A 250,850-nucleotide genomic window follows, 5' to 3' on the forward strand; every position below is an offset into this window, starting at 1 on the left:
CCAGACTTCTTCCCCTGAAGAGCCAAACCTAAAACCTTCAGGCCAAAAGCAAACAAACCGTATTGTTAAGATCCAAAATGATACTAGGAAGTTCCCCTAATTGCCTACCATGTGTCTACCATGCTAAGATTATAATACGATTAATTAATGATTAGGGTTCATACATACTGTAAGAACATTTTCACAGTCCTGCCTTCATCTCATCCCAACAATAAAATGAGGCAAAAATCCATAAGGTCAAAACAAGCCGCACTTTGCAGGACGTACTGCTTTCATGTGTTCTCTTGTGTAGAAGCACAGTGCAGTATTATAAGATGAAACGTCTAAGTAAAATGACTTTAATCAATTAATGTATGATGTTTATGTTAATGCTGCTTGAAGTCCAGAATAGGCTATTTGATCTACTTTATGTACTGTTCTGTATATACTTAGAATTATATATCAATATTTTGAAGTCTTCTCAAAAACACTTCATAAATGTTAGGACTGGGTGACAAAATCAAATATTGATTGAAATTGCAACTATATTGTAGGATTACAATTGTTACTTGAATAAAGTATTAACACAAAGATTAATTATAAATAATCACCAGTACTGTAGATTTAATGACTAGGTAAGTATACCTTAGAGTAGGTAAAGGTAAGTACGAGAAAAAGTAGGCCAGTCTGGTCAATTCAGAAATGTGTATTGTTTACTGTAATGCTGCTGTTAAAACCAGGGAAAGACAACACTTATGTCATTTCACCATATAAAGATTTTTAAAAAACAAAACAATCGTATCAAGAAAATGATGGCATTAATTCCTGCTGCTTGCTGTAAATCAACTAATTGATTATTGGATTAATGGTTTTAGCTCTTCTCTTACCTTGTTCCCATGATATCCCTGCTGGGACCAAAAGTATAATTTCGATTTGATATGCTGCAGAAAATTCAAAATTAACAAGTAATTCAGTCCATGATTTAGTCCTTAAATTGTAATTTTCTATAAATGCTACTTTTTTACCCCATTAATTTCATGTGCCAATTATTTTATAATATAGCATTAATCTACCTCTTCTCTTGCATTTTATGATATTGAGCCTGAAGCTAATTTCTCCAAGTCCCTGGTAGAGAGAGACCAGGGGGAAGTGGAATTATCGTATACTAGTGACATCATTTGAGTCATAATTTGAGAAAAAAAAAATATTAAGATAGGACATGACCATGAATAAAGATGTCAGCGGGCCCCATCAGTTCCTTCACATCTCAGGCCCCTTTATCCTCTTCACCTAAATGGTTTTCAGTGATATATTGAACACACAAACACCAATAGATTGTATGTTATTAATGAATAAGCTCCATCTGTTAAATCATTCCATTTTTGCTGAAATGAAAAGAATTCACTCCCCATCATTTATTGGCGAAGTTAGGGATAATCAGTTAAATTATAGCATTACAGCATATCACCACCTCTGCTCCTGTTTATCCGCAGGTAATTGGACAGGGATTTAGGCTGGTAATGAGCTAAACAAATAGACCACAATCTGGAGCTCAAACACATGCATCCATAACCAGCAAACCCAAAGAGTCTCAGGTTGGAGTGAGTCCGCCATCTGCTGGCTGTAATTGGAAAGTTCTCAATGACTTAAAATCGACTGGATATCAATCACTCAGTGCTTTCTCCCTCTGTATAGTAACAAGGTATATAAAGAGGAAAATGGCAAAGTTGTGAACGTTTGGAGGTCCTCATAAGAGTCCCATCCATAATCAGAATCTGTTCAATTCCTCCCTAATTTGAGAGACTGATAGAGGCTAGTTCATTGTGATACAAAACACCAACACTGTCTCCTGACCTTCAAAGCTTCAGATTGGATTATGCTATTGATTAGTCTGTTATATTTAAAAATCACAAGGTAAAAGCTTTACAATCCCTATACTCTAACCTGAGACCTGAGATTTGTATAAGAGGGAAAAAAAAAACAACTTTAATTGAGAAAAATGTAAGGAAACCTCAAGAAAAATGGATGGACAGACATGCAATAGGTGTCATCAGCACAGAATAAACAGGCAATGGGTCCAATAACTTGGTAGGATGTACTTTTAACCTACATGAAGAATAATGATCTGATAGGATGTCAAGTAACTTCCAGCTACATTAACTCACACATGTTTGTATGTGTGCTACACATACAAACTCTAGCTCAACAACAACCTAATCCCAAAAAGTCGTACACAATGCAGGTGCTTCTGTGACGTGTGTGTGTTAGTCTGATTGGAGGTAAGATCTGAGCAATACAACCCTCCTCTTCACCATGTAGAGCTGAAAAGACAAACAGACAAGAGGTAAAACACAAGGAGACGTTTTGAACAGAGGGAGAAGAGACAGGGCAGGACCACATACACCAAAGGAGATAAGATAAGGACACTATTCATACAGAGGATGAAGAGACAAGAACACCATTCACACAGAGGGAGAAGAGACAAGGACAATATTTACACAAAGAGAGCAGAAATAAGGACACCATTCAAAATAAGGGTGAAGAGACAAGGACACCATTCACACACCACTCACACTAAAGGAAAAGAGATAGGGACACTATTCCCGTAAAGAGACAAGGATACCATTCACACAGGTGAGAGGAGAGACAAGGACACCATTCACACAGGTGAGAGGAGAGACAAGGACACCATTCACACAGGTGAGAGGAGAGACAAGGACACCATTCACACAGGTGAGAGGAGAGACAAGGACACCATTCACACAGGTGAGAGGAGAGACAAGGACACCATTCACACAGGTGAGAGGAGAGACAAGGACACCATTCACAAGGAGGATGAAGAGACAAGAACAGCATTCACACAGAGGGAGAGACAAGGACACATTTCAAAGAGAGGGACGACAGACACAGGGATACCATTCACACAGAGCAAAAAGAGGCAAGTGCACCATTCACACAGGGATAGATGAGACAAGGGGGGAACACATCTCTCTATAAAAGCAAGGAATCTCTGTCTGTCTGTGTGTGTGTGTGTGTGTGTTTCTGTTAGTCAAATATCTCTGCAGATCAGGATCACACTGACCTGAGACTTTCAACATGGCTGCTGCGTGGTTCAGTGGTGTGCATCTAAGCATTTGCTTGGACTGCAATGATACCGTGAATAAATTATTTCATAAATGCTTTACAAATTCCGCCAAGCATTGTCCAACGGAGCCACCACAGTCATGTGCGCACCAGAGCCAATCACTGCACACCGTGGCCACGTGCGCACCAGAGCCAATCAATGCAGAGCTCAAGCCCACGACATACCTGAAGAAACAAGCGGATTCATACCTGCAGCAGCTCGAGCTGGACCGGGATTTTGCCGGCGGTTAGGTCCGAGATTAAACGAGTCCGGACCGAGTCTGTTCGGGTCTGAGGAGATCCGGAGACGCGCGGACAACAAAGTGGGATCGGAATCTGTGGATGTTCGTGTGTAGCTAGCCGCTAGCTAGCTGCTAGCGGCTAGCTACATGGCCCACCTCCCGAGGCGACGGACCGGACGCATCGGCACGTCCATAACTGGACCTAGGGTAAATAATGTCCGCCACGTTTTTTTGCGAACATTCCCGTCACGTTTGCTTTGTGTCTGGTGCAGGAAGAAACGGTTAAAACGGGCTTTTGTCACGAAAGTGTCCAAGCAGCAAGTTTGGTTGTTGAGGAACAGGAAGTTGTGGGAGGGACCTAGGCGGATGATTGACATGCAGCGACGGTCGGTGTGTAGACAGCGATATTGAGAGTTGAGAGATTTGTGACATTTAGCGTGTTTGGAGTGTGTAGTTAGTGTGTTATGTAGTGTTTGGTGTAGTGTGTTTAGTGTGTAGTGGAGTCGGTTTTTTGTTTAATGAGTCAGAATGAGGAGAAGCTGAATGTGGAGCAGGCAGTCCAGCTATTTATTCAGCTGGAAGGAGCTCAGGCAGACCTGAGCATTGCCTGCATTTAAATGTAAATAGTTACATATAACTTTGTACATTTTTTAAATGTATGCACAAATTTAGCAAACAACAATTTATATTTGCATTATAAGTTAAAAAAAAATGGTTTGTTAAACATATTTGTGGTTTTCACAGTAAACAAATCTAACTTTTTCTACTCGGATTTTAGGTTTTTTTTTTGTGATTTTAGGTCCATTGTGTTAATACAGTATGTCAAAATAAAAAAATAACTGTACAGTCACACATGTGAGGTTGTGCTGAAAATAATGACACCAAGTAAATAGCTTTTAAGGTGAAATATAATGGCAAAATCAAAAATAGTCAAAAACAGCCAATTATACCCTGGAATATCGGATTTCACAACAAACCTAAATATCCCTGACGTCCCACCTTCAAACACAGCCTCATTTGGCCATCCATGAAAAAGCTACTTAACCTCCCACTTTTTTATAGGAATACATTTTTCTTACGGGCACTGCACTAGTACATCAAAAGAGAAGAGACAAAGACACCATGCACACAGAGGGAGAGGAGACAAGGGGGAATCACTTGTAGGAACCCCAAGGTGAAGAGATAAGGACACTATACATTAGGAAGATGAAGAGACGAGAACATCATTCACACATACACAGAGGAGAATAGTACACAATTCACACAGATGAGCAGAGACCAGTTCACCATTCATACAGAGGAAGAAGAAACAAGGGACACCATTCACACAGATGAGAAGAGACATGCACACTATTCATACAGAGGAAGAGGAGACACGTGCTCCATTCACACAGAGGGAGAGGAGACAAGAACACCATTCATACAGAACCTGGAAGAAGGAAAATTGTAACAGGTCCAACTGATTCAACTGATTGATCAATTGAAAAATACCATGAGTGTCTACAAAAAAAAAATAAAACAGGAAAACTAAGCAATGCTATGAGCGCACATTACCTTTCCAAAGCAGATACTTAGTGACAGTGTAGGATTTTGCACCATCCTCATTATGTGGGTCAAAATCTTAATTGTCCAATATTCACTTTTGTTTTAGCTCAGTTTCTGCTCTCAACCAGCTCCTGAGGGAAGTTTTGAACGTGACGACGACACATTGGCACTAGCTCTGGAACTCTCTGCCCTTGGAACCGATATAGAGAAGAGTTAACATTTAGTTAGCACTTTTTAGAGTACATTCTGTAAGTTGTTTTTAATGGAGTCATTGCCAAGCCCTACTGTGCACTGGAATAATTAAACCAAACAGGAGATGTTTTGTCACATTTTTGTTATCCAATCAGCCGATGTTCAATCTTTATCACTTTATATCCAGTGAACTTTCAGCAGAGCAACTGATGGAAAGAAGGCAGCAAGATAGCGCAGGGAAAGTAATCTCAGCATCTGGCACAGTCACATTTGCCTGCAGGTGCTGGCTGCTGATTGGACATCCTAGAAAAGTCATGTAGGAAATATCAGATCTGCCTGTCAAATATGATTAATGAATAACATCAGAGCAGCTGAGAGCTTAAAGTAATATTCTAAACAAGCTGTTAACTCCATCACCAAAGGAGACTGCCCGTCAGTCAGTAATAGGACATTTGCATGTGGGTAAATACATTTACACGAATTATTCTGTAATTATTCTGTAATTCACAGCTCATGTGATTATTTTGTGTATGTCAAAAACGTAAACCTCACAGTGTCATACTGAACTGCTGTTCTGAGGGGGAAAACATAATAGGAGGAGGACATGGTTGTATCACCTTACAAAGTTTGCAGGGTGACATGTATATTTCCTGGAGCAGACTTTTTTCTTCTTTTGGTGTCAGCAGATTGACAGGGAGGAGGGTGCCGTCCAATCCAAAAGTTATATTAAAACACACACACACACACACACAGAAAAGAAAGAAAAATGAAATGAAATGAAAGTGTCATGCTGTGATGGATTATCTTATTCTGTGCAGAACAAACAAAAGCAAATATCTGATTTTGTACAGACACACAAGAAAAACTGGAAAGGGACAAGCAAATATTTCACCATTTAGTGTGAAATCTGTAGTATTTTATCCTGAATCAATGAGAATTCAAGCAGTGCGATACATGTCCCCAGTTCAATACATTCAAAACTTCAAGGTTATCTTCACTGTCAACAAAACCGTCAATAAACTATTTGTGATGTCACAAATCATGCTCGTAGCCTTAGCTCTTAAAATCAGATTTTCAATGAGTTTGGAAAAAATTTACACTTTGAGCAAAGAATTTGAAAACAGCCTTCTGGAGTCAAACTCTAAACACACATCATTCTACACAGTGAACCTCAAACATTCAGTAGTAGATGCAAGAAGAAAAACGCATCTTTGACTGGACGGGGTCTTTAAACATGCAGCCTGCAAGTAAAAGACAACAAACTTACAGTATACTGTATGGTGTGGTTACAATCCACAGGATTTTTGCTCATAAGCTTTATTGAAGAAGTAGTGTTACTGATGAGGGTGGCTGCAGGGGTGTTTACTGGAAGAGTGTAGATTTGTTCAAAAAGGGTAATTCACCTCTCATCTACTTCTATGTAAGGCAAAGAGAGCAAAACATTTGTGTAAAAGAAAAATCCTGCCAGTGCTGATGATGATGATGAGTGTTTCTGGCGTAGCGTCCAGATCTGCTACACAGATTACAGAAGAAGATAACTGCAATATTAGCAGTGTCAGCTTTTCCGAAAAGCGCACTTCACACGCACATAGAGCCATATCTGAGAAAAGGTAAGAGATGAAATGAGCAGATATGAGCTGCTTCAAGGGCTCCTCTGCGGCTCTTTCATTGTGGATGGGAAGATTCGACACATACGCACAAAAAGAGACGACTTGAGTCTGTTTTCTGCTACTGTTTTATTTAATTTGTTCAGTACTGGAGTTTCATGGACCAAACAATGGCACACACTGCGTTACAGTTTCTCTCTTTGGGTACAACCGACTAACACAAACGTTAAAATTATTCCTCTACAAATTGGACTAAAGTACATACATACACAGTCTCTTTCTCTATCACAGGCACCCGGCACAAAAATTCAATGCTTCACTCACACACACATGTGCACACACACACACACACGCACACACACACACACACACACAGAAATGCTCACACTTTACTGCACACATTCATTCTTACAATCTCTCTCTCAAACACACACAGCCATTCACAATAGAATACATTCTCAGGAAAACAAAACAGTCAATCATATTATTTTTTTCATAACACAGTGCCCACCTCAAACAGGAAGTAGGCCGTACCGTGACATGTCTGTGTGGCAGCCATTTGGAACGATAACTAATAACATAATGCTTTTAGTTTGGGAACCCATCTAATGATCCAGTGACCTCACTGACAATTGGGTTTAAGATTCCATTTTAAGGGTGATTATCAGCCAATGTCTGTAAAAATATCCTTTTAAATTATTTTCCATTTCATTCTTGGTTTCCTCAACTATTTAAAATTTCGTTACAGAAGAAAACCCTTAACGGTGACCAGCTCAGCACTACAAAGGACCATACTTGTGGTTTGCCTGCTACAGATCACTTATTCCATATGCTTTTCTTGACTGCAGACCGTTTACCAAAGTAAAAGTTTTCGATGGATTTCCTACCTTCTAGACGTTTTGGATTTATTTCAGTACGCTACAAAAATCAAGATGGAGACAGCTTGTAGAGGCGTTATCTTCAAGAATATTGCAACATCACAGATTCAGAAGTTAGATGCTGAAAAGCTCCAGGCCAAGGACTGTTGGAACATCAGATTCAGAAGTCAAAAACGAATTAAATCTGGATGTCATAGTAAGGATAATGTTTGTTTTCTGCATTCAGTCCAGATCCATAGCCTGGTAGGTCATCTATGAGGAACCCTTTATGATATTCCTGGATCTTGATAAAGTAATCCTATTGTACTTTCTTTGTCACCTGGGATGATATGACCATAGCACAGAGCTACTATTGATAACTCAGTGGAGGTTCTGGATACATTTTCGAAAATGATCCTTGCGCTATAACACACTGACATGACAAAAGTAAAAGAAAGTGCAGAGGTCTTGTCTTACGTCAAGCTTTGAAGTGTGAATTTATATTGGCTGTGGGATTTGTTTAAAGAGTTGCTGCTCAAGAGCCAAATTATACATTCCTCATTTTCAGATTTAAGTACCTCCCGAAACACTGTGAGGAGAGCTTGCAATGTGTTTCTTACAGCAAAAAAAAAACATTTTAACATACTTAAAGAAAGAACTAATTGTTCACTGTGATGGTTCATTCATAATAAAGGAAGTTTGACATTTTGTAAAATATACACCATAAGTTTAATACCACTCTTATGTGTGTATGGTAAATACATCTATCAGCAACTCTAAAGCTGACTAATTAATATATTTTTTTGTATGGAATAAACAATCTAGATACATGTTAATAAGTGAGATTTAGCAACATATCCTCATGACTATACAACTGAATAGATGAACTGCCAGTGACTCCCAAAATAACTTGACTGTTGCAGTGTACAAGTTGTACTTAGTACAAGTACAGCAGTTAGGTATAGGCAACAAAACTACTTACTTTAGGAAAACAGTGGTGGTTTGGGTAACAATGACTACATCAGTGATGTAATTAAGGGAACATAGGTATGTTAGTTACCTCGAATAACTCACCATTGACTTTTGGTTTCTGGTTTGATTTCTGGACATAAGCGGTGGCCTCCTGGGGGAGGGTCCTGTGCTTATCTGACCAAACCATCACCCAACCTCCTCCCTATATGGATTTTGCCACTCTATATACTACATTAGCAGACTTCCTTCTTTGCTGCTGTAATAATTACTATGGAAACTAGAGATCACTGCCTAACAAAAAAAAGGAAGCTAAGCTAATCAGCTGCTGGCTTTAGCTACATATTTACTGTAGAGACATGAGAGTGGTGTCAATCCTCTCAGTAAGACAGTGAATATTCTTCAAGTTATTGTGCAAGTCTCTGCACATTGATGTTTACAATGTACTAAAATGAACAGAAACCAGTCTGTCTTCTGGAAGGTAGGAAACCTCAAACCTTGATCTTTGGAAAATTCTATGCAATATAATTTGAATTGGACTAAAACATGCAAAATCTAGAGCCTGGTCCTTTAATTTATAATCATTCAATCAAATCAATCAGAGCTTTGATAAGCTCTAAAATTAGCACTGACACTCCCTCATCTTCCTTGTGCTCAGCACAAAGACTCTTTACATGAATGGCTATGGGAACACGAGGTAAGCTTCCAGAGCAGCGTTAACACCAATAATGGATATTGCATATGCATTTGTTATCATTCGTCTGGGTAAGCTTCTTAATGAACAAAAAAACACACAAATAAAGTTCACTGGCTTACAGTTGAAGCTGTAAGTGCTACAAACACACAGACACTCAGATAGGAGATGCCTCTTATTCAGACTGTATCCCTGCCACTACATTCACCTCCAGATCATCACTCCAGTCACACCATACATGTTTTACAACTCCACTCGCATTGTGTACATATAGAGTCCATCTTCAATATGTGATGTAGGATTTCATAGATGTATTAGTACCAATGGGAATGACACAGAAACATCTAGCTGGGTTATCAAAGAAAAGCATAGTATACACACTATACTTCCTATTTAATGGAAAGAGATTGCATCTGTGTGAATGCATATATTTGTAGTAGTAGTAGTTTTTTTTAGAAACAGGCATATACTGTACTAGTATGTATGTATAATGCCATCATACAAGAAGCCTTTATGGTGAAGCTTCTTCTCTCTGGCAGCTATAGGACATGTTTGCAGGATGAAGCAGGATGGGGCAGTGAAGACACAGACTAACTGTAGTGGTGCTGGCAGGTTACAGCGATCCAATGCTTAAACTGTCTTCCCTCTGTGCGCTTTAGTTTAACACGCAATCTCCACTGTTGAGATGTTTAGGCTTCAACCGAAATGTTTACTCACAGGGTGAGTGAATGTGACTTGAAGCTACTGTAACTGAGAGATTTGGGGGTAACTGCAAGTTACAGAGTGGGAGCCACATGTGGCACATTTCAAAACAACACAAAAAAAGGTAACAAATACGTAACTATAAAATTCAAGTGCAATTAAAGTTCCAAATATTAGTTACATCACATCCATTTCTTTCTAAAGTAACAATTCGATACTTGCAGGTAGTTTATCTCATCTTGTTATATATCTTTTTTGAATTATTTAAAAAAATTACAATATAGTCGTCCTGATTCACCCCAGTTAATCTTTCCCTGTGCTCCAATGGATAAAGCACTCACTAAAGTGGAATGGTTAAGATTTCCCAACTTTAACATTTCATTCAAATCATTTTCCTAAGTGTGTTTTAAGTGCACCAATCTTTTTCTCATCTCTGGCTCGTGCACATCTAGGTCAATAAAGAAGTTTAGGACACATCCACGTACAATGTGTGGGCCAATGCATCATAACACATCATGCTGTGCTGCGTGTGTCCACACAAACACACACGTCTTACACATCTGTATGTGCGTTGCATCTAAAACATCTGTGATGTGGGCTTCTGCAAGTTCTGACATGTTCAGTATAAATATTACAAAAAAAAAACAACAACATAGAAAACAAAGCGGAGCAAAATAAAACGAGGGAGGGGGAGGAAGTGAAAGGAAGAATGCAGAAAAAAAACGTATTAATAAAGGTGCAGAAATTGGGGAATGGTTGGGAGAACAAGAAAATGTAGAGTGCAGAAATAGGGTTTGACCGATATATTAGTTTGCTGACTGGTGGTGCCAAGAATTGTTATCAAGATGACTTTGGGAATGCATAATTACAGATTTCCTCACGCTTTACATATTATTAATAAAACATTTTAATAGGAATAGTTCAACACTTTGTGAAATTCGCTTTCTTAATGAGAGTTATGATGATTAATACCACTTAACTAAGCTTATCATACTGACTGGAAGCAAGAGGAAACAGTCAGCCTAGTTCTGTCCAAAGGTACAAAAGAGTCAACAACTTTTAGAAGGACCAGGATGGACAAGTCCTGATCTGCAGCCAGCATATAGCCTCCTGTAAAACCACAACATTCTGTATTTACTTTTTTACTTTTTATGTTTAACATACATATGTGAAAGGGGGGACAATCTGTGTTTCTACCAAAATAGCGAAAATTCCTTTAATACATATAACACACTAGAAAGATTAATGCGATCTATTTAGTTGCTAGGTTGTGTGTCCACATTGAAGTCATTGTGGCTTAGTGGTTGAGATGGTAACCACAAACTGTAAAAGACCCTGGATGGGGACATTTGTTGCATCTATCTCTCCCTCATTTCCTGTCATCTTTCTACTGGTCAGATCAAATAAAGGCATACAATGAATAAAAACCAAAACGATGTTAGTTATGATGATTAATACCACTTAACTAAACTTATCATACTGACTGGAAGCAAGAGGAAACAGTCAGCCTAGTTCTGTCCAAAGGTACAAAAGAGTCAACAACTTTTAGAAGGACCAGGATGGACAAGTCCTGATCTGCAGCCAGCATATAGCCTCCTGTAAAACCACAACATTCTGTATTTACTTTTTTACTTTTTATGTTTAACATACATATGTGAAAGGGGGGACAATCTGTGTTTCTACCAAAATAGCGAAAATTCCTTTAATACATATAACACACTAGAAAGATTAATGCGATCTATTTAGTTGCTAGGTTGTGTGTCCACATTGAAGTCATTGTGGCTTAGTGGTTGAGATGGTAACCACAAACTGTAAAAGACCCTGGATGGGGACATTTGTTGCATCTATCTCTCCCTCATTTCCTGTCATCTTTCTACTGGTCAGATCAAATAAAGGCATACAATGAATAAAAACCAAAACGATGTTAGTTATGATGATTAATACCACTTAACTAAACTTATCATACTGACTGGAAGCAAGAGGAAACAGTCAGCCTAGTTCTGTCCAAAGGTACAAAAGAGTCAACAACTTTTAGAAGGACCAGGATGGACAAGTCCTGATCTGCAGCCAGCATATAGCCTCCTGTAAAACCACAACATTCTGTATTTACTTTTTTACTTTTTATGTTTAACATACATATGTGAAAGGGGGGACAATCTGTGTTTCTACCAAAATAGCGAAAATTCCTTTAATACATATAACACACTAGAAAGATTAATGCGATCTATTTAGTTGCTAGGTTGTGTGTCCACATTGAAGTCATTGTGGCTTAGTGGTTGAGATGGTAACCACAAACTGTAAAAGACCCTGGATGGGGACATTTGTTGCATCTATCTCTCCCTCATTTCCTGTCATCTTTCTACTGGTCAGATCAAATAAAGGCATACAATGAATAAAAACCAAAACGATGGCTGTCACTGTTTTTAGCTTTCAAGCTAAATACAACTCTTTGCAGACGCCACAAGCCAAAAGGACACTTCACTTAAACATGTAATCTGTTATAAAACAGCCACTTACTGAGCAGATATAGATTATTTATGTGACTACAGCTACATAACAGGTATGCACATTATGCAAAAAGAATTTTATTTGGAACATGCACTGATTTTAAATGTTGGTCAATAAACACATTTTATTGGCCACCATAACAGCTAAGTTTTCCTTCAATTAAATACAATGCATTGACGAATCAGTTGCTCTACGTTTTGATATTCTTGTTGTTCTTCTCAGTGACAACGATTAATAACATCTAGTGTCATAATGATACAGCTGCTTGTTACTGAAATTGACCTAAAACAAAGGACATGAAGATCTGCTGTGCTGTGTCTGACCATGTCTCTGCAGGCCTTTTTTTTGTATTTTTGACTTTGTTAAAAATACTGACAGATAATTGCACCTTCACTGACATAGCATTCAGGTTACCCTGCCTTAAGGGGGGCGCTACATGTTACGATGCCAAACTGAGAAATAATACTCAAATTTTGTCAAATTTAAAGAAACAACATATACACACAATATATATCAGAAATCGTCTGCTACATTTTCAAAAAACCCATATCGGCCAAACCTTATACAAAAAGCTGCACCTACTGAAGGTAAGGGGTCAAAGATGAGGAAAGGCATCATGTGACAGACACAGGAAATAAAGAGGGAAGTTGGGGGGAAAGTAGACATTTAGGTTGCTGGATCTGGAATGATGCAGGATGACGGGGGTCTTGAACAGGGAAGTGGGGGGGCCCCGTTTATTTGTACGGCCGAAGGAACCTGGTGACTTTGGAGCGCAGCAGCTTGATGAAGGAGCGAGGGAACATCTCTTTGGACTCCTGTGCTGTGTACCTGAAGTAGTTCTGAGGATGGGCCAGCACATCAAACAGGGCCTTTATTAGCTTCTTGTCCTGTCGGGGGGGAAACATAGACAAAGAGCATTATCTCACTTTACCAATCATAGGGAAGGGGGGGGGAAGAGTTTTTTCAACCTTTTTTTGCGGTAATAGTAAATGCAATTCCCTTAAAGTCAAAGCATCAAGTGATTATAGGTCTGGTACTGCACTGTATCCATTTATTTATGTATTTATATTTTATTTGACAGGGACAGTGCATATTAATAAACATTTCTGTAAATCCATCAGTACCTTCAGTATCTCCTGGTGGTTCTCGGAGGCATAGAGCCTCCCATCTCGCACTATGTCTTCTATCAGCTGCTGGTAATCCTCTGAAAGACAACGGAGTTGCATGATGGGACCGCAATACACAGTACAGTTAAGTACAGTATAGAGACTTGTTGAGTGAAAGTAGATTCAGCATAAAAATCAGTAACAACACAGGTTTTTTTTTAAATTCAAAATATCAGATGCTCACTAAAGGCAACCTGTACATGATATTAGATCCAACTCAACTGTCTGATTTATGTTCAGAGTGACTCACCATCGTAAGTGACATATGGAACTTGGAAGCCTTTGCCACTATTGCCCTCGTTGGACTTGAATTGAATCCAGAGCTTGCGAGAGCGAGATGTGAAGGCAATCGGTCGCTCATAGGTCTGACATGTCTCATAGGTAGTGATGGAGGTAGGGTGGGCTGGAGGAAGAGGACAAACATGTCAGAATAGTACATAGAGTTTTGTAATGTTGGTAATGCAAAATTCTTCTGGGCTCATCAAGATACAGACCATAAATCCTGTCTAATCAGTTGTCCTCAGGTAAAGAATTAAACAGAAGTGATATGACTCTGAAGTAAATAACCTCTTACCACTCTTCCTCATGACGAGCACATCGCCACACTCATCCTCGATGGGGAGGAAGATTTCTGGTACCACAATGAGAATCCGCCTCTTGTGTGGTGGGTTGATGGTCCAGACACAGTCCACATTGGATGGATAATCCCCTGGGTAGTTCGGTGACTCAATGTAGCCTGTGTATTCTCCCAGCTCACCTCCACACAGCTGGTCTGTGGACACAATAATATAAGCACTTTGCAATACAAGTCATTTCGATACAACAGCGGCAATGTCTGGCAACAGTTGAGGAGCATTACTTTTGCAGTGGGACACATTGGTGGCACCATCAAAGTCAGTGGTGGTGTTCCCTGGGCAGGTGATGCAGTAGTTCTGTCCAAACTCAGACTGGTAGGTTCCTGCTGGGCAGCGGATACAGCGGTGGGTGCTGGAGTTGTAGTAATGTCCAGGAGCACAGTGCACTGAGGAGGAACAGAAGGGATCCAGGATAAATGCAGATAAACACATAAACAGCAGGCCATCTACAAAATACATCACACAGCTGTGATATAATTCATTCAAAAACAGGCAGATAAAAAAAGCAGTAAGCCCTGTAAAGCTGACTTCTCATCTCATACACATTTACGCACTCCTTTATAACAGCATTAGCGATGAAGCTGCTTACGCATTACTTGCTTCATTGTAAATGTCAGTATAAACATACAGAATTTTAAAGTGGCACGTAAAAAATCTCTGACAACATAAAGCAAGCAGTTTACAGAATGTTCAACAGTCACTCTAACAGCTCTGTAAGTGTATACTGGCATGGTGGTACTTTGAACTACCTTCCTCTTGTTGGGATTTTGCAGGAATATGTATTGGGCAAATAAACATTTTGACAAGATGGTGGTGCTAGATGACAAGTCAAGGGATCACAAAAGTAACTGGTATTTATCCCAGAAGGGCCATGCCTCTACATACAGAATTAACTGACAAACATCTATTACTATTGACCTGTTTGTATCACTAGCTGAGAAGTCAGGGATCACAAAAAATCATTGAGCGCATCCTCTGAGCATCATGGAAAACTTAACCAAATCTCATTGCAATCCATTATGCAGTAACCAGGTGCAGCATTGCCAGTGGGCCTAATGGGCCTTGGCCCACCCACTTGTACAACTGGCCCACCCTAAGTGTATATGTTTTATTTTATAAATCTTTAACCCATACTCCCACTGTGCTCCTGTTTGGTTATTTCTCTTACTAATATCCCAGTTTCATAATAATGCAAATAAATTGGGAGTTTCTCAGTTTCTCTGTGGGACATGTGGTCTTGGTGTCTGGCAACCCAACCCAGACGCAGAGATGAACGTGCACAATCAAGCCTGATGTTTGTCACTCGTCCCTGCACTCACTTGAAGCGCTCTGCTTCATTTAGTTTGCCGCTGAAAATGGATGAATGAGGTCCCAAAAAGAAGGAATGGGTTTCCAAAATCATCAGCTCAAATTGGTGAGAGAACTTCCAACTTCACTGGCACATCACACTCACTCGTCCTCTTGCCTCCACTCTGCAGAATGTAGGCCTTGTCCTGCATCATTCTTCCTCCATTTCTTTCTGAGGGGTCTCACACACTCTCTTGCAACATAGTTATTTCTTATAATGCAACTTTTCTCTAGACCAGAAAAAGTTAGAAAACAATGCAGGCAAGAGACTGAGGATCCCTTCCTGACTTTACTGTCTCTATGATGCCTTGAAAGCATCTCTAGATCACCTACAATGCTGTCCTGTGATCCCTCCCCACCTCACCCCAACGCCCCACACGAATTCCTGATGGGTCAGCGACTCACAAGTGGCCCTAACGATTCGGAAACTCAGAGTTCACATGTGACCTTAACAACGTCTGTAAGGACACTCCCACACAGAAAAGCCTGCACCTGCCCTCCAGTTAGTTAGAACTGAAGAAGCCTCTTGGACGAGAGGCGAAAGGTCTTCAAGCCCAGTTTCCTACGTTATAACACTTAGAATCCTCTATAGACCATATATATTGACAGTACAGTGCTTTGCTCTCTCTCTTGCAATAAATCAATGGAACTCATCCAGCGGTTGATCTCTCTCTCTCTCTCTCTCCCTCTCTCTCTCCCTGCAATCAATTTAAATGATTATCAGTCTGATAATCTACAAATTAAAAAAATGATGTGAGCTTGCATGTGCTGCTCAGTATAAATATAAACTTTTGCAGTTAAAAAAATAATGTAGGCATGAACATGTTTCAGAAAAAGAGTTAAATAGTGACATAATCAGTGGCTGGCTTTCACAGCATATCAGTAAATCTTTGTTTTAGCAAGACTAAAAACTGTCAATAAAGGAAAATGTTATTAATATAGAAAAGTGAAATCCTGGCACCTTGCCTGGTGGTAGCAACTATGAACAAGTACAGTGGAAAGAAACATACTACAGACGTAAAGTGATATGCCCTGTCACAAAGCCTCACCTTTGGCTTCACAGTCTCTGAAGGACACCGATGCTTCATACTTGGTCATGAGACCTCCTCCACAGGTGAAGCAGAGGACCCGGCCTGGTTCCGGCTGGTATGAGCCCAGCGGACAGATCTGACATGGACGGAATCCGTCAGCAGAGAAATGGCCTGCTGGACACTGACCTGTGGCAAGTACAGCATTTTTTTTTTTCTCTTAATTTATCTGCATTTGTAGATTTATTTAGAAGATGTAAGACATAATTACACAGTGCAAAAGTGATTCTCGTAGGATCAGTTGGTAGATTTCTTCCTAATCTCTCGACAAACAGCTTATTAACCAAATCCAACACTGGTCTGTTGCTCTCTTGTGCCTGTTGCTGCCATTCAGTTCACTTTAATGACCACAAGGCGGTGCCAGTCCCAGATATTTGTACTTGGGACTGGCACATTGGATTTATATGTCGCCAGTTGTACAGAAGACATACAGACACACTGGCAGGAATTATAACAGACAAAATATATGGAAAGTCTACAGGTGATTGGCAGCTAGGCGAGGGGTGTAAGGTACTCTAATGGACTGTAAATCCTTCATTCACACCAGCTCCTGTGTATTAATATGGATAATACAGCGATGATTTCAGTACTGCTGAGGAAGAATACAAGCACCGGGGCTTTTGAAATGATTCTAATGATGTGATGGTGAATTACCTCCACACTGTGACACGTTCTTGGCACCAGCGATGCCCTGTCCTTCAATGCTGGGACACGGCTCACAGGACAGTTGACCTGCCGTGTCCTGGTAGGTCCCGGGGGGACACTGGACACACTGCTCCTGCTCCCCGCTGTAGAACGTCCCCACACCACAGCTTACTGAGGAGGACCGCACAGGTGAGTACTGACTGAATACTTTCTGTAGCTCCTCATTATGACAGGAGGACAGGACACCAACATGACACCAGCAAGACATGAAGCAAGACTTACCGCACTTTCCCTCTCTGAGGACTTGTCCCGTGCTGCAGGCCTCGGCACCCTCCGGTACTCTGGACGGTTTTTGGGCCACCTCATACTCCGTCCCAGAGAACTGGATGTAGAACTGCTGTTTGTTGATAGACTTCCTGAGAGTCCGCATAGCGCTCTGCAGCTTCTGCTTCATCTTCTCCCGCACGCAGTCCAGGTTACATGAGTCTGAGGCAAGAAATGACCATTGATAAACTCCATTAAAGAATACTACAAAATCCTGACCATGTCTCTTGTTTTTCTATAGGCTTTAGACCCTCTGTAACTGTCTTTAATAGTGATGTTTTGATGTTTTTAATGTAAGAACTCATATCTCAAAGATTTGTATCAGATACTGTATACAGTACGCAGGTGATTCTCTAAATTGGTTTTGCACTGCATGTATGTTTATTAACAGGTAAGAAAGAACATGACACCTGAGGCTTCCTCCTCCTTCATCTCCATCTCAAACTCAGCTGTGATGTGGGAAACCTCCTTGGAAGGAGATTTGCGTCCTCTTCGGCGCTTCTTAGATGAGTCACACTTGAGGTTGACAAAAGTCACCTGGCAGTCATCAGTGCAGGGGAACTGGCCTCCTGCCAGGTAAAAACAATAACAATGTTATCTAAATATAGGTGCGGTTTTATGGCGGTCGGCAAGTATAGATTACAAATTGTGTTATTGTGTGTAAACTGAGTCTGACTAAACTCTACAGCTCAAAATGTAGAAGTTATTCACCTTGTGGGTTCTGCTTGGATGAATCTCTGTGTTTCTCTTTGTTGCGAGGCCTTAGGTGACACTTGGCATCTTTGATCTTAAACCTTGCCTTCTGTTTGATGGGCGGGGCCAGCATGTCTTGATTCATACACAGCAGAAACAAAACAGCAGACGGTCGATCAGAGCATAGTATAAACAACAGGAGTATAACATGTACTGTACATTTAGACATTTTTCAGCTGTATACATTTTTTGTCTTTTCTCAATTCATAATACAAGATGAGAATTTCTGTTCCTCCAATCTAAATTTGTTTTTTTTTATTTACATCAGTCTTTAATTGCTATTGCTAAGTAATAGACTGTTTTATCTTTCACTGGCCTCCTTGAACCCCACTTCAATCTGCAAAGGCTCCACCATGATCCAGTAGAGAGCTAAGGGGCGGCTGAAGCTCAGGAGGCAGAGCGAGTCGTCTAGTAATCGGATCCCCGCTCCCCCATAGCTGTATGACAAAGTGTCCTTGAGCAAGATACTGAACCCCAAGTAACTGGTTCTGCTGACACGAGAACAACCTCCCTTACTAGCGTCCCACCCACATCCACTATAAGAAGTAACTACTTTCTGTAGATCTCAAGGTAAATGCACCCTGTTCTCTGATATTTTCCTCTGCACTGTCAATGCAGCCATTTACTTGACATTTTTGCCCTGCTGCTGGCTAACTTTTTAGTTTAGGTTCTTATATTTTAGAAATTTGGTTGACTGAAGGTCAAATCTGCTAATTTTCTAATCAAGACTACACTTAAACAAACTGTCCGGTCAAAAACCCCTAACATTCACCTGCTGTAACCCCATGGTGGGTATTAGCTAATAGTGCAGGAGCTCACTGATGCCCTGATCCAGGTCTGGGAGGAGATCCCCCAGGACACCATTCACTGACTCATCAGCAGCATGCCCAGACATTGTCGGGAGTATTTACAGGCACGTGGGGGGCCATACACACCACTGAGTCACATCATTAGTTGCCGTAATATATTTCATGCGAGTTTGATCATCATGTGATTCAAATTTTTACTTAGATTTTTTCTGTTATTTTGAATCTACTGACCGTTGTTATGTCAGTTTGTTCCCCACAAATTATACAATGCACATCAGTAAAGATTTCCAACTTGAATAATTTGTTGATCAAATTCTGATGTGTGTTTAAAGTGTTCCATTCATTTTTTTTTGCAGTGTATGTTGCAACCAGCATCACTAATTTAATATTTATTTTCTGAGCTACGTCATCCGATAGAAATCCCACTACTGAACTGCACCACAGAGCTAATCTTCACTGGCAGTGTGTGTCTGGAGGTCTGTCTGTGCTCGGATCAGTCCAGAACCTGACAGCATAAAGAGCGGCTGTCTGGGTAAAATCTCAACTCCATGAAACCACGGCTGGCCCTTTTTCTCAGTAAACCTGGCTCTGAATACTGCATTTCCCGTTGTGTATACCGGTGCAGGTGGGTAGGGCAGTGGTGGCATTCCTCTTCTGAGGTGCTTTACCAGGCTGGACTGGCACTCCGCAGCTCAGTGTGTAGCTGTTCTCCGAGTCTGCAAGAAACACACACATAACACTACAGTGAGAAAATAGGGAGGCTGCCTGTTTGACTTGGTCCTCCTGCACCATCAAATACCTTGTGAGTGTGTGTGTGTGTGTCAGTGTCAGTATGGAAGCATGTGTTTTTCACTTGGCAGTTCTGAGGATTCAAAAGAATTTTATAAACATTTAAGACCATAATGTCCTCCATTTAGACACGCCATTTAGAAGTCCAAATGACAGATCTATGGACCTCATCTTTTACTTGATGCGTACGTAAACACAAAGACGTATTTCAAGTAAGAAATGAGGGACGAAGCCTTCAGAGGTCATAAAAGTGGGATGATTAAATAAGAGCCTGGACTGCATTCAGCCACAGGAATTTACATGGCTCCCTCCCCCTAAAATTGAGACACAATCCAAGAGGACAGAAAAACAAATATTTCATCTCATGCCTGAGAGCTATCCATCATTCTCACACGAGGGCTGCCAAGTTAAACGGAGCTAGGGCAGCACTACGGAAAAAATGGCGCGATCAAAGAATGTAATCAATTTAGAGATGTGTGTTAAGTACTATTACAGGAGGAGAGGCCGGAGTGCCAGCCAAAGTGCTGGGCCAGGTGAAGCCAAGAGAGGCTTGCAGAGTGAAAAACACATCAGTCTGAGTGGAGTGCCCCCCGAGGAGTCAACAAATACAGCAATAAAGAACAGGAGCACCTTCGTCAAGCATCAGCGGCACTGGGAGAGAGGTTGGTACGGGGAGCTTTGACTGCCCAGATGTTACCACCAGAGGGCAGCAACGTGTGCAGCACCACAGCTAAAAACAGTACAGGCCAGGCTGGAGGGATTTACAGGAGTATGAGGAATTTCATTTGAGGGGTCACCAACCTTCGGTCCAATCTGCACGCAGTTTTATTCTTTTTTTGCAGTATTAAAAAGAGCAACTCAAAATAAAATGTTCTCACTTCTTTCTTTGTCATGTGTGATTATAGACTTGGAATCTACCTTGCTTGATGACAGGTTGGACAGGGCAATCAACTTGAAGATGTCACCTGAAACTAGTACTAATATGCCTGTATTTCAAAAGTATTAGCACATGGCACAATAGATTTTTCTTCACTGTGCATATGTGTGTGTGTGTGTGTGCCCGCGTGTGTGTGTGTGCGTGTGTATGTGTGTGCTTGTGTACCTGCAAGGAAGTGGGCGTTGGAAGGGCAGGAGAGTGAGCAGACCTCTGCTCCTCCACTCTTTGTGCAAGTCAGCTGGGCTCGGGGCGCTGGCTTCCCATTGGGCAAACACTTGGCCGCTTCTGAGGAACACACAGAGTCACATCACCATGACAACCACCTGGACACACACACACACACACACCTCCGTTCAGGGCCCGCTGTGCGGAATCCACCATAGCACAAGTGGAGAAACTCGAAAGCAGAAAAACTCACAAACACTTACCGATGCAATCTTTCTTGTTCCAGTGGAGCTTCTGTCCAGGAGGACACACACACTCATAGCCGCCCTGGGTGTTAACACAGCCATGCTCACAGCTCCCGTTGCTGATGCTGCACTCATCAATGTCTGGGACCCAAGCACAGAGAGCAGGACAGTCAGTCTGGGTTTGTACTTTTAATTAGAAGAAGCCATGACAGAAATAACAAAAACGGGCAATCTAAAGATGTTCATCAGTTTCCACATACCTTTACATCATTGATACATTGGCTTCCCTTACTAATAATAGCTACAATGCTCTTGGTACTTATTGGATATTCTGTAATTTGATCCTGAGCGCTTTAAAAAATCATAACAATTGTAGGTATAAACATACAGGTAATATCAGGTGTCAGCTTTGAATGTTTTGGAGAGTGAACTGTGACACTGAAACTTACATTACCTCCATTCTCTCTGTAGTTTGCTGTATATACGTTTTTTTTTTTATTGATAGTTTTGGATCATGTTTGGAAAAGGTTCCATTTCAAATATATGGTCATTTTAGAAGCTGCAGTGAGTCATGCTGTTGAACTGTATGTATGCATACTGGCAGGTGTTTCTATTAATTTGTCCACCCAATTTAAATCAGCAAGAAAAAAACAGAAACAGCTATTTGTATTACAAGAAACTGAATATTATAACTTTGATGAAGGGAGCAGGACTGATTTTTGCAACTGCAGGACTGTATTAGTTTGAGCTACGTGAACCTAATAAACTGGCAGCTGAGTGTGTGAATGTGTTGCTACAGGTGCATTCTGCTCCAGCTGCTGTGATCATGCCAACTCTACCTTACCATCAGTGACGTCAGTCAGTTGAACAACAGGACGGTCAGAACTGTGTGTGTTGATTGAGCTACAGATGTGTGACAGCTCACACACATAAACGCACAGACACGCAGACACACCAACACACACTAGGAATGTGTGCTTATGCACACACGCACGCAATTCACCCATCACCTTAACACTCTGAAAAGCACAACACACACATTGTATCTCCTCTGTCCCATACACTTCAGCTTTATCGATCTGCCAGTTTTGGGACAGTTTCACGTATTTCTCCCATTTTCCCGGCACTGGGATATCTGTGAGCAGACTCTCACCTCCACAGTGAGTGAGGCCGTACAGGATGTAGCCCTTGTTGCATAAGCACTCAAAGCTGCCGGGGTAGTTGATGCAGGTGTGGTCACACGTCCTCTCAAACGAGCACTCGTCAATGTCTGAGGAAGACCAAAGAAGATACATGACTGGTGAGAAATACTGCACTTAATGCATCAGAAATGTTTGACAACAGGAAATGGACAAACTAAATGCTGCAAGAGATATCAGCATCAATTCCTTTTTCTGTTCATTCACTCATTGTAGTTTCCCATTCGCCTCAGTACAGGGATGCCGTCTCGCAGCCAGCAAAGAGTAGCTGTTAAAAAAAATCATCTGTAAGGGAGATCCCCATGACTTTTAACAGGATTGTCGATTTACCTATCGTGCTTAGTACTACTGATCCCAAGAGCTGTTGCATAAAAAACGGGCAATCTACCAAAAATAATCCTGACGATAACAGAAAATCAAAAATCGGAAAAAATTGTTCCACATTTCCCAAAAAACAGTATCAAGCACATGCCTCTCAGTGCTCTGACTCTTGAATGCTTTGACTTTAGTAGATTGGAATCTGCAGCTCTACCTGAAGTTTAGCAAATATCTGACTGAGCAGAGCAAATTGCCTTTCTCTACAACAGTCTAACAAACATGACTGCTGATGTGTGAATGTGCTGGTATTTGTGTTTTATTATGTTTATATAACACTACAACATCATAAGTTGTCTCAAGGCCATTCAGAATGTTTTAATACAATATTTATTCATCCAAAACGGGTCACAGTGTAGAGGGGAATAGTATAAACTGATGCCAAACACCACAGCATTTATAGCCAAAGCTAATTTGCAAAGCCCATAGATGGGCCTTTGAAATACATAAAATTCAACCATAAATAAAAGAGTACAAAAAACAGTACAAACTCATTTGGTTATTCATACTATGACACTCCATCTTTCTATGACATAGACATGGTTTATTATTGTGCAACAGCATAATAGTCTAAATGTTATTCCTATATCAACCCATTACATGGTGGGGTGAAAGGTTGTGTTCTAATTCATCAGATTCCAGACAAACAATCACAAATCAGCCACATGTTTGTGATAATTGTGGTGATTAATTAAGCATCAGCTCTTTTCTTCGCCAGCTTATGTACTGCTTCAAAATAAAAGTTCTTAAGCTAATTATAAGCTAATAGCAGTAATGACGAACATTACTTCGATCATCTTTTTTATCTGATATCTGATGTCAAGTCATCTGAATTACCAACTTCCCAACTTCAAGCAATGCATAGCAGGCCATGTAAACCTAAAAAGACTTGACTTTAAACTTGAATTTATAGTTATTCATATTTCCAAAACTGGAAACAGAGCCATCAAAACAGGGGCATAAGGTCAATATTATTACTATGATGATAGTGACAAAATGACATACAGTGATAGGAGATTTCACATGTATTAATAGAATTATAAACGTGCCTAAGTCAACCCAATGAGAGCACAGAGGTTTTGGTGGAAGCAGAGGTCAGTGAGATGAGTGGTTTACAGACATTGTGATCTTAATGACTCATTTATGGACAAACACAAGCTCTCCACCACCGACGAAAGAGGCCATCCTATTAATCACAGTGGACATTATAGCAAACAAATACATAAGCTCTAAACTAAACTAAGACAAGAGCTCATTCTAATAAACCAAAAGACTCCACTGGAATGAGGTCGAGAAGTCTCAGCAGTGTTGCGTCAAAGTCCTTCTGAGTATGTGTGTATGTATGAGTGTGCACGCCTGCCTGCACATGTGTTTATGTATACTTGTCCAGCACCAAATATTATTAACCTATCAGGAATGGAGGCCAGCATTTCAAACTCACCTGGTTTATTTCAGGCTGTTCCACGGGGCTTTACAGGAGCTAAAAATACGAAATGTTATAATGGAGTTTGTCATGTGGAGGAAGTTGTTAAGGCCTGGATGTTGGCTCGGTAAATATTCCAGGCAACTGTCCATGTGAGGACTTAGGAATAGCTTGCCTGTTTTGAGCTAGGCCACAAGCAGAGTTTACATAAACTGATCCAGGCCCACAGGAGCTGGCCCACGACTGTTTAATGTGAGATGAACGTATATAAAATAATTAATGTGTTTTTTTTGTGAGACACATCCTCAGTCATGATGAGGTGTTTTGACATTTATCTAACTGCTGACAATGTTCTCTCTATCTCTCTGGCTCTCTAAACATTTAGAGTAGAAGGAATCATTTGTGGGAATTGCTTATGCAACTATGCCAAACGATTCATCTTTCTGCTTAAGTTTCTTAGCCACTTCTGGCAAATGCTCTCACACTGGCATGTAGGGTATGACCAGGAGCGAGCTTCTCTGGAAGAAGCTTACTGGCACAGAAAGAGCTGACAAATTAAACATTATATTTCATTTTTAAGGTCACGTTGAAGCTGAACAGTCCAGATGTCAGTGGATGGGATAAACCTGGCAGCTACTGGCTGGCATGGTACGGACCAAGGTGTGTCAGAAATAGGCACGGGTGCTCTGATGTGGCTGACAACACTCAACACCACATTATTAAAGGATACAAACACACCACTGATCATGCATAGCTGATCCAGGACACACAAACACCCACGTGTACCCACACTGTTTGTGGGTTTGGGCCGAGGACAGAAGCACCCCGGGGTTTTGTTGTTAATAAAAGAATTTTGTGTCAGTCTGCCCTCCCATCTGTCTTGCTGCAACTTGTAAGCAAGAATCTGCCTTTGGTCATACAAACACAATCGTTGATCACAAGGAGGCTTCTTCGCTTCACTATTTACCCAGTCCAGGAAGTCAGTTACAATGCTGCAACAAACTCTACATTATCTTGTCAGGGAAAGATGACTGTGCACGCTTGAACTTTTCTCATGAATGCATTTCAGTGTTAGCGAAGTGACACATTCAAACTTTAAAACTATAGCAGTTGGAGTTTAAAAAGACAGTCCAGCATTTGCGGAAATGTACCTGTTGGTCTTCTTCAAAAGACCGATACCAATTTCGTCTCTGTGAGTCCAGCAGATCCACTAAGACGTGGAAGCACGGAAGCACTGAACTGAATGGAAAGAGAATATCTTCTCTAGACTAATGTCCTGCAGGACCTTCTGTATCCCTGGACAGAATCAGAGACCAGATTGATATTGATTTTCTCGTCTTACTCCAGGTGCAAACTTGCTCTAAAGCACCAGTTTCCCATTCACACGTTGGTTTCACTAATCCTTTCAGCCATTGTCTGGTTCCTGTTTATGTGTATATGATAATATTGTAGTGTCTACCAATAGCTGCTGGCCAATGGAGGAGACCAATGCAAATTGTACTTTAGATTAAATTACACAGTGTAAACATTTTACCACAGAAATGAAGTCTACTTTGAATTCTCTTTCTGAATGGGCCCCATTACAGCTGCAATACAAACTAACTCAACACTAGTCCCCTGCTGATCCAACCTTTATCCAACAGAAGTCAATGGGTGTAAAAAGGCACAGAAGAAGGTGCCCTAATCCAATAAATCTGTGGCTTTGGCTTTAACCGTTCTAGAGGCAAATACAGGTACTTTTCTTAGTCCAAGCTCTTTTGTGTGTTCTAGAGGATCTCTCTATTCGTTGATTCGTTGATTTTTTCAGAAAAAAACGCAAATTCAAAACCTTAATGTCTCTGAGATTATTCTGAGTTGATTGATGGGTGACAGGAGAGATGACACAGTGAGAATCTATGTGATTGACAGCTGTCAGTCACTGACCTTGGCATGTCCGTTCATCAGTGAGCAGTTTGTGGCCTTTCTGGCAGCTGCATTCGAAGGAGCCCACTGTGTTCCTGCAGAAGTGATCACAGCCGCCATTGTTCTCCAGGCATTCATCGATGTCTGAGTGGAGAAAACAAGAGAATGTACAGCCATTGGTAAAAGCACAACTGAGTCCACATGCCTCACAACGGCAGCTGGTGTGGTAGATTGCATTCAGATCATGATCAATAACATTGCAAATTTTATTTAAAATGGTGGAAGTTGTCAGCATTTTTCCCCACAAATACCTGTACATTTAGCACTGGCAAACTTAACTAGCTAAGTTAAGTAAGCTATGAAGAGAGAGAAACCTGTGGTGCAGCTTTAACGAGACAAAATGAATAAGAAGCAGGAGACATAAATCTAGAACATACAATAACACTGTGTCAGTCTGCCAGACAACTTTCTGACCAGTATGGTTACACACAGAGACACAAAACCCTCTCCATTATTGCTGTAAATCTGCAGCAGTCCTATAAACTGAGAGGACCCTTCTCAGATTCAAGCTTCAAATCTATTCAAAGCCCTTGGTGGAGAGGTCTGTACTAGGATCAGGTCTCAGATATATTGGAAGGAGGGATTGTTTTTTTCTGTGCTCTTTATTTGTGTACTTCAGTAAGCAAAGAGGGTTGGCTGCTTTCGAAGACTGTCGTCAAGTCTCCCTCTTTTTCTAAATTACAATACCAGCATGCTATAGAGGGAAATGGCCACACCACACAAGCACAAAGAAACACACGGTCCCAACAGCTGGTGAGCACAAAACAGTTCATCTGCACTACTCAAATTAGTTAGGGGTATTGCTGTGTAGGTGCATATATGTGCATGGATATGCAAAAGAAGCCACATGAAATGTAATTAAAAAAATGTAAAACCTAAAACACAAAATAAAAAAATATCCCAATGTCCCCAACTCATTTTGAGCAGTGGTACCTCTGGTGTCATTGAACTGCACACTCTATTTGTCATATTACCTTTGACTGAGATTTACTATTCCAATTTATTTCTCTGTCTTTTTATCTTTTTATTGGCTTTTCCAAATAAGTTGCAGGGTTTCATCATTGTGTGTACTACAGTGGTATATTTAGTAACGCTTCTTTAACAGGGCTCCAGCTGGCAGCGTGGCTCAGTCCTGGGAAATTTAGCTCAGGGCTTGTTCATAGAGATCCCGCTGTCTCATCCCATGCTACGCTAGTTACCTGGAACTAATGAAGTGAAACTGCTGGGAGAGAGAACAGGCAGGGGCTATCACCGAGAAATATGTCTATTATTGGCCCTTAGCTTTGGAGGGTGGGTGATGGCTAATAAATAGGCGTGACTGCCACATTTTTTATATCTGATATTCCTCCCTCTTTGAATCCACAACTACTAGGAAAGATAGATGTTCATTATGTTTCCTACCACTATTTTCAGATTAAAATGTCACATGCACTGCTTAGAATTAACTGCTTAACTGCTTAAAGGAGATCTTCAGTCGATTTAAACATGCAGCTTCATTGCTCAAGCTACCCTTGACTTGCCAGTACCGAAGACGCGAACACATTTGGTCCAACCATTACAGAGCTCCGTGAACGGAGAGTTAGCATTAACAGCTAACAGCATGGGGTCAGAACTTTACACTGTGTTTTAAGCGTCTTAACATGCTCCACATCTCACACCAAAAGTTATGCAACCTCAGCAGACACCTTACAACACAGCACTGTAGCGTGTATGACTCAAAATGAATAAAAAAGTAGTTAAAACAGTGTGTTTGTGCAAGGAGCTACATATCGGTTTGTTGACATCCGTGTGTTCCGGTAGCTAGACCAAACTAGTAAATCCGTCGAGCGTGCGCTCAACAGGCTTAACAGGCTCATGGCTCATGACAGGCTGTAACATGGACATGTACATTATGAACAGAAACACGAAAATGCTGGAATATGTTTCCGTCTCCGCCAGTGAGGGAGTAAGAGCACGCTCGACGGATCAATTAGTTTGGTCTAGCTACCGGAATACGCCAATGTCAACAAACAGGTAAGTGGCTGCTTGCACAAACACACTGTTTTAACTACTTTTTTATTCATTTTGAGTCATACACGCTACAGTGCTGTGTGCTAAGGTGTCTGCTGATGTTGCATAACTTTTGGTGTGAGATGTGGAGCATGTTACGACGCTTGAAACACAGTGTAAAGTTCTGACCCCATGCAGTTAGCTGTAAACGCTAAATCTCCGTTCGCGGAGCTCTGTAATGGTTGGACCAAATGTGTTCGCGTCTTCGGTACTTGCAAGTCAAGGGTAGCTTGAGCAATGAAGCTGCATGTTTAAATTGACCAAAGTTCTCCTTTAAGAATAAAAAAAAGGTATCAAAATTAATAATTTTGACAATTATCTCCCTTTGGCATGTCATCAAGTTAGTAAATTTAACAGAAGTGAAAGACATGGTGATCAATTTAAAGGGACAGTTCACCCCAAAATAAAAAAGCAATATTTTTCTTTTCACCTGTATTGCTGTTTTTGAGATATCAGCAGTAGAGGTGTCTGGCTTCTCTCAAATATAATAGAGCTAGATGGAACTGCACAATATATATTCACCTGATATTGGGGAATTGATAACATCAACTATCTATCAGTACTGATGAAATCATAACTAATAAATGGAGCCAGTAATATGAAGCCAAATTACTTTCATTGACTTCACAAGTGCAGCATCGACATCATCTGACCATCTGAAGTTGAAGACGTGCAGCATGCTGTCGTCATGCTCATGACGTCGAAGTGCTGCACCTCTGTAGAGCCATACAATTTACATACATACTTTTTTTTGTTAAATGTGAAATTATCTGTTTCTTATCGGCATCAAACATGGCAAGCAGGAAATTATTGGTTATTCCTCGATATAACAAGTGAAAATGAAGGACAACACTGAATCTGGAAGCAGTTTGCATTTTTTAGGAATTTGATTTCAATCGCTATTAAATGCTGCTGAGAAGGTTTTAATATGCTAGTAGCAGTATTCACATTGGTCCCATGGTCAGGCCTGAGGTCCTGGGAAAAATGTCTGCAGAAGCCGTTTAGAATAACACCTGAGCTCTGAGAGTCCAGGTGTGCTGCAGTGATCCAGAGGAACAGATTCTAAAATAATAACTAGGTGAATGCAATCGCCCAGAGGCAGCATGTTCAGTGCCAACCACAAACCTGCTGGCAGATCTGGTTTCACAAACCCTAACCATCCAACCACACTCCCTTGCCTCATCCAGCCTACCATGCCTTCACATGAACCCAAAGTGCAGAGTCATGTCTTCCATCTTTTTATTACAAAGCAGATTTTTCATTTCAATACATGTTGCTGCACCTTATGCACCATTCAGAGCAAGTATACTCTATCCAAATCACTTTCCATTAGCTGCTTTGAAAAACGTTCTATGTTTTGTTTCTATAGATGGAGAAGGGCGAGTGGAGTTCAGAGTGGAAAGATTTAGAAGGTAGATGAGGTGAGGGGAGAGCTGGAGGAGGAGGAGCAAAAAGCGCTGACAATAGTCTGGCAGATTACACAGGCTAAGCCCTTTTTGATTGGTGCACTAAGTGATGAAAACTGTGAGGGATTAACACCTTGAGCTGGGTAATAAATTGAGCAAGACACCACAGAGAAATAGGAGGGGGGAGAAGGGGGAAGAAAAAAAGAAGGGAGGGAGGGAGGCCAGAGGAAGAAGGAAGAAGGTAGAAGGAAGAACGGGGGGGGGGTCAGATGGAAAAAGATCCCAAAAAACACATTTCACCAAGAATGATCCTGATGATGGCTTCTGCTTCTCCATCATGGCTGTGCATTAGACCTTATTGCTCAGAAAATGTATGCATTGAGCAACTAATGCACAGCCAAGATGGAGGACACATCCTTCTGTCCTCTATAGTTCAGGAAGCCCTATGCTGTTATACTATTGGCTCACAATACTTACAAGAAGCTGGAACCAGAGGTCAGAATTATTTCACAGAGATGAATAACACTTTTGACCTGACTATTTTATTTTAGATTATGAATTCACAATCATGATAATGTTTTAAAGGAAAAGAGAAACTTTCAACAAGCTCTGTGGATGTATTATATCTTTTAAATGATTTGTCCATATAATGTTATAGTCAATTCTGAAATAATGGGATAATGGGGTCTCATGTTAAACTGGTGGGCTCAGTTATGCCAGTTGAAATGTTGAGCGTGGCTGGCAGATTTGCTCAGCTGTGGCTAGAGTTGTGGTGGCATATGGTTTTAAGGTATACTGTGGGAGGACATTTGTTAGTTATCATATAAATTGTATTTAATTTTACTGTGTAACACTAACCACATATTTCAATTTTCATATCAAGTTTTATATCCTAGTTATACCAGTTACAGCCAGTAACTCAGCCACTGTGTTGTTCCATCAGGCTAGACTCAGGCCTCCTTGGCCTGACCCTCTCACTGTATATCCTCAGGGAGCCTCTGCTGAATTAACTCTTCATCTTAATATGGAGCCGAGACAGGAATCCACAACGGGCTGGCTGTGCGTTGTGGTAAAAATGCAGTAAACTGCATGCCCCGCTGTGCCCTGTCAGCGGCCTTTTAAAAGGGATTGTCCCTCCATCTGGCTCGGCTAAAACGGATTTCCTTGTAGCTGGCGGGAAGAGAATGGAGCTCTGGGTTTTTTGAGGGGAATGGGACAGGTAAGGGCATTCAAGTACACTTCAGTGTCTGGAATCCCAAAAGTGGTCCAGGAGAGCATTTCAAGTGATTAGCTCCTTTTAATTTCTCTCTGCGCTCCACTGCTGACTACTGACTTTCAAGGGTTTTGGGTTTTTTTATTTTTCGCTGTCCCTCTTTCTGTCCCCCTTTCTGGTTTTCAGTTTATTCTCAGTGCTATTGTACTTTGTCTTCCTCTGATGCTCTATTGTTACTCGTCTGACCTGCAGCAGCGGCTGCCTCAAAAGACTGAAATCAATCACGGCCACTTTCCAGTTCTTTACTTTGACATGCTGACAGTAGCTTTTAGGGATGATCTCTATCTGTGAGACAGCAGGAGGGATGGCTGCCTTCTTCCCTGCAGGTTAAACACACACTTTATACACTTGCCAACCCTGAGACTGTAAAATTGATGAGATTTTCATAATCAGGACATTTGAACTTTTCCTGCTTCTAGTTAGTTTGGAATGAATCACTTAACAAAAATATGGCACAGAAACGACAAAAAGAAAAGCTTCAGCAGTGAGGAAATCTGGATTTGGCAGGTAAGACACACACAAGGTTAGAAACATACACACACACACACACACACACACACACACACACCACTCCACAACATTCCCTCTCTGTCCATGTCAGCTCTGCTCTAACGCTTATGTAAAAACAGTGGATACCACCCCGGCAGACAGACACAGCTTCATAATTGTTCTGGCAGCCACAAACACTGGCAGAACCATCGCATCTACCCACACTTAATGGCCACTCTGGGGATGGCTGAGCCTTATAACAGGGTATATAATTACCTTTAATGGAGCTTAAATAAGCTTTGAGCTTAAATAAATGCATTAAGCCTCAGAACATCTTGAAATGATAAAGTTTGGAGAGGACAGATAAAAGCGAGTTAGGAGAGTGGGTGAAGAGAGAATGGAGGGAGGCCTGACGTGCAGCACTTCTGAGAAAGTCACAGTCCTTCACTGGGTGTCCTTCTAGAGTTTCACCTTCGTCTATTCACAATTGGTACAGTACTGCCAATTATTTTTCACACCTAAAATATGATCAGAGGAAACCAGTCCCTTTATTGCAAATGTCTTTAAACAAGTTACTTGGTTGTGAGCCAAGCTGGCAAGGCGGATGGCAGCCCTTCTATTTATTTTACTTTTTACAATGTGTGATTGACTGTCACTGCTGTCCAGTTTTAACTTCATTGTGCCTTCATCAACATTTAGCACTGTTACCATCTTAGTTTTTTGTGTTAACATGCTAATGTTTGCCTATTTAAACAAAGCACAAACTACATTCTAGATTCATTCATGTGGCAGATGCTTTTGTCCAAAGCGACATACAAATGAATTAAAATCAACCCCAATCCCAAGAAAAGTTGGGACACTGTATAAAACATTGTCGTTATTTGCAATGAGAATAACTGAGCCTTTGGATGGAAAGTCATAGAGTCACAATCAAAATCAAGGCTTTTCAAGTGCACTTTGAGGTGCCAGATGACAAGCCAGGGGATCACCAAAGTCATAAGAGTTTAACCTCCGCTCACCATAAATGTCTGAGATACATTCATGCAAATCCATCCAATAGTTGTTGACAGTTTCTGGACCAAACTGGTGGACCAACCAAACCTGACATTCACAGAGACCATCCAGAGAACCACGTCATTAGTTTGGCTTTCTTGATGACTTGCCTTTCTCTGTATAAGGGTGGGAGCAGTGGAAGAATACAATTATTAGTAAGTACTGTGTTCCTGTGAATGGGCACCTTGATGTTGTCATGCACTAACATCTGGGGTGCCAGAGCCCATGTTGCCGGAGGTGTTCGTTAATAAGGACACTACCAATTAAAGCATTACATAGTACTGCATATGGACAGCACTGAGATGAGAGAAAAAAGGCTGAATAACACTGACTCTACACAGTCTCTGCTTAGGTCTAACAATCACACAAATAAGTACAAGGCATGCACACAAACATGCGCACACATACACACACACACAGTGGTGATGTTATGTCTCTCACTCCCATGTTTTTTCCAGAAATGCCCAACGCTCGCCATCTCTGTCTGCCGTTGTGAGAGAGGAGTCATTTGTCACTTTCACTACTCCAGTCTAGCACATACTACCATGTGTTTCCACCCACACACACACACACACACACACACCACACACACAAACACATGCACACACCAGATGTCTCCTGGGTTCCATCTCTGACATTTACTCTCGACGATCAATATCTCACTTCGGCCTTCGATCAATAGTTCCATCATTTGCCAAGAGCTGTGTGTCTCTTTGAATACTGCTCTACTCACAGTCTGGCTGTCTGCTACTGCCCGCATATGACATGCAATTTGCAGGTTTCAGAAAGCCTAATTTAGTAGTGTTTGGGGCCTTTTTAAAGATAACCCGAATTGGATTTAATGGGATAAAAAAGGTATTTAATGACTAAAATAAAGGAATAAAAAAGCAGGCAAAAGCAGCGTATTTCCAATTGAACGTAGCTAATGATAGTTCTGAGACGATAAATGGACAGTTTAAAAAATGTTACATGGAAATAATTGAAGAATGTGTTGAAAATTGTTACGGTTCCTTCAGTGAAATCATATCATATTAACCCAGTCCTTTATGTAAACCTTTATTATGATGTGCTGAAAAGCTCATTTCCTTATCCAAATAACTTTTTGTAGGTGAAACTACTAAATGTCACTTTACAATTTGTTTGTGTTCCTTACTAGCGTCTTTCCAGGTTTTGCATGAAGACGATGTCAAAGTTGAAAAGACTTACACCGAAGTGGACAACAATGAAGGAGAAGATTATAATCGTGTGGGTTTCTTTTTTAAGCCCTACTGCAAGGCAAATATTAAGAGTTGGGTGCATCAAGATTGACAGTTGATAGGGCTAACCCTCCAGCTAGGTGCTATTACAGTTTTTATTGATTGCTTTGACCTGCTTAAACAAACTGGGATCCACTTGGTTTTCATCATCACTGTCTCAGCAGAGCACAAGACACCTCTTGCAAATGTGTTAACCCTTTCTCATTGGATTGACACATTTTCCCCACCCTTTTGCAGAACAAATGTCATTCAAGCAGTCCAAACTCCATTGTTTTAGCTATGGTAACCAAACAGAAACCATCTGTTCCTAACTATTAGAAACTACCTACATCAGTATGAAATCACTAAAGCACCTGTTTGACACGCCTAAACACAAATCTTCAATGAGCAATCAGTCTGCAGGCCTTAAAAAATGCAGCGGCTGTGTTGTTCTTTGCCAACATGGATTGAAGAGGTCTAAGGCAGATGAGAGTGAGAATTAGGTGCAGAGGAATGTCAAAGTTGGATGGCATGCAAGAAGATTTTTCCCTTGGTTCATTGCAAGGGAGGATAATGAATGTGATGTGGATGAGGCCATGTGGCCCCATCGTCAAGACAGAAGAGACTGAGTATCAAGTGGCAATTTCTTTTACTCTACAGTAATAGATTTTGATACTTTACTGTAATAGATTTTATTTTATTTTCTTAATTTCTTATACTCTAATAGATTTTATTTTGGTATACATGTACTTTGTGTAATATTTACAGTATTTCAGTTTTCTGCCACATTTTGAACAAAAGAATCAATGGAATCAATAAAATTTGCATCAAAGCATTTCTGAGTCTGGATCCAATTCTTTGCAATAAGGTAAATTTGACAACAAATGGCACTGGCATGAAAGCTTACGTAGAGTAATAGGCTACAATGACAAGCAATGGTGCACCGATTCGCACTGAGTGCTGTATTTTGTATTTTGTTGTCCACTGTGTAATGGTTGATTGGAAGAGCTCATACACTTGTTTGCAAGTTGTGTTGTTTGAAGGCAACATTAGCTTTTGTTGCATATTTTAAATGTTTTGGCACGGTTAGAGCCTTTTGCAAAAAAAAATGAGTCATTTTGACCATGAGTGCCACTGTTTCGACCTGTGTGTTAACTGTTTTGAAAATGTGGAGTTTGAGTTGACTGCTGCATCAAAGCAATCAATAAAAACTGTAAACCAATGCAGAAGAAGGCTGAAGGAGATAATGATGTCTGTCTTTCTTGTGTTTTTAATCAGATTGTGAAGTGCATGTTGAAAATACATAAAAACACATGGATTAATTTATGACATTAGAGACTGGGCTGGTACATCATAGCTGTGATGAATGAAACACACTGTCAATGTGCAGTCCTACGTCACACACTCAAGAAAAGAAATGAAAGATGTTTGTAATCCTAGTCCAGTGATCAAATGCTTCAGTGGTAGCAGTGCAGCAGTAGCAGAGGTGTGTGGCTGACCATGAAAATCTAGGAGCAGAGCGTCCTTCACAGTTTGTAATCCATTGCCCTGATGTTTGCTTAACGCGACAGCAAGTTATTGACTGGAAACTTCCAGTGAGTCAGTCTGCATTGGTTAGAAAAACATGTTGTGGCACATTTTAACACAATATTTTGGTATTTCAAATAATAGGCCTCCTATACAAGGAATTATAATTGAATCTGCTGGTTGTTAAATTATAACCTTGAGGAAATTAATTTCTCTTCCAGGGTAGATATTTTGGAAGTGAAGTCTTCACATACACTGTTCCGGCCACTGAGGAGGCTGAGGGCCAAATAAGAAAACTTGCTTACATCCACCTGGGCCAAAGGAAACAAGCCCTCCACCCCCTGCCTGCTCCTCTGTGAGCCTTGGGCTATGTTTGAGGAGTCCAGTGTTTAGAATGAGAAACTGAACTCCAGGAGAGACCCCAATGCTGCTGTGGGGTACAACTGCCTGATAAAGACCTTCCGACTGACCTGGCTGTTCAGCGCTGCAGCCTAAACCAACCACCATCAATGGAGGTGAAGTGAATGAACCCTTACTCCTCTCCTCTGATGCTAACATCCAGAGGTCAAGCACTGGGTCTGGACGTTTTGTAAGAGGCTCGTCTGTCTGCCTGACTCTGCGTTGTCACCTCAACCGCAGTTAGACTTGCTTGTAGGAATGTGCAGTTCATACCTCCAGAGTACGAGCTGCACATAGTGGTAGAGTGGAGAGTTTTACCAAATATAGTTATGCCAAATATTTGCAGTAAAAAGCAATTAAACGGAATACATTTGCAGAAACCGGAGCCTCTACAAATAATTACGGACAGAGTACCGGGGATCTAGTTTTCTTGGAGAGCGCTGGTTTTCTTCGTAGGGTGTTGCTGGTGGAGAGGACAGACATCAGGCTGGGAGGTAGCGTGTATTTATTCAGGTATTAAACGACCCCAGCACCCGATTCTGTTTAATAACAAACACTCCCCGGGTGCATGTGGGCCAAAGGAAACTCTCAGTTTTACACAACAATAAAACAGCCTGTGATCTGGGCCTGGTTTAGCCCGAGCAGGGGCTGCCTGCCATGCTGCAGTCATGTTAAGGTAATGGCTAGGTCCGGATTAGTGCACCTGAATAGCTGGTACACACTCAACTATATGAATAGTACTTAAATCAAAGATTTGAAGTAGTTAAAACATAATGTAAATAAGTAGCTAAAAGTACACAAACATCTATATATGTGCAGTATATGCTGTATACTATGGGTTTAACGATAGTAGCTGATATTCAGATCCAATATTCATCATCTGAGTCAGAATCAGTGTTTTTTTTCTGTCTTGGCTATGTTACAGCATGCAATCTGCAAAGTAACCAAAGTGATCAAATACATGGAGTAAAGAGTAAAAAGTGAGAGTCCAATATTTGCATAGTAGCAGAACATGGAAATACTTAAGTATACCTCAAAAATGTACTCAGTCACATTCCATCACTGCTGTGTATCTAATATCCATTACCAGAATACCAGAATAAAGTTTAATACTTAGACCCTTACAGTATTACAAGCACATCACAATCACATTACTCATACAACTGAAGGAAAAAACAATTTTCAGACTTTGAATACATGACATTGTTGCTTCATCCATCTATTACAGGGATGGCTCATTGTCATTCAGGCAGAAGCGACTTCTATGATAGTGCTCCTTACAGCTTCACCAAGATATGAGAGATCATTCATAGAAAGTGCCACAACAGGAGCAAATAAACTCATTCTTGATTTGCACATCAAAAAACCTGGAAATTAGATAAACTATATAAGTTGTTGTTGTTTAAGTTTAAGTTAGAGTCTTGTAAAAGCAAGGTGTGGCACAGTGCTATCAAAGGATATTTCGAGAATGCACTAAAATAGCAGACACAATCAAATCCAGTATCAGCCACACATTTCTTTTTCATTAAGATCCATGCTTTATTCCCTGAGAAATGAATGAAAATGCAAAAAAAAGCACAACATTAAAGAGAGTTAATGGGGTCTATTCTGATCATGTCTTTCTCTTCATGTGATCTGATTTAGTTTGTGTTAGAGTGCGTCTGTTCAGGTCTTCTCAGGTAGAAGAGGAATGCAGGCCAGTGGGGACGTGTTTCAGGTGCCAATATACACTGTGTACTTTACAGAAGGGTAGACCGACCACAGACACACAACCACACAAGTGCACGCATATCGAACCTCAAATGAGCTTGACGTGCACAAAATACAGACTAAACATACAACCTAAATGTGTGTGAATTAACCCACAGACACCACGCACGTACAAATACACATACACGCATACACAAACACACAAATACAGTTACTCATCCAACCTCCATTGTGCACCTACTAATCAAACATCTGGAAACAGTTAAAAAAAAAAAAATCTTTTTCCCCTTTCCGTCCATCCATCTCTCTCTCTCTCTCCTTCGCTCCACTGTCGGCACGAGAGCCCTGCGATGAAACACTTCTTCGGGGTTGGCATGTCTGTCATCGTGAGAGGCTGAACCGCCTTGTCTGTCAGCGTAGATGAAAGGGCGTTTATAGGACTGGTGGGTTTTAAACATGCCCTACATAGTTTATATTGAAATGATTATGATAGACAGGCACGACAGGGCACATCCCCTTGGCTTTAAAGTGAGGTAGACACAGACAGGGAGAGAGGGAGAGGTTGAGAGAGCGCTGTCTGTCTCTATCAAGCAATTTAGTGGCACATTAGATGAGACCACCTCACAGCGTGGCACTTATCTTGCCGCTAACTACTACGTTCGGTAAACTGCTAAATGTCAGCAATTATACTGCAGTCTGTGCACTACAATACAGCGCTAACATGACTGTGATTACATGTGCCACCAGAGTCGTCACACACCCACACGCACGCATGCACTCACATGTGCTCCCGCAGGAGATATTGATTAGCTAACTCTTGGACAACCTGTGCATGCTGTTGCTAAGGATACAGGAAAGACTGGGAATGTATTGTAGGCTGTTGACCCGTCAATAAGAACAAATAAAAAACTTCGAGCACAAACTCACTCTAATAGGGAGGAACAGCCTCTGGGCAAAAGACAGTGCTAATATTTCAAACTAGAACTGATACGTAAACATAGCGGATGACAGTGACGTGAATCATATATGCTTGCCAGTGGCCAAATGATTCCAGGGACATAAAACAGGGGCAGGACAGTGGCTCAGGGAATAGAGCTGTCACCTCTGGGCACGTCTCTGTGACATTGTGTACGTGGCGCTGTTTTGTTCTGTCCTCCATGCGGCTTAACACTGCACTGGGAGTTATATGAGAAGCAGTACAATGCTCGCCTGATGTTGTTGATTCACTCAGAGTTTTTATGCAATAGACAAACTCCGTCACTGACAGCATGGTCTCATGGTCAAGGTAGCAAGTTACAGTTTCAAAATAAAGGCACCACAACTACTTGGTTAGGTTTAGGCAAAGATTATGGTTTTGCTTAAAATAACTGTATTCTTAAAACATGAATTCATTGAGTCACCACCTGACCAATCCTAACCTCTACCTGCATACATTCTGGTTCTTTCTGCTACGTTCATCCTTTGCTCTCATCATTATCAACCCCCTTCGGCTGCTGTGTCTTCATACGCACATGTATTTTCACACTTCGGCAAGGCAAACCTCTCCTGAGACACCTATGGGTGTTCTCAGTTTATGAGCCCTGCACACCCTGGTCTGAGTCTAGCTGAGTTACAAACAGCAGCAGTAATAGTACAGGGTGTCTCACATCAAGTACACTCAGTTTGTGTGTACTGTGTGTGTAAAGTTTGTGTGAGTGTGTGTTCCTGCCCAGTGCCCAGGTGATGGATACTGATCGATGTGCGCTGTCTGCTCTGTGTCTCTCAGCTCCCCTCAGCACGGATCCCCGCTCAGGGATTTATGAAGCCCGGGGGCTGATCACAGCCAAATTATGTGGGCGGGGCACAGCTGGACTGTACTCCTATCCATCTTCCCCACTCAACTCAGGCCGCAAAAAAGGAGAGGGGGAGCTTTTCATCTTTCCACCACTGTAAATGCTGGGTTCTGTCAGGACCACAAATCACCTGGAAAGACAGAGTGGAAGTGTTTGTACAAGCTGCTGGGCTTGAACCTGACATCAGACCAGCAGGCCAGACATTCTCCCAACGTGCAATTGCATTGTTAGCCGCCCGTCAGCAGACAATGCTGATAGAAGGGCTACAAGAGCCAAATGGATGGCCCCATGAACATTTTCAATATATACCTTCATCCCATGAAAAGCAACAGCATTATTCATTTCAGCAAGGGCCCCAAAATGACATCTGATATGCGACAATGCCCAATGAGGAGTCTGGGGTAGATGGGTGAGTTGAAAAACATCACACTTGCTCCACTTGCTTCTCAGCTGTGTGTTAACCAAGTGTTTCTTATTGTAACCATTACAATGGGTGTCCCTTTATCTTAACTACTTATTCTCACCCAAAACATCATCTTTGCCTCAACTTAAAAATGTACACATGCTTTCATACTCAATAAACACATTTTTGTCAAACTGTCCATTGCTGCAGCACCTGTGTTCTTCCCCTCCCAAGGTCCCCTACCCAAAAAGCCCAGTGTGCTCTGATAGGTCAGTTTTAATGAGCATGAGCAAGCACTCCTTAGCATGGTTAAACATCAGCTCTGCCTGTGTTTGCGACAATGAGGGCTGAATCGTGACAAAGTGTATTTTGTTCTTTGTGTCATTTCTTTTTTTCTTTTCTTTTTTTTAATCAAACTAAAACTGGACAACAGTAAACTCACAATGTTGTTTTCTGATTTAAAAACATAAATACATTGTATATCAAAATCATGCAAAAAAAATGCAGCTAGCCACACCTCACTAATATCATGGTTATGTTAATTGTGTATTCATGCATTATGCATAGTGCCTGAAACTAGGAACTGACTGATTAGTCATGTCTTTTCGATGAGTACGTTTGCTGGTCAACGGCTGTATTTATTGCATCTGCAGCTGGATGGTGCTGTCTGTGTGAGTGTGTTTATATGCCACTGAGAGAGAGAGAGAGAGAGAGAGAGAGAGAGAGAGAGAGAGAGAGAGAGAGAGAGAGAGAGAGAGGCCAGTGAGGGCCTCACTGTTCAAACATTTCAAAGTTTGCTGACGTGCCGTCTGCCTGACAGGCCTGAGACAGCTCTGGCCCCAGAATTTCACACACCAACATGCAACATTCTCAAACTGCCTGACACTCAATTCGCAGACACACATACTGCACAACACACATGCACACACATAGTATTATACAGTTTAGAAGAGGCGCCCGGAGTCATGTCGCTGTCACATGACCTGCACCCGGTTGCTATGACAACTCTCGTATCTCCCTGTCCATGTCTGTCACATGTGGAGTCGTGCCCAGCTGCTCCATCTATCCGTCCATGATGATACCATTGACTACCACACATGTACATGTGGCAGAAGAACGTAGAACTTCAGTTTCCTTTTCACCCAAGAAGCGTGACTCAGAGAATATCCAGAGTACAACACACTGGAGAACTCTTCATCTTAACCAGTACACACCAACGTGAATTTATTACATCAAAGTCATATGAAAAAACAAAAGTCAAACGATAGCTGTTCTAATTCGAACTTTAACATCAGCCATCAAATCCCTTTCTAACGCCCTTCAAGTTGAGTTTATGGGGGGTCAAATTCACAGTCCTCATTCTATGCGAAAATGTAGTCAAAAGTTCATCCAAGGCTAGTATAAGGTTTCAGTCCGGGTATCATCAGAATGTTTTGTTCACATAAAACTGCTTCTCAGAGTTTCTTTGTTGAGTAAATGGCTTTTGGAGATGCCAACTTGACTGATATAATCTAGAGTGCATGTTAGCTTCAATGTCTGCAGGTAACCAAGATGGTACATTTTGTCCCTCATCTCTTGCATTTTGTTTGACCAGGAGGAGAAATCACAGGAACCAACAACTCGTCCGCTGTATGTATGCACATTTGATTTTAAGTTTCTGGTCAGACTGAAATTCATCTCATACTCCCACTAATAGCTGGCACAGGCTCATAAATGATACTATGGAAACCAACTGAAAGCGCAAAGCGAATACGCCCTGGCCTATCATATACCTTGATAATGGAGCGCGCTACAAGTAACACGCGAACAGCCAATCATTTATCAGGTGTGTAGTTTGGTTGCATCATCGGCATGCAACTGACAACAACAGAAGAGCGTGTCCCGACCTGCTCTGACGTCATACGCACGTGGGCATCAGTAATCTCACCAGATCAAGGCAGCTGCAGTTTTTGGAGCCAGGCACTGCAAACGCCTGGCTGTTGCCTGATATAAGACCTGATTTATCTGTTGCTGAAATGGAGAGATTGTTATCTTGTTTTTTCTGATTTCGAAAGTTTAGGCTATTCTGTTAAAAGAAGACATGCTGTGTGACCAAACAGCCCAGATTCATTTAATAAGCTACAGTACAATATGTGTTGTCTATATTAACATTGGACTAATTAAAATTGGCCTGTAAAAGTATGAATGCTTTATCTGACGGATCAATGATGTAAACTATTGTCTTTTATATATCTCACCTTTGTGTTTGACTTTAACGTATTCCATTTATTACTGTAGTCTGAGAGGGACAAGTCTGCTCAGATGATTTATAAACAGCAGCAGACTGATATGAAGCTGATTTACGTGAGAACTGATGGAGGTTGATCCATGAATTTAAATCACAGTTTGTGATTTTTAATAGGATGTGGTGTCATGATTAACAAAAACTGAAGTAAACTGTGTACAGACTGATAAATGTGTCTGATGACATTTAAATCAATTGGACTCAGATCTAACAGGTTGAGAGTGTTTCTGTGACTTCCTGTACAGACTGAGGGCTGCTGGGAAACTGTCCCACACATCGCAGTCCTTCAGCTCATGTCCACTTTCCAGCTGAGGCACAGTTTCTCTCTCACAAGCCTAGAGGCATAACTTTGGACAGTTCTCACAAGACAAGCCATGCTCTGCCTGTAAAACTATTCACTCACACAGTAGTAGTGCCTCTTATTCTTTGCAGTCTGATACGGCGGCCTACAAGCTGTAGCAGTGCCGGCAAAAACACTTCTCTGGCCCAGTCCTCTGCTGCTGCTCTGGGGGTCACTTATCCCTGGGAACCCTTTTCCCTGCTGAAGTGTGTCCAGGCTAGTTAGGTAAAGCAGACAGGGCAACTCTGGCCGCTGCTGCTACGCTACTCGGCCTGTTTGCTCTACTTACGAGCCACTGCAGCTGCGCCACCCGAAGTGGTCAGTGAGTACACCGGGGCAACTGCGGCTGACAATCTGCTGCACCAGCTCTGCTGCTGGCTGAGTATTTTACAAACCAACCACAAGAAAATGAGTGCTGCCAGAGAGGAAATTGTGAAAACCTCTCCGGTATGGTACTATTTCTATTTATTTGTGCGATTGTATTTGTGTGTTTTTTTATTATTGTAGTTAACATAATCTTAACCTACGTGCCTTGAAGAAGTGGTTCATTTCAAAATAAAGAAATGAAATTGGACCTTTTCTCATCAATTATGAAAATGCGACAGGTCATCAATAATTATCGATATAGGTCGATATGAAACTTCACTATCATGATAGATCCATTAGCCATATCACCCAGGCCTACCCTCAGCCAAGAGACAGTACGTATGACATCTGACTTTTATTAACAGTTATTATAAAATAATTATTGATGAGTTAATTCTTTTCTTCTTTTTCTTTTTTTTTGTGTTTTTTTTTTACAAATCATAAACTGTTAACTCCCAAACAGAAGGCTGCTGCATCATCCGGCCCTGAAAAGAATAAGGCACGTCTGCCCGTGTTAGACTGAGTTTGAACCCACAGTTAAGCCTCATTCAGTGAGCTTGTTAGTTTAGAGGAAAGCAAAAGCTCTACAATAACATGTTTGGGGTGTTTAGGCCAACGCTTTGGCTGCGTTCTCCTTGGAACACCTTCATTGACGTCACCAGCGGGCAGTCGGAAGTGGAGAAATGCTCAGCGGTAAAATCAACAACAAGCGGCAACATTAGCAGTGACCGCGACCGGTGCTCTGTGCAGTCGGAGGTGAAGCGGATGGTGGGGTTGGGGTTTGGCTCTGGATCACTCAGATACCAGTCATAGCAGTCTCAGGTGCATATACAGTGTGCTCAGTGAACAGCAGCGGTGCATCATTGACCCGTACAACCGGCCTCACACACGTATATTCCCACACTTTTATGTGCTTACTGACCTTTGCAGGTCTTTCCGTCAGGCTGCAGGGTGAATCCTACTGGGCAGCTGCAGCGCACCCCAGTGGCTGTGTCTTTACATGTCCTGTCGCAGCCGCCATTGTTGACGGCGCAGGTCTCTGCAGATGGCGGGACAGAATGGAAAAAGAGAAAGAGAAGAAGAGGGTGTTAACAACGGACCTCTGCTTCTGAAAGAGCATGACAAATCATCTAGAGACACTGAAGGTGGTGTGGGTTGAGACAAAGCTTCATGCAGTAAGAATACACAATCAGACAACAGAATAGGATATAATGTATTTTTTTCTGTTTTCTCAGGTAGCTTTGTCAACACACAGGTGAAGAATTTAGATCACAACAACCCAGTTTTCACATTTTTATACAGAAATCAATACAGTGTTCGTACACAGAAAGTCACACTTTTTTTTATATAATTGACAGCAGTGAATCATTACAGCAAGACAAAAATACATGACACTGTACTGATAAAGAAGGGTGAAGAACTCTTTGGCCCAAAGGTCGGTCCTGTCTTCAAACGGGATTAGAAATCAGTGACACACAAAAAAAAGGTAGGGACAAGGTAAGTAGACAGAAAAATAAAGTTAGTGCAAGGTTGAGTGTTGTATGTCTTGAACACACTCAATAGAACTGCCGTGTATATTTTCCTCGAGAAAAATGTTCTTGTATGTGGCGTAGATAAGGTTTGCTCGGACTTGTGAATATTGCTCGAGCTGATCCCAAAACAAACACAAGCTCATGGTAACTCTAGCTCACCTGCCCAGCCGCTGTTGCTTTAGCAAAGCTCAGCACACACTTTCCCAATGGGCCTGGAGAAGTGCTGAGGAGGCTGAAACTTGACTTTGACTCATGTTTGTTGAAAAGGATTCAATAAAACTACACCTAATAAGGAAGTTTCACTTAGTGACTGTTCTGCTTTTGGTTCAGTATTTCCAGAGAAAATCCAACTCCCTCATATTGCCGTTGTGTGAATGAGTGCATGAATTAGGAGAGATTTAAAAAAAAAAAAAAAAAACAGCATCATCAGATGAATGTTAGTTCTTATAAAAGTCGACATTTGGAATTCCAAAGGCTATGACTAGACATCAGCATCAGGTAAATCAGGGATGTTCCCATCCATTTTTGCAGCTTTTCACATTCATTTAATATTCCAGGAGACTGTGTGCCTGAGAGAAGTGAAGAGGGAGCAGGAAAAGCCCTTTCAGGCTGACAAACACATCCACATCTAGAGGTCAGGGCATTAGCATAATGCCCTTTCAGAATGCGAGTCACAAACACATTGCAGCCAAGATGGCTAATGCTTTCTTTCACAAAACAGGAAGGTATTTGTAGATGTGTTTGTGTTTCTTCATGCAGCTCCAAACAACATCAATCTCACGACTTCTTCCCCTAATCTCTGTTTTCGAGCTGGCATTTGTTCCTTGCTGTGTTTATCCATCAGAGCTCTGTGTTCATCGCTTGCAATCCTTTTCATGTCTGCTTCTCTCTCTGGAGGAGTTTTTGCGGCCAGATAGCAAACAATTTCAGAAAACGGTAGAGGAAGCGAGGCTGGAAGGAGAGACATTCCATCGCCCAGGCCTGTCTGATGGGCCCTGTAGGGTACAACAGCAGACCTCAGTCCTGTCTCCCAGCACCATTCTCTGTCGTGTGTGTGAGAAATTGTATTGTTAACTATGACTCAAAGTCTAAGCTCCTGCACAGGTGTAAACAATCAATAATCCTTTTGTGTGAGTAAGTGCATGTGAGTAGACTTGATGCGTGTGGAGGTGGTGTTTATGGGTCAGAGTGATTTATACTGAGTACAGTGGGCCCTATCATTAGCTGAGGGTGAGCACAGTCCTGCTCAGAGCCCTTCTCTCTCTCCAGGCCAAGCCCAGCCCAGCCCCAGGGCCAGACTGAGGAACACAGACGCACCGCTGGGTCTGATTGATGTGCTGGACAAGCCCCTAATACCCTCCTCAGCCCCCTCTCAAAGCTTCTAGTCCCTCTGTGCATATTTCTACCATAGCCTGGTTCCTGTGTGTGCATGTGTTTGTGTGTGTGTGTGTATGTGCACGTGCACATATGTGACAGGATGTATTTCCACATGTAAACTTGGGTCTTGTGGACTAAAATCACCAATGATGGATTCTGATCACATAGCTTTGTCCTGTTTGTTGAATGTTTAATCATTCTTCAGTATTTTCTTGCCAATTTCTCCCAAATTTTAAGCTACAGCTGCAAAAGTTGGTGTGTTTTATGCTCATACTAACACAGCTTTCACACTTGTCAAATAACCCACTAACATCCGCTCAAACACCCAGGTGGAAAATATATGCCCCTCTTCAGGCGATGCTATGCCTTCTGTTGCGATGTTAAGGACACTGGCTTGTTAATAGTTTTCCAGCCATCTCCACCCCTCAGCAACTTTCATTAACAGCTTCTTCTTGATAAAGTCTGATGAGAGTTATGATCTGCTGCTTTCTACTGTCTTTGCAGCGTATTTGTGATGATGAATAGAAAAACAAAAAAAGAAAAAAAAGAAAGACACACCTGTCTCCTGGCAATGAGAAAAGAGACAGTAGCCTATTTTTAGAAGGTTAACCGATGTTTAAAAAACCCACATATACATGCTAATTTTGGTGTAAAAGTAGTACAAGTGAAAAGAAAAATGTAAAGAATCCAAATGAGTGGCTGTTTATTCGTGAGTAACTAAAACAATGAAACACTTAACTTATAGATGAAATATGTAATAATTGTAAATTGTAAAATATATAAATTCATGTCCAAAACAATCAGGGGGCGGCAAATGACTAGACTAACAACTAACTGCTGCTAACTGTTGTTAGCTGTTTGTTAGCCAGTTAGCTCAATTAGCTGTGCAGCTAACAGTTACTCTAGGACTGGGGGAGTGTTGGTACTTCAGCAGCGAGCACTCCTTTCTTTCGTAAAGTTAAATGAGAAAATTGATACCTTTCCATTCTAGGAAATTTACACTGACTCCAATTCCCAAATGTTTATTTTTTTGTTGTTGTTGTTAAACATATTCAATGAACGTGAAACCAGTTATAAATTAAAAATGTTATAGTTGCACTGAACATCATGCATTCATTTCTTTTTGTCTTTTTTGCAAAATGACCCTTCCTTATATTAACGGGTCAGACCTGTTAACCTTAACCCTGACCCTTAACATTATTAAATACATTGTTTTAGGACTACTCAAATGATAAAGAACAGTCATTGGTTTCTTTGACTCTAGTAGCAATTGTCACCGCGGAAGAGGGAATTGGCTGATGTTTCTTTTAATTATTTGTTGGCTATTTTTTGCTTTTTGTCTTTATTATTAAGTTTGACAGCCAAGTGCCTCGGGTCACCGCTGTCTAGGACTCAGCTGCTGCTAAGGACTACGCCTTAGTACGTGGGGCTCATGCTCTCTGTGAGCTACCAGGGCACCCCGGACCTAAATATTCAAGTGATGATGATGGACAAGTTGTCATCGCTGCTGGTGCAGGAGTCCCACCCCTTGCAGGTCACTCTCACAGCACTGGGCAGCTCCTTCAGCAACAGACTGATACACCCTAAGGGTATGAGGGAGAGGTATCGAAGGTCCTTCCTTTCTGCTGCTGTCAGACTTGTACAACCAGCACTGCTCCCTATAGACCTCAGCCTGTACTCTGCACTGTGCAATAGGTCCGTACAAAACTCACTTCTGTTTTTGCACTATCTGGTCAATTTCCTTAACACCCATATTTATTATTTGTATTTAAAATCTATGTATACAAATTTGCTGTTCATTTTGCACTATATCATGTAAATATACGTCTATTCTATTTCTTCCCTTTTTAATTGTATTGTTTATTTTTGCTATTGGTTTTTGTTCTTGTAATATTCTGTCGCTGCTGAGATAAACAAATGTCCCCGTCTGCAGGACATTAAAGGATTTCTGATTCTGATTCAGATTCTGAAGCTGAGGGGAGGCTGGCACGATGAGAGACAAATAATTAAATTCAACTCTCCTCTTGCAGACTGATCAACAGTGGCACCTTCATCTGTGGGATTACAATATGTCAGCGAGGGGCGGAGGAATGAAAAGGACAGTAAGTATACACATGTCCATCATACTCCTTTTCATGGAAACCCTGACCTCTCCAAACTGTACTTGCTGTGAGAGGAGGACAAATGTTCTATTGATTTAAACTAGAGAGCATCAGAGAGAAACCCATGTGCACTGTGTAAACTAAAGCAGCTTGCCAAGTAACAACAACTGCTGCACTGCTGTAAAAAGGTGAGAGGAGCACGATCACCTTTCAGAACTCAACAAGATCCCCTCGGCCCCATGGTGGGCACCTAAATCAGCTGTCAGTCAGCATGGCTCTGGCCTTTAATCACGCTATAAGGATAAACCTACTACACACATACACACAAATACACACACCTCAGCTTAGTTTTCAACTCTCCTGATGTGATGGTTTATTTGGAAACCAGAACCACTGCAACACCACTGAGTCTTTCCTTTGACACTCGGCTCACATGTGTCCAGCACCTGGCTCCTGATTCAGCTATTCCTTCAACATCATTAAACGTCTTTGAATTACGTTTCATCAAGTCGCCCACGCTCCCTCCTGCCTCTCTCTCCTTTCAGTCTCACTCCCTCTCTTCTTCTAGCCTCTTCTCATCCCAGCAGCGCCTTTTCATTAGAGCCTTGGTTGCAGCTCTATTTGTCTTGATCGGTGTGTTGTCTGCAGGGTGTGATGGCGGCGGAGGCACACACAGGAGCGCCGCGTGTCAGAGGAAGCAGACAAACTGATAGCAGTGTAAAATCTAACATACTGATGCTGTTCAGGCTGTGCCAGTGCTGCAGTGGGTTGGCCTCTGCACATGTTCGTTCATGCACATAAGCATGATGGAGGCACACACGGACTCGCCCATTTAAATAAAACACAGACACCAATGGTAAATCAATATTAGGGTTAGGTTAATATAGAAAAAATGCAAGACATGATGTAGTGTTTCTCCTTGTCCATGAAGTCCAAATTCAAAAACATGTCTGTGATACTTTTGTAAGTTCAATTTACTAATCCTAATAGATTCAATATTAAGATGAAGTGCTAAATTGAAAATCATTTTTGACTTAATAGATGGACTATCTGGACCATTTTTGTAAAGCACTCATCCTCCAAAAATGAAAAATGTGCCTCTTATTCACACACTCACACACCAATAGCAGCAATCTACAAAACAAGTGATATGAGGATTTTTTGTCTTTCCCTAGGGCATGTTGACGTGATCGATACATAAAGTCATGATGATTTTTTGCATTCAGTTGTTCGTTTCTGTGCACAATTCTAAGGTAAGATGAGGGAGATTTAATGTCAACTACTGAACAGCAACTTATACAGAAAGCTGGAGTTAACAGAACATTTCAAATCTTAGATCAGACTTAACTCTGAAATTTCTTTTACAATAATCTGCATCATTAGCCACAGGTGCTGCTGTGGCTGACCCTGATCTTGTTCTGGAAAACCTTCATATTGGGAAGTGTTTCCAATATAATACCAGTGAGGTGTACAAGACATACAATAGGGCATTCCTGGAACACTACAGGTTACACATGGAATACCATCAGGTTGGATGACAGGTATGTTGGTACTACAGGAGGTGAAGCATGGTTTAGTGAGGAGAGATAAAACATTCAGTTAAAAGGAAATCGAGGGAGAAGAGAGGACAGAGAGGTAAAAGAGGGATAAGGAATCACCGCCTAAAACCAAATTCTCCCCTCTTCCTCACTGGCTAGAACCTGCTGAAATAAAACTTGTATAGAATCAACTACAGACTGTACAGCACAGCAGTTGGACGCTCTGGATACCAGGAGGGATTTCTGATGTACCTCTGTCTCAGAAAATAAAAGTAAGGTGAATTTCAAAACAGTAGAGGATGAAAGTGGTGTTACAGGAAAAGCAAAAACACTTTAATTGAAACAACCCATTTGATTTTGGGTTAGTCACATGAGAAATATTTATTAATTATTTGAAAGATGGGTTGAAGGACTGAAAGCAACAGTAAGTGGCAGGGTGCAGTCTTTCACGTAACAGAAGACGTCCTTGATACATGGCATTTATAGTGGGAATAGAATGGCAACTTAAAAACAGATTCAGGTTCAGGATTGACCGGTTGTTTCTAAGGTATGGTCCAAGGATGCCCCATTGCTCCTGAGTTTCTTTCATGCAGCCTCCCAAGACAAAAGCAAAATGAATAATAACTTAGTGTAATTGTATTACCACAATAATACCTCAAAATGAATTGAAAACGACCCCGTACTTGATTTATTAATATTATTATACTATTTTCTAAGCATTAATGAATAAATGGCTGTTTCGTAATATACTCCCAAGAAATTTTCAAATGGTTTCTGCTTAATTTCTGCTGATCATGCCATTTTTTCCCCAGTTAGTTTCTTCCCCTTCTCCTCAGCAGGCCACTAAACTGAAGTGAGTTGTTGCAGCTTAATTTACATCTAGTTTCTGTCAAACGTATGCAGGTCAGTAAATTGAAGCACATTTTAAACCATTTACATTTTCACAGATTTCAATAACTTCAGGTCAGCCCAACTTTGGAATAGAAATACAATGACTGACTGACTGTCATTCCTTCATCGCCTATTGATGTCTAAAACAATGTCTTCACACTGCTAAAACCAAATGACAACAAAACATTGGCACATAAATTAATAACAGGGAACAAAGTTAATGTTAATGTAAAGTACCTGCCTGTGTGTGTGTGTGTGTGTGTGTGTGTGTGTGTGTGTGTGTGTGTGTGTGTGAGTAAGTGTGACAGGAATTGGCCTGATTGTTGAACTGGTGAGAACATAAATAGTTTAAAAATGTCCTTCAATTTAAAGAAATTTCAAATACGTTGTTTGGTAACTACCACCTACTTACCATGAAATTTCCAGACCTGTGAAAAAGAAATGTTGCCTATGGATGTTATGTTGCATATTTCCTTGAAGTTACACAAGTTGCCAGCTGTTTTGTCAGACTGACTAATTTTGCAGTCTGTTGTCCAGACCGGTTGTTAAGTCGGCTGACTTTAACCTTGATTTTTAAGCATAAATTATTTAGTAATTGCAAAGGACTAGGATGTCCAACGCAGTTCACATCACTTTGATGGAATAGTTCTGTAATCATTGGGCGAGTCTGGTGTATAACTTTTTCAGGGGTTTTGCTCTGGTGTCCTGTTTTGGTCACATGGTTAATCAAAGAAGGGGAATGGGAAACAAAAATATTTGGAATGGTGCAAATGGTTGAAATCATTGAAAAAAACCTTACAAGAAATTTGGTAGGTAGATTTAGTGAGGAAAGGTTTAAAGGAAAACAGCGATCTCTTTGACTCCGTTCCCATCACGTTAGCTACTGTTGCAACAAAACTTTGACCGTGGGAGTAGACACAGTGGGCATCAAAGGTTTACAAAAAAAAAAAAAAGATTAACAAAATAAAGACAGAGAGAGGAGGACGAGGAGGAACGGAGAGGAGTGGAGTCGGGGATACAAGCACAAGCGCCATGGCAACACATAGAAAGAGGAAGAAAAGAGTTACCCATAAGTAGCCGCCGTTTCACCCGCTTGTCCACATCAGCTACTGACGTGGCATTGAACTCAGAGCTCTCAATTGCAGCCTCATCTTTCTCTAAAACACAAGTGACAAGGGGACAAACAGTGAGCAGCAGGTTAATGAGAAGCCCAAATGACCAGACCTTCAGCCCCTCTTGGCGTTTGAGCAAAAAACCAAAGCCAAGAAGCAAGAAGCGATGAAGAAGCGCCAAAATCCCTGTTAGAGTGTTAATCCCCAAACAAATGATAAATCCCCCAGAGCAAACAAAAGAACAAAACAAAATAAATGAAAATGATCAGTATCAGTGTGTAGCTTACAAAATGAAGCGGTAGGTAGGCAAGTAGGTAGGTAGGGAAGGGGAGGGAAGGAGGTTCAGGGCTTACATATGAAAAAGGTTTTTAAAAAAGATAGTTGGGGAGGTGTGGGGTTTTGGGAAAGGAGTGGGATTGGGGGGAATGCTATAGGGGATTTTAATTCTGATGTTGACATTGCTGTTGCCGCCGATGGAGTTTCTGTCTTCCATATCAAACAGCCACACTTTGTCTGCATTAGGATGGAGGAAGAGAGAGAACGGAGCATAGATGTCCAACATTTCCATGGCAAGCTGCCTTTAAATGTGCTCAAAGAGACAGCAAAGCAAAGAAAAAAGGGGTTGATGTTGACGACAAGAAAGAGAAGAAAGAGTGGTGCAGTGGAGGACAAGAGGTCAAACAACAGAGGAAGGCGCTTGAAGAAGTGAGCAATGACATGATGATCGAGAGGAAATGATGAACAGAGTAGGACAAAGAAAACAGGATCAGACCACGGACAACGGAAGAGGTATATGAGGGAAGGAAGGGGTATACACACTGAGAAATGGGGTTTGTAGGGGGGAGTGTAGGGAGGGCATGCAGAGACATATAATAGCAGGAGGAAGTAGTCTGGGGGCAGCGCTGGTTGCCTGTTTGTCAATGGAACACATCGCAACTGGCTTTAACAGTCAACACTGGAAAAACCAACTTCCCAAAATTGGGCAGTGACGGTGGGATGGGGGGGGGGGGGCTGAGGGCTGGGGGAAGGACAGTGGGGGGTGGGATGGAGGAAGGTGGAGCTGGTGAATGGCAATGGTTGTAGAAGGAGGTGAGATGGCATGCATGTGTTGCAGGGTTGGGGACGGTGGGTTTGATGATTGGGCTGGGAGAGGGAGGCGGCCTTTCACTGGGCCTGAGTCATTAAGGCCTGAATGAGGATCTCTCTGTGAATGGACGCCACTTGCCGGCTTTGATGTACACACACAGTTCTATGGGATGGTGGGGGCCAGAGGGGTTGGATATGGGGGTAATTAATGTCCCTTCCATTCCCCAGCCCAGGCCCACTACCTTATTCTTTCAGGGGCTTGATGGACAAAGTGGAGGACTCTCTGAAGTCCACTCAGGAATGAATGGAGGCTTTCTGGTGCTCAGCTAACGGGTGAAATGTGGCTGTGTGAATGTGTGTGGAGTGGGATTGTTGAATCGAATGCTTGTGCATACCAGTACTTCTGAGCTTCTGCATGTTTGAATGTGTGAAAAAATCTGTCAGAGAGGGAGATAAATGGTGAGCGTTTGTGTGTGTGTGTGTGTGTGTGTGTGTGTGTGTGTGTGCGTGTGTGTGAGGGGTTGATGTGTAAGAGGCTGAGGTTGAGAATGGGTGGGAGAAGAGTCCCACTCGCTCCTAAAGAGTCTATGGGACTAAAGCGGTGGACAGAGGCCCACAGAGAGGGGAGTGTTTTAGAGAGCCAGACCTACATAAGACGAGGAGGGGGAAGAGTTAAACCACTCTACAAAATTAAATCTAGGAGGAGAATGCTAATAACCAGCGCACTGGAAGGAAACAGAAGGACCAGGGCTGCTAAAAAAACATCAACAATAAAAATGTATTTCAATTCAAAAGGGGGAAAAATGACAGAAAAACTAAAAGAAAAACAGGGGAAACAACAAGTGTGCAATACAGGCTCTCTCATGCAGCCAGACAAGAGGACAGACAGATGGGCAGAAAGATTAGTGAAAGAGGAGGTGTCAGACAAATGGACGATGTGGCCCATGTGAGAGGACACATGCAGTAGCAACAGCATGTTATGAGTAAAAGAAGGGTGAGTGGAGCAAGTCCCTGTCCCTCTACTGAGGTGTATGGAGCAAGAAAGGGGGCTAATGGGTAGGGATGTTGGTGGTTTTGTGGTTGTCAATGATTTGGTTGCTTTTGGTTTGGGACGTGTGCAGAGGTGGAGATGAGGAGGTAGTGAGACAGCTGGAGGAGGAGGAAGTTTGGTTTGCTTTTTTTCCTGGGAGCTTTACCTAAGATCAGGCTGCAATTGAGATGTCCGTTTTGTCCATTTTAGCCAGAGTCTAACAAGTGGCCCCTGACACCCCCACCCCACCCAGAGTCGCTCTTTCCTCTTGTGCACTGAGGATCAAATTCACCTGATTTGGTTTTTACATGGATGCTCAGACAAGACAGGCAATCAGGTACTATCACCAGAAAGCAGGAGGAGGAGGAGGAGGGAGGAGGATCAGAGGTAAAACGCTACATAGAAAGGGTAAAAGGGAGGGTTGGGGGGGTTAAAGGCAGGCCCCCAGAAAAAGTTGGGACACTCAGACCATAGATACAGAGGTCCTTTCTCTCGTCAAAGTATGAAGAGAGACAGAGAGGGAGACAGAGAGAAAGAAAAGACACAAGACATCAGGAAAGGGGGGAGACGAGGGTTCTTGCTCGCCCTCATTCTGCTTCTTCCTCAAAGCTTTTCTTCGATGGTGTGTTTCACTTCTTCAATTCAGCTGGAAAGAAAAAGGGGTTATCAGCAGTCAAAACCTGGTGCTGCTTAAAAGCAGCACAGCAATCTGCTCAAGTGGTGACTGTGAGAGACAGATAGACAGACAGAAAGAAGGAGAGAGAGGTGTTTCCAGTGTTCGAACACAGCAGGAAGGACAGCACATCAACATGATGACTGTGTCTGTGTGTGTGATCAATAGTTGGCATGATTCTGGGAAATTTCTCATATACAGTCAATAATCAGAGAGCTTCATGTTTCTTTTTGCTCTACAGGCTGTTATAATCTCACCCGTTTACATGTAATGAAGTGTTTACTCATACTTGCACTTTTGTTTTCTTTGGTTTTAACCACATGGAAAAGTTTTACACTGCCCATTACAAATTAACCCGAACTTGTATACAAAAGGCACATGAACTCCTCAGCAGCTCATTAATTGGACAGAGACTTGGTGGCTTGTCATCCTCCTGGCAGCAGGAGAGTCCCAACTCTGAACTTCAAGGATTTCTCCCAAGAACTAACTGCTATGAACATCTTTTCTGGTATTTGAAGAAACGATGTCTCGAATATTCCATCCAAGACTGTGGTTTGGCCTCGCTGCTAAACTTTACAAGTTTGAGGAATAATCAGAAGTCTGCACAATTGACCGTCAAAATCTTTGTCTAAAGTCAAGGGTGCAGTGTTGTTCTGCTCTTTAACAGGCACATTACTTAGAAAGTAAGATGCGCCTACAGAGGCAGGCTCATAAAGTGCACAAATGCTTCTTTAATGATTAGAGAGGCTGCTTTCAGTCATGTTCCCATGCGCATGGTTAAGTCATTGCAGCACATATCATGACACATTTAAGCAGCAAAACTTAAAGCTGTAGTTATAAAGCTGAAAGGGACAAACAGCTAAACCTCTAGCTTCTGAAATAAATATTTTTAGACATCTTGGCATTTAAATAAGTAGATAACTACTTTATTCCAAACAAATCAACTGTGTGACCCTGAACTGTGTGTGTGACCTTTTTGATGTGTAGAAGAGCACAGAACATTAATTAACATTAGATCCTGATTGACCCTCTTAATTTTGTCAGGAGATTTACATAAGCAATTAAGTGAAGTTGCTGTGCTTCATGCATAAATGCGCACATCATGTATGGAGCCACAACAGTCTCATAATGGATAAATGCACACATAAAGGCATAAATGCATGAAAAAGGACTCACAAATGTATTTAGGGAGTTGTATATATATATGACTCGGTACACAAATAAATGTTTTAATGCACACACAAATATGCTTCAATCCATATATAAGTATATAAGAAAAAAAAAAAATTCACATATAAGAATAAGATTTGTAAACATATTTGCGATGCGCACACAAATATTTCTTATTTTAAATATGTGCAATAAAAATTCACAAATGTACAAATCGTCAGTTATTTGCAATTTTCACCAAATACATATTTGGAAGTTGTTAGATTGATATATGAATTGTCAAACGCGCATTTGTCTCAGTGCTTTTAATTTGTAAACCTCCCTGCATTTGTGTGCGGATTTTTGAGACTCATCTAGCGCCGATTCACAAATGCGTTTTTTTTACAAGGGGGTTGTCTGCAGCCAATCAGATGTCTCACTCCTTTACAGCCAATCACATGAGTGCCTCCCCACGAGGGGTTTTTAACTGACGTCATTACAGCGCGCAACGGTTCTAGCCTATGAATGCTGCCATGACAGATAACTACTTCCGCTGGCGGTGTTCTGTGTCCGGCTGCCTTGCAACTGCATGACTGACTGCTGCCGCTAAGCTAGCCCTAAACAACTAGTGTTATGTCATAAACGCTTTTTAAATGAACTCAGGTACAACACGTGCCGTTGTTGGTTGCCACAACAATTCATGAAAATTGAAGGTTTTTTCAGAAACGTCTTGTGTAGAACATCAACAACTTCGACAAACATGTCCGTGCCCTGCGCCCTACACGCCATGCTGAGGAAGGAGGAACGGAGACTAGCGTGGCTCGCGGCTTTGACACTAAAATAAATATTTGGGTTTATGAATATCTTCCACAGAATAGCTGCTACATGACTACATGACTTCCCTAACCCGGCGATGCACGAGCAGCCGCCTGTCTCCACGACTCCACTTTCCTTCAGCATTATTTTTTCTTTTCTTTTTTTTTCATTGTGGTTGACAGACATGATATAAACATATGGAGTGAGAGTGTTACAAATGAAAATAGGGTGATGTCAGCAAATTGAAGTTACATAACATCATAGAGTGCAGGAGAAGACAAAAATAAATACATTTCAGGTTAGGCATACTCAAAGTCATTTCAATAACATGACAACAAAGAAAATAATACTAGAGCAGGGGTACTCAAATACAAATCTTAAAGGGCCACAAAGATTTTTTTCAATAACTCAAAGGTCCATGTATTGAGGTCGGTCAGGCCACATGCAATAATACTGTAATATTCAAAGCAAAATGTCCTTTTCATTCTAAACAACAAAATACAAACTAAAATAAAATGTAATTTCCATTTTAACTTAAATTAAAATACATAGTTGAATATTTCCTCTTTTTGTTTGCCTTCAAACATTGTGTCCATCACTTCAGTCATGCATTATTTTATTTCATTGTGACATCGATGTGACAAGCATCCTGCTTGCAGCTTGATATGACGATTTCAGTGCATTTATTGGTGTTGTGCTTATCGCTGAATTTTGAGGAAATGTCTCTTCAAAATTCCCATGCTTCGTCTCATAATGCCGTTTCAAATTGGAAATCTTCATCACAGCTTCTCCTGGCATATTGTAACGCCCCTTGTGGACTGTGGCGCAATGACTCTTGGGTGTTCTGTTGGTGTTGGTGTAATTATGGTTCTTGAATGTGTTTGTGAATAAGATGATATGTAAGATGATTGTGGGTTAATTCATGTCATTTGTTCTTTGATTAAATGGTGTTGAGTTTTAACAAGGATGATAAACATTTTGGCACCGTGAGTGAAAGGGTGTTTGCCGGGGGAAACTCGCCGTCCGTTACAATGTTTGTGTGTTTGAAAATACATGATGAGACGGAGTAGAATTAGTTAAACTACGTCTGGCCTTTGTTATCGCTGCACTGTCAGATACGTGGGGCTTGTCCTGTCAGAGGGAGAATGAATGCAAATTTTAAATCCCTATTTCTCTGAGTCGCGGATTTTCACTGTTCACTTTGTAATAGCAGTTTACTAGGAAACACGCCATTTTCAATCTTTTACCATCGGCAAAATGTGAATACGCGAACTGCTCCGAAAACGAAAGTGAAAGTTAAAAGTTGCGCTCGCAGCGGTGAGTGACCCAGCTGTCTCTGTATCGTTGGCATGGAGACAAGTCCCGGTGCACACGTGCTGACCCAACCAAAACACATGGTGAAGGAATAAAAGTTTGGGGGCCACAAACAGGAGGCCGGTGGGCCAGATGCGGCCCGGGGGCCGCCTATTGAGGATCGCTGTGCTAGAGTCTTTATGGCTTTCTTATTTTCAGACTGACTAATTATGTTGATTTATTGTTTGATTTCCTTTTTGAGACGGTGAGTACAAAGTATTTGATTAGTGAATTTGCGGTTATGGAAATGAGCTTTGGCTAAAAATAATATTACATTAATTATATAATATTGGTCTAATTGGGAAGATGGGACTGAAAAGAAACCAAACAATACATTTTGATAGTCCAAAACAAAGTTCTTGTCAATGTGTTGATGGATAAAGGTAGTTACATTTTTCCAAAAAATCTGCAGGTAAGGACATGACCAAAAGAGATGGTGAAGATCTTCTGGAGCCTGTTTACAGAAGGAGCAGAGTTCGCTGATGTCTCTTTTATATCTTTGCATAAATAGATTGGAGGGATAGATACGATAGATGAGTTTGAGGGATACTTCTTTGATTTTATTTGTAATAAAATATTTGTAGGGGAGGGACCATATGTTTTTCCAGATCAGGTTTGTGAATATATTATTCCAGTATGACGCGATATTGGGAGTACTGACGTTTTCTTTTCGAAATAATGCACGTACAGTACAGTTGTTGTTGTTTTTTGCTGAGAGGCAGATTCGACCAATTTCTGTCTGTACAGGCTCCAGAGGTAAGGGGTCAAACTCAGGTAACGTACCATTTTTCGATAACATAATCACACCAGAGGGTATTGCATCATATACTATTGCATATTCTTTCGGAGGAATAGGAAGTGTATATTTATTTAAAAATTGTGAGTATGATAATAATGTGCCGTTAGATTTGAAAAGCTGACAAACTAGAATTATGCCATGGGTGAACCAGTTCTCTCGGAAAAGTGATTTGTGTTTGTATAGTATGTCCCTATTATTCCAAATATAATATCTATGGGGGGTGAAGTTATGTTTATAAATCATAGACCAGGAGAGAAGTATCTGTTTATTAAAGTTGGCTAGTTTTGTCGGAAGTTTTTCAATATTGTAGGTGCCGAGTAACAAAAAATTAAGGCCACCGATTTTGGAAAATATAGTTGGGAATGAAGTTCCAGATTGATGTTGGGTTTCTGATAAATTGTCTGATCCAGTTGATTTTTAATGTGTTATTGATTTTGTTTTTCCACACAAAGTTATAAAGAATTTTGTCAATAGCTGAGGTGGTCTGTTTATTTACATCCAGAGATATTGCTGTATATGTAAGCCCGGATAAGCCCTCTGCTTTAGGTAAAAGAATTCTGCCCTGAAGGGATAGATCTCTCTGGAGCCAAGGGTTAAATTTGTTCTGTGTTTTTTCTATGATGTGGGTAAAGTTCAGAGAGCATCTGTTGCTTGTGTTTTTGTTGATGATGATTCCCAAATAGGAGACAGACTCTTTTACAGGTATGTTGGAAATAGATGTAATATTACAGTTTTTGAGTGGTAGCAGTTCGCACTTACTTAGATTCAGGTGAAGTCCGGATGCTCTAGAAAAAATTTAAATTCAATTAATAGCAGGAAGGAAGTGTCATCTGCTAGTTGACTGATGACGATGATGAAGTCAGAGAGCAACTGAGCAAATATCAAAAATAAATGTGGTGACACAGGGCAACCCTGCCTGATTCCACAACTTAAGTCAAAGCGTGGAGAAGTACCTGTCTGCATTTTAATTGAGCAATTCGCTTTCTTGTACATAGTTTCAATTGCTGAACAAAAGTACTTACCAAAGCCAAATTTCTGTAATGCCTGAAACATACATTTGTGTTCAATGGTATCGAATGCTTTGCGAAAATCCAGAAATAAAATAAAACTGTCATCAGGGCAGTAGTCAGCATAATCAATAAGATCCAAGACAAGTCTTATGTGGTTGAATATACGTCTGCCCTTCATCCTGTTTGCGTTTCATCAATAATGTAATCCAGTACTGCTTTAAGTCTTTTGGCAAAAATTCCAGCTAAGATTTTATGATCATTATTGAGGAGACAGATTGGTCTTCAATTATCTATGCGGAGTGGGTCCTTATTTGGGTTAGGGATAAGTGTTAAAAGCCCTTGGTATAAGGTAGGAGGAAGAGTTTGGTTATGGATGCTTTTGGTGAATGCACCATGGAGGAAGGGGGCAAGTTTATCAGCAAATGTTATATAAAATTCAGATGTTAAGCCATCAGTTCCAGGAGACTTGTTTAATTTAAGTTGCTGAATGGCAGAACTGACTTCTTCCAAACTTACTTGCTTGTCACAGATGTCCCTCTGATCATTATTGATACATTTTAACTGAGAAAGATATCCAAAAAAGTAATCTGTAGCGTTTTTATCATAGTGTGATTTACACAGGTTCTTGTAGAACATTAAACAGTGATTGGATACCTTTGTGGATCATCTGTGACAGTCCCATCAATATTGAGTTTTTGATTGCAGTTTGCTCTACTGCGTGACTTTTCCAATCTAAAGAAATATGCTGTGTTTTGCTCCCCTTCCTCCAACCATTGTTTTCTGGATCTCACATAAGCTCCTTCTGCTTTAACTCTGTACATTTCATCTAGCTTGAGCCGCTGTTCAGTTAATTCTTGTTTGTCATCCTCTGTCAGATCTTCAGGCATACACTGAGTGAGAGTAGCAATTTTGGTAATAACTTTTGTTTCTTCCTCTTTTCTTAGTTTGGCGAGAGGATCCATACTCTCTTAGGTATTTTGCCATCTCGATTTTCAATAGTTCCCAGTTATTAAGAAAACATTTATCATTTAAAGCCCTATGCCAGTAAGATTGTATTAAAAAGTGAATTTTTTCTATAACAACTTTATGTTTTAAGACTGAGTTGTTGAGTTTCCAATATGAACTCCAGTGGGTAGTGCTGGCATTAGGTCTAAAATTAATTTGAAGATTTATAGTTTTGTGAACAGTGAGTGAAGTGGTCAAAATGTTAACATAATTATTATTTTCATCCAGACTACTTGAGATTAACCAGTAGTCGATTCGTGATCTACAGGTGCCAGTTTTGTTAGCCCATGTATAGGATTTAGTAATTGGATTCTTTTTTCTCCAGATATCTACTACAAATTTCTGCATCAATAACATTACATTAGAAGGAGAATTTGTTCTATTTTTTGGAGGCCATCTATCTACAGAGTCATCAACCGTAACATTGAAATCCCCACCAACAATAAACAGCAGGTTTGGATATTTAGATAACCAAGATAGACAACGTGATTCCAGAGTGTCAAATAAGAAGTCATTACCAATTTTGGTATTATAACCATATCCATTGGCCAGAAGGACTATAATATCATCAAATTCAATAATTAGTATAAGAAATCTACCGTTTGGGTCACTCTCTGAGTGTAATATAGCTCCTTCAAATTTGTTTTTCAGGGAGGTTACTCCTGCTGACTGTTCTGAGCCATGCGAAAACCATGTGTCATTTCCCCACTGATTTTCCCAGAATTTGATATCATCAAGGATTGAGTGTGGTTCTTGTAAGAAACAGAAATCAGACTTTTGTTGTTTGATAAATAAAAACAGGGCTTTACGTTTTAAGTTATCTCGCAAGCGATCAGTGAAATCACTGGTAAGGACATTACAAAAATGTATGCAGATAATTCAGAAAAACTAAATTAGCCTTAATGTTTCTCTTCATAATTAGGGCCTTTAATTCTAAGTCCCCTGCAGTCAGCAAATATCAAAAACATAAACATAAGGCAATAATTCATGAACCCCCTCATCAAGTTAAAAACAAGGCACTCACACACCTCTCTTAGGACGAGTGCAAAACATAAACACCAGGCTTCTACGACATTTGTTTCTACACATAAAGAAAAATAATTCTTGCTCCGGAAGAACCGGAACCGTGGGGGTTTAATTAAGGAAAATTTAAAGGAGAAACTAAGTTAATTAATTGCCCCGGAAGGCGACGATTTAATTCAGATATTAGATAACATAAATTCATTTTAAATATTTATATGCACTACTATGTACACAAGTAATTAAGGGGGGGGGGGGGGGGGAATAGAAGGAGTGTTCTTGTGGCAGCTATGCAAACTGTGTCCAGTCTATGGACTAAGTGTCATTTTTCATATCATTCACAGTGATACTTTTACCGTCAATGAGGGCATGGGAGCCTCTGAATCCGGCCTTCTTTCCCTCTTTCCTCGCTTGCTCCACCAGCGGCCACAGCTTGTTCCTTGCGTCTTTCGTGTCTTGAGTCAAATCCTCGAAGATTTTGATCTTTCTCTCCTTGAGCAGCTTAGAGGTTCTCGCATCTCTCCAGATCTTGTCCTGGTGAGTACGAGATAGGAACTGCACAATGATGCAGCGGCTGGAGTGACAGTCTGCAGCACGGGGTCCAAGCCTGTGAACAATGTCCACAGAGAAGTGCAGCTCTTGAGCGATTTCAGGAGAAACTTGGCCGAGGTTGTCGATGATGATTTTCTTGACGTCTTCTCCGGTCCGTTGGGGGATCCCGGCCACTCGGAGGTTCCATCTTTTTTGGTAGGCTTCCAGGGTATTCCATTTGTCGCGGAGCACCGTGTTTTCTTTCTCCAGTGTTTCAACATGACTCTGCAGGGAGTCCCCTTGGAGAGTCACGTCCTCCACCTGTTTCCCCAGGAACTCCAGGGAGTCAGTTACACTTTTAATTGTTTGTGTGTTATCTTTAACAGTGGTTTCAAGAGAATGCAGTTTTCTGAGGGATTCCTTCTGCATTTTTTCAGTTCTCTCCATCACTGTCATTAAAGCAGCATTTGATACAGTTTGTTCACCGTCTTCTGATTCACTGGCCAATTTTTTTTATTTCTTTCCTGGCCGTTTTCATCAGGTATTGTAGATGAGCTCTCAGGATTGAGTAATCCATCCAAAACTCCAAGTTGGTTTCCTAGAGCACTACGAGCATATGAATGCATCGCGATGGCGAGGTCTATGACTTTCACTGTATGTGAGAGAGTCCATCAGAGACAAAGGGAAAAGTTTGGTCGAGTTTCGCGGGGCAAGCCAGTTGCTCGTCAGGGTTAGGAAACTCTAATCTTAGCGCTGTATCTACTCACAGTTCAGGCAACTTTTCATCTGTAGGTGCTGTTCAGAGCATGGTTTAGTTTTGACTCGTGTCGTAGAGCTTATAGGTGCAGTCACCTCACTGAGACGCCATCATCACGCCAGCCTGCTCTCCCAGGTGGGTCTAGGCTCGCGCAGTACCTGGAGAGCAACTGCGCAACTGCTCTCTACAGCCCTTCCTTCAGCATCATCCACGCTGTATGTTTAGCTTGATTGATGCTGTGGCTGGGCTGCACTGCTGCCTTCCTTCAGAAATATAAACTTGCTGTGTTTCTTCAACAGTACTTTCCCTATTTTGTTACTGTGCAGGTAGTTGTATGTCTCTGTGCTTTTGTAACTGCGTAATTCTCCGCCGTCAACACCTTCAGAAAATATAAGATAATTAACTATGTTGATGTAGCTAACATCGGGCCATTGCTTCATGTCATCTGCCCACTCCGTGAGGACTGTCCTCACAACTTTTTAAAACATCCGTACTGTGTATCCGCCTCCGATCATTTTGTCGCTTTCTTTGTGTTAAAAGCCGGTTTTTAGAGCGAGCATGACAGCTACGCTAGCGTAAACACCGAGTTCAACCAGTTCAACTGGAAGAGCAAAGCCGACTACCGCTATGAACCATGGGTAAACTCCTAGATCCGTTGCGCGCTGTAATGACGTCAGTTAATAACCCCTCGTGGGGAGGCACTCATGTGATTGGCTGTAAAGGAGTGAGACATCTGATTGGCTGCAGACGACCCCCTTGTAGAAAAAACGCATTTGTGAATCGGAGTCGCGCTAGATGAGTCTCAAAAATCCGCACACAAATGCAGGGAGGTTTACAAATTAAAAGCACTGAGACAAATGCGCGTTTGACAATTCATATATCAATGTAACAACTTCCAAATATGTAATTTGATGAAAATTGCAAATAACTGACGATTTGTACATTTTTAACTTATATATGGATTGAAGCATATTTGTGTGTGCATTGAAAATGCATTTGTGTATCGAGTCATATATATATATACAACTCCCCAAATACATTTGTGAGTCCTTTTTCGTGCATTTATTCCTTTATGTGTGCATTTATCCATTATGACACTGTTCTGGCTCCATACATCATGTCTCTTAATTGAGAGACAATCTTATCATTTCTATTGCTGGGGGATTGCTGCAGGTAGTGGAGTTACTGATGGGACAGAGGATGGGGAGATGGCCAAGGACTACATGCCTCCCCCAAGTGACGACGAATGCCTCTGTTTAAACAGCAACGCACCAGGTGCAGCAGTACCTGATTTTTCAAGTGAATAAGAGGTGAAAGTTTGATATTTTTTTATCATGTTATGCCCAAAACATACTAATTGAGAGTTTAAATACAACCTAACTGTGCCCCGCAATATAGATCATGTGCTATAGATTGGTTAACTGGGGCCCAAGTGTTTAACAGCAAAAATGTTAAATCTAAAGATAAATCTATGATTTTCCCAAAACAACATAAAAGTGTTTTGAACCGAAGCGTCCCATTTAGATTGTGCACGACCTGACTACTTTCATTTAGAACTGCATTACATAGAAACATTTGTGCAGATGAGTCATTTTAGAGCACTACTTGGATTCATTCATTCATCAAATTAGGTAAATTGGTTAGTTAGTTTGAGCGAACACATTATGAAGGGAGCATTTTGGAGCAATGTGCAATGAAAAATTATAAACACCATTGATTACAGGCTCTTGAGGGCAATATACTCTCTGAAACAAGCTGCAGTAGACTGACTTCAACAGCAAAGATGATGTAATGACATTTTTTTTACAATCTCCACAAACTACTTCTTACATTTATATCAGCAGCAAGGAGGTTGAGAAAACACAGTTATGAACTCCACTTACCTGGGAGGGCTTGTCCATCCTCTACTGATTAGAAAAATAGCAAATGAAAATGAATATCTTCTACTTGAGAGCCAGGATGAGGAGGCATGCTTCTCTTGACAGTCATATACAAATCGCCTGCTTGGGCAGAGAGAGCTGCCTGCTGGCTGCTGGCTTGGCTCACTGAGTCAATGGAGTTTTGACACGATAAATGTGTTTTTCAGAGTCTGAGTGGGAGATGTGTCAGTCATTCATTTTCCACCAGCCAACTCGGTTATTTCTTTAATACTCAAAACATATCACTGCTCATTCCTTGGCCCCGACACCTTGCAACTAAGATGCTCCCGCCAAGACTTACTATGGGCATTATCATGCATAATGTGTGTGTTTGAGACATAGATGCTTATGTGGCAGAGAGGATGGGGCCCAGCGTCAGAATTTGTATCTGATCTACTAACTACTGTGCTAAAGTGTCCTCCAACAGGAATCTCTAGAAAAAAAAGTTTTCCATCTTTCTCAGCCACTGGATAATGAAAGGAATGCTCTGACTCATTGGTTAAGAGAAACACAAAACATTTGATTCTAAGATTTGTAAGGCTTATAAAAGTGACATATTAACGTTTTTGTTTCATTTGAAATCTTTAACCTTGGAACAATGTCATATACCCAACTAGCCTTTTATGGGACGTTTTGCCACTAACTGCGCCTCAGCAGACATGTTTATTTCAAAGGTTAGTTAATTCTGCCAGTCTATTAGTCATACTAATGCAAGCTTCTAAGCAGCCTGAGAGGCTCAACTCAGGGCACAAAAGCACACTTACTCAAGCTCTGCAGGGATTTCTCTACTGGCCAAGATAGGATGAAAAACATTAACTCTATGGAGTAAAATAGATGGTTCAACTTGAGGTGTCACATTTTAAAATCCTGACACCTTAATGCAATTTTTCTGCTGTCGCAACAGATATGTTATTAAAAAAACAAACTCTGCATTAGTTAGATTCAATTAAAGCTTGGTCATCCCATTATCGTTTCTTCTTTTTGTAATCTATGAACGACCCTGCAGTAGTGATTCTGGTGGGTTATAAACAATAAGAGCATCGTTTACACTTTGATAAATAAGGACTGAATAAGGTCTCATCCTAAGTGTTTTTCCCAGACTGCGTTTCTCATCAGCAGCAGGGCTACAAAGAAACCTGAGTCTCATCCAACTTCTTTATCGACAGTGTGGAGTGATTAAACCAAGGTAAAGCTGAGGACGGTGTGTGTGTGTGTTTGTGTGAGTGTGTGTGTGTGCATGTGTGCGAGCAGCTCCCTGTGTCTTTGTGTTCAGCAGGGTGTTTAAATAAGACGAGGCCGGGGGAAGGGGAGAGGAAATTTGGGGAGCTAGGAGATGATCTATCTGCCAACTCACCACCTCCAATCCCAACCCCCTACAACTTCCTCATTTCGTACTTTTGTTCTTTTAAATCATCTGTGCTACACTGAAACTGTCCGGGGCCTTCTATCATGCAACAGATGTTACTCTCAAACAGCTGTGAGGGATTGGGGTTATGTGTGCGCGTAAACAGGGAAGCCATCTTGGTTGTCACTCACCGATGCAGGTCTTGCTGTCTGAGTGCAGGGCATACTTCTGGTGGCAACCGCACACCGGCCCTGTGTCCGTGTCATCACATGTGTGCTGGCAACCGCCGTTTCCATAGTTACACGTCACTGAAGACAACAGACACACATTCAAGTCTCACTCCTGGCCACAAGGCTGGTGACATTTTAAATGTCAACTAATTCCTTATTTAGCTGTAATAGTGGTACAGAAAGACAGTTCAGCTTAATGTACCAGACAGGAGCACCAGAGGGAGATTCATACTGAGCAGTAGTAAAAAGCAAAATTATGCTCAATTGGATGAATGACCAACAGGACAGGTGGGAGTGGGTCGTAACAAGATGAGGAGAAAGAGAGAGAGAGAGAGAGAAAGACAGAAAGAGAGAGGGAGGGAGAGTGAAAGATAAGGGAATGGTAATGGTGAGAAACAGGGTTGTGAGTAAAGGAGGAGCAGAAAACAGACAAGAGAAGAATATAGAGCAAGATGACTGAGCTATAAAAAGAGACCAAGAGAGTAAGCAAAAGATATGGGGACGGGGACGAGAGAAAGAGAGGGGGATCAGATGGATAGCGAGATTTAAGAAAGCGGGAGAGGGAAGCATAGGGATGGGGGAGGGGGGAGGTAAGAAAGAGAGGGTTAGATGGAAAAACTTATGTGCACAGGGTTTCCCTGAAATTCTGTTGAAAAACTCATTTCATATCATACTTGGTATGAAGTGCATCTTCTATTGTTTGTGATATCACAAGAAATGTGTGTTTTCATCAGTCCCCTTGTAAATTACCTAGACTCATTTAACTAAAAATCATGGGGACAGATGTTATGTTTAGTTTGTGTGTTCTAAGGTAAAGGGCAGAGAACAATCTGGGTCATGGTCTCTGTTGGGAAAAAAGCAACCCAAAGTTAGTTGTAGGATTTCAATAGGTTCATGCCCTTGAATTTCTTTATTAAACTCTGTATTGTATAATGGCAATGGTTGGCATTTAATTAGTTTAAGGCTTTTGGTTAGAGTTTAGGAAAGATCATGGTTTGGGTTAAAATGGCTCCTTTGTAAATGGGGACTACGTTCCTGTGTTTGAAATGCAGCTTAAATTCTGAAGTTCTTCATGAGGTTCCTGACTTCCTTTTAAATTCTTTCTTAAAAAGTAAAAAAGTAATGAAAGAAGAGTGTGAGCAACACAAGGGATGAGAAAAAGATGTTGAAGAGTGAAACAGATAATGCACTCATGAAGAAGGAGGAGAGATAAAAAGAGGGCGAGGGATGAAAGAGAGAGGGAGAAAGACGAGACTCGAAGCAACATGGAGATAGATACGACTATGAGAACTCAGGAACCTTAGCTCTTATCCCCCACAGAAAACCAGGTTTCAGTTTACACCACTGGCCCTAAAACAGCAAGCTGAGTAGTTCTTTTTCATGGGCCACAAACTCTTAAGATGGAGTTTGCCATAATAAACAGAATTGATTTGTCAAACAATAACTGGGGGATAGATTTTGCATTGAGTCCAACATTTTTACTTTCGTCTAATTTGCCTTATCTTCACAGTTCTTGGGGTGAAAAGGTAACAAACGCACAAATACACTTGGGAGCTTTGCAGCTCCCTCATCGGGACCATTTTTGGATCACTGAGTGAGTCTGAGGAGAAGGGAAAAGTGGAGTATAGACAAGGAATACAAGAGAGAAAGGACAAGGCAGAGACAAGGATGTGGGAGACAGACCATGGAGAAAATTGAGAAAAGAGGTGAAAATGAAGAGAGGACAGGAGAGGAGAAGGAAGAGAATATGTGTGTGTGGTTGTGTATGTCTGTATGTGTGTGTGTGTGTGTGTGTGTGTGTGTGCATGCGGAGACGTTGTAGACATAACTACCATTTCTTTCATCACTCGTTTACTACCGTCCTGCGCCGCCCTGCTCAACAGGCTGGCACATCACCGGGTCCCTTGCCGCTAATGAAATATTACCACAGCGGGGGACGCATTAGAGCCTTTCAGAGGCTTTCACAATCTTTACACTCTCACCGTCTAAGAGGAGAACAAGATGTGTTGCCAAACAAAGTGTAACTAAAAGCTTATTTTTCCCCCTCAAAAACAGCAGCCCTAAATTCCATGGCTGCAGGCACTCTGCGTGAAGAGTGAGAAACAGAGATGGAGCGGCAAGGGGGAGCGCACGGAGACATGAATTTTCTCTACTGAATCCTTCAGCACCTTCAGCTTGGCCTGAAACGCTTAACTGATTTTGGTATTAAATGTCCACCCTCATATTTTACAGCTGAAGGCCTACTGGAACTTGTCCATCAGGGCTATTACAGATGTTTATTACAGGAACAGTTTAGATCCTTCATCGCACCAGTACGTAACCTCAATAAAATCAAGTCTATGAAACAAAGTATTAAGACCTTGCTGCCATGTGGATTGTAAAATAAAGTGACAAGTCAATTGACTTAAAGATTAACAGATGATGGGAAGTGTTGCACATTTCACTATGTAGGACTTCAAGACCTGCTATGCCTGTGAGCTGATCACTGAATGTGAACAAACTTTTTTACGTGTGCCTGTGTGTGAGTATGGGCATGTCAGGTGTGAGACATACATGTACAGTCTTTCTGGTTTTTGGCCAGCTCAAAGCCAGGGCGGCACTCGCACGACACCCCGCCTTTGCCCGGAGCCTCTCTGCAGATGTGGGCACAGCCGTGGTCCTTGTTCATGCAGTTCATTCCATCTGTGAAGGGGACAGAGACAGAGGAACACAGAGACTTTAATGACTCCTTAAAGCTCGGGAACTGTGGAATTGTACAGAAAGGAATTAGGCTGACAAGTCATCATCTCCACATGCACATGAGATCATGTTCTCATGAAAACTTCATAAAATTTCAACTATTCTCTATAACATTCCAATTCATGACTAAAGCAGCCGCAGTCTATGTTTAATGAAAGCATCTTTAGTTATAATTTTGAAACAGGTTAACACAAAGAGTCAGCTACTCTGCTCCATCATGACTGTCTTGTGGTGTGGTTTGATCTCATAACTTAAAATGCTGCTAACTCCTTACTGTTACAGGGAAATATAGGAAATCACATTCTACTATTCTGCGCATGTGTAAAAACTTAAAAGTAACCAGATGTTGTTAAAATGCAAGCAGGTGCAGATGTGTTTTCTACTCATATGCATAATGCAAGAAAAAGAGCATTATTTTGCAGGTTTTTCAAACCTAACAAATCCCACAGAAGGACAGCCCTATGTGGGCTAACATTGTGCAGCTGTTTTCTGTAAAAAAGCTCTAAAATCTATAAACTACCGGCAAGAACTACACAGGTGACAGACACACTTAAACAACAGCTGATAATGCACAGAGCATTAGGCTATATTGTACTGTAGCTTACCAAGATACACATTGCGCTAGCATTACATTCAGTCTATTTTGCGGATGGATGAAATCTACCGATATTACCTCTCAAAAAACAGCACTGGTCAAGAAGCTCAATGTCAGTTGATTCACAGCAATTGGTTTATTAGCTGTGTCATCTTACACAGAGCAACACAGGATAACACTGTGGCAGGAGTATAACCTGAGTCTGTTCTCAAAATGTCCAAGCTACTATACATAATGTGAGGGAATAGAGAGCAGGGCTCCTACACCTTTTTTATAGGTTAATTCAAGCACATTTCAAGCATATTCATGTACATTTTCAAACTTTTACTAGTTAGTCGCTTGCTAGCTAATATCAAACAATTCATCATAAAAGTAACAGTTAAAATTTCAACGACTTCCAGGCACTTCAAGCACTTTTCAAACCTTCAAAAAAAAACATAAAAATGTTAGGATTTTCAGGGATTTTACAGAACCCGTACGAATCCTGACAGAAGACCAATGGAAACACAGGGCAGGGTGATTAGTTTCTGTCTGCTCACTAAGCTCAGGTTCTGAGTGCTACTGAAGTTGGCTCTACTTACTGACAGCAGTCAGGCAGGAGGCACACTCTGTGATGCCCTAGGATTTTTTAACTGCCCTATGAGGAGGATGCACACTTTTTATTCATCTGCCTGTGTAAAAATACCCTTCTATACATATCCACATTACAAACTCAAATGCAAAAGTTGAGTGGAAAATCTACAGTTCCCCAAAGGATGATTTAACTGCAACTGTGTGGACTCCACAACTGAAATGTTTCGCCTGCTGCATCATTGTAACACCCACAATCAAGCAGAGAACAACCTCAGGTGATCGTAAGAAGACTTGTAAACAAGGACTCACGGTTTCAGTAACAGCGAGAACAAGGTTGAGCTAACCAGCTACAGATCTCAGACCCCTGTTTGCCTCTTCTCATTTCTTACAAGACATTTTCACATACATATACTTCCTCTTCTTCCTCAGTGCCAATTAAGCCGTGCAACTTAATTTATGACTCTTCTCAACCCATATTCTCAACTGTCACTGCTCTGAGGCTTCTTCTTGGCAGCAATGACACAGCTGGTCATCCTCCTGCTCCTACTCCATCCCTTCATTCCTTCACCAGGGTCTGTCTGATGTGGTCTACTATCGTTGTGATTTACAGACCACACTGTATAACACATCTGAAATCTGAAATAGGTCAGTGTTCAAACCTTCATCAGCAGGGAGAGGAGTAGAGGGAGGAAGCAAGGAGGTGGAGGACAGAAGGCCAATGCTTTCCTAAGAGGCAAGTGGGGAGGGAAAAGACAGCCAAAGATATTACCGAGTTCTGGGAAAAACTGGAAAAGTTAGTTTGGGAGTGAGTGGATGTCTAGCTTCCCTACTCTCTCAGCTGATGAAAGTTTTTTCAACCACCACTACAAATCATCTGTTGTTTTTCTTCAAGATGATGCTGTCACCCAGCATAACTCCTGAACGGTGTGTTGTTCTGATACAAAGTCATGGCCTATATTCAAAGTTATATGGTACATTTATTGTGATTGTGATATTGAAAAAAAAAACAACAAAAAAACCCACATCGATTTAAATCTATGTATGAGTGCTACACCTATCTAGTGTTGATGATCAATTGAGGAGTCTCACAGCCTGGGGAATGAAGCTGCTCCATAGTCTGGTGGTATGGCAGGAAATACTTTTGTATCTTTAGTCAGATGGCAGCAGGGAGAACATAACGTGGGTGTTGTCTTTTACAGACTACAGCATCAAGAGCAATAAATTGTTCTGTGTGCAGCACTCAGGATTGCTTATTTCCTCTGGATATTAACTCTAATTGTTGCGGTTGTGGTAGTGTCATCCGCATACTCTACAATGAATCATGTGCAGTCATGGGTGTACAGTGTGAACAGCAGGGGGCTGAGCACACCGCTCTGGGGGGTTCCGGTGTTGAGCACTAATGTCTGGTATCCAGTTGCAGAGCGTTGTACTCAAGCCCAGAGTGTTTAATCTTCCAATCATCTACATGTGTGAAAATGTTTTGAATGCTGAGCTGAAATGCATGAAGACAGATTGAATTGAATTCAGTTGGTCCTGAATGTATACTGGTGAGGGTCTAGGCTGGCAGGGATGTTATCTTTGATGGAGGTAAAAACCACAGGGCAGTAGTCCTGCAGACTATAGACACAGCAGACTTTTTAGGTACTTGAACAATGATGGCTGTCGTTAGGCAGAGTGAGTCAAATTCATTATCAGCAGGATTTTTCTCACATCTGCTTTAGTTACTGACTTCCACAAAATTCCTCCAGTCATCCAGGCTTTCTGGTTATTTAAGATTCTCTGAGAGATTTTTGAGGGTGACATCATTTAAAATGATGCCAAGATTACACAATGGGAAATGAATGCAAACACACAAATTAGCAGCCCAATTAAATTCAAATAGTTAAATGATAATAACAAAATCAATTAAAACACCTTCAAGCAGATGATAGACAGTAATTAAGAACATTCCTGAATTGTCCAGGAGGTGGAAAGGTTTTCGGCTTTGATTTTTTTGCAAGTGATTCCATGAGACTGCTGCACTAAGACTAAAATCAGTCTTTCCGAGGTCAGTTCTGGCACAAGGAACCTCGAGGAAGCAGGCAACCACTGTAGAAATTTAAAGTGGACAGATCCAATGCAACAAAGGTGTGATATAATGATGGCAGGGGTTTATAGATGTACGGGTGCTTATCAGTAAGAGAAGCCCAGCCAACCTTACCATAATAATACAGAAGGGTGACTGTTTCAACTACGTCCAGTGATAAATCTCAGGGCTGAACAGTAAACAGAATCTGAGGGCCTAAGTGCAGTAGTAGCAAGTCTGTAAATTACATCTCTATAGTCTAAAACTGATAGGAACGTTGATTCAATAATCCATCTTCTACAAATAAATGGAAAGTTGGTCTTAATTCTGTATAAATCTTTTGTCACAGCTTCCCAATAATGTTCCTTATGTGAAATTTAAATGTGAATTTATCATCAAGCCAGATGTCCAAATGCTTATACTCCATAACCCTTTCAATATTTGAACCATTAGTAGTTGAGATATGCAAACTGAGGTAGTCTAAGTTGTGGGATCTTGGGAAAACCATGATTTCTATTCAGAATTTAGTATTAGCTTTGGAGTACAAGATAGTATCATCTGCGTACAGATGCATTTGGCAAAATGGGTCCCTGCAGCACATCCGTGGAGACCAGTAAGAGTCCAGATTCGGTTCCTCCCATTCTCACACACTGAAGTCTTTCAAGCAAGTATTTTTGAAACCAGCTGCAAGCAGTATCAAAGCTTGTGGAGAGTAGTCTCTCTATGAGAGTGGTGCACTGTGTCAGAAGCTTTTGCTAGATCTATGAATAAAGTTGCACAGTGTTTTTCATTATCTTAACTAGTATCTAAATCATTCACAAGTGACAGCTGAGAATGGCTATGAATGGCTCTAAAAATACATTCATGTGGATTAAGAATAGAATGTTATGCAAGGAATAATTTCAGCTGGTTCGTCTATAGTAATTTCAGGATTTCTGACGGTCAGGAGAATTTTGAAATTGGGCAGAACTTATTAGGAATTAGGAATTTCTCCATCTTTGTTTAAGGGGATTACATGGGCCAGTTTCCAAACACTAGGAACAATGAGATAGAATGGTTAAATATATGTTATCTGTTCCATAACTATAAGTGCAGTAGCTTTAAGAAAAAGGGATCTAGCTTATCCTCGCCAACTCCTTTCCTGCTGTCAATGGCCTGCAGTGCTTCTAGAACAAGATTAATGGGGAAAGGCTGAATGGACAACTGGGACTCTGAGCTAGCCATACATTCATGACAATTAATTGTGACAGAGGTCTTTGATAGTGTTTGTTAAAAGCTGAGCAGACATCATTTGGCTATGATAATAAACAGCCATCAAATTTGACGCAGGAGGGAAGAGGCTGACAGCTGACTTTTTTTTTCAAAATTTGTCTAGGTCCAAATAGGAGTCTGTAATAATTTCCAGATAATAAGTTGAATTGGCGGCCCTAACTGCACTGATTTCGTAAGCATTTAAATAAAGTCCAATAGATCTGGGCCCGTATTCACAAAGACTTTTATCTTAATGTTAGGAGTACTCCTAAATCGGACTAAAAGTTTTTATGTAGGAGTCGTTGCTTAAAAGTAATTCACAAAGCCGCTGAGACCTACTTTTAGTTATGAAAACATTGAACTCCTAAACTAGAAGTAACTCTCTGTTGCTATGGATGACTTCATTTTATAAGGACGCACTTAGAAGTGGTGACAACGGTGATTGGTTGTTGAGTGACAGGGCAGCCCATTGAAAAGTAATTTAGGCTACGCAGTGCATGAAGTGAAAATAAGGAAGTTGCCTACAAGCCCATGACAAAAAGATATTGGATGAAGAAATGTATTTATGAGGAGAACTAAGTTCCCCCCCTCCAGACAAAAACGCTTGGGACAAAAATGACAAATTAGAAGATCGCGATGAAAAACGTGAATTGCCAATAAAAGCGGCATTTGCTCAAAAAGCTGCGTCAAACCACTCTCTATTAAAATTCGGGAATCGTGTGTTGATCCGGGATGTAACATGCGTCAAAGACAATTTGTGTATTGATGGAATGCAACTTTTTCCAATTGACAAAAGCCCTATTCGCATGGGACTAGTATTACCTGGGGACCTCCAGTAATTTGTAATAATTGCGGAGGTCGTCTGTGATCTTAATCCCGTGTGAATCTGCCATGTCCGTAATTTGTAAAGTAAAAATATATATATTTATATATTTCATATTTCGCCAAACACAGATGTCATTTGATAATATTAGTCCCGTGCGAATCGGCATCTCTTTGATTTGGGGTCGTTTTTTGTTTTTTCTTAAGGTTTTTTGTGTTTTCCACACCTCTTTTCTGCCTTTTTCCCGGTCGAAAATTATGGAAGCTGCTTTGGGAATTATAAATGAAAGTTTTGACAGCATTTTGGGCGCAAATTCAGGAGGCTCATCAGAAGAGCGAAATCTCGAAAGATTATTAGATGGATTACATGCATGGCAGCATGTGGTAAGGAACATTTTTCCATCTTTCAACAGGCTCATCAGTTATTATATTAAAAATATCCATATCTAACCATTGCGCTGCTCCAGCAAGGGCTCCGGTGCGATGGACCCGGGGGATAATGTCAGTAAAGTCGAGTTAAAACACATACTTCGCTTATCCCGTGTGAATGCGCCGCACCAAACGCAGACGTGGTGGGATAATTTCTAAATCACTTGAGGTTCCCAGGTAATACTAGTCCTGTGCGAAGAGCTGCATTTTCCCCGTAGCCAAATACCGAAGTGTTGCCAAACATTTTAACTCTGGCGTTATTGGATTGTTTCAGTTGGTTGGGGACGTTAGTGCGTCCCTCACCAACTCAACCACAACTTCAGTCTCTTCGCGGTCCATCCGACATCGTTTTAATAATTCCCTGTCATTTAGCGTCTCCAAAACATTCGGCTGTGACCAGGTCTTAGTGAGTTAGGAGTCCTCTGAACTACTTCTAAGGTCTCCCAGACTTAGGTGCTACTTTTAGGCCTAAAATCAGTGGCGGTTCTAGACCAGTTTTTATAGGGGGGCCAGGTTGGGGGCGGCTTTTTTGTTGGGGGACACATACAACCCAGGAAAATAAGACAAAACCCTCATTCAGACAAGGGATAAATGGAACTTAAAACAGTGTTTAGAATTTCAACAATTTTGATTGGGTAGTAAACTGCCAATACACTTTATTTCTGCCTTTCCCTTCAGTTCAAAATAATTGCAAGAAATCTGTCATTGTGTTATTGATGCAGACTCCCTGTCAGGGGGGCCACAGGGGGGTCCGGACTCAGCGTTACAGGGGCACTGGCCCCTGTTGGCCCCCCCCCCCCCCCCCCCCCCAGAACCGCCCCTGCCTAAAATGTTTTGTGAATAACTCTTATTTTCAAAAATTAGGAGTCCTAAAGTTACGACTGACACGCCCATTATTTTTAGGAGTTGCTCCTAAATTCATCTGTTAGGAGCTACTTTTAGCCTTAAAGGTCCCATATTACACTGTTTTTCATCAATTTCACACAGCTGTCAGAGGTCCAACAACTCTGTATTCGATATGTATTGCCCCAAACACATCCGTGGTCCTGAACTCCAGCTGTCTAAAAGTCGCTCTTCTGAGCTGTATTCAGAGCACTCTGTTTCTGTGCCTGCACCTTTAAATGCTAATGAGCTGCGTCTGTCAACGCCTACTTGGGAAGCCTTGCCTGCTACGTCACTCTCAGGGAGGGGAAGCCCCTTATGCTAACGGTAGCATGCGCTAATGTTTACGGTGGATGTAACACTATGGCTCGCGGAGATTTTTTCGTTCAACCGAACCAGTTTGACCAAGAATCGGACTCAGAGGGAGAGGCTCCGGAAGAAGTACAGACTCTGCGGCTGCAGCAGGACGTTTCAGAATGGTCAGTGTGTCTAATAATGTTAGTTTGTTTGTATGTGTTGTATGGTGTACGGCAGTTATTACCGTGTAGCTGATGGCTAACAGCTAGCGAAAGCTGTTTTTGTCCTCAACGCAGTCTCTAAACTCTTGGACACTGTTCGCATCGTCTCTGTCTCCAGTCTGCACGTTTCCAGACTTTCTACTGTGACAACCAAGCTTCATCGTAATATTATTAACATCAAACTTGCTTCAAACGCCATTGCACAGCGGACCGAAATGGAGCTAACTAGTTAGCCAGTTTCTAGCTGACTTCCCCGTACTCGTCCTGTAAATACTATCAAACCGCGAAGACACTTATCGGTGGCTCGGGTGCAGTTGCTGGGTCCAGTATGGTTGGGACTGATCCTTTTACGAGGGTCAGTGTCGAGGCAAAGCCAGCTTTGTACTGACCCTCGTTACTGAAGCAGTCCGATGTGAAGTGGTGAGCACACACATACAGCACTTTGGGAACTGCTGTGGGTACATTCCCAAATAAAATCCATCAATTGAGCCCTCAAGACCCCCGATGAGGGAGGTTTAAAGAGACTCCGGTGCTCGTTAGTGCAGCCAACGACAGAGCAACCGCTTCTTCCCGGTTGTACATTTGCCATTTTCTAACCGAGCGGAAAAAAATGGCGCCGTTTAGATAATTCCTTCGGGTGTGGCAAACCTTCACCTGGGGCGGTGCCACCAACCTGGGGGGACGCGTCTAATCTGTCGGTGACGTCACCGACAGACTTTCTTCAACTGGCCTGTATAAGCACACATTTTCTAAAGGCGGAGAAAGCAAAAAAGGGAGAGGATGAACTTTTTTCATACCAGGGGGGATTGTAGACAGGCCGGGAATGCATATTATTGATAGAAAACCGCTCTAAGGTGTATTTTGCATAATATGGGACCTTTAAGATTCTTTGTGAATACGGGCCCTGATCCCCAGTACGTCTGGCTGATGACCAAGCCTCATTCTTTTCCTTAAACGGGGCTACTAAGTCGGGGAGAACGTCCTGATGTAATTTGAGCTAGTTCAGCATCTAGTAATAATAATAATAATAATAATTCATTTAATTTATATAGCGCTTTTCAAGGACCCAAAGTCAGTTACAGAGATAGGTACACAAAGTAGTAGAACAGGTGTGGTGAATTTCACAATAACCGGAGTTAAACCGCAATTTATCATTTCTATTAGAATTTTTATTTTTGAGTGACCTACGGGTGTTTCTAACAGTGGGGCATTTTCATGATAGAGCATTCAATGTTAATCATAAACTGCTCTTTTCAGGAACACCCATAGCCGGGGAGCAGGCCTAGAAGAAACACTTCATAGGTGGATTCATCATAAATCAAAGTTTCTCCTACAAGCTGACAACAGTTCAAAAAGGCAGGTTAAATCCAAACTACCAGAGTAAGAGATAACGACCAACCTAGATCTCAAAAGTTTCTCAAAAAGTATGGCCTAAAACCAGATAAAAAGTGAAGCAACTGACCGCTGCATTTGCATGCCAGCAGTAACTATGGCCTAAATACCATCATTCTTCAGTGCGGCAACATTTTGGTGACCAAGGAATGTAATTGCTCTTGCATCCAGCACTGCAGGTGCTACAGCAACAGAATGAATTCAAACAGCCATGACTCAGTTTCACTTTACAGATGCATTATTCATCCTAACCTATCCTCATTTAAATGTATGCTAAATGCCTATGGCTGTTAATTTGAGTGTGAATGGTTGTTTGACTTGTCCAGGGTGTACCCCACATCTCACCCAATGTCAGCTGGGATCAGCTCCAGTCCCCCGCAATCCTGCAAAGGATAAGCGGTTACAGATAATAGATGGATGAATCATTTATAATTCAAAAAAGCCCATTATTCCCTGCATTTAGACAAACTAGAATATATGATGGAACATGTATGATAATGCATCATTATGTTTATATCAATATAGATTTGAATCCAAATGCAAATCAGAATCCTCTAAATATTTTCTTTTATTCAAATAAAACATGTCTAGGACTGTGCAGCCTTGGCAGTGAAATGGCTTTTTGACTCTTTCTAGATGTTGTTTTTGGCTGTAACGGCCCTGTGCTTGAGAATGATCTCCAAACAAATCTGAGCACCATGTGGAAGATTTAAGTTGAAGTAATTAACATGTACTTCATATCCAAATAATAATATGAAAAATTTAAAACCAATGTTTTAAGAAATAATATCAGATTACTGATTAATTTAATTGTCATTATTACTAACACCAAGTAAGGAGATTGTGTTTTTGCCCATGTCCATTTGTTTGTTGGCTTTGTTGGTCGGTTGGTTTGTCAGCAAGATTCACCCAAAACTACTAAACAGATTTCCATCACATTTGGATGGAGGATTTGCTTCAGCCCAGAATATGCCCTTTTAGCTTTTGTTGCAGATCTGGATAAAGGGATGGATCCCGGAAGTCCCTGTGAACCCAAAGGCAAAGTCTTATTCGCTTCTGCATATTTACAAGTTTCCTGCAAAAGTTGTCAGGTAGGTATGGCCATATTGTTTGTATTAGTGGCATTTTTTGGTCAATAGCTAAAGGTGAATGAGCTGAATGCAGATAGATGTGGGACTCTGCCCGACCAGGAGCTCCTGGTGAATACAGCCTTAAGTGATAAGAGGGCTGGCCAAACATAGCTGCACATGGTGGCATCAGAAATTGACCCTGCCAAATTGACAACAGGGAACGGCATGCCAAGCAGGCCCGGTTCTAGACTGCCTTGATTGGGGGGGGGCAGTAAGAAATGTTGATGGGTCACCAACTGCTACTGTTTTGAGTGCCATAGGGATGACGTTTTTTTGTATGCCTACCAGTCTATGATGCCAACCCAGACGTAAGCATCGCAGATTCGCCGTGGTTCCATCGGCAAAGCTCTAACGGGAATTCTTTTTCTGGATTGACGAAGAAAACAAATTCTGTGGCCAACAAATTATTGATGTCAGTCTACTAACATATTTTCTATTTAAATTTGAAGCTACAATGTAATTGGCATTTTACATTTTAAGCCCACCTCCACCTCCCCGATGTAGGACAACTTTATCAATGCCCAATTATAATTAGTTATCTAATATGAAATGGCTCCTCCTTGAACCGGCATCTTATCGTGGTGGAGGGGTTTGAGCACCTGAATAATCCTAGGAGCTATGTTGTCCAGGGCTTAATGCCCCTGGTAGGGTCTCTCAAGGCAAACAGGTCCTAGGTGACGGGTCAGACTAAGATGTTCTAAAGCCCCTAATGAAGAAATTAACAACGAGGAAGTGTACGTCGCCCGGATTGGCGTCACCAGGGCCCCACCCTGGAGCCAGGCCTGGGGTTGGGGCTCGCAGGCGAGCGTTCTGGTGGCCGGGTCTTTGCCCACGGGACCCGGCCGGGCGCAGCCCGAACGAAGGACGTGGGCCCGTCCTCCAGTGGGCTCACCTCTTGCAGGGGGGTTCAGAAGGGCCGGTGCAGTGTGATTTGGGTGGCAGTTGTGGGCGGGGGCCCCGGCGACCCAATCCTCGGGCGGTGACTCTAGCCATGGGGACATGGAATGTCACCTCGCTGGGGGGGAAAGAGTCTGAGCTAGTGCGGGAGGCTGAGCGGTACCGGCTAGAGATAGTCAGGCTCACCTCCACGCACAGTCTGGGCTCTGGAACCCAACTCCTTGAGAGAGGCCGGACTCTCACCTATTCTGGAGTTGCCCGCGGTGAGAGGCGGTGAGCTGGTGTGGGCTTGCTTATAGCCCCCCAGCTCAGCCGCCATGTGTTGGAGTTTACCCCAGTGAACGAGAGGGTCGCTTCCCTGCGCCTTCGGGTCGGGGATAGGACTCTCACTGTTTTCTCGGCTTATGGGCCGAACAGCAGTGCAGAGTACCCGGCCTTCTTGGAGTCCCTGGGAGGGGTACTGGAGAGTGCTCAAACCAGGGACTCCGTCGTTCTACTGGGGGACTTCAACGCCCACGTGGGCAGCAACAGTGTTACCTGGAGGGGTGTGATTGGGAGGAACAGCCTCCCCGATTTGAACCCGAGTGGTGTTTTGTTACCGGACTTCTGTGCTAGTCACAGTTTGTCCATAACAAACACCATGTTCAAGCATAAGGGTGTCCATATGTGCACGTGGCACCAGGACACCCTAGGCCGGAGGTCAATGATCGACTTTGTGGTCGTGTCATCTGACCTCCGGCCTTATGTCTTGGACACTCGGGTGAAGAGAGGGGCTGAGCTGTCAACTGATCACCACCTGGTGGTGATTCGGATCCGCTGGCAGGGGAGGAAGCTGGACAGACCTGGCAGACCCAAACGTATTGTGAGGGTCTGCTGGGAACGTCTGGCGCAACCCTCTGTCAGGGAGATCTTTAACTCCAACCTCCGGGAGAGCTTTGACCAGATTCCGAGGGAGGCTGGGGACATTGAGTCCGAATGGACCATGTTCTCCACTTCCATTGTTGACGCGGCTGTCCGGAGCTGTGGCCGTAAGGTCTCCGGTGCCTGTCATGGCGGCAATCCCCGAACCCAGTGGTGGACCCCGGAAGTAAGGGATGCTGTCAAGCTGAAGAAGGAGTCCTATCAAGCCTGGACGGGCAGCACGGGCAGTCGCGGAAGCAAAAACTTGGGTCTGGGAAAAGTTCGAGGAGGCCATGGAGGAGGACTACCGGTCGGCCTCGAAGAAATTCTGGCAAACCTTCCGGCGCCTCAGGAGGGGGAAGCAGTCCTCCACCAACACTGTTTACAGTGGAGGTTGGGAGCTGCTGACCTCGACTGGGGACCTCGTCGGGCGCTGGAAGGAATACCAGTGACACTGACACACCTTCCATAGAGGAAGCAGAGGCTGGGGACTCAGAGGTTGACCCATTCATCACCCTAGCCGAAGTCACTGAGGTAGTCCGGAAGCTCCTCAGTGGCAAAGCACCAGGGGGGGGGGGTAAGATCCGCCCTGAGTACCTCAAGTCTCAGGATGTTGTGGGGCTGTCTTGGTTGACACGTGTCTGCAGCATCGCGTGGCATTCGGGGACAGTGCCTCTGGACTGGCAGACCAGGGTGGTGGTCCCCCTATTCAAAAAGGGGGACCGGAGGATGTATTCCAACTATCGGGGGATCACACCCCTCAGCCTCCCTGGTAAAGTCTATTCCAGGGTACTGGAGAGGAGAATTCGGCCGATAGTCGAACCTCGGATTCAGGAGGAACAATGCGGTTTTCCTCCAGACCACGGAACACTGGACCAGCTCTATACCCTCCGCAGGGTGCTCGAGGGTTCATGGGAGTTTGCCCAACCAGCCCACATGTGTTTTGTGGACTTGGAGAAAGCATTCGACGTGTCCCTCGTGGCATTCTGTGGGAGGTGCTCCGGGAGTATGGGGTCGGAGGCCCTCTGTTAAGGGCTGTACGGTCCTTGTACGACCGGAGCAAGAGCTTGGTATGCATTGCCGGCAGTAAGTCAGACCGGTTCCCAGTGCATGTTGGACTCCGGCAGGGCTGCCCTTTGTCACCGGTTCTGTTCATTATTTTTATGGACAGAATTTCTTGGCGCAGACACGGGCCGGAGGGGGTCTGGTTCGGGAGCCACTTGATTTCATCTCTGCTTTTCGCAGATGATGTGGTCTTGTTGGCTCCTTCGAGCCAGGACCTCCAGCATGTCCTGGGGTGGTTTGCAGCCGAGTGTGAAGCGGCTGGGATGAGAATCAGCACCTCCAAATCCGAGGCCATGGTTCTCGACTGGAAAAAGGTGGCTTGCTCCCTACGGGTTGGGGGAGAGTTCCTGCCTCAAGTGGAGGAGTTTAAGTATCTTGGGGTCTTGTTCACGAGTGAGGGAAGGATGGAACGTGAGATTGACAGACGGATCGGTGCAGTGGCCGCAGTAATGCGGTCGTTGTGTCGGTCTGTTGTGGTGAAGAGAGAGCTGAGTCGAAAGGCGAAGCTCTCGATTTACCGGTCAATCTACGTTCCTATCCTCACCTATGGCCATGAACTTTGGGTCATGACCGAAAGAATAAGATCCCGGATACAAGCGGCTGAAATGAGTTTCCTCCGCAGGGTGGCAGGGCACTCCCTTAGAGATAGGGTGAGGAGCTCTGTCACCTGGGAGGAGCTCGGAGTAGAGCCGCTGCTCCTCCACATCGAGAGGAGCCAGCTGAGGTGGCTCGGGCATCTGAGCTGGAGAAAGTGTCCGGGGAGAGGGAGTCGACCCGGCCCCGGATAAGCGGACGAAAATGGATGGATGGATGGATGGATGAATATTAAATGGAATCTAAACCTAAATATTGCGCAACTGGCAGATAGAACTTTTGACGCACGGAAAGAACACACACTTTTGAGCCCCAGTGATGCTATAAAGAACTGCACCAAAACATGGACATATCAATGCACAACCCCAGTGCATAAAAAAAAAACTAAATCATCAGAGCCAACCATTCCATAATAAAAATGTCTTGCCATCATTCGTTATCCATGTTTACCTCTTCTAGCCCTCATGTTGTGTTCGTTTCATGTTAAACAATTTTGTGTTCCCGGTCAAAAATGACCGTTCCATTTAAACTCATCATAAAAACTGTAATAATACATATATTATCACTGCTTGTTGTGTTAGATCTTTTTATCAACTTTACAAGTTTTGAACTTCTATTTGTTATGTATGGCCTGTATACCTCACTGATCTGAGTGTATACATCTTGAATTCGAGTTCTAAAAAGCATCATTTCTGGATTATTTTGACTATAACAAATAATCAGATGAAACATAGTATATTGTTTATCACACACTACTTAGGGTGAAAGTTACCAAGGACATTTGTTTTGAAACCATTTAATTTTTTTATACAGTCACATAAAGTAACACTAGTCGTGTTCCCGGTCAAGTTGGGGATGGAGACCAGGATAAGTTCCCATTCTTTGACCTGAATGTGACAGCAGCCTCAGCATGGCCATCCTCTTCATCATTGGATTCCTCCCCATCAGTTAATTCTTGGTCTGGATTATATTTTGTGTCGTCTTCATCTTCTGACACTTCCTCCTCTAATCCATCCTCACTGTCAGTTTCCTGGCCTCTCTCACATTTGTAATCAATAGCCTCACTTATGGTATATCTACGTGCCATGGTGCTCCCACACAATGAACTGTGAGCAAGGCCTCAAAAAAGCATTTATATAGGCTACCAAAGCTGCGAGAAAAGTTCAATATTATTGAAACAATGTTGCAACTTTCTGAGAACAGGTGTTGTTCCCGCGGGAGAGAGACTCTACTGGGCTAAGGTTCCCGTGGTGGTTGCCTGGGAACCAAGGTGTGTGTGTGTGTGCATGTGTGTGTGTGTGTGTGTGTGTGTGCGTGTGTGTGTGTGTGTGTCCATATGACGAATGAGGATGTACCTGAGATTAGTCTTTTACACTAATTGTAGTCTCCCCCATTCATTTCTAGTGACTGGTCATTTTTGACCGGGAACACCAAGAGTGTACAAAAGTTGAATGAAATACACAAAATTTTATGCAAATAAATACTATTTATTTTGTGTGTTGAAATCCTCTTTGTGGACAAAGTCATGAACTCTTAGGTCAGTCTGATCAAAACATTTTTCAGAGATAAAACTTTTAAATCGGTCAGATTTGACCGGAACACAACATAAGGGTTAAATGAAGCTGCACTTGATTTTAAAAACAAATCAGTCGGTTTGCAGCATTTTTCACTGTCAGCCTACAGTGCTCTCAGATTTCTCTCTCTCTCTTTTCTCTGCTCCCCTCTTGTGTCGCTTGATGCCTCGATAAATTTTTTTGCTAGCTTAATCTCAGTCAGCTTCCAATTTTCAATCTCCAACTTTCAACAACCACGCAGACGCGGTCCACTCGATTCAGTCTTGAAATTCCCAGAAGGCATTGCTTCATTTTTAACTTTTGCAAACAAATAAAAAAATGGAGGTAGATTTGTATTATTTCAAACCATGCACGTTCTGAACATCTGAATAAGAAATTCGCTACAAAAGAATGCAGACTGATGTAAAACTTTTTGACTGTAGAGGGTAACCATGACTGTGATATAGAGACTTGTATGTGGTATATAAATACTGATCAGATTGTTGTTTTAGCAGATGTGAAGGAATTGGAGAGACTAAATTGTCATTTGAATAACGCTAGACACGGAACAGAGGGATTAGTCAGCCGGCCCATATGGGCTTATGGTTCCTCTGGCATCGGCCCATGTTTAAGATTGTCAGTCTGTCACATACATTTTGCCCCACCACCAAATTTCCCAAATTCATCGTGGTAGATATGAAGGGAGGTTGGGAAATTTGGTGGTGGGGCAAAATCTAAGTTTCTTTACAATCCGTGACAAAGCAATTTTGTAAACAGCGCTATAAAAATAAATAAATAAATCTTGTCGATTGGTTGATGCTATATTAATGTGCACCACTTTCTCGCACTTTGGAAAGTCGTGTGTGCCTGCCTGGGTTCTCTGCTCAGATTAGCCGCTGTCAGAGGCTCTGGCCCCAGGAAGTAACGTTAAACAGTGGCCGGCGGCGCTAACCTGAATTTACAGGTTATGGAGTCCCCTCTCACTAACGTGTGTTGTTTAGTCCTGTCGGCGGGGGTGGGTGAGGCTCATGGGCCAACAGGACTAACAGGCAAGGGTTGAAAGTTGAAACCCGCTTCACAACCGGTATGTAGCCTGCCCGTGCTACTACTAGCAGCTGCTAGCCGACATGCTAACAACTAACAAGCCTGGAGTGCCCGTAGTATCTAATGTGATGCTAACTGAGAGAAGCTGCTACTGACTCTATGCACGGTACAAGAGAGAGAGAGAGACCGGCTCTGTTGGCAGAAGAGCCGTGGACTGTGATTACTCTGAGCAGCATTTATGGGAATACGTTACAATATTATATTTTGAATATACTTTTTTTTTTTTTTTTCGGAATGAAGCGGGGTCGGTTTGGTGGGGCAGCCGAAGCATTTGGGGGGGCATTGCCCCCCTGTGCCCATGCCTAGAACCGGGCCCGATGCCATGGTATTTTTTTTCCTAATTAGATTTGAGTAGATGAAATACTTAGACAGCTAATGTTAGCTGCATGACTAAACAGGCAAGCAGTAGCAATTTAACAGCAGCTAAACTCGCAAAATAGGTGCGCAACATTGACAAAGAGCGATCTGCAATGATTAAAAGGCCCTGTTTCATTTTAGTTTATGAGATTATGATTCCATCTACATTGTTTTGTTGTCATAATGGTTGGCTGTTACAGATCTGTTGAGTTTAAATTATGGTAAAGCAGTTATGGGCAGTTTAAATTCAGAGTCATTCAGGAATACCCAGTTTGATATTGGATTAAGTTGATGGAATGAAAAGGGTCTGAGGGGCTTTGGCAGATGTATGCTCTCTACCGAGCTTTACTTTACATTTTCACTTCTTAGGATCTGCATTTGTGTGGTAGTACTCAACACACTTTATCTACATTTGGTTCAAAAACACACCTCTTCCCTGGTCCCCATGGTGAATAATGTCCCTTCATGGGGCCCATGAGCGTTTCAAGTACCTCATTAGGGTGCCATTCCCACTAGAGAGTCCCCTTCAACAACAGAAAATCCTTTCTTTAACACTGCCATTCGAGCAGTCCACTCCCAACAGGACCATTCCATCAAAGTCCAAAATCAAAGGAGCTAAAGGAAATCGTACATTTACATGTTAAAAGATCAAACTAAATCTGCCCCTCTGTTCACCATTATATAATTTTCAAATATATTTCAGTAAACATTAAATGGGCAGGTACTGATGCACAGGCAAATCTGGACCTCGTACAATTCAGAAAACTAGTGGCGCAATGAAGCCAGGGAATAACAAAAAAGTTTTTTAAAAAATTAACTGTTTCCAAAGCATGCACTGACCCTGTTTGAAAACTATAGTCATAAGAAAGCAGAGTATGTACAACCAATTTAAACCTAGGAGAAGTTAAATAAACTGAAGCAGAGGGAGAAGGTGGACACAGGCCTGGGCTCAGCACAATCGAGCCTAAAACAACAAACAGCGTGCCGACCGCGAACTGTGGCCTCTCTACGTGTCCGACGTGACGAAGCCTGCAGCTCACTGACACGTTTACCTGTCAGATCTGAATAACACACATGGCTCCCTGGATACATATTCAGCCAGATCTAATGTCGAGCTCTGTTTAGCTCAGTGTCAGCTTTGACCTGCTGACACACAGATAGAGACAGAAAAACACTAAATAGACACAGTCATATAGAAATAAAGCTCAACATCCTGCAGGACAATCCATTAAGCAAACCATTATCATGCACAATGCCTGCATAATTCCTTCAAAACTCCTTCATAACTCACAACATAATCCTAAAGGACTTTTTGAAAAGCAAATGCTGGATTATTAGATATTTGGGTATGATTATTTTTGCTTTTGAACATTCTTTGCACAGGGATTGGGCGTGAGTAACCCTTTTCAAGTCCAGCCACAAATTCTCTATTGGATTGAGGTCTGGGTTTTGACTCTGCCACTCCAGAACATTCAGCTTGTGGTCTTGAAACCATTTCTGTGTAGCTTTCGCTGCATGCTTCGGGTCATTGTCTGGCTGGAAAATAAATCTTCTTCCAAGTCGTAGTTCTCTTGCAGACTGAATTAGGTTGTCCTCCAGGATTTCCTTATATTTTGCTGCATTCATTTTGCCCTCTACTTTTACAAGCCTCTCAGGGCTTGCTGCTGCGAAGCGTCCCCACAGCATGATGCTGCCACCACAATGCTTCACGGTGGGCATACTGTGTTTGTGGGGATGTGCAGTGTTTGGTGTCTGCCAAAGAACCTTCGTCCAGTTGACCTTTGTGTGAACTCTAGTCGAGATCTAATGAGCTTTCTTCAACAGTGGCTTTGCCACTCTCCCATATAGCTATGGTTGGTGAAAATCCCGGGCAACAGGTGTTGTAAGCAGAGTCTCTCCCATCTCAGCTGCTGAAGCTAGGCCTCTGTAGAAATAAGTCAGTCACTTTAAAGGGGTTGAATATTCATGCAATTACTTTGTAGAAATCAGTTTTCGCTTTGACATTGAAGGGTTTTTTTTTTAAAAATCCTGTCAGAAAAGCCAAATTATATTGACCATGATTCCATTTATAAAAGCATGTTGATCAATAATAAGTTTTACAAAGGCTTGAAACTGGCTTGCATCAAATTCATTGCAAGAAGCGTTATGTGAGCTTTAAATGGTTACCTTTTGTTTCATAAAAATAGTTTTCTCTATAAAATTACACTTCTGATAACATTAATGATAAAATGATAATGATAAAATCTGGTATTTTGTAGAAAATGTCTGTGTACAGAAATGTTCTTGAAATGAACTGAAATTAGAAACTGCATGAATGAATAAACAGTAAGTAGAGTTATTTCTGATATTGTCTCCCAATCTTAAAGTTTAGAGTTTGTTTCCAAGAGGCAATGTATGTGCTGTGTCTCGGTATAGCCTTATAATATTCGTAATAATGCTTAACGTTTCCATCACAGCAAGGTATAAAAAACATCTTTCCAATATTTTGTGATATTTTATAATTTTCTACTTTTAAATAGGTGGATAGAAACCCACCTTAGGTCAGTTTTGACGGCAGTTCTCCAATTAGCAATGAAAAGGTAGAGAGAAGGTTGCCATTTCTTCTTTCCAGCTCGGTGTGCAGCTTTGTTTAGATTGGGGAGGTCAGCAGGTTTACAACTACTGAAGCTCCACACTGGGAGCCCCAGTAGGTCCAGATAAAATACTGAGACACGTCTTCATGGCCCAGTAAGAGCCCCCAGGACACAGTCTGTCTCTTACACAGTCTCTCCTCTGTCTCTTTTATTATTCTCTGTCTGTCTTTCTCTCTCACTTTCTCTGCCTTTCTTTATCCACCTTTCCACACATCTCCCTCTCACTCTCTCAGGAGCTCTGACTCCAGATGAGGTCCAAGCATATCACAGCCATGTTATTTCAACCTGACTCGTGCAGCGTTACACCCCTGTCTGACTGGCAGAGTATAATGGGAGACAGAAATAGAGGAGGAATGAAGTGAAAGACAGACGGATAGAGGGAGGAAAACTGAAGAAGGAGGAGAGGAATGTGGAAGAGAAAAGAGAACAGGGAGAGAGAGAGAGATGGATAATTTAAAGCCTCACAGTTGCTCTCCTCCCTGTTCCCTCTGAGGCTGATGAGGAATGAGGTGATGCTGAACGCCAGTCTCACAACCTGATCTCCTCACCAGGGAGAAGGAGAGATTTCACAGTTCTGCTCAACTGTGAAGAAAATGTTAACTTCTGAAGATGGTGCAATATTCAAAATTTGACAAATTTTAAGCTACTATACACAAACTAACTACATATATAAACATGTGATACTAATAAAACACCATTTAAAAAATGTGTCCACACATCACCATGTTGTCTAAATCTACTAAAGGGGCCTTAACTAAATGGGTGTAAGACACAATTAACAACAAACACAGTGCAGGGATTTCTATGTCCTGTAATAGAGAGCATGTGTGTGTGCACACACACTGATGACTGATGTGCATGCCTGTCTGTGCTCACACATGTAGGCATTACAAGTGGTGTACTGTAGGAACAAAGCCTCTCATATAGAACTCCACTTAAAAGTCCTTTTTAAAGGGAGGGAGATTGTCCATGTCTGTTTTGATCAGAAATCAGGTCTAGATGCTATAGTAATACTGTGAAAGTATCAAAACAATAATTTCTGCATTGAAAGTTCTGATGTCAGTCTGTACTCACTGTCCAAAGCAACATTCCCGGCATGGTTGCAAAAACACAGGTAGAGTTAATGCAGAAACATGGTGGGCAGTGCCAATCAATGCAGACTGGGCTTTCTTCGGGAGGGGCCTTGGGGCCAAGACATGTCAAACAAACTACCAGTATGAAGACCCTCGGACAAAAATCTGCTCTCTTAAGGGCTCTTAAAGGGATACAGGCACTAGAATGGAGCGTTCAGACAAGAGGTGAACCGAGGTGCTGCAGTCATAGACAGTATGAAAAAAAGAATGTGTTTTTTGACCATCAAAACATGTAAATGTTTTTGAGTAGACAACCAAACTAGATTGGGTTGTACTCACTTTGCTTTACATTTTTCAGTAGTTCCAGTGTTGTCAGTAGAGAAAAATATCTCTTACATTCTAGAACATTTCTCTCCCATTTAAGAAGAAACCATTTTATTTCTTAGAGGCCCGAAATTATAATTCTGTGTTAATCAAAATTTGCATGGCAACGTTTATGTGTGCTTCAGGTTTTCATTAAATAAACCCAACCAAGGCAATTTGTTCATTGGTCATAAAAAGCGGAAGTGTCTTGAATTCAGATTTAAATAAATGATGAAGTGTGACAAAATATTCTTTAAGTGTTGAAGTGAAAAGCTCACCAGACAGAAAAAAATATCCCTCCACATTTGTCGTTCCCTCCTCCCTCCACTTTTCCATCTATGCTCTTGTAAATGCCATTTTAATTGAAATCTGTCAGACGCTGTGTCCCTCTCACTGGTCTGCTCAAACCTCAGTGCTATAGGTGCTAAGCCATGAATTTCAATGAGAGCTTTTCTTCAACTGGCTGCATTGAACTCTGTTAAATACGGACGGTGCCTTTCTAATAACCCTGCCCAATCTCTTCTTCAAACACTAGAGGAAACAAGCGCCAGACAAACACATGCACGTACACACACACACACACACACACACACACACACACACACACATACCTCATTCATTCATTCTCTCGTTTACTGTGCTATGTGTGAAGTTGGGGTAGGTTACAGAAGAAGGACTGTGGGTCTTTACTTACGTTTATAAAGGCAACTTTCATTTTCAGGCATAATAACCACAAAACACACAACACAAAGCTGGAGCATTATCAGCTTTTGTTTTTGTTTGCTCCGTCAGGTGAGCTTTGGAGAAAAACCTGGTGAATTACAGTTTGTATTGATTGCTTTGATGCAGCAGTCAACTCAAACTCCACATTTTCAAAACAGTTAACACACAGGCCGAAACAGTGGCACTCATGGTCAAAATGACTAATTTTGTTTGCAAAAGGCTCTAACCGTGCCAAAACATTTAAAATATGCAACAAAAGCTAATTTTGCCTTCAATGAACACAACTTGCAAACAAGTGTATGAGCTCTTCCAATCAACCATTACACAGTGGACAACAAAATACAAAATACAGCACTCAGTGCGAATCGGTGCACCATTGCTTGTCATTGTAGCATATTACTCTACGTAACTTTCATGCCAGTGCCATTTGTTGTCAAATTTGCCTTATTGCAAAGAATTGAATCCAGAATCAGAAATGCTTTGATGCATTTTTTTGATTCCATTGATTCTTTTTTTCGAACTGTGGCTGAAAACTGAAATACTGTAAATATAACACAAAATACATGGAAACCAAAATAGAATCTATTAGAGTATAAGAAAATAAGAAAGCTGGTAGTCTCATAGTCCACAAAACATTTCTGCAGCTTCACAGCAAGCATTTTCCTGAACAACTGACCTTTTTTAAAACATAGAAAAGAAGTTAAAGATATAAAATATTACAGTAAAGTATAACAATCTATTACTGTAGAGTATAAGAAATAGCCACTATTGATACTCAGTCTCTTCTGTCTTGACGATGGGGCCACATGGCCTCATCCACATCACATTCATTATCCTCTCTTGCAATGAACCAAGGGAAAAATCTTCTTGCATGCCATCCAACCTTGACATTCCTCTGCACCTATTTCTCACTCTCATCTGCCTTAGACCTCTTCCATCCATGTTGGCAAAGAACAACACAGCCGCTGCACTTTTTAAGGCCTGCAGACTGATTGCTCATTGAAGATTTGTGTTTAGGAGTGTCAAACTGGTGCTTCAGTGATTTCATACTGATGTAGGTAGTTTCTAATAGTTAGGAACAGATGGTTTCTGTTTGGTTACCATAGCTAAAACAATGGAGTTTGGACTGCTTGAATGACATCCGTGTTAACTGTTCTGCAAAAGGGTGGGGAAAATGTGTCAATCCAATGAGAAAGGGTTAACACATTTGCAAGAGGTGTCTTGTGCTCTGCTGAGACAGTCATGATGAAAACCAAGTGGATCCCAGTTTGTTTAAGCAGGTCAAAGCAATCAATAAAAACTGTAAAGCACTAAACAGGCAGCAGGTCACGCTCTTCTGGACCAAACAGAACTAAAGCTTAGTAGTGAGTGGTTCTGAAACCTGGAACAAAAAAACTGTGTTTATCTTCCCCATAAGTGAATCCTGAAAGAAGCTGAACATGCCCCGAGCAATAACAGAAAGAGGGGACACGAGGGGACAGTAACACGGTGTATGAGAAATGTGGTCTTAATTTAGAGAAACACTAACATCTACTACATTCTAACAAACTGTCTTGACAGAACTCTTCTCTGTTTACAGCACAGTACATTTAAATATCGTAAAGAGCAGCCCATACAAAGAAACCTACACCCTGGTTGTAAGGTTTTAAAGTTATTCCTCCTGGGAATAATTAATTGTTATAAATAATAATTAATATTTGGTTGCCCAACAAGGATTTCTTGCCGTTTATAAAGGTACGTTTTAAAGACAGAACTATGATATTTAAAATTAAATAACATTTAATTTTCTGCTCTTCAAACCTCAAATACTTGAACATCACATTCACAATAAAAAAAACACAATGCCAACAATATGGAATAATTTGATTCTCAGGTTTTTGATTTGTAATAACCAGAAGTTATTACTGTATCCTTTGCTGAATTTTGGTGGCTTGAGGAACTACAGCATTGCAAACTTCTTCACTCAATACTCAACCAGTTTAACAACAATCTGCAGTTGAATCCTACTGATTCAGGATGGAATCCCATCTGATTAAGCTACTTGAATAGTTTGTAAAGTTTATGCACTACGCTTTGTTTACTTATTATACAACAAGAAGACCCTGATTAAACGCTCAAAGGGACGCACACATGGCTCCAAGGACCCCGTGGATGTGCAGTAGGTTTCTGGAGTCTATTTGGAGGACATCTTCCACATATGTGCAGTAATTAAGTGTCAACAGGAAGATGTGTGGAAGTCTGTGCGGTCACAGCAAATTAGAGATGTATTGATGTCTGCACAGACCCTGAGCTCTGATGACAAAACTTACAGCCGGCCTTCACATACTTGTGGACACGGAAAGTATTATTAATGCTTAAGAGTCTATAATGTTATGTAGTGGAAGACTAAAAGTCAGGGAATCACCCAAGTCAACAGGAGTCATCCTCTGGGTACCATGAATGTGTTTCTAGAAATCCATCCAATAGTTGATATATTTCATTCTGGACAAACCAACCAACAGACAGACGAACCAACCGCCACTACCATCCTTAGAGCCATGACGCAAGCATAACTAAAAATATTTTGCTATAGAGCTAAACTTGAACATGTATTTTAGCATGAGGTATGTAGTTGGGAAGAAAACACTAAAGGTGAAAAGTCGGTTCATTTATGATAGTGCTCATGTCTGTTGATATATAAAGAGTTCTATGAGGTTTGGAGAAAGCATCATTTCAGTTTGAGTAAGCTCTTTAGTATGGCAGGGTATATGAGACACAGCACTTAAAAAACAAAAAAACAAGGATCCTGCATTTCTGTATTTCTTGGTACTGAACCATAATTTTCAGTGATGATAAGGATGAAGGATGAAGAACTAGTGGGTGTGACTAACACGTCCAAGCAATTAAGCTATTACACATTTCAATTATTATATAACAGTTTTTGTCCTGCCCTCACATCCTTTTTTAAAAACTACACACGAAATTTCATATGTTCTCAGATTTAGGTGTCATTTCTAGGGGTGTGCATCTCTCCCTAATAAGAAGATTCGATATGTATCTAGATACATGGGTTACGATAGGATGCAGGGATGATTCTTTTTGTCATGGAACAATTCGATGTGATTCTATACAATTTGGGTGCGACAACACAATTCCTTGTTTCACGTAGACATTCATGTTCTATTATAAATTAGAATAAGCCAATGCTATAAAAGTGACATAGCTTACCTTTAATAGATGTTTTATGAGACCAGGGAAGACCATAGAGTCCTTTGTATTTTTCTTACTATTATGTACATCTTTATCTTAATCTGCTCATACCTCAGTGTATAAAAACATACCCTTTGTTTATTCCTGAATCTGAGCAACAACTATCCTGCTGCCTGGATCTCCACGAGCAGGGTCTCCCTGAGCTGGACGTCCCTGACTGTCTGTATCCTCTGCTTCCCAGTAATAATCAGTGTATAAAATCACACCTATGATTAACAATCAGACAAATCTTTACTACTGACAACCAACTCAAATGTTGGATTAGCTTGTGTTGTCAGTAGACAGTTAACAGTGTGCAGTGCTTCCAGCAGTCACAGAATACAGCTAATCATAGAAATACATTCAAAAGCAGAGAGGTTCTAAGTCCCTAGCGATACATTTAGATGCCGTGATTACTTTGGATCTCGCAGAGTTGTGTTTAAAAAGTGTTTAATCTCTCTGTCTTTGTCTTGTGTGTTCTTGCTAGTGCTAGCTTTACTAGCATCCTAGTTGTCTGCACAGGTTTCTCCATCTCCGTCTCACAGGTGAACTCAAATTTGTCGTGCTACCACTGTACTTAAATGCTGTTCAACAGAGCCTACAACCGGCTTGCTTTTTTTTTCTCCAAATTTCAGTCCATGCAAAATCAAAACTTTTTTTCAAACCTTCACTTAACCAATTCATAACTTTAAAATTGGGCCATCGACAAGTTGACAATACATTTAGATCGATCCAGAGGTTCCATATCAGTATAATCATATCATTAACTTGCATACTTATTTCTGATTCATATCGGTTAATTTTTACACCCCTTGTCATTTCCCAAGGCACGGCACATGTAACTGCAGGATGAAAAGCTGAAATAAAACCTGAAATGCACAAAATCAACTTGAATGCCCTATGTCTTTGCTGAGTGTGAGACACAGTATCGCCGTCAACATTTGCTCTTCGAAGAGCGGTGCCACACGCTAAGGAGTTCCATGAGTTCGTTTTAAGGGGATTATTTATTCCTAGATTTATTTAAGTTGCTGGTGCAACACTCTTTTAAACTGTTTTATTTAAACAAACAACTTTAACAGTTTTCAAAAGGAATTGTTATTTATTCCTAGATTTCTTTGTTTGCTCTTTTCGGTTATGACTGACTGTCAAAATAGATTATTAAAGAATGTTGTATTGTAATTATTCTCTGCAAACTTTTAACTGAGCCAGACCATACAACAGAGATAGCAGTCATGTCACATCCATACAGGGTAAGTAGTATAAACAGCTGTTAAAAAAAAGTTTTTTTTCTTTTTTACCACATGAGATTGGTACTCAGTATCGGCCGATACCCAAAGCCCAGGTATCGGAATCTGTATCGGGGAGCAAAAAATTGTGACCCCTGACCAATGGCTACAGCATCAAGGCAGCATCTTGTACATCTGAGGCCAGATTGCAGGCGAACCAGAGTTCAGTGTGTTATGTTAACAGAGGCCAGCTGCTAAAGTTGAAGAGAGGAAAAACTTTCGGGGGAACTGTTTGATTCACACAGCCCTTGTTAACTGAAATAGTATGACTACAAAGCTTGTGTGAGTGTGTGTGTCAGACCGGTTCCGGCGGAGACAGATGTCAGTTTCCTGTAAAAGGCTGGGAAATTATGGGACTGGAGGACGTTTACATTTACCAATGTGTGTGTGTGTGTGTGTGTGTGTGTGTGTGTGTGTGTGTGTGTGTGTGTGCGTGCATGTGTTTTAATTCCACTCTCCATGTTTCCTGTGGTGTTTGCTACTGAGCAGCAGCTATACAGCAGGTCAGCTCCACGCCCTCGTATTAAACATTTCCACTGACCAAAGACAAACTCCGGCCTAAAAATATAGCAGAGGCAGCTTCAAGTGGGTAAAAGAGCTGAACTGAGAATAAAAACATGGATTCCACTTTTCGCTCACAGGTAAATAACTCATATTTACCAAAAAGAGAGAGAGAAAGACAGCGATTGCTAGGCTATTAGAGCTTGTTTTCAAAGTTACACTCACTCGATGGAATAATATTTAAACAAAGTATTTATAAAATGAAGGAAGGGAAACATGAGTCAATTTCAGGGCCCCTACCATGCTCTGTTGAACCAGCGTGTATATGTGTGTGTGTATGCTGGGCTTCCTACAGACTGTCGATTTTTCAAAGAAGGTTCACACCAAACCCTCAGCCATAAAAAGGCTTCACACAGAAGCCACACAGATCCTTAGCAGGGTCTGACAACACTAACACACAACAAATACCTATCATGTAACTCACACCAAAAACACACAAAAGCAGGACTTCACCTGCACACACCAGGACCTTTGGAGGTGAACATCAACACAAAGCACAAACAGAGGGCACTTTGTTCTGAGATTGTGGACAGGACAAACACTGAATATGATCTCTGCTGTGTGTCCTGCACTGCTGGCACTTATTGGTCGTTGTTGGTCCCTGTTGGCTGCCTTTTGGTTGATTGGAAACATTGAATTGGTAGCACAGCACATTAGTGAGAGGAATCACTCCGATTGGGGCTGTTCAGCTCGGCAAATCAGTGCATGAGAAGCAGAAGCCCTTCAAGTTCGTCGCGGGAGGATCCATGATATCAACCATTTAGTGTGGTTTCTCCTTATGTTTTCCTTCACCAGTGTGGTTTCCCTTTTTGAATGTCTAATACGGAATCCTGCCACCTGGTAGTAATGAGAGATATTCTATCTCATGTAGGCGCAGAACTTACAAGCTAGCTGGCCACTGGTTGCAGTCTTTGTGGTGTGTTCAAGTGCAATCACTTTCATATGGTCCAATGTACCTGAACGATTCAAATGTCAGTCAACAAAACTGATTATCCTACTTTCTCAAAACAAAAGTGTTCTTTTTGTTCTAGCAAAACCAAAGAGGTTTCTGTTTTTGTTTTAATTCAATATTCAGTTATTGAATCTTACCGTTTCTATTTAGCTTAATGTAAGGAAAGAACATCTCACCGCCCAAATTCGTTCTTTTTCATTATTTCTGCCACTAGGGGTCTCTCCATCAAAACAAAACTAAAGACAGAAGTAGTTTGGGATCAAGGGAGTTGCTATCTTCATTGTTAAACAACTTCCATTGCAGATGAAAATGCATCTGATGGCTCAGGCAGAAATGGGTAACAAGGAAATGTAATAAAAGTTTTATTCACCTTGTGTTTAGTCTTGTTCACAAACTTTCTTCCTCTCTCAGACTCTCCACTGGAGTTTGTACCATTACCTTAAACTAAATGATGTACTTATCTGGTTTTGAACATTGTTGGAAACATTTGTAAGTACATAGCTTAAGAAAAAATCCCCCGTTTGGTGGTCAAAGTTATGACTTGTAGGAACTTGTAATAAACTAGAACAGAAAAGATTAAATCAGAGCACTTCACCTAATGACGTGTTTTTACACACATTAAGGTTTTTCTCTGATTAGACCTGGTGAGCATTTACAGTATCTGACGGACGGGTAGAGTTCTAAGTGTTTAGGTGTATGGCAGGTGAAGTGTTTTTAGCTTTTGATGAGGTTTGTAAGTGATGACGATAACAGCCAGGTAGACAGAGTTCCCTGTACTTAGAGTTCCTGTGTGCCCCTGGGCTGTCATTTAAAAGCTCCCTGTACTACCAATTTCCTGCTTTGGTTTGTTTAAAGTGAGAATTCCTCCTTCATGTGCATGTCGGTGTGTGGTGTGTGTGTGTGTGTGTGTGTGTGTGTGTGTGTGTGTGTGTGTGGTGTGTGTGTGTGTGTGTGTGTGTGTGTGGTGGGTGTGAGTTGCTGTGCATGTATACATGTCTATACATCTGTGTCTGTAGGTGTGTGTCTGTGTGTGCTTGTGTGTGTGTGTGTGTGTGTGTGTGTGTGTGTGTGTGTGTGTGTGCTTGTGTGTGTGTGTGTGTGTGTGTGTGTGTGTGTGTGTTGCCTCAGCCTGCTTCCTCTCCTCTCAACTCCAAATAAACTTGTGCATTGGTCCACTCCACTATGTTTGTCTCTCTGTTTATTTTTCTCTTTCTCTCCCAAAACACGCACAACTCCCCCATCCCCTGATCCCACAATCCATTGCTCTCTTTGCCTTCCCCTCTCCCTCAACACATAGCACACTGTATATCTTTGTGAACCTTCATTTCATTTCAAATAATGGCAACAACTCATATCACCCCATTTAGCATTCATAAGCAGTATGTAAAAATGCAATGAATACTTTAACATTGATACTAATAAAATGTTCTCACACTTACCCAAATACTATTTGAATAAAAAATGTCTACATGACTCAAAACAGTGAAAATAATTTATATCTGCATCTTAAATTTCATCATTTCATGCAGTTCACATTACCAGCTGCTACCCTATCCAGAAGTGCCTTTTAACTACCCTGCATGTTGGAGCACCATGCATCAGCCTCCTGTTAATTGTAATCCCTGTCATTATATATAGCCTCCCAGGAGCTGCCGACAGGCCTTTTTCAACTCTGCCGACTTGGCCTATAAATCACCCACAGCCTCTGTTTCCCCACCCGCTCTACACCCATACTACATAATAAAAACTCAAGGAGGAGGGCATCTCAAAGATGGAACTTGGAAATCAAACAAAACTGACAGTCAGGGACATTATGGATTCCTTCTCAACTGTTTTTTCATCATAATGGTTTGTTTTTCTTGTTCACGGTCCATTATTAAGAATTGTCCAGTCATTGTGTTCCACAGTTCACAGACAGTCCTGCGACCAAACATTCTCTTGGAGCGCCAGGCATGGCTTCCACATGAGATGGTGTTTAAAATTCCCAACTTACTGCCAATTTCATTGTTGCCAGGAATTTTGGTGTTGAGCTCAGAGAAGAATTTACAAGCGTATTGTGTTCACTCTGTTTTAGCTTGGGGCTGCATTGTCCGAAAGGCACAATTAATAAATCTGACATGGATACGGACCTGGTCAACTTGGAGGCATCAATTGCATTAAAAGAGGCATTCACTGTTCTTACTCAATAACACAGACACCAAAATTATTGCTGGCATGAACTCAGTGGAAATTTTTGTCTGATTTCAGAGGGCAGCAGGTAACCCAAGACAAGAAATAACAAGCCAGATCCTTCATTTTAGAGATTCTCAAATTTCCCCAAAATGGAAATGAGCATCTACATTCTGTGTGCATGTTGCCATTGGGCTTGTGAGCTATACCTGACTCAAGTGCTAATAGCTCTCCCACATCATGACAGATCAGCAACATTTGCTCAGAGAGCTATTTCCCTACTTGAGGTTGGGAACTTGTGGGCCAAGGTCTTGGTTCTCGCCTGGATGTGTTTCAGACAAAGCTGTGAAGCACAACAGAGTGGAAACACACCATAATGGAACAAACAATTGTTACTAGGCTTTATTATCCCCCAGGCGAGTGTCAAGCAGAAAGAAATGAGTGGCGAGCTGACACTTACCCTATGCAAAATAACAATCTAACACAAACTGTCTCTCCTTCTCACTCTCACACGCACACACCGCCCTACACAAACACACAAAACAGTCATGTGTGTAATCATTTGTATCTCCTGAAATTTAATTCAAGGAGTTGGTTGTAGCCCTGAACTCCCTGCATTTGCAGTTATGACAAATATGGCACGTCAAGCTGAGATCATCAGTGGACAACACGTCTATATTTCCTGCCTAATGTCTTCAGCAGGATACACTCATACAAGCACAAAGCTCTGTCATAATGAGCTCTCTACAGGTGGTTGAAGATCAACATGATGAGGTCACCCACAGTGGAAAAAGACAAGACAGGAATTTGGCGACAAGTTTTACCAACTGGAGAACACCTGCAATCTCCATTGATATACTGTATGCACACAGTACACACACCTCACTCTCTCATACTTACTCTCAGAGGCACTAAAGATCAGACAGCATGTCTGCCTTTTATGAGCTGAACTAATGTATTGGGATGAAACCACATGAGAAGTTTATCTATCTGAATCATACATTTTAAAAGTGACAAATAGTCCAACTATATACAGTTTTCTTATAAGAGATCGCAAGCCAAAAATATTCAAAGCCACTGATTTATACGCTTATCATGTTTTCATGAATCACTCTGAAAAGTAACTTGTAAACACGTTAAGTGTAAGTACTTCAAGAACAGTAGTACTAGGGGCTGACATGCTACATCAGGAATGAGCAAAGCTCCTCTGAATTCACATCTACTGTATACTCTTGACTGGATGCTTAAAATGCTAATGATATAAAATGTGAGAGCTTGACATTGCACAGTATGTCTGTGACTCTTTGTATTTTGTCAGATTGGTCCACTGTTTTTACACAGCTGTGTTGAGGTGTGAGAGGTCTTAATCTGGTTTAGTGTGGACACAGCAAATCTGAGAGAGAGAGAGAGAGAGAGAGAGAGAGAGAGACGGAGAGAGAGAGAGAGAGAGAGAAGAAAGAAGAAAAAGTTTCAAGCCAATTATATAAAGAAAGTGAAGTGAAGAAGAAACAAGATGAAGAGGGGAGGGCTGCCAGCCATAGGAAGATGGAAAAGAAACTGTGCAAGGAGATTCCTGTGGGGAGGCAGGATGCTGCTGCTATTCCTGTGCAGGAGACAAGTGTGTGATTGAGATGGTTGGACGGGTGGAGGGCTGTGTGGTGGTGGTTACAAGCTCAGAACAGCCTGCCAGAGCAGGGCAACAGGAATATACCACAAACATCTTCACTGCTTGTTTACCGTGAACATCCTTCTGACAGGAGCAGGAGTTACCCATGTGAACACAGTCACTGCTTTGATGTAGAAAATATATAAGAGACAGAAGAGGGGTAGACAGATATTGAGGACCTAGAAATCTTTGCTAATGATTGTAAAGAAATCACATTTTACTTTGATTTACTTCAAAATATTCTTAACTATACCTTTAGCCTATTAAAACATAAGAAGTTTAAATCAACTTTTCTTAACAGTTTAAAGAGGCAACTTATGGAGTCAGCATTTCAGTTACATGATTTCCCATTAACTTGTCATATGTGTGGGAATCTGTGGAATCATTTGGTGGCAAAACATTGCTAATCCACCATTAAAAGTAAAAACAACTCTCAATGGCTGTCACCTGAATTTGTTTCCCCCCTTGTGAGCTGTCCCGGAGCTTTCACAGAAATAGTTTTGAAAGACGAAGCAGAGAGAGGGGGAAAGGGAGATGTATTCACATGCTGGTTTATGGGGTTTCCAGTGTGCAAACACGCTTCTATTTCTGCATCTCTTTCACCTCTTTCTCTGAACGTCTCCACAGAGGATCCTCTAACATCCTGACACTGGCCCCTAACACGCCCTCACACTGGAAACACCAGCAGAGTGAGCAGCAGGGGTAAGGAGGGAGAGGATAAAGGAGAGGTCACTCTGTTGGCACCGCTTCCCATGCAGCATTTGATCTCCCTCGTCTCCCCCTTACAACATTCCTCCATAGTCTAACTTTTGTGTCATTACAAAGATGACACATGACTGTCCTCTAATCTGTCTTTGAACTTGACTGCAACGCTGCCTCTATTCAAAGCTACATGCCTGTGTGTATTGTACTAAGAGAAAGTGTGTGTGGAGGGATGAGGGATGCAGCAAGCTGATTGATGTCAGTGATTTCAAGTCCCACGCCTCTGTGTGATCCAGACAGGATCAGGTTCATAGGACATCTGACTTTTTAGGAGGCACTGAGTCAACAGCAAAGATCAGAGATGGAAATACGAACACATATAATATGATGAAAGCGAGTTTTTGGCCGGTCATGCAACAGTCTCAATTTAATGCCGGTGCCTTATCTGACCTAAGTAAGCAAACGAGACATTCACTGAAAGGGTTGGTCATTTCTACATAGTTGTTCTTGATTTCTGTCACTAGGTCCAATACTTCAGAAAATTACAAGTCTAAAAAAATGTATATATCTTTTATGGTGGACTGTTGGAATGAACTGAGGAGTGAAAGAAGCTGCTCTGTAGTCTGGTGGTACGGCAGGGGATGTCAGATGGCAGCAGAACGACTGGTCCATCATGTAACATTTTACGTAGGTCTTGCTACTCTGCTATTTCTTGCTTGTTATTATAACATAACTAAGGAAAATTGAGAACTTTAGATTTAGCTCCTTAAAATGGCTATACTACTGAGTAAAAGAATCTGTTAGCTGTAGTATGACCTGAAACCTAGGTGTATGAACACATTTTACTGTATTTCACCATTGTCATATCACTGCTATTAATGCTACATGGCTGCAAATACATACATTACATCATCACTATGCATCCTGCTAACAGCTGTAAAAAATAAGTAGTTTTTAAAATATGTTGCACCTTTCTTTCACTCACTTCCCAAACAAATGCTTGTGGTAATCTGATCAAGTTCTCGAGCCACCCAGTGGTGAAGTGCTAATACCCGGCTTGTTCACAATTGTTGCCATAATCAACAATAAATCAAAGTTCCTCGTAGTTGCTTGCCAGGACACCATGTAAGTGATCGAGCCGTTAGTTTCCTGGAATGTAATCTTGCTCAAATTGGCTGATATCTATTTCACTTGCTTATAAAAATGAGGAAAAACACAAACCATTACTGAAGGGATGTTTGATGCCAATAAAGAATTCAAGTCTACAAAGGTGACAGACTGCTAAATACATGATAATATGCTCATAACTAGAACTCACTAGAGAGCATATCTTAACCAAGGCCAGTCCCCTTCTGTATTTCCTCATACATACAAGCAAACCTAAATACACCTGTTTTTTTTCTATCAAGATCTATGCATTATTCCCAAACAAGTAAATGAAATATATTATTGAAAATGAAAAACAATCTTACTCCCTATTTCTAAATCCATACCAAAGGTTAATGGGGTCTATTCTTGACCAAGACCCATCCTTTCATGGAAATCCGTTCAGCAGTTTTTGTGTAATCCTGCTGACAAACCATGAAAAACCAAACAACCAAAAAACAAACAGAACCCGACTCTTAATTCATCCATGTCTATAAGATCTTATTCATAGAAAAACAAGCCTTTAAAAGTGAATTCACGATCAGTTCTTTACAATACAATAAGACAAGACCTCTGCATTAGCATGCTATTGACAAAGGGAAAATGACACCACTTCCTTTTATTTTGTACCAACAAGAGCAAAGCAGCACCCATCTCTCCATCTTTTATAATCACTTTCCATGAATCTGCTCCATCTATAATGTCACAGCCTCATGTCATTCTAGCAAAATGATCCTTTTACCACAAAACCTAAAACACTGTAGTTTAGACAATGCTCAGTATGTTCTCCTTGCTTCACCCAAGGGATTCATTTTCAGAAACAGGGGGGGAAAAAACAGACACTCCCTCTGTTCCAGTCTTACCATCAGAGCGATGGATGCAGGTATGCTGGTTGTCACTGAGGAAGAAACCCTCTGTGCACTGACACTCGTAGCTCCCCATGGTGTTGACACACACTTGCTGGCATCCACCGTTGTTGTCCAGACACTCATCTACATCTGTTAGGATAGAGAGAGAGAGAGAGAGAGAATGAGAGAAAGAGAATGAGAGAGATAAGGTCAGCCATGGCAGCATGGTGAAATAGCAGCTAATTAAGCTTCATAAATAAACATGTGTCAGTGGTGGTTTATGTGCTGGGAAATGTCTGATGAGAGAGATGACACCAGAGTCAGGAATGTGCAGGCCACACACCACACACACACGCGGGGGCAGACAGGGTGACCCAACAGGCGCCTGATCCTGGCACCGTAGGTGGCTGAATCAAACTCCTGGCTCTAGGTGGTAACAGGGATCTGACAACGTGAGCATCTGTAGTGTGTGTGCGAGTGTGCGCACATACTGGTGCACGAGTGTGTTTATATGGCCCCACTGTGCCACTGAAAGGCCAGTAAATTTCCAATGGCGCATTTTGATGGGGCTGAAGTGAACTGCAAACATGTAACACCCTCCACTGACTTTAACAGGGATCAAACAGGGCTTCCTGTGTGTGTAAGTGTGTGTGTGCGCGTGTGTGTACCCAGTGTCTGACCAGGATGACTTTGCATTGTGTTTAGTCTGAGGTTCTTAGTTTAACCTGGCAGGCGGTGCAGACAGGTTACACTAACATAGACACATGTGGAGAGTTAAGAAAGAAAAGACAAAAACACACACTCCAAGTATGTACTACTTGGCCTCTATCATACTGGACATGATGTCCACCTGAGTCTATACACGCTTGTATAATGGTTCCCATCAAGCCAGGACAATATATGACATTAAGAGACTATTAAAAGTGTGTACAGAGCTCTATTTTAAAGCTAAGGTTAACAGAGAATGTTGGTTCATTCATTGTGTTGTACGGCCATGCCTGAAGGTAAAGGTGTTTATACCTTTTTGAATGGCCTTAGTCAAAGGAGAGGTTATAAACCATCATTCCTTCATCCATCACCACATACTCTTACTCCTCAATGACAATAATTCTGTTACAGCGTTTCAAAACTCTATTTCTCACTTTACACAACAGTGCAGTGAGAACTAACTGCAGCTGATCTGGTCACCAGCGCATCAAACGCACTCTACACTGGACTGAAACCCACCACAATCCATTGTGAGACCGTAGAACAGGTGAGCAGCTTTAAATATCTTGGACTCACTATAAATAATAAATTCAGGTTTTCAACACATCACTGCCATGCCATAGAGGGCATCCAACAAAGGCTCCATGTCAGACTGCAACAGCGTATGCTGCCCTTATCTTGCAAAACATAAAGCATGTGTGAAAGAAAAAAACAATTAAATGTTGTTTTCTTAGACACCATCAGAATGACAGTGCAGTGTTCAGTCACTTAACTTTACTTTTCAGGTCAGTGAGATGAACTGCAGTAGAATCTAAGTTTTATTGGCACCAGGAACAGGATAAGAAAAAAGAAAAAGAAATTGTCTGTGCCTTCCCAAATGATCAGAAATCAGTCATTGATCAGAATATAAATCAAGGTTTTGATGTGACAAATCTATTGTTAAGGTTCGGTTAGGTTCATACACATAATGAACCTAGGGGAGGATCATGTTTTGAGTTACAGTAAGTACTACGTTAGGGTCAGACGAACATTGCGGTTTTTGTTCAAATTATGGGGAAAAGAAACCAGTGGTGACTGCCTGCTGGAATCAGGAAACAAACTGGTCTCACATGTTTAATGCAACCATTTTGTTGACTCATCCATCCACCATGGCCTGCTCCCGACATGGATTTTGTCCCCTTGTTTCTCCCTTTGCATAATAAGTCAGCAGCTCGCGGAAAGTCTCAGGACAGTTTTTACACTCTCTGTGATATCAAATAATTGCCAAATAAAACATTAATGTTCAGTTATATAGACTGCATTAATTACAAGATAAAATAAATTGAGGAAATGTTAAAAAAGAATGCACTTGCACATGGGTTAGGAGCCTAGAATCTATTTTCAATCCATTTCCAACTGTAACTTGTGGGCTTTATAAAACCTCTGCATGGTGGATGGAGCCATTAAGAACCTTGTGTGGAGAGAGCGAATACTTTACTATCATGTTTACCCGGGTGGGAAAAAAGAGGTGGAGAGGGGCAGGAGTGGAGGAAAAGACATGAACTACTACCCTGAAATTTAGTGTGAACGCAAATGTCCAAATCATTTGGCCCGGAAATTAGACAGACTTTAATCTGCCAGCTCTGTAGTTCAAAGTCAATGTTTGAGCATTGCGTAGTGAGTTTACATCGAGTGAGTGTTGATGACGTTGATGATGTTGATGACGTTGCACCTTGAATGTAGTCGTCTCACACTCAATACATGCTTTCCACTCGTTGATATATATCATTTCTGTTCTCTGAAGCAGCCCCTATGTGGATTTAAGGAGAAAGGACATCAGCTAAAGGGGAGCTTAAAAGACCAGGAACAAAACGAGTGCCAGCACTGTCACTCTTCCGGTGACACACTTGACTGAGGAAGGAAGGCAAAAATCAATGTCTCTCCAGACTCATATGATATACTTCATGTAGTTAAGACTTTGAAGGAATTGGGTATTAAGCGAAGCTCTTGGTGAAATGGAAATCACTGTATCGGTCTGTATGACTCCAGTGAATAATATCCAGTGAGAAATATGTTCATGCTCATTTTCACAGAGGATGACAAAAGACTGGTAAAGAGCTTCATTTCACTGTGCAACAACAATCATCTGAAGATCAATATCAGCAAAACCAATGAGCACAGGGTGTACTAGCATGCTTCAAATATGGATGGTGCTGAAAATAAGCTAAAAGAAAAGTCCTGACACGTGAGTGCCTCACACAGCACACTCATCACAGCAGCACAGGATATCTCTACCTTCACTACAGTTTCAAGGTGGGCAACCATGATTATTATAATAGACACTGTACTATTATATACTGCTACTGTGTTGGCCATCAATTGAGTATCTGACCAAATCTTAAATTCTAATCTACTGTCACAATCTACCCTTCAGTTTTGAATTATGGTGCTAAATAATGGCCAGAAGACTGTTGACATTATAAAAATGATGATGCCATAGTGAAGTTGACCTTTGACCTTCTGGCTTATATAATCACATTTTATCCTATTAGATATTTGCGGATATAGTGGCGCATCATTTCTTGAATTATGGCCAAACGTGTTTTGTTATAATCATCATGAGGTCAGAGGTCACAGTAACAACCTGTGGCCACAAAAAATTGAATCAGTCCATCCAAGTGGACATTTGTGCCAAATGTAATAATAGGATAAACAAAGGTTGGCTGTGCACAGTGCAGAGATGAACAGACACTGCCGTTGCACCAGACAGCACAGCTGTGTTGGTTACTGTATACAATCTTTTGAGCATACATACATATATATACTGCTGCATTAGTGCTGCAGAAGTCATCGTGTCCTCATTTCACTCTGAGCTTTTTTTCAGTTTCATTTTCTTTTCATTTCACCTCCTAACACTGTTTCAGGCAAAGCTCATGGTTTAACACAGTGGTTCCCAACATTTTTTCCTTGAAGCCCCCCTTGCCTGTGTCAAAGACAAGCCAGGCCCCCCCGACCCCAACCCGCATACACTGAAAGAATAAAGTGATTAATTACAAACTTTTATTTGCAAAAATAAACAACAGTTATTCTCCTTGTTTTACAATGTTTATAGATACATTTCTTCCTTTTTTGTGTCATCAGGTGTATCACACACAAACACACACACAGTTTACCTACCTACCTGCCTACGTCATAGGGGTGTTGGCGATAAATAGCTTAATGAATTTAAATGTGGACCAAAGATACATTCAATTTGGATTATAAAGACTTTTGATTATCCAGTTGGGTGTGGTATTGGGATTTTATACATTTAATGTGCACAAATATAATTTTGGTAACCTCACAACCTCAGAGCAGACAAAGTTGTGCGCCCCCCCTGCGATCTCTGGCGCCCCCCTAGGGGGGGCCCGGACCCCAGGTTGGGAACCACTGGTTTAACAGATGTCATTATTATGACTGATGCATTTCATTTTCAGGCTAGATGGGGAGAGAGACAGAGAAGAAGTGTAGCCATCTCCCAATCCAATTGATCTCTGCCAACATTTCTACATAAACACAGGCCACAGGGCCATTTAGCAAGTTTCAACCAGGGCCCCTCTGTTTTGTTTGATTGTGCTTGTGTAAACTTGTGTAAACTTTTGTTTAGACAAAACGAGGATGTGCTTGACACATCAGAGGGGGGAGTGATAGGGAGCGGGTTGCAGAACGAGGGAGGTGAAAGAAAGAAGTGAGAGGGATGGGGTGATGGGGTGAGGGTTTTTCTTAAAAGTGAAACAAAAGTGAGGATCCAAATAAATGCTGCATCTGCATTTTGAATTTTTTTTTAATTCAACTTAGAGTATCTGTGTCACAGGTGATGTATTAACCGACACAGAGCTACACAGGTAAATGCAGAAGTTTGCATCTTAATCGGTGGATTTTTCGAAGGGTTGTGTGTTTTAACAGACTGTTTCTGGGCTCTTTGGGCTTACAGTAGCAGGTTATCCCATCATTGAAGTGAAAATATTTGCATGCACCTTTCTGGGAGCAGTAAGGGAAACCACAAGAAGTGCCTTAGGAAGGTCAGTGGTTAATGACTGATATGAACAAGAGGAACAGTTACAGCAAGCATAACACCTGTTCAGTTTGTGTTTGTATGGGCACCAGACTCTTTAAAAATGATGCCAATGCCAACGGCAATGATCCAGTTTTAAAACCAAACGCTCACATTTCATTTATTGCCATTGCGTCTTTATCTTAGTGAAGGTATTTCCTCATTTTTTTGGTCCCTCATTCTGAAACACATCCAGCAGCTTTTTTATGAATGTGGTCATGATAGCTCCATGTGAGCATGTCAAACTTTGCCTCAGTTTATCTGCCCTCTCCCTGCCTCCTCCTGTCTGTTAAATGTTGGACCTCCACTAATGTCGCTGACTCCCCGCTGTGCAGCCACCTCTCAGATCTTGCCGTGGAATGAAAAGGACGCGTCGGAAGAAAAATAAACTCACGCGAGCGCACCAGACCTTTACAGAGAGCACATTAAGCCCAGCTGTGTCCACGCCAAAACCAAATAAATAAAGTCAAAATCAAAAGGAAGAAAGGAACAGAACAGGACCGCTCTTTAATCACAGTACAATTAGGCAATCTTAAATCAATTAGTGCCTTAACTTGTTGACATAGTGCATCTGGGAGATGATGGAGTGACTTCCTGTACACTCACGCAACCTGATTTTTTTTTTTTCTTTTTTCAATGCTGCAATTTTCCAGAGTGTAGTTTGTCATCCAAGGCTCATTCAGAACACCACACGGTTCTGAGGTTTCTGAATATGATGCTTTGGGTCCATTAAAAGCCACACAGTCTTTATTGTTTTTCACAGGCAGGCCCAGAGCGTGCAAGAAAATAAGAAGTAAATTGAGTGTTAACTTTGAGGGAGAAATAAACAAGTTAGACAAAAATGTTGTTTTCAAATGGAGCTGTTGCACTTTGATGGTGACTTTACAGTACAGTTCACTCCAAGTGCATTAAGTTTGTCCGTCTTACATCAAAGCTCTGCACTGATCCTCACTGTTCAGTATCTGCCGCCTCTGCCTCTGAACCCTAAAGCTTACAGCAAATGTCCTCTGATGACAGCGGCTTGTCATTATATTTTTAACTATGATTAATCAGTCAGAAAGCAGAGGGGTTACAATTAGCAGGTTCTGCATTTCTACCAGGCAACGAAGACATCTGATTTTAATTCATGACATCTTTGAACTCATCGTCGCTAAGCCACATGAGCCCAGACATTGTCTCATGATGTACATGGACTGCCACAATAAATGCATGTTTGCACGAACAAATGGCATGAGACAGGGAGCGTTAGTGATCATGTGACACGAAGTGTGCCCTCATTCGTACAGTAAATCTGCTGAATGAGACACTATAGCATTAGAACAAACTCTGAGCTCCTTGTTGACGGGAAGCGTGAAGCTGAAGGTTTGAGCTAGGCTTATACTGCGGTTTGACAACAGGCCGACCTGTCAGTCTCTCAAAGTTCTGTTTATATGGTTACCATGCATCACAGGCCGCTATTTACGTCGACAGTTGGTGATGACAATAAACATAAAGCACCAGAGAGGCTGGTGACAATGAGTCAATACACAGGAATGCATGACCCAATCTGCAGTGTTGTACATCTTCTCAAAGGGAGCTAAATGCAGACTGATCGTATGTAACAAGCATCAACCGTGAAATATAACCCTACCCCCCCAGACTTCTTTTGCTCAATGGAGCTTGATATGTGGCTTCAAATTCTTTGACCAAAAAATAAGGTATCCCACATTGGAAAAACTGATGTCCTGCTAGCAAATATAGCAAACCGAGACCAATCAAGAAGAAAGCTTTCATTGGGTTATTTTAGTTTCTAAAAGAAACTGAAACGAGTCAGGTTGCCTACAATATAGCACTTAGAATCACCATGACCTAGATGACTGAGAACCTCTACCAACTTTCACTGGGTACAAAACGAACTTGGATTGAGTAACAATAAATGTCATTAAAAAATGTAATAATTGTATTCCACCCATACAACCCCAATTCCCCAAAAGTTGGAAGACTGGGTACGTGTTAATTTGCTAAATCTTTTTGACTTATACTCAACTGAAATCGGTGTAATGATAATACACTTAATGTTTTACCTTGACAACTTTTTGAAAATTGAAAATATATGCTTATTGTGAATGTGATGCCAGCAAAACGTTTCAAACAAGTTGGGACAGGGGAAGAAAAAAAAAAAAAGACTGGGAAAGTTGAGGAATGTTCAAAAAACACCTGTTTGGAGCATTCCACAGGTAAACAGGTTCATTGGTAACAGGTGAAACTATCATAAGAATGGAAGGAGCATCCTCGAAAGGCTCAGTTGTCAAGGCTGGTTTCAGACCAAATCCGGCGGTGTGTTTCCTACAGCGTTTCGCGCAACGCCCGATTTGGTTTGAAGGTACATTAACAGACCTGCCAGTCCACCGTGTCACTGTCACGTTTGACCTTGCCTACCCTATTCCTCCATTGCTCTAGTCATTATCGCCCCCTGCTGGCACTGCACCTTCATACACAAATTAACTTTTTCGCGCCTATACACAAGGTAAACCATAACATTCACAAACTATCTCCTAGGACTGGCGGGCCTTCTACACCCATTGCTGTGTGACTGGGCTTGTCGTTCAAAAGTAAGGATGGGCTGAGGCCCTCCTTTGTGAAACACATGATTGTAGAAAGGATATTACTACACACTTTGTAAAACTGTTGGTAAACAGAGGTCATTTGCAAATTATAACTTTTTGTTTTTATTTAAGTTTTACACACCATCCCAACTTGTTTAGAATTGGATTTGTAAAAACAACTGACTTAGAGATGAAACATATTAAGAAAGAGCAATTGGTTGAAATAAACCTTTAACAACTCTAAGTAACATTTATACAATTATTTATCTAGCTACTAGAGAAAATGGTGGGTTGGTGTTTCTCCCATTTTCCCCAGTTTGGGGAGTCACTACATAACACCATAAACAATCAAAGAATACACTTTCATATGTTCCAAATGGTGGATCTCTGTTTCTCAAATCACAGCTTCATTGCCTTATTGTTTTAAATTGTTCTCCCTTTGCTCCTGCAAGATCAACACAGCATTTAATATCTAGAGGAAAGACTAAGGCTCTCTTCATCTGGCTGACCATGTCGTCTTACGTCACTTTTTGAGATGTTGGTGAGGTCAAGCAACCGGTCACATCTTCAGCGTGTGTGTGTCTGTGTGACAGATTTGGGAGAAAACCTGCTCTGCCTGTCATAGTTTTCAGACATAGCCCAGACCCATCACTATGTCTAAATTGAGATCCAACATCCAAAAGCTATCCATCAAGATTTCTTCTCTGAGGCCTGGATGCTGCCTGATGCAAGATGTTCCTGTAACAATACTTCTCAAAATGCTGCAACAGTTGTAATAAATTATTGGCTGTTATTTATCTACAGCTTCAGTCTGAGGTCTCGTTGCTGCCCCGACCATGACACATTACTGGCATTGTACCATGATGTAGGTTATTAAGTTATCAAGATATTTTTCATTCTTCACAAATGTAACAGACAACATAGTTTGAGGGTTCAACTAGTTGCACAAAAAAAAGCCCATGTCATGTAAATTTGGACTGTGTAACCAAAGGAGACTCTGCTGTCCAAAGGAAAATCTACTGAGCAAAAGGCTAAATTTGGATATTACTCATGTACAAGAGGGAATAGCACTGTCAGGTCAGAACTGTGAAGGTCAGAAAGTCATCCATTAGATAATGATCATTTAATGGATCATAATGTCCAGAGAAAATTCCAAGTTAATTTTAACATATCCCACCAAGAAAATGAGAAAACTGTCTACCAGCTCAGAGAGCTAACATCTCATTAAATACATTCAGAGTTATGTCTATTTACCAATTAGTCTGTATTTTTGCTGCTGTTACCTGATGGCGGCTAAAGGTTTAGTGAAAACATTCAGTGATCTGTCTGACAAATAGATTTACAAAGTGATCGGAGGGAAGAAGGAAAAAGGACACCAGACAGTTATTAAGGTAATTAGATGGAAGTTAGTACAAGGTCAGCAGACAGACAGGAAGACTATAACAGATCAGACAAAGGAAAAAGGAGAGAGAAAGACAGAAAAAAGACAAACGAAGAGTAGATGGAAAAATAGGCGGAGCATGGCAGGCAATGAGAGACAGTAAAAGTCTATTTAGGAGGGATGTGGAGACAATGGGAGAAAATAGAGAGAGAAACAAAAAATAGACAGTAATAAAGAGGAGAGGAGAGGAGAGGAGAGGAGAGAAGAGGAGAGGAGAGGAGAGGAAGGAGAGGAGAGGAGAGAAAGAATTAGGAATAGAAGTGCAGAGTAAAATAAAGACAGAACGGAAAGAGAAAAGGGAAAAAAAAGAGTCACAGCGCCAGTATGCGCTTTGATTGTGATCACATAGATCTTGCATCTGATTTCACACTTTACTGCCTCGTTTGAACTCAGCAACCCGCTTTTAATTAGCAGCACTTCATTAAGACTGTATGGCCCGCATCCAGTCAACATCCAATAAAGAATGTCTCTGGGTTAAAGTCAGAGACGGGCTGGCTTCCTCTCGCCGGGCCATAAAGAGGAGGTGATGACAGTCCTCATATGACTCAGTTTGTAGCGTTTGAATTAGTGGCACAAACACGTGTGGTGAAATCCCACTAACTTCACACCCTCCTCTTAAGTTAAGTTACAACAGCGGTTTCATTTTGTAGTTGTTGTAGTCATGTCTCAGATGGTATCATCAGATTATAAACAGCAGCTACATATTGTCTAGATTCTGGATCCTGAGGCAACCACCACAGCTGAGGCTCCTGTGGGAATGACTTCAACTGCACTTCCTTTAATGACCACTAGATGCTGGCTTAACAGAATAAACCCCAACTTTTTGGAAGTTCGGAGGAAAACCCAATATCTGTTCTTTCCCCTGTATTTTTTGGTGGTAATAACAAGAACATAGATTTTGTTTAATTTGGAAAATATCACGACTTGAATGATAAGTTTACAATTCTAAAAGGTCTGTACTAAAACAAATGCATCTACACAGTACTTATCTAGACTGCAATCATTTCTGCTTGGAACTGTGACTTTGGAAGACGTCTTATTGACTTTGACTTGTCTAACTGAGACTAACCTGGCTTCAGATAAACTTTAGAATGTACATTATATGGACTGTGGACATCACCCTCCACCACTTACATTCGAACATGTTCATATGATAATAGAATGATTACAGCAACTGATGATTATTTTAGGTGCAACGTGAATGTATCTTTTAGACTGTATGAAAAAAGATATGTTGGATCTTGACTGACAGGCATCTTCATACCTCATCATCCAGTTGTCATGGCTGTCAAGTGCTGTCCAACCTCAGCTTCAGCTTCAAGGCACCGTTTTAAAAGAATTATGAAGGAGCCGATGTAGAATTAATCACAATAACATTTTAGTACATAATGCGGTATGGACATTAATTAGAATGGAGACTGCTCAGTTATCATTGCATACATTTGTTGACTTGTATTTACATCCATAGTTGATATAATTACATCATGGTTATTGACAGCTGATTGATAAGCTGATCAGTTGCTTTCCTGTGCTCGTTTGACTTTCATGACACACAGTAGTTCTAAATTTACAAAGGACCCAGGTCAGAAAGAAGCTCTGAGCCTACAGCATTAGCTTTATATGTGACTTTATTTTTTTACTTTGAGTTAGGCTAAACATCTCAGGTTAAACCTTGTTTCAACCTGTGACCTGTGATTCCTGCTGCTGTAAAGCAGTTTCCATCAGTGACTCTGTCTTGCATCCCAAAATAGCCAGGGAGCAAAATGTTATGATGATGGATGTTCATGCTGGTAAAAGCTATGAAAATAATTCCCAGGTCTAGAGGAACTTTTAGTCAGTCAGTGTAAAGCCTTGGCATAAGATGAAAAGGATTTGCTGTAGTGAATGTCATCGCTTTTGTTTTGACACAATGAAAACCTGCTAAAAAATATATTAACAGAAATAAACTGGTTATTAGTTATACTGGCTATCTGCAGTATTTGGCAGTGGAATTGTGGTGACTAATGACAGTTTAACTTCTGTAAAACATAACTTTATTTTTGCAGCCAAGCTTTACTCATCCAATACAAACCAAAGAGGCCAGCTGGAAGCACAGGCATCGATTTTTATTGAGAATCTTTTGTCATGTTTGTGTATGGAGGAAAATTTGAATTCAGATAGCGGGGAGTCTCTGCTTTATCTCAGCTGTCTAAAAGTCATTCCTGTGAGGTGAACCCACAACTCAGCAGCCATTCTGCGCTGCTGGCTGCTGCTATTACCACTCAATCTCTCACTCAATTTCTCCAAAAGCTCAAGGAATGAGTTACAACACTTAGAAATGCCAAAATATATCCCACTAAAGACACAGGGGCATCCACAATCACATGTTTTTTTTTATGTTTCTTATTTTATTTAGCACTCGTCTGTCAGCAGTGAGGGCTGACAGTATAAAATGTGGCTGAGCACATCCATGCAGAACAACGTGTTGCTTGGGACAGAAAAGACATTAGTCTGGCTGACATTAAGTCAATAACACAGTGCTGGGGCTAAATCGGCTGGATCTGTCAGTAGTAAAGCACAGCCAGATATCTGTAGGAGAACTTTTCAACCCTGAGCGCCCTCCCAACAGTACAGAGAAACAAGCACAAAACAGCACAAATCATGGAAAGCCTCCAAACGATGACAGAGGGACTCTCCAGAGAAAGGCAAGCTGAGCCAGACGGGCTTAGGAGATACAGGGACACATGCGCACAACACACACACACACTCACACACACCCTTAAGAACACTTTCTAAAGCACAGAGAGACATATGTATTCACAATCATATACAGAGTGGTGGATGGATGCATATACATGCACATGCACACGCATACATACACACACAAACACACACACACAAATTAAATACTCACCCATGCACAGCAAGCATAGATTAACATTTAGACACACAGTTAAAATGAACCATACAGTTGAAAAAAAAAGGCTTCCCACAGGCCTTAAAGTCCTCTCTTAATTGTCTGCTCTATTCAAACATGTGGCTCACCCGGATTTAGGACTAGGGAGCTGGCAGGGTAAATTTCCGGGGCAAATAATGCAGACATTTGTGTTCACACATATAGCTCCTCCGGGCAAATTTTGGATAAATCCAGATGTGAAAGGGGCTTAAGTTTTTAAAGAGGTCATATAATCCTTATTTTCAGGTTCATACTTTTATTTGGGGGTCCAAGCGTAATAGGTTTACACACTTTAATTTTAATTTAGAAAAAAATAATTTATGTAATATTTTAATATAACACCTGTTATACAGTGATGCACGTAAGTTACAGAAATAAAGGTTTGACTCCAAACCCAGCATTTCAGGCAGTGCAGGTGAAGTGTTTTCTGTGGGAGCGAGTAACTCCCTTTGGTTAGGACTCTGGGCTTTTTCACTTTGCAGACCTGTTACGTGCACAATAATGTGACATAACACAATAAAGGAAAGGCAAACATCCAAAAAGCATTATATGACCTCTTTAATGTTTTTGAAAACAAACGAAAAGGGCTTGATTGTTTTTTGTACGGAACACAAGTGTGTCGATATGTCAGCACACAAGTATTTTGAAAAGGGCTGGCACCAAACGTACTGGGTCAGTGATTGGATGAACCATCTGTCTATAACTTCAACTAATCTGATCAACAGTAGGAGAACACCAGCAGAGCTAATTAGTAAATCAAACTCTCACCAAAGCCAGTCAGGAGAAGAGTGAAAACTCATTTTCCATTGAGAAAAGCTTTTAGTGCCATTATTTGATCTTCATTCTAAGAAATATACTCTCGAGTTCTGATACAACAGATGCTATAGGAGATAGGTCACTAATATGTGGGCCACGGTCCAGGACCGGACCCAGCAGCGTCCTATCCAGACCCGGACCTATTATTGTTAAAGTATTGAGATTTATTACATTTTGACGAAGCATTTCTATTTGAACTTGCTCTTCCAGCCTTTACGGCACTGTTTTAGTGACCCCCGGAAATTAACAGATCAGTTGCATGTGCTGTAAATCATTTCACATGACACTACTCAGCCAATCAGATTGGCGCATTTGAATTAGCGGGGTCAGTAAAGCGATATTTACATGGCGTGCGGTAAAAACAGAAAAGTGGACATGAAAACAGAGCTTTTAATCAAGAACGGACTCTTTCCTGTTATTTTTTCCAACAGGTAGATCAAAAGCAGTCTGACTCATATATTATGTTCTGGGAAGGTGGCAATGTGAAGCGCCCCTGCCGTACATGTAGCTGACGCCATTCCAGCCCAAATCTAAACTGTTGGTAAAACTAGAGCTTACTTCTCTCATTAAACAAGTGGGGGAGTGGGATATGAGAGGGAAAGAAAGACTGTACAGCTGTAAAGATGTGTTGAGACTGTTTGAATCCATTTGCTGGAAGAGCAAATGGATTCAGCATCCTCAATAACCACCCAAAACCACTCCAATATTGTCCAAATCGGCCAAGCAGTTGCTGAAATTGCCCATATAGGCGATTAATGCTAATCAATGCTAATGATGCTAATTATGCAAATTGCCCAACATGTGCAAGTTAGCATCCGGCAGAGGATCCATACTGTACATTTCTAACATAAAACTTTGGTGTACTCAACATTTCCGGCTTCACAATGGGGCTCTATGGGCTGGCAAATAGACTAAAATAGTGGTTTCCTCCGAAAAATGTATTCCCTTTCGCTATAATCTTTAAAGGGTGTTTTCTCAAAATGAGGTTTTCGCACAATGTGGAGGAGAAATCTCCGCTTCAGTAACACCTACATAAACTATTCTTTACAGATTTCTTCCTATCTATATTTTGTATTTGATTAGGGAGGAGTTCTGTTGATATATTTTCAATAGCCTGATATTTCCTACATTTTATACCAAAAACATGGCGAAAATAGATTTGTTGATGACTCTAAATAGTATTTTCTAATGTATGGGATGGCAGAGAAACGCAGACATAGTCTCTTCTTTAATTTTGTCTTTTTGCTAATGTGTCAACAATGAAACAATCAATTTTTAATCTGGCTTCATCCAATTTTCAGATGTAATGTTTTGTAATATATGCAAATTATGGTACATTTTATGAAGAAATGCCCAATTTGCATAAATACATGTAAAATCTCAAAAACTTTTTCTTTGGTATAATGCCACTAATCAACTGAAGAAGTTTCATAGTGATAGCTATTAATTGAACATTTTCCCCTATTCTACTCAATTTACTTTGAGTGTTGGGCACAACTTTGGCATTTAATCTCGAAAAAAAATATGTTCCACTCCATCTACGGCAGTAGACTTTTAGTATATGATTCAGGAGGGTATTGGGACCAATAAAAACCATGAGACATTTCTTTTGCAATTTTTTTGGTTTTTTTTGGGCTAGATTGACTGGCCTAAAAGGACATCCCTGCTATAGGAGCTGCAGTAACATGTAGAGGAGCCTCTCGCTGTTGTTGCAACTGAACTATACCTGTAACTGCCAGTAGTTTGATTGATTCATACAAGCGCATAGTTTTAAGTCTTGCAAGATTGGAGTTGCATGATCACATGATACCGCAAATCCAGCTGCCTCGCAAAGTAAGACAACATGTAAGTTCACAGCAAGACTTGTCTTATAACAAGATATTACTATTTTGTACATAATCTCCATTGACATTTAATAAAGCCACTCATTAATCATCAAATCCATCATGATCTGAGGCACACACACACACACAAGGACTGTTCTTACCGAGACAGTTGTGTCCGTCATGAGCCAGCATGAATCCATCGTAGCAAGTGCACCTGTAGTTACCAGGTATGTTGATGCATTCGTGGACACATCCCCCATTGTAGTCGTTCTCACACTCATCCATGTCTGAAAAAGAAAGGTGGTTGTGTTACTAAAACAGAGGGCTGCGGTTAGTTTCCGTTTGTTTATTTGTTTTAGTAGTTAAGGCTGTCAGAGTCGGCACACAGTCAGAGGAGTCAGAAGCTTGTATCCATCTTTCGGAGGCTTTTTCCTGGTATTCATTCCTGAGAAGTTCTTGTTCTCCCAGGACGAGATCATCCATCAATGCAAACATAAAACAGTTGGTGTGGACAAAGTTTGTGATTTATTAAGTGTTTTCTTGTCAGTGGAATGTAATGTTACAATCCTTCCTGTCAATCACTGGATTCATGTTTTTATATTTCAGGCATCTTCAGAGGATTTGCAGGCGTAGAATGTGGATGGACTTGCATTTCTGAAGTGCTTTTCCAGTCTGCTGACCGCTCAAAGCGCTTTACAACACTTGTCACATTCAGCCAGTCACGCATACATTCATACACTAAATGTGCACGGTGCAATTTGGGGTTCAGTATCTTACGCAAGGATACTACGAAATACAGATGGGGGAAGTGGGGATTGGACCTAGCAACCCTCTGAGTACTGGACGACCCACTCTACGTCCTGAGCTAGAGCTGCCCATAAAGCTTTTGTTTAAGAAGGTGACACCAAATTTATGGGTAGAAAAAAAAATCCTGCACAAGCAATTACATATTCTGTGGAAACAGTTCAATGCAGTCGTTCAAGAAAAATATATACAGAGAGCCTTACACCTTTGTCACCTTCTCCTGTTGGCAGTGTGAGCCCAGATGAGCGCTGTTAAAATTTTCAAGACTGGAGGTCAGAGTGGCTTAATAAAATGACTGATGACAGTATTATTACAGTGTGTCCATGGAAGGGGACAGAGAGGAGGATGAGAATGATGAGCAGCATTACAGTGCAGTAACGGCGGATACTCAGAAAGGGATAACGAGGACCAGTTGGGTGCGGGTGAGGAGAGAGAGGAGAATGTCAGTCCATGTTTATTCGTCTGGAGATCCACCCTCACCCCCATCTCCATCCTGAGCCAGCGGAGGCTTTCACAGGAGCCGCTCACAAGTGGTTGCCATGCAGAGCCACTTAAACAAACAGTGCTCCCCCTCCGTGTGAACAGCAGGAGATCCGCCAGGCAGTGAGGAAGAGCCTGTCCCATATCCCCCTCCTCTCCCTACTCCTCCCTCTGTACTGAGGATAACACAGAGCAGGTATGGACCATCTCCTTCACCCTGTCGCTTCCTCGTGCCAAATAGGATGTCAGTCTGATGAATACAAAGTCAGTCGGGGTATTTCAATCTACAGTCTGTCAGCATCCCATCCTTCACTCTCTTCCTGTCTCCAAACTCTCTCCCCGTCTGTCTCCTCTCATTTCATTTTACACCATGGCTGTCAACAGTCCTCTTACATACCTGCTAGCTTATCTGCCTGCTCGCCTGCCTGTCGGTCTGACTGTTTGTCTATCTGTCCTGCAGTTGTCCAACAGTTTGACCACATATATCAATATATCAAGTCCCAACCCCCCCTTCCTTGAAGGTATGAAAACAGAGACATACACATATATATATATATATACACATATACATATATATATATATATATATATATACATATATATATATACACATACATATATACATATATATATATATATATATATATATATATATATATATTATGTAATCCACTGTTAAACCACAAACTACACCCCCAAACAAAAACAACAGAATCAATTCAACACACCACATTCTTTTATAATCATTGGCAAATTACAATAATTTAAGCATTTCAATCTCTCTCAGTGTGGAATAGCTTCTGCATTAGCATGTTACACTCATGATACATTCAGTCTGTTGAATGAAACAGAATATATCTTTTGAGGCCATTCGATGCATTTGGTGAATTTATTACATTGAGCTGTAAGGTTATAATTCAAAAAGCCAATTTAAAGTGGAAACAGCTTCACCCCCAGCGTTCCCAAGTACTCTTATTGTTGGCGCCACTGTGACAAAAACAACTGGATAATTTCTCAGAGAACCAACTACCAACAAAACATGACAAATGTGAGTTTACTGCTTCATTTAGTCTATAATGGAGACATGAAAGCAGATAGAATCTCTTAGTGGTCTGGTGGAAAACACAAAAATTAGTCTCTTCATGCTGGAGGGCTATGTAAGGCTACCGTCAGCATGCTAACATGCTCACAATAATGATTCTATAAGGTTGATTTTCAGCAGGTATAATACTTACCTTGTTCTGGATTATAAGTGTGTGAGCATGCAAACATTTGGGAACTAGCATGAAAGACAAGGGTCAGCCTCATGGTGCCACAACAGGAAGACTCAGGGGATCGCAAAAGTCGGTGAAATTCGTCGTCTAAGGAGCACAAACATGCCGTGCGATGCCCACAGCCATGACATTAACACTGCTAAAGATCGCCTGTTTTCTTTACTTAATACTTACAACCAACGCTGTGGTTGCAAATATGTTTGGAGAAGATAATACCGCCCAACTGATATTTGTTATCTACATAAGTAGTTCTGTGTGGCAGAATGACATCAGGACATTTTTTCAAAAGTTTCAGAGGAAGACAACATGATAGCAATATGTAATATATGTACCGCAAGGGTTCCGACCTGACAAAAAAGTGTGTTTTATAAAACACTTAAAATGTTGGGAGCTGCACAAAGTGTATTTAAGTGTATAAAGCAGCAGCTAGCTTTGCCTCACTAACAGGACAAGTGCTCCTCACCTACAACAATGTCTATTTAATAGGCATTTGAACTGCAGGAAGTTGTCTAAAGATAACCCAATTACTGACAAAATCATGGAATTTTGTTGCACTGGCTCTTTTCCGTAGTCGAAGACCAAGGATTTTGCTGGCTAATGGCATATTTGCAACCCTGGTGTTCTCTCCTGAGTCACTGCTACACTGCAGACGTATGTTTGATGGGATAATGTTCTATGAAAACTAAGATTTTAGCTTTGTAATATTAAATTATTCATCTTTACTCACTACTTTTACCCTCAGGTGCACATAAATTACACCTTTGGAACTTTTAAAATACAAAAATGTAGACACAAAATTATCAGTTGTTATCAGTTATCTGTTGTAAGAGGCAAGTAATTATTGGTATCGGTTCCAATCCCTAGCAATTACGGTTTCCTCTACAAGGATTTGGCAACACAAATCACAGTCACAAATCACAAACTTACAGACACACTGTTTCAGAGACATGGTTGCCGGTGTAACTGAAGCAGATCTTTAAATCAGACTTCACAGCAGATCTTCAGTGGATGACTGTATTTGTTTTGCAGCACTATTATTGGCCTGACATATGAGCCCAGGCTTTGTTTGTTTGGATCACAGATTTCCTCAGGAAGTGGTGGAACTGTCAATGACTCAGGTTGCCAGGTTTGATCAATGGGTGGAGGCCAGTAGCTCCAAGCAGGACTTGAGACACTGGCACACTGCAGCGACATAGGCACACACAGGCACACACACACACACACACACACACACACACACACACACACACACACACACACACACACAAAACACTGAGACATGGCTCTCAGCCTCAACATCCTGCATGTGGACATAACCCAGACCATGATATTGAGCATATACAAACACTAACACGTACATCACGCACAGGCATCAACACCGGAGCACATGCAAATGTAACAACACACAAAAAAACAACACACATGCATTCAGATGCACATGTCACAAGTACAGTCAATATCATTTATACATCAAACACAAATACAATGCAATTCAAACGCACAAACATATAAAACAATGCATACACAATCAAACACACTTGTCTCCCACACTATTCGCAGACAACCTCTATCCACAAAACTCTTCCATTCAGCTGATTAACATCGTGATTTTGGCTCGAGTGCGATCACTTTGAAGAGTCCAAAGGCAGGCGGACATAAACAACAAAAGATCCTCATCTGAGAGCTTTCACTTGGTTAGAAACCATCACGACAAAAGCCAAATCAATGCCACATTCTGCACCATGAACCACCGCAGACATGTTTACCGGAAGCCAATTACGCAGGCCAAGAAACACATCAGTGCATTTTAATTCTGTTTGTCTGATCTCTGACAAAGGAACCCTGTCTCTGTACTTGAGGGACCACTGTAGCATGATTAGGGTTCAAAGGAATACTCATATCCACACGTACTCACAAGTCTTAGATGAGAAGATTACACAACAAGTTTCTGCTTTAAATACCTCAACATGAAACAGTGACCGAAGCATCCATCAAACTGTTCACAAACTGACATACATACATACATTAACTGAATGTGCACAAAAACAGCCAGAATTCATCTTCAGGTATGGAAAATGTAAAAGATGACCAAAAAAGAAAAGGCAATTATGGTGGAAAGCGCATGAATATTGTCTATACAAACTCCATCACTGGCTGATCCTAAAAGGCATTTGCAACCAATTAGCATGAGCTGGAGTGGGCGACTGTTTGGGGTGAGGTTGTTTGGACACTTTGCTGTGCTGCCAGCTCAGATGGCGTGTTCCAGCACAATGTGGCACTTCCTATGTGCTCTGCTTTTCATCTGTCGGAGATGACGAGAGAAGGTAAAGACTGATTAATTGGTGCCCGAGTCCCCTCAAACAGGGAGACAGACTACATTCACACCAAGCTGGCTAAATTTGAAAGCACATCTTGGTCTCTGTAAAAGAGTACCTTTCATATTTCAAAACCATTACATTCAAAAATCAGTCTATAGGAGTGGATAAAAATAGTTTTCTATAGAGAGTAGGAGGAACAAGACTTTACAAAACCATTCTTGAAAAACACTCCTCTAAATCTCTACAAAAATGTGTAAGATTTATATCCATCAGCATTAGTGTGGATGTTGTCTGGGGAAGAGTGAACCATGAAGGCTGTGGACAGCTGCAATCGCTTCAGTAACGTAAGACTAAATCATATCATAAAAAACCAGAGCTCCAAACTTTTATCACCAATGCCCGTAAATATCCCTAAAAACAATTGTAACTTTTCCGGAAGAGTATAAAGTTTCTTAAAATCAAAATGTTGTATCTTGCGTTTTTTAGGATTTTAACGCATCACAATTTTCCCAAGGCATCTTGCTGAGTAGCGAGCCAGTGATAGCCTAGGAACAAGATCTGACACAGCACTATATGAGACAATAGTAAAAGCTTTAGATGTTTGTTGTACCTGGTCAGCATTGGTTAACTTTGCCAATTGCTAAGCAACAGTTATAGATACAGTCGTAGAAAAATGCCTTTCATCCCAGAGGCATACCTGGGAAGATCTCCTTTCCAAACACATTTTCACCATGCTCCACATCTTAAGGCAAAAGTGTTTAAAGCTCTCCGAACTGCACTCAAAGATGGGGTGAATAGTCGAAATGGCACACAATCTGTACCTCAAAGATTCCTAAAACAGAATGGTCTAAGGTTTATTTTTAGTGCCCAGCAATCACTGACCATGTTAACACGCACATAATATTCAGATTTTTGCCCCTATTCTGAAAAGACACATTTCCTACTGGGCTGTTTAAATGGCTAACGATGAAAATTCCTGTTTGCATGTAGCACTGAATAATTTAAACAAATATGTCCTAACATGTCGTTTATTGCATCAAAACAAGGATGCATTAAAATATAATTATTATTATAATGTGATTATTATAAGTATTCCACAAGTGTTGGATTTGGCATATTCTTGTGTCTTATTCTGAAAATGCTACATTCCAAATAAGGGCTTCTTTGGAATATCCAGTTGAAATATGCTGTTTATCTGACCTATATCAAATGTCTTAATATTGTCGTAAAATTAGTTTGCATGTTAAAGCACAACTACCATAAGACATGCATGCAATTTTTACCAATTACATTTAATGATTCTGGGTTTCTGCTTGTCATGTGAGTATAAAGGAGGTTGGTTGGATGTATGGTGGAAGAGGATTGGAAGCATGCATACGTGCATGTGTGACAAAGAGATTAGACGGAGGTGGGAAAGGTTGGTTGAGGGAGGAGGAGGGCGCCTCGTTGGGCCTACTTGGCCCCAAACAGTGCCACTTCCTGCCCCTGAGCTGTTGTTGACATCTGACAGCAGTGCCCCGACAGCTTTGGACCGGCTGCTGCTTCCGCTTACATGCGCATGTTTTCTAATTGCCAGGGAATTGTTTATGCTCCACGTCTCATCAAGCAAATTAGGCACCTTCACTGACGACCCCGCGCCCCCTTACTGGACAGACATAAAGAAGGGCAGAGAAAATCAAGGAAGGGGATGTAGATTGGATTGCGCTTTCATTTCATGCAGTTTTCTGTGAGCTTGGAGTCATTCAATCTGCATACGTTAAAACAATACAGGATTAGTATCCAGGAAATGGTGTTAAACTTCTGCGCGCTGATGAGGGAACCATTATGCAGCTGAACATGGATCAAACATTGGTACAAAGTGTGAAGCATAGCAGTGGGGTTGGGGGGGATGAGCAATTAGACGCAATTTGTAATGAGTACCACAAAGTATGCATAGTCAATGCATTTGTAATTTACAGATCCACTGATGTGACAGGGTTCAGCCACAGTCACAAACCCACACAAAATTATCATCCAGCCCTGCAGCTTTACGGAGCTGCTGAGCCTTTGTTTGCTCATAGTTGTGGCTTTACAATACATTTACTGAACGATTCATTCTCACCATTCCTACTGTATCAGCCCTGCTTCTAAGCAGCTGTTTTCAGCAAAAAAGTTACTGACAGACCCACTTTACTCTACCTGCAGAGCACCAAGCGACACACAACCATCGCAACTACTACTTTCTGAGGAGCTGATGAAGACCAAAGCAGAGTTAAAAGGAGAATAAAACTTCTGCTCACCACATGGCTAGAAATACAACACCAAGTTGCTAATGTTCTTACCAACTCGCTGAAGTGTGCTGTTTGCTAACGTGTTAGCAATATAAACATTACCAGGTGATTAAAAATGATGTAAGGTCTGTGTCTGATAGATTGTAAAGCTTCCTCCTGTATGTTCACTTTCCATTCTGTAAAACAAATACCTCAATGTTGAGGCCGTTCAGCCAGGCGGCAAAAGAAATTAGCAGCTCTTGTAAAGTTAGTGGCTAGCAAGTGAAGCTAGTTGGCTTAATATCTAGCAATCCAGAGCTACAAGGAGAGTAAATATTTGACTTACTTTCAGTGTTGTTTCATGCCTGCTGACAGTGTGAGTGTGTACATTTGTTTGTAGCTAGACACATTAGCTACATTATTTGTCCAATTATATTCGGTCATAATGCAGAGGAGAGGAAAAGCACAGCTGTTTTAAATTACATTAATGACAGTTGGTTTTGGTGGACACACTGGCTGACTGAAGCCCTCATTAATAGTATTAGCTGCACCTGTGTTTTTCCTGCCATGTCAAGACGTATGCTATGCAAAAGACCAAACGGTGTTTGTTTCCAATTTTAATTCCCAGATATATGACCATGTTTTCACTAAAAACATGGTAAATGAGCTATAAGAGTACATAAAAGTACATAGCAAGCTAAAATAATGGTCATATTTTACTCATTAAACGAGGGAAACCAAAGCTGGAGAAGCAGGGTGAGGATTAGACTCACATCCATCAGGTGGTCGTGACGGACAACTACAAATCAATGCTAGTGCGACTCCATGTCCGCCCGCTGTGTACTTAAATTGTCACGAATCCCCGGCCATGAGGTCTTTTTGGGTATTTTTGTTGTGTCTTGAGGTGTTTGTCACTTTTCTGGCAGTGCTCGGGGGGCGTGTCCTTCTCTGGCTGCTCACACACCTGGCTGAGGTCACCACCACACCTGCTCCTCATCAATCCCCTGCAGTACTTAAGGAGCAGCCACACATGCAGTCAACGCCGGATCGTTGTGAAGTATTGTGTATGCTACCGCCTTTTCCAGCCAGTTTTTGTCGTTGCAACTGTTGGTTGCCTGTCTGCCTCAGCCTGCCGGAGCTGTTCTCTAGCCATCTGTTTGTGTCTGCAACTAACCATGTCTCTCTGCCTCAGGAATCATTCCAGGAAGTCAGCCCTGGAGCCCAGTCCAGCCAGCCACTCTCTGGACCTTCCACACCTCTGGGATCCCACTCTCGCCTGCCAGCTTCTCTGTTCATCACTATTTCACTCATTGTCAAATAAACTGTTTAAACTCAACCTTTTGTCCGATCTGCTTCTGGGTCCTCCTCAGAACCTTGACAGTACGATCCGGCCATGACAGACCCAGCGGATTTGGACAGACTACGTCAAGCCATAACCCATCAAGAATCTGTTTTAGGACAACATGGTAAGGCAGACTCTTGCCACCAGTTTGACTGACATTCGAGCCAAACTCAGCTCACAAGCCAGCGCCGCCCCTGTGCCCGGGCCCTCTGCTGCTACCGCCTCCTCCTCAGTCTCCGCCTCCGATCGGGAGCCCTGGGTTCCCGCACCTGAGAGGTATGATGGTAATCTTGGCCATTGTCGCTCCTTTTTGTTGCAATGTGGACTCGTTTTTTAATCAGCAGCCCCGCACCTATTCAACTGAGAGGTCGAAGATAGCCTATTTGATTGGGCTCCTCCGAGGTGAAGCGTTGGAGTGGGCTTCTGCTGCATGGGAGAAGCAGTCGCCGGTCACCGCCACCTACGCCGCATTCACGGAGGAGATGCGTAAGCTGTTCGACCATCCTATAAGAGGTAAAGACGCATCTAAGAGGTTGTTTGCACTGCGACAGGGGGGTCGCAGTGTGGCCGAATACGCCATTGAGTTCCGCACTTTAGCAGTGGAAAGCGGGTGGAATGATGCGCTTTCTGCTGTTTTTTCTAATGGTTTGACTGACCTTTTGAAGGATGAACTCATCTCTTACCCAGAGAGTTCCAGTTTGGACGATTTGATCTCACTCGCTATCTGCATTGACAACCGCTGCAGGGAACGCCGGAGGGAGAGACGCCAGCCTGGAGGCTACGAACGCTCCCGGGTTCCCCGCTCCACTGGTTCAGTAAGCCCCGCACCCCCTAACCCTGCTCTAGTTCCTCAGGACGTCTCCAGGAGGGAGAGTTCCCCGGCTGCTGAGCCCATGCAGCTGGGTCGTTACCGGTTCGATGAGGAGGAGCGTCAGAGACGCAGAAGAACTAACAGCTGTCTCTACTGCGGCCAGCCCGGTCACTACATTGCCACCTGCTCCCAGCGGCAGTCAAACGGGCAGGCTCGCTAGTAGGAGGAAGCGTCCTAGCGAGTCGCGCCTCTGTTTCCCAAGCTTCCCATCAGCGAGCCCCGCTTCACATTACCCTCTCCCATAAAGGTCAGTCCATTACACTGCAGGCTTTGATTCAGGGGCTTCAGCTTCAGGCCTTGTCTCTACCCCCCCATCGCCCATATGACTGCAGTATCGACCTGTTACCTGTTTGCCTGGAGGCCGCCTGTATAACATCTCCAAACCTGAGAGGGAGGCTATGGAGACGTATATTAAGGACTCCTTGGCAGCTGGCATCATCAGGCCATCCTCCTCGCCACTAGGGGCGGGTTTCTTTTTTGTGAGCAAGAAGGATAAGAGTCTAAGACCTTGCATTGACTTCCGGGACCTCAACAACATAACTATTAAGAACAAGTACCCTCTACCTCTGATGTCTGCTGCCTTTGATTCCCTCCAGGGGGCGACAGTCTTCACTAAATTGGACCTGCGCAATGCCTACCACCTGGTGCGTATCAGACAAGGGGATGAGTGGAAAACTGCTTTCAATACACCATTGGGACATTTTGAGTACCTGGTCATGCCTTTCGGGCTTACAAATGCTCCGGCTGTTTTTCAGTGCCTAGTTAATGATGTCCTTAGAGATATGTTGGGCCGTTTTGTTTTTGTATACCTGGATGATATTCTTATTTTTTCCAATGACCCCATTGAGCATGTCCAGCAGAGACTCCTGGAGAATTGCCTTTACGCCAAGGCCGAGAAGTGTGAGTTTCATGCCTCCACTGTCTCATTCCTCGGGTACGTAGTCTCACACGGACAGGTTAAGATGGACTCAGCTAAGGTCCAAGCCGTCCAGGAGTGGCCTCGCCCTGAGTCCAGGAAGCAGCTACAGAGGTTTCTTGGATTTGCTAATTTTTATAGGAAGTTCATTCGGAACTACAGTCGTATTGCTGAACCCTTGACTTCACTCACCTCTATTAACAGACCCTTTACCTGGTCCACTGAGGCGGAGAGCGCGTTCCAGGGGCTTAAGGACCTGTTCACCTCTGCCCCCATCCTCACCCAGCATTATCCCACCTGTCAGTTCGTGGTTGAGGTGGATGCCTCCAACATTGGGATTGGAGCAGTTCTCTCTCAGCGCTCCCCTAAGGATGGTAAATTGCATCCATGCGCCTACTTTTCTCGTCATCTGTCTCCTTCAGAGAGGAATTATGATGTGGGTAACAGGGAGTTGCTGGCGGTAAAGATGGCCTTGGAGGAGTGGCGCCATTGGTTGGAGGGTGCTGAACATCCGTTCTTGGTTTGGACAGATCATAAGAACCTGGAGTATATCCAGACTGCCAGACGACTCAACCCTCGCCAGGCCAGGTGGGCTTTGTTTTTTGGTCGCTTTAAGTTCTCTCTGACCTACAGGCCTGGATGCCAGAACACCAAACCAGACGCCTTATCCCGAGTGTTTTGCAAGGAGGGGGATTCGGACGAAGTGGCTGATACCATTGTTCCTCGTTCCTGTGTTGTTGGCGCCATCACCTGGGACATCGAGAAGGAGGTCAGAGAGGCACTTGTGACCCAGCCCGATCCAGGTAACGGCCCTCCTGGCCATCTGTTTGTGCCCCAGTCTGTCCGACCCTCTGTGTTGTCGTGGGCTCACGCTTCCAGGTTGACCTGCCACCCAGGGATTGCTCGCACCTTAGCTTTCCTCCGCAGAAGGTTCTGGTGGCCGTCTTTGGAGGCTGACACCAAGTCCTACGTCTCTGCTTGTCGCGTCTGCGCTCAGAACAATGGCTCTAATCTTCGATACGCTGGACAACTTCACCCCCTGCCCATTCCTCTGCGTCCTTGGTCCCATATTGCTCTAGACTTTGTAACTGGCCTGCCGCCATCTGAGGCCAAGACGGTGGTTCTCACTGTAGTCGATCAATTCATTAAGTTTGCTAGGTTCCTACCCCTGCCCAAACTCCCTTCTGCCAAGGAGATGGCTGATATTCTGGTCAGGGAGATATTTTGTGTCCACGGTCTGCCCTGTGACTTGGTGTCTGACAGGGGCCCCCAGTTCGTGTCCTCCGTATGGAAAGCATTCTGCATTGCTATCGGGGCCTCTGTCAATTTAACATCTGGTTTTCATCCCAAGTCCAACGGCCAGGCGGAGCGGGCCAACCAAGAGATGGAGAGCTCCCTCCGTTGCCTGGTCTCATCTAACCCCATCACCTGGGCTACTCAACTTCCCTGGGTCGAATACGCCCACAACACCTTGCCTACCTCTGCCACAGGTTTGTCCCTGTTTCAGTGTCTTTATGGTTATCAGCCTCCCCCATTTCCCTAACAGGAGAAAGATGTTGCTGTGCCTTCAGTCCAAGCCTACATCAGGCGGTGCCACCGCACTTGGCTCCGAGCCCGCAAAACCCTGCTTAAAGCCTCAGAGCGGTACCAGCTCCACTCCAACCGCAGACGTGCTCCTGCACCTACATACAGCGTAGGAGATAAGGTATGGCTCAGCTCCAAGGATCTGCCACTCAAGACAGACTCTAAGAAGCTGTCCCCTAAGTTTGTTGGCCCTTTTGTCATTGAGAGAGTGATAAACCCTGTGGCCGTCCGCCTCAAGCTGCCCCGCACTCTCCGGGTCCATCCCACTTTTCACGTCTCCCGCATTAAGCCTGTTCTCATCAGTCCTCTGCTCCCTCCCCCACCTCCTCCTCGGGTCATCGATAACGAGCCTGCCTACACTGTACGTCGGATTCTGGATTCTCGTTTCCGGGGCCATGGCTGCCAGTATCTGGTCGATTGAGAGGGGTATGGACCTGAGGAGAGGTGCTGGGTCCCGCAGCACCAGATTCTGGATGGTACGCTGGTGAGGGAGTTCCACTGTCTGCACCCTGGGAAGCCAGGTGGGGCGCCCAGAGGCGCCTGTCGGAGGGAGGGTACTGTCACGAATCCCCGGCCATGAGGTCTTTTTGGGTATTTTTGTTGTGTCTTGTGGTGTTTGTCACTTTTCTGGCAGTGCTCGGGGCGTGTCCTTCTCTGGCTGCTCACACACCTGGCTGAGGTCACCACCACACCTGCTCCTCATCAATCCCCTGCAGTACTTAAGGAGCAGCCACACATGCAGTCAACGCTGGATCGTTGTGAAGTATTGTGTATGCTACCGCCTTTTCCAGCCAGTTTTTGTCGTAGCCACTCTCTGGACCTTCCACACCTCTGGGATCCCACTCTCGCCTGCCAGCTTCTCTGTTCATCACCATTTCACTCATTGTCAAATAAACTGTTTAAACTCAACCTTTTGTCCGATCTGCTTCTGGGTCCTCCTCAGAACCTTGACATAAATAGCTGTCTCCCAACACATTAGCCATAACATCAGATTACTTGTAAGGTGTCAACTTATTTTTAGCTGTCCACAGTCACCACATGAAAATAAAGACTTGATTCTACTACTTGGCTACTAGATTCTGATGAGGTTGAGAAAACCACGATACTCAAAGTCGGACGAAAGGACACAGTGAACCTAGCGCGCTAACATAATCACTCTCAGGAAATTGTGGCAAAGGCAGATATTCTATTCAGATGTTCAAAAAAGCTCTAACAAACCCACTGCACACTACCTATCCAGAACCAAATGGACAGAAAACAAATGTTAGCAATACTAGCAAGCTCGCATAGCGACTCCAAAGTAGATGCTGCTCCATGTTTTAGCCATTAAAGCTAAATACTAAGATGTCGTTACAGTGTCTGTCAATGTGCTTCAAGGCTCATGACTTTCTGTTGCTAATAACACACATGCCATGAGCTGTTCTTAATAGCACGTTGTTACCATGTGGTAAAAAGTGTTTAAAATGATCACCTGGTTCACTCTTCATAAATGTTACTCCTCACACAACAGATACTTAAGCTTACCCAATAAGTAGTAGCAAAACATTTCACGCTCTTAAAAGTCCAACACTGTACACCTACAGTCACCCTGTAATGCTAAATAGTTAAGGTGAAGTGCAATCTCAGCAGTCAGCAGTTGTATGAGACCGGGATTATATATGTTTATATTATATTATATTATTATATTATAACCAGAGTTTTTTCACGAAATCTGCAATATAGTAAGGAGTATAGGGAATGTTAACATCATAATTGGAGGAGACTTTAACCAGGTTAGGCATGTGTATTCGGATAAATCCTCCCAACCTAGGCCAGTTAATGACCCAGCATGCACTGCTGTAGATGTGATGATGGAAGATCTGGGATTGGTTGATGTGTGGAGATTATTCTATCCCCAAGAAAAGGATTATACATTTTTCTCTAACCCAAACTCTACCTATCCCAGAATTGATTATTTCCTGATCTCCCGCTCGCTGGTGAGTCAAACTCTTAGTGCAACAGTTGGCAACATAGTTTTAACTGACCATGCTCCAGTGGATATAGCCATATCTATCGCAGAAAACACAAAATCTACAATGAGGTGGCGCTTGAATAACCTAAAACTAAATAGTGAGGACTATTGTGAGTACATAAGAAACGTAATAAAGGAATTTGGGGAGTTTAATGAGGGCTCAATTGATGATATTGGCATAATTTGGGATGCTTTTAAAGCAGTAAGTAAGGGGGCGTCTTATTCAATATAGCTCTCGAATTAAAAAAGCGGAGAGGGATAAATTACAGAAGCTAGAGCAAGATATCAAGGAACTTGAGAAACAACATATGCAGCACCCTGAGAGGGAAATATGGAGCAAGTTAATTAAGTTAAAATATGAGCTGAACAATAATCTACAGAAAAAAGTTGAATATGCACTATTCTGTTCCAAGCAAAAGTGTTTTGAACAAGATGAGAGAGCAGGTAAGGTATTAGCACATAGGGTAAAACAGATGCAAACCTCTAACTTAATTCCATCCATATTTGATCACAATAACAAGCTGATAACAGATAAAAAGGCAATTAATTAAGTTTTTCGAATATTTTATCAAAAATTATGTACATCGCAAGGAGACATTGATGAACTGAAAATGACGGATTTCTTTTCGTCCATTAAAATTCCAACTCTAACGGAGGAACAAAAAAACTTATTAGAAGGAGAAATAACATTAGCAGAAGTTAAACAGGCAATTCACAGTCTCCGGTTAGGCAAAGCTTCTGGTAATGATGGATTTCCGTCTGATTTTTATAAGAAATTTGTGGAAGATCTTGCTCCAAGATTGTTAGCTGTATGCCAGGATGCATTGCGAAAGGGTATACTCCCAGCTAGTATGAGATCAGCTGTTATCACTCTACTCCATAAAAAAGACAAAGACCCACAATACTGTGGAAATTATCGTCCAATCTCGTCAATTAATGTCGATGAAAAAATCATCTCCAAGGTGCTTGCTGCCAGGCTGGAGCTGGTGCTTCCCAACCTGGTACATGCTGACCAGGTTGGATTTATTAAAGATAGGTGCTCAGCTGACAATCTCCGCAGAATATTACACATAATGTGGAAATGCAGGAATGATATAGACCCTATAGTTGCCTTCTCCCTAGATGTGGAGAAGGCTTTTGATAAAGTTGAATTTGCTTTCCTCTTTCATACAATGGAGAAATTTGGCTTCGGTCCATCCTTTATGCAGTGGTTACAGTTAGTATAATACTAATTACTAATGGTGTGATGTCACCTACATTCAAACTTAGTCGTGGCACTAGACAGGGTTTGCCCTTGTCACGCTAATATTTGCCTTATTTCTGGAACCACTGGCAATTGCATTGCGGGAAAGTAAAGATATTAAAGGGGTTGATATGGGCCATGAAGTACATAAGCTTTTTTTATATGCGGATGACATTCTTTTGATTACAAGTAACCCAAACACAGCAGTATCCAAGATCTCTTCCATTATTGACATGTTTTCAGAAATCTCTGGCTACACAATTAATTGGACGAAGTCAGAGGCCATGCCAATCTCTAAAATATGTCCTCCGGCCATTAGGGAATCATGGCAGTACAAGTGGATGCCAGCAGGCCTGACCTATCTAGGGATCAAGCTGACACCAGGATTGGACAAAATAATGCAATCTAACATTTCTCCAGTTATTCAAGCTATTCAATCTCTCTTACAAAACTGGGCTAAATTGAATATATCTTTGTTGGGTAGGATTAACTTGGTCAAGATGATCATTTCCCCTAAAACTCGATACATCCTGTTTATGCTGCCATTAAGTTTTCCTCCTAGCCTTTTGAAACTATACAATTCTGTCATAGAGAGCTATATATGGGCAGGCAAAAACCAAGCTTTAACCGATCAAAGTTATATGCGGCCAAAGAAAGTGGAGGCTTATCATTGCCTAAAATAGAGTGGTATCAATACGCTTTTTCACTCTCCCAGTTAGCTAAGATAAATAATTTGCAGGAGCGAGTGCCTTCCTGGGTTAAAATAGAAGAGGAACTTGTGGCTCCAACCTCCCTTGAGGCGTTTCTGACTCAGATGGGAAGACCGGTACCCTTTAAGGACCCTGTTTTGACCTTTGTACAAGAAACCTGGATGAGTGCTCATCAACATATAAAATGTAGTCCACATCTTACCCCTAAATCCTCTATTTGGTATAACAAAAAAATATTAATTGGCAAAAAACCTATTATGTGGGAGAAATGGGCAAAAGCTGGAATAAACTTGCTTTGTGATTTGCTTAGCGAAAATGGATTGAAGTCATTTGATGAAGTTAAGCAAGAATATAACCTTGCACAAGAGGATTTTTGGAAATTCATACAAATTGGGCACTGTATTAAAGCTACTCGGGGGAAGAACCCTGACCCTGTGACCAGGATTCAGGAGTTAGTCCAGGTAACTAGACATAAAAAATGTGGAGCCTCTAAATTTTATGGGATTCTCAGGGAGGCACGACCACCTCACCTGGAGGGGTTGGGACTGTGCTGGGAGAAAGATGTGGGCGAACAGATCTCAGCTGACAAATGGATGAAGTTGGTTGCATCCTGGCATGGCTGCTCTCGTGAGGCACAGTTTCAGCTTATTCAGTACAAATTGTTTAACAGAAACCACTGGACCCCCAGTAAAATGGCCAAGCTAAAACTTAGGGACTCATGTTGGAAGTGTGAGAAGGAAGTGGGGACCCTTGTACACATGTTGTATTATTGGGAAAAAAAATGCCAATTTGTGGGAAGGGGTTGTTGCCCTCTTAAATGATTTATTCGGATTACAACTCACCAAGACCCCAGCTCTATGTATTCTGGGTCTGCTGCCAGACAATAACACTTTAACAGGAAGACAAAAATTATGGATACGTTTGGCTATATAACAGGATGTAGAATAATTCTGAGACACTGGAAGTCTTCTACTCTGTGCTGTTTTAAGGAATGGACTGAACAAATGACAAGAATGGCGACATATGAGTGAGTCACTTACAGAGTAATGGGGAGAGAGGATATCTTTAATCAAGTCTGGGGCCCCTTCTTGATGTCAACAGAGGGGTTGTCTGTCTGAATATAAGGCATCGGATCTGATCCAATCCAGTATAGCATTTGAGTGGTAGAATAAGAGGACAAATGTTAAACATAAGTGTAAGGCACATGTTGTTGTTGTTTTTTGTCTTTTCTTTTCTTCTTTCTCTAACTTTAAAACGGGACAGTGGATGATGTATATATGTCTTATAATTTGTGATGGAGACGCATGTTGTACTGTCTGTCAAAAATATTAATAAAAAAATAAAAAATAAAAAAAAAACTTCAGATGAGTGGTAATGTTGCTCTGTGCCCTAGCTTGCTCCCCCCCCCCCCCCCCCCCCCCCCCCCCCAGCCAATTTCTTTAGATAGTGTAACCGTGCCAATTTGACACAGTTGAAACTAATAACATAACAATGGCTAGATTCCATTTAGCTGTTTCTATAACAGTTCCCTGGTGTTGTGCATGGTAGCTCCCTACAGAGACAATCTAAATACTGTAAAGAGGTGAAGCCCTCGTTAATGCTATCAGATGCACCTGTACTTCTGCTGCAGTTACAAGTCATGCTGATAGAAGCCAGGGTTCTGCTATCGACTTGTGCCAGGCTCTAGTTTCAACAAACTCCAGCAACCATTTCTACTTGATTGCATACCAAAATAACAACCGCATGTGCTTATCCACGAGGTTGTATGATGATATTTTCTAGAGGCCACTCATTCTGATGGATTTTTTCTCTCTCTCTCAGTTATGACACACAGAGTCAGCATATCCAACACACATCCACAGCCGTGGAGTGAAAGTTAAAGTCAGGGTACCAAACTGCAGGGAATTTCATTCCTCCCCGCGAGATTTTCTGAGTGACACTTCCACCCCGCGGCGCCAGACATAATCCATCAAAGACTGACGAGGAAGCGGCTTGGAGATGCTGGCATGAGGTCACTGTATCTATATATAAAGTCTGAGCCTCAGTGAATCTGACCTGCTCCACTGATTCTGAGCACAGAAGAGGCAGACAGAGAGACAGGAGAGGGAAGGAGTTGCACGAAACGGAATCTGTGTGTGTGCGTGTGTGTGTGTGTGTGCGTGCGTGCGTGTGTCTGTAGCTAGCCAGTGAGGGGAGCGGTTGACTGATGACGGAGGAGCAGACGCCAGGCAGACAATGGCCTAGTAATTGTCTGCTACTTCTCCCTCTTGCCCTCCTACCTGTGCTATCTCCCTCGCCATCCATTCGTCCCATGAGATGCCCCTTCTCCCTTCTCTCTCCGTCTCTATAAAGCAGGTCAGGTGTTCGTCAGTGCGTCACAGAGGAAGAGAGGAGATGTAGAATTCACTCTCAGGCTGGCTGGGTGTCTTTCATAAGATGTCGCAACCCCAGAAAAGGGTGAAGTTATCGTTGCAGTGACCATTATTAATAAATATCGATTGCCGTCTCTGTTTGTTTTATTAAAAAGATCTAGATACGAGGGAGTTCTTCACTCAAATTGAAACATTTTCAGCTCACGCATATTAGGTCTTCACATTAACACTCAGCACCCTGGGAAGATTAAGGTCTAATTGCATCTTTCCAGTGACTTTATATGCAACACAGTCACAATCCACCTGTGAAAAAGTTGTCCCTGCTAAACTCCATTCATACGAAAAGGACAACAAATGAACTAATTGACCCAGAGAGACAAACTGCACAGCCAAACTCTGTGTTTTATAACAGTATTACAGTATTCACAGTGGCATTCTCTATTCTCTTCTACCTGCCTCGAACTTAATTAGCTGCTCTGGCACAGAGATACAATCTTGGACTTTCCACTGAGACACGAATGCACACAAAAGCGTTTGTGAATGGAGATGGCAGAGGCTTTGGCGTTAAGACACATAATGAGAGGGAGGAGAGGGAGCTCCTATTCAGCGCAATGGCCCGAGCTGATGAAAACCAATCAATTAGTCCGCTAGTGACAAATACTGAGTAAACCCAAGGGTGGTTTTGCAGGCCTCTGACAGCTCTGTGGCAACCAAACAGATCACTCATCTCTCTGAGCACAACACAGCCTCAGAATCACACTACCTCCCAAAAACTATTCGACAATTCCTCTATTTCGGTGCCATGTCATTTATTATAAAGATTGCCCTCACCTGGAGTTCACCTTCACTGCCTCACACTTTAATCCTAGCACACAAGCCATGTCAAAATAAAAAAATAACAAGTGAAACTCGGTCCAGGCCGGACATTTACAAGATTTAAAAGACTTGACATTTCATATTGTTGTTAAGATGGATTTTTGCAGCACGAATGCCATCGCTAATCTCCATAAGTTCATGGAGTTTTTCTGCCCTGAACTCTGAAAACACAGCAGTCTCTTTGATTCACAAGTGAATCATCTTATCATAACTCTTAACTCTCTGCTTGGTAAACAAGTGCACAATACTCTATCAACAGTTTCGCTAGATCTCTGTATAAACAGGCAGATAACTCTGGCACTGTTCTTTGCACACACAAACACACACACACACACACACACACACACACACGCGCACACACAAGCACATGTTCTGTAAAGCTGGCTTGACTGATACACAGCTCCTCCCACATACTCTTCATTTGACAGCACAGGGATAAAAGTTCACATTTTTCCATAACGAGCCGGCAGTATCAGCTCGTGGAAAAGTCTACAGAGAGGGCAGCATTCATAAATGCAAGATCAGATTTCAGTGGCGCACATTTTTTGGAGAAGCACATTCACTTGAGCAAATGACTCCTCTGAGGACACAGTCCCGATGGGGGCACTGGCAAGCTGGGAGATAAAAAGGGAAACATCCACGGTCACCTGTCTGGAGGAAACTTGCTGTGTCTGGGATGTGATCCCGCTGAGCCCTGTTGAACTACCGGACAGCCGGCAGAACAATGCAGCCTGCAAGCTGCTAATTTGTAGTGCCGATGTGTAGCAGAGGCTGAGAGCACAGGTCGTCTCCCTTGGTCACCGGGGCTCGAATCCCAGCCGTTACAAAAGCACAAGGCGAGCCAGAGTTTTCTCAATGCGAAGCCACACAGGCCACATGTCTCTGGAATCTCTAAACTGCAAATTAATATAGTGATCACCAATACAATCCATTTATTTGTTGCTTCCCGTAGAAAAGGAGAAGTCAAAAACATAACTGTTCATTAGACCCATTCACAATCGCAAGGTTCTTTTGGTGTTTTGACCACAGAGACTCTTTTGATCATGTCAAAGGTACATCTGGGTTTCGGGCCGAGCCAGCACATTTACTGTAGCTATTTCTTCGTATTGTGAAAAGCCAAAATGACTTAACACGGTTGCTTTCTTTGGCCGCTTCTTCAAATGGCTCCCATTGCTGTGACGTTTCTGTACTGCACTTCCCAGAGTCTAAGTGAACTACAAACATAAGTCTGTATTTTCCTGGGAAACATCTGCAAAGACGTGAGTGCTTTAATTAATGTTTTAGTCAACGTTTGCAAGAACTGGACGGGAGGTCAGTCTCGGCTGTGTCCCAATCAAGTGTTTTCGCCCCTGATCCTGATCCAGGGCTTTTAGTATTGAGTACTTGCCAACGCAGATGTATACAGCTGCACAGTTAGCCCATAGTTTGCTAGCATTAAGGCCTTATTCAGACACACATTTGAAAAAAACATTAAAAAAAAACACTGATTCATTTCAATGACACCCCTATGAGGATGCAGTGTAAATGCATGAATGCCTATGAGTTTAGTAAAGGTTACTGGATGAAAAGGGCTCTGTTTTATAGATGCCATAACTTTAAGAGGACCAGAGGATAAAAAATGGAACAGACTACAGGATGGATCAACATATGACTGATAAGCCACAACATGATAAACACTGACAATGAACATTGTTCATTGTCATTGTCTTGATGCAATCAAAAAGTTGCGTCAAGTTGTTGGTCCTCACATGTGGATGCCGCTTGACACGCACCACCTACCACAACACTGCTGCAGACCAAGTGGATCAGACTTGTTACTTATAAGATCTGGTGAATTTGGAGGCCAGGTTGATTCCTCGAGCTATTTGTTAAATTCCTTGGGTCATTCCTGAACAGTTTTTATAGTGCAGCAGTGCGCACCATTGTCCTGCTGAGGAAGCCACTGCAATCAAGGAGTGCTGTTGCCATGATGGATTGTAACGTCTGAAACTTTTTTTGTTCATGCGTCAAGTGGCATCCAAATAATAATTGCTAGGACCAATGGTTTCCAGCAGCACATTGCACTGTGTGCAAGAAGATCAATGTTTTTCACTTCAACCAGCTCTAATAAAAAACACACTTGCTTCAATTAATGAGTTGTAGATTCCCACTAAGTTTGAGGAGCTTAGTTGACGGCGCTGACGGGTGTTTATACTGTGGTAGCGTGATCACTCCAGTCTTTCCAAATCTCCCATTTAGGCTTGGATCACACCCACATCAGGTATCACCGGTGTGGCGATACCTGATGTGGGTGTGTTATTCATATTCCACCTGGCCTGGTATCTGGAGGAGCCTCTGAACAGACACAAAAGCTGACAGTGATATCATATTTACATAACTCACTGCTGAGAAGATGCCCAGAGGGAACATAAGTTTGTTCCATGGTGTGCTGTCCATGCTTTAGGGGTCTGAATACATCTATACAGTACACAGACCATGTATGCACACTTACAATAAATGGATTAAATAGGCCATTCAAAAGACAACATATTAACTTGACATCCCACACAGCTCATTTTTTTTGACAACCAGCTCCATATAATAGCTCCACCCTTTCAGTTTTGATACCAGTGACCTTGCACATATTGCTGACTCCTCAGTGTCAAACCAGTCAGAGACCTGGGTGAGCCATATAGCATCACAATAAAGACAGTAGATTGATTGCATCCAAGGATGTAGAGTATGAAGAGTGCATCTGGAGGTCTGTGAATTAAATCAGATGCTCTGGACAGAGAGGTCTGATAAAACGACAAATGAGAGATACCAGTGTGGATAGATCATACACTTCTGAGCCAACGCACTCCCGAGGATTGCGGAGTAAAACGTCAACGACAGGCCCTCAAGTTTTATCTAGTTCCTCATATTCTACAGCATATTTTACTACACTGGTGAGCGAGTCTTAATGTGAGTCTGATATGGAATCATGCTGATGATAAAGAAGCGCACAGAAGACCTGAGGGACAGAGAGAGCGAGCACAGGCGCTCTGCCGCTTCCAGGTGCTTCCAGGAATAGCAGAGCCACTAATGGTGCTGGCTGGCAAAGTGGCACGTAATGCCTGTTGATGGAAAACACAGCCGGCCAATTACAGGGCCCATATCTAATCACCGGGGTGAGGGGTCAACTCCCATTCATAATCTGTCTTCATTTGACATCCCTGTCATTAGCTTTTGCCTCATCACTGAGGGGGGTTCGATACATCTCTGAGTACAGTCAGTGTGTTGTGAAGCATGTTTGGCACACACACACACACACATGCATGCACACAGAAGCGTTCAAAGGCTGGCTGTAGAATGGGGATGTAATAAAATGCAGCTGACATTCAAGCTCCGTTGAAACACAGTATACAGCTCTTACACACACTCTGACACGCACTTATACAGAAACACACACACAGTGATTCGAATGCTGGCCTGGGTGAAGTGATGTAATAAATAGTGGCTGGCAGGAGAGGTCTTTGCAGACAGTGGCTTTATGAGAAGAAGTTCATATTCCTGAAAAGCTGCTGTTACCTTGTAGAGGAGCACTTCCGACTCAGTCTGTAAAATAAATCATTTGCCAAAAACACAAACATAAAGAAAACAGAGCTGCATAACCGTGCACATTTAAAGGTTCACTTCAACCAAAAATGAGTTCAACATAACATGTAACACCAACTGTAAGGGCTAGAGAGTGCTCTGGAGCGAGCGGATGTCATGATGTCACATATGGGCTAATATCTCTGTTCCAGTAGCTTCTGTACCTCATAGCAATCTGTCATTCAGCATTTCTTCCCAAATATGAAGTGTGTTTTTGTAGTTTACTGTCCATTTACCAACCCAAGTCAGCATCCAGTACACTAGTTGCTATTAGATGTTCAGTGAACGGCCATGACACACCTTACTGGCATCAAAAAGCTAGCAGTTTTGAAGGCATATTGTTGTATTGCCTCCCGTCATCTGTAGCCCCATTCACCCCCATTCCGCCTCTGTAACTTACACACAAACAGCGAGTCAGAATAATGGCACAAGGTAGTAGCAGAGCCGCAACAGAGGCGAGACGACCTCTGTGTGAAAGCATGAGCCGGCAGCACGGGACAGGGGTGTGACGGAGTTCAGTCTGACAACTAAACAGATCCTTCACTCATCAAATAAAAGAGAAATGTCCCACACTTCAACCCACAAGGCAATGTTACAAGACCAAACTACTGTAATGTAGTGACTGGTAGTGTCTTTTGCAACTTATATGAGGAAAATAAATACCGAGTTTATACGTGGAAAAGTCTTTGTCATCCTGTCTGTCATCCTGTCTATCCCACTGACTCTTCGTCACATTTCCGCCCAAAAAGGGTGTTTGTGTCCCACAGTTGAACGACATTGATTATGTAATGTAATTTAGAGCAAAAAACTTGCAGGCATATGTCTTCGACTAATGTGCTGTTGAAGTTACTGTCTCTGGCAATTTATTTAGAAAGAAAATGACTGCGCGGTCAGCCCTCTTTACCAAGTGAGAGAGCCAGACAGGGTCTGCTGTTTACTGATTCTGATTATCATCATGCAATTTTCTGTTTCTCTCATGATCAAAAGCTCCAGAATAACTATCCAATGGACCCTGAGGGGAGACTGTTTTGGAAACTCCAAAACTGAAAACAATGACAAAAACATTGGGGAAAGGAAGTTAGTGTGTTTGCTTACAAATGCAATATAAGTTAGTTTAGATAAAAAATTAGCAGACTGTTGCCTTATTTACAAACTGTCTGATTGTCTGACTGGTCTTGTTTCTTGCCCTGCTGGACTCCCAAAGTGATGTCAAATAATGTTGTCACAGCTGACAGGAATGACGGTCATAGCTACACAAATAAGACAGGAGTTTGTAGTAAACTGAAATCATACTTAAAAGAAAACAACGATCCCGGAACTTGAGCTCGTTTACAGTCTTGTTTTGTATAATTACAATCTTGAGAGTAAACGAGGTTGCGAAAAATGCAAAAGGACCATATCATCAATTATATAAAGGCAATCTGTCTTATTATGAACAGCGGAGTGCACAGTACATGGGAAAAGATTAGAGGATTACACTGTGTACGTGTGTGTGTGCCTGTGTGTGTGTGTGTGTGTGTGTGTGTGTGTGAATGCATGTGTGAGTGAGGTGAGATTCAGCATAACAGAGGGTGGAGGGGGGGGGCATATCTGTGCAGCCGACGGAGCTCCAGCTGTGGTGTGCTTTGAGGCAGAAGTGAGTGGAGGTGTGAACGCGCAGCCAGGTGCTGCCCCCGTCTCACCCTAACACCCTTGCTCAGTCCACTTCCTTCCCATTAATTAGGAGAATCTGTTGGGGGGGGGGGGGGGGGGGGGGGCAGCTGTCCAAGCGGCCATTACATCAGAGCCCGAGTTCTTGTACCCAGATCCACCAAGATTTAGTCAAGATGAGTGTATAAGGTGGACTTAAGTTGACACCTGAAATCTGAAATCGAGGTGTGTCTTTGTTGTTTCAATGCAATGAAAAATGTACCAATGGGAATGATGGCACACACACACACACACACACACACACACACATTCATTGCACTCAACTGTTCAAATGATAATTATCAGGTGTGAAAAAGGAGAGCTTGAAGAAGTTGACCCTGCCTTACTTTCACACCTCTGCACACCTGGCCAATCGCTGCACAAACTGTTTTGAGCGCAACTACGAGTCCCCGGGTGGAAAGGGACTTCTCACTGGACAAAATAATCCACTAACATCCGCTTACAGCTAGCTTTTGTCCTTAATGTGAATGTGCCATCGTCGCTAAATGAATCGGCAGTAGTTACAGGGCTACCGGCTCCAGCTCCAGTTGGCTGTGGATAAAGCTAGTCTTCGCCCCTCTTTTCCTGTGCAGTGTTATGACGTGAGGTGAAGACAGAGACGCCGGCTTGTTAACACTTTTCCATTAGGCTCTGTTCAAGCGGCACTCGAACATTGTTCAGTGCGCTCTGAGTTTGAAGGAGAAACTCAAGGAAATTGGACTTCCTTGTCGCTGCCTCGGCCTTGCCAGCAGCCCGATCGATCAAAAGAGATGAGAGCTTCCTGAACAACTTCCATCAGTTCCAGAAAAAAAAGGAAGACTTTGCTATAAAAACGGCATTAGAAAATGGAACACGTACTGTTGGGGCATCCTGAGAGCACGAGTTGAGTTACATCGTTCTGTCTCGACCCTCATCTCCATCCCCGATAACCTTGAAAGTGTTTTCAGTCTTACTTGGATCAGCCAAGATCCATTTTAGAGCACCAAGAGCGGATAGGAGATGAAGAAACGAGAAGAGGCGGGTGAAGGAGAACGTATGGTAAAAGAAGAAAGGCTACTCACCCTCGCACTGCTTGCCATCTCCCTTGTAGCCTGGTTTGCAGATGCAGTTGTAGGACTTGGGCGTGTTCTGGCAGAGGGCGTCGATGTGGCAGTCGTCCGAACCCTCCGCGCACTCGTCTGCATCTGCACAAACATCAGAAACGTGAGTCCCGGTGGATTCACCAAGCCTTAATGTTGGGTGTGACTAGGGATACACCGTTCTGAAATGTCAGGTTAGTCTCAGTGCCCACAAAACGGTGCATCCCTAAGTTCCAGCACCAATATTACACTTATGCCACATCATTTTTGGTGGCATAGCAATCCCTGGCCCCGTGTATATTCTGTTAAATCTGGAAAAAGAAAGCACTGGTATTGTATTGGCACTTGAAAGCACGTGTCCTGAGCTGAGATACCAGAACTGGTAACAGGAGAGGAAAAAAGCTGGATTGGTGCATCCCTTGCGATGGGGCTGTTTTCTGACTGCAGCGGGCCAGCAGGCCAAGGAAAGTTCGACTCATCAGTGTTACATCACTTCTCTCTTGTTCCTTTTTTAATGTCCTTTTAAGAGGTCAAGGATTACTGTTGGTGTGCTGTTAGACTGATGTCACAGATCAGACCCGAAATTGAAATGAATTACGATCTTTGCTTTTTTTTTTTTCTCCCTTGTGAATAACTGCATAGTTTTACCTTTTCGCAGCTGCTAAAGTTTCAAATAATACAAAAACACAGAAAAGAAAGACCACACGTTTACCTCGTCATAACCCATTCTGCATTGTTGTATAAAGCCATTTTTTTTAAATAAGCCTGTGTTACAGCGTGGGGATGTGGAGTCTGAGGGCGCACTCACACTTGGCCCAGTTGCTCTGCACCCCGCTGGCCTGCAATCACACTGCTCCAGCCGCAACTGGGCCCGAGCACAGCCTATTTGTGGCTTATTTTTTGTCGTATTGGTCATGGATGGATGGTTGTGGATTTCTTGATTATGCAAGGCGGCGTAATACACATGATTATGGCAAGTGGTACACCAAGGAAGTGTACTTTGCTTGAGGAGCACTCACACTAGTCAAACTGACTGGACTTGGGCACAGTATGGATTTGCCCAGTGTGAGCACACCCTGAATAGATGTCAGTCAACATGTTCACTAGAGCCCAACCAATACTGGAATTTTGAGGGTGATGCCAATACCAATGTTAGGGAATAATAATAATATAATAATAACAATTCTGATATTGTTTGCTTTTATCGATACATAAACACATCTGTTTTGCCGTGGTCCCTCATATGTGGCTATCTAATAAACTTGTGAAAAAGATGTGTACATAATGGAGCTCAGATATTTGACAGTTTAACAAGAGACTTTATTATCCTACATAACGTCAGTGCACTGAAACAGTAAAGGTCACTGAGATTTAATAATTGTAATATCAATTATAAATATTAAATCAGCACAAGATTCTTTTTCAGCCTTATCGTGTCAAAAAATGTGTTTTCATATTGCTGCACATTGGGCACATAAGCCAGTATTGATCTGCGCTTGCACAAGATGCAGTAAGTCTCCTTCGCATCGGGTGGCGCTAGTCTCGTGCCAGTTATCCAAAACATGAAAACAGGAAATGACAGAACGGAGTGCATAGAAAAACAAAGTGCACATTGCAGAGTTCAGTGGCACACAAGGTATTCCGCCCCTCCCACACACCATGCTGATTTGCTAGCACCACCAATCTGAATGGTCATACAGCTAGCACACAACCAATCAGAGTATCCAATTGTTCAGACTGTCCACGCGGTTCCAAAAGCTTCCAACGCAGCTGAACACACTGGACAGATTTGTTCCCGAACTCGTCTAAATCTCCCTAAAACGCTCCAGATGGCCAGCGGTTGGCCCAGTGTGTTTCAGGCTTAAGGCCGACCATACAAGACTACAGACGACAGTATACTAGCTGGTACTTTCTGCGCCTGCGTGAGAATAAATAACTCTGCATACCACCAGGTGGCATTAGTCTGTATTCATCACTTAAAGAGAGAAGGCCAACAAGGGCCTTCGCTGTTGGGGCAAGACACAAAACAACAACTAAGGCCACAGACACACACCAACGACCCCGTTGTGTCTGGCCCTTTAAGAGGCCAGGAGGGTCTAAGAAAAGCTGATGCAGAGATGCATTGTGGGTAATGTAGTATCCAGTTTTTCGGGAACTTGACTCCTAATTGGGACTATAACTGCATATCTCAGTCCCAGCGGTCTCAATTTTAGCCAATTTTAGGTCGGTGTGTCAGAGCGTCCAAAACACATGGGTGTGTGAGATGAAATGAGTCGACGCCTTCTTTCTGCCTGCAGTTTAAAAGTAATGCTGTTGTTGTTGTCTGTTTTTTTTCTTCCAATAAATAAAACCCAAGGACATTCCTCCCAAAGGCCTCACATAAATCGTGGATCATTTCTGTGTGTGACATTGAGAGACAGCCCTAAAGTCACGGCCCAGCCCAGGAGAACATCCACAGAACAAAAGGTTTAACGGCTCCCTGATTGATCAGATTATTGATAGAGGAGCCTGTCACATCTGGGCCCGAATCCCAGGGCAGAGGGCCAACTCATTACACATACACACACACACACACACACACACACAGAGGGAGGGGGACCCAGAGGCAGACATAGAAATGTTTTGGTTCCTTCTGTCATATCTATTATTGAGCTGGCCTTTGCATCACCAGAGCGCTAGTCTGCTTCCATCGCAGTATAATTAGAGTCTGGGTTAAGCAACCTGGCTGAAAGCTGCCAGCGGTTCAGCTGCTGCTGCTGTCTGGCTGGCCCTTTGCCCAACACAGTCGTATAAAGGCAATGAATAAACCACAAAAAACAAATTTACAATGAATATTTGGTCTGTGAAAGAAAGTTTTGTTGGGGCCAAATCAAAGAGAGGGGACAGAGGGAGCTCGAAAAAAAAACAACAGCAACAAGTCCTCCATGTGACTTCTGATGCAGGAGGAGACACATCTCCCCAGCTCCTCTGCTCCTGCTGCAGTGTGCTGTATCAACACTGAGCGATCCCTCTTTTGACAAAGCTTTCCCTGCATGGTGGCTCACTGTCTCAATATTGACTCCTCACCCATTCACAGCAGTGGGAGGCTGAACAATGTGCTGCTGCGCGGGTCGATATTGGGCCCCTGCTGCCTGCCTGCCCGCCTGCCTCCCTGCTCCTCCTGGGACTTTGATGGTCCTCCTCCTACCACCACCACCACCACCCCCCTCATCCTACATTTACATACACACGGCAGCCTCCAAATCCCTCCCAACTCCTCCTCCAGCCCGGGACAGGCCACCAAAAAAAAAAAAAAAAAGGCGGTGGACAAGGTGCTCTCTAGCGGCTCAGCGGGCACCTTCTTAAAAAAACCCACCTTCGCTCAATCATTTGCTCCATTTCCACACGTTGAAATATTAAAACAGGCAGCCGTCTCACTCGAAAAATCCAAGGAAATGAGCTTAACCCAGAGATCAAGCTGCGGTTTCCGACTGAAATTGACCTTTGCGCGCAGGAAACAGAAGTTCCAGTGAAGTGTGCGGGGCGCTGGTTAACCGACTGGAAACCAGTTCGCGCATCACAAACGCCCTCCAAGACAAACTGGGATATAAAACTGAGTTGCTGCCAAGATTTTTGGCGTTGTGTAAATTCGACGCGATCTGCGCCATGAAACCAAATTCGAAACGCGCGAAAATGTAGAATTTACGCACACATCACAATCGCGGAGAAAAACGGTGCGCAAACGTGAGTTCCCCAGCGCCGCTCTGCGCGCTTCTGCATCACTACTTTGCTGTCCTAATATCACAAAGTACATGCTGATATTATCACGGAAACTTGCAGTGCGCGTGTTTCACCCAACCACAAGTTTATAGTGGCCTATTTCGTGATTTCTACCATCTCCAATAGAGTGTTCCCAGTCCCTTTTCATTCATAGATCCATCATTTTTGCAATTCAAGCCAGTCAGACCGAAGCCACCAAAATAAAAAAAAGTGCATTTTTATGGTTGCCAATTAAGCAAGACAAGAGAGGAAAGGGGGAGCTCTTACCTGCGAGTCCGACATTCCCCATTACCCTGCAAGTATTTATGAGGAGGATAAACAAACAAACGTCCCGGGAAAAACAAGCGCTCCCCATGCTGACAGACGGTGTGAGGATTCAGCAGGGCTTTTTCTGGGGGGTTTGGACTGTGTGTGAGTGAGTGAGTGAGTGTGTGTGTGTGCGTGTGTGTGTGTGTTTCTCTGATAGGAGAGGAGGAGGACCGCTTTTTGATGGACTCACAGCGGCGGAGAGAGAGAGAGACAGAGACAGAGAGAGAGAGAGAGAGAGAGTGAACAGCAGGAGAGAGCGGAGGCAATTGGAGCCTTCTGATTGGCTTGTTTGTGCCGGTAGAGGGGAGGGAGAGGAGAGAGAGAGAGAGAGAGAGAGAGAGAGAGAGAGTGAGTGTGTGTGTGTGTGTGTGTGTGTGTGTGTGTGTGTGTGTGTGTGTGTGTGTGTGTGTGTGTGTGTATTTAATGAGCACTGAGCGGTGTACCAACTTGGTGGAGATATCCAGGGTCCCCCAAGCCTAAAAAAGACCTCAGATAAAAAATGAAACCATAAATAAATGTTTGGGGGGGTTTTGGTGGGAAAAGTGTGAAAAAGAAAGAAAATAAATGTAGCCTACATTTTCAGAAGTTTACTCTTACTTTGTGAAATAAATAATAATGATTCAAAAGAATCGGAGACTATCTTTTCCAGTCCCTTTACAATCTGCTCACATCTGGTTGAGAATCATTGATTTTTAAGGGGCTCTTGGTGGGTTTTGTTTAACAGATTATTACACAGTTTTAAATCTTAAATCTAAACTACATTGTTGGCCATGCACCGCATTTGGGAACACATAGGTGTTTGTATAGCTGGGACCATATTAAAGAGTAAGTGAGGGCTTCAGTACAGTCATTTGTACTCTGATGCTAACTCACATTTCTTTTTAAAGGCCATGAAAGATTAGGGTTGAGAAACACTGACATCTAGTGGTTTGACATCAAGGCTCAGGAATGGATTACCTTCAGCAGCAAATGTAGGCAACTGATCCAGAGCCCCTGATCTTCAGGGGCCCCCAAAGCCAGCGATTGTTGATGTTGTAAACTAGTGTGTGGCAATTTGACTGATTGGACCTTTTTTTAATAAAATACACTACCTACATGCATTAAAACATTAAAATGTAAAGGCTTTAAGGTGGCTCCTGCATTTTTACCTGATGCTAAAGCCAGCTGTCGTTTTAATACCCCTGTTATTTCAATTACAATTATGACTAAGCTTACTAAGCTTTTTGGCACTTATCATTTGCAGAAATTTAAATATATTTTCAAAAAGAAAAGTAGAAAGAAGAAAACAAAACAAGTGGGGTGTACATTCCTTGATCTGTTGCCCTTCTGTCCGTATCATCCTTAGATGTATCCACTTCCAGATATGATAGCGTCTACTTGTTTGCAGTAAGGGTCATCAGTTGCTCCCATTTTCTGCCTCCTTATTCCCCACGTATGTCAAACCTTTGTTTAAGAATCTTAAACAATTAAATTAGTGAAATGATCATACACACAAACCTCAGGCAGGGTGGTATCCACTATAGGTATACTGGTTGCTTTGTTTGGTTCTGGACAAAATTGTAAAGGTCTGTGTCCCTCATGCAACAGAAATGTATTTTCCATACATGTTAACCCAATATATCAACATTCCAGGTTTGTCTTTTTCACTATTGAGGTACTTATGTCATGACAATATTTTGCCCTTTTTATTACATATTAGACTGATGTGAAGGGTTTACACAGGCGCATGTTTCAAATTAGTGTCAAAACCTTATCTATCTAAATATATATTTTAATAGTTTAAATATCATATATTCACTATGATGAAAAATGTACCAATTATTGCTGTTTTTCATACACTGTAAAAAAAAAAAAAAAAAAAAAAGGTATCTTAAGTAATTGCTGTTTAAATACATAGTAGTAATATAAAAAATCTACTGTCAAAACTGATTTTCATTACATGTATTTTTGGAGCAAAATGACAATTTATTTGCATATTGTCTAATACAAATGGACTCTAATCTATGTAATACATTATATTTTTCTGTATTTGTCAATTTATGCTTGTTCCCTTGTTCTGTAAAGGTGAGGGCAATCATCACTGTCAAGTTAATATCTCCTATGTCAAAGGTAACTAGCTATTAATTATATAGTATAATATATACATATACATACACACACACACACATATATATATATATATATATATATATATATATATATATATATATATATATATATATTATGTATATATATATAATTTTCTGCTGCCAGTTTCTTTTCCGTTAGATTGCAGTGTGGAAGCAAACCTCGGCGAATCGAAGAGTGACAGCGCCACCTGCTGGAGAGACTCCTTCAACGAGACTTTGGTCGCACCCCGCCCACTTCAGCGCATTCTCGTAACTGGCCAATCACAGAGAGCAGACAAGGTGATGCGTTTACTAACAAGAAATGTGCACTGCTTTAAAAAACTTGATTTTCATCATCTTCCCTTGTTGCTTTTCACTCTGCTTCCTGGTGAACGTCACTCATTTTCTCCATTGTAATAGTTAACACTTTACAATTTCCTAATATTGCAACAATGCAATATTGCAACGGCAACCACTTCACAGGACTGACAGTGTGCTTGAGGGCTACTAATTATCATAAACCTACTGTAGAACGACAACGTTTCAACACCTGTACAGTTGCAGGTCTTCATTCCGCTTATTAATTCTGCGAAAACGTTTATTTTGTGTATTGCTTGCGATGAAGTAATTCACATTTTCCTGTGTGGCAGCTTTCACACGGAAAAAGTAAAAATGCGCAGTAATTTATATGCAACGTGATTGAGAACAATGAGAGATTTGGGTTGGCGTACATTACGAGGAGTACTTGAATGCAGCACGAGATCTCACCGACTGTCATGGCGTCTCGCTTGAAGGGGGTTTGGTGCGGGAGAAAGTAGCCGCTGTCATTTATCAGTTTTCTCCTGTACACAGAGCAGCCGTCCCTGACCGAAGAGGCTTTTAGTAGCGGATAGTTAAGATGGGGACTGTCCATGCTAAGGTAAACTCGTTTTCTTCCTGACAGCTGGCCTTCCTGCGGATTTTTGACCCTGACCTCCCTGTCCAGTCAATGCTGAAGGAAGGCTGTACACTGGCCAGTATTTGTACTCGGTGTACTGTTACACACAATTAGATAAAGACGAACAGTAAAGCACACTGACGGCTGAACATGAGTGTGTACCGGCGGGCTGTAGCTGATGAAACCATGTAACTTTGCCGTCGGCTAATTTAAGTACCCACAATACCGTCGATGTAGACTGAACGTCATTTTTAAGTATAGGTCATATTTATTTAACAAAAGTCATCATAGTCATGGCGATATTATTGTATTAACGTTACATATATGGTGCCTTTCGATTGCTATTTACATAAAACAACACCACGAGGAGCCATTTTACTAACATTAGCCCAGAACATGTAGGCCCATTCAATTCAGAACATGTCCCTCCTCTAGCATAGTCAGAGGGTTGAGGTATTAACCCCTATCGCTAAAATGTACACATAAGGTCTCCTGTGATAATATGAATATTCTTGTGAATCTTGCATACATCCACATGAATAAGTCAACTGTCACCATGTGCAGTGACTTTGACTGGTTGTAGGACATCAGACTCTGGCTGTGTCCTCTCTGAAAGCCCCACCCACTGCCTGGGCTGCCCTTTCTCCTCCAGACAACAGCAAAAAAAAAGAAAAGTGCCATACATACTTCTTTGTTATGTTTTTTGGATTGGACTTTGTTAGGATTAACTATAAAGTGTTGTTGTTATTTTATCACCTGTGAATAAAACAAAATGCAAACTCAGTGGACACAGTCATTGAGTAAGTAGGATTTATCACAGGGCTGCTGAGTTTCTTTGCATGAGTTTGTGTCGGCAGTGCCCTTAAAGCGTCGTTCTTCTTCTGGTGCAGAGTTTGGACCCGCTCCCGATGCATGGCCGGGACTTGGGCGTCAACCCTGATGACTTGGTGGACGCTCCAGATGTGGCGCAGGAGGCCAAACAGGAGATCCTTGAAAACAAAGATGTGAGTACTGCTAGAACTTGGATCACCGTAGCTCTTGTAAAATATGAAATGTTGGTATTTACAAGTAGTTGCCACTTGCAGTGCTTAACAAAAAAACAAGCCTAACAAAATAGGTAACACTTCGTTTTACAGGTCTGGAACGTCATGGTAAAGTAGGTGGTAATTACCAAGCAACTTCTTTGAAATTACCCTCGAATTACCACAATAATTACCTCAAAATATATAGAGAAAATTACCCCCGAGATGATGTATTCATTATTACCTTAGAAGTTAAGTAAACGGGCGCGCAGGTGGTCGAGTGGTTAGAGCGCACGCCATGAACGCAGCTGACCCCAGTTCGATTCCGGCCGGAGGTCCTTTGCTGCATGTCACATCCCCCTCTCTCTCCCATATTTCCTATCTGTCTACTGCTTAAGAAAGGTGTCTATGCCAGAAAAAATCTTTAAAAAATAAATAAAAAAATAAGTTAAGTAAACAAGTTAGAGATATCCGAGCGCCGTTTCAGATAGAAGGCTTAACTAACTCTGATCTTAAATCTAAACCCAGAGAAGACGGAGCCTGACGTGGGAAATTCAGGATTTTCATTCCCCAAACAGGATCAGAATGAGTTCAATCAGGTCTGAGTACATTCAGCCGGGGCCAAGTGCATGGATGTCTAAAGGGAAGAAGCCATCATCAATAAACAGGAGTGGAGAAAGCAGCCAGTAACACTATCATTTTATTCAGCGTAATACACGTTTGTCGATAACCAGATTTCCCTTGATGGATGATGGTGTTGACATTTTACTGTAGTTAAATCTACATCATTTTTTTTGTATGAGGCTATATTTACTGAAGTGCAGGTGGAAGCAGTTGAAGATGAAAATGAGACACAAACCGATAAGATATCGTCACGTTTGGGTCAGTGGTTGGAGTTTCCCAGCATGCTTTGAGACAGTGTCTTTGAGGCCATAAAACCAAACCAAGTGTGTCTAAATGCGTTCCAAACCGCCAGAAATGTTACCTGTTAAACAGCTACTGCCGTCGTCATACCACTTCTACAAATGTTTCTAATAGATCACTGTTGTTGGGGCCAAAGACATTCTTGTACCATGAGTGAAGTCATCCACATGGTCAGACTCATCCTGCCTGTGAACAAAAAGGGCTACTTGTCATGAAGGTGTGCTCTAGTAATTAAACAAAGCTACCAGAAAGTGGTCTTAATCATTGATTCTGCAAGAAACTCAAGTTACATAGTGTATTAATGGCCCTTTCATTTCAAGATATCCTGTGCCCCAGTAATAGTGATCTTTATGGTAAGGTTTAATCTGAGTAATTACACTGACAATATTTTCACCTAATCAACAGCTAATGAGTGTCTCATGTGTCAATAGCTTCATACGGATTAGTTTTATTTATACAGTAACGCACAGTAAAGGTTTCAGAGCAGGGAAACAGCTGCCTTAATGTTTACAGTGTTGTAAAGGACACCAGATGTTCTGAGCTGAGGATTAATGATTGACTGGAGGTGAAAATGAATACATCCACCATGTCCACAGATCGCTGTCTCTTTACTTACATGGATGAGAGATTGATCATAAAAGCAGTCATATTGAGCAGAAAAGGAAAAGACATCCTGCTTTTTCCAACTCCGGAACATCTCAAAAATCAAAGCGATGCTAACAACCAGCCATCTCGAACTTCTAATCCACACCCTGATTTTCTCTCGCCTTGACTACTGTAATGCTCTGTTCACCTGCCTCAACCGTGCAGCCATGTCTCGCCTGCAGCTTGTGCGAAACGCTGCAGCCAGACTATTAACCAATACCAACCGCAGATCCCACATCACACCTATTCTTGCTTCCCTTCATTGGCTCCCAGTAAAATACAGAGTAGACTTTAAGACACTACTTCTCACATACAAGGCCCTTCATGGTCTTGCCCCTCCCTACGTTGCTGAACTCCTACACCCTTAGTCCACCTCTAGACCACTCAGATCCTCCGACCTAGGCCTCCTATCTATACCCCGGTCCCTCCTCAGATCTAAGGGTGACTGCGCCTTTGCCGTCAGGGCCCCATCCCTCTGGAACAGTCTACCCTATTCCGTCAGATCAGCTGAATCACTAAATGTCTTCAAAAAACTTCTTAAAACCCATCTCTATCGTCTTGCATTTCCTACAACTGAACAGTAATCTTCCCTGGCACGTATTCGTTCATGTATGTTTGTTTTACTTTATCTTGTTGTTCACTTTTATGCTTGTTTTTTATCATGTTTTACTTATGTTTTATGTTTACTGTACCCTGTACAGCACTTTGCAAACATTGATTTGAAAAAAGTGCTATATAAATAAAAATGTACTTACTTACTTATTTACATATGTGGATTTCAATGTTTCTACATATGAAGACTTCTGCAAAATAATGTGTTTAGATATGTTTTTCTAAATTGACTGTATGATAGAGGAAATGAAAAGGTGTGTCGGTCAGCTGCCCCAGGCTCGGCCAGAGGTGAGGATTGCCACAGAGTTGGTTACTGCAGTAACATTGCCAGATTTTAAGTTATCTCTCTTTCTGGAATGGGTATCCAGAATTTCCCTCATATCAGCCTTTACGTGCTCAGGGATTTTCACTAATCCTGCTTTCTGAAACAGGGCTCTGCTGAACAGGATTATATGCAGGACCTTAAATAATTGCATGAACATTAACTTTGTTTCCTGTTATTGATTTATTTGTTAACATATCGTTGTCTGATGATGACGTTTAACTTCAGCGGTGAAGACATTATTGTTAGACATAAAAAGGTGATACATTTTTTGGGGTGATTTATTTTGGGAAATAAATTGATTATGAAGATTTATTTGTCAGTAATTAGCGATTTACTCTGGTCAACTGTAAAAACATTGACATTTGGGGAAAATGTGTAAAAAAAATGTTGTTTTTTTAAGTTGGACTGATCTGCTGAAGTGATAGAAATTGGTTAGAATGTACACTTCTCAGAAAAATTGGTCGGAAACAAGCACACCAGTAGCCTGCTGGAGGTCATTTTGCAGGGCTCTGGCAGTGCGCCTCCTGTTCCTCCTCACACAGAATGAGCAGATGCCAGTCCTGCTCTTCTTCTAGCTTCTAGAAGTGACAAGAACACTGGGAGAACTAAAAAGTAGAGAAGAATCAGTGAGGAAGGATCAGTAGAGAGCTTTTGTCTGTGGTCACCACATGCAAATAGGGTTGTCACGATACCAGAATTTCAGTAGTCGATACCAATACCTGTGAATTTCCACGATTCTCGATACTAATTTGATACCACGAATTGAATTCTCTAAACAAGTCGGGGTGCTTGTCTTTGAGGTGTTTGGCCAGGTTTGACCTGCTTCCTCCTTTCGTTTGAAAACTTCTTGGGCACTGTTTGCATGTCGGCTTGTTTGAGTCTAGAATTGCTCCGTATTTATCCACTTCAAATGCAAAATATTTCCACACGCAACTCTTAATACCTGTCTTGTCGACGAGCCGACGTGTTGTGCTTTCACTCTCACTTGCTGAAGCCATTTTTTTCTAAGACGGCAGGTTTTCTTCTTCAGCGCCACTGACTGCTCTGTGCTGCTCACACACGTATACTGCCCCCGTCAGTTCCACCAAGAATCAACACGGCTTGCCGAGTGAAAAGTTGTATATTCGGTTCTGACGGTACCAGAAAAAAGCAAGTATCGAATTATTTTTTTCGTGTCGGCATCGAATTGGTATCGAAGTATCGGTTCTTGTGACAACCCTACATGCAAACCCATTTCTTTTGGGGCTTGTCTTGTTTTTGCCTCTCCATTGCACCTGTTGTCACTTTGATTTGCACCGAAGCAGGTGAACCTGATCCACAATCACTTGTGCCTCCTAAATGGACAGATTGATATTCCTGAAGTTTAACTGACTTGATTGAGTGTTCCCTTCATTTTTTTTTTTTTTTGAGCAGTGTAAATGGTGGAAAAAAAAGTATTTCAATTTGCTGACCTGCAGAAGTTAGACAGAAGCTAGTTGGAAATTAAAATGGCGCGATCAGCAGAAGTCAAGCAGACACCAGTTCTTCAGCAACAACTTGCCAAGTGTAGAGTAGTCTGGATGAATTGTTCTCGAGATATGTGGATGACAACCAGACTGATCTGATCTTTTAAAGTAGATATGCTCTGCTGGAGATGCACACCATACATCTCCTCCAGCAGTTACTGCATTGCAATTGCATTTGCCTCGACTCATCAATTTGTTAATTTCTGTTGAATAGAATTTGCTTTAGCAGTCTTGGTGTCTTTCAGTTCAGCTTCAGTACTACAGGAATCTGTACACGTTGTGCAGAATAGCTGAAGGAGTCTATTTAAGACACCTGTATACAAGGGTGCAATGTAACAAAGCCTAACCAGTCACCTTTTATGCTGAAGTGGCCAATGAGTATGTCAAAGAAACCCTACTTAGAAAATTTAAGTAGACCTTTCTGCTGAAAACATTTTGAATGTGTTCTCATCCATATGTGATTGTGATTTTTAAGTAACTCCAGGAAAATCTCTTTGAGTACAGGTGGTCGTCCAGCATGTCAACATCCAGGGTCTCGGAAGAACTAAAGAGGATCTACTTGGATATGAAATCTCCGACGTTTTCCATGCCAAAAACCTCATCGACGTATGTATTTCCGACTCTGCCGCACATTAGCTTGAAGTTGTTGCAGTTGTCTAGTAAATATGGGTTGCTAATTTCAGAGCTCTTGTTTCTGTCTTGGTTTGCAGGTGATGAAAAAAGCTCACGTTGCCAGACAAAAGTTGCTTCGCCTCGGAATCTTCAAAGATGTGGAGGTTCTTATTGACACGTCTGAAGGTAACTCATCTGAAATGTGACCGCATGGTGTTTTTGTTCTCTTGAATATGATGGCTGTGTGCTTAGCAGGCGTGAATATGCAGAAACTATCCTTTTTTCACGCTGTTTGGCTCTCCCTCCTCAGGCACAGACGCTTTGCCCAACGGTCTGGATGTAACATTTGAGGTGACAGAGGTAAAGAGGCTGACGGGAAGCTACAACACCATGGTTGGCAACAATGAAGGAAGCATGGTGAGAGAAATGTGTACATATTATTCATGCCAACCCCGTTATCCTTCATATTGCAGGCTTGGACTGGAGCATGACTGCATTTACTCGATCCTATACATACTAGACATACTTTGGTTTACTAACGTATTTCTAGTTTACATTTTTAACATTTTACATTTTAGGGCATTTAGCAGACACTTTTGTCCAAAGCAACATACATATATTCATACACTGATGCACATCAGGAGCAGTTTGGGGTTCAGTATCTTGCCCAGGGACACTTCGACATGCAGACCAGAGAAAATCGAACCAGAGACCTTCCGATAACAAGACACTGGCTCCACTCCTGAGCCATAGCCAAGTTTACTTTTACTTTATAGTGTGCTTTCTGATTCTCTGCTGACGGTCATAGTGACGCTGGGTTAAGTTTTCATCACATCCTCTTTAACACGACACAAGCGCACGTTTATCTTTGCTGTAAAAGAAAATATGTTTAAATGTTATGTGACAGTTGACCTTTTTTTACAGCAGACATTTTGACGTGTCACAGCAGAAAAGCACTGGTTGCAGCCGGTAGTATCAAAAATAGGGATTTAACCACATACAGAATTTAACGATATCGCCAGAAAAAAATGTCGGGATACCGTTGTGGGACTATGATAACATCTGCCACCATATCACTTGGTTATTTTGCTCGTTAATGCATTCCACGTTTTTCGGGTCATTGCACTGTTCTGTTTGAACAGGAGAGGGAGCAGTCACACCGCTCAAGAGGACAGACTCGTTCTCTTAAGACCCATCCTGCTCCACCTCTGATCGGATGGCTTTCATTGTTTGCGTTGGCTTTTGCTCGACTCAAACTGTTAACTCACGCAGAAGCTCTGGCAAATAATATCTGTTTTCGGCATAGTTTGGGCTGTAGTAACACGCTTCACACTGACAGACTGATCTCTTCTGCTGCTCCTGTCGGGGTCATTCATCCTCTGGAGCCTCTCTTGGCTATAAGAGTGTCACTAGGCTTGTTAGGTGGAACAAACTGGCAGGCTGCTAAAATGTTTTTATTGCGGCCTTGTGCTAGATTTGCAAGAGATCCAAATCAAATCAAATCAAATCAAATCAAATCATCACACCAAGTTGTAATAAGTTAATAACATCAGCTTGTGCCGATGCTCATGCTAGTGTGCCTAAATGATCACAGAAGTGATTGGTTATCAGCTGACACAGTGTGCGTTCCTGTCTTACAGGTGCTGGGTCTGAAGCTGCCCAACATGTTGGGCCGAGCTGAGAAACTCACCTTCCAGTTCTCCTATGGGACCAAGGAGACGTCATACGGCCTATCTTTCTTTAAGCCCCAGCCCGGACACTTTGAACGCAAGTATGTCCACGTTTCTAATTTTTTTTGTCTTTTAGATACACAACAGGTTTATCACTACTGAATGCAGGGAATTCTTTTAAAAGTCTGTTGATGATGCATTCAAGGAGGTGCAAATATCCTGACCACATAGAGTGCATTCAATGCTTTGAACACCACCGATGTCATATCTGGGATGCCAGCTTGATTGCACCAAGAAGACGGTTTTAGTCGGTTGGTTCCATTTGTTCACACCTGCTGTCCTCTGTTTCAGCCTCACCCTCAACTTGTACAAAGTCACTGGACAGTTCCCATGGAGCTCCTTAAAAGAGACGGACAGAGGCATGTCTGCAGAAGTCAATGTAAGAGGCTGTGATTGATTGTGTGTGTGTGTTTCCTTTTTTCTTTTCTTTTATTTCACATTTGTTTATAATAAAAAAAGTAATTAATTTAGCATTTTAGCTTCGTATTCTACTCTTTTATATGTAATGTTTTCTTCAACACGCTCGACCCAAAATGTATTTTCTTGAGAGAGTTTTTAACTAAATGCAGAGTGAGTCTCAGCTAGAGACGAGCAAAGATATGTTAGCTTGAAGTTGAAAGCTCGAGTATTCAGGAAGAGAAGATAGAGTTGGTTTGAGTTTGAGGACGACAGCAGTTTCTATCTCCAAATTGCAATCAAACACTTGGATTTGATCCTGTTAATCACGGTTTACTCTCACAGCTGTTGAAATACGCAGGACTGACAAGTTACCTGCAACTGGTGGCTTTACACCTGAACTGAAGTTCTCCATCATCTTGTGCTCCCGCAGTTTCCTCTTGGGGTGACCAACCACACGTTGAAGTGGGAGGGTGTATGGAGGGAGCTGGGCTGTCTGGCACGCAGTGCTTCATTCGCCGTGCGAGAAGAGAGCGGACACTCGCTGAAATCTGCCCTCTCGGTACAGCCTGGAGTGCATCCAACATGTCATATTTTTAGTTTTAGATCATTTTATCTCCTGAAAGCATAATTTTCTTTTCCACACACCTTTTGATATATATAATTTTCAGGAAATGTTTATAAGGGTTATTAAACATCTTTGTTCACTGCGTTAGTTTAATAGTACTCAATGTTTTGTGTCTTTGCAGCACACTGTGTCAGTCGATTCAAGGAATTCTGCCATTTTCCCCAACAGAGGTACTTTACTCCGGCTCAACCAGGTATGTGTACACGTGTGTTCATATAAATGGCTTTCTCAAACGTAATGCAAGGGACTTTGAACTGGTTATGAAAAGTATCAATTTTGTACTGAAGCCGCCATATGTAAGCAAACAAAACCATCAGCAAGCAGACTGGCTATGATTCTCCCTCTCTTGAAACAGCTGGTTATATTTTTCCTGTTTAGTCCAGTTTCATAAATGTGTTAACTGATGTGTGTGTGTGTGTTTGCCCTGCAGGAACTGGCGGGGTACACAGGAGGCGATGCCAGCTTCTTGAAAGAAGATGTTGAGCTGCAGTTTAACAGGCGGCTCATCTGGGACTCGGTAAGACAGAAATAAGTCAATCCAAACCCGTTAGAATTTGTCTTTAAAAGATTTCAGGACGTTGTTTTAGGGTAAGGTCTGTTCTTAGACTATATACATGGTTCATACGGGTGCTTGAAATCCTTGAAAGTGCTTGAATTTCAATGTTGTGTTTTCAAGGTCTGAAAAGTGCTTGGATTTTAGTTTAAGTGCTTGAAAGTGCTTGACATTATAACTCTGTGTCTTTTACAAAATTGGGATCAGACTGGATAATTAATTTCTGAAGTTTTTGCTATTATAGAATATAATTTTAGATGTTTACAGCATAATACAATGTACATAATTGTGATAAAAAGTGAAGAAAAAAATCACAAGTATATGTATTCCTTTAGATACGTATTTTACCCCAGCAGTAAGGTGCTGGAAAATCTTAAAAATGACCCTTAAAAGTGCTTGAAAAGTGCTTGAATTTGACCTTGAAAAATGTGTACGAGCCCTGTATATATAAACTGGCCTTTTGGACATTTATTTGAATCCTTTAAGCATCCTGTCAAGCTTTGCTATCAAAAACTAATTGTAGGAATAAGTGTTTTCATGATGGTGTTTGTGAATTAACTTAAGTCGCATTAAAGAAGCACTGGTGGACAATAAAGCAGCACTACATCAGCTGCAGAGGACAATTATTTTTCTGTGTGTTCTCTAAGGTCCTGTCCGCCTCTCTGTGGGGTGGGATGCTGTATCCGTTGGGAGGACAGCCATCCTGCATCGCTGATAGGTACAAGTGATTTATGTAAGAGCCGTCATCTGGCTCTGACACACAGTCAGACTGTGGCTGCTGGATGAGGACTCAACATAGGATCTCTGAGAACAAAGTTTGGCTATTCTTTGAAGCCATTGGACTCAAAATGTTATACAATGATTTAAAATCTAATCTAATTTGAGCAGTTGCTTCTATGATAATCAAGGTTCTCATTAAGAAACTGTCTAAACTGATCAAATCTTTCACTAATCTTTCTTTAGTATTTTTTCTCTCTGAGCGGATGGTTCAATGGTAGTTGTGTATTTTTGTCCAGGTTCTATCTTGGAGGTCCCACTAGCGTGCGAGGGTTTGGGATGTACAGCATCGGGCCACAGAGTGAAGGTAAAGACTGGTCAGATAGATAGATAGATAGATAGATAGATAGATAGATAGATAGATAGATAGAATTACTTTAATGATCCCAGACTGGGAAATTATTTCCAGACTGGGAAATTATTTAATGATGTCATAGAAACAGTAAACAGTGCAGACTATTTGAATTCCCACAAGTACAGCTGCAACAATTAACTAATTCGTCGTAAACCATTTTTCTTTTTTCAAGAAAAAATTCCAAATTCTCTTATTCCAGCTTCCTAAATCAGATAATTTTCTGGTTTCTTTATCCCTCTGTGACAGTAACCGGAATATCTTTTGGTTTGTGAAAAAACAAGACATTTGTGGATGTTATCTTAGGCTGTTGGAAACACTGATTGACCTTTTTCACACCAATTCTACATTGTTACATAAAACTCAGGACTCATGAGGTGAACCACACCCATATTTGAACTCAGCCCTTATTTTTTATCTCAACTAATCACATGTAATGTTCGACTGTATGTTGCACGGTTGTGACGCTATCTCGCTGACAGAAATGCTTCTACAGACAGACAGACATATAAACACCTGGCAAATAATTAAAAACCGTTTCCGCAGTAGTTCCCGATACAAAAGGAGTCACCAGGAATAAATTATAACATGATGACACGGAAGTGCACGAGAATCACTAGACAAAAAAAAAACAAAACCAGCCACACTGTCACGGCTCGGAAAAAAAGAAGTAGATAAATGAACAGAAGTACACGAGGAGCTGCAGCAGAGTGTAATAAGAACCACTGCACAGGGGACTTTTTATTATATAGAACAGATGTGTTTGTGTCTGATTAAGCGGTGCAGTAGAGCAGCTTGTCTCAATCTAATAATGCGTGTGTTCCAGGTGACTATCTGGGTGGAGAGGCGTACTGGGCAGGTGGTCTTCACCTCTACACTCCGCTGCCCTTCAGACCAGGCAAGGGCGGCTTCGGAGACCTTTTCAGAACACATTTCTTTCTCAACGCAGGCAACCTCTGCAACCTCAACTATGGTGGGTGAGCTGAAGCGATGAACGCACGAAATACCTGCAATGTTAAAAAGAAGTCAACACCAGCTGACAGTTATATCACTGAGGAGCTTGTGTCAGGCAGGGTTGTAAACATGTTGGGTGTTAATGTGTGTAGGCGACGGTCCCCGGGCGCACCTTCAGAAGCTAGCTGAGTGTATCCGCTGGTCGTACGGAGCGGGCATCGTGCTGCGGCTCGGGAACATCGCCAGGCTGGAGCTCAACTACTGTGTGCCCATGGGAGTTCAGAGTGGAGACAGGTAGACACAGAAAAACACTGACTCTCCTAGATATTACAGGACTATTGCTTATCCATGTTTGGGGTTTTTTTTTTTTTTTTTTAAACAAACCTTCACAAAAAAAGACGTCAGTTTTTAGATGAAGCGGATCAGGTTGAACCACAACCAGATTTTGTAACCACACATCAATAAAGGACACTGTAATGTAAAAGACATGTTGGCTGCTCTAAAGTGTGGCTCAAAGTTTGCCATGTGTAAAACTCTATCTATTCTATTTTTCATCAAAATACACGGATCACTGGATGTCTTGGAGCCTGATAGTGTTATATGATTGCGCTATTAAATCAGTGGAATATTCATTAAATCTTAAAAAAAACCTTAAAGCGATATAAAAAGGAATTCTCTGACAGTAATTCCTCTCTTCTTTCTGCTCCCCTCACGCAGGATATGTGACGGTGTCCAGTTTGGAGCTGGAATCCGCTTCCTGTGACCTCATCACTCCACCACCCTCAGTCCTCCAGCCTCTGCTGGGATGTGAAAAGGGAGAATGTCTTGTCGTTTATCACCTGTAACTTGTTGTAGAGTGCGTAACACTAGCATGGGTCATATGTCCTGGGGAAAACGTGCCTGTACCCCGTAACCCTCCTTTTGATATGCACCAGTTAAGGATTTTTAACAACAAAGTGCCAGTGTTTAGTCATATGAGGAGCGAAACCTTTTACAGTACAAACTGATCAGGCCTTCATCCCTTTAAGAGATGGAAGTAACCAGACGTACTGAACGTTTTCTTCTGCAGCCACAACCACAAGATATGATGACAATTATGGCAAAAAAAATACAAAATACAGTCATGTTGAATCCGACAAATTCAGTAGACGTCTGAATCATGTTTTTGCTTTTAATTGAGCCACTGCTCCTCCTTACCTTGGTTTGAAATCTCCATCACTGGCACCTTGTCTGTGGAAAAGTCAGCTGCTAGTGCTTTCACCCACTGTGTTGACTGTGGCGACACAACGTAACTTATGTACCAGAATGTTAAAGAGATTTGGGCATGTTTCCCCGTTTGCCTTCCAGGATTGTTTCTTATTCCAGGAGCATAAATTGTTTATAGTTTTGTTTGACAGTCAACCGTACCCCACACACTCTTCTGACCTGATGGGTATTGTTGAGTCATACCGTGTAGATCAAATGATCACAGAGGCAGCCAGGGAATGAACCGGGAGACACCAGCACTTTTCAATCAAAACATCGGTGTTTGAAGGGAATCGACCTTTATGCCAAAGCAGTTTTTTTTCAAAAGTCGTCTGATGTGAAGAAAGGAGGGTTGATCTCTGGGGCTGGCAGCAGAGGTGGGACCCCCCCAAAACCCCCACCCCCTGAGCTACATCCACCACCAGTGCTCTTACCGTTAGTCCTCTTTTTGATGTTGTTGAAACTATTCACAAATAAATCACAACTGCTCCCCTGGTTTATCTTTGTGGTTTCTCAGCACACATTCAGCATTGAGTGAGTAAAAAAGGATGCAAGTACCAGTTCTGGATATTGTGAACTGTGATTCATATATTGTTCAGTGCTAGAGGTGAGGTATTTATAGAAGTTGGACAAACATTGATTAGCTGTATAACATCTTGGACCATGCATCTGTTAAAAAGTTACTAACTTGTAACATGAGGCAGTCCGTGACATCAGCAAAGCAGCGTTGCAACAGCACAGGATGGTTATCATTTGGCTTTATAACATTATGGGGTAAAGGGACATGCAATGGGTGGAATAAATGCAACATTACTTGCGTGTGTGTGTGTGTCACTGCCCTGCCTCCCATCAGTTTGAGGCGACTGTGTAAACCTTTGCTCCACAGGAACCTGCGCAGGGCAGTTGAGTGTGGATGGTGCCGGGTGTGTGTTTGATCAGAGCTTGTTCCGTGTGGGAATCTGGTCAGATATACAGCAGGTGAATGCTGGAGCAATGCCAGTGGAGTTAAACTAATAACTACTTTGAGTTTATCTAACCTTTAATCTGGAAAAAATGTGTTGGTGTTGCAGAACACTGTGTACATTAAATGCTCATGAACTTTTGATCTTTAAAAATGCAAAAAAAAATAATAATAATAATTACACACCCATTTTACACTGATTGTTACGAACACACTTACTGAGGCATACTGTCATTTGTTAGGAACATTATGCAACTATTACACAACGAACAAAAATAGAGGTGGCAGTCTTTCCCAGAAAGAGAAAACTATTGATCATGCAGAAAGGACTGTTTTAAAGGGTCAGTTTTCAAGACTTGGCCAGAATTTTAGTTTAAAGCATTCCAAAAATGTTCTTATATTATCAGCAGAGTTTGAGGAAACAACAGTGTTGATGTTTTATCAAAGATGTCAGTGTGCTGCGCTGCAGAGATGTTCGCTTACTGAAGTTGCTGTTAAATCTAGATTTTCACACCTACTTTCAATACAAGCTATGCCAAGCCGACCTTGCGTTTTTAATATTACAAAAAAAGGTTGCTACAGTGCCGCCATACCAAAAAGGTCTGTGGTTGAACTTTTATTGTGCATTTTATGATCCATGGTTTATACCCACATGGCCTTTGGATTTTGGCAATGGCCATCAAACAGAAAAGGGCTAATTTAACACCATTTAGTAGACTACAGAGTGAGAACCTGCACAGAAATATACATGTTCATTTATCATTCAGTTTCCACTCAAAAATAAAGATTTCCAGTGATATGCATCTACAAAATACATTCACCCATGTGCAGTTCTACTCATATCTGGCTTATAGTCATTTATTAGCATGTTAGCGACTTTGTTTGGTCACCTTAGCCAGTATGAGATTTCCCCGCATTACTGTTTGGTCAAGGGGCATTGTCATGGAACCTATTAGAAAGCTGTAACTAATTTCAGTATGATATCTGAGCCTAAGTCAACCTTTAGTCTTGAATATTACTAAATAAATGCAGCTAGAGTGCCAGCATACTCAAAAATACATCCTGGTTAAACTTTGTGTATTTTTTTGATTCATGGTTTATACCCACATGGCCTTTGGTTTCTGGCAGTGGCCATCAAACTGCTGCAGCTAGGACACAGGTGAATTTAACACTATTACTGCAGCGTGGTGGTCTTGGTTTGCTCAAGGGACCTAAAAAAGGAGGAAGGGTCATTTCGTCCCATTATCTTAAGATTTGGTGACGTAATGGCCATTCCTCCTTGGGTTTGCTTGGAACATGTATGTGAAAGCAGCCTTGCAGAAGTCGTGAAGTTACTGTCTTCCTTAAGAAGTTGTTGTGAATGATCTATGAAAGTTCTGGTAACACTTTATGGTGAGGGTGAATTATCGTGAATTCATGCATGAAAAAGCACGAATTAATTTGTTTAGTGATTCATGAACTATCAGTAATGCACAAGTATTGACATTATCTTGTTCTTGACTTAATGCAGGAACGATACTTTAATCAATGTAGTAATTAAGGTGTTTCAATGAATAAGTGATGCTTAGTTAATCAGTTACAGTCACAACACTTGGAATTGAACAGAATACAAGTGCACTGCTGTGAGTGCTCAGTTTTCTGGCCTGACACTTTAATTGCAGTCTTATCTACGAAGAACACATGCACATCATTAATAACTCAGAAGTCCTGATGATTAAAATACCTTAATTTCACATGGGTATGTTGTATTTTGTAGATGCATATCATTGGAAATCTTTATTTTTGAGTGGAAAACTGAATGATAAATGAACATGTATATTTCTGTGCAGGTTCTCACTCTGTAGTCTAATAAATTTTGTTAAATGAGTCTGTTCCTGTTTGATGGCCAGTGCCAAAAACCAAAGGCCATGTGGGTATAAACCATGGATCATAAAATGCACAAAGTTTAACACCGACATACCGTAATTACTGCATTAATTAACGTATTGTTCTATACAGCCAACAGTGTGTCTGATCAACATTGTCAGGTAGGGACTCTGTACATTTCATCTGCATTTCCTAATGAAAGGTGAAAGGCTTTTAAACCAATGACACAGCTCGAGTCTTCCATAATTCCCACGCGTGACCGCGCGGCCCAAGACGTAGTAAACTCCGCGCGACCGCGCACGTACAGTGTCGCGCGGCGCGTCGTGGTCGCGCCTGCTGCTGTCGAGTATAAGCCGGCCGTGTCGAGCCGTGACCGCGGCCACTCCTCTGCCACAGCCTCACACTCTGACGCTCACGCACGTAGACGCAGGTGTGTGTTGCCAGCAGCGCGCATACCTCAGCAGGAGGTCGGATCATCTGAGCGGCGTTTGGATTTTTTTTTTTTTTTCCTCATTCCTCACACATATTTTATCCACCAAACACCGCCATTATGTTGTGGACGGCCAGTCAGGTCTTGAGGAAATTCTCCACCTCGTCCGTGAGTACCGCTGCCTTGCTGCTGTCGCTGCACCACAGAATGAATAGTAGCTTTGACACAGTGACAGAAAAATGCTGCTGGTACACGCTGAGCGCACGCCAGGTCCCGGTGACATCAGGAGGACTGAGCCAGGCTCGGTTCTGATCGCGGATCAGTGAGTTACAGTTCATGTGCAGGTCTCTCTTAGTCAGCCTGCTGCTGCATTTTTACAGCAAACGGAGCAAAATGATGGTGTGTCAGCGCCAGTCTGCCACGTTACTGTACGCTCGCCTCTGTCCCCCCCCCCCTCTCCCCTCTCTGACTGTATGCTCTGACTGAACTGGCCTTTACTGTACAAGATCTGGAGGAGTTGCATCAGCCTTTGAGCTCCAACCTGTCCTCCAATATCGGCTTAGATCTTTCAAGGGCTGCAGGCAAACCCAGAGCACAGCTACGCATGAGCAGTCTGCTCATTCATTCATCATTTTTCTTTGTGTGTGTGTGCAAAAACAAATGACATGCATGCCATCCCTCCCCGGTGTGTCGGGAGCTATACCTTACTGTGGATACTTGCTTGGAATGAACGGCTTTGAATGCATCACGGTGCACGTTGCAGTATGCAGTGCAGCCGTCAGATGGGGGGGCCCTTGAACCTTACAGCACATTTCATTTGAGGAACGGGAAACCTGAAACCTTCCTCCCTCCACACGTGTGCTGCTGCAGTCAAAAACTCCCTCTCTCCCTCGCTGGATGAGGGGTTGTGCTGTCAGCCAGTTGCTTTTCCTGGAGCCGGCTTTAACGATTCAAGCCATTAGATAAGAGGGTGGACGTGACTGGGGTGCCCTGAGGTCGAGCATGGATGGGCCCCCTGAATCCCCACCCCCTAGCTCTTTAGGTTTCATGCTTCCTACACACTTATAGCTCTATACATAAATCTATAAAACTGAAATAAATAAACATTGAAATTGATGCTGAGAGGCAGTTTAAAAAAGACCTGGGTGTTTACCAGGTAGATGAAGTCCATTTTTTTTTTTTAGGACTTGACCCACACACGGGACTTAATGTCACGATATCTCAGCCTCTAATGCATTAATATTGAGCATTATTTTTTCAGTTTTGTCAACTGAAAGTTCCCCAAATTTACAAGGACAATACAACACTTGTAGACTGGAGTGTTCCTTTGGAAAGTGGTATCTGGTGAGCTCCCCTGGCTCCTGGTGCTAAAGGCGGTTTCTTGCAGTCGCCCGCTGTTCAGAATGTCCCGGCATTGGCTTACTACTGCCAGTTGCGCAACTTCTCTGGAAGTAGCGCGAGGCCCGGAAAGAATGTTGGACACCCTTCTCTGCTCAACGATGCCTCCACGTAAATGTGGTGATATTTATCCAAGCACCGTGGCTGAAATAAGACACGCTCAAACTAACGTGTTTGTGTTTGCTCTCGTGACAGCGCTACTACCAGAATCAACTCAAACTGGCAATCATTGGCCAGAGCCTGTTCGGCCAGGAGGTGTACAGCAACCTGAGGAAGCAGGGGCACAAGGTGGTGGGTGTGTTCACCGTCCCTGACAAGGATGGCAAGGCTGATCCCCTGGGTGAGTTCATTCCCTTCCCTCCGTTCTTTTGCTCAAGTCATCTACACTGTCTGTACATTACTGTCCTCCTTGTCCTTCAGTGAGATATCCTTTCGAATCATTTGCTATGTGCCTTTGGATTTCAGCGGGTGTCATTTGAGGACGAAAAGAAAAAAAAACGTTTGTCTTCCTTTAAAGAACCCGTGGCGCTTCTTTGCTGATTTCGAAACATCATCCAAACCAACCGCAGGGACGAACATAAAAATATCAGGTTTTCATAAGTACAAGGGAATAAATGTCGGCATCACACAGCCAAATGATCATGTTTTTACCTGCCAACCTCTGACAACCTCGCCAACACCCTCTCGTCAACTCTGTAGGATGAGAGGGTGTCAAAACTCCAATGGAGACGCTGCTTGTAAGTAATGTTAGGGGGTATTCCGGTAGCTTCTGATGTGCTTCAGTATTTGTATACAAAGTAAACATATTTAAAGCCAAGTACTCTGTAGCTTTGTGTAATAAACTTACCAACACATGAAGTCCCTAAATATGAATGAATGAAATATGTGTCCATATTAAATACTCTGAATCTTATCTAGACCTAGCATTAGGAAGTTAGATGATCGTGATTTTACAATGTATATTTCCCATTGCATAATTGGCACCTGGTTCGCTTATGACTGGAAAATGAGAAATGACATAAAAATGGAACAGAGTGGGTGATCTCCAGGCCAGCAGAGGCCTGTGCTGTGTCTGAGGTAGATATGCGTTGACTCCACAGCGCTCCTGGACAAAGAGAGGCCTTTACCCTGCGTTAGCATCGGGATAGTGGCTCCATTGTCCGTGTGGGCAGAGGCCCCGTGTGGCCCAGAGATACAGCTCTGAGGTGAAAAGTCTTTGTTGTGATGATGCAACCTTTCCTGGGAGCGTCATTATCATCAGCTTCCTCTTGATCGCTGCCCGCTGTCCTCTTTTTCAAGTGTTTGTAGCCAATATTAAACTCTTCCCACTCTTATTATTTCTAGTCGTAAACATATTCCCGCAAATTCTAAACTTGAGTTTAGATTTTCTCAGCCTAACCCTAACCCTACTGTGAGGCAATTCAAAAATGAAAGCTCATTCAGCATTATTAAATATATATACAATCTTGTATTTTCTACTTAGATGGCCTCTATTGCCAAAATCCAAAACAACTGAGATCAGAATAAAATGAATGTTGATTAAATGTTAATAACAGTTTCTTCTGCACAGTTTGCAATTAAAAAAAGATGGTGTGTGTAGTTGTGTGCTTGTTATGAATAGTTTAGAATCCAACAGTGTTTCCTTGTATTCTAACGATATAAAGTCAACCTGTTATCTCTCTCTCTCTCTCAGACACACACACACACACATTGACACCTGACCTTCCAGTACTACTCCTTCTCTGTTTCCCTTACCTGCTTGTGTGTTCTAGTGGGTGTGAGAGCTGGCGGTGACACTGTTGGTTTCCTGTGACCTCAGTGGCATATTGCAGCACAGAGGGCCAGCTGTGGGACTGAAAAAACTGGTTAAACTGCACTTGTCTAGATATTACAGCAGCTGTATGTGTACACATGTAGCAGGTAGAACTGGTTCCGACTTGAGTGAAAGCTCATTCGGTGTTGAAGCTGCTGAGTTTGCCACATGGGACTCCGTGGGTCGAATGGACCTTTGCAGGGGACAATTTATTTAACGTATGTTATTTTTTTAGTAATGCAAGCTGGGGGCATTTACAATTTAAGGACTTTGGAAAAAGACAAGGCACTCATCTGCACCAGATGGTCAAATCCTTATTCACAGATCAGGGTTCGTACGGGTGCTTGAAATCCTTGAAAGTGCTTGAATTTCAATGTTGTGTTTTCAAGGTCTGAAAAGTGCTTGGATTTTATTTTAAGTGCTTGAAAGTGCTTGACATTATAACTCTGTGTCTTTCACAAAATTGGGATCAGACTGGATAATTAATTTCTGAAGTTTTTGCTATTATAAAATATCATTTTAGATGTTTACAGCATGATACAATGTACATAACTGTGATAAAAAGTGAAGAAAAAAAATCACAAGTATATATATTCCCTACAAGGTGCTGGAAATCTTAAAAATGACCCTTAAAAGTGCTTGAAAAGTGCTTGAATTTGACCTTGAAAAAAGTGTACGAACCCTGACAGATGCATTGCAAATTTGAACAGTTAACAAATAAAGAGGATGAGTTGTGATGGTTGCAAGCAAGCTACATACATTTCAAGTACCCATGAAACGGTGGAACAGAGTCAGACCAATAAATGATCTGCGCCGATTGTCATCGCCCTTTGTGAGACTTGATTTCTGGACCGTATGTGTAAATTCTCCCCTTTTTCGCTTTCAGCGGTGGCGGCGGAGAAGGACGGGACGCCGGTGTTCAAGTTCCCACGGTGGCGGGTCAAGGGGAAGCCCATCCCGGAGGTGGTGGATGCCTACAAGGCGGTGGGTGCCGAGCTCAACGTCATGCCCTTCTGCTCCCAGTTCATCCCCATGAACATCATCGATCACCCCAAGCACGGCTCCATCATCTACCACCCCTCCATCCTGCCTCTGCACAGAGGAGCCTCAGCCATCAACTGGTGAGAGAGAGTCATCGCACTCTTTTTTTTTTTTTTTTTTTTCAAGCCTGTCTCTGCTCTCAATACATTGTTACACGGGTAACAATGGGGTTTACATCATCTCTCAGGTTAAAGGATCATTGTGTAACTTCTGCAGTGGTAATTACAGCTAATTAGTGGAATGAATATCTGTGTGGTTGTCTCTCACACAACACAGCCCACTGTTACCACTCATTTTTTGCTTTGACTAGAACATGGTTGCCAACTATTCGGATGCAAACTAGCCTCTTGGCTAATTTTGGTACATTTACAGTAATGTTCATTTATATGCACTGTCCTTGAGAAATAAACTGAATAGGTAAGTGACAAATATATAGAATGTCATGTTATAGGAAGCTTATGTATTATATACACAATATGTATGTATTTTAGTCATTAAATGGGCATAAAGCAGCCGCCATTTGTCACATAGAAACAGCTGTGATCATCAAACATGGAGGGGAAAAAAAAGCCATCCCTGTTTTTATTTTACCAGTGTCATACTGTACTAGCATTAACACTGTGTTAATTGAACAAACTTTATTTTGGTAGCACCTCTCGCACAAGTCCATACAGGTGAGGGCAGTTTCACAGTGGGAAATATATATGCACAAATAGAAAAACACACAAGAAGTAAAAAAACAAACAATCAAAACGAAAGCACTAAAACATGAATAGAATTATAAAAGTTGAAGCCGAGTTGAGAAGTTCAGCATAAAAAGTGAGCGAAGACGAAATTATTTCTCGTATATATGAAGCATTTAAATCAAACAAGTCCCTGCTCATCTCTATAGACTTAGAGGTTTAGTTATTACAGTCTTAGCCCATGTTGTCTGGTTTGAACATCAGTCCATGACGGCTAATGTACCTGGCAACTCTGAATAAATGTGTTAACTGTATAACCCTTCTCTGCTGGCGTTTTCAGCATTATCTAGTCACTTGTGGCTACAGTGGCTGCTGAGCAAAAGTTGAACAAGCTGGCCTGACATACGTATCCTGTGCTGTAACTTCAGCACAACTAAAGGGCTGAAGTGTATATTTTCACAGGCCCAAGTCCTCTTCTGTTTTCCAGGTCAAAGTAGAGTTAGAAAAGGGTTAGCTGCTATCTGCATGTCCAGCAGGAGGTTCAAACCAGTTCTGTTTGACCTCAACCTCCATAAAAGCTGGTATTCTTATCTATCCTGCTTGCTTGTCTTTCTGATCTCCACCTTTCTGTAGTCCTGTTACCACTGGGAGTTAATGAATTGCTTCCATTTGTTTCCATTTGTTTCCAAGTGTTGACAATGCATTCTTCAAAGACAGTGACTTTGTGACCCCATGTGTTACCATTTGGGGCCCATTTACTCCCCTGGTTAATCTGGCTGCTGGGTTGTAGTCACTTTACAACCAGTTGCGGGAAAAAAAGTCCTTTAAAGTGAAGTTCATAAAGATCAGTAACACTCTCACATCTGTCAGTTACAGATGCTAGAGCCAGGAGGCTGCTAGCTTAATATATAGACCACGGAGGAAACTATAAAACTTGATGCCAAAGTAATCTTTGCATTCTAATCATTATGTGATTACAGCAGAGATATCTATAATTGATATTTTTACTGACGAATATTTTAAGGTTAAGTCAATTGTGTACATTTTAAAACCGCTAGTCATTAACGCTGATACAGTAGAATAAAAAAATAAGAAAATAAATACAAATAATTAAGATAAATATTCACGCCCCTAATGAGAACTGATGGCAGACGGCTTGTGTGTATCACAGTCTTATCACCAGTCTGATTGCCTTAGACTCATTTACTCCAGGTGTAACCACTGTTTATCTTTCCTTTATCTGAGTCTGCTCCATTTGCTCAGGTTTATGGTTCACTGTATATCCCTACCTGTTCTAAAGATAAGGTTATAGCACTGTTTCAAGTTTTGTTTTGTTTTTTCTGTTCATGCACGTGTCTCCAGGACCCTGATCCATGGTGATAAGAAAGCTGGCTTCACGGTGTTCTGGGCCGATGACGGGCTGGACACCGGACCAATCCTGCTGCAAAGGGAGTGCGCCGTCGAGCCCAACGACACCGTGGACACGCTCTACAACCGCTTCCTCTTCCCAGAAGGCATCAAGGCCATGGTAACCACCTGGAAAGGAGTGTAATCAGGACTATTAGCATGCGCTTATCTAGAACCTGCTAACACAAATGAATTGATGTCCGTGTGAAAGGGCAAGAAGGTAGGGTAGGACGGTCGTGTGACGTTCTGATGGCAGTCACGCTCTGACAACTGAACAGGTCCTTCTCTGGATAAGCGTAAAAATAAAAGACGTTCAAAATAGAGAGAAATGTGCCGCACTTCAACCCACAGAGCAACATTACAAAACCAGACAACCGTGATGTCGTAGCAGGTCGTTACTTTGGCAACCTATGTGAGCATCTGTCCCTGGCACTGAGAGTCAGGCAGCTCCCACTGGAGGTGATTATGTGATATTCGGTGTCTTTGTTGCCTGTGTTGTTGTAGTTACTGTCTTTGGCAACTTGTCTAGGATATAAGATTTCAAATTTTACGTGATAAAAGTCATAGCATGAGGTCAGCCCTTCCTGCCGAGTCATCAGTAAACTCCCCCCCTCGCCCCCCAGACGACAGCATCCCTCTCCGGGATTGAGAGCCAGAGAGGGTCCGCTATTGACTGATGTCATTTCTTTCAAAAAGCGTTCCTTTGTCACTCTGTCACGATGCATGGTGGGTCAGCATCTCAATCACAAAACATTTTAACAGCATTCACATGATTCTAAACAGTTTGCTGAGGCAATTTTAGATCTACAGGTGAAAACTGGGTGGAAACACAATAAAAAAGAATCAGAGAATTTTTCAGTTCTGCACGCTGGCATGCTGTATAAAATTTTACTATCTTATCTAGAGCAGCAACCACCATTTCTCTTCAGAGTGCTGTTGAAATGCTTTGCTAGGCCAGTATCAAATGACAGAGTCTCCGTCTGAAAAGGGTTTTCATGCTGTTTTCGTGGTGCAGGTGGAGTCTGTGCAGCTCATCGCTGATGGAAAGGCCCCCCGAGTTGCCCAGACAGAGGAAGGAGCGAGCTATGAAGGCATTCAGAAGAAATCCAACGCCAAGGTGAGAGTTCCTCCAAGACATTAGGCGCTACATCAGCAGTTAGTATATAATGTTATGTAGACATTGACAAGGCTGAAATGGGTCTGTAGCGGACAGGCATGGAGAGAGATAAGAGGAGGACTGTAGTAACAATCTGCCAGAGCTGTTGGGGGAGATGGGAGTGTCAGTGGTTGTTGGGCAACTGCCGGGAGTGACCAGTAACGTCGGGGGGAGGGACTGAGTTTGTGCATTTTTAAGCATTTGTATTGTGTGTGTGTGTGTGTGTGTGTGTGTGAAGGGTGCGTGTTCAAGCAAAAATATAATGATAAAAGCACAGGTCACCCAAAAATGAAAAGGCAGTCATTACCTGCTAATGCCCCACGTCAATGGAAAATCAGCTGAGGTTTCATAGTCCCAAGAACATTTCTGGAGCTTCACTGTAAAACAATGTTGCAGCATTCTCCTAAACAAGTGAATTAGATGAGGACTAAATTCCCAAAATAGAAAACTGACAAAAAAAAAACCCCAAAAAACATATGATGGCTTCATGCAGCTCGTCTCGCGTAATCCAAATTTCTGAAAGTCGACAATTTGGAAATTGATTTTAAAGAGGATATTCACACCGATTTTATTGCAAACTATTTTATTGCTGCCAAGCTAAAAGTATTGCTGTGCTCCTCATCTGAAGTGGGTGCGCAAGTGTTGAGGGTGTGTGTTGGGATCTCCGGGCTTCCGCAGATTAGGTTTATGCTGAACCGGCTGTATGTAACACATCCCCAACTACATCAGTTGTTTAGGAGAATGCTGCACTGCTGTCTTACTGTGAAGCTCCACAAATGTTTTGTGGACTATAGAATCATCGGCCCCGGGGTGAGTAGGTGAAGACTGAACATTTTGGGTGACCTGTTCCTTTAAACTGTTAGACAGCTGCTCAGTGCAACAAAACCTTCATTCAATGAACAGCATGGAAAATCACTGGTAGCTCGACACCAAATGTCTGAGATTGAGTGGCTGGCTGGGAAAAGACAGAGGTGGGGCTGATCATAGCTGTTTTCTGCATTCTGATTCGTCGCTCGGAGCCACACTGCTGGCAGTGTGTCTTAATGTGCTATTCTTAGTGCAGAGGTTTAGTTTCCAGCATGGCTTTTCCACGTGTCACTCAGATAGTGGCAGCCAGCTGTTTGGCTTCCTTCTCATTCTCAGAAATTGAGGTGACATGGTCTGAAACCGAATGTGAGCCGTCAGCATGTTGACTCACATGTCTTTTTGTCCCTCAGGTCGACCTGGCCCAGCCGGCTGAGGCCATCCACAACTGGATCCGTGGCCATGATAAAGTTCCCGGTGCCTGGACTGTCATTGATGGTCAGGTGTGTCAACTTCCTGAACTTGAAACACCATACTGAAATCTGACCAGGTACACATTTAAAAGACACACAAAGATCGGTGTGTAATGCTCCTCTGTGTGATTTCCCTCAGTCTGTGACCCTCTATGGCTCGTCCATGTTGGGGGGGTCGGCACCAGCCGGTCAGCCTCTGGAGATGGAGGGGGCATCCCAGCCCGGGCTGGTCACCAAGAACGGCCTTGTCTTGTATGGGACTGATGGAAAGCCTGTGAGTTATTGAGTCCTTGTTGTACTACAAAATAAATATTTAAAGCAAACAAAAGTAGAGCAGGAATGTGGAGTGTGGTAATGCCTCTGTTCCTTGATTCATAGTAAGTTGCATGGCAGCCGAGTTTGTTCAAACACAGCATGCGGTTTGCCTGTATCTGCTGCACTTAATCCATGTGTGTTTGGTTGACAGCTGCTGGTGAAGAACCTGCAGTTTGAAGACGGGAAGATGATTGCTGCCTCTAAATACTTCTCCTCTGGGGAGAGCTCCAGTGTGGAGCTGACTGACGATGAGAAGAAGATGGCAGAGGAGATTAAGGCAAGTAATCTGTTGGCTGATCCTTTTTAACCTGGGAATTAGGCTTTCAGTGTCACTTCAGAGTTACTATAATATGTCCCTGTTTTAGTAAGAAAGCCAGTGTTAAATACTGATTGTAAGTTTTTTTTCTTTTCTTTTTACAGAACATCTGGAAGGGAATTCTCAGCAACGTCCCAGCCGTTGAGGACACCACAGACTTCTTCAAGTCTGGAGCTGCCTCCATGGATGTGGTCAGGTGAGGGAGGAGGCCAGTGCAGTGACCTGTACCAGAGTTAGAGTAGGATCATTATATACAAGCAAAGTTGTCTCTTTTAGAGCTGTAGTCTGAAATCTCATATTTTGGGACACAAGTCTCGAGAACATTCTCTGATTTATTGTATTTATTTGGTAAAAAGAAAAAAGGACCCAGTGAATGGAGGCAACAAGTTGGGGCTTTATGAGTCTTAGATAAATTAGTGCCCTGTAATTAAATCTCGTTGCATTAGTACAAAAACAGTGCAAGTATTCAAATTTCAAGTACTATTGTTGGACACATGTTTGATACAATTATAGTGGAAACAGACAAGAATAGATGTTTGTTTCTGACTTGTCCTGGCTTGCTTGCAGCACCTGATTCATTGTCTGGCTGCGAGCGTTAGCAACATAGCGACTGTTGCGCCAGCAGCCTGGCTACTGTCCACAGAAAGAAACAGCCGTGCTGCGATAAAGGCAGAGTTAAACACCCAATTGTATAGATAAGTAGGCAGGTGTTGTTATTTACTGCTTTTGTGGAAAGAATACCAACTGAATTCGGGTTTCGAACCTTCTCAAGTCCTGGAGCTCTCTTAATCGAGGACATTGGGCAGAGCCGAGAAAGATAGTTGCTAAACCCCGTGTGTGTTTTTTTGATTTCTTAACGTCCTCTGAAAAACTCTTCTCCGGTTGAAAGGGTGTTACTTGAGTTTTTTAACAAAGCGACGGCTGCAAGCTAGTTCGGACAAGGCAGCTCGAGCTACACTGCTGTACACATGACATGCCCCACTCGCTGCAATCATCTACCAATCTACAAAAACGCAGCCTGTCAGTATGGTGGTCTGTTTAAATCACCCAACTCTCCCTCTGCCTGTCAATGCCACCACTGCGCTGCATCAGTGTTGGTGCATGTTATATGAGCCTCACCAGCACCCCAGCATCCACCTGTAGGCTCCAACCGGTGGGGATCAAGATGTTTTGCTCCCCAATATCTCTATCTCTATCTCTATGTAAACAACAGAATATTTCCCCCCCAAAAAAATCTTAAATTTATATGTGAATAATGCACAGTCCGACAAATAATAAAAAATAAAGAATAAAAACATCTAAGTTACAACCCCTGTGCACTGATGTCATCCCTGTGTCCAGGCTGGTGGAGGAGGTGAAGCAGAAGTGTGCCGGCGTCCAGCTACAGACTGAGGACGTGTACATGGCCACCACCTTCCAGGACTTCATCCAGATGTTTGTCCGCAAGCTGAGAGGAGAGGACCAGGAGGAGGAGCTGGTCATCGACTATGTGGGTCTCCTGCTTTTATTGTCTCAGTGAAAAAGTCCTGCAGTATGCTGATCTTCTTTAAAATGAGCAATAGTCTATTAGTCGGTATAAGATGGAGTCAGATATGAAGGTGTAGGGTAGATGCTCGCGGTCGGCTGATTTGTGATTACTGTACTGTTACTGCCGTATTGCACCCAGGCAACCAAAGAAGTGAACAACATGACAGTGAAAATGCCATACCAGTGCTTCATCAACGGCAAATTTGAAGATGCAGAAAATGGGAAGTCTTACGGCACGATCAACCCTACTGATGGATCAGTGAGTCACATCACAACGCTGACATGACACACACACAGATAAGGTCACCTGGTGCACCTGTCTTAATAACTGACCTGTGCTTCATCTTCCTGTCCCTCACCAGACGATCTGTAAGGTGTCCTACGCCTCGGTGGGGGATGTAGACCGGGCGGTGGCAGCTGCCAAAGAAGCTTTTGATAATGGACCCTGGGGCAGGATGAACCCTCGAGACAGAGGCAGTCTGCTTTACAAGTGAGTGGCTCCACCTAGAGGACTACAGTGAAAAAACACTCAGGTCCACAAACCGCAAAACAACATAACAAAATTATCTTTTCCTACTCACTGCACAAAATATAAATCGAAGTATGGAATGTCCACTGCTAATATCATTTTTGTATTAATTACCTAGAATACAGAATAGAGGGATCTAAGCAGATGGAGACCTTTTTATTTATTCGACCAGTCAACCAATTGCATCAAGCAGTAATGTCAGTGAATTAACCACCAAACAAACATTCACCAGGGAAAAGTGGGCTTGCGCTCCTGAGTCGAAAATGCAGACATCTCACTGGTCTAAAATGCGTGTTTGATTTTTTTTTTTATATCTCATTAACAACAACTTTCATTAATGTTCAGTCGGAGACCTAATTTACCTGCTGGGACGCAGACTGAATGAATAATCAAAGACGCTAGCAAAGCAACGCAGTACATGAAATAACGTCACATCAAACGCAGATGCAGTTGGTCTTCTCATGAAGCCCTCTCCGACATTACGCTCTCCTCCTCCTCCTCCCAGGCTCGCGGACCTGATGGAGGAACACCAAGAGGAGCTGGCCACCATCGAGTCCATCGACTCAGGAGCCGTGTACACTTTGGCCCTGAAGACACACGTCGGCATGTCCATCCAGACCTTCAGATACTTTGCCGGCTGGTGTGATAAGATCCAGGTGGGTTAACATTTGTGGGCACGCGGACGGAAGTTTCATGAACGTAAAACGCTGATTGTGACACCAGAGGCACGCGTGGTTGTTTGTTACAGGGCAAGACCATCCCCATCAACCAGGCCCGGCCCAATCGCAATCTGACCTTCACTAAGAAAGAACCTCTGGGGTAAAGGCTCTCGATTTACTTCATATGGAATATAGTAATTGAACTATACGTTGCCATTTGATCCTGTGAACTCCTGTGAGTGTTTTTTTTTTTTTGTCCAATCAACATTTTCACCTATTTCTACCATGTATTTTCTGTGACAGAGTGTGTGCCATAGTCATCCCATGGAACTACCCTCTCATGATGCTGGCATGGAAGAGTGCCGCCTGCCTCGCCGCTGGAAACACTCTTGTTCTCAAACCTGCACAGGTGAGCACACCACACGCTCTCATTTTGAACACGCAAATTCACACGCGGCGCAAAACTAATTCGTTGTTAGAATAATGACGATGCTTCTTCCGCTGAGTATTCACCGGATTAGATAACTGATAAAGGTAATGTAGTAACTGCAAACTAAGGCAGGTCAGAGTGTATTTCTGCACCTTTTGCTGCTGAGGTGTCACATACCCGTTTACCGCCTGATCCTTCGCCTTTATTCCCATCCGTAATTTGCAATCCAAGTGACAGAGTGGTTCTCATGCATTATTTCCACTATCTACAGGTCACTCCATTGACAGCCCTGAAGTTTGCTGAGCTGTCAGTGAAAGCTGGCATTCCAAAAGGAGTAATAAACATTTTGCCAGGCTCAGGTAACGAACACATATACACGACCCACAGAGTCTTGAACAACAAAGTCCTTTTTTTTTCCCCTTTCCTCATCCATTTTTTTTATTTTTGTCCCTGATGTCGTGAGATTAAGGAAAGATATGAATGGGAAATTGTAAGCCAAAAGTACATTGAAAATCGAATGACCTTTCTCCAGGCTAGTGGTTCCTGACATGATCGCTTGGTTATACAAAGCGACGTCTGCGTGAAAATCCCCATCAAAGTTCATGTATCTGTAATTTGAGAGCAGTTCAGTCAAAAAGTTATATATTTTCATTATTCTTAGAGGCTTGAAAAGGTAAAACTACAATATGTTAACAGCAAGTTCAAACAAATGCACGCTTTCCCCTTGTTTGAGCAACTCATGTGAGAAACGACACTGTCTGCTGTTTTAGAAATGTCGCTTTTTTGAAAAATTAAAATGGATATTTGTGAGCCATTTTTAAGATTTACATCCTCAGCGGGAGCCAATAGGCTCGAAGCTGCAAGTCTCATATAGAGAAGGGAGGTCAGAAAGTATTTGGGAAACGGAAACATATCGTTGGTTTTTCTCTCAATGAGATTAGTTGGCAATAGGAAAAATATACAATAGCGCCAGTGTAATAAAGCCCACCTTTGATACCTTACACTTTTCTCTTTGTCATTGATCTATAACCAACCTTCCCAATCCCCTTCTTTCCTGCAGGTGGCATGGTGGGGCAGCGTTTGTCCGACCACCCAGACATCCGCAAGCTGGGCTTCACCGGCTCCACACCTATTGGCAAACAGATCATGAAGAGGTACGACCAGACTAACTCAGCTAACTGCTCGCCGGGTTGACGTGACTGTCAGGCGAAACTTCATGCCCTTTTTTTCCTCCCTGTGATTCCCTGTCGCAGCTGTGCCGTCAGTAACCTGAAGAAGGTGTCTCTGGAGCTGGGAGGAAAGTCTCCTCTCATCATCTTCAGCGACTGTGACATGGACAAGGCTGTTCGCATGGTGAGAGAGCGACGCTGACAGGGAGAGAGTGATGTCTGGGCATACTGGAGGATTATCAGGCTGCTTTTTACACCACGTTAGTGCTAAAGCAGTTAGCCACTGAGTGCATCTTTTCACCGACAGAGAGTTCACCTCCAACCGTGTGTTATTTATTCACGGTGTACTATGCAGGATTTGTCGGTCGCTGGTTGCAATCACGGCGTTTAAAGTCAGCCCCTCCTTCGTGGCTCAACGGTAGAGACAGAGAGAGATCAGCAGCGGTCGAGCGGATTAGAAAATGAATGAATAGAGGGAGCGGCGGCGGCGAAAACAAAGCAGTGGATTAGAGAATTTAAAAAATTACTTCCTGATTGTTTCACAGTTGTTATGTTCTGAAGCATAGGCAGGGGAAAGACACTCTTCTTTAAGAGCCACACATATTTAGTGGTTTATGTTTCTCAAACATGTAGATTTCAAGATTTAGGATTCAAAGGTTTAATTATCACATGCAGTTACAGAAGTACAGCAGCAGTGAGATGAAATTGCAACCACCCTGTCCACTGTGCAAAAAAAAAAAATAGTGCAACCAGAAAAAAAAATGTAAATATATATATATGTATACATAATATAAACAAGAATTGGATATAAATAAGAGACAAAGACAAAAGATGATGAAGACTGTGTGCAAAGTAGCAGGGTGTGTATGTGTGATAATATGATGTGTGCTGAGTGTGTGTTGTGTTGGTTTATGGGAGTTTATTGTCCGAATGGCCTGAGGGAAGAAGCTCCTCCTCAGAAGCTCGGTCCTTGCCGTGACACTGCGTAGCGCTCGCCAGAAGGCAGCTTCACCAACAGTTCTGCACTGCCTGGTGTAAATGTCCTGACGGCAGGGCAGTGCAGCTCTTGTGATGCACTTGCTGTTATTCCTTAAACGAATATGTTAATGATCTGAACTGTTTTTTCTAATTTGATGACATTACCTTTGTGGAAATGTAGGGAAAATCACTCCTTAATATTTCTCTATACGTCTGTGTCTGTTTTCTGCTGATAGATACTAAATAAAAAGTGTATAAAAGTGTTACTATCCAAATCTGTGCTTACATTTGCAGTTTGTTGCTGTCTTTCTTCTTCTTAACTCTGCATTTGTGTTGTGTGTCTTCTGCTCCACAGGGCATGAGCTCCGTGTATTTCAACAAAGGTGAGAACTGCATTGCCGCTGGACGTCTGTTTGTGGAGGAATCCATCCATGATGAGTACATCAGCCGGGTGGTGAGTACGCCGAAAAACACTGACGTTTAAATGAAAGGAATAATTCTGCACAGTTGAGACAGATTTGAAAGAAACAGCATCAGAATTGGAGCAGCAGAGGCCAAGAAATCCCGCACGTCAGTCCCTGATATGGATAAAGCTGCTAAAACACTCGCTCTTACACTTCCCATAATGCAGTTCGGTGGCGAGAGTTTGAGAAGAAAAAGCAAAATCGGCTTTGTTAAGAAAAACTAAAATCTTTTTTCTTCATCAACACCCTTTCCCTCCAAGGTGGAAGAGATCAAGAAGATGAAGATAGGAGACCCACTGGATCGCTCCACGGACCACGGCCCACAGAATCACAAAGCCCACCTGGACAAGCTGCTGGAGTACTGTGAGGTCGGAGTGAAGGAGGGAGCTACACTGGTGTACGGAGGCAGACAGGTGGACAGGCCAGGTAGAGTACACACTGAGCCTCTTAAGATAGAGGGCTATTATGCCCGCCGACCAACAGCAAAATGTCTGTAGCTAATCGGACTACGGCTGCAACTAAGTATGAAGTATTTTTTATTTGACAAAAATTGAAATAAATCAAAAGCCCTGCTCAGAGAGAAGGTGCAGCACCCCGCATCATTTTTCCTGGGCAGTCCACCTATTGTGTGAGGCTGCACTGAGGGCCTCCCGTTGAAAATCTCTAAACTTTTTCCCTTACCTTCAGGGAGATGTTTGACAGGAAATTTGCAAAGATCTAAAACATTGCCTCGTCATTTTCGAAAGGAGCCTTTTATCAAAATGTTACTTTATACATTTCTCTGTAGATTGGCTGTCAAAGAAGTCTTGCTTTTCAGTCTTCTCTTTGGCATCATAATTAGCACGAGCTACTAACCAATATGACAAATTCTCTTCAGGTTTTTTCATGGAGCCGACTGTGTTTACTGAGGTGGAGGACCACATGTTCATCGCCAAAGAGGAGTCCTTTGGCCCTGTCATGGTGGTGTCCAAATTTAAAGATGGGTGAGTCATTCAAAAAAAAAAAAAAGAATCCTGCTGGTGTTGTTTGATTTGACTTGCTAACCAGCATCGCCTGACCTCTTGCTCCAAACCACAGCGATGTAGAGGGCGTGCTGCATAGAGCCAACGACACGGAGTACGGCCTGGCCTCAGGCGTGTTCACCCGCGACATCAACAAGGCCATGTACGTGAGCGAGCGGCTCGAAGCTGGAACCGTATTCGTCAACACCTACAATAAAACCGATGTGGCTTCGCCTTTTGGAGGCTTCAAGCAGTCCGGCTTCGGCAAAGACCTCGGTGAGTAGAGACGTGGGAGTGATGAGTGGTTGGACACTGACATTTTTCACAAGGGTCAAAGGCCCAATCAGACAAAAAGCTTAGGAATAATAATAATAATAATATGGTGATGAATTAGTTTAGTTTAGTTTAGTTTTTTTAGTTTAGTGTGTTTATTTCGGTCTTGTAAGAAAAAAGACAAATACAATAGACAAATATAAAAGTATAAATACAAAACAAAACAAAACAAAACATAACAAAACAAAAACAAAATAAATCAATAACAAAAACAAATCAAAACAAAAAACCACAACAAGCAATACAATACACTTTGACCGAAAAGGTGTAGGCTGAAGCATCAGCTTATTTTGCCTACCCTTCTTAAATTAACATTTTTCGTTCGCTCATTTTAAAAAATCTTTTGGAAGAAAAAAACAGAAAGCAAAACAAAACAAACAAAAACAAAACAGAAACCTGCATATTCTACATACAGCAATTTATGAGCACAGTGGTATTTATAATTCAGTTTTACATTTATTAATAATATTATTTTGAAATAACTGAACTGAATTAAATGAATTAGAATCAGGATTCATTCTAGATGCGGATGATGGCCATGTACAGAATCGTGGCTTTTTTTTATCTCACAATCTGTGCCTTTGCAACCCTTCTCCAGCAACCCAGAAAGCTTCGAGCAGTACATGTTGTTTGACTCCCGCTCCTTTGTTCTTCGGCCCACAGGAGAAGACGCTCTCATGGAATACCTCAAGACCAAAGCAGTGACTGTGGAGTACTGAGGCACGGACGCTCCAAAAGAACTATGACCCACATATGAAAAGGAAAGGACTCATCTGTGTGCTTCAGTCCAGCTTCATCCAGCTTCGTTCAGCATTGCCTCTGGACAGTGTGTGTGTGTGTGTGTGTGTGTGTGTGTAGCTGTATGTAAATGTGTGCACTGTACGAATGAGAGAAGAGCTTTGTTATTCATCTGAGTGTGGACAACGTGCCTGTCTTTTCTTGGCTTTCTGAGTGAGAATTCACTTGACAGACAAGAGACCCGTGTGGTATATCTACACGTGAAACCCTGGGTTGGACTCCTGACAGGGACTGAGCCGGGTCCAACTGTATTTTCAAGGTTTCAGTTCCACAAAAGTGTTTTATGTTAAAACACACTCGCCATTTTCAACTTGAAACCCATTTTTCACACCATTATCAATGCTGTCAATCAATTCAGTTCAAAATTTGAAAATCATCCGAAGTCATGCCTTTCTCATTCACTTGTTATGCTGCCTTCACCATTCCCTTTGATACCTCTTTGCTGACTCCGTGGCAGCTTCTGGACTGTTGTGTACAGTATGAAAAAAATAGACAACATTGTGAGCCGAGTTAAGAGGAGCATAAACGCCAGGTAGAAAGTGTTTCACGGCCCGCTCTGGCTGAAACCTCTAAGTTGAGCAAAGCTGAGCATGAGCTTTCAGTCACATAAAAACAGGAAAGGACTGTTGCCACCGTTTTATTCTTATTGATGGATTAAAGTCTTAATTAGGCGTGACTTCACAACAGCCAAATGTAAGTTTGTGAAAAAAAAAAACACTTTTAGAATGAATTCCTACTTTGTAGGTAGGTTGGACTTTTAAGTATACTTTACAAGTCATGTTTCAGACACTCGAAACTTTTACAGTCAACATTTAGTCACTTTTACATTACATACATTTGTATGATTATTATAATTTTTCATTGAAGGTTTTGGCACGCAGCTCTGACATCCAATATTTGAGATTTATGCTGTTTCACAGCATCTCATCCGTGAGCTATGTCATAAGGAAGTCAACGAAAGACAAACATTTAGCAAGGATGTTTGTTGTTTAGTTGCTTGTTGCATTAAAATGGTTCTCTGAGTGCCAGCTCGCAAAGCTCAGATGTTGGTGCATCTTTCAATGCAAAAATCGGACATTTTTGTAAATATTCTAAAAATAAAAAAAGGCGGGAAAAGGGACTATTTGATACATTTTTTATCAGACAGAGTAACACTATATGTTATAAGACTATATTATACTCAGTAAAGACACACCAGCTAGATGTTTTTACGCATCACTAATGTGAAGAAGTTGGGAAATGAGTTTTCTACCTGGGCCGGGAAGCGGTTGTTTTTCCCCCCCTCCCCGTTTGCGAAGAAGGTGAGAGCTGCTCCCTCAATTAAAAGTATGTGTTCAGCCAGGAATGTCATATGATGGTAAATAAACTTTGATTTGAACTTGAATATATTCTTTATTGTGTATCTTTTTACCCTGCTGCCATCTGGCAGAATATACAGAAGAATTTACGTTCATACACACTACATGCAAAGGCCGAGAAAGTTGGCAAGGCAACAGGGATGTAAATAGCTACCTTATTGCTAATCAGTTAGCTTCATAAATACTTTCAGTGTCAAAATGTGTAGTTTTTGCTGGACAACGACCACAAGTGATAATTATTAGATAATGCTTAAATGTAGTATAACAGTTTTAGAGGAATCATCAAGTCAGTTATGACTGATGTCAGTTCCACAGCCACTACGTCTTGCAAACGTTTGCTAATGTGGCTGAGTTAAAAGAGAGAGCGAGTGAGTGTGTTTAAGAATATATCCTGATCGAAGACAACTCCTACATTCCTTATGGTGGTGCTGGAGGCCAGCAGGGTATTCACCACCAGAATAAATGTATCGTGAGAGTGTATTTCTAAGATGTTCAGGGCCAAGCAGAACTTACTGATTTGTTTCATCTGGCTTATTAACAATTAAATGTTAGTCTTCTCCCGTTAAGTCCTTTAAGCAAAGTTGCCTAATTTACTTGTTTTACAGATACTGATGACCTATCTTTCTATTAAGTTTAAGTACACACTTTTCATAACATATAAATGAATATATTTAATACATTCTTGTCACCTTTCTATGAACTGTGAAGTTGATCATTTAGAAAAGAAATACGTCAATGTTCAGAGGGTGTGTCTCAGTAATGCCGTGTACCGTAGTGTTGTCAAAAGCTTGGATATATTTCGATACATATAGACTCAGTTTTATTACAGTTTCAATAATCATTTTTTGCTGTGTTGATACACTCGTACAAGCTGTGTATTTTCACCCTCCTCTCTGACAGCAGGTTGGCAAATGCACCACTGCAGTGCCCACAATTCCCCCACCTCCTCCAGTAAATGACTTAGATTCTGTTGTTTTTAACACACAGTACATAAAGCCTTGTTATATCCATCTTATGTTCAAAATATGAAACTTGTCACCCCCAAAGTTGTGTTGATTTGTGGTAGCAAAACAGTTGATCAAATATTGATTCATTTTTTCAGGCATTGTATCAAAGTTAATAATACTATTGTAACTACTGTATGATGTGGTATCGGTTACATATATAGCTATGTTGACTGATTTCAGATGAGAATGTGTGTTAATGAGAAGTCACTACCTGCTGCCGAAATTATTTATATGATTACAATTTAATTTTCACAAAAATAATAACAGACCTTAACAGAACTAATTCAAATGCAGTTTGCAACATAGTAAAAGATAAAACATCAAATGAAACTTTCTGACTACACTACCAACTGAACCTGTGAAAATGGTTAGTCATTATATACATTTAAAATCAATTTGAATTAACAGATCACTTTGCTTACATGTTAGCCTGAATTATATGTTTAGATGAAGCTGTGTGCGTGTGTGTGTGTGCGACATGCATATGTGGAATAAACCTTATTTTTCTCTTCGAGAAAATCACATCTTGTCCTCATGAATACACAAACAGTTTGTACTCTAAATGGAAATATGAATGTGTACAAGCTAATTAGACCAAAAACAAATGATCCACATTGTACACATTGATACCTAAACTCATTCTGTGCAAAGAGAGGTCAAACAGTCAGCTGATTGCCACACTGGATGAGGTCATCACAGTACCTGTTTTGGCTCCAAAGGCACTTTGGCAACTTTGACCTTTAATGTACAAAATAATATTCACTGTTGTTCCCATAGGGATGAAGAATATCTGCATCTCTCCACACAGGAGCTTTCTGTTCATCAACTAAAGTAGGTTAAAATCTCTTTGCATGAGGTGGACCTTTTGTCATTGGTCAGTTTATCTCACATCACCTCAGAGGGCAAAGAAACTCAATATGCAGCCAAAAGTCTGTGCAGCCATTTTTTCTACTCCCTCTGTTGTTCGACAACCTGGATTATGGCTTTCTTCTTCATGTCTTTGTCTCCAGGTAATTTAAGGTTTTCCTCTGTGACCTCCTCGTCAGAATCTGATTCCTCAGAGTCTGAAGTCTCCTCCACATCCTTGGAGTCGCTGTCTGACCCGCTAAGCTCCACCAGTGCTACATCCTGAGGACAAGAAAGAGAAATCACACCACTCAAATCATATGCCACATAAAGTTAAGGCCCCTGCCTTAACTTTCTAAATGTACACCCGGGCCTCTATTCATAAATCGTCCTGGTACTAAGAGTTGCTCCTAGGGATGAAATTCTATGAAAATTCTCAGAATTATTATATTTTCTAATAATTTTTCCTTAAAATTGGCCCTTATGGGAGCTCCTATGTTGTCCTGAAATCTGTTCAAAAGCCTCAGGAGTTTCTTAATCAGGGGAGAAAATAGTGGAATGAAAACGAGGAAGGAGAAATATTCCAAACACTGAAAGACGCTGGGATAATGTTTTGAGGTTGATCTCATAAGAAAAGCGCTCACATCTCTGACCCAGCGCAATGATACAACATCAGAAATTAACATGATCACAACACTGAGATATCTGGTGAGTGTAGAAATAAATACATATATTGAAAGTAAAATTGCAACGCTGATTTCTGACAACTTTCCATCAATAAAGTTATCACACAGAATTGCAGTTCACCTTCCGTCTCCCCCTTCTTATGCAACACTCCTCACTGGTGTGCTCCCTTTATTATGGTTTTACACTTCTGATCAAAGATTAAGAAGCCTCCTAAAATGTAAGCAAACAACTATCAGCATGTCTATAGGGGGCCGTGCAAGTTAGTCTGTGTGTATTGTTTGGGTTTCTTTAGGGAAAGTCATTCAACAGAGAGATGCATTACATAAAATATATGAATTATTACACCATAACTGAATGAGAGACTAGATTTTATGATTAGGCCTATCAATTTCACTGACAACTATCACCATAGATTGCATTTTTCTTTCTTCTATTTTTGGTCAACCAGTAACAGCATTTAAAAGAATGCGTCACACCTCGCGGCCTCCTCATTAAGATATACGTTTCTGTCTCTTCCTTACACAGAGTTGCTTTAAGAAGTTTCCTAAATCTCTATTAAGCTACGATTTCTTGTGGGAAGTTTTTAGGCCAAGTAAGGAACTCTCCGAGAGAATTTTCAAAATGCTTATGAATACAGGCCCTGAAGCTTTCAAGTGCAACACAAGGGGCAGGAAAGCTGAAATTTACCAGTAGACAAACACTAACCATCTCTATGACCTTCTGTGCCTCCTCCACGTTCTCTATATCAAAGCGTCCAGCAGGAGCTGCCTCCATCTGCTGCCTCAGCTTCTCATTGGCCTCGGCCATCTGCGGCAGGAAGCTCTGCAGCCGCTCCAACACTGAAACACAACAAAACACACGTCATCACACTTCCAGCTTAACAATGACTTCCTTCCAATGCAATTGGAACTAAATCATCAAAAGTAAGAACTAGTGACAAGTGTCAAGATGGCATGCAGGGGGGGTCACTCTTGGTCTCACCGCTGCTTCTTGGGACCCTCTCTGTCCGTAGGGAGCTGCCAGCCTTTGGCTTGAGGAGAAGCTTCTCACTGAGACCTGGCGGCACAACCAATAAGATCAAAAATGAATTAGAATACGAGCCGATTCTCTACAGTTGAGATAATAGGGTACCACTCCCAAATACTTAAGTCAGTGAATGATTCTTGTTATAACCGTTTTCTTACTAAATAGCAGCTTTTCACAGGTGTGCTCATGTTGAGTGGTGTGAAAATGCCAGGTGCTATGTTTATGTTACACTTAGTCTCTGAAAGCTTACATTTTCGAAATAACCTCCAAGTTGATGTGACCGAAAAAGGGATTGTCAGTTTAATCTTAGACTTCAGGATCCAGCTGTATAAAGAACTGTCTTATGTAATTCAGTGGAGCACATTTCATTGCTTTAAAAATTAATTTGATAATTTGGACCTGATTCTAAATTGCACTAGTCAAGCTGAAGTCGGCAAAACCCCGTTGTAATATGCGGATGATTCTACCCATATCATCCAGTCATATGTGGCATTTCTTCATCATCAATCACACTTCACTTTGCAAAAACATTTAATCGAATTATATTAAAACATATTTACCTATCACAATTTCTGAAATGGCATTGTAAAAAACTAAACTTAGGTCCGACAGTGGCAAATTTCCTTGGACAATAATAACACATTTACTTTTCAGAGGCTAGCTAATCTTTGTGAGAAACATTTACAGTTGGGAAACAAATATTCAAATGACAAAACTTTACCTGAAGATAATGAGAGGAAAGTCTTAATCGAATTGTTAATTTAGAACGCCTCGGGACATGAATAAAAACTCCCAAAACACGTTACACGGTCATTATGAAGAAATTCATATAGAAAAAAGACAGGTTTATCGTCATAACTGTTTTAAATGAGTAACTAAGAGAACTTAGAAGGGCTCTCTCAAGCTAACCTCATTGTATCGTAGCTAAAAACAGGCTGTGACTGCAGTCACCGTATTTTTTTTTCTCCTGACACTTCGACTAATAATCAACAATACAAACCTCCTCCGTTGCCACATGAAAGTAAAGCCTGTGAACTCGTTTTCTTGACGTTTAAATCCATTTTAGACGCGGCACGGTTATGTTTTCATTGACATGTGTGTTACTAGTCAGACTAGACCAACATCCGGGTGGAAGGTCAGACAGCAAACATTTCAGCTACGATTTATGTAGCGCCCCCTACTGTTTGGGAAGCACAGAAATTAGACTATGCAGTGGAAGTAAAAGAAATACATACCAACCACGCAAATACAACGAATATGAACGCTAATAAACAAGTAGGTCATAAAATATCGCCAGGATGAACTTATTGGTAAGCGACGACACGTATGAAAAAAAATTGGACAACCACTACAGCAAAGTGTTTTCTGCGACTGCGCACTGCTATCAAAATATCTCTGTGGCACTTTATGTTCTGACCAGGAAAAGCCCGTAGAGTATTGAGATGTCCCACTCTCGCTTGCTTTTGTAACCGCGAAACCCCTCCAGACAAAGTTGGCCCGATGAGAATCATGAAGTTAGCCCTGTCCGTTGACAGCCGAGAGCTAATGTATTTAAGTTGCAGCACAATGTTTCAGATAAAACAATCATCATTACTACATTCTCGCCAAGAAAACAGGTAAACTAGATCAGGAATGTTTGAATCCATAATAAGACCTAAAAGAAAAATCCGCCCTATTTGCCACTGTCGGTATTGTCTTGTCTTGACGTTTTTATGTTATTTTTTATTTATTTTTACTGTTGAATTTGAATTATTTTTTTGTCTTTCTCGTGAGTCAGGGCAACCCATATTCTAAACTATGCTAACACGCTCTATGTGCCCAACACAGCATCTATATATATTTTTTGTATCGCGTGGTACATCTTCACACATCGACGAGCCTTAGTAGCACTTTTTGCTCTGACGCGGCTCTCCGGCTGGTTCACTGTCAAGGAAGAGGACTCGCATCATCTCACCGGGATAAAATGTCTCCGTGGCATTACGGTAACTTATAACAAATAATTTAAATTCAGTGACTACTAGAATGAGTTGTTTGCCATGCCTTATATCCACAAGCTAACACTGGCTACAGTATTCTCTCAATTAACGCCTAAGAAAGTAGGGAGTCGTGCCTCCTGCTGTTTTGATTCCTGCACAGCTAGCTTACATAGCACGGGGTTAGCTAACATAAACAAATATCCACGACTAGCCGATTTTTTTGTGTCAAGCGAGGATATTGGGAAACAACACGTGCCGTACGAAGGCGTTTAACGAAATTGCCAACATTAGATGGAAGTGCTATGAACTGAGACTGAGACAGACAGGTAATATTAAAGGCCTGAAGAATGATTAAGTGCAGTTATACAGGTGGGGAAACCCTAACGTTATAGACATAACGTTAACCCATGGTCAAGACAAGAGACACCGGTCATACAGTTATTGAAAGGCATTTCAAGAAAGCATTTTCTGCTGGTGGTAATGGTCTTTGTCAGCTTAATACCTTAAACATCCTTTCCTTTCTTCTCCCACCACTTTACATTTGTTTACGCATTGATGGTGTAGCATTATCCTCCCTGGATTAGTTTCACTTTAACATCGACGAAGTAAACTATAATACATTGTCTACCTTCACAACATCCAGAGAAATGGCCAACGACACTGTGAGATCTTGACAGTTGTATAGTGTCCATATGGGCTGAGAGAACAACGACTTAATGTCGATGAAAGAAGATGATGTGTGCACCTTTGATTAAAACTCTTTGCTTATGTTAATATCATCTTACATTCTGCTTTAGGCTGTGTTTACCTTTTCTCCCAGCTCTTCTCACCTCTTTTATCTCTCTTTGTGTATTTTCCTTAGGCTGATGAGTCCCTGTATCCAATTTCTGACATGGAAGCAGCACCTGAGCCAGAGTAAACCAGTTCTACTGTGCATATTACTTACACTGATCTCAGACTTAATGACAGGAGATGAGACACTGCAGCTGTAGACCACATCATGAGTATCCAGAGCCTGGGAGGAGCTATCGGGGAATCCCTGGGCTCTAGCCTGACGGTGCGTATGAGCGGAGCAGGTGGTGGGTGGAGTGCTCTCTCCCTGAAACCTGTTTCCTCCGGGCGGATTGCGTCTCTGTTCCACACCATGGTCCCCACTGGTTATACCAAGCTACAGGACGAGCGGCTAGCCATGGTGGACCTTGGGGCGAAACCAGAGGCTGGATTGCTCCAGAATGGCTTCAGACAAGAGACTTCACACATAGAAGGCCGACGGCTCCTGGACCGGGCCTCTCGGTCCTCTGTGACTCTCTCTGACTGTGGAGATGGAGGCTTCTCTGAAACGGAGCCCATGTTGGCTGAGAGGAGGCTTTCTGGTGAGGAGGCTGATGCGGAGGAGGAAGAGGATGAGGAGGAAGGACTGGTGTCTGATGTGCAAAATATGCCCAAGGAGTCACCGCTGGCCATGGCGCTGCAGATCCTGCTACCTTTTCTACTTGCTGGATTTGGAACTGTATCAGCTGGAATGGTGCTGGATATTGTCCAAGTAAGCAGAGCTTCAATACAACTGTTATTCAAACAACAACCAGCTTAGCTGAGAGCTTAAGACGGGGTGGTATCAAGGTCCAGTTCATTATGTTTTGGTCTTATTTCTGTCAGTTATTATAGCATTGTACTTTGCAAAGCAATTACTGAGATATGGGAACATGATGTCATCACTTGAACAAAGTCTGAAGGACAAAAAAACAGTCAGACAATCAGACATGGTTTCCCTACAGTTTTACTGTCTATACCTGTAGAATATGTCAGACGTGTCACATAACAGGTAAAGCGGGGACAGCATCTTAGGTCTCTGGGCCATCATGATGCCCCTGCGATGTTATTATCAATGATAAAGAATGATGGCGAAAGCTAAAAGAGAGACTCAAATTGGAAGCTAGAATTATTCCTCAAAGGCACGGGTAGCCACAAGGTTCTACATATGACTGTTTTAAAGATGGATTATTCTTGTAAACAAACAAAAGTTCTGTTTACATTCAGTGTTTCTTACTGAAAAGGTATTGAATGTATCGTTGAGGTTTTTAAAACTAGTATATTTGAAATAAAAAATAATGGATCCTCTCAATAAAAGCTCTGTAGTGCTACTTGTGGTCAAAAACTCCACAGGCTACCTTAAACTCTAAGTCCACTTACTTGCATGTAAAAACTCAGAAAAATGCTGGCAAGTGGAACTTGCTTAAGATATTTAAGATTACTTAAGATTAGTTTGTCAAAAGAAGAAACTATTTTCAGTACTTGATTTTTCGCTAATTTCACTTCAGCAGTTTGTGTTGTTTTAGAGAACATTTTGGTTTAAAACATTTAAAATGATTTTAGGAGGTGAATTTGTCTTGACTGACAGATTTGTCCAGGTTGCTGTATGTTTAGTCCACCCAGAAAATCAAAATTGTGTTCTTCCAGTCAACTTAGAAAGATGGTACTGAGCAGCAAACCATTTTCACACAATTCTTCTGAACATATGGATTCAAACAATCAACACCTTCACTGAATTACCACCAGGTTTCTTGATGAGTGACAAACTGTTCAAACTGATGGTGCTGTTGGATGTAGTCCACATTTGAATTTGAATTTCGAATGAGGCTGAGCAAAAGTGGAGTAATTAGATGGTCATGCATGTTAAAGAAAGTCTCAGTGTATTACTTCCTTGTGTCATGCACAGCACTGGGAGGCGTTTCAGCACATCACAGAGATCTTCATCCTGGTTCCTGCACTGCTTGGCCTCAAGGGGAATCTGGAGATGACACTGGCCTCAAGACTGTCCACAGCGGTGAGACACACACAGACACACACACACACACACACACACACACACACACACACACACACATGCATTCACCTGCTCAGTCTGAACACAGTCAGAAGATTACCTACCACAGGCATATTTTGTGTGCAGCAAACAAAAACTGAAACAAACTTAAACAGTAAGCTTACATGACATGATACTGACATCCTATATATTCTTAAAATGTAGATTTAGTTGGCTCCAACTGATTTGAAAATGCTACACAGGCAACAAATCCTGACGAGGCGTTGTCCATAATTCTTTCAGCAGATGACATGTTTAATTTACTGACACAACTTGTTCTCGATAGTTGGCTGGAGTCCAGCTTTATGTTGCAGAGACTCGACTACTGCTGCCTGTTTTAATTCCCCTTTTTTTTTTTTTTTTTTACGTTGCAGCCTAGTAGACAGAAGATTTCTAATTTTTTTTTCCCAAATTAGAAATGCTTCCTGTCAGTCAAACAGGCTCTGCATGTCCCTGCAGACAGCTGTGGATGGTATACCAGATGTGTGATGCCATTGTGTGGGTGGTGTTTGTTTGTGAGGAGTTTCTTCATTTTTTTGTGGTGGTGTCTCAGAGCAACAAGCTAAGCCTTTTCCTGTCCATTGTTATTGCTCATCTCTGTGACACATTGTACAGCTGCGCCAATCTGTAATTACAGTTTGAATGTCTTCTACTTGGTCAGGTGAAATTGAGAAGAAAACTGAACAGACTTACAGTGACCTTGTTTGTCAGGGCAGCTCTCTCTGCTTTCAGTGTCCCCTTCTAAGTTCAACTTGTTATTACTCTTGAACATTTCAAGTAAGAATTTCTTTGGAGCGTCTTGCATGGATTTTGGTGTAAAAACTTTATGGATCAAGAATTAAATCGAGGAATCTGCTGATGCAGCAGAGTGGGGGGTGATTTCCTGTACCAGGACGGCTGAACAGTCACATGGCCAATTTATTGGTCAGCTTTGACTCTAGCTGTAAAAAGGGAGGAGGTGTGGGCATACAGTTACAGCATGTATTATCCCATAAAACTGCATCTTTCCTCTGAACAAACACGCACATTTACAATCTTTCACATAAGTGCCTGGATGTCTGCTCATTCAGCAGAAGCTGTCAAAAGATTTGTCCGCGTACGTGTCTGTTTGTCTCCACTGTTCAAACTCTGCAGAGTAGAACGTGCTGAAGAAGTGACATAGCTGAACTGTCTCTTTGTTTGGTGTTTGTTTTTTCCTGCTGGCCCCCAGCATCCCGGCACAGGCTCCACATTCACATTGCTGTGTCCACACAGACAGCAGAGCTCAGTGTGAGCAAATACTCCTCCGTACTGTCCCATTAACTATTTGTCTTTGTGTTACTGTTGTTCTCCTCAGAGTTGGCTGTAAAACAGACAGTAATTTATAGTGTGGGAAGTTATGCATTACAAAAGCATGTGGCAGAATTTTAACTTGCCACAGTTATTGCAATAATTGAACCAGTGAAAATATGTTGTTACTTGTATTGCAGTACTGGGACCACTGATGTTGAAAAGACCTTTCAGAAAGAATGAAACCTGTCCAGTCTAGTGACACATGTATGCATGATTAAAATCGTGGCTTACCTCAGCACAATACGATTTATGTGTTGAAACTGCAAAACAAACCTGAAACATGGAGACGACTAAAGCCATTCTCCAGCAATTTCAGTTCCATAAAATTGGGTATTTACAAGAGCGATTAAAAAAAGATTCAAAATTGAAGTAGCAGAGGCTGAAATATCCTGTCTTCTACCCTACATAAACCCTGTATCATACATTTCCTATAATGTATTTGGCTGTCACAATATCAGATTTTCACTGCAAGATTATCATGACCTCAAGAGTTCACGATAACTGGAATTGGAGAGAGTGCTATACTTTTTTCATATTATATGTAGATATCATGATAAATATCATTGTGTTTCGTCTCTTATTTGGCAAAATGAATTACACTCTAATTGATATTACATTTAGAGAGGCTGGGGGGAGAGAGACTGTGAATTCATAACTGTACAACAGAACCATTACACTTGTGAAATGTTCTGTTTTATTGCAGGTGTCACCCAGCGTTGCGCTTTATACACAATGGCTCATTGTGTAGTACGTGGCTGCAGCATTGCTAAGCTGCTGCGGCTTACTTGCATGTGTGTGTCCACACAGGCAGCGTTGCTCCTGCAGCTTGGTTCTTGCCTACCCTATCTGTTTGCATGGAGCTTGCCTTTGATAATTATCAACAAATATGATGACATGGTTTTCCTTTATCCTAGTTGAAAGAGTTAGAAAGTGGGAGGGGAAAGCAGAAGGAAGAATGGTGTTTATGGTTTGTTCTTTAAAGGTCTTTTTAAAGTTTCACATCACAATACTTCAGTTGCTGGTTCTGTTGCCTTCATTTGATCGATTTAGTGACACTTTGAAACAAAACAAAAAACATTCTCCATCTTACACTTGAGGTCCAAGACTGTACCGTAACCCGTTGTACACACTTGCTTGCTAAAGAGCCCAAAGACTTCATTCCAACCCCCCTTTCACAGCTGATCATCATCTGATTAATCACATTGATTGGGTCTCACTTCATGGATCAAAGGAGAAGGAAAAAAATCTGCCTGTCATCTGTTGTGTTTATTCTCTCTATGTATGTGACATATTCTAAATATATTAATGTTGTATTGAAAAGCTGGTATGATATGGTGTAACAACATCAGTATTTCATTTTTAAATATCACAGTTATCGTCAGTACTTTATTGTTGTATTGCGACAGTCCTGTTGCAACACAATAGTGTCTTTTATAACGCTGCGTTCCAGACAACTGGAAACAGGAATATTTCTGACCTCCTACTAGAAAAGGAACAATGGAAAAGTCAGAAGTTCCTTAAGTGAACTTTGGACAAATCAGTCTACCTCGTTTTCATGAGGAGCAGTTGTCTGATGTCAGACAACAATGACAGGACCCACATGGGGAGTGTTAGAGATGGGATGGGTTAGCAACAGTATTTGTTTTAGGTCAGTGAATGGAATTTTAAGATACGTTCCCAGGTACAGACATGCCGTAACATGAAATGTATAATTCGTCTATTACCTCAGGTGTCGTTTTATCTCCTGTATTTCATTCCCATTGCAAGGGGGCTGAATTGCTGAGTCATTAAACCTTCCCTGACTGGTGTATGCCCAGGTCTTTCCCCAAAGTACAAGTAAACTTGTAGTCTCCAAGTCCAAGCTGAAACAACTCAAGTGATGTCACTTGAGTTATTTTATTGAATTAACAAAGCAGCCACAGAATATATTATACAACTGCACAGCTTACGAACCATGAATACAATATTGATCTTGATGTATAAAACTGATGCTTTAGTTCGCCTTTTCATTGATTAGTAATTTGGCAGAAAATTAAGTGGCAACAAAAGCCAAAAAAAAAAAAAACCCCAACAACCTCAAAACAACAAAGAAATACAGGCCTGACAACATCACCAGGGAAGTTTCTGTGTGCTGTAGACTTTAGAGAATTCATACAGTTATCAACTGCACATGATCTAACATTAAATATGAAATATTATTCATACATTTAAGATACATTGTGAGCATGAATGTTTTTTTCCCTACATATCCGCTCTGTGATGAACTTGTGACTTGTCCGAGGTGTACCCCGTCACTCTAATGTCAGCTGGATTAATGCCCCTACGACTCTGCAAAGGATTAATGGTTACAGATAATGGATGGATGACAATTTATCCACCTAATTTTTGAATATAATGAGGGCTAGGGATTTTTCAGGTCATACAGGGGCAGAATTATTAGTGGTCATGGAGAATTCATAAATTGTTTGCTTTTTTTCTTAATTCTGTTCATAGGTGAATGTGGGCAAGATGGATTCGCCTATAGAGAAGTGGAATCTAATCATTGGCAACCTGGCACTGAAACAGGTAATAACACAGACACACCAACACACACACGCTGCCTTGATCTGTCTACTTACACATACAACCAAATAATCAACATTCAGAACTATTCTGTTCAAACGGCAGTTTTTCTGTACTGATGCAGAAACGTTTTTTAGAGTTAGATGCAAGTGTTGGGTGCGAGGGATCCTTTCCGACTTGGACATTCAGACATTTTCAATAAACCCAGAATACTGCAACGTCCACTAGTCAAAATGACTAACCGTTTCCAAATTCACAATATGTTTTAATCCAAACATGGGTGAGGACTTTATAAAATGACAACAGACATTCGAAGCTTCATTCTAAACTCTTGCCATTTCTTTAGAATGTAATCAATACTGCAGTGATTGCTTGAATTAGTCCACAATTGTTATGTTTTTATTTTATTGTACAGAGATTACGTTTCAATTTCACACTGAATGGAGTTTTTAGAGGTAACTTTACTGATTTAAAACAACGATGATGATGATGATAATAATCATAAATGAAATAAACACATTAAATATATTTATTGAATACACATACTGTCATATACATGTAGTGCAATGTATGTTATATGCTGTTTGATATTGTTGATACACATAACCACTACAAATGATTGGAATTGGTTGGACCCAGGTGGGCATTAACTCAGACTGTTTTATTGATTTCTGTGTAGTAAGACTGAGTACAGGCTCTGAAAATCATCTACCCACACACCAAAACACATGCTACATCACAGTGTTTTGACGAGCTGTTTGTCCACTAAGTTACGCAACAGCATCTCTCAGCTGGAAGTGTTATGTAATGGAATGGAACAGTCTACCTGCACGTGACGTTAGTTCCACTATTTCACCATCAGGATCATAGGGAACATTACCTACCTAAGTAACCCTTCTGCTAATCCTGTAAGCCCTGTTTGCAGTTGTCACACACATAGTTTTGATTGTTATTCTGTAATCAATAAAAGCGTACCGTAGTCAGTCCCCCTGCCTCTGTCCTCCAGGTTCAGGCCACTGTGGTGGGTTTCCTGGCTGCCGTTGCAGCAGTGGTTCTTGGTTGGATCCCAGAGGGGAAGTTCCAGATGAGCCACGCTGTGTTGCTGTGCTCCAGCAGTGTGGCCACGGCCTTCATAGCCTCCCTGCTGCAGGGTAAACACACACACTAACAGCTGAGCTCCACAGTTTAAAATAAACTGTTAATACTTTTGCTGTAGGTTCAGGTTCAGGTGTAGAGAAGCTGTAGAACAGTAGAAACTGTTTGTAACTGAACTGAATGTATAATGATGACGCAGATACTTATTTCTTGCAAACTGTTGCAAACTGTATGCAGTGTTCTAAATTAACTTTTGTGTCCACCAACCAAATGGCTAGTGAATGTTTTAATTTTGAAAGTCACTCATTAAATTCCCATTTTTCGCTTGTGGCTGCTGCTAATGTATGCCCTGTCTGTGGGTATTTTAATAATAATGTTTGAAAGCCTGCAGTAATGTGATGAGTGTTAGTCAAGTGCTCCACCCTACTTGTGTCATATTCAGGTATCATCATGGTGGGTGTAATTGTGGGTTCGAAGAAGACTGGCATCAACCCTGACAACGTAGCCACACCCATCGCCGCCAGTTTTGGTGACCTCATTACATTGGCAATCCTGGCCTGGATAAGCCAGGGCCTCTACAAGTGCCTGGGTAGGTGACCAGCTGCTGCCTTCACAAGACTGCTACTGCATGTGTCACAATTCCAAACTACATTCTAATTGTACATAGTATATACGTATATTTTGCAGAAAGCAAACAAGAAATCGACATACTTAATCAGTGTTTGTGTGCCCGTGTGTGTGCATGTCTGTGTGTGTGTGAGTAGGATTGGGACACAACTTATTTTGGAACTTCTGAGGCTGTTCAAGAATTAAAGCCTGCACAGACCTCTATTTAGGATTGTACACCATTTAGCATAAGAAAAAAAAGATTATGGCTCAAAACTAGAGGCGGCACATTTTTTTGAGTGAATCTTGAGCTTTGATGCAAAATTTCATCACATTTATGCAACCTTGTGCAATTTTAAACAAGTTATGACTTACCAGGACTCAATTTTTAGCAGGAAGTACGGCAATATTAAGTCTAACTCAGCATGACACTTCTGATTTTAGTGTATAATTTAACTTTGACGCATCTGTGGCCCCCTCAAGAACGGAGATGCTTGTTTTTCCCTGTAAAGAAGCAAGCTGGCACACTAACCAATAAGAAAGAAAAGTAAATAATCTTTCATGTGAAATCGGGTTATATTAAGGATGGTTAGTGACATGAAGGGCTGAATGACTTAATGATTAAAATAGTTAATAGTTAAATAGTATACATATTTTTTATCATGAAGATTAGTATTATTATAATTTTTTTCCCTGGCACAATAGGGAGAATAAATAAAAGAAACAACCAAGCCAAGTTGTTATTTTAAATATCTGTAACGGTATTGGCCCAGAGAAAATGAACTGTGAATAGGGTGACCTGCTGTCACTCGTTTGTCAGAATTTGATTTCCCAGCAGTGGGTCCAAGCAGGATGACAGTCACCAAAACTGTGCAATCAATCATTGATTTACCTGTAAGTCCGTATGACATAGTGCCTACAGCTCCTGATTGGTTTCTAGGGAGTCAGTGTGAACATGAACGGCAGCAGTGTGAAAGCCAGCTCAGAGTGTAACATGACTGATTTGGCCGATTTCACTTTTCTGTAGATGGCACATGCTTTCATGTGATGATTTGTTGCTAATTATTTGGTCTGTCTTCTGTCAGTTAGAAGTGGTTGTCAGATTATTGCTTCTTGGGTTGCTTTGTAGTGAGACACTTCCTTCAGTCAGCCAGTAGAGGTCCCTCTTTCCTCACTCTGTAATAGGGCTTCCCTCCAGCTGCAGAAAAGGCTTCTCTTTTCCTTTTGCCACACATTCCTCATGTTTAATTCATATCACACCTGGACCTGTGTTGCACCACCTTGTAGTATGTAATATAGCCTCTTGGAAAAAGTCTCACACTGTCCTGCCAGGTCTAATTTTATGACATAGATGTTCCCCACTATGAAAGGAATAATTTAGTGCTGTGAGCTAAATGCATTAAACACTCTTTCAGATTTCAGATTTCTGTGGCAGGGCAGTGCAGTGAGACTGTCAGGCTGTGTCACTCTCAGGACAGTGGCTCTGTTGTTCTTTAACCCAGAAATGCTGACTTTCTCCTGCTAAACTGGAAATAAATGGTCTGTTAATTCTCAGCTAAACAGAAGTCAAATCACAGGATTATCAATGCAGATAAAAACTTAATGCATTGAATGCTTCTAAATAGAGTGAAGATGAGAACCTGGTGAAATACAGTCGCTGCAGACACTGGCTGCAGTTACAGCTGCAGAAAGTGTCGCATCCCGTGATTATGAAAGAATATCCACAATATTTTTATTAATTTTGTATTTTGACTTTTTTACTTCCCCCCCCCTCCATTCATTACTTGGAGCCGTACTTGGCAGAAGGCCATCGTTAAAAAGAAAGCAGTTTAAATGCAGATTAAAGTATGAGGGCTAACAAAGTGTATGTGATATCACATAACAAAATAATTTAATGATATTACAAACATATTTCACGCTCTTCTGTTTCCATTAAATGTGTTACTGAAATACCACGGTGGAGAGATCTAAGTGGTACTCTACCCATTGGCCTCAGCCACCATTACATGTTTTAATCTTCAAAAAACACATCATTTGTCTTACACTATCCATTGTTGCAGTATGTCTTTTCACCCTCTGTCTGACTATTCCATTTTAGTGCCTGTCACTACTCTAGAAAAACTTTTACAGGCCTGAGGAGGTACATCACAACCATACAGAAGTCCTGACGGTTAATTAGAAGGCACAGTGAGAATATTTCTTTACACTTTGACAGTATTCATATACCAGCTACACCTGCTTCATATTCCAGAGAGGCACGAAAAATCTCACTTTCAACTATACTGGACTTTAAACCTATTTTATGTAGAAAAATGTATAGAAGTTATGGAATTCTAGTGGCTTGAAATAAGGCTATTGCTATATAAAAGCAATGATATGTTTCCAGAATAATGTAAATAAATGTTTTTGTCGTACCCAATCCAGTATCCAGCCTTGTATCCGAGGTTGTTTTAATCTTGCTCTTGTCAGGGTTTGAATAACCCTAACAAAGACAGATTCTAACTTTGTGTAATCCGACTTCAGATGGATGCTGAACACTCTATTGAAAAAGGATTCCCTGGCAGAGAACCATTTTATTCCTCTTTCTCGTAGTTTTTTACGTTTACAATCTCATGCTGGGTTGGGATGGACTTTTGTCAGCATAGAAGCGAGCAGTACTTATCATCACTGTTGAGATCGTCATTTCTTTCCCGTATATTAGAAGCATCTTGGCGTTTCTCAGCTAAAAGAGATAGTTGGCAGCCGCAGCGTTCTTTTTCCTGGCAGAGCGTTTTAGTAAAATGTATTCCACCAGAGATGGACAGGACTATCAATTGTTTGTTCATTGGTTTATTCAAGGTAACGGGGATACTCTGTGGTACAGTGTCAGAGGTTCATGTTAACCTGTAGAACACCTTAATTAGAGCACGGCTGATAGTCACCTTACTTTGTGCATGTTAACTTTGTGTCACATTCCCTTTCAGTGTCTACAACTTGGGTAGAGAGCTGGGTTAATTGTGGGACAAGGCTCCTCTCTCAGTGTGTACCAACTATGCATATCCGCCTCAGCTTATATTTTAGGACTGAAAGTCTGTTAGAGCCCATTATACCCTGAACAGAACAGTAAGGCCCTTTCTGTTCTCCAGCTACGAGACTGTGGAGATAATAAATCTGGGACTGCTTCTTAATGACAGTTATTTAGTGCTTGGAACGAAATCCTGCTGGAAACATCTGGTGGTGCCTCTAGGCAGGTGCTTACCATAATTACTCTTTCAAAATAGTTTTGTTGTGCTATATTGTTGTGTGAATAAAGAGGTATACTTGTAGAGAGAAAGTAAGAGAAACCTTCCTTGTGTTGGCATGTTTGCTCTTGGTGCTGCATTTTGCGTTCACATTTCAAACATACAGCATATGGCTCAAGTGGATTGAGAATGAGGCTGGTAGGATAAATATGATATAGTTTTCCCTTTTGAATAGATGCTTTTCCTTTTAGCTGCAGTAGGAAACATAATATTAAGGAAAACGGTGAGGGAGGTATTTGTCAAAAATTATGAATTTGTAGCATCTACTCCAAAAATTGATGGAGAAAATGTTTCTGGAAGTGCACATCTTGTTTCCTTTTAGTTTGGTTTACGTCAGGTTCAGCAAATGGAAAAGTAAGTTGAGCACTTTTCTCGTTTAAACAACTCAACTAGCTCATGGCTGGAACTCAATCCAAACTCCAGTGGTGTTGACCTTGGTCAAGACTAAAGTATATCTCGATGGATTACCACGGAATTCTGTCCAGACATTGATGATCCCTAGAGCATGAAGCCTAATTTCTTTGGTGATCTTCTGACCTTTTATCTAGCGCCACCATAAAGCTGACATGTTTGGTTTTGAGTGAAATATCTCTTTTGAGGGATTGCTACAAACATCTGACGGACATTCATCGTTCCAATGACTTTGGTGACATGGGCATCAGATCTAAGATGGTGAACAAACAAACAAACTCTTAGTCTCTATGCGAAATCTGTCATTTAAATGATCATAATAGCTTACTGACATTTTAAAGCCTTAAACTGTAATTCTTGGAATTAATTCGCAAACGTGAAAGTCTCTGGGAACCTATGCAGAGAAGAGTTCTATGGTTGTAGTGGGTAACCGAAATCAACACAAAGTGGAGGGTTGACCTGCAGGTCATGCAACAAGTTGATTAGTTGATGTAACTCCTGTCAAGGCCCACTCTTCACTTATGTCTGGCACATAGAAGCATACTTCCAGCTTTAGTCAGAAGATATGGAGCCATATTCACATTCACTCACTTTCACCACTAAGAGACCAGCTAATTGACGCTGACAGTTCCTAGTTAAGAATTTCCTCTTTAAATGGATTTACATAGCTGCAGAGAATAACATTTACTGGGGAATGGAGAGAACTCCTCAGCTAAGACAAGGGTGGAGTTTATCCCTTTGCTGTGGATGACATCATCTTTCATAAATTAACTTTCTTGCTATGCTTAAGAAAAGTCCTACTTCATAAGGCTGGTGTAACAGCAGGGCAGAGCATTCAGCCACCTCATGGCCTTATAAAGCCATAGATCCATATTATGTCAGTTTGATTGTTGTAATTTGACTAGTTGTAATCTTTGGGCTCCAAATTCAACACAAAAACTCCATATCACTAATCCATCAACTTCCCAGATGGTTTGTTACACAAAAACATCTGTGAATTCGTCCTTTGAAACTGTCTGGAAAAGGGCAGACACTTTCTAAACATACTTGGCAGGTGATTGAAAGAACAATCTGTCTATCACCATCCATCCTTCATCCACTTGAAGGACACTTGTGCAGATGAATTCAGAAGGTGGGAGGAAAAGGGGGGCCCTTAACTAAAAGTCGACATTGATGCACTGTACAAGATGAAGTGTTGTAAAAAGACATGTATTCCTCAAACTAATTTTGGTATTATAATTTATAGTGCTATATATTGGCACTGGTAGTGTACAGTTTCTAACAGTGCCAGGATTACCTTCAAACCCAAAGAGACCCGCCACCCAAAGAGAAAAAAATGAATGCATTGCTTCCTTTTTCCCCAGATTCCTACCCATATGTGTCGTCACTAGTTTGCGCCTTCTTCATGTGTCTGACTCCTTTGTGGATCGTCATCTCCTCCAAGCACCCAGCCAGCCGCACCCTGCTCTACTCCGGATGGGAGCCAGTCATCACTGCCATGGTCATCAGCAGGTGTGTGTGTGTGTGTGTGTGTGTATGTGTGTGTGTGTGTGCGCGCGCGCGCAACTGTGTGTGTTTAGTCTTCAAAGGGGAAAGAACCGCTACCCTGTGTCTGCTACTCCAAGTGTCTGGTTTGCTTGATGACTCATCCCCTAAACAAAGTGCAGTACCAAACACATACACCCTCGGGTCCCCTTGAGCCTGGCAGCCTTACTAATACAGCAAGTACTAAGGGATATGATTGTTTCACTTGCTTATTTCAACACTCACTGTAGGTGATCCCAAATGTTTCAGTCTTTTATCACAAAGTTAGAAAATACAAATATTGGCTTTGGACATCATAAGCTTTAAATCCCTGAAAAATCTTTCATTCTTTCTCTTGTACTGTCTCCAACTCTCCCTAATCTTTACTATTCAGTGCTGCTGATAAAGCATTTTAAAGAACAGCACACAAATTCACTGAGGACATCATTTAGATGAAGACAATGCTCTGTCTTTGTCTTCCCATGCCCTTTTTCGTCTATCTCACTCCATCTTTCACACACAGACACACACAGTAACACCAGTTAATGGTCTTATTATGTTGTGTTCTGCAGCATTGGAGGGCTCATCCTGGACAAAACAGTGTCTGACCCAAATCTGGCTGGCATCGTAGTGTACACCCCAGTTATCAACGGTGAGTCACAGCATTGGCACTACTTCCTTCTTCACTCTGAATGGTTTCAAGGTGTCGCTATTTGATTTGCAATCGCTTGCCCCTAGGGCACCAACAGACAAGAAGAATCTGGTCAAAGACTACACCAAAAGGTTTTAATGTAATAGCTGCCTAAATCCTGGGGGACTGAGTATACATATATATACTGAGTATAGACATATACATATTTAAATGAAACTCAAAGCTTGTGCAGTTAGTTTTCTATAATTATCCTGTATTCATCCACTGTGAGGGAAGTTCAGGCTACTGCTCAAGACAGTCAGTGTTTCAGAGTTGTGCTGTGTTCAGTGACCCACATACACCACCCCCCAGTTACAGCACAGGATTTGGGTCGTACATGGGTGTAACTTAGATGAAGATGATGAAGATGCTCAGTGACCTTTTACAACTCCCTGGTCCTTCCTTACCTCTATATCTATGGCACATGTATGCACAGTGCACAGAGAACATGCCTCCAGGACCATTGCCTGTTTTGAGCCATTCTAGTGGCATATGGCTCTGGCTGTAGGTATTGAGATATTTGTCAGTCAGTTTGTAATATTTATATAATGTACTAAAATATCTCTATTGGATAGAATTTTTGATACAAATAGTCATGATTTCCAGACATTGATACTAATGATTGTGGTGAACCCCTGACTTATCCTCTAGCACCAACATGAGTTGACTTTAGGGGTTTTATTGAAATTTCAGCATCTTTTTGATGGGTTGAAGAGAAATGTGGTATGGACATTATTTGTCAAAGTAATTTGAATTGGGAGTTAAGCTGTTATAGCAATATAAACCAATGCCTACTAAGGGAGGAAAGCAGCATTGCATCATTTATAAATAAATAACACAACATAACACATATTACCATCAAGAGCACACACATATCAGATATATTTGAGCTGTTATAATGTAAAGGCGGAAAAAACATTTCACTGAAATAGTAGCAGTCTCCCTTCTCTCAGCTACCCCTTAAAAAAGCCTGGAGGCATGTTTATTGCACTGTCACTTTCCTAGACCTTCTGACCCTTGTCTACATCTACTTGTAATAAGAGACCTTCAGCTGGTGACATTATACATTTTCCAGAATGACTTTCGCCACTTACTCAAACCACATGATTTATTCTGGCTGTGGTACACTCTGTACTAATGGTCCGTGTTGTCTGTGGAGAGATTGTCCTCCTATGACGGATTGTGAATTCTAGTTAGATGTATGATCAAATCTTCCAATATGATGGGTTTGTCCTGCTTGTAAGTGTTATGAATACACTAGTGTCCTGGTGTCTGCTGAGACTAATGCATAACTAAGACATGATTTCCCGTAAAGAAAATAGTGAGCCTAGCATCATTTTATAGTTAAAAAAAGATTATTCTTTTCTCTGGAAAGATTGTATGTGTATGCTGACTTAAATCCATTTCTGGAAATACTAAGGTGATAGGTAAAATACAGTGATTAGCTAAAAGGTTTCTTAATGAGATTCTGTCTTAGTAGGCAGGAGTTTTAGGTTATACACCGAAATGGCAACAAACTGTGTAACATGGAAGTTTGGGTACAAAAAAACTTTGCCTGTTGTTGTTTGTCTCATTTATCTTTCGTAGCAATTAATGCAGTCTTTGACCGTTCGAGCTGAGATATGGACAAAGTGTTTATACCCAAGATGGACGACATGCCATAGAGTCTATTTGTCTTGTACTGTGCAGCTCCCAGGTGTTGAATGCATGTGGATGTAAAACAGAATACACAAGTGTGCTCAACAGTCCCTGGATAAATGAAGGTTACTAAATAAAGACTCCAAATGTTCATCAGCATAAATAAGAGACCTAATTAGACTGGTTTATGTAGTTGGCCACAGTCCGTCTGTCTCCACTTCACAAAAACCTTGTCCTCTTCCATTTCCTCTCGCTTCTGTCTCCCACTGCTAACTGGCTCAGCCACGGTTGCCAGGGGCCTGGCACCTCCACAACAAGAGATAAGCTTTTAATTTAAATGGCATTAATGGGAGACATTTAACGAGATGGAGTGCGATTCTGACTGTAATTGGTTTTCCGTCGAGACTTATCCCAGGCACAAACAGCTGGGGAATCAAGCATGTGTCTGTTTGTGAGGGTTAGGAGGCTTTATTTCGTGTATGCATTGTCGAAAAATCCAGGTCTAAGCAAACCTTTTAACCATCTCTGGATTACAAGACTTTATTCATGGGTAAGGCAGTGTACTCGTGTGCTGCAGCTGATTAAAATGCACCACAGATCCTGTCCTAATATAAAAATACAATGGAACAATGGACAGACAGAAGAGAAACTAAAAGGATGGTGTGTGTATGTTTGATTAGAAAGGAGTGGGGAAGGAGATGTGTAGAGTGTGATAAGAAAAGACAGGTGAAATGAAAGATTGAGGAAGAAAGCTTCCTTTTTACCATCGTAACCTCCATTATACGATTTGAATACATTAGGCTTTATAGAAGATATCTCTGGTTGCTTAAATTATATGAATATTTAAATTACTTAGAAGCTATTTAGTTATGTTCAATCCAGGTATTTAGGAAGAGTCTGCCAGTTCATTTCGGATGTTCTTTTTGTGCCAATTTCATTAGCAGCACTTTATCACATCAAAAATGAGCCCTTGTGTTCCTGCCTTCATTTTGATTTTAAGGATCGATTTGGAGCCATTTTTCTTCCATAACATTTGTTTTTTTCAGACTAGTGGAAAGAAAATGTCCATAATGCACATTTAGATGTTAATTTGTTCTTATTTCTGTTCTGTGCACATTTAATAAATTATTATATATATTCAAACATGAGATATCAAAAAGCCTGTAATACCAAAAACATGTATCACATTTTACAGTATATACCTTTTACATGACATTTTTTCAAAATTAGTATTTTTAAGAGTCAGAAATCTCCACTTCAGTAACACCAACCGTTGTTTTATTCCTTTCTCTCAAGCTTCTGCGGCGGGGTTTGTTCATAGCCTGATTTATAGAGCATTTTGTTTACAAAGACATTTTTTCTGAGTTTATGTAGTGTTAAAATTAAAAATGCGTGAAAATTAAACAAGAATTTTGAATCTGGCATTATCCAATGTCCATATGGAAATGTATGCAATTTAGGCATTTTAGATAAGAACATTCTAATTATTTGGACGTAAAAATGGCAAAAAAAAAACTTGGCAAATGGCAAAAAATAATATCAGTATCAGTTTGGGAAATTTCATGGAGATAGCTATTGGTTACAAATGTTTCCCTATTTCCCTGTAGTGTCTCCCGAAAAATTCAGTTTCAGTTTCACAAAGGTCTTAAAAAGGCTTTGATCTGGTTTCTGAACCTGCAGATACCATATTTTCTATCAGTCTTGTTTTCCACAAGGCAGCCCTTCTATACAACTGATCTTTGCCTGTCATCTTGGCATATTTGCCTTTTTTTATCCCTTCTGTTGTTTGTTTTTAGATAAGGTGTCCGCCTGCTTTACATCTCACTTCCACCAAAAAGTAATTTATTTCCTCTTCTGTCCATGTTTTTCTTTAATTATGTGTTATCAGTGTTTGTGCTTTCACGTCACATCCTGCTGAGCAAGTCGTTCAAATAAACAAAATGAAATTAAACCTGGAGGAGAGGAGCTGATACGAGATGGTTGGCCAGACAGTTTCTGGGTCTTCCCCCTCCGGGCAGAGCAGTTCAGCTAAGGGGAGCACAGACCCCCTGCAGTTCCCCACGTAGCCCCTCTGCAGCCCAGACCTCCTTATCCCTTTTCCTCCTGTCAGACCCAGTGACCTGAATTAGTCAGATTGCCCCCAAACCTGCTTCACTCTACCTCTGCCCCCTGCTGAGGTTGTAAGAACACCCTCCGACTTCTTAACCCCCAACCCATCCCAAACGCCTTAAGGACAGAAAGTCAAAATCGGTGCACAGTCAACATGAGCAATTATTCCAATTTAAACCATGATTTGACAGCAATATAGGAGCATAGATTATGTTTGAAATGCCAAATTGCATTGTGTAATTGCTTAGATATTTGGAGTGTCATTAATGTATTTTGTTGTTCCAAGGTCGGAGTAAGTGACAGAAAAATGCATGTGACAGAATAACTGCTCAGCAAACAAAGGTGTATGAGTTAGACTACTATTGACAACTCAACTTTCTAGAAAAAAAATGTTATTGTATTTTTTAGTAATGAAATGGTGGTAGTAGTAGCAGTAGCAGTAGCAGTAGTAGTAGTAGTAGTAGTAGTAGTAGATCTTTGGAAGAATATTTGCACCGATCAGACATCGATACTAAACAATAAATCACATGACTTTTTTTACATTTAAATGCAAATACAACAGTCCTCCAGTAATGTTGTTCACCTTCTGTTGAAACTGCTTTAAAGAGGTGTTGAATGGACCATCATTTTGGGGGATGTGGTATACTGGGTTGTACTTACAAGTATTTCTGTTAATTTGTCCACCTCTTCTGTATTGAGGGTAGACAAACACCTCTTTGTATTATGAAATACAGTTCAAGCTACATCCTCTATAATGAAAATAAGAGTGTAAGATAATGTGTATGAAAATATGAATATGAAAAGAAGGTAGCCGTGGTTTTCAGCACAGAATTGGACCAACGGCTAAATTGGTGCTGTCAAAACCATCCTAAAGAGTGGTTTGATCAACCTGACATGCCAGATGGTTTGTTACACTAGACCATCTGTGAAGTTGTCTCTGGAAACTGTTTGGAAGGGGGCAGACGCTTTTAAAAAATACTTTATTTAGATAGATTATTGGATGAACCATCTGTCTATCACCATCGATCAAAGGCTAACTACAACTAATCAGATCAACAATAGCTCAACATATTTTCTATTGAGAACAGCCTTCAGTGCCGTTCTTTGCCCTTTTTTTAATGAATTATACTCTCTAGTTCTGATATAACAGATGCTATGGCAGAGAATGCACTAACTTTGTGAGGAGCCACTATTGTTGTCTCCAAATGAACTGTCACTTCTCTTGCTGGTCATCACACCTTAACCAGGCATGCGTGATAGGACGTCACAGTTCCTTGTAGGACACCGATTAGTTCAAGCTGTGTGGTTCAGCCACAACCACACAGCTTGAAGCCTGGCAGGATAGATTCCGGAGATCACATGATCTCACGAAGCCATCTCCCTTGCAAAGTTTGAAAATTCAGTTTTTATCCATAGGGAGGAATTTGTTTCACATATGATATACAACCATACATCAGACCAGCAGTAAGTCATTCAGTGTAGTCATCGCCATGCCCCTGTTTGGGAGAAAATGGTCTCCTTTCTTGCATAGAATTTTTCAATTGGTTTCCAGTTAAAGGCCAGAAATAAGCTCTTTGGTTACCACACGCTTAAAATATTTACACGTTTTGTTCTATGACATAAAAAACATTATTAAATGTCTCACAATTTAATTATATAGCGCTTAAAAAGAGCTTTTGCTAACAAGCGGCTTAATTAGTCTACAAAGGTTGTTACGGACATTAAACGTCGTCATTCCAATCAGAGATTCATATACTTGCTAGACCATCTATACAGGAGTACATAAGATGCAAACAATTGTAACTCTAAGCTTTTATAACTTGTAGACATGTAATTATCATAAACCTGTGTTGCTATTGAGCTTGTTTTTGGCGATATTTCAAAATCTGATTTAAAAAATCTTTAACGCTTTTTGTCCTGGGTGCCAGGGTGATGCTAAATTCCGGATTGGCCTACAAAAATACAACATCACTACAGCAAGTTTTCCAAATTTTTCAGGAAACTATGGGTTCCTGCATTCCCACACACTTATATAAGTGGAAAGCATTTTATTACTTTATATTTATCAGGTAAGGGTTAAATTAACTACTAATGTTATGCCTGATTAACAATAATATGCTATGAGCAGATTTTATGAAGGTGTTTTCATGAGGTATAACATTGAGACTGTAAAATAATTTACAGAAATGTGAGGCCTTTATTTGTTAAGTCTGATATTTAGAAATCTTAAAAGCAAACATGGTTATTTTTTAATCACATTTTTAATATAAACTCTAGAACACTTAAACCCTTAAATACATTTTGAGGGGATATGTGCCAGATTCTGCCAGGGGATTTAACATTGTTTCAGCCAGTTTAGTTAGGGTTAGTAAATTGCTTTTAACCTTTCTTTGATAGTGATGGTCCATATGGCAGTGGATAATCTGGGCAAAAGTGAATTTAAACCTTAATGAGGGAATTATTAATGACATTACCTGCAGCAATCCTCCAGCAACAGAAAACAATATGTGTATCTCTACAATAACATGCGCATATGTGCACAAGGAACTTCTGATAAAATGATTTACTGACAGGATCAGTTTGTTTTTCATGTTAACTTATGTTCTGTGTTCATGTACACATAGAAAGGTCAAACACATGGTGATCTAGATTCAAACAGATAAGTAGTTTGACGTGAAGCAGCTGTCTTGATCAATCCTGATAGTAAACTCTGGAGAGTTTTTAACTACAGCTTTTGGTTTTGCTGCTTAAACATGCCATGATGTTTGTTAATAGACTGCGCCTTTGACTTTAGCCCTACTTTTTGTTGGTCTGTAGCACTGTCACTTTGTGACAGCAGGCCTAAAGATAGCAGTCCGCCATTGCAAGCACCAGTGAGCCTGACCATATCTCATTAAAGATCAACACACCCAAGGGTACACAGTTGCAATGCAAGTACATTTGCTATTTCCAATTGTAGTCTGAGCTTAGTGCAAACATTGATAAATGTTTTTGCAACCAAACATTTAGTCCATGTTTTCATTTACCTACCGTTAGTCAAGTTGAGCAGCTCAAGTTCCTTGTGATTTTTTTTTATTTGTTACATAAATAGATGACATTCTCAGCATATTTATGAATAGACAGCAGTTCACATTTTTGGATATTGAGTAATAGTACAGAGACCTTTTGAAAAGAGTTAAATGTTCTGTACGGCAACAGGAATCTGATGTCTTTGAGGAACGGGATTATGTCATCTGCAAACTGACTCCTTATGAGTTCTGATCCAAGTACGAAAATACAAAATGAATGATAGCATGTATTGTTTTTAGACTTTAATGTTTGTGACTAGACTTGTACAGTAAATGCAGTGTCCCTTAATTAAATGTTCTTTTTAAAACTTTAAAAGTCATAAGAACTCACCCCTAACCCTCATTTAAGTAAGGTGAACAACATCAGGAAACCAACTTCTGAATGAACAGAGAGTTTTGTAATGATGTAATGATAAAATCAGTAAACAAATGTCTAAATTAACATCTCATTTAATAGAAAGTGAGCAGAGTAAGCTCTGCAGAATAAACTGGCACAGATATTTGGAATTTGGTTTTAACGCAACATTGCCATATAACAATCTGTTTCAGAGTTGTGTGTCAACAAAATGCGTATGTGGTTTACAAAGCCCTCGCTGGCCTGGCAGTAACATGCTAAATACATTTGTACTTTTTTTCTTGCCAGACACTTGGCAGCGCTTCTGCTCATAGTTTCTTGACATCAAATCTTTGCTTCTTGTAAATTACTTATTTAAACCTTGCACTAGGCTTGCCGTGGTTGCAGTATTACACAGTAGTTGGGCTAACACTTGTTCAACACCCTCACAGTTGTTGTACCTCATAAAAATCAGTAGTCGATGATGGACCCTATGATTACAAACTACCGGAGGCGTCTACTCTCCATGCAGCAGCGGGGCCAGAAGCAGAGTCACAGCACAGAGTAACAGGAGTCACGTTTACCTTTTAGTGGGAAGAGGTTAGCAGAGCTGACTGACAAGACCATGGCGGAAGGTTTGTTGTCAAACCAAAAAGCAAAAGTTCCTATTTTGCAATATGTTGGACTTGAAGTCAATGATAATAGAGAACCTAAAAATGTTAATGAGCGGAAAAACATTATCATTATATCGTTAAAAGCGTTATCTCATTAAGAAGTTGAAGGTTTGCCTCCCGTGACCAGCAGCTCTTTGTCAAACAGGTCCTTCATTTTCAATACTCTATCAGACTGAATAAAACTACTTCCTGACATATTTAAAATTGATCCGCTGTTTTGCTCTGTAGACGCTGGGCTCAGGTCTGGCAGTTTTAGAACCCTGTTCTACCTTTTTTTTACCTATATAGAAAAAGACATGCTAATACAAGAAAAAAGATAGAGTTTAATGTGTTGAGTACAGATGTGTGTTATACTTATTTCTTGTCCAAATTCATCTTTATTACAGGGATTAAACATTTATTTGAGACAAGTGGCATATTCAGATTGTATGGGAGGAGTGTGAAGTGATAAGATAAGGGACAGAAGAGGCAAAGCTGTCTGAATGTTCATTGTGAAGTTATATCTGTTTACCGGCCCAATGGGAGCGCTGTTAATGCTCCAATAAAATGTCACCAGGCAGACAAAAAGCCACAATAGATTGAATTAAGTGGCTATCACCCTGAGGTGGTGGCAGTGTCTCATTTAATATAGTCACCACAATAACAGGCCTTCTTGGGGGGGAGGTTTGGGTATGGTTTGCATAACAGGACCAACTACATTGCACTTGAATTAGTTTTTTATGGTTGTGAATGAATAACTTTCTTTTCTCAGTTCTGAAGTTAGTTTGTGTGCCACTTGCTAAATGGAAGGTGTGATAGCATCTAAATGTAAAGTGTTCCTGTATTTTGTCAGTACAGATGGCAGCCCATACTCTCATGGCTGTTCATCTGCTTGATGTTTATTAAAATCTTGCATGGAAAAAAATAGAACTGCACACAAAGATGAGAGGAAAGTCTGTCAAAAAAGAAAAAAAAGCAGGTTTGAGTCTTTCTTTGTTTTCTATCAATAATTAACAAACATTGTGTGCTTCCTCCGAAATGTGGCCAAATGTTGTGTTTATGGCGAATTCAGAGGGACCATGAGTAGACCACAAACACAGGGATTGGTCAGCATGGGATTCTTGCATTTTCTCCAAATGCTTCAGTGCTAGAAATATTTATGAGACAATATTAAGACAATTTCCTGAAAATCTGAAAGTGCAAGTTAATAAATGCTTCCACTACTGTTGTGTGAACATTGGGAGTTGTTTCAAGGTGCCCCTTCTCTCTCTTGGATTTAGAAATGCCGTTCTAAATCCTGTTCCTAAAGTGACAAAACAGTCCAGAAAGTGTTGAATCAGACAGTGACTGATAATTACTTTTGACAAAAATGCTGCTGTACAGAAACACTAAAGATGTGTTTGAGGTCACATTATTTGAGGTCTACGTTTGAGGTCTACGTTATGGTGACGCATAACAGTGTCCCCATAATGTCGTTTCACCAACGCAGACAAAGACCTTATTTTGTTTATATATTTATGTTTGAAAAGAGTAATGGCAGATATATTGTCGACTAATTTTTTTAACTAACCCGACTAGTGCAAACCTTAATCGATCAGCCTCTAAAATGCAATTTGGTAAAGTGATCATAAAAATACATTTTTTACTTGCCTATGTCTCTTTATTTAATATTCTGCTCCAGTCATAACCATCAAACTGTTCTATCTTATCCAGGAATTGGGGGTAACCTGGTAGCTATCCAGTCAAGCAGGATCTCCACTCACCTGCATTTCCACTGTGCTCCTGGAGAGGTTCCTACCGAGGCCAGGGGCTGCTACTACCCCTGCCGCACATTCTGTGGTACAGGTCAGTACTGTGTCAGCAACTCAACAGCCCTCAATATGATGTATCGACTGTTACGTTAATACACATGTTTAGGTGGATTTGGATATGTTGGTCAATGGGAATGCTGTCAGGATTATAATCGGGCTATAACTTGTGTAGTAAGTTTGCAGTTTGAAGCTGTGGTTTCAGTCCCAGGTGTTGAATATATAACCAACAGGAATCTTGGGGACAGTAGGTGGGCTGATTCAACCAGAATTGTCAACAAACTTTCTCTCATGTGTTTTATAAAGAGTAACTGCATAATTCAAGGGCTAAGAAATTATGCCTCCCCATTTCATTTACTTGTAACCTTTCCTCCCTCCATCCTTATTGTATGTTCTTAGGAGCCAACCATCGCTCTGCTCAGGTGCTTCTTTTATTGGTGATCCCTGGTCACTTGATCTTCCTCTACACTATCCACCTGATGAAGAGCGGACACACCACCCTGACCCCCATCTTTATGTCCGTCTACCTGGCTGCTGCTATGCTGCAGGTGAGCGTTTGATCTCTTCTGTGCCAGATGCTCATCATCGTACGTACACAGTGCCTTGCTAAAGTATTCACCCCCCTTGAACTTTCCACATTTTGTAACGTTTTAACCACAAATGTAAATGTATTTCATTGGGATTTTATGTGATAAACCAACACAAAGTGGTGCATAATTGTGAAGTGAAAGGAAAATGATACATAGTTTTATTTATTTATTTTTTTACAAATAAAAAACAGAAAAGTGTGGTGGGCAAAAGTATTCACCCCCCTTTACTCTGATACCCTTAAATAAAATTCAGTGCGACCAGTTGCCTTCAGAAGTCACCTAATTAGTAAATGGAGTCCACCTGTGTGTAATCTAATCTAAGAGTAAATACAGCTGTTCTGTGAAAGCCTCAGAGGTTTGCTAGAGCAGTGTTTTTCAACCCTGTTCCTCAGGGAACACTGTCCTGCATGTTTTACATGTTTCCTGCTCCAACACACCTGATTGAAATTATCAGCCAATCATCAAGCTCTGCAGAAGCCTGACGAGGAGGCATTCATTTGAATCAGGTGTGTTGGAGCAGGAAACATCTAAAACATGCAGGGCAGTGTTCCCCGAGGAACAGGGTTGAAAAACACTGTGCTAGAGAACATTAGTGAACAAACAGCATCGTGAAGCCCAAGGAACACACCAGACAGGTCAGGGATGAAGTTGTGGAAAAGGTTAAAGCATGATTAGGATATGAAAAAATATCCAAGCTTTGAACATCTCACAGAGCACTGTTCAATCCATCACCTGAAAATGGAAAGAATATGGCACAACTGCAAATCTACCAAGACATGGCCGTCCACATAAAGTGACAGGCCGAGCAGGAGAGCATTGATCAGAGAAGCAGCCAAGAGCCAGGATAACTGTGGAGGAGCTGCAGAGATCCACAGCTCAGGTGGGAGAATCTGTCCACAGGACAACTACTAGTCATGCACTCCACAAATTGGGATGTATGGAAGAGTGGCAAGAAGAGAGCCATTGTTGAAACAAAGCAAAACAACAAACATGTGGAGGAAGGTGCTCTGGTCAGATGAGACCAAAATTGACGTTTTTGAACTAAATGCAAAACGCTATGTGTGGCAGAAAACTAACACTGCACATCACCCTGAACACACCATCCCCACTGTGAAACATGGTGGTGGAAGCATCATGCTGTGGGGAGGCTTTTCTTCAGCAGGGACAGGGAAGCTGGTCTGAGTTGATGGAAAGATGGATGGAGCCAAATACAGGACAATCTTGGAAGAAAACCTGTTGGAGTCTGCAAAAGACTTGAGACTGGGGCAGAGCTATGAAATGGTTTAGATCGAAACACATTCAGCCCAGTCAAAGTCTGGGCTTGAAAATTGAAAATTGCTGTTCACAGACACTCTCCATCCAATCAGACTAAGCTTAAGCTATTTTGCAAGGAAGAATGGGCAAATATTTCAATCTCTATATGTGCATCGCTAGTAGAGACTTACCCCAAAAGACTTGCGGCTGTCATTGCAGCGAAAGGTTTGACTCAGGGGGGTGAAAACTTTTGCACACCACACTTGTCTGTTTTTTATTTGTAAAATTTTTTTTTAAATCATCAATAAAATACATTTACATTTGTGGTTAAAACGTGACAAAATGTGGAAAAGTTTAAGGGGGTTTAATGCTACTATGAGAGCTTCCTTTTCTTGTTGATTTTTACCCAAGGACAGAAAGTAAAAAGCAATGGTATTGATTTCCCAGTACATTAAATGCTAATGTTAACAATAGCTTGTGTCGGATCCGCTTCGTGGATTAAATGTATAGACCAGATGCTTTCTGCTGAGATGCTATAGCACTAAAGGCCTGCTGTCGATGAACAGTAGACAGACATTTTTTTTTGTGTTCCAGCTCGCTATTTTCTCTCTTCCTCCATTACGTAAACAGCGGCATTAAATGATGTTTTCTGTCATGCATCCACTGCCTTAATTTAGTGTGTGGCAGACCACACTGCACTGTACATAGGTTTATGGGTTAGACAAAGTTTGATACATTTTATTGTTCGTCATAATTCAATCACTCATAGAATCATTTCAGCTGTGGTCTGAACGGTCAACAAGGTATAAATCGGGCGATACCAATGTTCAGCTGTCAAATCTGTACATCCCTAATTTTTTCATCAGCACAGACTAATCTTACCTGCACTGTTGACTTCCATTATTATTAGGGAGCAAACATTATTTTCTCAATTCTAGAAATAGGAATAGGAAGTTTCTATGAAAGTTAAACTGTGGACATGTGATTTTACTTCTTGACACATAGTAAAGCAGGGGTAGCAGCTGTGTGAATCCTGTGAATTCCTAGAGCGCTATTCTTTCAGGCGATGCCTGAAGGAATCTGACTTCTGTATGTATTTGTCTTGACAGCAGTTGGGGTAATTATATGCAGGAATGACTTGAATTATGAATGACTGCTTTAACTTATCAGGTGACCCATGCTGTTTTGACTTCTGGAATTCTAAGAATTCAATTGGTGTGTGTTTGTGTATGCATTGGATGCTTGTTATGCTGGAAGGCTTTTAGATGCACCCTTAAATCTTTAATGCAGACATGGAACATTAGGATGTAATCCTGGCCACTGAGGATTTGGAGACTTTCCAAATCAATTAAGGCTGTGGCCAGTAGAGCTGCTTTAAGGGTGCTTTGGTCCAAGATAGAACATCAAATGGCAGACACAGGCCCATAGGGTTCTGAGGGCAGAAAGCGTTTGGATCCAGTCTCTTTATATCTTAATATTCACAGCCAGTTCATAGAGAATAGTAATCAGTTTATTGATTGAATTCAAGAATCTTAATCAGCACACTTTTTATTTATTTTCAAATATTCGACAGGGTTTAAGTTATCAAACAGGTCAAAAGGCAGACGAGTCACTGCATGTCAGAATAATTCATTAACTTCTTCATCCTCTCTTTTGATCTGTTCCTGGAACATATTGAGGAATTTAACTGAATTCCATTTTTAGAGATGGATTTTCTGCACGGTGTCATAGCAGCAAGATTATGTGGATGTTGCAGAAATTCCTCATTAAATTTCATCTACGTTTCCCATGAATGTTTTTGCACAGACAGAATAGCAGACACTAATTATTAGGCTGAATGCTGGACATATTATGAAAGTTTACAACTTAGTTTTTCTGGTGACGCATTCAGTCGAGGCTTATTCCTAAAACTGTAGAATGGATAAATGCTAGTTTCAGTATTGATATAAAAAACGATACTGATTCTTCATGCTTTTGACATTTTTTCAAAGGTAAAGGTTAATTTCTGTTCAGTGTATATAGATAGACAGACGGACATAGAGAATCTTTGGAGAAAGGTCTGGCTATAGACTTTTTTTCACGGCATCCATATTGACATGAAATAGAAGGTAAACACAGGTTTAAGTAATGACATTTAACGAAGGTTCCTTTCTTTTTAGTAAAGCATAGACTTTTGACCTGAATGGAACAGAATCTTAATCAGTTTCTCTGGTAACACCTGTGTTTACCCTACTGTTTGCTGTCAAAATGGCTGCTATTTAAAAAGGTCAAGACAAGTCGGCACGAAAAGTTGAGAACTAGTTTGTGAACATGGTGAAGCATTAAGCCGCTAAACAGACAGATATTTCCACCAGGATTTGATGGCAACCCAAAGCAGAGCTAAATAGAGTGAATATTGGACTTAGATTCATCAGGATGCCCCTTGCTCTGCGTCTTGCTCTGTAACCACTGTATTTTAAGTTTGCCATATTAACTTCAAATGTGTTCTGAGAAACCTTTCAAAACACTCCTGCGCCTTTTATCAAATACTCCACTCTGCACACACAGTGTGATTGAATCACATTTTTTTTCTCAAAAGTGAGGCTAAATGCAAATGTTTTCTCTCAGTTGTCAAACATGAGCCAGTGGAGTTCATAAACCGCTATCCACCTTAGTCTATGCATATAAAAATGTCAACAGTTTGCATTACTATTTTGTCTACAGATCAGATGACATGTGATCTAGTGAGGTGAAGAGCTGCAGGCCGTTATTGAAGTCCGGAGAAATCTTAAGCCTCTTTAATAGGTGAAAAGGACCACTGACTAGGAATCAGAGTTGTCCTAGACAATCACCAGGAAGGCGAATGTAGGAAACTGCACAGTTACAGCCCTTCACTCAGTAGTTAAGTAGTGGGCCTGAGAGCAAGGCTCTTACTGATGTCTTTATCTGTCTCAAAACAAACATGTGGGTGTTTCAGGATTATGAGCAGAGTATACTTATGCAGTGGCTGCACCTTCAGTGAACCTCTCTCCACCTATACTTCAACCCTGGCACTAATGATGGTAATAAAAATTCTGCCACTCTCATCATCTCACCCAACAGTACACTCAAATGAATGCATAAGCTTGACATTTTGAGTGTGTAAAATGAGTCTATGGAATAGTCTGCCTCTGTAGTAATTCATCATCCCTGATCTCATTTTAAATGTTTTCTGTACTTGAGTTTGGAATAGCCTTGTTTCAGCTCTGGGTAAGACAGAAATTAAAGAGGCCTAGTTTAGACATGTGTATGAAGGAGACAACAACATAGGTTATGGATGTCAGTAGCCTGAGGCAGTGCCCTAAAACGACCCTGATGTGGTGTATCCGTGCATATCTAGTAATTGTAATCACTTTATCCATGCAGAAATATTTTTATTGAAAGTCCTGCAGTATTCCTGTGTAAAGAAATGCCATAAATGTTTAATTCTCACATGACCTACATTTCAATATCCCATTGCCAGAAATTCTTAAAATGGACTCCATTTGAGATTCAAAATATACGGACCTTACAATATAGCTTTTTTATTTTCTCTCTGTGCCTATCTTGGGGCTGGAAACAGTTTGGCACAGTTGTCGCTAACATGGTGGAATTTGATAATGTCATTCAGTTAAAGTAAAAAGTACTGTAACAGTCTGTTTCCTTAATAGCAGAGATAAGCTGAAATTTAACATGCTGTGGTTTGATAATGTTCTATTTAAAGTGAAAGCCATAGTAAATTAGGGGGGAAATTGAAACATTTCTGCAGAATAGCTGGACTCATTGTGATATCTCTGCGAGCCTTATGGTACAGCCACTTAGTGGAAAAGAAGAAGAATGTAGTTAAATTGACTTCTGAGTTCGGCATATTCTGCTATACAGTGGTTGACAGTTTTCCATAAATCCATTGAGAATAAATAACCAAGGACATACCAAAACCAGAGAAACATGGAAACAAACAATACCCAAGACAGTATGATTTAACAATGCTGTGTGAGCCCACAGTATTCAGAAAAAGAATTAGGCAATGCCAAATAAGTGAAGGCAACATATTGCAATAAGCCATCGAGGTGTCATAAAAACTTAGGTAGAGAGAATTGTAGTTTGACAGCTTGGGAGTCAAGAAACTAACTCTGAAAAAGTTTACCAGTGATGAATATGCATAACCATGGTAATGTAACATTCATGGGAATCATGATAATGGGACATTTAATAATAATGAAGCCAAAGGTCATGGAGTGGGTACATGGTCAAATACGAACTAATTATAGTTGTGTTAGAGGCTCTAACACAAAGGGTGACCATACCTTGCTCTGAAGCCCAAACCTAATTATTTCAGTCAAGGCTGGGTATCAGATCAGTTGCTTGGTCTCTTATCTGCCAGCACAATCTTTTGTTCCTCAATCCTCTCAGCTATGCTCAAGAGTAAGGCACACAAACAAAAACATGGAAAGACACTAATTGCCTATTATAAAGATCTGAACTGAACTAACTTTATCTGTACAGGACATTTCCAATGTTATAGCACTTATGCTTCCACTATGCGGTCAAGTACTCATTAGTAAACATTACATGAATTCAGTAATTCAACCTAGGGCAAGATTACAGTGTGTCTATATTGGACCACTTACAGCTGTGAATTCAGTCCATGATCTTGCTGAAAATCTTTTTCTATGGATATCCTGTATGTTTTTCTTCACTTTGACACTTGTGAGATTTGACACTCTGTTTTTCCTTTTCACGCTTCATTTCAATTCAAGTCTTCAAAGTCTTCAGAACAATGAAAGCGTCAGCCAGGCGCAACTTGTATAGCTTGTGCCCCACAGCTTAAATATTTAATTACAAAGCCAATGAAATTCAAAGACTTGATGTGAAACACATGAAAGTATTTTGTATCTGCAAACTTCGTCCACTGAGAAATGACACAAACGTATGAAGACTTACCAAACTCAGTCCACTGAGTAGGACCACAAGATGAAATCTGGACAAGGCAGTAAACCCTATTTAATGTAAACACAATGAAGTAGCTGTTAGATGTACAGATTGTAGCCATTAATCAGGGGTGTGATTTTTCTGGATAAATCCGGATTTTCCGACCTGAAAATGAGGCTCTCGTAAATCATGCAAATCCCTTTTTTTTTCAAATTGGGGGGGGGGGGGTGCAAGGCACGGATCAGGTATTGGTAAACATAATGACCAGCCACCGCTGTCAACGTTTTTTGTGCCTCTGATTCATGTCTTCATGCCACTCTGCAAGTAGTCCATTCATTTGTCACGACGGAACTTCATTGAAAGCAGAGCTCCACCAAAGAGCCTGCAAACGTTGCGGAAGGTTATCTGATGTGTCAGTGTTCTTCCTATATGCATTCTGCTGCTGGATTTTCAGTGCCACCACTGCAGATGTGATCTTTGTAGGTTTAATATGACGGGCGAATGGCAAATTTAAGTTGCACACAGTGAAAGCACTACACCCTAAGTTATCTTGAAATGTATTATTATTGTCATTACTGCTATTTGTTTAATTTCTACAAGTCACCGTTTGAGTTGAGTGACTGAAATCCTCGTCATCCTATTCAAAGGCTGCAACAGGCGACTCATCGAACCGGGGTGAAGTTAGTTTCAGGTTGGATATTTGGCGGATATTCACTTGGGTCCAGCTGAGACTTTACTGAGGTTCGCCCATTGTCAGCAGCAGGAGGACGGTCAGCTCACGTCCCAGAGCCTCGCTGAATGACTGGAGACTGATTTAGGGACCGTCATTAAATTACTTAGCATAAATATATTAATACAAAATAATTGCATTGTTTTGTCGATATCTTCCATGTTATGTGACCCAGTGACTCCAATCCAGCAGCACATTGTATTAGTAAAGTGGACGAATGAGACACAGCTATCGTTATTGTATTTTAGTGCTTCCTCTATTTTAAATGAATATTAATATGCAGAAATTATATTTTTTTCTCAATAACTTTCATGTCATGTGACCCACTGACTTCTGAAACCGATTCTGTTTCCATAAAAATCTATAATAATGAAGAAAATAATGGTCAAAAAGTTATCTAAAAATGCTCAAGAATTTTACATATTTTCAAGCAGCAATGTCAGCTTCTACACTTTTTTGTCTCATGTCTTAGTTTCTGAATCTGAAAATGAATAAAAAAAATAAAATAAAAAATCTCACCAGTAGTCACCATTTAAAGGGTTATTTTTCAAAATTTTCTTCTGGGGGGGCATGCCCCCAGACCTCCCTAGTGTTGCTGGTTACGGACTCAGAGCACTGCTGCTACAAAAAAATCTAGGGGAAACACTGACTGTTCTTAGAGTTTTGAACGTGTAGGGCGAACTATTTCTTTCTTGGTTGAAGCCGACAACAGGACAAAATAAATGTAAAAAGAGACATAGTGGAGCCGTATATTTTCCTGCTTTTTTGTCCTTTGCCGATTACACCTATGATTAATGGTTGCAAATGGTAACACATGGCAGTAATACTCATGCCATGGTAATTAACCTTATTCAATTGGTATTGATGAGCCCAATGTGTGCCAAGGAAATAATCCCTGCACCATTCCACCACCAATACTGACCAGGCCATTGACACAAGGCAGGATGGATGCTTTTCAGATCTTCTACTGTCCACTTTAGTTGAGCCTGCACCCTCTTTAGCCTATGTATCATGATCTCAGCTGACAGGGACCAGCTGGAATCTTCTGCTGCTGTAGTCCATGCACTTTAAGATTCCATCAATTACATGTTCAGAGATACTCTTCTGCACAGCACTTGTTATGTGTTCTCCTCTGACCTCTCATTAACAAGATGTTAATTGTTTGTGAGGTTTTATTTTATTCTGGTCTTGTATCAAGCTCGGGATAAGCCTTCAAATGTTATTATTGAATTTAGGCTCAGGGCTTTGAGTGTGTATGGGGTCCTGCATTTGGAAAGTTACAGGCATGGAAAAGACATACCGTACATTGTTTTACTTTTACTTTATGTTGTTTTTTTCTCCACTGAGATGTAACTAATCCCCCCATTTTGCATGTAAAGAAAGTGTTAAGTGAGAAAAATAAAGCTTGCCGAGATTAATGTTTTGATTTAGTAGCGGCAACAGATTTTCCAAGAGATGAAACCCTTGTAAAGCTCAACAAAGCATAGATTTAGAGTTAAAAGTTTGATTCAAAAGAAGCTAATAGCAGAAGAGAGCTGTCGATGTCTAAGTAAAGGGCTAGAGCAAGAATCCAGAATTAAAACATTTCTTTGTACTTTTGGATGCCTCCAACTGCTCTCTCTGTAAGGGCTGGAGAGGGTGCTCACTCCAGCTGTATGAAGATGTTGACCTGAACAGGATTTGGCAGAGTGATGTTGAAGTAATTCTGGACCTTATTGCATTCCAAACTCATTTTGTCAGGCAATTACATGGCAATAAAACATGAACAGAAACTAGCACCCAAATGGCTTAGAGAGGGCCTAGAAATGTTACAATGTCTGGGGACAATGGATATGTACAGTATCATTTTAGGTGACTTTACTTTGAGACAGACTTTACTGGAGAGACACTAGGGGATTTACTAATAGGCTGAGTTATTCACTAGGACAGGTCGCCAGGTAAAGTAGACATGTTGGATGTATGGTCGAGGCCTTGGCAATACAATGGCAATATATATCGGCAATAGACACGTCATGGATAACATTACTCAAATTGTTTGATAAAATGTTGTGACGTAGTTTCACATGCCTGCATGAAAGTACATCGCAAATATGCCCTGGCTTACAACAAGCAATCAAACGTGACTATCCACAAGCGAGGTTGTCATGGCTTTGTCTTTTATTCATGATGACAGGGTGGCACAGTTGGACATCCTCTCAGTTGTTGCAATTGTTGCTTTCATACAATCACCTGCCTCAAGAGTGTCAACTGCAATCCATCATTTACAGCATACAGCTTCCCATTGGGCATCTTATTTTTTTGCCACAGAAAAAACAAAGAAAGGGGGGATATAAGAGAGAGACTTGTGTGCTACGTTTCTCAAGGATTAAGATGCATCAAAAGTGAAAAATGAAAGAGACAAAATACAACAGAGTGTCAATCCATCATCTAGTCTCTTTCTCCGCCTCAGTATTTGGTTCTTTAATCATGTCTGAGAGGCAAGAGAGAGGAAGTGTCTACAAGACAAAGCTGTTTGATCTCCTGAGACGGCCACGTTTGTCGGCATCTGCCTTTGTGTCAATTTCTCCAATTACAAAGCATTTACACAGGTTGTAGAAAGAAATACACAGCTGAAAATGAGTTTTCTGTATGTTGTTCATTGTGTTGTGGTTGATGGTAGAAGAATAGGTTGATTTTTATTTCTTTGGCTCTCTAGTAAACCATGTTGGACAGAGGACAAATCAAAATCACTACAAACTCAGTTTCATGCTTAAATGTGGACAACTATGTGTTGGAAATGTATTCTCATGCAGTGACGTCAAAAGGCAGGCAATGGGCAAAAACATAATTTTATTATTGTTGTGAATCTAGCTTTTTTCACAGAATATTCCAATTCAGATTCACAAACCTCTTTTTGGCACAAAATTGTCATAAATTGCTGAAAATTGCTGCCCATTCAAAAGGAGGTGTACGTTAATAAGACTTGATCCATAGGTACAATTGAAGCTCTCAAATTGATAAGACTATTTGTTCCAATCCATATGTGGAGGGGGGTTCAATCACAAAAAAGTGTTAACATGGAGGGATTGGGACATATTTTAGAGATATTTGAAGGCTTGCACCCTGGGAATTTTTTGTTAAGTTTTTTAGTCACTAGTGAAGTCTTGTGCTTTAACATAACTTATTGGACATAACTTGTAAGCAGGAGTTTCAGACTAAAAAAATGCAAAAATAAACTATATAGTGGTGGCGTGCTTCTTCAGGTGCGTGCAACGACTTTGAATTTGACTTGAGCCCAAGAATGTGAAATTTCACTTTAAGCTTTTTCTAAAAGCCTCGAGACTTGACTTCAACTTTAGCTTGCAAGGCATCTGGATTCAAGCTATGCGCTTGAGGCTGAACACACAGGAGATGAACCAATAACCATCCTATAAGGCAGCTACGAGCGTGGTTTAGGTGTGACAACAAGTGAGAGAAGTGACTGTTTTTTGAAAACAATGCTGGCTCCTCAAGAGGTCAGTGGAGTTGTTGATAGCCTTCAAAGTATTTTTTAAAGCACCTGACCTTTTCCAAACTGGTTCTAGAGGCTCCTTTCCATATGGTTTTGTGAAACAAACCATCCGACACATCAAAGTTAACTTCAACTTGCCCCAGTTTCGTTATACAGTTCTGAATTTTTGCTTTGGTTTGGGTGTGTAGCATTCAAGGACATTTGGACTGGCCGTGACCAATCCTTAGGCTCAGATCAGTGTCGGAACCAATGCTGGCATATTTAAAATTGATTGGTATTGGCTTAATTAAACCTGATTAGTGTTGCAGTGCTGCCCTACTAAGGGGCATTTTCTCTTGATGTGCATGTCTGAGAGGCAAGAGAGAGGAAGTGTCTACAAGACAAAGCTGTTTGATCTCCTGAGATGGCCACGTTAGTCTGCATCTGCCTTTGTGTCAATTTCTCCAATAACAAAGCACTTACAAGTGAAGTTGAATATGGACATCAGTTGGATGAGAATGACTCAAAACACAGAGATTTGCTAAAGTGGAAGGATCAAATCAGCTGTCACTATTTAACTTTGAGTAACTTGTTGAACAAAATAAAACTAGCTGTGTCTGTACTTGAACAACTCCAACAGCGTTATGTTTCTATCATTTAAACAATCCAGCTGATCACGTCATGCCAATGTTAGGAGCTGCATTTCTATTTCTATTTAAGATTGTTGATTTCCTCCTGATATGAACTCTCATTGTTTTATATAATGCGGCAAATGATGGTGGTGCTGTCCGCTTACTTAACAATAGTTCTCTTGATGTCTGACAGTGTAGTCATGGGTGTAAAGTGTGAACAGGACAAGGCTGAGAACAAAACCCTGGGGGGCTCCAGTGCTGAGCACTAACATATTGGAGATGTGACTGCCAATCAGTACTCTCTGCCTGCGGGGAGGTCCAATATCCAATTGCAGAGTGTTGTAGTGAAGCCAAGAGTATTTAGCTTTCTAGTTTGCTTCATGGGTGAGATTGTGTTGATTGCCAAGCTGAAGTCAACAAACCGTATTCTCATGTAGATGGTAGCTGTTCTTATTCTCCAGGTGCATGGAGACTGAGCAGAGGTCAGTACATATGGCATTCTCTGTAGATCTGTTGGTTCAGAAAGCATACTTGTGAGGGTCCATGCTGGCAGCGATGGCATATTTGATGTGCTGGAGAACCAGTTTCTCAAAACAGGGTGAGAGCCACAGGGTGGGAGTTGTTAAGACTAGACACAGCAGACTTTTTTGTGAACAGACATGATGATGGCTGTCTTGAGGCAGGAGTGACCAATCTCATGTGAGAGTGAAATGTTAGAGATGTCTGTAATAACATCAGCTAGATGATTGGCACATGTTATTAGCACATGGCCAGGTATATTATCTGGACCAGCAGCATTATTTATATTTGCTCTCAGCCGGATTCTCTCACATCCACTGTGGTTACTGACAGTGGTCGGTCCTCTGGAGGCGGAGTGGACTTTACAGCTGAGTCTTTGTTGTGGAGATATAAGCGAGCATAAAATGTGCTCAGCTCATCTGGTAAACGTGGCTTCACAGATTATGGGGTGCTCCTGCTTTAGGAGCCTGTGACATTTTTAATCACCTGCCAAATATCTTGAGTACTGTTGGTGTTGAGGTTCCTCTCCACTCTCTGCTGATGCTTCCTATTTGCCTGCACGCTTTTAGTCTTGCTGTGGCGGTCTTGTATGCTTCCATATCTTGCTGAGCCCCCTTTGCCTCTGTGCATTACTTAAGTGTGCAACCATACACAAACCTTAGTCCAGTACTCCTGAAGAAATCTGTAAATCCTTACTGAAAGAAGAGATACTCTATCTCTTAATTCCTTGAACACTGCAGGTATTTAATCTGCATGATGGCTGTCTTGAGGCAGGAGTTATCATCTGGGCAAACATAATTAGATTCTGCTGCACTCTTCAAAAATAACGGCTCACTAAAATGCTTGATTTGTAGACCAGTAAAAGTTGTTTCACATCGCTGATCCTATATTGTTTAATAACGTATTCTAGTGCATGACTTGAATAAAAATGCTCTAGAAGGACTTAAAATGATGGATTACAGTTGACACTCCTGAGGCAGGTGATTGTATGAAAGCAACAATTGCAACAACTGAGAGGATGTCCAACTGTGCCACCCTGTCATCATGAATAAAAGACAAAGCAATGACACCCTCGCTTGTGGATAGTCGGGTTTGATTGCTTGTTGTTTGCCCGTGAGACGCTTTCATCGTGTCATGACTGAACATTATTGGATAGGAAAGCAGGACGTTGTATCTGCAGGTTTACACATTCCATCACAACACTCCCCCACATTTAAAGACAAGTGGAGCTGTTAAGCAGGTTCAGAACTGTCAGAACTCTTACATTAGCGTTCGTCTACACAGAAACATGATATATGATCATAATCACTTCTCCATGCTACCTCTTGATACCATCATTGCTGCTTGTGTTCTTACCATGTCATATATTTTTCGATGACTGCAATACTTTCTTGTTTTTATAATGTTTGTACTGCCAAGTCTGGACAGCTAATTTCACCTTAAATTATAGACTTGTTCTTATCTTTTAATAGACTTCTCTCTTTCTGTGTGAATTGTTCCCTTCATGCATGGACACTTGGATTATGAAGTTTCTCTTAACTTGTCTCTCAGTCTGCTGCTCCTTCTCATCTCTGTTCCTACCGCAGTTTAAGCGTATATGGCATTCTGTATTGCATTTTGAAGCACTTACTTCCTCTGAGCTTGGACAACACAACCTTTGTGAAACTGTCCTTGGGCACAGTGGTGCTTTAAGCTCAATGCTAACATGCTCAGAGAATTTACCATTTTCAGCGTCTTATTTTAGTGTGTTAGCATACCGTCATTTGCTAAATAAACCAATCCACCCCCTCGTAGTTACTGTTTGTAGGTCTGACAATATGAAAGAATGTGATGCCGTTCCTGTATAGCCGGATGTTGCAGTGTTTATAGATACTCTCTGGTAGTCAGGCAATATGGCTAAAAGAAGCCAACAGTTAGCACTTTAGTACATGATGAAAAGATCTACGTACACACAATATAAAAAAAAAAAAAAGCAAAATGATGCAAATTGAGGGCAAGTTGTTCCAGTCTCATTGAAAACCAGAGAATCCTTGATCTTTTATGGCTAACAATTATTTATGTTCACTTTTTATCAACAGTACTCCATTAACAAAATGAATGAATTGAAGACCTCTGGTAGAGTAGACACTGTTCAATATTAAAATCTAAAGGGAATATGAATAAACAAACAAACAATGTATGTAGTCTTAGAAAGACGTCATTAACCAACCGGTCCTTTTCCAAATCTTTTTTTAAAGTTAGCACAGAAATAAGAAGGAACTAAACCTGACTGAGGTTTGTGATCAGACATTAGGCTTGATGTAACATTAGCTACGTTTTGCTAATATTAGCTAACCTATGATGTGACTATATGTGATGCGTCCATGAAGATGGTCATATCTATATATTGTGACTAGACATTGTAATTTTACCATTGAATGAACGTAGGTGTTCACGTTAGGGATGCACAGATACCGATACTGGCATCTGGTATCGGGCTGACACTGCGCTCATATACTAGTACTCGCAAAAATTCACAGATACCGCACACCCATACCACTTTATTGCATTAGGCCATACAATGCATGAAACTGAAGACCGCGATCCGAGGTAAAGTTAGGTCAGTAGAATCAGCCATTTACTGATGGCGCGGTTGTCCAGGAGTGCACGAGTGCAGTAGCTGAAACTTTAATTGAGGGGAAACAAAAACAGAAATGTTGTTTTTCCAAAATGTAAGATCTTTATTTTAAGATGCACATTTTTAAAAAAGCTATTTAATTTAATTTCACAATTTTTTCTTCTTCTTTTCCTTACAAGGAGAAGAAAATAATACATATTTACAGTATTATATATTTGTATAATGAAATGTTAAGTGACAGTAAATATTGTCGAAATGTTCTTTCTTGATTTGATTTGACAGTCAGTCAACTACTAGGCTACTTCAGTATATATGGATTTAAATGTGGAGACTGTGCAATAGTTTAATTGAGATATTAAGTTGACTGTGTAATTGTGTGATAAGTTTCATTGTTTAATTTGTCAAATTTAATAGATTTAAGTTTCATTTTGTTAAATGGGGAGGCAGTGCCAATGTGGAGGCTTTTTGTTGAAACAGGAAATTATGATTATTTACATTTATTTTTATTTAATTTTTTATCATTCGTTGTAACAAGCAGAGAAGAAAATAAATCTGTCTTCCAATTCAGTGCATCTGTAACCTAAAAGTTGCTTTTGTGGTAGAAATATCTGTATCAGTACTCGGTACAAGCAAGTACACAAATGACAATTCCCCCTACCCGGTTTGACTAAAATGGTATCGGTGCAACCCTAGTTCATGTTCATCTGATGGGGAAGTCAACTACACAGCCTAATCTACTCTTCACTTTGATCAAAATTTTTCTTTTTTTTTTTAAAGGAATAGTTTGACTATTCTTGCCAAAAGATGAGGGGATGATTTTACTTCATACTCCATTTTGCTACAGTAACCAGCAGATGGCTGGTTTACCCAAAGATTAAGAAATGCAGACAGCCAAACATCTAAACTGACTGTCGAAAGGTTACAAAATCTACCTAGCAGCACCTGTAAATTTCATTAACTGCATTATTGAATTGTCATTAACTCGTACAATCTCAAGTTTGAAAACAACAAATGCTAATGTGCTAGACTATTTCTTGGCCATGACAGTCTACCATAAAACAAGTAGAAACTCGAGGATGCTGCTGTTCCCAGTGTTTGTTCTAAACTAAGCTAAAAGTTACTTTCAAGAAAGTGAAGTGTATTTCCCAAAATAGCAAATTAGTCCTTTGTTTTATAATTCCATGATGATCCTGGCTGTTTAGACAATTTCTTCTGAGAGGAGTATGCCTACCTCTGTAGGCTATTGTGTAGGCTTCTAGCAGTGTCCTTGATAATAAGAATGTGGTGGTCTAATCTTTTCTTTCTCCTCCAGGTGTTGCTGTTGTTGTGTATATCAGACTGGATGGTGCACTCCATGTGGCGGAGTGGTAAAGACCCGGACAGTTTTTCCATTCCATACCTGACAGCCCTTGGTGACCTGTTGGGCACTGCCCTGCTGGCGCTCAGCTTCCACTTCCTATGGGTGATAGGAGACCAGGACAGCGATGTTGGAGACTGAGGTTGCCTTTGACAAAAAGGAGTCGGCAGTGATGGGAACCCTGCTTTTTGCCATCTGACTTCTCACGCCCTTAAGCCTTGTGGGAATGTGGATGCTGTCTGTTGCTGTCCTCTGCTTCACTTCACTTTAACCACATGATCGTTTGAAAAATTATTTTCTGCTCCTTTTTGTTTTTTTTCTACTGACTTAAGACTTTATATTCCATACATTTAGACTGTTCTTGGTACAGATTTTGCATAGTTTGCAACAAAGCACTTGCATATCATATTGCTTGTGATGAAGAGCATTAAAACACCAGCCACCACCCGCAATGTGCGGCTGCTGGCAAGGTGGTCTACTCTACAGCCAGCAGGCATCAGCCAGAGGACTTCTACTTACCAAAGTAGACTGGGAGATATTTTTTGGAATTACCACCAACTTGTCACAAAATGTGTTACCTGCATTGTCGATTACTGCTTTTCTTCATTTAGTCAGTGGAGGGGTATGGAGACTGCTGGGGTGGAGGCAAGAACATTAATCCACAGTTAAATTGTGAACACACACTTTGAATTGTGGTGATAACAGGTCTGTAGTACCATCACTCGACCACCAGTTAAGAAGGAATTAACATGAATTTCTATCGATGGTACATGACCATTGACTTTTTATTTTGTTTGTGTGTCTACCTTTTTTTGTTTTTCTGTTTTTGGTGTGTCCTGGTGTCAAAACTCAGCATGTGATCATCCGTACAGTCCAGTTATCATTTTCCACTTGCTGCATTTTGAGTTATTCCACAATGTTCTCTGCAAGGACGAGGTCAGAACAGTCTTTCTGGCTGCAATTTAAGCAAGCATGTAAGTGAACATTCAGTCTTGAAAGGGTGCTTTTCTTCTTTTACCATAATCAAAAGAGCAAAAGTGTAAGGAATACATTCAAATGTGTTTCTTTGCTCTATTGCAAGCTGCAGTTATTAGCATGAGTGGCTAACTAGCATCCTGCATACAGTAACAACCGAACACTAATTCCAGCTTTGCAGTTAACATTCTTTTAGCTTTGTTCACTACTTTGTGGGGTTCCACAGACATTTAAAAAACAGCTGTGTGGAAACGTTTCCTGGATGCTGTCAAAGATTGCGAGTTTTGTCTTGCTCTTTAACGGATTTCGGGAGGGTTCCAGTCCAGAAACCCCAGCAGCATTACCCAACATGCTATTACTTATTCCAAACAGTTGGTCTCACTTTACACTAACTACGCTGCAATACTAGAACAATGCTGTTTCTTTATTTAGTTCTACATGTCATCCACATTGATCATTAAACTCTAGTTATTGAGGACAGAGCAACCTTAGCCTCCTTCTCAGAACTTACATTTGAAACACATCAGATGGAAAAGCAAGCCAGAGATGGCATTTTTTTGACCATCTCATGAAGCTTACGTTAACTTAATTAGCTGACAAGTGGCGGCACAACAACTATTGTCAGCTATCAGTCAGCAAAATGTGCAGACGCTGGCTAGACAAAAATACAATGACTTTCCTCAGTAAATCTTCCACGATTGGAGCAACAGGAGCTAAGTTTAGCTAATGGTCATTTTTGCTTTGGATCAACCATTCAGCAGAGCTGTTGACCTTTTATGTATTATCTTTTTCAGCCATTAATATCTCAGCCTTAGCCTCCTGTTACATTCTGTAAATGTTAACGGCACTTCTCTGACACTCATGTAAAACAAACCATGGAAGCCTTTTGTGTATTATGTCAACCTGCATTCATTTCCTCTGATTGTTTGTGTTGTCTTTTGCCCTTGGTAGGGGTCCAGTTGTGGTGGTTCCACAGTGGATGTTTGCACGCTAATCACATGCTGTTTGCAGTGTATGTATGCATAGTATAAACATGCGTGCACACAACTAATCAGCAGGATCTGATTTCCTACTCTCATTACACCAATATCGTAACTAGTGAAAACCTGATTAGATGCCAGACTTCTGCTTGATTTGATTCACTTTTTCAGAATATGCCATGTGTTTAAAAGGTCAGAGAATAATGATCCAGATGAAGCACCCTGATTATTTAATGAATCCCTCTGACCACAGGAGAAATTAACATCAGGAAAATCATCTCACTTGGAGCTCAACTCTAAAACCAAACACGCTTTTTAATCAGATCATTCAGCATCATATTGTGTGCATGTGAACGTAGCCAGTGGCTCTCTTCAACTCCAATATGTGCCTCTTGAGATTCACTGGATAACAAGGTATTGTTCGCTGTCATGCCATGAATGCAGTTTTCTTTCTACAGCATTTTTAATACAGTGTAATGATTTCTTTTTGTACTCACTTTCAGTTCCACGGTGACTATTGAAAGAAAGAGTTTTGAGTTCCAAAATGAGATATCTGCCATTTCAATCAGGTGCAATGGACAATTTACAGATATCAAAGTTGTCAGATGTAGAGGGTGCCATAAATCTGGTTCAGCGTGGATAGATTTCTTTTTGGTATGAAACCCTGTATTTGCTTTTGTGGCTCACACGGGCTGAAAATGTCTAAATAAATGTCATTCAATTGAAAAAGCTTCTCATTTTTGCTTATTTTTGTTGAAGGGTTTAGCTGAAAAGTAGCCGTCCACTTGACCACATGGGTGTACAGCAGCAGTCATTACGGCATTGAAAGCGACAGCCATCACACAAGCTCTGAATGCAGCAGATGAAAGCTGAAATATCCGCTCTCTTTGCCTGATACAAGCCCTAGATATCATCGGAGTTCTATGATGGTCGCCATGACAACAGAACCAGAAAATGCTCATCCTCCTGACCTCTGTTTGGGAAACGCATGCATTTCTGCACAGACGTCACATACATGCCCACCTCCAACGTAAACGCTAGTTTTCCTGCAAAGGTTGATGTTGATTTTCAGTTTTGTTTGAACGGAGATATCTTTAAAAGAACAAAACCAAAGTTCCAAAAAAGAGATCTCAACTATGCCCGTTAGCTCTCAAAAAAATAATGAAAATTGTTTGAATCCCTCAAATGACTTTGATGGTTCTGTTTAAAGCTGTACTTGCAATACTGGGAGTGCAATAGTATTACAATTGCTAGGTAAATAGTTAGAATTTAGTCTTCTTATGTAATTACACACCAGGAAAGTTCATTTCATGTAGAAGAGGTACATGATTAAGTTATTTTATCCCAAAGTTAGCTGGAGGCTGAACTGGAAGTTAGCTGGCTGCAGGTTGAAAGAAAAACTGTCAAAACACTACTTCCACCTGAATGATCAGTTAAACTCCAGAGTGACAGCAAGGTATAACAACACATCTTGATGATATGCTAATATTACAGTTTTCTTAACGCTTGCATCCAGCGCGTTTTGCTTCTCGGCTTAAAGAAATGTGTCCAAGATTTGCACAAATCTTTTAGAATTGATTTGTGCCTTTCCTATATTATCAAGTTCGCGGTCTTCCTTTGCCAGATTTTTTGACTTGCAGCCTGGAAAACAATAGTAGACTTATGGCATTTAAGCTTCCCACCCTGAGCGTGCCACCAGAGGAAAATGCCTGCCATGTAATTATGGTCTATAGAGGTGTGGTTCTCAAATGGTGTGCCACGATGCAGGTCCAGGTGTGCCGTGGGATTCTGTCACAACCATGCTGTATTACTGCATTATACAACTATTCAAGAGGTAGTGAAGGAGAATACCAGGGGAGCAGCTGTCTGCTGTAACTGTGTGTGCTGCTTTTTTAACATTTATTTTATTTTGCAATGTTTCAGATTATTTCACAGATTATACTGTGGTCCTACAGAGCACCCTCAGTTTAAAAAGACTCTTATTGTTCCCCTCTGAGCCAATAATTCATTTTATTCATACATATCATTAATACATTCAATCCTTCAAATGGGGCTGCGTTTGCAAGGCGTCATTATTTTTCCACCATAATTGTGTTCCATACAGTCGCAACATGGCTTGAAAACAAACTCTTGAAGCTTCTCCCTCATGGTAGGATAGAGAATATTTGGAGAAAGAGGAGCCGGACTGTTAACGACATAAACTAAATCTGAAAAATGAACGTGTAATGTACATCAAAGTGGACACACGACATCATGAGTGTTTCTGAAAATCCGGCGCAAAGGCCTCTTCGTCCGGCTCAGTTCACCTTGACGGATTAGTAGCATGACAGCTGTGATTTAAGACGAGGACCGATCAGTTCGTAAGTGTTGCGTCTCTTGGTAGCCGTTCCCACCAAGTTTCGTCAAAGGTAGCCTCAGGATCCATTCACTGCCGCTGATTAGGAATCAAGCGCGAACTGAGAGAAGCCCAGACGCTGTGTGCCTTCTCATGAAAGATAGCCAAGCTAACGTGGCAACAGAGGAGAAAGACACAGCTTCAAAGTTAGATGTCACTAGGTGTGTGTTCCTTGGAAAACAGGAAGAGGCAGTTAAAGGATCAGAATGAGGAGGTACTTAAGCTCGTGTGTGGTCTAAATTCCTACTCCTGCCGTTGTATCACCAATGGATTTCCCGTATCTTTTTCAACATTGAAAAAAAAAAAACATCCCAACGCTCTTCACAACTTTTCAACATCGTCAAAAGGATTCTTTCTTGCCTCGCCTTCATGTGGTCAGAGCCGAAGGCGGTAGATATAGATTATTCATGCTTATGGATTTTCCTACGGGCTGCGAGAATGAAGGACGTTTTATGGTGAGGAGGTCTGGATCAAATAACAACAGCAGAACATCTCAAAATCAGTTATTATCTGATTATTGAACAAACACGTGCCAGGCACTCAAATGCTGTGCTGTTTTATTATTGAAAGGGGGGGGGGAAGCTATGATTAATATATTTCAGTTGGTGTGTGAGAGCGTGTTTTGGTTAACAATGCACCTCTGTATAAAGCGTCTAGACGGTTCAGTTTTTAACAAGGTCGAAAGGACGCGGCGCTCGCTTGATAAATCGAGCTGTGAAGTTTCGGGGCTACATACGTTCACCTCGGTGGGCCGGCTCGGCAGCAGTGACCCAGACGAGACCAGAGGGCCTGTGAAACCTAACCAGCCCCCCTCCGTCACTCATCCAGCCACCCTCGGGGCTATTAGCAGCATGTTAATATGAAGCCCCCAGACAGAGCGAGGGGGGCTCTGAGAGGTCTGGCAGTAGCTCACAGCCAGCTTGTGAATCCCCCGGCAGCTCCCTCGGCGATCAGGGAAACAATAGATGTTTCATACACGACATAATTGGAAACAGATTTCTCCAGAGGCCCGTGGGTCCTGCCAGTCGAACCCGGTTGCTCAGGCACGTTCGAACAGTGTCGTATTGAAAACAGGGACTTCATGTTGCACCCTAGGGTAAACAAGCAAAAAGGTGTGTGAGGGTGCCACTTTAGAACGCTCAGATCATAACGCTGTGTACGATTCCTCTGCATGACTTCATGTGATGTAATCAGCCCTCAGCTCTTGCAGCTTCAGTGTGCTTCAAACAAAGCGCTAATTAGACCCTTTTTTTTGACGGCGTCGCAGTTCTTTTCTGTCTGCAGACAACGTACCTTTCAAAACACAACTTCTCAGGACGAACTTCTCTCTGTTGCTTTTCTCGAACGCAACAAAGTGCAACGGCATGAACGTCTTTGAGGACGGACTCACCGAAAGTGCGCTTTCCTCATTTGTGCAATTCGTCTCGCAAAGGACTACATAGACAGTAAAAGACGCAGACTTCTTTTCACACTTTCTAACATTGTTGCCATTGAGAATTTCTACAAACACTTGAAATGTCCTGAAATATTTCAGATATTGCCTAAATCTGTGTGTTTGCCCCCCCCCCCCATCATGCATCACTTTTTGTGCAGGAAAAATAACAGGATGACATACTGTATTTTTACTAATATCACATATTGTTTGACAAACACAATCTATGAGCAGTATCATCAGTAGCATTCCTCATGATGTTGCACCCTTAACTCTGAATGAAAAAGGGAGGTAGAGTTCCACAGATTAGACATTTAGTATGAAGCGGTTGTGTGGGCAGTATCTTAATGTATTTCAGAAAGCAAAATGATAATAGCACGAGGTCTGCGCTGACCGTCTCCTACGGCTCTTGATCTGGTCGGTCTTTTGATGTATTTACTCGTTTTAATCACCAAAGTTACAAAGACAAAGAAACAAGGCAGCCTTAGACCAACAACGCCCTCATTCTGCGAGGTGAAATGCCTGTTTTCATCAAAGTCAGCTGGTGGATTTGAAGAGAGCATTAAGGGACGTGACGGGTCCAGTTCCCCATCAGTACATCAACGGACCCTCAGCCCAAGTAACCTTGGGATTTTGTGTCCTTTGTCTGATAATCCAGCGTGACGACAAAGATAAACAATCAACAGATCCACCATTGTCATGAGTTGCGATGTGACGTCAGTTTCGCACAACGTGATTTTTGGATGCCTTCATTTCTGGGGCGTAGTCATGACAGGGGGGGCATGGGGTTTGTAGTTTGACTTCCCCGGTGGGCTCTTGCTACAAAACCACCTGTGCCTCCTGTCCCGGAGCGTCACGGAACGCGAACGTGAATCTGACTCTTCTGCAAGTCAGATACGTTTTATAACATTTGAATGAGTTGCTGTCGTCTCGGCGGAGGCGAACCTGACCACAGATTCTAGCGGTTTGTGTTTTTACTGGGTAAATAAAACATTTCTTACACTTTAGAGTGACATTCCTCTGGAGTCACACTGTACACACTCTGAATATCTCCCTGTTAAATTGAGCTCTTACAGTTTGTTGACTGTTCGACCTGCAGTTTTTCTGTCCTCTTCACAGGGTTGCTACTCACACAGGCAACGTCCAGCCGTCCTAAATGTCGAGTCATTTCTCGGAAAAAGCCGAAGACAGCTGGTAGACGGCCTGGATGTCATGCTGTGACCTCTGCATTCCCCACACGCTGTCCTCTGTCTTTTACACTGACAGTAACTGTACTTTCGACAACGGGAGATCGATAGCGCTGTTACCAAGGACAGATGACTCAGCCTGTAGTGGGTGCTCAGTGCTCTCGGAGTGAAATGCCGGTCGATCCGTCTTTATTTAGGCGGTTATCAATCTAATTTGGCACCGAACCCAAAGCGAGACAGCAGGAGCAGGCCGACAGCCTTTTGCTTTGTGGGGAGATTCACAACTGCACGTGTGCCACTCTGTGAACTTCCCCAACACAGTAATGGCCCATCATCAAAGAGGGACACAGACTGAGGACACATTTCAGGCAAAGTGACAGTTTCCTGATCCTCACATGTCATCACTTGACTCCAGACGAAATGTCCGGCAACTGTCCTTCACCCTCCACCCAGCCATGCCTGGGTTTCAGCGAGACACCCCCCAGTCAATAGTGATGCATCCTCACATACGCAACCTGTCACAGCACCGACCATTTTGTCGAATAATTCTTTATTACACACACAAAGCTACTTCGTAAAGAAACTACATTGAAAGCTGCTATGTGTAGAGTTTACGTGGTGTGCATTTTGTTGCCACCCCCAGGGTGAAAAGACCAAAATGAAGCCCAGTCACCAGGATGAAATGTCAGCCGCTAACATTACTGCTAACCACAGATACGTTCAAATTTGGCCACATCATTGGCTACATAGGCTGCTGTATTGACACTTCTATCTGCCACCGCTTCATTTTTTGAAGGTGTCCCTGGGATGTTCTCCAGATGTTTTTTTGTAGCGATAACGCTAAATGTCAAAGTTAAAACATACCTTGCCGACATTCATTCTGGTGATTGGGTTGTTAAACGCAAACACATAATGGTTTTAAAGCTGAACTTGGGGCTGTACTCGGGAGGTAGAGCGGGTCATCCAGTAAATGTCACTGGTCCAATTCCCCGGCTCCCCCAGCTGCACGCGGAAGCATCCTTGAGCAAGATACTGACCCACAAATTGCCCCTGATGAGCAGGTCGGCACCTTGCATGGCAGCCTCTGCCCTCAGTGAATGAATGTGGGCCACAGTGTGCTTCATGCAGTGGGTAACACAAAAATGTCATTTTAAAAACTTTTTTAAGTACAAAAAGGAACCATGGTCCAGTAGTGTATGTCTTGATGCTTATTCTTCTGCCATAATACCATAGTTGCATAATGTAGTCGGAAATTATTATTACATAATCATGTGCCACCACCACTGAATCACTCTTTGTATATTTAAAGAGCACACTACTAGTAGCCTGACACTAATTATTATTACCAAATCAATGAGTGTTGGACAAAATAAAAAAGGAGTTTTTTTTTTCTTTGTGAACAGCAGAAGAAAGTACCCTGTATGAAAGAGGTGAAGTCAAACTTCCATTGGACACGTCCTGCGCCTCCGTCCACACACTGAATTATGTGATGAATGGCTGCTCGCCCCATCTGTTTGCCCAGTGTGCCTATGGTTTCTTAAGCTCAGCCTCAAGCTGGAAACTGTCTCAGTGCAGACAGCTCATCAGGGTGAGTGGCATATACAGTGCAGCCTGAAGGTGAAACCTCGCGCGTTATAGCTTATGGAGTAATTATTCATGCTGAATATGTAGCTGCCTACCCTCGTATCCAGTCTGGGTAACAGCATGTAATTGCAGGTCTGCCGCCGGGGGATTCTGACAGAAGTTTAATTCATGGGCAGCATAGAGCCATAAAGAAGCAGGTCCAGCCCAACAAAACCATTCTATACTCATCAATAACAGTGTTCTTTAAATATGTGGATTTTCCTGGCTTGAAAGCAAATGTCATTTGTTAAACCCTGCAGAGGATTTTCTTTTTTTTTATAGCTTCTCCCCTTCAGGCAGGTCAGAGGTCAGATTCAGAACAGCGTGTTGGGCAGTAAAAAAAAACATGGAGTGCCATCTGTGCTGTCAACCATGTGGGTTTTTTTTTTTTTTTTTTTTTGAAGGAGCATTTAAAGCCTGCCGTTTGAGATTACCGCTCACTGTCATCTTTTCATAGTTACTGCAGCCTGAAATTCCACATGTTGTCCTGGGTGGAGTTGAGGGGACGCGCATCACCTTTACGTATGATTGACTCAGAAACTTATCAATCAAGGTGAGCCAAACATGCCTCCACAACAGCCATTTTCGCGCGCGCACCCATTAGCCGCGTTTACAAAAAGCATTTTTATGGGCATTTTGAAGAATATCGCATTACAGATTTTATGGAAACGGCAGAATTCGGAAAAAAAAAACATTTGTACGCTCGCTTGAGGTGTTTTTTTTTTTTGTCTTTTTCCGAATCAGAGCCAATGCGCAAAACATTTGACGGAAACAGATCTGCCGAATCAACTCATCTCACGTGACTGATCGGCTGTTTGCGCTGTCTGCATTACAATCACTGCATTACTTCACTGTCAAACTTTGGAAGCACAACTGAGCAGGCTGCTATATTTGAGAAAAGGCTGACATTTAAACATTGTCAGTTTGAGCAATGCGGCCGAGCACTGCCATTGGTCTACATGTACACTCTGTTTAAAGTAATTAAATCCAAGTCTTATTTTGAAAGTCGCACACGTGTAGTCAGTCCTTGCCCTCTCAGTTGCCTAACAGACAGCAGAACAACAAAATGCAGTTCATTCAAGGGAACGTATTTATTCCAACCACTTCTGTACCATCGGATCCTCTTTCTGTGGAACAGTTACCCCAGCGGGTCGTAACACTGCACTGGATGTTGCAGGCCAGCTAATAGGATAGCTTTTTCCGTTTGGGATTCTTGAATAGCCCTCTCTGTCCCCTCAAAGGTCAGCACTGCAGTGAGAAAATGTGCCTCATCGTTCACCCTAAATTGAACTCTACATGGATTTCATTCACCACTGTGTGTGAATTCAAAGTGGAATTCCCTTGATTTTTGCAATGGTATTTCGCTGTAATGAAAGCTGGTGTGACTGAGCGCTGAGGCACCACCATAGCTTTAACATTTATCTCAGGAATGGCTCAGCAGTTTCCTCAGGTTAAAAGCCCGGCCTCTCTGACCACGAGGCCAGCAGTAGTATAAATTCTCCTTCATAATGACAGATGACATTTTGACAAAAACATTAACCCCCGGGGCACAAAATGCTGGAGAAGTGAGTGGAGTGTTCTGCCTCTTTTCTGTTCATTTAGCCCTAAACTCTAAATGTCATCATTTGCATAAATCAGTGGATGATTAATCATCGCACCCGGTAATCCATTCAGTTTGAATTCCCTGCTCATACATCTTCTTTATGGATGAAAAACTGACTAAACATGTATAATGTTTTACAGCTAAACCCTCCCTAACACTTAAGGGGGCCCAGTGTGCAGCAGAAAGTTCCTTGATGAAGGACAAGGAAAACAGCCTCCATCACGTTTTTTTTTTTTTTTTTTTAAAGAGAGCACAACAGTCGCATGAATGCTAGAGAAGTGGGGTTGAAAGTCAGAAAATGCTGGTGTGAACTTGGACCTGCAGTATAAAATTGCAGTGACAAGCCTGCCTATCTCAGTCATGGGAAAGTTGAATGAGAACCCTCAGTAAATCTGATGTTATCTGTGATAGCGAGGCATGAAAACCATCTTATCACACTTATTCCCTGCAGTGCGTCAGTTCAGGTTTCACAGTCGTGCCTCAGTTCCTCTGCGCGGTCAAGAGGAATTTATCTCATCCATGTGTGGTAAGTTTTACGCACAAGATAACTAACTAATCAGATCTTAAGTTGGACCTTATCTGAACTTTAGAGTTCACCACATTAAGCTTATCTTTTGCTAATATTAAATGAACGGTGACTGTGAAATGTGAAAGGAGCCTCTTGTGGCATTCCCACAGAGAGTCATCTGCGGACAGTTGGCCCTTTGACTTTTTATGTTTACTTTCTTACCGTCACTTACTCATCAAAAACTTTTCCAGCAGCAAAGGTAAAAATAAAAAAAACAAACTTCTAATAAACCACTGTGCTCTTACTACCCAGCAGCATACAGCAGACATACACAGCAGCATTTAGTAGAATTTTTCAATAGCGCAGTGTTATAAGTGAGAAATGTAACGTGGTGTCACCTGAAGACAGAAACTTGGACACCATTATGATCGTGTTAATGGCGATGTGAATAAGCAGGTTTTTTGTGTTCCATGTAAATGCTTAGGACAATTAGCATATTGGTATACTTTGTAAGCTAACACATCCTCATACCTAAACAACTGAACAGGTCAATTGTCAGCTTCAGTTGGATCGTAACACCAGCCACATACGAACTGGACCTTTGTTGTACAGTAGCAGTTTGGCTAGGTTTACGCACTAAAAACACTTGGTTATGTTAAGATAACATCATGGTTTGGGGTTAAATCACTACGTTACTTCTGTAACTTCCATTCTTCAATATGTCAGTAAGTTAAAATGGCTCACTGTTACTTCTGGTTTCACATGGGACATGAACAGTGATTTCTTGGATGCAAGTCCTGTGCTTGTTTCACCTGACTGTCCATCCCTGACCTCACGCATGCCATTTCATGACTTTTCACTCTTTATACTACTTCAACTGACTTCCTCCTTTGCAGCAGTTACAATTACTACGTCCACTAGAGGTCGCTGCCTTACAAAATAACATCAACATTAGTAGTAATAAGCATCTTTTTTTTTGTTAGGTGGCAACCTGTATTGCAGCAGCATCAGCAGAAGTAGCATAAAGAGTGACAACACAGGGAAAAGGAAAGGGTGGATGGTTTCAAACCATCATTACAGCCCCAGTGCTGTGGGCGTGTTTGTGTTGTGTTTTTGTTTGTTCTATCCAGGTGCCACCCTCTTACCCCCCCCCCTCAGAGTGTGGAGCGCCACACCTGATTCTACTTGCCACTTAGGCTGAGTGGTAAAACGTGCTGCTGATGCCAGTGGGCTGGGCGGCCATGACGTGCCGGAGCCAGAGAGACTGAGCTACAGCCTGCACAGTTTTCTTGTGACAAGAGCAATCTTGGTTGATTAGTGTTTTTCTCGTTGGTGTAAATAAACTTTATGCCAACTTGATTTACTATTACCTACTGTTTCTTTTCCCTCCTCTACACCCGGTTTTATTTTAACTATGTTACTCCCTTCATCCGCTGGCCTTACGGGGACGTAACACCATTCAGGACTTTTCATCCAGGAGACTGCTGTCCGTGTCCAGTGTGAAACCAAAAGTAACTGGTGAGATATTTTAACTAGCTTAAGTAGTTACATATGTTAAGTTACATATATACGATAGTAACTGAAGAAGAAGAGAAAGAATCTTTATCTTTATCATACAATGTATAACACAATAAAACAGATACTCTGCATTTAACACATTCCGAGGGAGAGGTGGGCAACATATGCTCCAGATCTTAACCAGTGCTTCAGTCAAAGGTACTGTCTGGAGAATCACCCTAATGTTCACGTTTTGAGGAATCTAATGTTGGGAAGGGGAAAACATGCAGGCTCCAGCAGGATTTCCACCCAGGACCTTCTTGATGTGAAGCAGCAGTGTGACCATTCTGCCAAAGATACAGGAGTAATTGAGCTATTTTAACCCAAACCAAGATATTTCCCAAACCTGATCAAGTAGTCTTCAAGTCTACAAATGTGCAGCAAGGGTTCAGTATTCAGTAGACCTGGCCCTGGTACGTTGCAATGGTCATGTCATTTTGGAAACGGTCATCTATGTTGTTTTTGCAGTCATGGCAACTGACTTATTCAGCCGTAGGAGGATGTGTTGTAAATATGATATACCGTATGGAATCAAAAACAGGACCGGACTCAAAACGGGGGATACTTTAATTCCACACAGCTGATTAGTTACAAAAGCCATTCACCCCAAATCTCCTTCATGCACATCTACCAGCTAATCTCTATACTTCAATATCCCATTGCTATTAACCTGTATCCTCCTGTGCTCTCCTCTCTTTGAGTCATATCTGAGTCCTTTTTTGTTTGCAAATAAAAATAGTGCAACATGGCTGCCTTCTCACCTGCTGGCATTCATTTTCACATACATAGACTAAGTAATCCATTTGACTCCACTGACAGAGAGCATTAATCTGAAGCTAGACTTTAATTTTCTTTTAGATTTAAATTAAAATCAAAGATCAGTTTGTTCAATCACTGTAGACAAAGATAGTGAATTTTCTCTGTTTTTTATTGTGAAAGTGTCTCTCAGCAGCTGTGTGAAGATGTCTTGACAGCAAACTCTTAAGATTTATGAGCTTCTTGCCATTGTGCTTTGTGTCAGTGTTGTTAGTGATGGGGACAAATCCACAGTCCTCGTTTTGTGCATAAATGTCAAGCTGCTATGAGGCTTCAGCGGCCTTAGCAAGTCAAGTCATGTAGAAATCTTTCAAAGTTAGTCTTTTTAGTTCAGAATTCTCCGCAGCTCAGCAGGGAAACACTGTCTGGGGAAACAAAGAGGGAATTTTATACTAAATAGCCTGTTTCCTCAGAAACCCCGCTTGATTTGTCTCCGGCAGCCGAAGTCTTAAATTAACTTTTGGCAAACTTTGGAATGCATTTATGCACAAAACGAGGACTGTCAATTTTGTCCCCCATCAACATTCAAATCTCAAAGGCCTATGGATGGATGTCTTCCAGTGTGAATGATTACAGCAAGCAAAGTCTGCTTCAAAGCTCATGTAGGAACATAGGACAGTTGTTTCAAGCCAGACCAATAATAGGGTTTATAAGTAATTCTGGAAGCATTTTTTTTTATATTTGCAGAAAATCTCTTAATATCCCAACAGCAGCCACTAAGTAATTGCTCTGACACATAATAGAGAAATTCAAATATTTGGCTGTTGCAATCCTCTAATAAACCCATCCAATTGTCTCAGTCTGGTGATATGAGAGGATTGAACAGGCTACCTCTCTGTCTACCTCGGTACCTGCCTGTCTGCCTGCCTGCCTGCTACACTCCACCCCAGGGGCGGTTCTAGGGGGGGCCAACAGGGGCCAGCGCCCCTGTAACTCTGAGTCTGGACCCCCCTGTGGTCCCCCTGACAGGGAGTCTGCATTACTAATACTTTGACAGATTTCTTGCAATGATTTTGTACTGAAGGGAAAGGCAGGAATAAAGTGTCTCAGCAGTTTACTACCCAATCAAAATTGCTGAAATTGTAAACACTGTTTTGTCTGAATGAGGGATTTATCCTTTTTTCCGGGTTGTATGTGCCCCCTTACAAAAAAGCCGGCCCCAACCTGGCCCCCCTATTAAAACTGGTCTAGAACTGCCACTGCTCCACCCATGCCTCATTGTGCTTGCCTTCCACCAGGCTAGATGTATATAAATTGCTTGAAAGCTATTTGCAAGCTAGTCACACAAGGGCAGCTGAAATTTCCCAGTACTAACATACTAGCTTGACCGAGATTTGCACTAACAATAGCCATTTTAGTTGTTTATGTTCGTAATGATAATGTTAGATGTTTTCTTACATGTGAGTGAGACACGAGGTAATGTTAGCTCGATGAGGTTAGCGATGACAAAAATGCGCTGCACTCCCAGTACTAGCCCCCAGAAAGAACGGCAGGCTCTGAAACCAACTTGCGAAGTTAAGCCTTTTTCTCATATGCTTACATTGTGAAAGAAGCGGCTGTAAAATGGTGGACAAATTAAGTCGAACGTCACGACCCCAGCAAAATAGCTAATTTCACACTTTATGTTACTCACTACTCAAAGTAGTGATTATAATGTGTCCTCTTGGGGGTAAGTAACAATAGATATTGTTACTCGTTACATCAAAAAAGTACTTAGAAACCTACTAACTATTGCACTGTGTAGCCTTTTTGATACACGTTATGTGTTCTGGAGGAGTTGTTTCAGGTGAAGCTTGGAGGGGTTTTTTTTTTCAGGCATTTTTGGGACAAGAAAGAGAATATGAGACCACTCACTGTGTCAACTGTATTTTCCTTGCCATGGTCAATTTCTGAAGAGTCATCAAAACATGACAGTTGCCTTTTAGAAGAGCCAAGTAGCACTCAGCCTGTTAAGGAGGGAACTTGCCTCTATCTGTTTTTTCTTGTTTGGAATATGAAGCTGCTTTCCTTTTTTTCGTCCTCGGCTGAACACACACACACACACGCGCGCACGCACCGGTTGCTGTCAGCCTCCCTCTAATGACAGGGTGTGTAGTGGGAGAGGGTAGGAAGGGCAATGTGTATTTCAGAGATGTAACCACAAGGTCAGCCAGGAAGAGGGAATGCTGCCAATTGTGTGTGTGTGTGTGTGTCTGTGTGGTTGCTGAGGGGGTGGGGTGAAGGTTGGGGGGGTCAGGCAAGTGGTTGCACTGAGTTGGCCGACAAAACAGCGGCACCACTCCCTGTCTTTTCAATCTGTCTGAGTGTGTCTCACACGCAGGGATTGAACTGAACAACGTCAGTGTTTATGTGGACATGTGAAAAGATGCCACAGGGTCCATATCAGGGGCTCAAACGTCACTGCAAATGAAGTGCATACATTAGTGTCATATTGCTCAAGGACACTGCCAAGGACTGAACCAACAACCTGTCAGTGGTCTAAGGTCTAAACTGAGCTATAGACTTAGTAACTTAATAACTTAGTACTGCATATAAGTATGAATACACTGAAATAGCACATGCTGGCTCACATTTTTGGATTAAATGTCCAGTGTGTATTTAGGGGGATTTCGGGGGATGTCTTGGCAGAAATGGAATTTACTATTCATGATTATGTATTCACTGGTGTATGATCACCTGAAACTAAGAAAATTTGTGTGTTTCTTAGCGACAGTGGGAGCAGGTCCTCTTCCTCAGAGTCCGCCATTTTGCACCGCCGGGTTTGTACAAGCAAAAACACTGGCACACTTATTAGCGGCCACCCTAGGCCCCCCTTCACACTTGGACGAAGTGGGTGAGTCGAGGAATGTTCAGTTGGTTACAGACTTCAACCACACTGCTACATGCCAGTAAATGCTACACACTGGACCTTTAAAACTGCCATTTAAAGATCATATATGCATTATTCTTATCTGTACATTTGACCTTTTACAGATAGAATCCAAGTCTCCAGAAGCCCCAAGATCCAAAATTAATTTCAAGTAACACTATTTACACCCTTTTAAAATCCACACTCCTTAGCTGCTGAGCTGTTAGCGTTAGTGTGCACCCAGTCTTAAGTGGCTTGACTGCACATCGGGGAGGTAAATTATGTTTTTTTTTATCAATTTGTAATGTCTGAGCTTCCAGAGACTTGGATTACTCCAGGTGAGCTGGGTGAGCTATTTCAGATGTTTAGGAGATGCTGCAGTGCTATTCTGCAAGGAAGCTAAACCTTAAACGACGAGGAGATGTATCTCTCATGTCTGTACATGTAATGTAAAGCTAGATCCAGGGGACAGCTAGCTTAGATTAATTTAGCTTATGACTGGGGGCAGCATGAGGTCACGTTTAGGCTGGAAAATAACTAGTTTAGTGTTTATGGGTGTTTGAACAGCTAAAATCAAAGGCTTTGAGCAGGGCTGCTGACTGTGGTCCACAATAATGTTCAATTTTCAATCATTTTAAAAAATATAGTAGACATCACTGTTTTTACTGTTTTTTTCCTGTGAGGTCAAATGCTCTTTAAAAAATTAGGATACCTAATTAATTGTTATTTTTACATAATCTTAGGCTTTGGCTGGAAGTAAGTCAATTAAGGGATCATTTTGCGTCTTAACAATACAAAACACACTGGGCCATATTGAGATGGTCTATAGCCCATGGTCTAAAGCTCAGTGTACGAGTGCGTTCAGGGTGTGTCAATTTTGTTAGTTAAGCAGCAGACAATCCTGGTGCAAAGTGCAGCGCACGGCGCAAAGAGGTGGTATTTAGACTCTGAATTAGTCAGGGGTGTGTTTTGGGCGGAACATAAATCAAACCAATCAGAGTGTCATCTCTTGTTCCCGCCAGGTGCGCCAGGACCTGACACACTCGACCGCTGGAACCTCCGCCCGGCTGTTTCACACCATCTGTCCCATCAACAACTCTGTTTGACTGCATTGAAAAAATACACTGACATTAAACTGAGGAGGCCTGCTGTGTCCCTCTGTGTGTGTGTGTGTGTGGATCTTAGTCAAGTTAAGTTTCAGTTTAAACCCTACAAGAGAAATAGTTTAGGCACCACTGGCATAGAGAGTTCAACTAAGACAAGCTAGTTGCTCACATGAAAAATGACAGATATCATTGTAATACAAAGAGTGTGAAATAGCAGTTATAGATCTTGGCTCTGCTGTGTCAGAATGTTGGTCAAATGTATTTTTAATGAAGCGTACACTGAGAAAGACATTATTTACAGTTTCAAATGTTTAAATTATGCCACTTAAACAAGCCCAATAAAAGACAGATATGTACTCAGACTGCTGAATTCAACTTTTAACGATTTGCTTCTACATTCATATTTGAGTATTTTGTAGAACTCGCAGTGTTTCAGCTCAAAATCACTTCACACCGAATCGCTCCTCAGAATTGCATCCAGTTTGGCTCGGAGACATACAGTAACCAAACACAGCATTCAGAGTACACGGCTGGCCTAGGGGCTTGGACACATTTCATCATTTCATCTCCCGTGCCTCTTGTCTCTGCTGTAAACTCTCCAGTAACCTAAAATACCGTGAAATATCTATAAAATATGCAACAGTTATGTGGAACCCATTGTAAGGCAGGAAAGCTTGTGTCAGAATCTGGCCTGGAGTCCCAACACTATGACACAGAGTTTGTGTGTGGAGATCAGAGGTCAGTCAGTGGGTTGTGTATTTTAACAACCACAACTCCAATGTGTGGTGCTCACGGATGAGAGCGATCTTTCTTTGCCTCCCTCTTTTATCTTTTTTATTTTTATTTTTTTGCATTTTTCATGCGGTATCATTTTTGGACCCGGGGCCTTTTTTTTTTGTAGAGCGAGCCACTTTAAAGAAAACCACTGAACGCAGCAGAGCACAGTGTTGGTGTAATGAAAGAGATGGTGGTCTTTGCAAGCAAGGCTGTCCAGGCTCAGAGATGGACAGAGATGTGGGCTGGGATATAAACACAGCTGCTGCAGCTTTAATGAGCTGTGGCTTAAAACTAGCAGGTGCATCAGAGGCAGGAACATGATGGAGGCTACAAATCACACCAAATTCTACCAGCAGTGGCCTATTGGATAGTGTGTGAAAGATAGAAGAATATCATATCGAGGCTTCTGTCAGCCGAGATCGATCACATGTGTTCAGGTAGTAATGACGATGGCTGTTGTCATGCTTTTTGTTGCAGAAAGCTACCATTCAGTCGGACCTACCTAGTCTTAATTAGTTCTAGGGCAGTTAGTAACATGATATGCATTAAAGGTCCCATATTATGCTGTTTTTCATCAATTTCAAACAGCTGTCAGAGGTCCAACAACAGTGTATCTGAAATGCATTGCCCCAAACCCATCCATCCTAATTTCAGCTGTCTAAAAGTCGCTCAAGTGAGCTCTACTGAGAGCAGGCTGTTTCTGTGCCTGCACCTTTAAATCCTAATGAGCTCCGTCTGTCAACGCCTGCCTTGCCTGCTACACGCCCCTCTCAGGGAGACACTAGCTGTAGCATGCGCTAATGTTTACGGTGGATGTATCGCTATGGCTCACAGATTTTTTCATTTAACCAAACCAGTTTGACCCAGAATCGGACCCAGAAGGAGAGGCTCCTGAAGAAGTACAGACTCTGCGGTTGCAGCAGGATGTTTGAGAATGGTTAGTGTGAATGAATATGTTACTTAGTTTGTTCATATGTGTTGTTACAGTTACTACCATGTAGCTTATTGCTAACAGCTAGCGAAAGCTGTGTTTGTCTCCAACACAATCTCTAAACTCTTGGACACTGTTCACATCGTCTCTGTCTCCAGTCTGCACATGTTTCCAGACTTTTTACTGTGACAACCAAGCTCCCTCGTAATATTATTACCATTAAACTTGCTTCAAACATCATTGCATAGCGGACCGAAGCGGAGCTAGCTAGTTAGCTAATTTCCAGCTGACTTCACCATACTCGTAGGCAACTGTAATTACTAATATAACGTGGCGACACTTACCTGTGGCTCAGGTGCAGTTGCTGGGTCCAGTATGGTTGGGACTGATCCTTTTACGAGTGTCAGTGTCGAGGCAAAGCCAGCTTTGTACTGACCCTCGTTACTGAAGCAGTCCGATGTGAACTGGTTAGCACACACATACAAGCTAACAGGAAGCGTAGCCGGCACATTGTCATTAAAAATTAAACACAACCACCGTCTCTTCTGTTGTTCTGTAGCTGGGACAGAATATAGGCACCTATGTTGATTTATACAACCAACATCAGAGCCATTTGCGTGTCTAGCTCTGAGCGACGACATTGCTAGCTTACCGCTGGACACACTGAACTTCATCTCAGGGATGAACGCCCCCCTCTCAGATATCTCCTTTCATTGCACAGAGGAGGCCGGCCTATGAACATCACTCCTTTCGTTACGTAACCAGAGGAGCTGAATCTGAACAGCCTGTAGGAGCTCCGTTTTACCAGTGGGTGGGCTGCAGAGACCATGCAGGACTCACTTGCTTTCCTCATTCTGGGAGTTGGCAGGCTCAGGGAGGACCAGCTTATATATGTAGAGACCAGAGTAAATGTATTTTTCATAATATGGGACAAAAGTTGTAGTAATTTTATAAAATGTCATGCAATACACCTAGGAGCTACAGAAATGTAATTCAGGTAAATAACTGAAGTCTAGTCCACAGCTATTCTGTGTACCATGTAAAAACAAAGACTCTTTAGGGTCAATTCACTCAAATAAAAACATTTTTCCTAATTTATGGCTTCTGTTATCTCACCATGTAACTACTAACTTTGGTTTTATCCCAGATTTTGAGATATCTGTCTGATCATCATCTCAGTCTCACTGGGATGAATCCACAGAGAATTATCACCTAAGACTGCAGCTCTATGGCCCTTCAGCCTCCTCGAGCTCATTATTTTGTTTTTCTACCAATTCAATCCAATGATTTTGTATTGTGACTAATAAAGTTAATCTATACAGCTCTAAAAGAATAGTTAATTAATTATGTTTATTGGGAACTCCACATACATTTTTGCTTTTATGCACACTATCCACTTACTCATATAAGTAGACCATATTTACCATATTGTGTTGACGGACTGTGTGTGCACTTTGCACTCAAAACTTCATGCAAAGAAATGCATAAACTTGTGACTGTGGCATGTACACACATGTTACACAAAATGACTATGATCCTTATAAGACCAAGTTCTCCTTTTACTTCTTATTATAGTTTGATAAATAAACGAGGGAGTAATTAAAAAAAAACTACCTATATTTGCACATGCACATTACCTTGGAAATATAAGTCAATCTAAATCAGAATAAAACACCAGTGTGCAGATGCTTCAGTCTAATAGATCCTGTCAAGAGACCTCGTCAATTAGACCAATTTAAAGAGGCAAAACCCTATAAATAGAAGCCATTTAGAGATGCCCCCGAGGGAGCCATAGACAGGGCACTGACTGATAACGATGGGGTGAAGTGATGATAGCAGAGAGACATTGGCTGGAATGGAAGGGTGTGAACAAATCACAGCGAATTCACTGTAGTATAACTAGGGAAAGCTACTGAGTGCTAGATTGGAACCAATTCCACATTATGTGCTCTGTGTTTGTATTAAGTATTAAAAGGCGTGGGCTGCAAAATTTGATGACAGCTGTAAAATGCAATATATGTAAAATGGTAGTTTACCCAAGAAAAAACAGCAGAATGTCAGAGCGCTGTCACCAAGTTTATTTAGAAACATTTATAGCCCCTCTAATTGCTGTGTCGTAGGCAGCTGGACTTGTTTGAGTTTCTTGAAGACATTTCACCTCTCATCCAAGAGGCTCCTTCAGTTCTAACTGACTGGAGGGGAGTTGCAGGCTTTTAAACTTTGTGTGGGAGTGTCCTTAGAGAATCGTTAAGGACACGGGTGAGCATGTCTGGGGAGGGACAGCTCAACAACCATTCACAGCTGGGCGTTCCAGTCAGCCATTCCAGTTCGACATAGTTGAATGCTTTAATTCTTTTACAGGACTAAAAGAATCCATCTATGTCAACTGGAACAGAAGAGGTGGCCTGAGACATTACTTATCACCCACCTACAATGCAGTACTGATGTTGATGAAGGTTCTCAGTCATCCAGGTCATTGTAAATCTAGGTGCTGGATCGTAGGTAACAGGTTTCTTGAAGACGTTTCAACTCTCCTGTAAGAGTCTTCTTCAGCTCTATCTTCTAACTGTAGGGGAGTTGCAGGCTTTAAAACTATGTGTGTGAGTCTCCTTACAGAGTCGTTAAGGACAGTGTGAACTCTGAGTTTCAGAGTCGTTAGGGCCACTTGTGGGTCATTGGTCAAACCGGCCTTTATGTATGTATCTAAGAGTACAGTTAGCAGCAATTAGCAGTTACAATGATGGTATGGTGCCCCCTATTTGTTTGGAGTGACCCTCCACCTCAGTGCAGAAGGTGAGTACGAACATAAGCCATGTTCCAAATAGTGCTGACTTTTTTAATACATGGCACTCTAGGCCTGTTATTTTTGGCCCTGTTTAATATGCAACAGAATTGTATGCAATATATGTACCGAGGGTCAGTTTCATATTGTGTATGTTTCTGTCACAAGTTCATAAAGTCATTAAAAGGTTGCTGGGAAATGTGTCTAAAGGGCACTCAATCATGTTTGTTTAAAACTATATTGCCCTATATGTAAGGTCCTTACTGCAGAATGTAACATGACTGCAATTTAGTTGAGGGCATTGTGGAAAATGTGATGTTGAGGTCATGTCAGTAGATTGTTGGTCAGAACAGCATGTCCATGGATAAGGAACATACGACTCCACAATGATATTGTATATGTGGTCCATGGTAATTTTCTTTATACGTTCAATGTTTATGTATAATATTGTTAATGTACGT

At 41.6% G+C, this 250,850-nt stretch overlaps 5 protein-coding genes across 6 annotated transcripts; 3 read left to right on the plus strand and 2 right to left on the minus strand.

Annotated features, from left to right (window-relative positions):
* Positions 1-11,840: 11,840 nt before the first annotated feature.
* Positions 11,841-146,206, minus strand: scube1 (signal peptide, CUB domain, EGF-like 1). 2 transcript variants are annotated; one of them, XM_030440160.1, is made up of 23 exons: positions 145,980-146,206; positions 141,936-142,058; positions 116,682-116,807; positions 102,153-102,287; positions 68,475-68,603; positions 65,883-65,999; positions 51,154-51,243; positions 43,569-43,685; positions 26,242-26,364; positions 22,475-22,591; positions 21,340-21,462; positions 21,077-21,196; positions 19,803-19,901; positions 18,335-18,451; positions 18,034-18,192; positions 17,582-17,785; positions 17,309-17,470; positions 16,616-16,783; positions 14,444-14,605; positions 14,159-14,356; positions 13,835-13,987; positions 13,543-13,622; positions 11,841-13,305 (listed from the first exon to the last, which is right to left on the minus strand). In XM_030440160.1, exons 1-23 carry the CDS (start codon positions 146,065-146,067, stop codon positions 13,153-13,155), a joined length of 3,063 nt encoding a protein of 1,020 aa, XP_030296020.1. In that variant the 5' UTR covers positions 146,068-146,206; the 3' UTR covers positions 11,841-13,152. The 2 variants fall into 2 exon arrangements, with proteins under 2 accessions (XP_030296020.1, XP_030296021.1); XM_030440161.1 differs by lacking the exon at positions 51,154-51,243.
* A 2,652-nt stretch (positions 146,207-148,858) lies between these two features.
* samm50l (sorting and assembly machinery component 50 homolog, like) lies at positions 148,859-161,844 on the plus strand. The gene is made up of 15 exons (XM_030440471.1): positions 148,859-149,048; positions 149,957-150,070; positions 154,604-154,705; positions 154,810-154,897; positions 155,022-155,128; positions 156,352-156,482; positions 156,733-156,820; positions 157,271-157,399; positions 157,587-157,658; positions 157,896-157,982; positions 158,666-158,736; positions 159,035-159,102; positions 159,974-160,120; positions 160,254-160,395; positions 160,819-161,844. Exons 1-15 carry the CDS (start codon positions 149,028-149,030, stop codon positions 160,862-160,864), a joined length of 1,413 nt encoding a protein of 470 aa, XP_030296331.1. The 5' UTR covers positions 148,859-149,027; the 3' UTR covers positions 160,865-161,844.
* Positions 161,845-164,500: 2,656 nt separating this feature from the next.
* Positions 164,501-183,281, plus strand: aldh1l2 (aldehyde dehydrogenase 1 family, member L2). Its single transcript, XM_030439368.1, has 23 exons — positions 164,501-164,771; positions 166,197-166,341; positions 168,701-168,935; positions 170,901-171,066; positions 171,961-172,062; positions 173,319-173,408; positions 173,518-173,652; positions 173,845-173,970; positions 174,114-174,205; positions 175,351-175,498; positions 175,676-175,795; positions 175,899-176,026; positions 176,571-176,721; positions 176,814-176,884; positions 177,028-177,133; positions 177,426-177,513; positions 178,215-178,308; positions 178,408-178,507; positions 179,657-179,755; positions 180,026-180,191; positions 180,643-180,748; positions 180,843-181,042; positions 181,763-183,281. Exons 1-23 carry the CDS (start codon positions 164,724-164,726, stop codon positions 181,816-181,818), a joined length of 2,772 nt encoding a protein of 923 aa, XP_030295228.1. The 5' UTR covers positions 164,501-164,723; the 3' UTR covers positions 181,819-183,281.
* Positions 183,282-184,052: 771 nt separating this feature from the next.
* nopchap1 (NOP protein chaperone 1) lies at positions 184,053-188,213 on the minus strand. Its single transcript, XM_030439371.1, has 4 exons — positions 187,822-188,213; positions 186,777-186,851; positions 186,501-186,634; positions 184,053-185,390 (listed from the first exon to the last, which is right to left on the minus strand). The coding sequence occupies exons 1-4, from the start codon at positions 187,880-187,882 to the stop codon at positions 185,211-185,213; spliced, it is 450 nt and encodes a 149-aa protein (XP_030295231.1). The 5' UTR covers positions 187,883-188,213; the 3' UTR covers positions 184,053-185,210.
* Positions 188,214-188,616: 403 nt separating this feature from the next.
* slc41a2b (solute carrier family 41 member 2b) lies at positions 188,617-231,556 on the plus strand. The gene is made up of 11 exons (XM_030439370.1): positions 188,617-188,803; positions 189,660-190,340; positions 191,514-191,621; positions 195,486-195,557; positions 196,561-196,705; positions 197,092-197,238; positions 202,312-202,459; positions 203,044-203,123; positions 212,678-212,809; positions 213,172-213,320; positions 228,825-231,556. Exons 2-11 carry the CDS (start codon positions 189,798-189,800, stop codon positions 229,008-229,010), a joined length of 1,710 nt encoding a protein of 569 aa, XP_030295230.1. The 5' UTR covers positions 188,617-188,803; positions 189,660-189,797; the 3' UTR covers positions 229,011-231,556.
* The last annotated feature ends 19,294 nt before the right edge of the window (positions 231,557-250,850 follow it).

This window comes from Sparus aurata, chromosome 14, assembly GCF_900880675.1.
Source record: "Sparus aurata chromosome 14, fSpaAur1.1, whole genome shotgun sequence".
In the NCBI taxonomy this organism is placed as follows: domain Eukaryota; kingdom Metazoa; phylum Chordata; class Actinopteri; order Spariformes; family Sparidae; genus Sparus; species Sparus aurata.

Coding starts and splice junctions, on each gene's coding strand:
- slc41a2b (XM_030439370.1), top strand. CDS start 189,798: ATGAGTATCCAGAGCCTGGGAGGAGCTATCGGGGAATCCCTGGGCTCT. Junction 197,239..202,311: donor GGGCCTCTACAAGTGCCTGG/GTAGGTGACCAG, acceptor CTTTTTCCCCAG/ATTCCTACCCATATGTGTCG. Junction 202,460..203,043: donor ACTGCCATGGTCATCAGCAG/GTGTGTGTGTGT, acceptor TGTGTTCTGCAG/CATTGGAGGGCTCATCCTGG.
- nopchap1 (XM_030439371.1), bottom strand. CDS start 187,882: ATGGATTTAAACGTCAAGAAAACGAGTTCACAGGCTTTACTTTCATGT. Junction 186,852..187,821: donor TTCATGTGGCAACGGAGGAG/GTTTGTATTGTT, acceptor TTGTGCCGCCAG/GTCTCAGTGAGAAGCTTCTC. Junction 186,635..186,776: donor GAGGGTCCCAAGAAGCAGCG/GTGAGACCAAGA, acceptor GTTGTGTTTCAG/TGTTGGAGCGGCTGCAGAGC.
- samm50l (XM_030440471.1), top strand. CDS start 149,028: ATGGGGACTGTCCATGCTAAG. Junction 154,898..155,021: donor TCTTATTGACACGTCTGAAG/GTAACTCATCTG, acceptor CTCCCTCCTCAG/GCACAGACGCTTTGCCCAAC. Junction 159,103..159,973: donor CATCGGGCCACAGAGTGAAG/GTAAAGACTGGT, acceptor CGTGTGTTCCAG/GTGACTATCTGGGTGGAGAG.
- aldh1l2 (XM_030439368.1), top strand. CDS start 164,724: ATGTTGTGGACGGCCAGTCAGGTCTTGAGGAAATTCTCCACCTCGTCC. Junction 164,772..166,196: donor GGAAATTCTCCACCTCGTCC/GTGAGTACCGCT, acceptor CTCTCGTGACAG/CGCTACTACCAGAATCAACT. Junction 181,043..181,762: donor CGGCTTCGGCAAAGACCTCG/GTGAGTAGAGAC, acceptor TTCGGCCCACAG/GAGAAGACGCTCTCATGGAA.
- scube1 (XM_030440160.1), bottom strand. CDS start 146,067: ATGGGGAGCGCTTGTTTTTCCCGGGACGTTTGTTTGTTTATCCTCCTC. Junction 68,604..102,152: donor CTGCATCCATCGCTCTGATG/GTAAGACTGGAA, acceptor TCCCCTTCACAG/ATGGAATGAACTGCATGAAC. Junction 16,784..17,308: donor GAACGTGTCACAGTGTGGAG/GTAATTCACCAT, acceptor TACTTGCCACAG/GTCAGTGTCCAGCAGGCCAT.